Source organism: Vanessa atalanta, chromosome 30, assembly GCF_905147765.1.
Source record: "Vanessa atalanta chromosome 30, ilVanAtal1.2, whole genome shotgun sequence".
In the NCBI taxonomy this organism is placed as follows: Eukaryota; Metazoa; Arthropoda; class Insecta; order Lepidoptera; family Nymphalidae; genus Vanessa; species Vanessa atalanta.
The window spans coordinates 1,869,845-2,101,348 of record NC_061900.1 but is presented as its reverse complement, the minus strand read 5'-3'; the positions used below and the strand labels follow the sequence as shown (position 1 = coordinate 2,101,348).

The following is a 231,504-nucleotide window of genomic DNA, read 5'->3' as shown; positions in this document are numbered from 1 at the left end:
TTGACATTCAACATGCACTTATTGCATTATAATTGATGTAAATATATTTCATGATTATAATTTATTAAGCGTGACACGTCGCGCCGCAGTCCGCTTTGTCGCGGAAAATTAAAAAAAAAAAGTAAATTTTTAACATTATGTCAAATATAATAAATTTCGCAAAATCTTTTCGTAGTGCCGCTAGATTTAAAAATAGAACTCTAAAAATAATTCCAGTATATATTTTGCTATTAAAGCTTTGACAGTTTAAACAGGATATTGTTTTCTATGACACAAGCTGTGTGTATACGGACGCCTGTAAGTCGTAGCACTCAACGCAAAGAGATCAAACAATTACGTAAACATCTTTTCAACATTATTAATTCAGTATAGATATACAAAATTCGTGAGTCTGTTCTACGAAATGAGCTACCGAAGGAAATTGCCCTAATGCGCTCATTGGTCAATTCGCGTGAGTTTCATTGGCTAAATTCATTTCTTAGAATCGTCTTAAATGACGGTTTCATTTAGCGAATATCTAACCGCGCGTATCGACCAATGAGGTGCGATTATTTTGTTCCTCAGTAGTTCGACTCGTGGAATGGGATTTTTAATCTGAGTAATTCCTATGAATTTAAATTTAGAAATACTTTGAAGCTCTTTTGTGGCGATATATAACTTGGATTTTTTATGATTGATTGCTATCGATGTTTTTTTTTTTTAGAAATATTAGTCAAAGATGAAATGTTATTGGTTTTAATTGTATATAAATGAATTTATTTTTATATAAAATAATAATATTAAAGCCAACTATACGGCTTCACTGGGAGTCTACTTAAACAATGGTTTCTTCTTTCATATGATGAATCATAAAAGACAGAAAGGGAGAAAACATTGTTTATCTGAATACGTTTATAAATGAAGCCGTTAATGATTAATTAATATTTGAAAATTTTTCAGTAAATTTATAGCGCTTTCATCCGAAAAATTGTCCACGATAAATATATATTATTAAAGATTCTCTTGTACACAATCTTAGCTGACGCACGATTCAAGTATCACTTTCTTTTGTATGTATTCGCATTCTCGCAGTGGATGTTTAGTTAAAAACGTATCTAACTCTTTCTTTCATTGTTGTTCTGGTATTTGAAAGAAGAAGACAGCGTTATTTAACTAAAGACCCGCTGTAAAACTTTTTAAGAAAAACCGTTTTTTTATAATTTCGTTTGTCAATACGAATAACATTGGTTATTAAAAACTTATTTCGATAAACTACGCGTTTGTTCTTAATAAATCGATTGAATTTAATAATTTGGTTACGTAAACTTTAGTTTAAATTGTTGTCGGCCATTTTTTTTTGTGATTCGTGACAGGTTGTCAATTTGACAGATTGTGAATAATAGAATCGAACATCGTTTCTGTAGATGATATTGCACTTTATATTGTGAAGCCATTTATCTTGTCATTGCTAAATAAATATATAATTTTTTTATAGTTTAATAATTTTAAATAATACATAACCTATTTCTTATTTTAATTTTGGCGGCAATTCTAATGTCAAGTTTAGAAATACAGTGCTGCCAGTCCTAAAATCCATTCGATGGGAACTCTGAGGTATTGTAGTCGAAACTTTTGGTAGTGTTCCGTCGATAGCAATGGTATTGCCATTATCAAAGTATTAATTCCTACTTTATTGTAGATAATAAAGATTCTATTTTTTCCTGTTTGTTTTTTTTTTCTTTATGGAGTATTTGTCACTGTTTATATAAATTTCGCGTTTAAATAACACTAAGGGTCATTAGATTGTTGATATTTCGTTGTTTTATTCAGTGATTATATATTTTTTCCAATTTATTTGTTGTTTTATTATAAATATTCATAATTAAATTATTATTATAAGCTAGATATGTTAAAAGGGATACGTTGAATTTCTTGACAGACGGAATTTTGATGGCTCGATTCGGCTCTTTACAAGACAAGAAAAATACCTTCGCAACCATTGCAATAGTATTAGTGGTGCACACGTATCAGGCGTTATTCCACCGCAGATAGCACTAAGTATTGTCTTGTTCGTGAAATGGTTAACAAAAGGCATGAGGGACTTAACATCTTAGTTCTTAAGGTGACCGGCGCATTAACGATGCAAGGTATTGTTATTTCTTAGGTGTCTAAATGAGACCTTTGCCTATCAATTATACAAATGTGTTTAAAAAAACTCCTTAAGGAAAGAGAACTGGGACGCATTCTGAGTGAACGAAAATGACCCTATGCACACTTTGCATGATGCAAGATGTTGTTTGATACAAACACCACGTCTGTGAATTATAAAAAGAAAAAAAAATATTATAAAGAATACCTACTTCAATTTATTTTCTTCAAAATGAAATGGCAACGAACAACAAATAACTCAGCCAAACAAATATATTTCCAAAACGGTTCGTAAATGTCGGAGTTTTGAGAGAAATATAAATGATAATTATAAAATTCATAACTGTTAGTAATATAATCATAATTAGTAAAAAAAAAAATTGTCTATGTCTGAATCTCATTGTCTCTGATTTATAATATTTGACAGTGCGCCAGTAGACTATGCTAAAGGGGGTATCTAGAAGAGGACTCTGTAGTATTAATCAGCATATAGTGTTATGTAATCTAAGTTTTTTTTAAAATATTTTTCCTAAATTTAAAGTAACTTTACCGGGTAAATGTATTTTTTTTATCAACTGGGCACACTGGTGGCCGCTCGGAGGAGCGGGGCATAAAAAGAAGATGGCGGTTGGTTACCAAGCGCAGGAAGCGATATTTTAAAAGTTACCGAATTGTATTTCAAGAAATATAGTTATTTTAACAGTAGTAACTAATCAAGACAATAACTATAATATAAGATTTTAAATTAACATGATTATTTTTATTACTATTAGTATTTAAAACGGGATATTTAGCATGTTTTTTATTTTTATTTGGTGGAAAAGACATTCGTAGATAATGTCGAAATATCGAGCTCTGCCAGATAGTAATAACTAGGTATAATGATAAAAATACAAGAAACTCCTTTTTTCAAGGAGTCTATACAAAAGCACTATACATTATAAAGACGTACATTATACTCTACAAGTTTCGGACAATAACAGCTAACGGCAACGTCGAAATAAAAAACGAAATTTGTAATTAAATACACATTTTATTAATAAGGTATCCGATAACCCGAATATTTACCTTGCGGTCCATTAATCCAGTAATTCCTCAGGCTCTTTATATCGTTTTCGTCCCAGTGAAGTCTTTTCGGAAAAAAGTACGGTAACCTTCTCCGACTGTCTTCTTGGTACAATCTCGACGGACCTTGCATGTATAGAACTTGGGCTTTCTTCACTTTGGGAATGGCTTTCTTTAATTTTTTAGGTTTTACTTTTTGAATTTGCATTTCTTCAGAACTTATTTCTGCGCTGCTGTCTACGTCAAATGATTTATCAGCTGTCTTGTGATCACGCTGCATCCCTTTTCGCTTTCGATCGACTTCCTGTGACCCACTAGACGCACTGTAGTCGGAATTCGAGTCAGACCGACTTTTCCTAACTTCACGACTCGGATTATACTTTCTGAATCTAGATAAATCGTAATCGAATCTACCGTATTTATTTTTCGTTTTCACACTTTTGGGAACGTACCTATTCTTCGTTTTGTCGTCTTTAGTATCAGCGTTCGTTCGCAATAGATCTGCAACGTCCAAGTAATCTTGTGAGAAATTGCTTCGACCGTTAAATGATTTGTTGAGATACGTTTTAGTTAGATCCGTTTCGTCCGAGTCGTATTCATTAAAATCTTTCTTTATATTATATTGATAATGTTTGTTATTCTTCGGGAAATGGTTCTGGCTTCGTCTCTCTTTGCTTTTGTCGACAAAATATTTGACACAATTGAGTATATTCATCAAACTGTCACGTTTATAAAGGCAGTTGTTGATGTCGTTTCGTTTCGTGTCTTGTGTTTGTGTATTTAGTAAATCTATCGCCTTTTCAATCAGTTCGAGTCTGATTCTGTCGCTGTTTGTTGCTTGCTCGTTCGCTGGCCAGTTGTACCGTGGACGATTATCGTAGCCATCCAAGTTTAGTTTTAGGTTCGAAAGCGATGGTGCTGTTTCAACTGAAACCGAAATAATACGTTAAATCTTTACTAATATTATAAATGCAAAATAAGCTCTGTCTGTGGCTTTCGTTAACTCAGGTCAAATCAAAATACTCTTTATCGTACACCAGTAAACACATAGTTTAGTCACGTTTAAGAAAGTTGCACAAGAGGCGACCTTAACGCTAAAACAGCGATCTCTTCCACGCAACCTTAAGGTAGAGGAAGGAAACAGAAATCAAATTACATTCCGCACCAGTTGCTTTAAATTTTCTTTATTTAAAATGAAACCTCAAAAAAAAAAATTCAAAGAGCCCTCTTGAATAAAGAATATGACGAAGTCTTTATTTTGACAAAACATTTGTACCGAACGTAAAAAAAAAAAAAAAATGTCTGTACAATGTCCTTTTTTTGGCATAGGAACGGTCGAGCAAATAAACCACCAAATGCTTAGTGGTGAAACTGAAACTGCCCCCAGACACTGGCTTCGATAAGATAGTTAGACATTCCTCACAGCTCCTCACTGACCTTGGGAACAATAATAATAATAACTCTAATACAAGTAGAATATTGGATGGATGCATGGTGTCTTACCTGACCCTACTAAAGACTACCTTGAACTTTGCAACGACGAAAAAAAAAATTCTCGAAACTTACCATACAATAGAAAATTGAAAATAATCATTAAAAATTCAATCGTCCTTTTAAAATACATTCTATAAAGCATTCGACAATATTCAAATGAGATGTATTTTAGACTATTTTATAGAATTAATTTCGACGTTTAGAAAGTACACAGTTACAACTTGATATGGTTCGTACTTACATATAGGCGATTGATGTGTAATCTTTACTTGTCTGTATGTTGAATATTTTTTAAATGAACATTTCGACTTGAGTTTCATTTCTATTAAAGAACAAACGCGCAGCTAACTGTATAAGGAAAAGGGAAGCCAAACAGGCGTCGTAACGCGTTACGTAACGAAGCGGTTTACCCTCCCATAAGAAGTTATCACTTCTATAAATAAATGTTATTATTAAAAGTGAACCGAGATGGCCCAGTGGTTAGAACGCGTGCATCTTAACCGATGATTTCACTGAATTTTCATGTGCTTAATTTGTGTTTATAATTCATCTCGATCTCGCCGGTGAAAGAAAACATCGTGAGGAAACCTGCATGTGTCTAATTTCAACGAAATTCTGCCACATGTGTATTCCGCCAAACCGCATCGGAGCATTTTGGAGGAATATACTCCAAACCTTCTCCTCAAAGGGAGAGAGAGGCCTTTAGCCCAGCAGTGGGAAATTTACAGGCTGCTAATGTATGTTATGTATGTATTTATTAAAAGTAAAATCCAGATGATACAGCTAGTTCATAAAATCTTATAATTGAAACATACTCTTAATAAACGTTGTAGAATGTCATTTAACGCTTTATTGGAAAATAATTGGATTTGAATTGATAAGCACATTGCATTTCTAAAGGCGTTTATTTAAAACGCAATGTTCGCTAAGATCAAATCTCTCGAGGTAAATAAAACCAAACGTTCATGTTGACAATATCCCTTATCTAGGATTGACTCGAGACGAGGAATATCAACGATAAACAGCACAGATACGAAATTTTGTTAATAAATCTTTAAAAAATTAAAATATAGAATTCTAGTTGTCGCCTCTAACGTCAATCAAGTTTTATGTCAGGAGTTTGGTCAGGTGGAAGGCATAAAAAGTAGCCTGTGTCCTTCCTTGGAGTTTAAACTTGCTTCATATTAAATATCAACAAATTTCAGTGATTTGGTAGTGAAAAAGCAACAGACAGAGTTATTTTCGCATTTGTATATTTATTTTTTATCTATTATAGATTTAACATAATATTTTGGTTACCAAATTCTGTGCATCTTTCTTGAACGTGTTTAAATTATGTGTTTATTGGTGTACAATAAAGACAATTTTGATTTAATTAGATTTAAATTAAGATGGCTACAATAATCGTCTACGATGTAATTGTCAAGTGAACAGCAAAGCAAGCAACAAACAATAAAATAATCAGACTCGAACTTATTAAAAAGCTAACGATTTCCGAAAGCTATAAATTGTCTATGTCTAAATCTGATTGTCTTTGATTTTTAATATTTTACAGTACGCCAAAAGTTAGTAACTAAATATATTTACGGACATTTTACTGACAATATCAGGATTACTCATAATCAATGGTATATGAAAATTCAATAAGGCTTTAATGTAATAATTCACACCGATATACTCACAATATCGATCCGTTAATATATAACACAAACACATATAAATCACTGAATCTACTACAAGAGATTAAAAGATAAATGGATATTAGCGATTCGTCGCATACGTGGTACGCGGGAAATCTTGAGTGTAACCGTCGACCCAAGATGGCCACTCCATTACCATCGACGCAACGCTTCATTAGAGCGCGTCCAAATCTAGTTGACACTTTTTCCGATAATTATAAATCCCATCCATTTTTAAAGTGATAACTTCTTATGGGAGGATAAACCGCATCGTTACGTAACGCGTAACGGCGCCAGTCTGTCTGGCTTCCCTTTTATCTTACGCATATGACAGCGGTAGGCAGGCATATTACTAATAATGAACATACACAAAATTCTAATGTACATCTTCAAGAATTGTAAATAAAAATATAATATATTTTATAATCAATAAAATATTTTATGAATAAATAACCTTTCCTTACATTATTAAATTAACATACATAAAAAATAAGACCTAAGCATTTCACGAGTTAAACAATGTCAATATTAAATAGTTCAACTTAGATTGGTTTAAATTATCACTTCTGTCGGGCGTCCCGAGACACACTTTTATTTATTTTTATAATTAGAACACTATCGACCCGCCCCAGCTTCGCACGGGTATAATGCTGATACTAAATATACTACAGAATGACTTACAACGTTCACAGTTTTTCAGTCATTAGACAATACAAACCGCTATGTCCCTGCGGTTTAAATCTGTAATATCTACAAAAAAAAACATTTAAATTACATGCTATATAGAGGGCTATATTGTTCTATAAAATTTAAATGCACAATGTATTTAAGGTACTTTATTGGAAAGTAAGGTACTTTATATGAGCGTACTTTAAAAGATTTCTGTATGCCTTTTAAGACCTACAATTTTCTGTTTCTTATTTGGATATATCTTCTAAGGATTAGTTAACGTTATCCAAGTAAACGTAAAAAAACTGTTATTGTTTTTGTTATGTTTATTTATCTTATCATATTTCTTATTAATTAAAAACATTGAGATATTACAAGAACAATATTACAATTTTTTAACTGTACAATTATCCGGTCGCACTAATATTTCTCGGGAACAAGTCGAGCATCGGATGAAACTTGTGTCTGAAATCGAATCGAAAAAAGTTTCGGACTGGGATCGGGTAAATCTAGTCCAATTCAACCTCAAAAATACAAGAATTTGAACGCTAGTAAAGGACGCTTCAAAAAATCTCTATCTCCACGATTTAAAAACATTCCCTTGGCCACCACATCTAGTATCGGAATCCTGAGCGTTAATGTTTCGAATCTCGATCAGTTCTGCCAGTCAATTGGAAGGTAAAACCAAATAGGCATCTAAAAAGTGTGGAGTGCTCAGCAAGACAAGACGAGATACTTCACCCAAAACTATTCAAGCCGCAAATTTGGCCTCACATGGAGTACTGCTCCCCAGTACGCTGGTACTGTACTCCAGTTCTTCCATTTGACCATATTTATGTTTGCGTCCTTCTTGATCTTTTGACTTTGCGCAGAGATGTTGGATTTAATTAATATTTCTCTACGTGGAATATTTAAGACAGGCACAATTACTTTTTTAAATAAGAGAGTCAAAGCGCTCGGAATTGTATTTACTTAAGTCTAGATCTAAATATTGATCTGTCAACAGTCCGGAGTCTGGAAGTGTAATCTCCAGAACTTCGGAAAGCGCGTAAAGTGCTGGTCCGGCGCTTGAACTATTTCCATTGGTATTAGATTTCCCGTCCCTGTGTTTGCATATATCCTTTTGGACTATAACACGTTCTGTGTAGTTCGCTGGTCTCCCTTAAGATTGGTCGCCGTACAGAAATCAGTCAGAACGACCAATGTCAAAGACCTCATTATAATAATCTACAGGGTCAAATTAAAACAGACGATGCTGTAAGTATTTATTCGTCAATAAAAACCAGATTTACATCAGGAAAGTTTATTACAAAAGCAGATACAAAAACTTCAGAGACTTATAATTATTTTACACACTTTAAGAGCTAAATGACTGGAATCCAAAACTTGACGGTTGAACTGACTTGTCAATTCTAAATGAAAAAAAAAAAACAAATCTAATTTACAGATAATTAAGATCTACGAACTTGGCATAATTGTATAAAAAGTTTGGTACAATTTTTAAACTAAAATCTAAGTAGATTTTTTTTTATTACTGGCAGCACGTTTCAACAGACTTTTGAAGAGAGCGCTTTTGTTTTATCAATTTACAAAAACTATTAAAATTTTGTAATGTATTACTTATATATGTAAAAGCTCGAACTGCGGTAAATCTTAAGATTTTCCAGTAAAACCCAAGATTTACCGATTATGAATGGTAAATGTCCATAAAACTTTGGGATTTGAACTCTTACCATCATTCACTCGGTAAATCTTAGAATTTAGATGTCAGGTTAGGTTAGGTTGGAATGGTAAAAGTCCGAAAAAGTCGTCCCTGTATAATAAATACTTACATTTACCAACTCATGTCGGTAAGTCTTAGGTTTTACTGGAAAATCTTAAGATTTACCTTAGTCCGAGCTTTTACAGAAACATATATACTATAACTGTGTGTAAAATTTCAAACAATAGCTGGAGACCTTAAATATTAATATCGACAAACTGAAAAAAAACTTAAGCTTGATAACTAAAATATGGCGGATGGTGTCGATTCTATTGCAAACATTATTTAAACATAACTGATGCTATTGTTTACTTAAGCAGTTGTTAACTTAAAGTCCAATTCTCCAACAGACATTTAAACATTAATTTAATTTGGTTCTTATCTTCGAAACCTTAAAATATATACCTATTAGCAAAACAAATCCAAATATTTTTACGTTTTTTTTTTAAATATTCCTTCTATTTTTTTAGATCTTTGTCTACATAAACAACAAAAAAAAAAGAAAGATTCCTCACACATTTTGTCAAGCGATTTTCTTTTTTTTATTGTTTGTCAATAAGTAATTAGTTTAAGTTTTATAGATATTGCATTAAAAAATAATTATTAATATTAAGATCTTAATTAATACATAAATAAAATTAAAAATGGTTACTGTACGAATTATGACTAAGTACGGAATGACCGCAAGAATGCTAGCAACATTGAGTCAATAGTGAAGACGAAGAACGTGTTATAATTTTAACAAAGTTTCCGTCAAATTCTCAACAATCATTACAGCGATGTGTCGCCCCAGCAAAAAGTTTATTGAACTGTACTGCCATCGATCAGCGTCGCACAACCGATTACTATTAATAATACACTACTGGTCGGAACGTTTTAAATACAAAGACTTTAGAAAAATCTAGAATATAAAATTTTTCCGATCATATAAAAAATATACAAAAATTTTCATTTTTCTAATTTCGTCTCTAATACATTTCTCTAATCAATATTATCCAAACCATTTAAAGAGTCCTTTTATGTGAACAATATTTTTACGTCACGCATGTCTTTATTCTGAACGGTTATAATACGTTTATAAGAATATTGTTTCCATAAAACCTCTATGGAATGTTGTAAAGCTCCATTAGATCATGAAGTTGAATAATTACGTGTTGTGTTTAATATCAAATTTTGTACAATGATATTTTATTTGTAGACAATTTAGCCGGCTGTTTCTTGTCGCCTCCCAGAGTGCCTGACTCTAACTTAAAGCAAAGAATGTGTAGACTATTCCAATGGAACTAGGAAAAAAGATAAACAAACCTTTGATTTACGTATTTCATGCGATTTGCTAATAACTCAGCTGTATTGTGCACTACTAAGAGTTCGTGATTAATATATCTTTATTTATAATACAAGATTTCCACTTTAATTTTACTTCCAAAATTCCGATAACAGTTTCATCGCCGTTCAAAGCGCCATTCTTTCGTAAACCCATAGTGGATATCATAGATTAATCAAGCTCTCGACCAATGATATCGCGTCAATTTGCTGTCAAATGTAGTTTATTTAATTTTTTTCCTGTTACGGTTGGAATATAGTACAGATGGCACACATCAAATTTGACACTTATTGTGTCTAGCGTATTTAACGCCATTCATTGAACTATTCTCCGATACATTTGATACTTTAGCAAAACAATTAATGTCAAATTTGACAAGTCTACAGATAAAATATCATTGTTGTGATTAATACCTATTTCAGTCATAATGTTTTTTTTATATTATTATTCTTTCTAAGATTAGTGATGTAATCGTTATTAAAATATCTATTAGAACAATAAAAAAAGAATTGATTTAAAAATGATTTTCGCCTTTGACTTATAACTAACGAAGACAGTATTACATAAAAAAAATTATGATACGTCATACTAAAATTGACTAAATTCATTAAAAACTAAATTGCATATTATTAACTAAATTAAACTAAGCTTCTAGAAAATTCCCATAAAGAATCTAGTTACAAATACATGTTAAAACACATGTCTACATTGTTTATGGTAACACTACGCTTACTTTAATCACCGATAGCCATGATTGGGTACGTATTGATTTTGGATATCAGGGCCCAAGAAAGGTATAAGCCAATTATCTATTTTTAAAATTCATAACATGAAAGCGACTTCACAACAGTCACTATTAAATGTAACATGTACTTGATTACATAAATATATTGTAAAATAAAAACGTGGTCACTGACAGATAGGATTTGAGCGCGAAGCGGAACTTTGGTGTGAAAAGGGTGTGCGGGGTACGGGATGCGTAATATCGATACATAAATACGTTAATACTTTAATGTGAATGTAAAAACTGTTCGTAATTTAAATTGTGTATGAAAAAATTAGACACGATTTACTACAGTTGGCAACAATGCTATGTTTTTTGTTGTTGGCAGCACTGTTGTTTTGTTGTGTCACTGTCGCTGGTGCGTCATGGAACTGACTGGTGTATTGCTGTCTCTATCTACACGATGAATACACTATATAAGCGAAAGAGAGGAAATATTTATATGAAATGTAATAAATATATCTATATAAGTGCGTGATTAACTGATGTATATATGTTTATACGTTGTTACAACAAGTGTTATTTTCATATAATACATTGCTATATATTAATACTACTTGAAGGCATCCTTATATTTTAAAAGAAAAGCAGCTATACAAACTACATATATAAATCTAATAATTTAAATACATATTTGTATCGAATTAATTTATATTTAAATAAATAAAAAACTCATATAGCAACACTGAAGATATGTCAAAAGAACTGTCAAATTTTAAATATTAAAATGACAATTCGAACTTGATAGTGATTCATATTCACTTATTGTGATAATGAAAGCGTTTAATTGTGAATTTAAAACTAGAGTTGCGACGATTATTATATTCACATAAAAATCGATAGTCTGGCATTTTAATATTTGGCGCGAAATTATCCTGTCACCTCGTAATGTCACTTATGTTTGACGTTTAAAATGACGTGTCGATGACAACTCTTTCGACATTCAAAACGCCTTCTACTAACCAATCCATAATGAACATCATTTAAATGGACCAATGATATCGCATCAATTTGACGTCTGTTTATTTCACTTTTGTCTTCTTGTGATTGGAATGGACTGTAAAATATGTATTATAGATAACACACAGAGACATCTATTCCTTAACTCTTATAAGCCGCTGGGATAATCCAACATGACCAAGTTCGGGTGTAGGACTAACAGCTTCACAGTTTTTGGTACTTGAGTGCAACATTGTCAATCTTTAGGTTATTGATTTACAGGATCCTTACTAGTCTGAAATACTTCTAAAGAGCTCACCTTAAGTCTTTTAAATAAGCTATTGACTTGGCTAACGATATATTTTAATACAGCTCCAAAAAGGGTTCAACGACGAGTTACCTAATATTCGTCGCAACTCTTGAGTTGAATTTCGCAAACCGATTTGACAGTTGACGTCGACTGTCAACGTCAAAACGATTGCAAACATGATCTGTGATAAATATAGGTAATTATATTGAGTTGTGTATACAAATTCGTCACAAAGATTGTCTACAAATTGTTCACGGAACGGTATCCACAAAAGCAAAGATAAGGGTAACGATATTTCTTTCTCTGTCTACTCAAGTCCAGTAGACTCCTCTCTCCGCTTTACTGGATACAGTACCTTTTGTAATTAATAGTTCCCAACGTTTGACGAAAAACATCTGACAGATGATCATATTATCCAAAATACGTTTCAGAAAATATTCAGGGCGTCGATTTTATAACAAATTATCACTACCGCAATCGAATCGAAATATCTACTAACAAAATAATCTCGTTGTGCATAGCAAGAGACAGCGAGAATGAGAAAGATAGAGAAAGGTAGAATGGAGGCATAACGCTTTTTCCTCATGTAACGATTTTTACCAGTGCACTGAAGCCGCGTACAAGAACTTCGATCCAAAAAAAAAAAAAATCACATGTCATGTTTTTTATCAAACGTCAGGACTTCTTAATATATATATAATGATGTTTAATCCGTTTGTTTGTTCACCGCATTGAAGTACGAGAGTAGATCGCCATCAGCGCGAGACACCCACGCAGTGTTAAGGGCAATTGTGTCTAACGCGATCGCGGCGCCCTTTTCGTCTCCGAATAACTCCTTAAACTATCACGAAATTAACAGATAAATTAAGTAGGCAGTCATTTTATAATGGAAAATAAATAATACTCATTTAATTATTTATACAACACTGAAAGAGCCATAAAAAAAAAACAAAATATACTTTATTCAAGTAGGCTTTAACAAGCACTTTTGAATCGTCATTTAACAAACTGTTTAAAGTAAAGCTACCACCGGTTCGGAATGTAGATTCTACCGAGAAGAACCGGTAATAAAGTTACTCTTTTTCAACATCTAAGAATACAGTCATGTTAGTTAAATACAATTATATATGTATGTTATGTCTCCTGCCTGGAAGTCAACAGGCAATTTTAAAGCAGTATAAACGTCAAAAGAAAAAAAATGCTTGATTAAAACAGTGTCGAATTTAATGTTAAGGTACCACCGGTTCGGAAAATAGATTCTACCGTGAAGAACCGTCAGAAACTCAGTAGTTACTCTTTTGCAACATTAGAAATACAAAGTTATGTCAGTTAAATACAATTATAGATTACAAATCCTGCCTGGAAGTCAGCAATTATTAGCTCCAAGCTTTTTTATCATCTATATAATCTTGTGTTGAATGATATGCCTTATTTATAAATGTTTTGATTTTAACAAATTTGAATATATGAATCGACAAACTTAAATATATCTCAGACTTTCGGTGAGTTGCACCTAGAAGGTCTCTTGAAAATCTTTAATGAGGGGGGCATTCTGTTTTAAGAGGGGGTTGACTGTTCTTACCCTATAATAGTCTCCAGGTTGATGGAGACACCGCGCTGCAGCTTGCAAGGCGGAAGGCGGAAGTTTCACCATGTTCAATATCCTCCAGATACCAGCAGCGCCGCGCCATCTAGTTTCGACAATTGGTATTAAAATGACTTATCAACTATCAAGACTATTTGAATGTCGTATAGTCTTAAATAGGGATGCATCCGATACCGATATATCGGCGATACAGCAGGTTTTCCGATATATCGGTATCGGCGATATTTTTCTGGCCGATACAACGATACTGTTCAAATTACATGTTTTAAAAAAGTAATGTAAACGCGCCTCTTGTTTTGTCATTTTCGTTGCAAACGAGATAATACATTGTTTTTTAAACAAAAATTGGATTAATGTTTTTTTTTAGTTACTAACTCTTATCAATGAACCTTAATTACTGAGCTTAATTACCGATATTCACATTCCAAGTCTGTAACGTTTTATTTTAATTTTTAAATAAAAACTATCAATCAACATATCTACTTAAATTTATTTTACCTTTATTTAAATTCGATAAGTGTATCGGTATCGGTATCGCCGATATTTTTCTAAGAGTCGATACTCTTATCGTATTGTATCGGCAAAAAGGCGTATCGATGCATCTTTGGTCTTAGCATTAGTGGTAATTTTAGAACTTTGATGTTATTAAAATCATTTACCCATCAGGCTAAGCCTGTTACACGTTATAACGTATTCCTAATTAATAATGGAGGACTTGAGGACTTACACTGGACGTAGGAGGGGGGGGGGGGGGCTTATATACACATGCAAAGTTTAATTTAAATATCTTTACTAATATTTTAAATGCGTAGGTAAGCAATTCTTTTGAATCCAACCCACTGAACCGAATTTGATGGAATCTCGTATAAAATAGGTTTGAACTATAAGAAGGACATAGGCCCTTTTATCGTTAAATGTCGACGATCAACGCCTAAAATACGAGCGTAGCCGTGGGCCGAGTATTATATGATGTTATATATCTGTACACACTTGCAAATTCCCTGGCATAGTGACGTCACCCAGGTCTTCCACTCCCGGCCGCGCTGCGCCTCGCTGGACATCACCGTGTACGCGAATCTGGACACATATTAAATATACATTCTGTAATCTTATGGAAAAATCTTATATATTAATAGCGTAAGCCGATTTTTGTCCCAGCGATTATGGGACGATAGCTAATAATAATAATGAAAAATATATATATATTTCATAGCTGCACATGTAAGATCAGTTATGGTCTCATTTCGAAGAGCTCCAGCCGTATGTGCAGAAAAATAAAGAGGATTCTCGATTGTAATTTAAAAAATTGTTACGATTTTAATAAAAAAAAAAAAATTTGACAGCTGAAAAAAGTGGCCGTTTATAGAGAACTAGTTTTTAATGTATTTTACTTTGAAATAAAATCATTAAAAAAAGGTTTCACCAGTTTACAATAAATTGAAATCGAAACAAAACCCGTTTGTCATAGGTTTTGACGTTCGGTATTCGTGATTCATGTTATTGAAGAGAAACAAAATGTTCTACTACGATAAATAATTGAATACCGGAAGATTTTTTTATTTATTATACAACATCCACGGGTTCACAGTTGCCCGTGCCATTTTTTACATTTTATTTTTATAAATTGTGGCGTTATTTTATATTCTTACTGAACATCGGCAGATCTTCGCTGGACTTCGAGCTTGACGTCTTCTTGGAAGGCGTGGCTCACACTGACATTTTTTTTTTTTTAATTCAAAATAATATATAAATCGTATATGGTAATATATAATATATAAAAATGCTGTATAAAGTAGTTTTTTTTTAATCCTAATTACTGCAATCCAGCGGGCCCTGCTCCGTGCTCGATCAGAGAGAGAATACCAGAAGATTACGGGTGAAAAAATTGTGTACACGAATAATCTAGTTAGTTAAAAATTTACATGATCTCATTGATTCTTCAGAATACATTAGTTTTGGCTGAATAAACTATACAAGAAAAAAAATATACTTAAAATATCTATTTAATTAATGATTTTATGAGAATGATTCTCATAGCATCGGTACAAGGAATAAAGACAAACTTGTTACTCCTGTTACTCGACTGCATAGAGTCGGTAACACTTTTGTAGGGTTACGGTTCTAAAACAGGATCCCAGGATTCAGTCATAAGTAAGTGTAATGCTTCCATATTGAATAAAGGGATTTAATTTGATTTTTATAACTTAGAGTAATTTGATATATTCAAGAAAGATTTGACAAACAAAATGGCGTTTATGCCATTTGAGAATGAGACTGTATTTGCACGTACACGAACAAGTATAATATATTAATAAATTTATATTAATTAATATGAAAACAAAAATATAGGTATTATTTTTAAAGAAATCACTATTTTAATAAACAATTATTGACTTTCGAGTAATGAGTTTGAATTCGTTCAATGAGTGGAATTTACGGAAGAAAATGGAAGAAAATGAATTCTTCGCGTTATCAGAAATGCTTTTCTTAACATCCAAAATATGAGTAATTATTAAAAAACATTTATTTTAAATATATTTTTATGTAGGCAGTAAACTCCAAAACTTATGCTCCAATTTTAAAAATGTTTTCACTGTAAGGCTGTATGAATCCTACATTTCCTACGAAAAAAAGAGGTATGTCGTGAGACACCCAGTTGGAACGAAGTACTTTTTGTATTTAATAACAGACACAATAAAATAAAATGAAAACGCTTGACAATGACAAAAAATAATGTTTTGATTATTTTATTAAAAAGCAATGTCAAACAGTGAGTTTAAAAAGAAGCAGAGAGTTAGAGGTCGCCTGGAGGTAGCAGAACGATTTTTCCTTACGTGATAAGTTCTGCTAGTTTGAAAGAACTTCGTTCCAATGTGGACAGAGTTGTAGTTCACTGAATGAGTGAATGGGTACGGGTGTGTGCTCACCGGTAGAGGAGCCAGTCGTCGCGCGGCGCGGCGAGCGCGGCCAGCAGCGCGGCGTGCGAGTGCGTGGGGCGCGGCGCCGCGTGCGACGCCAGCAGCGCGCGCCACACGCGCCGCCACGCCGCCGCGCCGCGCCGCCGCACGCCCGCCGTGAACGCGCCCTAAGGACACGCCGCCGGTTACTACGGGTAACTGCGTATTGCTCTTGATCATGTGATCAAGGCCTAAATACTCGACCCAATATATTCCCTTTTTTGTGATGGCGCGTACTTGCCGAAACGGTGACGCTGTAAGCTGGTAGCTTACAGCGTCACCGTTTCGGCAAGTACTAGAGTCCGCCTTAATAATTATTTTCAGTCTTTTTAGGCTCTAAGTGACGTCCATCCTGAGGATGTCTCCTATGAGATCACACCTCGGCTCAGGACGTAGTCGGTTTGATGAGAAGCACATAAGGTCGTAGCCTCACGATTTAACGTCACTATCGTTCGCCTGACGTCTTATCTCTATATTTAAAGCGTACCCTATATATATTGCGGCGATCGAAACGTTAGCGTGATTCAGAAATTTACAGATACCAACCATTCACCAGTTATTTTACTGAGAAAACGTTGTTCCAATTTGAATTGTGAGTAAGCCAGGTTACAAGTACAGGGGACTTAACACCTTAAATCCCTTGGCGAAAATGATCAAATGACCACAAACATCATTCAGCCAATGGAAGTCCACTGTCAGATATTTCTCATCCAAAGTGCGAAGTTAGGTTTAGCCTACCGCATTCATTTAGTCATTTCCAGCTGCAGAAACTTGATCCACTTAGAATGAATGAATTAGATCGTCAGCTTAACTAAAAAATTAAAAAAAGAACTCACCTCCTGGTATATTTCCGGTATAGTCTCGTTGTTGTTCATCCAAGCGTCGAACAGCTCCAGCGCTTGTTCTGTAACGTTCTCGTTACCCCACTCGACACCAGCGGTCAGCAAGGCTCCACTCAGCCACCTGAACATTTGGAATTAACTTTTATCTGGTGGCAGAAATTTGTGAAAGTTCGTTTGGCATCAAAGACTACCAAAATCTGCTCCCCATAAGCGAGGCCCACCATGGGCGGAAGCTGGTCGACTATACAGCATCTTCAGCAAAAGTCGATGATACAATATTCATTTACTGGGGTCTCTAAATTGGACCGGAGATCGGAGGAGGCGAGTTTAAATACTCAAGCTTTTCCAGCTCCAATGAGATCACACCTCGGCTCAGTCGGTTGGATGGGGAGCGCATCAGCTCATAACTCCACGATTTAATGTCATGTCTGACATCTTATCTCTATATTTCCATATTTTTTTTCCTGAATGATGTAGTGCTGTTGGCCCTACTGGCCTTTACAGCGTCACTGGACGTTGGGGCGAGTGCAAGACTCAACCTTGAAATTGAACCCTTTCGAGCTCTTGAGTGACGTTCGTCTTGAGGGTGTCTCCTATGAGATCGCAACTCGGCTCAGAACGTAGTCGGTGGGGTATATATATATTGCGGTGAACCAAACGTTAGCGTGATTCAGAAATATATTACCACATTATTAATTCAACTAGGGTCCAATTCGACTACTATCGTTTCTAACGAACCGTGATTAGATCATTGTGTTTGTAGAATAGGTAAACAGTAGCAACGATTATGTTTCGATTTGATTTCGATGGACTGCCAGTTTGGTAATAAAATTTGGGCCCTGTATTTGTAAATACTGTGTGCAGTTAATGGTAAGTGAAACTTACAGCTGATCCTCACTTATCCCTGGATCTTGTAATTCCTGGTAAGTGTATAACGGTAAGCGCGGCGGAAGGGTACTGAGCAAATTTTGAAGGTACGGTCCTGATGCCGCCACTTGGAGTAGTTCACGCCACCAGGACAAATGCCCGACCACCACACGCCATACCGCCCAATGACGTTCCGTCGCCAGATGAGCTGGAAACAACATTTAGCATCAATAAAAGCTTATTAATGTCATAATCACTATTTTACTTGCACTTGCATGTACCACAAATTAAACTTCATTAATATATCTTTATTAATTATAAAATACTTAATTTAACTAATTTAAACTTAAATTTTGATGACGTAGGCTGGACTGGCTTTTGGACCACATGATGAATAGACACTGGCATCGTAAACAAAAACCATTCCTTACATCGCCAATACGCAACTGAACCCTAAAACCGAGATGTTATGTCCCTTACGCTTGCAGTTATAAAAAAAAATATTTTATCACCCCTGTCTCCAAAATAGATCCAAACGTCAAAATCTTTAAGTTCTTCTCAGGTCCGAGGTGTTAAATTCCGAACCGGTGGTAGATTTTTGACAATCAATAAGCAAGTGTAAACACTTCTATATTGAATAAAGATTTTTGACTTTGACTTAATTCAATATAGAAGCGTTACACTATGTCAGAAAGCTAGAAAGCTACCACCGGTTCGGATATAAAAACATCAGTAGGGTTATTCTGTAGCGAGAAACTCGGATCTCACCGCAGAAAACGAGCTTGAGGTGTCAGAATGTTATAAGTGATGTTGACTATAATATTACACGTGACAAACAATTTATAGTCGGCTGTCAACATTTCACTAGTGATACGAATTGATTTCTTACAGAACCGCAAGAACCGAGACGAACCGACGAGAGAAACTCAACGGGATTTTTTTATCTCAACGAAATAAAACAAAAGAACTAGATTCCAATTCTAGTTTATGTGATACGTAAACAATTAATACAAAAATAAATTCAACATTAATAGTATATGTAATTATGTTAAAAAATTGATATTTAAAATGACGATTTACTTGGTGGTAGGGCTTTGTGCAAGCCCGTCTGGTTAGGTACCACCCACTCATGAGATATTCTACCGCCAAATAACAGTACACTGTATTATTGTGTTCCGGTTAGAAGGGTGAGTGAGCCAGTGTAATCACAGGCACAAGGGATATAACATCTTAGTTCCCTAGGTTGGTGGCGCATAGGTGATGTAAGGATTGGTTAATATTTCTTACAGCGCCTTTGTCTATGGGCGGTGGTGACCACTTACCATCAGGTGGCCCATACGCTCGTCCGCCAACCAATGCAATAAAAAAATGACGAGGCGTTCCACTTACCGGCTGCGGCGACGGCGCCGCTGGCGGGCAGGCGGCCGGCGCGGCTGAGCACGAAGGCGTCGTCCAGCTGCAGCGCGCGCTCGGCCGCCGCGCCGCTCGCGTACAGCTCCGCCGCGCGCCGCGCCGCCGCCTCCGGGGACTGCGCCCGGAAAGGAGACAGCTGGCTTAACAGGTCAAGCTAGGCGTGGTAGTCTAGCATTCTACGCGGCAGATCTTATATACTACTCCAATTTGTGTGTGTGCAAGCAATCAATGTTCCCTCACTATAATATATCGACGATCAGAGCAGAGATTCCGAAGTTCTACGACATTCTCCGGGCTTCTCCTTAAGCAGGTGCTTACAGTTGTGAGCTATTTAAAAATAAGTAATATATATCGTACATAAATATGGTCATGATTTGACTATATTTATTAAAATGTGAGAAAACCAGCAAGGCGGTCAAGTAAAAATGTAAGAAGGGTTAAAGATTTTAAAAGCACTGTGTGAGTAGATTAGTTCTCAGTTCGTTTGGGGCTTTGATGGTAATTTAAGGTAAGATTATTGTACTGATTATAATGTTCATTGTATTAAGTTAAAAAACTAAAAAACACGCTTTTAGCACGCACTTCATATTACAAAAGAAAAAACCCTTTCATTTAATACCGATATCAGGGGGGTGCATTTCAAATAGCCAATCCACCATCTTGTATGTCTGCCAAGTTGGATTTAAGTCACGTGACTATTTTTTTCGTATTCCTGACAGCAAACGCTTTCATTTGATATCCATATCATGAGGGTGGATTTCAAACAGCCAGCCCGCCATCTTGGGGAGGCCGCCATATTGGATTCGTAATGACGTTTCTTAGCTAGTCGTGTATTGTCATCAGAACTCAGAGCGTGTACAAAATGTCATCCTAATCGAAGACCGGGAAGTGGGTCGAATTAAGATTGTTTAAATGTGATTTGTAAAAATAAATGTATTTTATGATGTGTGTTCTGTTTTATTCTATTATAAAATCAATAGTAAAACGTTAACACGGGTTATCTCCAGCCAACAGAGGGTCAATTCTACTAAGTCACATCGAAAACGAAAACACAGTTCGCTCGTTTGTTTTAGTTCCTTTGTACTGCGACAATATATCAAGGTATACAAAGAAATCTACCACCGGTTCGGAAATAAGCACAGTAGGGTTAATTTGTAATATTCTAATAATTATATTATAATTATAAGTAATCATTACATCGTATAAAACAAAGTCGCTTACCGCTGTCTGTCCCTGTGTATTCATAGATCTTTAAAAATCTACAACGGATTTTGATGCGGTTTTTTTTAATAGATAGATTAATTCAAGAGGAAGGTTTTTGTGTATAATACATGCACAATATAGTAGAGAAACACTAATCATTTTAAAAATTTCTGAAGTGATGTCGTAAATAAACACATTTTCTGCGTTTACATTACAAACGCTGGCTCAACCCTACTAGATAGATCAAAATAATGTACTATAGTATTGTGCACCTTAAAAAGGTCAAAGGTCAAGGGCAAAAAAATCGGCGGTGGTATATGTGTATCTCTTAGGTACAGTACACAGTTACAGCATGTAATTTCAATGAATATTTTCGAAGATATTACAGATTTAAAACGCAGGGACATAGCGGTTTGTATTGTCTAACGACTGGAAAACTGTGAACGTTGTAAGACATTCTGTAGTATATTTAGTATCAGCATTGCATCCGTGCGAAGCCGGGGCGGGTCGCTAGTTACGCTAAAATGAACATGCTACTATTACTGACCTCTCCGGCGTTCCGGTCCTGTGGCGCGACGCGATAGAGACCCCGAGCGCCAACATTGTACCTCACCCATTTGTGTTTGCCCAGCTCTGGTATAACCACTAGGAAATATAAAATATATCATATAATTTGTATGTATTATCTATACATATAATAAAATTGGAGTGTACGTTTATAATATTAAAATAACCGCTTTTTACTAAATGCATATGTATGTATACATGGTACATGTGCCGATATAACATTTATTACAATTTTTGTCAGTCTGTTTGTACCGGCTAATCTCTAGAACGGCTGGACAGATTCTGACGGGACTTTCACTGGCAAATAGCTGATGTAATAAGGAGTACTTAGGCTACAACAGCTAGTATGCATTATATAATTTAGCACGAAGTTCTTTACCACGGCTTAAAGTAGAGTGAATTGGCAGTTATGTCGCGTAAGGAAAATGCATTATGTTCTCAATGCGACTTTTCCCTCTCTTTCTTTCTCTCTGTCTCTTTCTATCATAAACGGTTTAATATTACATTTATTCGCATATGTATGTAATAAATTTTATTGTGTCTGTTGTTTAACACATAATATACGGCGAAAGTTCGTTCCAATCAGGTGTTCCACGACACCTCACTGTTTTATGAAATAGGTTCGTTCACGGGCAAAAGAGCCACTTGTAATTGGTCGCCATCGCCCATAGAACTTCTCGCTTTAAGAAATATTAACCATTCCATACATCTCGACAACACGCCACCAACCTTGGGAACTAAGATGTCATGTCCCTTGTGCCTGTTACATTGATTCAGTGACCCTTCTAACCGGAACACAACAGTGCTAAGTATTTCTGTTTAGTTGTAAAATATCTGATGATTGGATGGTACCTTCGCAATCGGGCACAAAGCTCTACTAAGTGACCAAGTAAAACCACTTGAGAAATTCATTATTTTGACAGAAATTTCACCGAAACAGACTTTAATTTAACTTCCAAAGTTCCAATAACTTCGTCGACGTTCAAAACGCCATTCACGAATCCACAATTAACACCACAGATTATCAAGAACAGACCAAGTCATATAATTATTTCTTCTGTCAATGAAATCAGTTATGACATTTAAATTTGACGTTACTCAACAATAAAAGATATACGCTAATTGGGTTTTCTAGTATGTTTGAAAAAGTACATCAAAATGTTAATTTTCCTTATAAAAAGCCACAGTAAAATATATTTCGGCGAATTCGTTTTCTTGCCATAAAATTCAATTAAATTTTAAGCCTTTTTTTGATCCCACAAAAACGCTGTCAGTCATTTTATTGACGTCACATTGATAAAAACAAGTTGTGTTTACACGACTAGCGCTCATTCATCGTTAACAGTTATAAATATTTGGTGTTATTTGAGAAAATAATGAATTAAAATCGTTATCGTTCCTGTGTAATGTACAAATACTAGAATTAAAACTCCCGAAAAGCTGTTTATCAAAGTTCCAGACGATATAGAAACGACAGTTTTTGCCTATATGACGTCACACCATAGCGGCTTATGTTTTAGATCACGTGACCTGTTACAGACTAAAAATTTTAATATAATAAAATAATAATGCGCTTTTATTACTCAAAATCAAAATATTTAGTAATTTTTCACTACCGGAAGTACCCTATTAAGACAATTATATCGATGGTTCGACTTACTTTCGGTATCGTTCATCCAGATGAGGTACGTGACGTTTTCTGACCATCTCGACGTGTGTTTCGTGTCGTTCACTATGTCATACCTGCGAAGAACATTTACAAATTATATAAAGATGTACGAGACAAAATTTTTCATTTGCGATCAAAACGCTGGAACTTGGGAGTATACGAGCAAAGTTTTTTTTTTTCCTGAACACAGATGGACCTGGATCATTTTTTGGAAGATCGGATTTGTGATTCTTGATTCAAAATGCCTACAGCTAAGCAAAATGAAAAGAAATCTTTTAAATGATTGAAGATTATTTTTATAATAATTTACAATACTTGTTTTTATATCGTCTATGCTAATATTATGTATGCGAAATTAACTCTGTCTGTCTGTTGCTTTTTCACAGCCAATGAACCGAATTTAATGAAATTAGATATGAAGTTTAAACTCCTAGAAAGGATAAATACTTTTTTATACCTAACACGTGACAACAAAGCCGTAAAATTCGGACAAAGTCGCGGCTGGCAACTAGTTACTAATATTACAAATATTACGTTTGACTCATTAAATATAACTAATTGATATTCAAACAAATAATTACCTAAAAAACTGAATCGTTACCAAAGGTAAGTTTGAGTTAAACTTACCAAGTGCCGTTTTGTATGTTTTCCGTGACGTTCTTCCATAATTTTGTGAGGTTCTCTAATTCTTCGTCATCGCCGTTGTTAAGTGGTCCGACTGAGAAGGTAACTGGTATGACCCATTTCGGTGCTGGCGGTGCTTTCGTCGTTTTGACTGTTGTCCGTTTGGTTGTGGTTTTTGGGGCGGCCGTCGTCGTTGTGGCATTGATATCTTCCTCAACGATTTCGGTGAAGTTTTCTGTGAATATTAAGAATATTTTTCTTAAATGGATTTACTTGGTTTAGGGGCTTAATGTAAGCCCGTCTTAGTAGGTATATCCCACTTGTAATTTATTCTACCGGCTTAAAGCAATACTTATTATTACTTTAGCATATTTAAGGTTGAGTCTCTCTAATGAGTGAGATACATACTCGAGTCAAGGGTCTACACAACTAGTATTTTATATTCCGATAATCAAAAACGTATCCTAGATTTTACAAAATCGAAAAGCATAATAATCGTTCACACTAAAAAAAGTAACATATAAGTAGAGATTCAAAACTCACCTGGCTCATAGAATATTTCATCCAACTCTGCTCGAAGGTCTAAGGTTAGGAGGTAGTTCAGCATCGGCGGTTCAGGGTCCGGTGGATCGGCAGACATGACAAATCTGAAAGTTGAAAATGAGTTAAGTTTTAGTTGAAACAGTTACGAGGATTCGTGGAACATGTTTAAATTTTATTATGTCGCATATTTTAAGAAAAACCAGCCAACTACGCAGGATATTATAAGACACAATTGTGTGTGTGTGTGCGTAAATAGTTGCACTCTCTATTCTCGCACTCTCATAATCTGAAGCACAAATTACAATTTTTGTTTAGTTTAGGTTTGTGCAAGTCCGTCTGGGTTGATGCTATCCACTCATCACACACACTTTACTCATTTGTGCATTGTGCATTCCGGTTTGAAGGGTGAATGAGCCAGTTTACGAGGGACATAAGATCTTAATGCTGATTGGTTAATATTGTTTACAGCGCCACTGTCTATGGACGGTGCTAAGCACTTAACAGGAGACCCATTAACGCGTCAGCCTACGTATATCATAAATAAACAAAATAATATTTATAAAACAGAATTCTCTCACCTCTCCTGCTTCACCACCACATCAGTGCCAGACACTCGAGCACAAAGCAAAGGGTATCCAGGTCTCTCGCACCAGCCGTCCCAAGCGTGAGCGGGGGCATCGTCTGTGCTGTCATGTTGGAGGGCACGCCATAGATCTCTGGAACAATTTAATAAAGGTTTACAGCCGAATGTATCAATACCTTGGAGCGTAAGTCACGGAGGCTTGGGATTACTTTTTGGCGCGAATTTTGAGTGCTTCGGACGTACTATTTCTGAGACATAAAATTTGACGTTTTATTTATCAATTATTATTAATATAAAGTAATTAATGTCTTTGTGTTAGTCTATTCTTTTTAAAAAGTCATTTTCTTTCCTGTGGGACTATTACGGTTAGAGCATAGTCACCCTGCATCTCATTCGTGCAATGTTAATAATCAAAATACGGCAACATTTACTTATTTACAAAGTTATTACCAATTAAGTATTAACAATGCTCAAATATACAAAAGAGGTGTCAAGACACCCGTTTGGAACAATAACAAAAAAAATAAGTTTAAATAATATTCTATGAGTACGAAAGAGACAGAGAGAAAGGAAAGAGAAGCCTGGACATAAAGCATTACCTTACGTGACATAACTGCCAGTGCCAGTTAAAGAACTTCGTTCCAATAAAACATAGTATTTATAACGGCTTTAGTTCAATCATTTTAACTTACCTAGCGTCAGCACTGGCTGAGCGATGATCGCGCAAAAGTCGCGCGAGTGCAGCGCGACCGGCTTCCTGTCCGGCGGCCTCTATCGCCATACTCACTATGGCTGCACCCTGAGTGACCATAACACAACTGAAGCTATTAGATACAACTATTAAGGACATATTATAAAATTATATTATTTTGTAAGTAAGCAACAGCCATCACGGAAAAGTTTGGAGATAAGAAGCTGCTCCAATGATGGATTCATAAATGGCAGATTTTATTCCGACACTTCCAAGTTTCCTCACGATATTTTCAAGCACAATATTATTTACAAACATAAATCAAACAAAAGACAACACTTCTACTCGGATCTGATGTATTTATCGTTTATTTATACTAATATTATAAATGCTAGTAGAGTAACAGCTTGTAAATTTACCACTGCTGGGCTTATTCCAGCACGCTGTTCCAATGCGGGTGAACACATTTGGCAGAATTTTGTTGTAATTAATCACATGCAGGTTTCCTCACGATGTTTTCCTTCACCGCCGAGAACGAGATGAATTATAAATACAAATTAAGCATGCTTAATCTGTGTAATCCGTAATCACTGTTCTAACCAATGGGACATATCGGCTCAAAACGCGAAAATAACTGTGTAACACGCTTTCACGCTTACACCGATGAACCGAATTTGATGAAAACCTAAAATCTACTAACATTAAACACACCTCCCCCCCCCCCCCTAACACAAACAAGTTGTATTAAAGTCACGTTACTCACTTTATGTAATGACAAGTCATCGCTGGCTGATTCGATATCGGCCTTGTCCAATCTCGGAGACGCGACCGCTCGGACCGAATAGCTTGAGTCCAACCTAGGTCAGAAACGAATGTTAATTCTAATTCACATATTCTACCGCAAAACAGCATTACTTAGTATTCTTGCATTCCGATTTGAAGGGTGTTTGAGTCAGTGTAACTACAGGGACATAAAATCTTACCTTTCCAAGGTTGGTGGCGCATTGGCGATGTAAGGAATCATTACATAGTATAAAACAAAGTCTCTATACAATTAAGTACCTTAAATACATAATGCATTTAATATAGATCAATATAGCCCTTTACAGCGTGTAATTTAAATAAATATCTTCGAAGATATTACAGATTTAAAACGCAGGGACATAGCGGTTTGTATTGTCTAACGACTGAAAAACTGTGAACGTTGTAAGACATTCTGTAGTATATTTGGGTTCAGTGTTACACTAGCGGGTCGCTAGTAAACTTATAAATTAAATACAATTTATTCAAATTAAGTGTTAAAAGTATTTCATAGTACATCGTGCTAGACGACAAGAAACTCAGTCATTATTCCTTTACACTATTAAATAACGTAAGAAGAATAAATTACAAGTAAATTAATATAATATACTCTTGTCCGTTTAATAATTTGTAAAATTTTGTATTCTGTTATACCTCATTCATTCATAATTATTGTTAATTAACAGGGCCGGATCTACCATATGTCTTTTTGGGCTTCAACCCAGGGCCCCGTGGATTCAAGGGGCCCCAGCTAAGTCAAGTCAAAGTCAAAAATAGACAATAATGCGAAATAATCCATAACTTTATTAAATTAAGCAGTTCGTATGGTTTGCAGCCCTGCGAGTCCTGCAATTAATCAAACCCATTCTATTATTAATTTAATTCAAGTCTACGTTCAGATATGTCTTAGGTGGGCCCCTAAGTAGTGTTAACCAAGGGCCCCCTAAACTTACGGTCCGGCTCTGTTAATTAATCAGTATTACCTAATCATACAAACTTACCTCAGCGCAGGTAATACGTGATCCAGTAACAAAGCGTCTTGTTGTCGTTCAGCGGGCGCTCCGCCTAACGCTGGCGCCTTTTCACCCAAAACCGACGTCAAAGCTTCAAGAAGCCACTGCGAGCTCCACCAACGCGGAGAGACGAGACCTCCAAACCACTGCAACAATATTTACTATTTTCATGTTAAAGGAACTTACTAAAAAGGTTTTATATAACGAGATACAGAAGAAAAATTAACGCATATTTTTTTTAAATGTCAAGTTGAAGCATAAAACAATACTTCTTTACATAAACTTACCTGCTGAGCTAATAATCTTGCGATCGCTTTAGTGTCTGTCAGTAACGACGGTGACAGAGTGATGAGGCCCCATCCTTCGGAGTACTGGTTACCTCCATCAACGACGACAATGTCTGATGATGGAATGTTATTAAATATAAATATCGGACAACATCACATACATTACTCTGATCCCAATGCAAGTAGCTAAAGCACTCGTGTTATGGAATATCAGAAGTAACGACGGCACCACAAACACCCAGACCCAAGACAACATAGAAAACTAATGAACTTTTCTACATCGACTTGGCCGGGAATCGAACCCGTCCCGGGTTCGATTCCCGGCCGCTAACTGGCGTACCCTTGAAAACCGGTGTGCACACTACTTGACCACGGAGGTCATCAAGTTATTGAAAGGTAGACAATTTTAATAATGATAGAGTTGGTTTTACACATAAGTACGTCAATTCACCGTAACAGATTCTTTATAATAAAAAAATCCAAGATAAATTTGACAGTAAGTTGGTGAATATACTTGTTAGTAGGGGTTTGTGGAAGCCCATCTGGATTAATACGACCCACTCACCAGATAATCTACCACCCATTTATATTGCTGTGTTCTGGTTTGGGAGGTCGTTGATGACCACTTACCTATCTGTCTGTCTGTCTGCTTACTATTATTTATTTATTTAAAAGAATACCATTTTTATTAAGTGAAACTTACCAAACTTAGGTAAGGGGTAAGATGTGTTCAGTTCAAACGCGAACAGTTGTATCGTTTTCTGTACCCATTCTAACAATGGTCTGAAAAAAAATGGAATTTAAAATTACTATGACTAAAAATTATTGTAACTTTCTTAAATATTTCACTAAAATAATGATTGGCAGAAAAATCTTATATAGGACTTCTCATTAAACCTTAAAGGTCCAAGTTAAATACCTGAAAAGGTACAAGGTTGCACTAACCACAGAACTCGTCAGTATCTAAGTTACATCTAATCTGTACAGATCTCCCTTATAACCAAGGTATGTGGTGTGCAGGATCGTACATGCCAACCATATACCAGCCAAAAGAGTCGAAGCGTTAGAAGAGAGATGGAACATTCATTTTAACCGATGATTGCGAGTTCAAACTGTACTACTTGGTGGTTTTTCTTTTTTTTTTTTTTATGGTATAGGGGGCAAACGAGCAGGAGGCTCACCTGATGGAAAGCGACTACCACCGCCCATGGACATCTGCAACACCAGGGGGGTTACAGGTGCGTTGCCGGCCTTTAAGAAATAAGTACGCTCTTTTCTTGAAGGTTCCCAAGTCGTATCGGTTCGGAAAAACCGCCGGCGAAAGCTGGTTCCACAGAGTGGTTGTGCGAGGCAGAAAATGCCTTAAAAATCGCGCTGTTGTGGATTTACGGACATCTAAGTGGTGTGGGTGAAATTTAGAATTTTGTCGAGATGTCCGAAGATGGAATTCAGCTGCCGGGATTAATCCAAACAATTCCTCGGAACACTCCCCGTGGAAAATTCGGTAGAAGATGCAGAGTGATCCAACATCTCTACGCAACGCCAAAGGATCGAGCAGATCAGAAAGGGCTTGATCGTCGATAATCCGAGCTGCTCTACGTTGGATACGGTCAAATGGAAGGAGCTGGTACTGGGGAGCACCCGCCCAGAGGTGAGAGCAGTACTCCATGTGAGGCCGAATTTGCGCCTTGTATAGTCTTAGGCGATGGGCCGACGTGAAATACTGTCTTGCCTTGCTGAGCACACCAAGCTTTTTTGATGCCAATTTGGCTTTGCCTTCCAGTTGACCGCGGAACTGAACGAGGCTCGAAACATCAACGCCAAGTATTCCGATACTAGCTGTGGCGGCTAACGGAATGTTCTCGAATCGTGGAGATACGACGAATGGTGTTTTTTTAGCGGTTAACGCGCAAACTTGCGTCTTTTTGGGGTTGAAATGGACTAGGTTTAGCCGGCCCCAGTTCGAGACTTCGTTTAACGAAGACTCGATTTCAGACACAAGTTTGTTCCGGTTTTCTTCGACGTTTTCCCGAGAAATATTAGCACGGCCGGTGTATGAGGTGTCAACGGTACTGTCGTCTGCATAGCAGTGAATGTTCCTGATTTGCAACAAGTCATTGATATGCAGAACAAACAGAGTGGGTGACAGAACGCAGCCTTGTGGAACACAATTTTTGGTCGGAGCATGCACCGTCGACAACGACCTTGATGCTCCGATCTGCCAAAAAGCTGGTAATCCAACTGCATAATTTCCCGGGAAGCCCATAGGAAGGAAGCTTCGAAAGAAGCGCTTTGTGCCATACACGATCGAAGGCCTTCGCTATGTCCAGACTGGCTGCTAATGCCTCCCCCTTGCTCTCAACTGCTTCCGCCCATTTATGAGTAAGGTAAACTAGAAGATCACCGGCTGAGCGACCTCGACGGAAACCGTACTGGCGGTCACTAATCAGCTGGTACTCCTCTAGATACCACAGGAGCTGACAGTTTACAATGGACTCCATTACCTTGGAGAACAAGGGGGTGATGGCTATAGGCCTATAATTGGACGGGTCTGAGCGGTTACCCTTTTTGGGAATCGGATGCACTAAAGCAGTCTTCCAGGAGATCGGGACGACGCCTAATGCGTAAGATTGCCGGAAAAGACGCGTTAAGACCGGTGCCAACTCGGGAGCACATGTCCGTAGCACGATTGGAGGGATGCCATCGGGTCCACTCGACTTATGAATGTCCAAGGAAAAAAGTGCTTTACGAACTGCACTTTGCCGGAATTTAACCTCCGGCATCGTGGTATCACATCGCGGTATTGTTGGTGGTGAATTTCCTTGGTCATCCAGGGTCGAATTCGACGCGAAGAGAGAGCCTAAAAGATCAGCTTTCTCTTTCGCGGTATGGGCCAATGACTCACCGTCCTTGTGCAGAGATGGAAAAGAAGGCTGACAGAAATTCCCAAGAACAGCTTTAGCGAGAGACCAGAACGCACGTGTTCCTGAAGGGAGACGCACCAGTCTCTCGCCAATTCTGCCAATGTACTCCGTCTTCGCCTTAGCAATCACATTTTTGAAGGACCTAGAGGCAGAGTTATATTCCTTTCTGAATGCGCTGGTCTTTACATCACGAGACGCTGATGCGTTAGCCCAGTCATGGTAACGTTCCCATTTTCGGCGTGAGGCCGTTTTGCAGAAACGACCAAACCAGGGCTGGGACTTGCCACCGATGGGCACCGCAGAAAACGGAATGAACAATTCCATACCCTGAAGCACCACATCGGCAACAGAGTCGGCAATAATGCTCGGATCATCCAGCGAGAAACAAACCTGCCCCCATGGGTAGGAGGCAAAGAAGGACCGCATCCCATCCCAATCCGCTGACTTGTAGTGCCACACGCGGCGGCAGCCCATGAAACGAGGTCGTGAGTACCGCATAACCGGAACTGTACTCCGAACGAGACAGTGGTCCGACGAGCCCAGAGGGGGATCGACGATAACCTGATAGCTATCCGGATGAGAAGTCAGCAGAAGGTCCAACAGGGAAGGTGTATGATCCTCCACGTCCGGTATTCGCGTTGGCGAGGTGACCAGTTGTGTCAAATCATATGCTAAAGCGAAGTCGAGAACAGATCTACCCGCATGATCAGTAGTACGTGATCCAAGCCATTCGGCATGATGGGCATTAAAATCACCAAGAACCACGATCTCTGCGGATGGGATCTGCTGCAGTACGGAATCTGTAGCCATTTGGACGTGCTCAACCAGTCGGTCGGTTTCGGCATTACCGCTATGGGACCTATAAAGGCAAGCGTAGATTCGCGGATGGTCGTCACAATCTACACGCAGCCAGATAATTGATAGGTCCTGTCCTTCAAGACTGCCGAGGCGTCGAGAGCAGATATCATCTCTGACGTAAACGCACACCCCAGCTCGTGGTACAAAGGAATGTTCCAATTTATACCCGGGGTAGGAAAGAAAAAAAAGAAAGGTAGGGCTTTGTGCAAGCCCGTCTCGGTAGGTACCACCCACTCGTCAGATATTCTACCGCCAAATAACAGTACTCTGTATTGTTGTGTTCCGGTTAGAAGGGTGAGTGAGCCAGTGTAATCACAGGCACAAGGGACATAACATCTTAGTTCCCAAGGTTGGTGGCGCATAGGTGATGTAAGGAATGGTTAATATTTCTTACAGCGCCTTTGTCTATGGGCGGTGGTGACCACTTACCATCAGGTGGCCCATATACTCGTCTGCCAACCAATGCCATAAAAAAAAAGAAAAAACTTTCACGAGTTCAAGTAGTGTTATTATAAACACATCCACGCTAGGCAGTGAAGGAAAACATCGTGAAAATTGCATGTGTCTAATACCAATGAAATTTTGCCACTGGCCCATCAGAAGCAACGTGGTGGAAATCTTCACGACTTCGTCGAAACCTCGTTAAAGGTAGGGAGACCTAGGCTCCGTGGAGCACTTGCAGGAGTTTCGTTTTATTTACATCACTTCATAGTTCCGACGTAATTGTTCAGTACGTAAGGCGTATTTAACGATATCTAGGCATTCTCAGCCAACCAATTATTTTGAGAAGCAGCAATGTGATATTTAATTACACCTTATAAATATTAGGATACATATATATCCTCATATAATACATGCAGTGTTTGTCCATAAGGAACTATATTTAATTGCTCTATTAACACTAACACCCATTGGTCGACGATAACTTATCACTACTAAAAAAAAATCACTAATTTTCATCTTTGACATGACGTCTGCTGTCATTGACGGTATATACGTAAACTATTAATGTTTCATATTAAACATTATGTCGATAAAAGTGTGTGTTTAATGTATCTTTGTGTGTGTAACTTTTTTTTTTAAATTTATTTTAATGTATTTCTAATGCATATTTTATAAAAATATGCATTAGAAATATGAGTGTCTTGCACTCCTTCTCCGCATAAACTTAAATTGTGCCAAATTCGCGTAGTAATACATAGATAAATAAAGTAAAAGAAAAAAATATATCACAAACCCCGACTCGTCCAGAATAACTTGCTGGTCACTGTACAGACTGACTTCCGGCGGAGGCACGAAGTCGTCCGGTGGCGCTTCGGTGACTTCTGGAGTGGGTTCCGGCAGAGGAGGCGCAGCTCTACGCTGGAGGCGGCACACGGCGAGCGCCATCATGTGCGTCGACATCGGGGGTGAAATTGCAAATTCGTCTTGAAGCTATAAATGATTAAGTCAGACTGTGTAAGTTAGGAACGAACGTGAGAAGTTCTACTTCTTCAGTATAATAAAATAATAACAATTATTATGATAAATGTAATTTCTTCTTTAAATTTGTAATAAAATAAACATCGTATAATAAAATAAGGTGTGAAGCTGTGTTGCAGAACTATCGATAGTTTGACAACCGATACTTGACCTCGAAAACTATTCAGGGTATCGATAGTACTATCGATAGTATCGTTTTTATCAATAGTATTGCTCACGAAGAGCTATCGATACTCTCGATAGTATTGCTAGCTCTCTGTAAGCAGTATTATTGGTTACAGCGATACTATTGATACTATCGATAGTACGGATAGTTTAGGTTATAAGTAATGGCTTTTCGAATACTATCGATAGACTATCGATACTATCGCTAAAACCTTAGCTATCGATAGACTAATGCAACACTATGTAAAGTTGTCTATTGCGAGCGTCTGTCCTGTTTTTGTTCCGGCTAATATCTGGAAGCGCTAGACCGATTTTCACTGGCAGATAGCTGATGTAATATTTTAGACTACAACAATTCGAAGTCGCGGGCACAGCTTGTATATACTAATAGTATAAATGCGAAACTCCGTCTGTCTGTCGCTCTTTCTTCGCTGAACCGAATTTGATGAAATTTGTTACGAAGCAAGCGTAAACTGGAGTAGACAAGGACACAGGCTGCGTTATACCTTACACCTGATGTCCAACCCATAAAACGCAAGCGAAGCTGCGAGCCCCAACGATCTAGTTATTAATAAAACTTACCAATCGGTGTCCTAAATAAAATCCAGCTTCCTCGGTAGCAACTATCGGCATATTTGTAAGAGACACGTGAAATCTGAAAACAATATAAAACCAACTAAGACACACATATGTAAGATTTTCTAATAATTATCTTAAATTTAATTAGCTTTATCGGGTAAATGATTTTTTTTTTATCAACTGGGCACACTAAGGGCCGGTGGGGCGCGGCATTTAAAATGGCGGTTGGTTACCAAGCGCGGGAAGCGTTCGGACATTTTGAAGTTACCGAATTGTATTTCAAGAAATATAGTCCTTGTCCAGTGATATAAAGGGGATTTATTTTTACACATACATACGTGTTAAAAATATGACAGCGCATGGTACGCCATCTTGTTTATTCATACTGGTTGGAAAAGAGTGTCAATGGGAGTTAAACGGCGCTCGAGTGAAGCGTCGCGTCGATGGTGCGCGGCGGCCATCTTGGATCGACAGTTACATTCAAGATTTCCCGCGCACCACGAATCGCTACTTTCCGACGTTATCTTTATTATTTTTTAATAGATTCAGTGATTTATAAATGTTTATGTTTATGATATTTTAACGAAATGATATTTATGGCTATTGTGAAATTATATGTGTAATTGATTTGTTTCATTAAAAACTTACTGATTTGACCTATTTTGACGGAGTATCTTAGGTTACAACAATATTTTTTTAATTCGAACGCGAACGATGTCGTGGGTAAATATAATAAAGATAAAAGGTAAGCTTGTGAAATAATCAGTGGTAATTTTCAGAAAATCTGTTGTAATTGTTACTTACCTATCCCTTACAATGGTGAGTTTGAACGTAGCCCTGAGATGCGGTTCGTCGAGGCAAGGGAACGCTGAACGGGCGTGAGTCAACCAGAACCGGGAAACCGCACATCGACTGTAACACACATAGCCGATGTTGAACACACACAAACACAGTCACTTCATTTAAATAAAGGTATAAATAAAAATAAATAGGTATAAATCTTACACTGAAAGTAAAATAATTTGGCCTTCACGGGACGCCCGACTCATATATATATATACCCTCGATGCGCTCAAAATGAAAATCAAAATATACTTTATTCGAGTAGACTTTACAAGCACTTCTGAATCGTCATTTAACAAACTATATTAAGTTAAACTACCACCGGTTTGGAACAAAGATTCTACCGACAAGAAAATCACTAGTAACTATTTTCCAACATTTAAAATAAAAAGTTATGTTAGTTGAATACAATTATACTCTGTGTCTGTCCATTCCACGAGTCGAACTCCTATGAAACAAAATAATTGCACCTCATTGGTCGACGCAGAGATAAGAGAGACTTCAGCGAGTAAGACAATCCTAAGAAATTTGACCAATAAGGAGCACGCGATCAACCAATGACCATAAGAGGGCAATTCCCTTTGGGAGCTCGTTTCGTGGAATAGATATTAGTTACTTGTTTACTTACTACTGAGCCAAGATGGCCCAGTGGTTAGAACACGTGCATCTTAACCGATGATTTCGGGTTTAAACCCAGGCAAGCACCACTGAATTTTTATGTGCTTAATTTGTGTTTATAATTCATCTCGTGCTCGGCGGTGAAGAAAAACATCGTGAGGAAACCTGCATTTGTCTAATTTCTGCCACATGTGTTTTCCACCAACCCGCATTGGAGCAGCGTGGTGGAATATGCTCCATACCTTCTCCTCGAAGGGAGAGGAGGCCTTAGCCCAGCAGTGGGAAATTTACAGGCTGTTAATGTATGTAAAATGTACTTACTGTCGATGTGTCGATGTTAAAAAGAAACCGCGTTGTCTATCACTTCGATCTAACTTCGTTATGAAACGGAGGCTCAACGTGTAATTATATTTGCGGCGGAGTTTTTCCTGGAAACAATAAAAGCACTTACACTATACCCTGTTCAAGTTAGCTTGATCTTTTTGACAGACGGGCCAGTGATGGGAAACAGAAAATATAACATATATAACAGTCGATGGAACGATGGAATGCGTAATTCAAATTAGAATTAAAAAAAATTTTATCTTATTTTTATTAAAAGAGTTATACCAGCTAAAGAGACCCCCCCAACCAAAACGAACCCCGTTCGTAACAATAACTTAACAATGATTTTTGTAATTGATATTTGTAGCAGTTACCGCCTGTTATTCGCGTCGCTACCGTCCGACCGATGTAACATTGTACAAGCGCTATTATTTTCAGTGTTTCTATTTAAATTTTACTTTGAAGCAAAAAAGTCTTAAAATTTTCGGATAACGCTCGAATGTTTAGGAACTTTTGTATAATAAAATCTTTAAATTAAGAAAATAATATGTTCGTCATTGCAAAGTTATGTCGATCAGAAAAAATTACATCTGTCAAAAATGTCAAGCTATCTTGTACAGGGTATAAGGAGTCTTACGGAGTTTTACTGAGTGTGTTATATTGTCACAATTGAGTTACTGTCTTATATATCAACTATATAGTTGTGGCCTGCGGCTTCGTTCGCATTTAAGGTTTCGACATCAGGTGTTGGGTACAAAAATCCCTTGTCATTCCATGGAGTTCAAGCTTGCTTAAAATTTTATCAAATTTGGTTCAGTGGTTTGGCCGTGAAAGAACAACAGACAGACAGAGTTACTTTCGCATTTATAATATTAATATAGATTTATTCAAAAATAACAGTGTGTTTATATGACGAATTAACGCCTATAAGATAACGCGGTATAAACGCGGTCAAAAAAATGGCAATTGCGAAAATTTTGAATTTTGTTGTGAGTTAGTTAACGCGCAATGGTAAATCATATCATCAGTGAATTTGTATGATGCGCGCACAGGGTGACAAGATAACTACATGATATCCATGTCTACAGAGTCCTCTGACATACACACTTTTTGAAGTGATAACTTCTTATGGGAGGATAAATCGATTCGTTACGTAACGCGTTACGGCGTCAGTCTGTCTGGCTTCCCTTTCTCTTACGCATACGGCAGCGGTAGGCAGGCTCCTCCTCTCTCACTTTAACCCACAGCGTTAGCCGAATTTCAGACAAATGTTTTTTTTAGTCATCACTTCTGTCGGGCGTACTGAGACGCACAAGTATCTTTTTTTTAATCGGGCTGGGAAAACGCGTTTAATCTTTTCTCCCACATAAAGTGGGATATGTGGGATTCACAGGTTTCGAGTGACCGGAATGAAGAAGTGTTTAAGTTATAGATTCCATATTGAGAAGATGATTAGTAATAAGTTCATCTTGTAGTATATAAGCTTGTAATAAAATATAATTATCAATTCAATATACTGCTCGACGTTAGGCTGTATACATGTGTTTCATTGAACACTCCTCGTAAATAATAATAAATAATTATATGGGTCATCGTCAGCCCTCATCGTACGAAGCGAAAGCCGTAGACAACAACTAGTATGTCCATATATAAATAAAACGCTTTAAACACAAAATTTTAACAACGACACATAACTAAACGTACCTTAAACTCAATGTACGTCTGGTCTGCCGGCGGGTACTCCAACGTCCTAGCGACCTTCGGGCCCAGAGAACCGCCACTCTTGAACAGCGCCCTCTCTGTCACGTTCATATCTCTCACGTTGAGGACAACGAAAGAAGAGTCGCGGTCCACTTTGAAGTCTATTGACACTTCACCTGTAAAAAAACGCTAATTATAATTGCAATTATATTAGCTTGTTTCATCTTATAGCTTTGAATTAAAGTATGAGTGTGTTTCTGGCACTCATGGCACTTAAAAGAGAAAGTCAACCTTTGTGATGTTATTGTACTCTGTTGGTTATTGATGAAATGAACATTAATTTAAAGAAAAAAATATTATAAAAGAATTCGATGTAATACAATGAGACGAATTTTTTTATTAAAAACATATTGTTGAACGAGGCGATAAATTTACTTGTGGTGCCGTAACGCGTTACGTAACGAAGCCTCCCGTAAGAAGTCATCACTTCAAAAGTTTTAAAGCTTAAGGCTTGTGTACCCTAAGGTTTAGTTAGTATTATTGTGTTCCAGTTTGAGTAAGCCAGTGTAACTACAGGCACAATGGACGTAACATCTTAGCTCCAAGATTGAAAGGAATGGTTAATATTTCTTACAACGCCAATTTCTAAGGGCAGTGGTGACCCATATACCCTAAAACACGAGCGAAGCTGCGGACGACAAATTATTCCAAATAAAAATAAGTAATCGAAACTCACCTCTCAACTCCCCCGTAGTTAAATTCGGGTGCATCCATAGACTGTAGTGCTTCGGTATTAGAAACGTCGGCAGTCTCGCACCGCGCCACGGAAACACCATTCCGTTGCTGGCTATCCTGTCCCTGAAATAAGGACATTGTGTCGAATATTTAAAAAAAAAAACGCGGCTTACAGTTGAGTGAACTGGCAGAAATCGTTACGTAAGCAAAAAGCGACCGTTCTATCTCTTTCCCTTATTCTCTGTCCCTTTCTATTGTATATGGTTTTAAATTAAAAGGCATATTATTCGATACAAGATTATATAGATGATAAGAAAGCGTGGAGTTAATGCACGTTGACTTCCAGGAGACATAACATACTTATATAATTTGTATTTAACTAACATGACTGTATTTTTAAATGTTGAAAAAGAGTAACTACTGCGTTTCTTGTCGGTTCTTCTCGGTAAAATCTACATTCCGAAACGGTAGCTTCACATAATATAGTTTGTTGAATGACGATTCAAAAGTTTTTGTAAAAGCCTACTTGAATAAAGTATATTTTGATTTAACTTGAAATAAAATTATTTAAACTTTTTTTTTTATTCACCCGGCATTTTTAATAATGTTGTCTTTGTTTCCTCAGACGTTGCTAATTTATTTAATTGCGTCTGTTATTTAAAACATAATATAAAGCAAAAGCAACTTCGTTCCAACCGAGTAGTTTTCTATAGACTAGACTTTTGTCAATCCCTTAACATAGCTAATAATAATCTCTTAAGAATATAACAATTATAAAAATGTTCCAAAATTGTCTATGTCTAAATCTCGTTGTCTTTGATCTAATTCATTTGACAGGTCACCAGGCTTTGTCAGAAGGCCTATGTAGGTCCGATCCGAGTCGAGAACGGCGATCGTAGTGGGTAGGAAAAAAGAGAGAAAAGAAAAGAGAGAGAGAAAAAAGAATCAATACACGAGACAAAGAATTTAATTGTGATTATACATAATGTTGACGTCCTTACTTGTTCGCGGCCGTTGCATTTTCCTCAGAACCGGTGGGCGGTTGACCTGGTATTAGTTCAGCTTCACTGAGGCACGGGCATTCTGAAATAATAAACAAACTTTGACGTTATAAAATAAATAATCATATACATTAATAGCGTGAGTCGTTTTTTGTTTCAATCATTTTAAAGAGCTCCAGCCGTAGATGTAAAGAAAATTTAAGAGGGTTGATAGCCATTTACTAAATTGTTACTGTTCGCGCCTACGACTACTAATTTAGATGTATATATAATACAGATCATTGATTTAATTTTAAATAGCATTAGTTTCTATATAATCAACCTTTTTTTACAACATTTTTATAAAAAAAAAGAATCTGTCAAAGCGAGTGTGTTGTTTTCCTTCTTTTGTTTTTTTTTCACTTACTTATAAGCCATCTTATTAACTAACGATACAAGCTGTACTAGATTACAAGAATATATTATCATTTTTTCTATTATATTTATTCGGTATCGGACTCCAGTGTCTAAGTAATAGACAGTTACGATTTAACAAATAATTAATAAAGTTACTGGTCGGTTAGAGAGCGGCACTAACTTATAAGCCTTATAAGAAAAAAAAATTAAAACGAAAACATTCCAAGTAAAAAATTTCAGTTAAAAGAGTTTTCATCATTTTGGCGCCAAAGGAAAACGAGTGACTTGCAGATTACAATGAAATTCAATCAAAACAAAACCTATCATAGGTTTCGAACTTCCTAAAAAATCTTTTAAATAAACACGAAGTTTCGCGGTATAGTAGTCTTACTACCACTAGTGTAGTATTGATTAGCGAAATATCTAATATATTATAAGTGACCACATTTTTTTTTCAATTCAATTTCGATTCCGATATCAACGACGCTGGTGGATAGGAATTTCCACCAGCGTCCTTTGTGGTCATTTTGTTTCGGTTGCTTTGAAAAAAGTTCCTAGCTGTTATACATTTTTGGAGAGCTAGGAAAACGGTAATGTTTTTAAAATAATCTTCAAGACAAGTTTAATAGCGTTTCTTTTTTGTTTTTAAGGCATTTTTGTGGTAATAATATCGTTTTCCGCTGGCATTTTTAAATTTAGACCGATAATTATTGTTTTAATATTTATAAATAACCAGTTTTTAATCGTTTTTTATAAATTAGAAGATAAAATCTGATTTAAATTGATACTATTTTTTTAAATAAATTTTTGAAGTTGCATTTTTGACTTATTGTGAAAAAAAAACTAAAAAACGTGACAACTCAAAAATGAAACTTTTGCGTAATGCACATGGGGTCAAAATTATTGCAAATAGTCACCCCCATCACCTTCTAACGGGAATACGTGGAATTACCAATAACCCTGTATATCTATAGTAGCGTTACTCACCAGGCTGAGGAGTTGCGTACACAACCAGAAGTGCGGTGGCGAACATCGCCGAGAAGACCAGAGCGGCGAGACATAGCGCTCGGCGTTGGGAACAGACTGCCACCGGAGTGTCGCCGAGCTCTCTCGCTTCCCTTGCTTTATCTGTATCTAGAAAAATAACATAAAATTAATAAGACTAGCTTTTGCCCGCGACTTCGAAAGTATTTGGAAAGTCTTAGTACATTGAGAAGCTGTTTCAGGTACGCTTATCAGTAAGAGTTAAACTGTGGAACGTTAGATAAAAGTACTGTGACTTATGATCTTGTATTTTATGAATGTATTGCCTTTTATGTAATTAGTAGGCGGACGGGCAAATTGGCCATCCATTGGTAAGTGGTCACCACCGCCCATGGACAATGACGCTGTAAGAAATAATAATAATTCGTTACATTACAGCAACGCGCCACAAACCTCGGAAGCTAAGATGTTATGTCCCTTGTGCCTGTAGTTACACTGACTCGCTCACAGAATGACTGAATTGATCCCCTTTAATTTCTTTTTGTACTACCCGTCTGGGTAGATACCACACACTCATTAGGTATTTTGTCGCCCAACAGCAGTACTTGGTATTGTTGTGTTCAGGTTTGAAAGGTGAGTGTTCTGTAACTACAGGCACAAGGGACGTAACATCCTAGTTCCCGCGGTTGACAACGCATTGTCAATGACGTGATTATTTAACATCAGGCCCATTTCGCCGTACGCCAAACCGTTACATGAAAAAAAAAAAACAAAAACAAGTAACAATCGGTTCGAAAACAAAAGTCTCTACTGTCTCGTGTGTGGCGCGAATGCTATATACTTCGTTGCTATATATTCTTACATTAATAACGGAAAACACACCTTCCTCAGTTAATAAACAATGCTCTTTTGATCTATTCTTCTTCGGTATGAGAAAAACATTTATTTTTTCAGCTTTATTTAAAAAGAATGGAAACAAAGAAATTCTCACGACGCCATTTTGTTTTGTTATCTTTCTACATAGTAGAAAACATAGTCGCCTCTGTACGCTTGGATCTTTTAAATTACGAAACGCAATTTTTGTGCGGTTTCCATCAATGAACAGAACGATTCAAAGGGAAGGTTTACATGTATAATACACGCATATTATAGTTGAGAAAAGCCGAGAATTTCGACTTTCCTTTTTCAAAAAAACTTTCAATCTAAATATATTGACATTGATATTTATTGTATCTGTGTGAAGCTGAGACAGATAGCTAGACACCATTTTGTTTTGTTATCATTTATAAAGTTTAATTGCGAATTATACAGATGTTGCGTGCGTTGTACTTCGTTAAAAGTCTTAAATGGATACATTTCATCATTCAACAAAAGTTGCCACGTGACTAGATCGTAAACGTCCCACTATGAGGCTAAGGCCTCTAAGAGTTAGAGGATTGGAGCTTATTCTACAGCTCAACTTCATTGCGAGTTGCTTGGACATTAGCATTAGCAGCCTGTAAATTTTCCCACTGCTGGGCTAAAGGCCTCCTCTCCCTTTGAGGAGAAGGTTTGGAGCATATTCCACCACGCTGCTCCAATGCGGGTTGGCGGAATACACATGTGGCAGAATTTCGTTGAAATTAGACACATGCAGGTTTCCTCACGATGTTTTCCTTTTACCGCCAAGCACGAGATGAATTATAAACATAAATTAAGCACATGAAAATTCAGTGGTGCCTGCCTGGGTTTGAACCCGAAATCATCGGTTAAGATGCACGTGTTCTAACCACTGGGCCATCTCGGCTCGGCATGCTTGGACATGCGACAGACTAACGTCCGATATTTGTAGGTTTCCTCACGATATTTGCCGCTCAACACGAAATGAATTATAAACACAATTAGGTTTGAACCCGCAATCTTCTGCTAAGATTGACGTGCTCTTATCTAGGCCATCTTAGTTCTACCACTAATCACTACGTACAAAAAAACATTGCGTCCCTCGTCGATCTATCATCGAACGAAAAGTAATAACGAATTTTCATAAGTTTTTAACAAATGGACGGAGTGATTCGTTAGGCAGATTTAGGTGTATAATTCTAAAGGTTGTCTATCTATCACGATGATTGAGGATGTCGGAAAATATCGTCTAGAAGCTTTACGTGCAGTAGTTATTTATTTGAATAATTCTAAAGGTTGTCTATCACGATGATTGAGGATGTCGGAAAATATCGTCTAGAAGCTTTACGTGCAGTAGTTATTTATTTGAATAATTCTAAAGGTGTCTATCACGATGATTGAGGATGTCGGAAAATATCGTCTAGAAGCTTTACGTGCAGTAGTTATTTATTTGTTAACATTACTTACCAGCTAAAAACGCCACGTCATCCAAATCTTGATCAACCATATTTCGCCAAGCGGCCGCTGTGAATAGAATATAACAATAACAATTACAAGACAACGGATTTTGATGCGGTTTGTTTTAATAGATTGACCATTTCAAGAGAAAGATTTGTATGTTTAATACATGCACTTTACAATAGAGAAACACGGATAATTTTAGAGTTTTCTAAAGTGATGTCGTAAATTGAACCCTACGAGATGGATAAAAATAATGTACTACAGTAGACACCTTAAAAAGATCTAAAAAATAGCCCACAATAACCATTTTCTATCCTTTACTTTTTACGACAAATAATGGCTTATTTTCGAAGCGAAATTAAAAGCAATACAGCATTAATCCTTATCCATTTAAGTACATTAAATACATTGTGCATTTAATATACATCAATATGGCCATTTACAGCGTGTAATTTAAATGAATATTTTCGAAGATATTACAGATTTAAAACGCACGGACATAGCGATTTGTATTGTCTAATGTCTGAAAAACTGGGATACGTTGTATACAACGTAAAAACAACGTAAAAATAAAGGCTTTCTGTAGTGTAATTAGTATCAGCATTGCACACAAAAATAAAACATATCCAACATTGAGGATGCTGGATATGTTTTCCACAAAGAAGGTTACTACGATCATTGTCACACGTGAGAAGGATCGAGACGCAATGACTTCACAATACTTCTGATGGCTGGGTAACCCAGACGGGCTTGCATAAAACCTCACCAGGGAACTATTTACTTGATTATAATAAATGATTTACTTACCCTTAGCGGATCCGTTACGATCGGCTTTATATTTGCCGATGGGCTCCATTTGGATACCATCCATTTCACGCCCACGGCATGCCGGTTATCTGAAAAAGAAAAAAAATATATTCGAGATCGAAAGCTTGATTAATCTACGATATTCACTATGGATTTGCTAAAAAAATTGCGTTTCGAACGTCGTCGAAACTTTTATCGGAATTTTGGAAGTAAAATTAATGTGTATATAAGTATGTAGTTAAGTGTAATTGTGATGTATTATAAAAAAAATATATATTGCAGTATACACAGATCTATAATAACATATTAATTTAGTATTAGATGTATATTTTATATAAACATATATTATCTGTGTATTTATGCATCTGTCATCTCGAGTCACAAGCATCGCGGAAGCGCGGGAAAAGAGAATATACAAAATGGCCGCGCGGTGAAAACGGTGTGTGTAAACAGCGAGCTGATGAACAACAATAAAATATATTTTATCTAATTGATAAATCGACCTTACATGTGAACATTACATATATTAATAATAAACGCTTAATAGTTCACAATATTGCTGAGTTATTAGCAAATCGCATGAAATACGCGAATCTACGGTTTGTTTATCTTTTTTCCTACTTCCATTGGAATAGGCCAGCGTTGCAAAACTATCGATAGTATTGACACGTGACAATACTATGTACATCACTTTAGAAACCTCTAAAATTATCACTGTTTCTCTACTATATTATGCATGTATTATACATATAAATCTTCATTTTAAATCAATCCATATATTAAAAAAAAACCGCATCAAATTCTGTTGCATAGTTTATTAAAGAATTAAGCATACACAGGGACAGACAGCGGGAAGCCACTTTGTTTTATACTGTGTAGTACTGTTGAGCCAACAAATGTCTTGAATGTTCAATTTGAACCGGAATAGTATAACAATAAAAATGTATGTCGTCGGACACTATGTCGGAACGAAGTTCCTCTCGCTATGTTTTATGTATATATCGGAGCGTGGTTACTTTAGTTGTTAATTTGGATAATTAATGAATCGAGTAGTTGGCAATAATGTTTGATGGCTGATTTACTTATAAGAGCGGGTCACCCCGAATGGAGTTGTAAGTGTCATGGCAACGCGAGTCGTTATGTTTTGACAGGCGATTCGAATGCGATGGTTGCTTGCAAACCCATTTGCTCTTAATCGAGATGAATTATTGTAATCCTTTGATATTATTGTGATGTACGATTATTGAATCAATTAATACAGTGATTAGACGATATTAAATACGTTTTATTTTGTGAATATCTCCATTGCACGCCCACATAGTCTTCCAAATGTCGGATCAATCCCCGAACCCAACTGTTCGGCATCCTGCTTCTCCGACATAAATATGTATTATGTATTAAATAACAGACAATGAAATAAATTGAAAACTTTTGAGAATAATTCAATGACAATAAATAATTGTATGACAATGACGAAGTTGTTATTAAAAATCCCGCGTGAATTACATCAAGCTTTTAATGTAATGTATGTAGGTACTCGACTGTAAGCCGTTTTAAAATATATTCAAAAACATATTATATATCGTAATGATTTTTGATACACAACATATAAATAACACATCGGAGACGATCTAAAATTTTCTGAATTCCATAAATACGTTTTTTTTTTTTCATAAAAACCTTATTATAAAGTTTGTATCAATGTGTTTTTTTTAACGTTACTTACTAAGTTAATTAAAAAGGAAACGGATACTCTATCTAGTTAAAAAAGCCAATAAAACCTACAGCTAAGCAGGATGATTTGCTTATTCAATGCAAGGGAAGATTTCATGTTCCCCTTCGTATCCTGTAATTTGACACAAAGAGCTTGACAATAGCACTTCAGCGCTTTACGCTTAAGTATTTCGTGAATCAAGTGGTTAGCTAAACTATTTACGCCGAAGTATCATCAGGGGATCTAATGGTTTCAGGGCGTCACAGTAGCTAAAGCGACCCTGTGGCGCCCGCTGAAAAGACCGAGAGGGTACCACTGGTTTTTTAGTGGGTACTCCGGTGTACTATGGCCACAGTCTCGTGCACCGGCGAGTCCCACATACATGCCCCTTTTCACGTACACTACAATGGTGTACGTAACTATGGAAGCGACTTTTAATGTATACAATTATACAACGTTACGTTCTACGGATGGTTAATATTTAATACAGCGCCAATTTTTATAAATGGTGTTATGACCAGAAGTGCGATTCTGTAGGAATTAATTTCAAATCTCACTCGTGAATTGTTGACGCTCGACAGTGATGCGCCATTTTGATATGTGTGTCCTATACATTAAACGCCTGTGAATTTCCCACAGCTGGGCTAAGGCCTCCTATCCTTTTGGGGGTTTGGAACATATTCCACCACGCTGCTCCAATCCTGGTTGGAATATTCTATACATTTTATAATTATAAGCTGAGATGGCCCAGTGGTTAGAACACGTGCATCTTAACCGATGATTTCGGGTTCAAACCCAGGCTGGCACCACTGAATTATCATGTGCTTAATTTGTGTTTATAATTCATCTCGTGCTCGGCGGTGAAGGAAAACATCGTGAGGAAACCTGCATGTGTCTAATTTCAACGAAATTCTGCCACATGTGTATTCCACCAACCCGCATTGGAGCAGCGTGGTTGAAAATGCTCCATACCTTCTCCTCGAAGTGAGAGGAGGCCTTAGCCCAGCAGTGGGAAATTTACAGGCTGTTAATATAATGTAATGTATGTAATGTTTATAATTATTATACTCAATATGGCCTGTCACATTCTGTCATTTTTGCTCTTGATGTGTTAGGCTATTCTGTAACAAGAAACTCGAAACTCACCACATTACACGCGATTGAAATGTCAGAATGTGATACACGACATTGACTTTAATTGACGACCTCCGTGGTCGAGAAGTGTGTACACCGGTTTTCATGGATACGCCACTCCGAGGTCCCGGGTTCGATTCCCGGCCGAGTCGATGTAGAAAAAGTTCATTAGTTTTCTATGTTGTCTTGGGTCTGAGTGTTTGTGGTACCGTCGTTACTTCTGATTTTCCATAACACAATTGCTTTAGCTACTTACATTGGGATCAGAGTAATGTATGTGATGTTGTCCAATATTTATTATTAGAATAATTATAATTGTTTTAGGATACACGTATCAAAATGGCGTATCACAGAGAATCGGTTGTCATTATTTCACGAGTGAGATACAAGGTTATTGCTTACAGCAGTGAGTTCGAGTTTCTTATAACAGAATACACACCCGGTGACATTTGTCCGTACAAACTATTTTATAAAAACAAAGGAATAAAAATCTAAATATCCTTATTTGTTATCATTTTAAATTGTAAGTGAAATTTTTACGTTTTGTTTGTAATACGTTAACTTTGAGGCTCGTGACGCAAGTCAAACAGTTCCTACGTCATACAAATACAACCTTGAAGTTTCGTAGCCGTAGAATGTTCCGCTCCAAAACTCTAAAGAACCAAGCTTAATGAAAAGGTCGAAATAATCTCATCTCCCATCAGCTTAGAGAGGTAAGGGCGCGTATGTTAAGGGATATAAAAAGATTCCATACCCTTTACAGTTATAGAGAGTTGGGAAATACGTTTTCATGCGGAGGGTTGTCAACATTTAATATATATTTTTTTTTAATTTGTAATTTTTAACGCCATTTTTGATGCAAAGGTTGTTTAAGATAAGTTTAAGGGCAGGATGAGTGTAACTGAATGTAATTCTTAACTGATTTTGATTTAGTTTTTGAAGTGATAACTTCTTATAGGAGGGTAAACCGCTTCGTGACGTAACGCGTTACGGCGCCAGATATTTATTTCGATATAATAAATCCATGAAATTCAATGACATGACAGTTAAACGCCCGTTTAACTGTCATGGCCATGTTTGACGTTTACGGGTGCGTTCAGAAAATTTGTTTGTTCTAAATAATAATTTCTTGCAGGGTTACGGTAAGCTCAATGAAAAGTTATCCACAGTAAATTAAATTATTATTAGTAAATGATAAGTTGTAATTGTTTTTTTTTTTTAATTTATTTTACCCGAGAGAAGCCGGGTTTTCATCTAGTATCATAAAGCGAGGCGCGTTTTGGAGGTTTTAGTATATAATATAACTAAACTCTATTCCAACGATAACGGGAAAAAAGCCCAATAAACAACATTTGACAGCAAATTGACGCGATATCATTGGTCGAGAGCTTGATTAATCTATGGTATTCACTATGGATTTCCGAAATAATGGCGTTTTGAACGTCGACGTAGCTGTTATCGGAATTTTGGAAGCAAAATTAAATTGGAAATAAGTACATAAGTGTAGTATTGTTGTATTATAAATAGAGATATATTAATCATAAACTCTTAGTGCACAATACAGCTAAGTTATTAGCAAATCGCATGAAATAGGAAAATCCAAGGTATGTTTATCTTTTTTCCTATTTCCATTGGAATAAGCTATAAATAAATAGGTGCACTTAAGTTTCAACCCTTTAAATTTGGACTATTGATGTGACAAGCGGGAATTTTATAGTATATAAACGCTGATATAATTTTTTGAACAAAATAATTCATATGGAAATAAAAATCAAAGTTGCAAAGTTAGTTCAACAACCTGTAAAAACGGCAACGCCGCCGACAGTGCGAGTGCTGGACGTACCCGCTCACCCGCTCCCCGCACAGACCCCTTCGACATCAGCCACCATTACTTTAGGTTAACAATTTGTGAATTAATAGTTCGGAACGGCAACGTTTGACATATTTTGGCCACAAGTTGACTCGCTAGTATTTATGTAACAATATCTCCGATAATGTGGAAACCGGCTGTCTTGGTATGGGCATGTTATGCGGAGGAATGAGGATCATGTTGTGAGAAAGGTTTTGGATGTGGATGGATATAGAGGTAGGGGACAACCTAAGAAACGATGGATGGATTGTGTGAAAGACGATATGGTTAGAAAGAATGTTACTTGTAAGATGACGTCCGACAGAGAAGTATGGAAGAAGAAGACATGCTGCGCCGACCCCAAGTAAAATTGGGATAAGGGCAGAATTATTATGTTCTCCGATAACGTTATAGGATGTTGTAAGTTAATTAAATAAAAAAAAAATGTCCTTTGACAAAGTCATAAAACGTATTTGATTGTTCTTTGTGTTCGGTCTTAAAACGCCATATATCATTAGGAGTATCCTTTTATGCCCTCACAGACATATGTATTTCTTTTAGCCCTTACAACCCTAGCTTTTAAAACAACTAAGGGCGAAGCGTGACGCGTATAATTACGTCACACGCCCTGACGCCACATTTCACTGCCCTTTTAATTTCAGACCCTTTAACTCGTGGAAATACTAAAGAAGAAAGTCAGTTTTTTCTTTAAATTAACAACGAATAAATTTAAAGTACACGTCGAAAACGAATAAAATATTCATATATTTTATTTATGGTACAGGTAGTCGGACGAGAAAATTGTGCAAGCCCGTCTGGGTAGGTACCACGCACTCATCAGATATTCTACTGCCAAACAGCAGTACTCAGTATTGTTGTGTTCCGGTTTGTAGGGTGAGTGAGCCAGCGTAACTACAGGCACAAAGAACACGACATCTTAGTTCCCAAGGTTGGTGGCGCACTGTAAGGAATGGATAATATTTCTTGCAGCCCCATTGTCTATGGGCGATGGTGACCACTTATCATCAGGCCCATTTGCTCGCCCGCCTACAGATAACATAAAAAAATTATTAACCGTTACATACATCGCCAATAAGCCACTGACCTTGGGATCTAAGATCGTCCTCTCTCACTCTTCAAACCGGAACACAGCAATACTGAGTACTGCTGTTTGGAGGTGGATATGTGATGCCTACCCCAAGAAAATTATAATAATATGTAAACCCTACACCGATCGAAGATACGAAGCGATTTGCTAATAGCTCGGCTATATGCACTACAAACAGTTCTCGATCAATACATCTCTATTTATAATACAACACTATTACACTTAACCACTTATATAAACTTTATTTGAACTTCCAAAGTTGCCTTTAACAGCTCTTGACGTTGACGTTGAAACCGCCATTTTTTTTCGATACTGAAAATCAGATCAAATTTTACTTTATTCGAGTAAACTTTATGATAGAGCATTTTCGAATCGTCAATATTAAAACTCAGACCCAGACTCAACGAGAAGAAACGGCAAGAAACTAACATAGTTTTAAGTAACCGGATTAACCTTGTTAGTATCCGCAATTATTGTTCAATCAGTCCTCTGATGGAACCCGAGCCTAAATCCTGGCGTCTTCATCTAAAAAGGATTTTAATGAATAATAAGATTAATTGATGTGGTTGGAACACGTATACCATAACCGATGTTGGCGGGTTCAAACCCAGGCAGGCACCATTGAATTTTCACGTGCTTATTTTGTGTTTATAATTCATCTCGTACTCGGCGGCGAAGGAAAACATCGAGAGGCAACCCGCATTGGAGCAGCGTGGTGGAATGGTTAAGAGCACTTAACCTTCTCCTCAAATGGAGAGGAGGCCTTAGCCCAGCAGTGGGACATTTACAGGCTGTACATACATGTAAAAGGGTTTTTTCCTCTCGTGGAATTTTGAACTCGCTAACCTCGTTTAAAATCTACGTGCTCTTTTCGCCACGGCTTTTAAAAACTACATATTATAAAAGAAAGTCCGATCTCCCCGTCTGTCTGTCTGAATGCGATAAACTTAAATCATCCCACAAAATACTGATCACATTCAATCAACAAATACAAAATATACTTTATTCGAGTAGACTTTTACAAGCGCCTTTAAATGGTCATTTCAAAGAACTACATTCAGTAAACCTACACTTTTGACTTAACTTAAAAGTTCTATTAATATACAAGAGCAATTAAAATTCGTCCCTCGTTATGACGCCACATTTTCTCACTAAATCATTAATATTATTCCGTAAATACATAACAGTAAAATAATAATAAGAAGCAACGCTGAATACCTCGATTACCTTTCAAAGTCAAAGTCAAAAATTCAATATAGAAGTGTTAACACATGCTTATTGATAGTCAAAAATCTACCACCGGTTCGGAATTTAACACCTCGGACCTGAGAAGAACTGGCGAAAGAAACTCAGCGGGATATTTTTTTCCATTTTGCATGTACAATAATAATTATATTTTAGTTATTTGAAACAGCTTGGAGGCGATCATTTCATTCCCAAGGTGTGCACAGTCAACTAAAATGTATTTATTCTTTCCTTTCCCTAAGATTGTTATAGCCCTTTATTGCTATTATTTATGGAGGCCCGTGTTGTTACCGTGTGAAGTCAGGGCGTGTAGCTAGTTAAAAATAAACAATGAAACTATATTCAGACGATGTTTTAGAGAGAATCAAGCTTAGTTTATGCTACATCGACATTTCTGAAGTATACTTAAGTATAACTGCTATCTGACGAGAACTTCTGACGAGGAGATACTTGACACGATTTCTGGCTTTTGCGTTTCGTGCAAATACATAAATACTGTCTGTCTAGACTTCTTCTATAGTCTAGTGGTTAGATTAGCTTATCACTTGTGTAAGGAGTGGTTACGACAATAGCCCAAGGAGTCAGGATCGAACCTGCGACTTTTTACATCACTAGGCGGCCTATAAACCATTGCACTAATGACGCTTCCAATATTAATTATTAAGATTTTACGTCAAGATTTCTCTCCAATAGTTTACATTGTTGTTTAGGAATCACTGTCTCGAAAAGCTAGTGAAGCTGTTGGTTCTGTGATTGACTCACAGATTTAAAGTAGGCTTGATGCCCCATGTTCATTGTACAGTATGAAAATCAAAAGATTCGTCTTTTTTGTACCTACGATGACGTCATCCTATACATGATCATAGTAAATGATTTTTATATAAATTTCAGCTCTCTGAGCAACAAAATTACGTATCTGTGGTAGGTAGGATACCTCAATCGACTCAATTTATTGCCCTAGAAGAGTTTTTACAGTTTATGACGTCACTTACACGACAAAAACTGAAGTACTAAGTAACTTCGAGAATGCTTGGTCAAACTGTTTGGGCATGCCTACTCAAATTCTGTGACCTGAACTATTTTCTCTCGCGTCGGATTTGTTCCATCATATTACGAGAGTACGGGAATACTCCACTATAAATAGAAGTCCACTGTGTTTACGCCCATACTTGTGCCCTAAAGTTTGCATAAATTATATATCACGACAAGAAATTAAAAAGAAAAACAGTATATAATATAAATATAATTTATACTCTACTAGCGACCCGCCCCGGCGTCGCACAGATGCAATGCTGATACTAAATATACTACAGAATGTCTTTATATACAACGTTCACAGCTTTCTGTCGTTAGACAATACAAACCGCTATGTCCCTGCGTTTTAAGTCTGTAATATCTTCGAAAATATTCATTTAAATTACACGCTATAAAGGGCCGTATTGATCTATATTAAATACACAATGTATTTAACGTACTTAATTGGATCAGGATTAATGCTGAATTGCTTAAACTAGCTCCGATAATAAGCCGTTACTTTTTAAAAAGTTCTTCGTAAAAAGTAAAGTAAATAAAAAATATCTATTGCGGTGTGTATCCCTAAGAGATAGGCATATACCACCGCGGACTTTTTCGAAGACCTTTTTAAGTAATACTGTAGTACATTATTTTGATATATCTCGTAGGGTCCAGCCAGCGTTTGCAATTTAAGCGCAGAGAAATATATTCATTTACGACATCACATTAGAAACCTCTAAAGTTATCAGTATTTCTACTATATTTTGCATGTATTATACATATAAATCCGTTGACTAGCTTTACAGATCTAAGAATACACAGGGACAGACAGACAGCGGAAAGGGACTTTGTTTTATACAATACTAGCGACCCGTCCCGGCTTCGCACGGGTGCAATGTAAGTAATCCCTAAGAGATAGACATATACCATCGCGGACTTTTTTGAAGACCGTTTTAAGGTGTACAATACTGAAGTACATTATTTTGATCTATCTCGTAGCGTTCAGCCAGCGTTTACAATGTAAGCGAAAAAAATGTATAAATTTACGACATCACATTAGAAAATTTTAAAATTATCAGTGTTACTTAACTATATTATCTATGTATTATATACAAAAACCTTCCTCTCGAATCACTCTATCTATTTAAAAAAACCGCATCAAAATCCGTTGCGTAGTTTTAAAGATACAAAGGGACATAGGGACAGAAAAAGCGACTTTGTTTTATACTATGTAAAGAAGAAGATAATGACACAGCTTTGCACAAGCCGGGGCAGGCTAGTTGGTAATAATCTTTAAATGGCGAAAGAATTAATGGGACCTTATGTTAATAGTTAAATCGATTTTACACATCTTGCAATCGAATCGAACGTCAAATTTCAAATCTTTTTCGTCGAATAGATTTACAGAACGCGTATTCGCGAAGTGGCAATTTCCTGAACGGAATGAGATCACATTTCCGAACGAAATACATTTTTAATGTTATTCGATATAGGATACAGGATAATGGGAAACTTTTTGTGTTAATTATTTAAATAAATACATTTAGGTAATAAAAGTTTACGATTATTTACATTTAACAATAATATATACAGGCACAAGGGACATAACACTTCACCTCACCTCATTCATAGATTCAAAAAATCAAATAATTAGTAAAAAAATACATCAATAAAAAAGCATATTATTCGATACGAGATTATGTAGATGTAGAATGAAGTAATCAAATAAAAATTATGAAGAGTAATCATTACTTATGTTCATTGAAATTTGAAACAACCAATCACAGGAAGAGTTTAGACAAATAAACAACTCTGACCTTGAATCGACGCGATTTCATTGGTCGCGATATTTAATACTCTGCGTTCATTATTGATTGGGAGGAAAATTACGTTTTGAAGGCGAAATTAATATTTAAGCGGATGAGTGTGGAATGATTATGTATTATATTATATATAAAGCATATTAATCATTGACGGCCTCCGTACTCGAGTAGTTTTCTATGTTGTCTTGGGTCTGGGTGTATGTGGTACCATCGTTGCTTCTGATTTTCCATAACACAAGAGCTTAAGCTATTTACATTAGGATCAGAGTAATGTATGTGATGTTGTCCAATATTTATTTATTTATTTACATCGCCAATGCGCCATCAACCTTGGGAACTGAGATTTTATGTCCCTGTAGTTACACTGCCTTAATCACCCTTCTAATCGGAACGCAAGAATACTAAGTAATGCTTTTTAGTAGTATCAGAATTTGAATTAAAGTTAGTTTCTGATCTAGGTTGGACTCAAGCTACTCGGTTCGAGCGGTCGCGTCTCCGAGATTGGACAAGGCCGACATCGAATCAGCCAGCGATGATTTGTCATTACATAAAGTGAGTAACATGACTTTAATACAACTTGTTTGTGGGGGGGTGGTTTAATGTTAGTAGATTTTAGGTTTCATCAAATTCGGTTCAGTGGTTTAAACTTGAAAGCGTAATACACAGAGTTACTTTCTCTGTTGACAGGGCTGATTCATTTCGGCCAGAGGATCGGAATTGCGATTCAATAGGAAATACTGCTAGCTTGCCACCATTCGCGGTCATATTAATTATTACAGTAACATATATATTTTTTTTTTATAAATAAAGCCACAATAAATAAATTATAACCCAAAAAAAATCGTCGAAATATTCGTTAAGATTATTTTTTTCCACGTCGACACACACGACACGAAGATCAATAACAAAGTCTCCATTATATGTATGTATTTTGTATACTCTGTTCAAATCAAAAAAGGAGAAAAACCATTGTAATAATAATTACCTATAAATAAACATCCAAAGACCAAAAACTATTTACTTTTTTTGTTTTGTGTTCCACGAGCTTTAGCGTTATTAATAAATTAAAAAAATAAGAATAGAAAATTATTCAAAATCTACAGTGTAAGTTTTCCTTTTTTAAATAATGATTGATATCGAATTTCGATCATCAAACGAACGCTAACCCTTTAATGAAACGCTAACTAAAACCGCATACCCTTAGTAAATAGGTCCCCACGTGTTTACATACAATACATTAATAAATTAATTTGTAATTAAATAAATATATTCACCTTAATTTCCAAAAACAACACAATTAACACTCCACTCAATAAATGGTCACTGATTATCACAAAATCACAATACTGTATAACCACAAGTACGACTACACGCGACGGTGCCGCGAAGGAAAATGCGAACGCAAATCGATTTTCACGGAGCACCGGGGGGAGAGAGAGACAGCAGCATATGTATTGTTATTGGTTAGAGGGAGATGATTGATTTCTCTGTGTACGGTGCTTATTTGGATGTGTTGAACCCTTCGAATCAGGGTTGTTTCGTGGAGGGCTACCATTTGTTCTCGATCGGAAAATATTTAGAAAATAAACTCGTAACTATTAAATGCAGACGTTAAAAAAATAAATAAATAGTTATAAATATATATTATTTATTATATAAATATATATAATAAATAATAATAATAAAAAAAATAGTTTTTAAATATGGTAATATTTTCAATTAAATTATATAAAAGTCTATTCCAATCGAAAAAATTAAAGATAAGCAAACCATAGATTTACGTATTCCTTAATTTGTTTATAGCTCTGCTATAATATGCACTACAAACAGTTCCTAACTAACACATATTTTTTTTATAATACAACACTATTCCAAATACCTACTTATATCCAGATTCATCTGACACCAGTTTCACCAAGATTCAAAACGTCATTTTTTCGCAAATCAATAATAAATATGGTGTCAATTCAACGTCAAATGTAGTTTATGTGTTTTGTCCTCTTACGTTTAAAAGCCAAAATTAAAAAAAAAAGTCCTCTTACGTTACGTCAACGTCAACGTCAACGTCAACGTCATAGCCGACAGGGTGGATTTGTTTCGTTGCAGCCCGAGTGAACTAACAACTATAACCAATTGGACTATATCATATATAATGTAGAGACTTATTTTAAATATTGTGGGTTTTTTTATTGAATTTACAACAGCCACGGGCTCACAGTTGCTCGTTTTTTACATTTCACTTTTATAAATTTTGGCGAATTTATATTTTTACTGAATATCAGCAGATCTTCGCTGGACTTCGAGCTTATCGTCTTCTTGGAAGACGTGGCCCACACTGACTTTATTTTTCATTTTAAAATAATATATAAATAATCCATAATAAATAATATAATGATAATAAATTACATATAAAAAATAATGTATTTAGTAGTTTTTTTTTTATACCATTTACTGCAATCCAGCGGTCCCTGCTCAGAGAGAGTACAGCCTCGGCGACTCTGATGTCGCGTTTATGTATAAATGTCTATGTATACAGTTTTGTATTATAAATAAATAAATGTTTGAATTAGACTTGAAATTATTTAAATATAATACAGATTAAATAAAAAAAAATAAAAAATCATTTTTATATCTTTTAAGACACATGGTAGCACTCTTTAAGGTTTCGGCAGTTGTTTCCTAGTCGCTAGGGCATAAATATCTAGAGCACTAGGGGAGATGCTTAGGGATGATGTAAAGAATAACAGTATATTTCGTCAAACAGATATAACGATAGCAATCTTAATTAATAGAACCTTATTTTAAGCTAATATTATTAAGTATTAGCGTTTAAGTAAATTCATTTGCTTGTGACGTCATTATGAAAATTAAAAGTTATCTTACGTTCAGAATGACATAACATAACATCTGTCAAAAACGAACTTAAGCGAGAACTAAAATTAAATATTAATTAAGTTGTTTATATTAAATACGATATATTTAAATGAAGTCTATCCGAGACGTTAATACCGGTAAAGGATTTTGAACTTCGTACGTTTAGATACTTTAAACGGTCAAGTGCCAGGTTTTTTTTTTTTAATTTGGATGGTTACTAACACATATAGTAAGAGATAGTGTTGGCTCGGACCAGCCCTCGATGTACTGGCTTACTGCGCAGAAATGAGATGGCCCAGTGTTTAGAACGCGTGCATCTTAACCGATGATTTTGGGTTCAAACTCAGGCAAACACCACTGAATTTCATGTGCTTCATTTGTGTTTATAATTCATCTCGTGCTCGGCGGTGAAGGAAAACATCGTGAGGAAACCTGCATGTGTCTAATTTCACTACTAACCCGCATTGGAGCGGCGTGGTGGAATATGCTCCAAAACTTCTCCTCAAAGATGCCTTAGCCCAGCAGTGGGAAATTTACAGGCTGTTAATGTAAAATGTAAAAATAAAAACCTTTAGTTACCAAGTCTGTTCGTCAAACGTTAGGTCGTCATTGTTAATATAATTTGTAAACTTATAGCCGCGGTTTTGTCCGCGTGGTTATTGACTTCACTACATAGTATTATTATTTTTTATGATATCGGTAGGCGGACGAGCAAATGGGCGACCTGATGGTAAGTGGTCACCTCCGCCCATAGACAATGGCGTTGTAAGAAATATTAACCATTCCTTACATCACCAATGCGCCACCAACCCTGGGAACCAAGATGTTACATCCCTTGTGCCTGTAGTTACACTGGCTCACTCACCCTTCAAACCGGAACGCAACAATACTGAATACCTACTGCTGTTTGACGGTAGAATATTTGACGAGTGGGTGGTACCTACCCAGATGGGCTTGCACAGCAATATAAAAAGTCACTTCCCACAGCCTGTCTATATAATAGCATATTTACGAAGCGATTTTAAGCAATAAATCATTAATCCTTATAAAAATAAAGCGTAACCCCAAGGAAGGATATAGCCTACATTTTATGCCTAAGATCTCTCGACCAACCCTTCAAGCGCAAGCGAAGCTGCCATTGATAACTAATTCTGAATATACAGCAATAACTTATTGCTAGCGACCCGACCCGGCTTCGCACGGATGCAATGCTGATACTAAATATACTACAGAATGTCTTTATATACAACGTTCACAGCTTTTTGTAAAAAAGTTTTTGTTAAGCCATTATTTCTCGTAAAAAGTAAAAAATAAAAAAAAGGTTATTTTGGATTATCTCTAAGAGGTAGACATATACCATTCTGGACTTTTTTTTAGACCTTTTTAAGATGTACAATACTATAGTACATTATTTTGATCTATCTCGTTGGGTTCAGCCACCGATTACAATGTGAGCGCAAAAAAATTGTTTATTAACGGCATCGCATTAGAAACCTCTAAAATTATCAGTGTTTCTCTACTATGTTGTACATGTATTATACATATAAACCTTCCTCTTAAATCACTCTATCTATTAAAAAAGCTCATCAAAATCCGGTGTGTAATTTTAAAGATCTAAGCATACACAGGGACAGACAAACAGTGGTAAGTAAATTTGTTTTATACTATCACACTTAATTACTCACATCCACTTTAATTTTACTCCCAAATTTAAAGTTCGATTGATAATAGTTTCATCGACGTTCAAAACGCAATTTTAATACAAATCCACAGTGAATATCATAGATTAAGCAAGCTCTCGACCAATGATGTCGCGTCAATTTGCTGTCAAATATTATTTATTTGGCTTTTCTCCTCTTATGGTTGGAATAGAGTTTACGTATACAGGCGTCGTAATCATTACTAAGCAAACGTGTCTAAACGCAAGCAGGTGTCTACTGTACCTACAATATCTCATAATGTTACGAGGTTTTAATATCTTATTGGTGAGTCAAGCTGGTCTCAAAGAAGAGTCACTGAAACGACTGCATAAAGAGGTCTTATTTAGGGCCGGTATTTTTCATTTTTCTTACACCGCTAATCTTATTTCTTAGTCTATGGATGGTGGTGACCACTTACCGTTAGGATGCCCATTTCACCGAATAAAATATATCATGTGTATGTACGTACTTCCAAACTCCAGCGTGTGCTCAGCATTATTTTATTAAGGGTCGTGTTTTGTTAATTTCCGAGAAAAGGGGACATATAGAGGTATTTTATAAGAAAAAACTCGAATCTCACCTCGCAACAGGATTGTGAATTGTCTGAAGTTGATGCGCGAATTTTACAATGTAATAATTATAAAATTGTTAGGATAGACGTATCAAAATGGCGTAGCACCGTACGTCATCTGTCAACATTTCGATCAAATCATCATTTAAACAGTGGCGTAGCTATCGTATGGCCAGGTGGTGCAGTGCACCAGGGCCTCTGAGGTCTGGGGGCCCTCTAACCTAAGCTATGAAAAGAACTTTGAATAGAGATGAAGTATGGATTTAACTCACTGTATCCTGTATCCCATTCTTATTAGTATCTATAATTTTGAATGCCAATATACGTTAAAAAGAGGGCGAGGGCCCGCTTCTTTTTTTATGCACCGGGGCCCTTACCCACCTAGCTACGCCACTGCATTTAAACCGAAAAAAACATCAAAATCTAACGTTTTTAGGAGCTATGATGCCGTAAGAAGGTGCATATGTACACACATTAAACTTATAATACCACTTTGCTTGCGTTTAAAAACGTTACGCAATATGGCAGCGGTTTTCAGGGGAACACGTCTTGTTGTATTCCACGGAAACCACATAAAATTATTATAAATGATGGGCACAAAAAACTGTTGTAGTTTGTAACTATTTCAAAATTGAAAAATCAGTTTATTTTTAAACAGTTAAAATTAAGAATATTAATCATTGTTTTAAGTACGTTAAAAGTTTAAGTGTATCAGTGAGGCGCTGTTGAAGGTATCTAAAAAAACTTTTTTGGCGGGAGGCGTTTGTTGTCCTTAAGACGGGTCTGCCTAGATTTTATCTTGATACATAAACTAAAAAGTTGGCTACACGACAATACGTAGAGACAAAAGAGAGGTATCTTTGTGATATGGTTTTGTGAAAGTCCGTCTGGTAGCACCCACTCATCAGATATTCTACCGCCAAGCAGCAATACTTGGTACTGTCGTGTTCTGGTTTGAAGGGTGAGTGAGCCAGTGTAACTACAGGCACAAGGGACATAACATCTTAGTTCCCAAAGTTGGTGGCGCATTGGTGGAGTAAAGGATTGTTAATATGTATTTCTAACAGCGCCAATGTCTATGGGCGATGGTACCCACTTATCAAGAGGTGATCCATTCCAGCAGGCCCGCTCATTATTAAATTAAAAAAAAACAGTTGTAGTATCTTTATAGTCTGACGATGCTTATTGTTTAATAAAAATAAATTTATGTTGCATGGAAATTTACGATTTTTTTCGGTTATACAGAAAAACTACTAATCCTCTTGATATTATTTTGCGTCTAATATTGAATTGTAGAAACCAATGTCACTGCAATCAAAACTTGTAATAAAATTGTTTCACGCAAATGTTATAAAATAATTCTAATTTTTTTTTGTCTTGTAATATTAAGCAAAAAAAATTAGCCACGGCACACATGTCAGTTGAGAAAATTATATTAAAAAATATTATTAAAGAAAATTTCCATTAATAAAACATACTATTATAAATGATAAATGTTTAAAAAAATACTAATATTTAATTGTATCAAATATTGTATTAATTGATCATCAAATGTTTTTTTTTTAATTTAAATTGAGTTTCCGGGCAACAGTTTCCAAACAGATCAAAACTGACAGTATTTTATTATAACTGTCATTCATTGTTTGATTTTTGCGGCAACAGGACATTTTATATAAAGTTTGTAATTTGTATCACAAGTAATTTCTTTACAAATAAGTGGTTCTTAAAAATGGCTGTAAGTATACTTAAATTTATTGTTACACTATTAAATTCCTTTATAACCACAAATAATACCAAATGAAGTGTAAACATTGTTAAAATAACCTCCAATATCATGTGTTTTTTTATAAATTTTTGTCATTCAAAATGCTTTAAGCTTTCGATGAGGTGTTTAAATGTTTTAAAACGTAATTCTAGTCGTTAGCAGCGGCGCAAGTACAAGAAGTCAGGTCAATAACTCGTATAGAACGCATCGGCGCTCATTCTCACATACGCGGGCTTGGATTAGACGATGCGTTGGAACCAAGAGCTATATCCCAGGGCATGGTGGGCCAGAAAATGGCGAGGAAGGCGGCTGGCGTCATCCTGCAGATGATTCGAGAAGGTAACAATGCCGTCGCTATAGCAACCAAATAAATAAAAAAATATGTTTATAAAATAACGCAATACAAAACTTTATTATTTAAGGTTTTGGATACTTAGTAGCTAAGTTTCGACCAAAATTTTTTTTAGTCTTTGACAGACTGTCACATAAATAAAACAACCACACATAAATAATCAGAGGATTTTGTATAAATTAATATGAAGTATCTACCAGTCTCTACTTGGTATGGATTGAGTAAAGGTCTACCAAAAGTGTTGGTCATATAAATAAACGCTATTTGTTAACGCAGAATATACCACTAATGCTAGAAGACATGATCAAAGTCATATTTCAGCAAATTTCGCTGTCGTGAATTATATGTCTAATCCTTTTCTCATCGATCACTATTGGTATTGTATAAGTGTGATAAGACTTTTGGTAATTTTGATTGTATTGTATTCCGACATAGATTCGACAAAATCTAGTTATTGATATCCTTTTAAATTCTAATTTTAAAAGGATATCAGTTTTTTGTTAAATAACACAACACAACAAAAAACATTAAGATGATAATGGCAATCAATTGAACTATTCACAACTTAATTTTATTACATTTAATATATTTACAAAAGAATGAACAAAATGGACTAAACACAAACATCAACAAACATTCAACATATATAGAGCGAGGGACTTATAGTTTGATGCAATGTAAATGTATATATACCGCACATAGATCCTTCTATATTGGTGGTTCACAATCCTTAAACATACACATCATTGTCTATTGTCCTATGTAAAGTAATATTCTCAAGTTTTTTACAGTGGACCGGGTAATCTGGCACCCACAGAAGTCCGACATGTCTATTATTATTGAATATTTTTTTGACAATGTTCGTTAATGTAGATAATGCACGATTGAGCAGGTTCCAACCTACTATTAGTGGTGGTGCCACTATTGTGCTCGACGCGTTTTTTTTGTTTCGATTCTAATTGCTTAGTTTGAATTTGACTACATGTGATAGCTATCACTTCTTTGTAATTTAGAGTATAACATTGTACAAGCAAGCGCATACAATTAAATAGTTTTTTTTTTTTTTTGGTTGCATTTTCGTTGTGACCTAATTACTTCACTTTTATAATTTACGCTTATATTTTATAAATCAGTTCGCTATCGGTCGTCGGTACTGCGCGTAACTCACCATTACAGACTAAGTTCTTTCATAAATATATATCTTACAGTTTTATATAATAATTTTATTTCTACACATATGTACGGACAACCCCTACAAACATATAATAATGTAATTTGTCAGATTACAAGGTACTATTTTGTAAAGTATTCCAGACTATTAGGGGTCTTTGACTATCGATAGTCTGAGACTGCCCTGTTTGTCCAATTATGGGGGGTCCACTGTATATTCATTTTCATATAATGATTTGTCTTTACCCACCTCGATTAGCAGCGGGCTAATAAAATGTTATTTGGTTTCTCCTTTGATAGTCTGATAGATAGATTTATTACATTACCAATGTGTCAATGTTGGAAACTAAGATGTTGCAAGGCGAGGACTGATTATCCTCAACATAGGTTATTGAATTAGCCTAGCTAGGATAGACAGTACCCGATCTACATGAAATTGCACACTGAGACCTATATTGTTATAAATTGTGTAATAGTTTATGAATATATTTATTTGCGGAATATTAATCAAATGGACATATATTTGAACATATGTTGGGTCACAGTCTTGTAGTGACATAGTTTTTTCCCTTTTTATAGAAGAATAAGAAATGGTATTTTTTTTCGGTCTGTAGAAATCCCATTTGACTTGAAAAGTGTACCTGTCTTTGCTCACTCGCATGGACACTGTTATATATCCGGTACCATTACTTATTATAATCAATGTGTTTTAATGTTATTTGTAGGTAAAATAGCAGGCCGAGCTGTGTTGCTTGCCGGTCAGCCAGGTACGGGGAAGACAGCCATCGCTATGGGCTTGGCTCAAGCTCTTGGACCAGATACACCATTTACGAGCATGGCCGGTGAGTATTCATATCTAGGCATACCAATGTGATTATATATGTCGTCGATTAAGAATAATAATAATTGACAACACATAACACGTGTGAACGCCGTGACGTAATGAGTCACGTGATCGGAATCGTAAAGTAATTTAATACATTCCTTGGAGCCAAGACAGTGCAGTGGTTAGAACTCGTGCACCTTAGCCGATAATTGAAGATTCAAATCCAGGCGAGCACAGAAGTTTCATGTGCTTATTTTGTGTTTGTAATTTATCTCTTGCTCAGCGGTGACGGAAAAATTCGTGAAACCTGGCTTTAATTTCAGAGAAGTTTTGCCACGTGTGAATCCACCACACATTGGAGCGGAGTGGTGGAAAAAGCCAGTACTTAACTCGACTTTTATATGTATTTCAGGATCAGAGATATACTCGCTGGAAATGAGCAAAACAGAAGCGTTGACACAGTCCATAAGAAAATCGATTGGAATAAGGATCAAGTAAGCTATACTTTAAGTAATACTCGCTGCTCATTGTGGTCTGTCCAGCTGAGCTGATCTATTCACCTGTGAAAACCGTAAGAAAGTCTGTTTATTAATTACGGAGATCAATGAGTACATACAGACAGACAGACAGACAACATTCTTTAAATGCTTTCTTAAATTCTTTTTATTCTAATTATCAATTTTTTTAATAAATTTCCAGAGAGGAATCCGAGATAATCGAGGGCGAGGTCGTGGAGGTGATGGTGGAGCGCTCCGCGGGGGGAGGGGGCGCGCGCTCCGGACGACTCACGCTCAAGACGACCGACATGGAGACCAACTACGACATGGGAACTAAGATGATCGACTCGCTGCTCAAGGAGAAGGTAATATACAGTAATAATTACTTGGTGGTAGGACTTTGTGCAAGCCTGTCTGGGTAGGTACCACCCACTCATCGGATATTCACCTGTAGCCAGGGCCGACCTTGACCATTTAGGCGCCATAACATGCAATCGGCGCCAGTAGCAATACTTGGTATTGTTGTGGTACAGTTTGAAGGCTAAGTCAGTCTAACTGCAGACACAAGAACCATAAAATCTCAGCTCCCAACTTTGGCAGTACGAAGTGAAGAAAAAGTAAACCCAAGCCTGTTAGAGGTGATTGCGTTCAATTTTTTTTTTTATGTCTTACTTAAGGTATTGATGCATTCGCCGTTAAGAATATATATTTATAAAACCTTTGTTTCAGGTTCAAGCCGGAGACGTCATAACAATAGATAAGGCAACGGGGAAGATCAATAAGTTGGGAAGGAGTTTCGCACGCGCTAGAGACTACGACGCAACAGGTGACTCAATTTGTCTATCTATGGTCGTCCCGTCGTTCATCCGTCACGACTGACGGCATACGTCATGACGCTCTCTTATCCCGACACTTCTCTCCGTCCCCTCTCTACTGTCTTGTGTCTGTCACCCATTTTAAGGGTTGGACTGGTTGGTTGGTTGGCCAGGCTAGACATCAGAAGGCTATGTCCTCCCTTGGACTTAAAGTTTGCTTTGTAAATTTAATCTTATTTGGTCCAGCCGGTTGGTTTAGCTATTTATTATATTAGTTTACGTTTGTGTTATTAATTTATGCACGTGATGTGTATTTTTTTTATTTAAAACAGTCTTAAAATGAGGAGGTATTTACTGTTTCAACTTCCAGGTCAACAAGCGCGCTTCGTTCAGTGTCCGGAGGGCGAGCTCCAGAAGCGTAAGGAAGTCGTCCACACGGTGACGTTACACGAAGTTGACGTCATCAATTCTAGAACGCATGGTTTCCTAGCGCTATTTTCTGGTAAGTGAAGTTAAGTCTTATAGACATACGTACATAGTGTAAGTTACATTGGCTGCCTGGTTGGTCTAGAGGCTAGATCGCGAGGTCCTGGGTTCAAACCCCCCAGTATAAAAAGATATTTGGTCCAGCCGTTCCAGAGATTAGTCGGAATAAACAGACGAAAATTGAAAAATACATGCATATGCATTCAATAAAAAGCGTTTTTTTTTAATATTACAAACAGACACTCCAATTTTATTATGTGTATAGATATATAGAAATGTATTTATTTTGTTTCATTATATGTATATAATATACATTACAGGTGACACGGGAGAAATAAAGTCGGAGATACGAGAACAAATCAACAGCAAAGTAGCGGAATGGAGGGAGGAGGGGAAGGCGGAAATGATACCAGGTGTCCTCTTCATTGATGAGGTACCATGTTTGTTTATTTAAGGCACAAGCAAATCTATACACTATTCCAATCATAAGAGGAGATATCATTGGTCGAGAGCTTGATTGATCTATGATGTTCACTATGGATTTGCGTAAAAATGGCGTTTCGAAGGTCGACGAAAGTGTTATCGGAATTTTGGTAGTGAAATCAAAGTGGAAATAAGTGGTTGAGTGTAATAGTGTTGTATTATAAATAGAGATATATTAATCATAAACTCTTAGTAGAGCACAATATAGCTGAGTTTTTAGCGAATCGCATGAAGTACGTCTATCTGAGGTTTATTTATCTTTTTTCCTACTTCCATTTAAATAGGCTATATTTATACCATTTTAATATTACTTCCAAACTTCCGATAGCAACCATTGACACTCAAAGCGTATTTACTGCGAATCCATAATGATATCGCTTCAATCCAATGTCTAAGTATTTTGAGTATTTTGTACTCGGTGGTAGACCCACCCATCAGATATTCTACCGCCAAACAGCAGTAATCGGTATTGTAGTGTTCCGGTTTGAAGGGTGAGTGAGCTAGTGAAAATAAGCATAAGGGACATAACATCTTAGTTCCCAAGGTTGATGGCACATTGGTGATGTAAGGAATGGTTAATATTTCTTACAACGCCATGGCGATGGTGATCACTTACCATCAGGTGGCTCACTTGCTCGTCCGAAGACCGATTTTTTTTTAAAGTCTAAGTTACTTATTCCTACTCTTATAGTTTAAATAGGCTATAAGCAGATAGAAAGACGACCAAATCTCACTAGAAACTGTCTCTGGCACCTCACTGAACGAGTACTTCATACCCACAGGCCCACATGCTGGACATTGAATGCTTCTCGTTCCTAAACCGAGCGTTAGAATCTGAAACGGCACCGGTCGTGATCATGGCGACGAATCGAGGCATCACGCGCATCAGAGGAACGAACTACAAGAGTCCCCATGGAATACCACTCGACCTCCTGGACAGGATGATCATTGTGCCAACGACACCGTACTCCCACCAGGAATTGAGAGAAATTTTAAATATTAGGTGAGAATTTTGATATATAATGTTAATAGTGTGAAAACTCAATTAAGTAACTTAACGACCCGCCCCGGCTTCGCATGGGTGCAATGCTGATACTAAGTATACTACAGAATGTCTTACAACGTTCACAGCTTTTCAGTCGTTGGACAATACAAACCGTTATGTCCCTGCATTTTAAATCTGTAATATCTTTGAAAATATTCATTTAAATTACACGCTGTAAATGGTCATATTGATCTATATTAAATGCACAATGTACTTAAGGTACTTAATTGGATAAGGATTAATGCTTAAAATCACTTCGTAAATTAACCATTAGTTCTCGTAAAAAATAGTTATTTAGGTTATCCCTAAGAGATAGACCTATACCATCGCGAACTTTTTTGAAGACCTTTTTAAGGTGTACAATAGCGTAGTACATTATTTTGATCTATCTCGTAGGGTTGAGCCGGCATTTGCAATGTAAGTGCAAACAATTGGTTTATTTGGAACGTCAATTTAGAAAACTTTTTCTCTACTATATTGTGCATGAATTATGCATAAAAACCTTTCTCTTGAATCAATGAATCTATTAAAAAAATCATTATGTCATGCCAATTCAAGTTCAGGTCTTATTATGCACTACAAACAATTCCTGACTAATATATCTATTTATAATTCAACACTTTTCCACTTAACTACTTATATACACTTTAATTCCAATAACAAATTTATAATTAATATCAAAGATTAATCTCATCACGACCAATGATGCTATGCCAATTCAAGGTCAGAGTTGTTTATCTAATTTTTTTAACCATACAGATGCGAAGAGGAAGACTGTCAAATGTCAGCGGACGCACTGACGGTGCTCACCCGGGTCGCAACCGAAACGTCTCTGAGATACGCGATACAGCTGATAACAACTGCGTCACTGGTGGCCAAGCGGAGGAAGGCGTCCGAGGTAGTTTTTATTACAAGTGGTCGCCATTGGTCGAATTTACAAAAATAAACAGATTTGCAATGCTGTTTTTTTACAGTAATTAGTGTCCTGTGATGGAACCCGAGCTTAAATCCTGGCGTTTCTTTCTAAAAAAATATTTTTTAATGAATAATTAGACTTATTTATTAATTTAGTCTTAATAAACTTTTTAAATTTTGTAAATGGTAAATTGGTTACATTTCCCGGTATCTTATTATATATGCGTATACCATTGCCCAAAAACGTTCTCTGTACCGTATTCAAACGGAAAGTAGGGGTTACAAGTTTATTCTTATTTCTTGTATTAATAGTATGTATATCAGCTCTTATGGAATACTTTTGTATATTCTTCTGTATAAACATTATATTATCATGAATATATTGTGAAGCAGCCGTTAATACACAATAAAAAATATAAACTATTCCATTGGAAGTAATCCTCTGTTTGCACACACACATGTGCAGTATAATTTTATATTCTGTTCTCCGTTGATATTGTTCACCGTACCAGAAATCGTTCAAGAGGACTTCATCATAAACACAACTTATGTTATTTTTGTTTCAGGTCAGCATGGAAGATGTTAAGAAGGTCTACTCATTATTCCTGGACGAGCATCGTTCCGAACAGTTCCTGAAAGAGTATCAAGATGAATTTATGTTCAACGACGGGGGTGGAGGTGAGTTGTGTTGCCATGCGTTAAAAAAATATTACTAAAATGGTAGATAATACAACTGTATGGAATATAATTGTTGTCAATTTAAATAACGTTTTAATACACGCATTTGATAATAGAATTAACGAAACGCTTTTTTGAAATATATAATTAAATTTAATAATAAGAAAGTGTGGATTTTCTTCGTGGTTGGTAGACTTTTGACTTATCATTTATGTTCTATCCTCAAACAACAATACTTAGTACTGTTGTGTGCTGGCTTGAAGGCTGAATGAGCCAGTATACCTACAGGCGCAATGGACATGACACCTTAGTCCCCAATTTTATATAAGAAATGTCATTTTTCAAAACTTATTCAACTTCGAACATTATACAAAAAGTAATCTTATTAATATTTTCACTAATGTTTGTTTTTCACACCGTACCAAGACGCAGGTGACGTCATCGACGCCGGTTACACAGATATTGGGATCGGGTTGTACATAATTGCATTGTATAATAATAATAATTTTTGTTCACAGATGCAACGCAGATGATGGAAGTTGCTCAGTAGCGTATGAAAATAATGACGTGACAATTATTCCAAATGCTTTATACGAAACAATTTATTGTGTTAATAATTTGGGTGCGTTCAGATTAAATAACATTAATGTTCAGAAAAGCAAGAGGAGGGGGGGAGCAGGCATGCTTGGAACAAAGTTGCTTTCGCTATACATTAACAAATAATAAATTTAAACAAAACTGTAACGCTATTTATTTCGTGACGATTTCTGCCGGTTAACAACTGCGAGTCGCGTTAAAGGGTTTCGTAAAAAGTAAAGTTACATCCTGGAGATGCTATGTGCTAGACCTGCGGGTGGGTTTTTCCAATAGATTTAAGCTCGAGATGAATTAACGTTCTGTTTCTACCGTCTCAAGTGTTTTGTAAGGTCAGGGCTGAAAAGACCCAGATCGACTCTTCGTATGTCGATAAATTCGAGTGATTGTCGTCCGAATCGTTACATAAATATGGTATTATTACTGTTACAGCAATGTTGCCCAGTGTAAACGGCCATACGAGTTGTGTAATCTGAACGCACCTTTACAGAGGATGACTTTTGTTAAGCTTTAAGCTAATTTTATAATTAAAATAAATACGATTCGACAGTTGACTTTTATTTAATTTTTTATGATATAGGTTTGTGGATGTTCCAATGGGGCAGATAGTAAGTTGTCACCATCGCCAATGGAATTTAAGGCGCATTTTCATTGGTCGATTGAGTCGGTAGTTAGCCCGATTGCGGGGAGTACCCGCATGCGAGCTAACAACCAATGAAATCCACTGGTCGATAACTCAGTCAATTAAACGTGTGCGGGTGATATCCGCATTCATATATTGATATTTATATATGCGTTATAGAAATCACCCGCACCCCGTATGCGGGCTCTGACGACCAGTGAAAACAATAAACTCTTTGCGGGCCCTATGGCATGCGTTACAGAAATCTCCCGCACCCCGAATGCGGGCCTTATCGACCAATGAAAATGCGCCCTTAGCGCTGGCAGAAATACTAACCATTCCTTATATACCAATGCGCCACCTTGATAGCGACACTACTCAATCATCATTCAAAATCAACTCAACTAAGAATTGCTCCGTAGCGGTAGGATGCGTGGATGGTATCTACCCAGAGAGAGTTGCATAAAACCATATTAACATATTATCAATAATTATTATTACACTTGATCATTGGATAAATTTTCTTTAGCTGATCAGAAATATCACCATCACTAGTCCAGCTCAAACGGAATCCACGGCGATAGATTTGGGGAGTATTGGGGATAAGTGTATTCCTTAATATTGGTGTTCATATCTTCACAAAGTATGGCAACACTGTATGAGATTCTAATATATTCGATCTCTTATTACTTATAATAGTATTTTGTAACTTATCTTTCAGTAACGTTTGTTGTTGTTATACTTATTTATACATTTTCCACTTCAAAATTAAAGAATAACTTGCTTAGTACTCTTAATCCCCAAATATCCTTGAAGGGTGAATTATAAGTTACCTATGTCTGGGATTCAATGTCATCAAAATCGGCTTACTAGTGAAAATGTGTCAGTCAAAGGTACGCTTATTTTATAGTAAAATAAAGTATAAAAGAGAATATTAGTAGAGATGTACTTACAACAGCTACTAATTTGTCTGTGTGCTTAAAAGAAATATAAAAAAAAAAAATTTACGTACTGCAATATATTGCTTAATGTAAAAATGTATTTCGAATAACATTTTTTTTTCAATATTAGCTATTTAATCTATTTCTACCATTTTCCATGAATTTTTATAAATGGCAATAAAATTTTTAGAAGATTTTTGGAATCTATCACTGGTAACATTTAGTGAATTTTCATTGCTTGAGTTATCGACTATTAAATTCCTAGTAGAGTTTTCATAAAATTCATACATTTTCCAAAATGCTGGCTATCAGGAACCTTCTTAGGACCAACCCAACAATCGTTAAAAATGTCGTTCAGCAGAGAAATATGAGCGGAGTCGCCATTCCGCCAAGGGCCAATGTTTCTAAAGGAGTAAGTTTTTGTATATTTTTATTATTTTACCAATAACAGAGTTACTTTATAATTAATACGAAAAATGAAATTTATTATATTGGGACTTCAATTAGTACTTTTGCCTAAAAAAAATTGAACAAATGTAAAAATTGATTTAGTCTATTACGTAATTTTTAAAAAGATAGGTTATCTATATCTAATACACACTGCGGAACACTTTAATTCCGTGTAGGAACATTAACACACTACAAAGCCTAATTTTAATGCTATTTTAAGTAAATTTTAAATAAATAAATATCATTCTACAAAGAAAAAAAAAATGTATTTATAAAATAAATGATTTATAGCATATATAATAATTATTTTTAATTTATAATTATTTACTTTTTTAAAAAGTATATATGTCGAAGGTACAACTTGCTATTATCAAAATTGAAATGAAAAAAAAAGAACTGTTTTGGTTACAAAAAAAAAGGAAATCACTAGTCAAATAGTATTATTTTATTGTTTATTTGAATACTAGCCTTACATTTACTATTATAATTTATTTATATGTTATTTTCTACACAGAACCTTTTCTTTTTCTCTTTTAAACAATACTAAAATAAATTCGAACAATTCCATATTTAGCATGATATCAATTTAAAATATTAAATTTAATTTTTCTTTCGAAAAAATGATGTTCTTTAAAATAAACACGTAGAGTAGTGTAAACATATTTGCTAAATACTCCGACATTATTCTGTGTTAAAATACAGCCGAGCCAGTTTAATTTACTATCAAATTTAAAGACTAGCATATAAAATCCTATAATAGCTTTTCATATCATTCTCAAATATTCCTGTTCCTTTAGAAAATAACTATATTTCTATAGATTATCAGTTACGTAAGTAAATGAGCGTATGTTTATGGGAAGTGGTGACCACTTACCTTCAAGTGGCCCATTTACCACTCTACCTATTTCAAATAAAAAAGCTATTTATATTATATATAATTGTATTTAACTGACATAACTTTGTATTGAAAATGAATTTCCGTTGAATCTACATTCAAAACCGGTGGTAGCTTTAGTTTTAATATAGTTTTATAAAATTCAAAATTATAAAAACCTACTTAAATAAAGTATACTTTGTTTTGAAGGGCATGTTATGCAAAGGAATGAGCATGACTTGTGAGAAAGGTTTTGAGAATGGACGTGGATGGATATAGAGGTAGGGGACGACCCAAGAAATGATGGATGGATTGTGTGAAAGACGATATGGTTAGAAAGAATGTTACTTGTGAGATGACGTCCGACAGAGAAGTATGGAAGAAGAAGATATGCTGCACCAACCCCAAGTAAAATTGGGATAAGAGGATGATGATGATGGTTAGATTTATAAAGATAAGTACAAAATGTAATTCCATAACATGCCATATTTAATTTTAATGCAATGTATTTTTTTTGTTATAGGAGATAATTGTCCTGGCTGGTTCGATGGTGGTGGCCTGGCTCTCCATCCCCGCTTGGGTTCTGGTCAACATTAAACACTACCGCGACAAGAACTAAATGTCTAGAAAAAATCAATATGTAGAGTATAATGAAATTGTTTTAAGTAAACATTAATTTAACAGTTTTTGATGTTTGATTTTTATTTATACCCTTTTTATGTAATAGACTCAAATAATGTGATGGAAGTTATGGCCCAGAGGTTGGAACATATTAAGGCAAAACTTACAAAGTATGCATGGCGTTCCCAAAATAAAGTTTACGTTCCGTAAGTTAGATTTAAAAAAAAATATTTGTGCTAAAATTTGGAACGAATACTTCAATGAGAGATCACTCGATAAGGGGATTTGGTATAAGACAATTCAATCCGAGCCTCCTCGGATACCGTGGTTTATAAATATGTAGTAATATTAATAGAAGGAAGTTAGTTATAGCATTCAGACTCAGATCTGGATACATTCCATTAGGCAAGTTTAAACATCTAATGAGGAAAAGTGACACTCCCAACTGTGAAGTATGTGGTGTAGTGGAAGATTTCTGACACATGTTATCGGCATGTGTCCGTAACCACAGTTTGAGAGAAACACTAAAATATGAACTAAATATAAATTTGTTTAATATTGGTGCTTTTAATTCTATCCTTAGTAACCCTACGAGTATTTCAGCAATTAAAATCTATGAATATGTTAGTGATTCTCTCAAACTGATTCAGTCATACTTGTTGAACTAATTTTGACTTAATTTAGCGTGTAACGATGGGGCCGACATATAGGCTGCCTATAAAGGCTCCTTAAAAATAATAGAATAAAAAATAAATAAATAATTAAATAACTAATAGGTAATTATGTTCTACCTTAACCTACATAAATACATTCATTTTCAGGATAATCTAAAGCAAATTCCACTATTTCATGAACAGAAATGTCTATAAGTCCTTCAGATATCTGGTTTGAACGCCGTTAAGTAAAATGATTAGGTATATATGTATTATCTATGGATTAAGCTGACAATTATGAAAAGGCTTATCAAATAAGTAGGCTGCGAAATTAATAACGAATTAAAACAGATACATAACAGCGCCATCTAGTAACAGAAAGGAAATACTATTATTAGATGGCACTAGTTTCCATCGATTGTTTTTTTTTATTTTGTTATAATATCTAAATCTGTTTCAAACAAGTTATGTAATGATGATCAGGGGTCTGGTCTTAGAGCGAGGTTGCAGGGTCTGAAGGGTGCCGGTATCTTAACTTAATTAGGATACCTATCTCTATTGGTTTAATCTAAAATAAGATTATACGAGTACCTTTATAATTTTTAAAGTTTGTAAGTGTTAAAAAAATGTTTCGTGATAAATTTATAGATAATTTAGATAAATTGTTTATAAAATTAATGGTTAAAACATGAAAAAATGAAATGAATAAAATCTACTTTATTGTACACCACAGACAACACGAAACATACAGAAAAAAAAGTAAAACAAAATTAGTAAAATAAAAAAAAAACAAAAAATAAATGTTGAATAATTATAAGTTGTAAACTACCAAACAAACCAATCTGAGCGATAATTTTTAAAACCATCGGCGTAGAGCAATCATAAACTTACATACAAATATTTACACACTAATACTTATACTTACTACATATATAAATATGTATATATATAATATATATCTCTATTATACACTAATACATAATTAAGATACTAAAATGTTATATAAAGGAAATTAATTTAAGTCGTCTAAATTATTATTTAGGTAATAGTTTATAACGGCTTTTTTAAAAGCTGAAATCGATGGAGCTTTTTTATATCTACCGGAAGGGCATTTTGTTTTGTGAACAGGCATTTTGAGTGTTAGGTACCGCTTACATCTTAATAAAGAAGGATCCCCAAGAAATTAAATTTTTTCACTTAAATACGTAGGAAAACTATAGTTAAATAGCGCACAGTACAGAAGGGAAAGAATATGCAGGTTCCGGCGAAGACGTATAGGAAGCCACTTGAGTCGTGAACGATATTCGGAGACATGGTCATATTTTCGTAGGCAAAATATGAATCGTATAGCAATAGCAATATTTTGAAGTCGCTCAAGTTTGTTCAGTTGGTCCTCGGTCAGATCAGGATAGTGTTACGAGACTAGCCCTAGCCTCCAATACGGTGCTACGTCATAGGATATCATAATTAATAATATCATTAATAATGTCACATTATTATTATTACATATTATTACAATTATTATTGTAATTAATTGATCAATAATTTGTACAACTTATGGTATTATTTTATAGCATTTAATACTGGCATGTAACACTATTTCTTATTTTAAAAGTGATTGAGCTGTCATAAGGAAAACAATTGGATGATTGGGGGCATTGTAAAAATATAGAGAGAGATTGAAACATTATGGTACAACATAATTTTATTTTGCCATCCCGAACTACTGAAATTACAATAGCTTGCATCTGCGTAATATAGAATTGATAAAAGGAGTGAGTTTGCTAGCATAATTTTAGTAGGATTTGGAAGTACAGATTGGATACGCCGTAATGAGCTCAACGCAGCGAATATTTTCCTACTGACTTCTTTTATTTGTACTGACCATGATAATGTCTGGTCTAAATACACACCAAGATCTTTAACGTTGGAGTAGTAGGGTATTGTAGTGCCTCTGTATTGAACGGCTGGTAAATTTAATAAATCTACTTTCGAGATCATGCCTGGAGTACCAATTATGCCTGCGATTTACTTGGATTGATGTTAAGCCCGTATCGCTTACTCCACTCAGAGATTGAAACAAGATCGTCATTAATAGTATCAATCGCTGCAGGTAAATCTTTAAGCGTTGCATGTCGATAAATCTGGATATCGTCTGCATACATATAGTAGAGAGAAGAAATGCATAAAGTGATAGATTTCATTAAAAATTTAAAAGAGTAAGGGAGATAAAACGCCACCTTGAGGAACCCCAGCCTGGACATTACACCATGAGGAGAAAGTCTAATTATGATGAATCCGATGTCGTCGGCCCTTGAGGTAACTTTGAAACCAATCTACCACTGATGGAGATATGTTAATAGAACCTAACAAACTCAAAAAGGATTCATGATCAACACAGTTAAATGCGTTGCTAAAATCCAAAAGAATCTGAATTGTGAGTTTTTTATTATCCATGGCTGCACGAATGTTATCCGTAACTTTAACCAGAGCGGAGATCGTACTATGACCCGCGCGGAAGCCGGATTGCAGAGGGTTGAGGATGGAATGATTGTTGAGGAAAGTGTTTAACTGTTGGAAAACTATTTTTTCTAAAATTTTGGAAGGAAACGGAATAATGGAAATCGGTCGGTAATCGGAGTTATTGATAGGATTAGGTTCTTTGAGAAGTGGTATGATATGAGCATCTTTAGAAGCATCAGGGAATGTGCTATGGGTGATGGAGTAATTTAGGATGTGCACTATAGTAGGAGCAATAATGTCTAGGATAGGAATGATCATTTTACGGCTTATGCAGTCAGTACCAACGGCATTCGAAGACGTGGGTAATATGTTCTTCTTAACATCACATTCAGTGATAGAGGAGAATGTAAACGGTGGAAATTTAGAAGTTGGATGCGAGGAAAGCGGAAAGCGTGCGATGTTTCATCAACAATATCGAGTACAAAAGGGGAAGAGAAGTGCTTATTTAAAAGCTCAACGTCAATTTTAATAGGAGAGTTATGTGATGATTTACCAACTCCAAGTGTTTCTAGAAATTTCCAGATTTTTGAAGTGTCACCGTTTTCGACGGATTTGTGAATGGCGTCGTTGAGCGTCTCTACATGCTGTATTGCATGGATTCCTCATCATTGTCATGCATCTTAAATTTGATTTTATGTTATATTAAATAAAATAAAACGAAATATAGTTACCTAGTTACTAATATCATTTATTAAAATCTTACAATTTTAACAGACTGTACATGATTATTAATAAAAATGGCGATGTTTTTAACAAAATGGCCGCGCTGCGATATATTGGCGCGCATTCTTTTTCTAGCCATTCATAATCTTCTGTTAACTGTCTTTCTTTGAGAATTGGACCCAATGTTGCCAGGACTCGAGCGTGGTAATTGTTTAAGTATTTAATCTGAAAAAAATATAACATTGTGTGATTGAGTCTTATTTTTTTTATTAAATTGTATATGTATTTTAAGCATTTATTTAAGTCGGTTAATAATTTACTAACTATATATCTGTAGTATGATAATGTCGTCCTGATCGTTTCCGGTCAACCCGATCAAATCTTAATAGAAACAAGTCAAATACTCAGGACATATTGAGCGGAAAGTGTTCAGGCGTAGGATTAACGGCTTAACGTACTTTTCCACCTTTCTAAATTCCGGTTTTTTTTTTCGATAGTAAAACCAAACAACTGAGTATCGGTCATCTCTGGCGTTTAAACCGAGGACCTCGAGATTTATATCTAGACGAGGCAGTAAATATAAAGCAGTTTACATATTGAGTTCAACGTACCTCGTCTTCATTTAGCAACTCCACATCTAAGCTTGCAGTTTGGTGTGGTGCCAGAGATATCGTGTAGAAGGCAACCGCCCCCCTCCCACTGAAGTCACCCACTAAGCCATTGGCCTGGAAAATATTTCAAAATAGCATTAGCAGTAGTTATATATGGAACTAGTGTTCGCCTGTTGCATCACTCGCATTTTAGTGGTTGGTCGCCAAGTATTAGGAATATAAAAGTCCTTCTTTGAGCTTAAGCTTGAATCGTACAACGATCAGCAATAGACGGACAGAGCTATACACCAACCTTGGGAACTAAGATGTTACGTCCCTTGTGCCTGTAGTTACACTGGCTCACTCACCCTTCAAACCGGAACAACAATACTGAGTACTGCTGTTTGTAATTTATAAGTAGTAAAGATAATATCGACAAGAATATTTTTCCCAAGGCGTCAATATTTACGCCATTGATATTAACATCTTATTTCGGAAAGTTGGCGACGCATTGGCGACGTATTGGCGACGCATTAGCGATGAAAGGAAAGTGACTTGTGAACACTTATCACAAAGTTCAATTGCCGGTCGGCCTAGCTATACCATAAAAAATGCATTTGCACTAAGCCCTAGAGTTGCATATCGATAGTTAAGGCTTTGCACTTGTAGGGGTACTGACTACTGGTTCCTTGACATGCTTGTCAAGAAAGATAATATGTATAAATTATCGTTGATTATTTTGAAATTTATTTTATATAGTTATAATTATGAAACTTAATAAAAATATAAAAGCAAAAATACTAAAAGAGTATTTTAATTATTACCTAAATAATAAACCTATTTGCTTGCAATAAATATAATCTACTTTACGATCACATCATTTCATTTATCTTTTATTTAAAGTCCAAATCTTTTTATTATTCTTGTCGTAATAAGTGCAGTATAAAAACGAGCGAACGATCTGCCCTATTTTTAAATCAACAAAAGTCAGATCGCTGTTTTAGTTCATCTGTTCGTCAGTTCGCAGATGCTCGGTAGTCGGTAAGCTGGAGAACTAAAAGAGCGAACTAGTTCGTTTGGGTTCGGCGATCTCAGTTGCGAACTATTTTACAATCGGTGCTTCTCACTTAATAAATTAAACATCCATTCTCTCGAATCTCGAACAATACATTTTTCATTCATTTACATTTCTCACCCATTTTTTACAGCACTATACCGAAATCATTTACACAATACGTCAGCGCGATTTAAAAGACTAGTAACGCCATCTAGTCAACTTTATAAAAACAAAAGTACCTCAATGTACAGTCGGGGTAAGAAAACTTTCGTCACCTTAAGGTCTATTTTCGTGTGTTCAGTATGAGCGATAATCTGCTTTACAGATTGAGTATGACATATTGTGTCGCAATGTACACTATTTTGAACCTAGTTATCATACTGTGTTAGTTTAATTTTATGTGCAGTTGTCTGTTTAGTGCTTTAGATTCAAAATGTACTAAGAGTTTACGACCTGATAAAGGAATGAATTAAAAAACTGACGAAGGTTTTCTTACTCTGACTGTACCTACTTATATAAATAATATATTTCGAACAATACATTTGAATGTATACTTACGAAAATGTGGTCTGCACTTCGGGTCATCTCGATTACCTCAACTATGTCTTCGTGTCTGATACCGTACTCTCCCACCTCGTAGAAGCCTGGTTCTGTATAAATAATATTATATGTCGGAGATTCACATGGATAGCCATCTAAACGACGTTGATTTTACTAATCTATGACTATCAGTTAGTACGCACGTCTTTCGCTGGCGGTGTCCCAAGACCGAGAGACCAAGTGCCTCACTCAACAAAGGAACACACACTCACAGATATATCATTAAATCTTTATATTTTCATCAGACAGACATCTCTCAACTGACAATCTTTAAAACGTTGTGTGTTATTGTCATTCTAATAAATGAGGTCGTATACCCGTCTAAATTAATTATCTCTACCCTAGGTAGTCTTTTGCACGTCATGGTTCGTTCAAACATCGCCAGATCACTCGACTGTAAGCCACGTTAAAGAACTTCGTCCCAATGACCGAATATAGTAGAATTATTAGTCAATCGCATGGAGTACGTTAATATTTGTTTATATATACTCCTATTGAAATAAGCTATAGACATTACCGTCTTTACCATAGGGCACATGGGGCACGTGCCCAGGGCCCCAATCCTGAGAGGGCTCCGAAGAACCAACAATTTACCAAATTAAACCAAAAAATATCAAGCAAAAGGGCCCCAAATTCTTGTGTGCCCAAGGGCCCCAGCATAGCTTGAGACGACTCTGGCTGTAGAACTCTTTTTTTCACATTACCAGCCTGTAAATTTCCCACTGCTGGGCTAAGGCCTCCTCTCCCTTGAGGAGAAGTTTTGGAGCATATTTCACACGCTGCTCCAATACGGGTTGGTGGAATACACATGTGACAGATTTTCTTTGAAATTAGACACATGCAGGTTTCCTCAAAACGTTTTCCTTCACCGCCGAGCACGAGACGAATTATAGAACTTACCATCACTAAATATCATCCCAGGGGTGATCCCAGGGTCGTTGGCCATCAGAGCTGCTCCTATACCAGACGGCCCTTCATGTACATTCAGGAAGTGCCCCACACCGTGCCCTGTGCCATGAGCGTAGTTTAATCCGACGTCCCATAGAGCCTTACGAGCTAGAGTTTCAAGGAGATTGCCCTGCAATGTCACTATATATTATTATAGGACAAAGTCACCCGCTGCGTGTGTCTGTCTGTTTTAATAACTCAAAAACTACCAAACGGCTTCATATGTTTTCCAGCAATAGACGGACTGATCAAGAGAATTTTAGGTGAATTGGCTGAAAAATTACGACTATTGAAGATGTTGGAATAAATCGTGCTGATTGGGTTATTTTAGGGTAGAAGGTTGTTTTATGTAGACCCGTGCGAAGACTCTCTAGTTAAGAGTATAATAAGAATGAATCAATTATTAAAGTCTACATATCGACTATGGAATGTAGAAGTTTTATATTTGTGTTATAGGGGCGAATAGAAAATATGGTCACATTGGCGCTGTAAGAATCATTAGCCATTGTTTACATCACCAATGCGCCACCAACCTTGGACACTAAGATGTTATGTCCTTTGTGTCTGAAGTTACTTCTCCATTCAAACAGGAACACAACCAAACTAAATATTGAAGTCTGGAGGAATATCTGATGTTGAAGGATCTTGTATAATAGTCGACTTTCAAAGTTTCGAGTGAGGTTCGAAGTGACTTCTAAGTAAACAACTTTTATGTTGTTGTTTTTTATATTTTACTAGCGACCCGCACCGCTTCGCGCGGTTGCAATGCTAATATAGTATATTTAGTATCAGAGTGTATTTATATACAAAGTTCACAACTATTTTGTCGTTTATTTATTTATTTATATACTCTTTATTGCACACCAATATAGACAAAAATAATAGGAGTACAACAAAAACAAAGAAAAGAAAAATGTACAATAGGCGGCCTTATCGCTAAAACAGCGATCTCTTCCAGGCAACCTTTGGTAGAGGAGAGAGATAGGATGGTAGGGGTGTACAAATTATTTAATACATAAAAAAATATATACAATATATATATACATATATGTATATATACGATACATAAATAAATATTCCATAAATATATAATTATATAACAATATAATATACATATACATTATAAATATATACATTTACATACTATAGATACTTACATAATAAATAAAATATTGAATTGCAGTCTTCATGAAGCAAGATAGTGCTCTTTTATCATTTTTTTAAAAGAAGTAATAGTTGGTGCACGTCTTGCTTCTAGTGGAAGAGAGTTCCAAAGACGAATTGAATGGACTGTAAATGAGTCACTAAAAAGATGTTGTATGGGGAGGTATTTTTAGCACCAAATTCTCTTCAGAACGAAGATTATGGCTATGTGAAGAACTAAGAAATTGAAAACGTTCTTTTAGATATGAAGGAGAGGACGGATTGAACAGAATACAGTACAGAAGTTGAAGGATGTGAGTATTCCTGCGAAGCCGGATTGGGAGCCACTTGAGCTTTTAACTTGAGTCGTTAGACAATACAAACCGCTATGTCCCTGTATTTTAAATCTGTAATATCTTCCGAACCAAAATCCGTTGCGTAGTTTAAAAGATCTAAGTATACACAGGGACAGACAGACAGCGGAAAGCGACTTTGTTTTGTACTATGTAGTGATGTACCCTGTGACTAAGTGGACTGGTGATCTGAAGGTGGCGAGACCCGACTACATACGGCGGAGAACTGTGCTTTGTTGCATGTTGAGGGAGACAGTCCTAGGTCTAGTGGATGACGATGATGATGGCTTAAATGAATCTCTTACCGTTGATCCTTTGGGAAAAACTGCGGTTGCGAGCAAGATTTGACCTTTCAAAACCCTCGTGAAGGCCAGTCTCTGCGCTGGAGTTGGATTCGAACTCATATGCCGTGTGCGTGTTATATCAGTGGTACCATCCCTAGAATATTTCAATGTTTATATTTATGATATTGATTGGCGGACGAGCAAATGGTTTATCTGATGGTATTTGGACATTGGCTCTTAGAAATATTAACCATTCCTTACATCACCAATGCATAACCTTCCCGTCCCTTGTGCCTGTAGTTACACGCATCATTCACCCTTCAAACTGGAACACAAAAATACTAAGACTGGTTGGTAACCAGATAGGCACAAAACCCTACCAAGACATATCCTACTAAAGTCTTATAAAAAATGGAGTATCTATTACGTATATTAACTTTTGGTCTCTGGGATTAAACTCGCTATCTGGAACCAAGACGGGAAATTTTTAATACTCACATATATTGTCCTCCGGAGTCCACGAGTAACATGTCATCCGTCCGTATCACCCTTTGAGGTCCCTCTCGTGACGGCTTGTAGTGTATTATGGCGCCATTTTCACCAGCGCCCGCGATTGTCGCAAACGAAGGGCCCTTGTAATACTGTTCTTCTCTAGAAAATACCATCGACTTATCCCATACCAAAATCAACAAAGAAACTCACGAATATTACATCTAAAGGATATCTTACGACCCAGAGAGTTACTTCCTCTTCAGTTATGTTGTTGTTGATAGATCAAATCAAATCAGAAAAATAAATCAGTAGTATGGACCCATTCGGTAACGTAATACTCAATTTATTAATGAATTAATTTTTTCAAGTTATTACTATTTACTAATACTGTTAATTTTTTATTGAATTTATTTTGTTGTATGTTATTAACGCCATCAATCATATTACTGAACTTGTTAATTAAAATATTTATTAATTTATTTAACCTAGTTAGTAGTTAATCTCTAGTATTTTAGTATTATAAAATTACTGTACCAAAATATGCGTGTTATGGCCGTCTTAAAGAGTCGCACACTTTATATTAAGTATAAATATGTTTTTATGTATAACATGCGTAAGTGTAGTGACCGCTGTCCTGAATAAATAATTAAATAATTAATACTGATGTATCGACTGCAACATTCATCAATCCGCAGCAAATATTTGACAAGTTTCTATGCTCTGACCGTAATAGCGCCTCTGGTGACGGCCGTATCTTGAACTCGAATTCAGAAACTTGGAATCCGTAACCACTGGTATCTAGGCATTAGTGTGCATCCACACTGTGAGCCTAGCGCGGTTGCGATGACGGGCGCGAAGTATCAAACATATGAAACGCGCATTTGCGTCCATATTGTGGTGACTAAGGCGGAAGCCTAGAGCGACGGGACCGAGCGAGACAGCGCGCGTAGTTTTCAAACGCTCGTGTCCGCTCATTCAGGCCGCATTACGGACCTAGTTAGCAAGCGACCCAATGCGTGGGTGGCGGGGATAACAAACCAGTTCAGTCTTGTCGCTTGTCGAAGACTGAACTGGAATCCTCGTCCATACTTTGCAACACCTGATATACGTCGAACCGCAACAAGAGCTCGCGCGTCACTGTGGCCACCACACGACCCCGTTTGCCGCACCGGCCTCAGGCACAAGTCACCGCGCATTCAGTGTGGACACTTAGACTGACGAGGCAGTCAAAGGACTTATACCTAATACTTAAACCCGCGGGTGTAAATTAGTAAATAATATTTAGATTTTCGTAACATACCCTCTAAGTTCGTCCAGCTTATCAACAACATTGATTTCTGTGATATTTTTCCCGCTTGAGACTTCTTCGTGTATCCAACGCAGAAATCGAACTACAGCCACTCCGTCCCTAATGTGTGATGCCCTAAAACCCTGGGAATTTACAAGATTTTATTTAACTTTGGATAGGCGACCTGATGTTAAGTGGTCATCATCGCCCATAGACATTGGCGCTGTGAGAAATATTAACCAGCCCTTGCATCGCCAATGCCACCAACCTTGGTAACTATGTCCCTTGTGCCTGTAGTTAGACTGGTTCTCTCACCCTTCAAACCAGGACGCAACAGTACTAGGTATTGTTGTTTAACGACAGAATATCTGAAGAGTGAGTGGTACCTAGGCAGACGTGCTTGCTTGGGCAAAGCCCTACCACCAAGTATTAGTGAATTGAACCACTCTTATCTAACGGAGTTGAATTTTTACCTGGATAAAAAAGCATTTGGTAAACATGACCTGATTACACACCAACATTGGCTCCAAATAAAGGAACTCCTCAACAATCAATAGTATAGTTACGAAATTTTGTTTCCTTTTGAAACTTTCCTTTAGAGTCTTAAAGTACTCGCATACGATGTGCAAAATCTGACGTCTAACCTTGGTAATAAAAACATTAACATTAAATCCTCTGGTTATCTGAGCCAACTTTAGCACCGCGCTCATTGGTCAAATCAAATAGCGCGCGCTTACCGCGTCCTGTTACACACTTCCGTCCCTTTTCACGAAACCACACCTACATATTGCGGGAAAACGAGACGAAAGATGTCACTCATTATAATAAAAGAGTATTTACCCGTAGTTCGACGTCATTTTTGATGCACTTCATTAAAGCTACTGGTGACAATGTAGACAGCGTAGAGACGACCGGATTCTGTTAATAATAATAACAAAGATATTTAAAAAATATATATATTTTTTATTATTCTAGCTTTTATTTATGCCAAGAGGATTAAAAAAAAAAGTTAACTTGTATTAATCATCAGTTGTCAATGTCAAATGTGCGTCAAAATAAATCGCACGTGACATTGACGAAATAATCTGTGCCTTCACAGCGCAAATAAAAAACAAAAAAAAAAGTCTTGTGTTGAATTTAGTTATTAGAAATATTTAGCAGTTTTTCTTATTCGCGATCAAGATGACATGAAGTCGCTCGCTAAACTGAATCAAGATGACATGAAGTCGCTCGCTAAACTGACAGTTAACTGTCAAGTCGTTCGAAATAGACAACTTCACACCTAATCTTATTTTACAATGTTTTATTCCAAATTTAAATTGTGAATGTTTTAATTCGAGAGTTGGTGTATTAGAAAATTATATTAATCATAATAATAATTATTATTTTAGTATAGTTAATTATTTGCATTCAATTAAAAACTATTTTTAATTACGCTGAAAAATTAGAACTTCTCACATGCGTAACAAATAAATAGTAACAAATAATTATCTTTTTAAATCAGAATAAAATTTAAATATTTACGAATTAAATGTATGCGACGTCTGTCGTACGTCTGACGTATTGCTTGCTGTATTTTATGATTCCCAAAAATTGTTATTCTTAGTAGTACTTAATTATATTATACTTGACGTAATGATAAATTTAAATATAGTGTAATTGTTGACATTTAGTTTCTTATTCTTTAAAATAAATTATTGTATTCCATTTGTAAATTTAAGCTTGTTTTTGATATGGCATCTTATTGTATGATTTTTAATCTTAATAGTACTTTGTAATCTTATGCTTGACAAGTGATAAGTTTAATGTAATTGTTGGCATTAGTTTTTAATTCCTTGTAATAAATTTTTGCATGTCATATTGTTGACTAAACATGTATAATTATGTATGTCATGTTTAATGCAAATAAAATTATTACACACATTTTGTTAAATTAACAGTTTATAAGTTTTTTTTTTTCGAAAATTAGGCAACCGAACAAAACAAACAGCCAATTATTTTTTTAATAGTTTACAATTCTTACCGTTTCCGCGGCAACGTGTACGGCTTGACTGCCATCACTGGACAGCCAAATGGTACTCCCGGATGTTAATTCATTCTGTTGTAACATAATTTTATAACAATTATTAATAGTAGAGCAAAAACCTTCATTAAAAGCATAACACTTCGGCTTTCGGTATCAAGGAAATATGATTCAAAGGGAAATTGCCCCTAGTGACAATTATTTTTAAGTATTTATTTGTATATAATTATATATATTATAATATTAAGAGCTTATTGTTAATAATTCTTATTATTAATGTGAGAACTATTGTCGAGATCTATTTTTATTAGCTTTAAGTACATATCTGATTGTTGTATTAGTAAAAACCAGTAAAATTGTCTATGTCTAAATCCTTTTGTCTCTGACATTTGACGGTTCGTTAAAAATCGTTAAAACTGGGTGTTGGGAATATATCAAACTAGTTGTCGCCCGCAGCTTTTTAGCTGTTGGTCAGGAGTTAGGCATAATAAGCCTATGACCTTGGAATTCACGCTTGCTTCGTATAAATTTCATCAAAATCGGTTCAGTGAAAGAACAACAGACAAACAGATTTATTTTCGCATTTATAATATTAGTATAGACTAGGAAATATTAGTAAAATAGTTTAAGCCTAAATCTATCCCTTGAACCCTTTGTACTTCCGACAAAAACTGTTTTTCAAACGAGAAACGTAATTTATATTGCGTGCGATTTAACTTGTGAAGTCGCCGGTATTAATGAGTGACATTCGCCCAAAACCAGTAACTGTCAACGGTCAAACGTCAAAGATATTTCCCGCCTTATAATATACCGTCTCTGTCTAACTCGGGAGTTATGTGATGATGCTATCTCATATCCAAATCGATTACTATTCACCAAAGAAACCGATTTAAAGACTCGTGTTGAAATTTAAGACTCTGTACTAATATCAGTGGCGTATCTATCGAAGGGCCAGGTGGTGCAGTGCACCAGGGCCCAGGGCTAAGGGGGCCCTCTAACCTAAGCTCTGAGAAGAGCGGGTCTGCCAACTCGCCAGCTCCTAAGGATAGAAAACCTCGATCCTAATCACAAGATTTTTGGGGCACAATTTTGAAGGGTAATATAAGTAAAAAAAAAAGGGCGTGGAAAGAGGGGGTGAGGGCCCGATTCTTTTCCTATGCACCGGGGCCCTTGCCAACCTAGCTGCGCCACTGACTAATATACAGAATATTGTGTAAATAGACACAAGATCAAGAACTCGATACAGATCTAAGTCTATATTATAATTTTAATTTAAGATTATTATTCACACTCAAATTCCTTAGGTAATCGAATATCTGTATGTAAGGCAAGCATCGGATCTGCGTCCCTTCAGACGCGAGATGATCTTCTATGTACGTTGGTAACTCGCCATTGCCCCAAAACAGGAACGTGTTATTAATTCCCTGCAAATAAAGATGGCTTAGTCATATCAAAGTCGAAATATCTTAAATTGGAACAAATTCAAAGAACAGCTTGAGGTATACTTGCTGAGGGTTAACTGGAATAGAGTTATAAATTAATATATCAAGAACTGTTTGAAGTGCACAATATTAGCAGCCTGTAAATTGCCCACTGCTGGGCTAAAGCCTCCTCTCCCTTCGAGGAGAAGGTTTGGAGCATATTGTACCACGCTGCTCCAATGCGATTGGTGGAATACACATGTTTATACACATGGTTACCTCACGATGTTTTCCTTCACCGAGTACGAGATGAATTATAAACACAAATTAAGCACATGAAAATTCAGTGGCGCTTGCCTGGGTTAGAACCCGAAATCATCGGTTAAGATGCACGCGTTCTAACCACTGGGCCACCTCGGCTCTGTAACAGTAAATACATATATATACGAGCTCAGATGGCCTAATGGTTAGAACGCGTACATCTTAACCGATGATTGCGGGTTCGAAGGCAAGTACCACTGAATTTTCATGTTTTATGATTATTTTTTTTTATAATTCATCTCGAAGGAAAACATTATGAGGAAACATGAATGTGTCTAATTTCAACGATATTCTGCCACATGTGTATCCATCAACTCGCATTGGAGCAGCGTGGTGCTCCTAACCTTCTCTTCAAAAGGGAGAGGAGGCCTTAGCCCAGCAGTGGGAAATTTAATTTAATTCAAATATAAGGTTTGTTTATCTTTATTCCGTCTTAAATCGAAATAGATTGTAATTATATTGACGACAAAATTGGGTGTAAAATTTCAACTCAATTTAGTTTTGACACATGAAATGAATGGTTAGTAAACTGTTGTGAGTTGTATTAAAGGTCCAAGAATACGGGTATTTTAAGAGCACATGAGGCCGGACCATCTTCAGGAACCCCGACTAATATGGTATATGGTCATACAATTAAGATCTTACCACGTCTGCTCGTATCACAAGGTAGGAGAAGAAGACAGGGTTGAAGGGAATATCGGAACCACGGATGTTTAAAGTATCTGTAATAAAATAATAAAAACTTTGTGCTTTGCGCTAACCCATCTAGGTAGGTACCACCCAATCATCAATTCTAACGCCAAACAGTATAAATTAATATGTTACCTAGTGTAACTACAGGCACAAGGGACATTACGTCTAAGGTGATGTTTAATGTTTCTTATAGCGCCAATGTATGTGGGCGCTGATGAACACTTTCAATCAGGTTACCCATTTAGATTTAAGAAAATTTAACTACTTTTGTAATTGTTATAAACCTTCCAGTTATAAATGTATTCAATTACAGGAGACTACAGTGTAAACTGTAACCAAGAAAATATTAAAACCGTGTAAAATAAACTTAAAAGCTTTGAAGAGTCAATAGCGCAATGATTTACGGGCCGCCTAGCGGTGTATTGCCTTGGGCTTTTGCCGTAACTACTCCTAACACACAAATCTTTAAAAAAAAAAAACAAGTTTCGGATCTGCCATGTTAATCCAACTATCTACCCATTCAGTGGTGACTGGAGCTACCACATAGATCAACTGTATCGTAATACTCACATGCAATGTCATCTAAGGCCGTCAGCACCAAAGCCGAAGCTCGCCGAGCGCGGATTTGTATCAATAAGTCCGATATTTTCTCGCTCGAAACTCTGCCTGGAAATAAATGTTAATTTTTAAATGCTTGATTTCATTATTTATAACAGTGTATATTTATTTTTGAAACGAAGTTCTTTAACGCGGCTTACAGTAAATAGTAGAAAACGTCACATAAGGAAAATGCGAATAAAAAAAAAAGGAAAACGCCTCCTCTCTCCCTCTTTTACTATTTTTATACGATTTTATATATGACGGCGCATGGTGCGCCATCTTGTTTATTCATACTTGTTGGAAAAGAGTGTCAATGGGAGTTGAACGGCGCTCTAGTGAAGCGTCGCGTCGATGCTAGCGAGGCGGCCATCTTGGATCGACAGTTACATTCAAGATTTTCCGCGTACCACGTATTCGACGAATCGCTTATTTCCAACATTATCTTTATTCTTTAGTAATAGATTCAGTGATATATGTGTGTTTGTGTATATGATTTATTAACGAATCGATATTGATGACTATCGAGAATTTATCTGTGTAATTGATTCGTTTAATTAAAAACTTACTGAATTTGTGGATCATTCATATATAAAATCATTTGAATATACGCTCACTTATCTCGAATAATCCTGATTTTGCCAATAAAATGTCTATATATACAATTATTATTTTGTTAATGTTTTTAATTCAAACGGGATTTTTAAAATTGTTCGTTGGCATTTATTATTCTGTACGTTGTTAATTTATTTCGTAACACCGGCCTGTCATTCGCAACTTTTTAAATGTTTATATTTTTAATTTTTAAAAACAAATCTGAAAAATTTTGCAAAGCCTTCGATGGCGGCGATTCAATATCGTCGCGTCACGTTAATAGTCTATTCCAATGGAAGCAGGAAAAAAGATAAACAAACCTTAGATTTACGTATTTCATGCGACAATAATACTTATTTCCACTTTAATTTTACTTCCAAAATTCCGATAACAGTTTCGTCAACGTTCAAGACGCCATTTTTTCGCAAAACCATAGTGAATATCATAGACTAATCAAGCTCTCGACCGATGATATCGCGTCAATTTACTGTTACATGTTGTTAGGTTGGCTTTTTTCCTGTTATTGTTGGAATAGAGTATAGGTGTATTTTTACATTAGCGAGAAGAAAGATATAACGCAGAAATGACACCCGAGGGTGTGAAATAGATAGAATACAAACTAAGCCGTTTTGAACAACTTATCTATCACTAGTTTCAGTGAATTAAGATAGCCTTTTGTCCTTACTTTATTTTCAACATCTACCTTTATCGAAACTAGCCATCCATTATTGGGAGGATAGCTTACTATAGATAGTAACGCTCACACAAACCATGCTCCACAGCATTTTAAAAACAGTTTTAAGGTTACTCTCGGATAGACGAAGCTATCTCCAGTAACGTCATTCGCTTATCTGTCAAAATCGTCGAAGTCGCTACAATTTTTATTAATCATGGAATTTTGTATTTGTAGCAGTGATGATTCGATGTACGTTATCAATATTTAAGAATGAGCAAGGTATGTATCTCTGTATTTTGAGATGCTGTCTCTCTCACACGCATTAAATTCAATATTTTCCTTTTCATTCACAAAATACCTGTGTAATTTGAAGACAGTGCTAGAAGCGGTTCATTCGGTCTGTCTGGAGGAGGATCTTGAATTCGTCTTCTCGCTTCGTCCACGATATTATTGTATATCGGAACGAGTTCTATATTCGCAGGACGGAGAGCTGCCTGTAATAAGGAAAATGTTAATTCATTGTCAGCGTGTTGTTTTTTCTAAATTGGGCCTTTGTTCATTTGTTTTATGGATTTATATAAATTCTCAAGAGTATGGTTGCTCAAATAGTTTATAATTTAAATCTACAGCTGTGTTTGCCATAATATGTAGTCTTAATAGTTTTTTTGTGTCTTTTAAATACTTTAATAATTGATGTATGCTAAGAGTTTTCCTCGAAACACTCGCTCGAATGGGTACTGCGAGTTTTATAGTCAGTTTTATATCCGACACAGACGGCGCTACTCCACGCGTGCGATGTAATCTTTTGACAAATCTGGTACAAATGGATTAAGAGTTCTGGCACAGGACCATGTTCAAAAAAACGCTTGAAACCAGAACTCGGGATCAGGATCTGTGACTTTATAAGTTAGGCTGATAGCCACTAGACCAATGAGGTAGTCAAGGTATTCATACAGGGCCATATTTAGAGGCTCCTGGATAATAAAGTTATGGGGTGCCGGGTGTTAGTTAAATACAAGTAATATAATTGGCATTTCATGATTACTAAACCTTAATTACATTTATTGTCTTGACAGACCTGTCAGAACGTTTTGTGGTTTACAAATATAGGGTTTAACCCTCCCCTATATCGACCCAGTATCCATATATTATATTAATAATGTTACCTCCAGTATGTTCCACGATGCACGAGTGTAAGTAGTGGGGTCGACCCCCACTCTGTTCTGACTTGTCAAGTTCGTAACGAGCCAATTTTGTATGGTCAAGTCGATGCCTGTGAAAAATAATGTTTATTTCACTTATCGCGGTTAAACTACTTACAATAATAACTTACTTAACTTACTACTGAGCCGAGATGGCCCAGTGGCTAGAACGCGTGCATCTTAACCGATGATTTCGGGTTCAAACCCAGGCAGGCACCACTGAAATTTCATGTGCTTAATTTGTGTTTATAATTCATCTCGTGCTCGGCGGTGAAGGACAACATCGTGAGGAAACCTGCATGTGTCTAATTTCAACGAAATTCTGCCACATGTGTATTCCGCCAACCCGCATTGGAGCAGCGTGGTGGAATATGCTCCAAAACCTTCTCCTCAAAGGGAGAGGAGGCCTTTATCCCAGCAGTGGGACATTTACGGGCTGCTAATGCTAAAAAAAAAATGCTAACTTACTACTTACTTCAGTTAAACCCAATTTTAGAAAAATACAAACATAAAATATTCGATTGAAATCATAGTTTGAAACCAAAATCCTACGAAGACTAACAAGGAACACGAATCAACAAACACAAACTCTGAGACAATGAGGAGGACACCGTCGTTGAGTTCAATGAAAACTTTTCGACATCATTTTGCAATCCTGAAGCTCAGATTGTGATGCTATGAAAGAAACTCAGTGGGATTTTATTTTAAATGCAATTTATTACTATTCTTATTTTAATACGATAACAATAATTTCCTTATTTGAAACATTTTTAGCATTAGCAGCCTGTAAATTTTAACACTGCTGGGCTAAAGGCCTCCTTTTGGAGAAGGTTTGGAGCATATTCCACCACGCTGCTCCAATGCGGATTGGCGGAATACACATGTGGCAGAATATCGTTGAAATTGGATACATGCAGGTTTCCTCACGATGTTTTCCTTCACCGCGAGATGAATTATAAACACTTATTTTTTTGAATGTTTTCTTGGATCAAAACGTATACATTGCCCCACAAATGAGTTACAAACCCTGTGTAGTCGTCTCTTGTGCTCGTAGCTACACTGACTCACTCAAACCGGAACACTTAACACTAATTATCGTGCTTTGGCGGTTGAATATTTGATCCATGGATGGTACCTATCCAAACGGGTTTGCACAAAACCCTACCACCAAGTAAAAGTTACGCCTTACCTTGTCTCATCAGCGTCCACACCGATGTGTCTACTTGAAGTTCAAACTGTGTAAAATATCTGCCATCCGTCCAGACCAGAGCGTAGTTTTCCGTCACCAAAGCAGTTCCAGAAGACCCGGAGAGACCAGACAGCCATTCACGACGTGCGTCGCTAGGTGCTATATATTGGGACTGAGGAAACAAAACTAATTCAAATATTCGGATCCAACTTGTAATATCGATTCGTTAATTTTCATTTTGTCCGGATTACGTTGAGCCAAATGAATGTAAAGTAAGTAAAGACAAAAGAAATGTAAAAATATGAAAGATAATATATCGTTAAAATATTTATGTTAAATATTTATGTACTTATATATGTATATGTTTGTACATATTTATGTATATTATGTATATGTATATTTATGTATTATATATTATGTATAATATCGAAATGTACTGTATTATTATTATATATATTTATAGGCATGTATTGCTATGTATATATTTTTTTTAATTTTTCTTTAACTTCTGTGCACACCCTACTGACTACTCTCCTACACTATTCTGGGTTGGCTGGCAGAAAATGCTGTTATAGCGTTAAGTCCGCCCTCTGTACATGTTTTATTTGTGCAATAAAGAATAATAAAAAAAAAAAAAAAGTTTCTTTGGCCGTGCCTTCACTACGACACATATATTTTTTTTCAATTTAGTTCATTTTAGTTCAATTTTGAAATTATTGCAACAGTAAGTAATATATAAGTGTTGTGCAAATTGGTGCTTTTTTATGATATAGTCTGACGGACGGGCACGAATGCCACCTGATGTAAGTGGTCACTATCACCCAAAGACATTAGCATCGTAAGAAATATTAACCATTCCGTACATCGCAAATGCGCCACCAATCTTGGGAACAAAGATATTATGTCACACTTCGAACCGGGACCAAAAATACTGTGTGCTGGCGTTAGAATGTCTGATGAGTGGGTGGTACCTACCCAGACAGGCTAGCAAAGTCCTACCACCGAGTCTGTACATGTATCAAATAAATGTTACTTAATTGTTTGGAATTAACAAGTTTAATATATGTACTGAAAATGTCCCCATCTCAAATAAATAATTCGGACATAAACCCTCATGTCTTTTGGGGTACTGTCAAATACAATTGAAATGATCAATGGTAAGATAAGGTCATAGACAAAACTACTTTTTTACTACATATTCCTATCAGATTTGTACCCAATACTTCGGGCTCTGTCTTATGAACTAGCCAGTTTAATACTGACTCATAATCCGATCGGGTGGCAAATTCAACGCAACCGGAGAGTTCAGGTAGACGATCAACGGCTTTACATGCGCACCGAAGCATGGAATACACACACTTGCAACTTCCAAAGATCTGTTACTGAGCTTTTTTCGAACCTCAACAGTAAATTTTATAAGCTCGACCTAGGGTTTGAAACCAGGATTTGAGATCTGTGGAATAACAAGGGAGTTAGCTGATAAATAAACTCTGAACTTACATTGTGAGCGTCTGCTGTTGGTACAATAAAAGCATCGATGTTATTCTCTTTCATAACTGCGCGAACTGCTTGCACTCTCTGTAAGCTGAGTTGCCTATCCACATTGCTGGATGGTCCAGCTGGAATAGAACATATTGTTTAAAGTGTTACTACCTTAGAATTCCTGATTGGAGGATTCAAATTTGACATTTAATTGACGCGATGTCATTGGTGGAAATCTTGAATTATCTGTGGAGTTCATTGTGGATTCGTGAAAAGAGCGAACATTTTGTGCGAAGTTGTTATAAAAAATTTAGAAGTAAAATTTATATGTACTAATATTATAAATGGGAAAAACCTCTGTCTGTTTGTCGCTCACGGCCAAACCGCTGAACCGGATTTGATATACAAGCTTGAACTCAAAGGACATAGGCTACTTTTTTATGCTAGCTACGAGCTACGAATAAATCAAATGTAATAGTGTTGTATTATAAATAGAGATATATTAATCAGGAACTGTTTGTAGTGCACGATATAGCTGAGCTATTAGCAAAATTCAAGTAACACGTAAATCTAAGGTTTATTTATCTTGAGTCCTTTGATTGAATAAAATACACATGAAGTATTAAATTTTTGTCTGACTTATTTAATTTTTTTTTTCATTATTTGATTCAATTACAGATAAAATAAAGTAAATATTAATACTGTTATACTTGCCATAAACGGGCTCATTTGGTTCAGCATATTCGTAGCTGGCTGGTACGTTGCCAATGACTAAATTTGTTTCACAGCTGAAAATGTTTAATCATGTCTTATTAAGTTAGTCCTGTGCCATTATAATAAAACTAAATGACTGTCCAACAAAATTACTAGGTGCTAAGATGCCATGTTCCTTGTACCTGTAATTACAGTGGCCCTCAGTGATCCTTCAAACCGGAATGTATTTCTAGCGGTAGAATATCTGATGAGTACCTACACTCTATTTCAACCGTAACAGGAAAAAAGCCAAATAAACAACATTTGACATCAAATTGACGCTTGTTGTTGTTGTTTATCTTTTTTCCTACTTCCATTGGACTAGGCTATACATAGACGGGTCGCACTAACCCCTACTACCAAGTAAAGTATAAATATATATATATAAAAACAACGCATTAACGATTATTTCAAATAAATAAAATATTAATATATAAAAACTTAAAAATCCTCCTAAACGATAATTTAAATATTATTTAAATATTACTTACAGTAAAAACAATAACAAATACACGCTCCGGACGGTCGCCATTTTGATAAAGGCATTAAATTTGTTTATCGAAATTCTTTTATCAATATCGATAGTTTTATTGATAGCAATAGACTAAGATTATTTTGACAGATATAATAATATTTAAATAAATAAAAAATGTCCGTTGTTTCATTGTAAATATTTTTTTTGGAGAAACACACATATATAAGGAATGTTGAAATTATCGACTTTTCTCTTCAGTAACATGTAACTTGTTAAAAATATAAACCTTCTGCTGGAGACGCTCTGTTCATTGATGGAAAACTCATTTAAATCCGTTGCGTAGCTTAAAAGATCTAAGCGTACAGACGGAAAGCGACTTTGCTTAAAGAGCCGAGATCTTAACCGGTGATTGCTGGCTCGAACCCAGACAAGCACCACTGAATGTTCATGTGCTTAATTTGTGTTTATAATTCATCCCGTGCTCGGCGATGTAGGAAAACATCGCGAGGAATCCTACATATGTATCGCATTGGAGCAGCGTGGTAGAATATACACCAAGCCGTCTCCTCAAAAAGAGAGGCCTTAGCCCAGCAGTGGGAAATTTACAGGCAAATGTTGTAATGTTAACATCATATCTCGAGTTTGATTCATAAAATCAAAATATTATTTATTTAAAGTTGGCTCATAAAAGAACTTTTGAATCGTTATATTACATGGTTGAATTTAATATTGACATCACGGTCGTGTTAAGCGATGAGATTTAAATTTATTCTAACGGAATACTTCTACTGAAATCGATATAACATTATACATATAACTGTGCTCATAATATCGCTGACAAATATATTCAACAGGCAAGAGTGTAAACGCTATCTGATTAGCGGTCTTAATCTTTATTTGATTAATAAATTTTTTATCTTCTCTTATTTAATATAATAAAATTTGCAAATTATATTGAGGATAAGCGTTTAATATCTGAATAAGCGTTTTATATTGATACCGGCTTTTGCATGCAACTTCGCCCGCGAGTGAGACGGAGAGCGGATTATGGGTGCTTAAGACGTTTTAATCTAAACAAACGTGTATGGAAAATTGCCCGATGATCTTAGAGTAGTTCTGACATTGCCGTATTTGTAGTATTTATTTATTTATTATTATAGGATCACCAACAGAAATGACAATAATATTACAAATATTATATAGTTAACAATTGAACACACTTGATAATTGTATTTCTTTGTATAGGTAATCACAGCATGCACTAAATATAATATTAAACATTAGTAATTATCACAAAATTGTTTTCTTTGGATCGAATATATAATTAAAAAGAAATTTAATCATTTAACAGTTTTATAAAAATATCAATTGATTTGCATTTAAATGATCATATTAAATGCAATATAAATTAAATAAAAAAGTAAACATTTTTTAAATTAATTTCGAGTTAATAACAATAATTAATAATTTTAGTTTCAATGATTTATATTATTTTTTAAGAAACTTAACAATTTTGATTTAAAGTTATTACAAGTAATAATATCTAGGTATTAGTTAGGTTAGGTTAGATGAGACACATATCTCGAAGGTCTGGATTCAAAAACCAACACGGGACGATAAGTTTTTGTGTTCTGTCCAAAAGTTCTCTGCTGCTGACAATCCCAATAACCGAATTTATTCTTGAGTTTATATTGTTTATGTTTTTGAGCATGGTCGGATTAATCATGTTGGGCTCTAGGCAATGTTCTTCTCGGGGCACCTGTACCAGTACTAACTGCTTACAATGTATTTTTTCAACCGCAGCGCAATTTTATTCAAAGCAAGTTTCCGCGTGCTCCGGGGAGGCGGTTGTAAGTTTTAGGTATAAAAAAGTAGCCTTTGTCGTTAAAATTCAAGCTTGCTTCTTACCAAATTACATCACACACAGACAACGCACAAACAGACAAGGTTACTTTTCGTTTATATTATTAGTACAGTAGTATTTTTTTTACTATGCATTACGAAGGTATGCCGTCACACTATTCGAATAAGAGAAATACCGTCAACAATTCACCAATTTTTGGCTTGCCTAATGGATAACTCAGCACAATAACCAGGATATTTGGTGCTTTTTGGAAGAGACCAGTGGATTGCGATAAATTGACTGATAAAGCATCGTGTATTTTCGTTTTAAAATACTACAAAATATTTTTGTTCTAAGCGCTAATCTTTAACTCCAAACGAATCACTTTTAGTGTAAAGTGCTAAATAAATCATTTTTGTCTTCATCTACTCGATACTCCAAGTGATTAGGCTGCTTAGTCTGATTACATTTTTATATCAATGGATTGTTAACACATTTAGACTTACACCAAATTGTATGTCGCTTAAATTGTTTTTCATGAACCTTAAATTTTCAGCTTATAGTAGTTGAATCATTTAGCCTGTTTCGAAATAAGTGATTCAAGGTCATTTAAAGCGATCTTTATTTCTGGTAAAAACCGACGCAATAAAATTAAGACTAGACTAAAATTTCGCGGATTTCTTGTAACAATATATATATATATTATTTATGTATTTTTCTCCGATAAATTAAACTTTAAAATGCTCTCATTTAAAGTCACCAAAATGTCGCTTAGCACAAGTAGCCCTGTAATATAATAATGAACCCTTGATATAGGCTTACATGCAGGGCCGGATCTACCATATGGCTTTATGGGCTTCAGCCCGTGGATTCAAGGACTAAGTCCAGTTACAGCTAAGTCAAGTCACAGTCAAAAATAGACGATAATGCGTAAGAATCCATAAGTTTATTAAATTAAATAGATCGTATGGTTTGCAGCCCTGCGAGTCCTGCAATTAATCAAACCCATTCAATTAATTTGATTCAAGTCTACGTTCAGGTATGTCTTAGGTGGGCCCCTAAACAGTGTTATCCCTGGGCCCCCTAATCTTACGGTCCGGCCCTGCTTAAATACAGTGATTTGGCAATCGTCAAGTAAGGATAAAGCGTTATGACCCCTCCGGGCGAAATATCCCTTTCTCTTTCTCTCTGTATCTTTCAATAATATGTTTATATATGTTATGGAGTAGGACTGCGTCATTTAAACCACGAGACTAGTTACACACTGATTTAATAGAAGTCTCGCATCAGCGGGGACGCAGCCACTCAGACACGCAGACACGCACACACGCACACACGTAAACGCTTAACTGAACTACATTTATAACGAATATATAGTGTATAAAATATTATTGAAAGTTTATCTTCGTTATTATTTTAATTCACACGAGATTTTAAATAACAATATTATTTCATGGTGTCTTTCTTTTATAGTAAAATACATATAGCGTTGGCAGCTTCGTTTGACACCCCTCTTTTTTAGGGTTCCGTGCCCAAATTTTAAAACGGGACCCTACTTACTTACTTACTAAGACTGCGCTAACCGCCTGTCACCAGACTATCTCATGAACCGTGATAGTTATACAGTCAAAATTTTCACAGATGATTTCATAGATTATTTCTGTTATAAAATAAATATTTAAGCCCATCCCATGCAACAGATTTACCGTTTTTATAAATAATAGTATCCCTACTTGCGCGAGTTCAACGCACTCTTTGCTGGTTTTTTAAATTTACAAACTCGTATTACAAAATTAGTGTTTAAAATTATTATTTAAAGAGGTTTTAAATAAAACAAGAGAGCCAGTTAAATAATTTATGAAATGATTAAAATACGATCAATAAATATTAGCATGTATTGTTAGAAGCATTTTCGGGAACAATTTTCAAGACCTGAAACGAAAGAAACAGTTTAGTAAAAACACACAAAAGAAAGCCGTCGCCACTATGAGGATACGTCATAACGACATGGGGACGTGGCTTTAATGGTATCTCTCATTATGTCTTTATATGCTTTCGTTTAAGTAATTTAAAATTATTTGAAATTATATATTAATTATATTGTGCACCACGACCTTCCTTGACCAAAGACTATTACCATAGACTATGACCACAGACCATGACCACAGACCATAACCACACACCATGACCACAGACCATGACCACAGACCATGACCACAGACCATGACCACAGACCATGACCACAGACCATGACCACAGACCATAACCACAGACCATGACCACAGACCATGACCACAGACCATGACCACAGACCATAACCACAGACCATGACCACAGACCATGACCACAGACCATGACCACAGACCATGACCACAGACCATGACCATAGTATATCTAAAGATTGTTTATCGAAACTCTATCTGCCATTAGAAGGTTTCCTGGCAACATCTCACCTCGTTACGGGTTCGCACTCATTCTCCAGCCACTTGTAATCTCCTTCCAAGCCGCGACTCTTCAAAATCTCTCCGAGAACCTTGAACACTCGCGAGTGGTAAGCGTTTATGTACTCTATCTGTAAAAAATAAAAAGATTTATTATCTGTGTAAATGTCTATAGAGATTCTAGCTACGGCATCTATCCAGCAGAGTTCCTGATAACTTGGCTTTGAAAAGCGGTATCACGACAGCAGTTTTAATACTAGTTTATCACGGGGGGGTATCACGTATAAGGTACCCTAAATAATAATCGGTTGTTTAACAAATAAACGAACTCAATCCCGTATTTATAATTTTAGTTTACTTCACTTGGTGGTAGGGCTTTGTGCTAGCCCGTTTGGGTACCACCCGATTTTCATATATTCTACAAGGTGGCAATACTTCGTAGTATTGTATTTCAGTTTGGAGGATGAGTAAGCCAGTTTAAATACAACAGGCACAAGGGACGTAATTTAGTTCCTAAGGTTAATGGAGCATTCGAATTTCTTAAAGTACCAATATCTAAAGGCAGTGGTAGCAATTTACCGTCAGATAGTCTTTCTGACTGTTCGCGTACCTATTTCGTTACAAAAAAATTCGACAAAAGTAAAATTATACGTAACGATACCTCAACGTCGTCCAATAAGTCGAGTTTCAGGCACTTCCGTTGATTTGGTACTAGAGTCAACGTGCTAAATCCCAAAACACCACGACCGTCGAAATCACCGAGAAGTTTTGATGCCTGTGGATTAAATAAATAATTTCAGGTTGCGGTAGGGCTCAATACAAGCTCAGTTTTTATGGATACACGAGCTGAAGGAAAGTTAGTCTACGAACTCACCCTGGGGTGATCGCTGCTATTGGTTACAGATATGATTTCCACCAAGTCCTCGTGCCTTATGCCGTACTCTCCGACCTTGTAGTAACCAGGTTCTGTAAAAAAAATATATATATATATATATACAGTAATAAATTTTATTTTTAAAGTTTTTTAAATATGGCAACACCTTCAACACGGAATTTTTAATAACAACGCGTTTAATTTATCTCAATCTGTTATATAGACGAGAAGTTGTGTTAAGCAGACCTTTGTCACCTTCATCCACAAACTAATTTGGCGACGTATTCCCCTTAAACTCACCGTTACTAAGTATCTGACCGGGCGCTAGACCAGGATCATGGGGGTAGGGCCTCCAAGACACACCGGCGGGACCCTCATGAACGTTAAGGAAGTGTCCCACGCCGTGTCCGGTTCCGTGCGCGTAGTCCAGACCGGAGTCCCAGAGAGACTTGCGGGCGAGTGTGTCCAGCACATTACCCTGGAAATGGTGGAGTTGTATAGACTGCCTACTGCATCAACTGATGGTTAGTTGTCACCACGACTTGTACATTAGCACTGCTTCGACCTGGGTTCAAAGTTCAAGTCGGTCTGGTAAAAAGTTATTCCGTTTTTTATCGAAATATTGTCAGTAACCGCCCTCGCCCCGTGCCTCGGATAGCACTTAAAACTATCAGTCCTGCACCTGAACTCTTTCGGTCGGATTTCCGTCCCTTCCGATTATGTGAGTGAGGGAATAGAGTGCACCCTTGTGCAGCATGGTAATATGCCCAGCGTGGTTAGCTGGTCTCTCTTTAGATTGGCTGCGTAGATCAAAATCGCTCAGGTCGCCATCAATTAATCATCAACACTATTGTATCAAAATCTAAATATACTTGATTCAAGTAGGCTTTTACAAGCACTTTTGAATCGTCATTTAACAAATTATTTTTAGTAAAGCTACCGCCGGTTTCGGAACGTAGATTTTACCGAGAAGAACCGACAAGAAATTCAGTATTAACTCATTTTCAAAATCTAAAAATACAGTCATGTTAGTTAAATACATAGTGTACACAGTGATAGAATATATATTCAGTGGATGATAACTACCGAGACTTGCTTGCACAGATTTTTCATCTAAAGTGACTTATTTAGATTCGAATGTACTTAAGACTAACTAACAAGTAACTTATTTTTTTTTAAGTTAACGGATTTTCCTGATTGGCGCAAGATTATTTTGATAAGATTGCCATATGCACAATTTCCTGTACGTTAAGAGCGTAGTTTGTAAGCGTGGGAATTTATTTTAGAACACACACATAGGTACTTTCCAATAATACAGTTGCATTATGCAGTGTATCGTACGCATCCCCGGAGACAATTAGTTGTTTGTTTTAGGTGCAACGAATAAATTAAATTTTCATTGCGCGTTCATAACGTAGGATTTATTAAAATACATTTAATTACGAGTAATGTATTAGCTATAAGGTTGTCACTCACAAACACAATTATAAATTATTTGTTAGCATAGGGTGCGGTCAGAGTGCATTAAGATGCTTAATATACATTATGATTTTTTTTGTTTCAACCGCATTCGTCTAACTAAATAATTATTATTTTCTGGATATTTTAAGGTTGGTAGGTATACCGAATTAGGGCGTAAAGTACATAATTTTTATAAATAAAAATAGGTAAATATTAAACAAATAATTTTTTTAACTAAAAAATAATTAAAGACAAAATACTTTTTCTTGGTTAAACAAGTCTTTATTATAAAAAGAGTATTTTTATGAAATAATTCAATTAAAATGATTTTATATTACACAAAAATCAGGGGGGTGGGCCGTTGACGCTATCTGGTCATGAATGAATGGTCTGGTACTAACTAAGTATAGCATCAATACACAATGGAATGTATATCAACCGTTTTTTCTTAGCACTATGCACTATTTTAATAAAGCATTTAAATAATTAGAAATTAACCAGACGAACTAAACGACATGAGTAATGGTATTAGTTGGCGTTTGTTTTAAATTTCGAATTTAGAGAAAAAAATAAGCAGGATAGTGCAAACATTACATTACATTCAGGTATATTCAGGTATTCACTATGTTCATCCTTACAATTTTGTTTTAGTTTCCCCTAATGTCGAATTAAAAGTTAATTCGACATTAGGGGAAAGAGGTTACCCTTCGTACACTTTTTAGATTTGATTTTTTTACTATGTGATTAATTGTCGTATTTACCTAGTTTATGTACTTAAGTGTAACAAATATATTATAGTTTGTTACAAAAAAGTCCAAAACTATTATAAAAAGTAAAAATTAACAATTGCATCAAACGACACTCGCGCCCCACCCTTATGATAACTTATCTATGTGTGCGTAGACGTTTCGCGAAATTATAAGACTCGGCTCGAAATAAAAACTGACGTGCTCTCACCTTGAGCTCTGGGGAGGGACTGAAAATTTATTGACAGAAATGTCGAATAATAAATCAAAACCGTCAAATTATTTTCTCCATACTAAAAAGTATGGACGACGAATGCCAAAAAGTAAGCAATATTTAAATAAAAATTACTATAATATTGTGAGATATAACAATAATTGAACATGGTGAATTTATTATTTACACTTTTGAGTCCCCATTTAACCAAAAATACATGTATAAGCTAGCCGCTAAATAGCTTAAAAAATGTTTATAGAAAAGGTCGATTTCAGTATTTGGAGTGATGTTGACGATGAATTTACTGAGTTATTGATATATATTTTATAAATATGATCCGGTGAAACTTGAGATATATCTATTCAGAGACTAAATGTATTTTTTTATCCATAATCAATGCTCCAGTTCTAAGATATTTTGAAAATAGTAAGCGCTATTTTAGCGTTCCGCAAGGACTGTCCTCTTAACATAAACAAATTAAATATGTTTATATAAAGCTTATAGCTGCACATTTCTGAATTGGTCCTCTTCACCGGATATTTGAATGAAAACAATTTAGCTATAAAACTTGCTGCATATATATTCACGATCGAATAAATAGTGAACGATGAATGAACGATACACCGAAATGTATTACCTTGACCCCTTTAGGGAACAGCGCCGATCCAACACCGATCTGTCCCTTAAGAACGCGTGTGAACGCGTCCTTTTGGGCCAACGTTGGCGCTCCCATGTGTCTCGTACGTGTTATATCGGTTGTGCCGTCCCTGCGCATAATTAAATAAACACTATTCTATAATCTGTTGCAATGGTACGATCAGTTAAGATGAAAAAACCTTAGAATTACATATTTAATTTAATTTGCTAAAAGCTCTGCTATGTTGTACACTACAAACCGTTCTTGATTAATTCTCTATTTATAATTCAACACTATACCACTTAAATACTTATATACACTTTAATTTAAGTTCCAAAGTAAACAAAACTCTGTCGACATTCGAAATGCAATCTGTTGCGGCTCTATACTGAACATCAAAGACCATTCAAGCTCTCGACCAATGACATCGCGTCATTTCAAGGTCAAAGATATTTATGGAACAGGCTATAGATTGCTGTTACGATAGCGTACGATCCTGTGATGCCTACAAGATGCGGAGTGGATACCGCTGTTATTAGTGGGTTACCCTGTTAACAACATGTACATTTGGCGTTGGTGAGTCTCATAGAGGGGAGGGGAGGAGTCTCAGGAGATTCCATGCGGGAAAAAGGCGTAAGAGCGTTTTCCCAGCGAGAAAAAGGCTACCGTCTAAGGAGCGCCCTTAAGGCGTGGAATATACGTGGAATATCAAATATACGTGAAAAAGCAAAATGTATGATCGTTGATTTTTTATTTCTCAGTAATCGTTGACAGAATAACTTAAATAATTATCTATTTAACCTGCATGATAGCATAACAATTATTACTATCAGGCATTTTACGGAGCTCCGTAACCGAAACTATCGGATATCCGGAATAAAAATCTATCCATAACCGTCACCGAATGCGATAAAAAGAACGTTTTTAATATTTTGTTATTGGTATAGATTAATGGACGAGCAAATGGGCCATCTGATGGTAAGTGGTCACCACCGCCCATAGACAATGGCGCTGTACAAAATATAAACCATTCCTTACATTACTAACGCGCCACCGACCTTGGAAACTAAGATGTTACGTCCCTTGTGCCTGTAGTTACACTGGCTCACTCACCCTTCAAACCAGAACACAACAATACTGAGTACTGCTGTTTGGCGTTAGAATATATACGGGCTAGCACAAAGCCCTACCACCAAGTATAACTGTTACCACCAACTGATCGTCACTGCCCATAAATAGTATCAATAACAGAAATATTAACCAGGGATGGTTGTAAAGCCCCACCAGCTACCTCGCCTCTTTTAACCAGACGAATATATTAACAAATAATCACATACATGTATTGTCCACCGGAGTCCAGTAAGAACATGTCGCTGGCTCGAATTTCCCTCTGAGGTCCGTCACGGGAGGGACTGTAGTGTATTATGGCGCCGTTTTCGCCCGCACCTGGTATCGTTTCGAATGACGGACCCATGAAATACTTCTCCTCTCTGTAAATATAATGACAATTATTAAATAATGCCCTCATTATTACTAACACGACGGAAAAAAACCGTGATCGTTTACACAACAAATACAACACAACGCAACACTATACAATACAGTAACTGTAAATTTCCCACTGCTAGGCTAAGGCCTCTTCTCCTCTTGGGAAAAAAGTTTGGAGCATATTCCACCACGCTGCTCCAATGAGGGTTGGATACACATGTGGCAGAATTTCGTTGAAATTAGACACATGCAGGTTACCTCACGATGTTTTCCTTCACCGCCGAGCACGAGATGAATTATAAACACAAATTAAGCACATGACAATTTATTGGGGTTTCCCTGGGTTCTGGTGTTAGAAATATGGTAATTTTAACTTAACTAGTTATATTCACTTCCAGTAACAAATCAAAACGGAACCTTTATGCAAATCCATAATGAATATATTAGATAATTAATATAGAAATTAGACACATGCAGGTTTCCTCACGATATTTCCCTTCGAGATGAACTATAAACACAAATTAAGCTGGTGAAAAATCAGTGGTGCTTGCCTGGGTTTGACATCTCGGCTCTCAATACAATAATAGTATACAATATCTGCCTCGTTGGTCTAAAGACCATCGAGATCTGTGCTTTGATCTGGGATAATGCAAATCCCGAAAAGGGACATAGGGCACTTTCTTAATTCTCCCCTCGAGGGAGTAAAATAGGGGATAACGATTGGACTAAAGTATATATTAAATACCTGAGGTAACTAACGTGTTTATCTTAATATCTCTAATGAATTGGAGAAAATGGCATCTTAAAAATTTATGTACCAGAAGATAGACACGTGCTATGTGTATACACGGAAAACATTTTTAGTATTGGACCATTCGTTTACGAGATTACCCCCCACAAGCAAACAAATTTAACCTCTTCGTAATATTAGTATTCATTAAATGTACTTACGTTCTGAATTCTAGCAGCTTATCAGCAGCCTGCACCTCGGTGACGGTGGTACCACCGTCGATCTGATCGTGCAGCCATTTGAAGAAACGCACCACCGCTATGCCGTCTCTTATATGACACTGACGAAAACCCTTGAATAGACGTTCAAATTAATCCGCGAAATCACAAATAACAGTTCCTAACTTGGTAGGGCTTTGTACTCGTAGATAGGAGGGGGGGGGCGTGATGTGACAACAGCCTAATCCACTACATTAAGGTGGTATCGAGGTCTCCTACCTTCCGTGCTGCATACCATCAATACTTTGCCCTACGCAAATCGTAAAGCCAGCCCTCGACCACGTCGTCCACGATTTCTTCCACGGCCCAAAAGGTCAAATGCTGAATGCATGTCTAACCCAGGACGCCTGAGATGGTCAAAGCCGGCCTTGTTCGTCATACTTTCTACCGTGAAGTCGGCAACTGTCAGCAAGACCTAGACATCCGTACTTAGTGTTCAGGTATAAGGAGTGAGTGCTGTTATTTACGATCGATCAAGTTTGTTGGAAGAAGAGAGCACCGAAACTGCGCTCCGGAAGTCGGACTGGCAAGTGGATAATCCGATGGCAAGTGGTCACCCCCGCCCATACACATTAGCGCTAGATTAACCATCGTGCCTGTAGTTACACTGCCCCAGTCAAACCGGAACACAAAAATACTAACCATTGCTGTTTGGTGGTAGAATATAATACAGGTACAATGCCCTACCAATTATATCTGTTTTTTACCTCACCACTTTTTGTAGAACACACATACCTCCAACTCCACTGGGTTCTTGACTAACTTAGCCAACGCGACCGGAGACATTTCAGAGATCAAATTCAAGGGTTTCTTCAAATCACCTTCCTGGAAACATATAAGTTTTTAATAAGTATATAATACACGCACACACACAAGACAGTAGAGAGCGGACGGAGAGATATGACGTCATAAAAGAGTGTCGTGACGCACGAGCCGGTCTCACCTTCGAGGCAGAAGATACAGCACACTTCGGAGAAGGTTTAATAATATGATATTAGTACAAAAGCACCCGCTTTAAATTTGGCGGGAAAGTTTATTTATTTATTTATTTATTAAGGACCATCAGCAGTCACTACACTTACGCATGTTATATATAAAAACTTATTTATACTAAATATAAAGTGTGCGGCTCTTTAAGACGGCCACAACATGCATTTTTAGGTTTTTATTTTTAAGTTTACTTGTCTACCACCACAATTTCTTACAGCGTCAATGGATGGTGGTGACCACTTACTCCTGTGGTGGTTTTCCCCTTCATCTTTATTGTAAAATAGATTTGTTTTGACCAAATAGGACTAAAGGTGAGCCGAGATGGCCCAGTGGTTAGAACGCGTGCATCTTAACCGATCCTTTCGGGTTCAAACCCAGGCAGGCACCACTGAATTTTCTCGTGCTAAATTTGTGTTTATAATTCATCTCGTGCTCGGCGGTGAAGGAAAACATCGTGAGGAAACCTGCATGTGTCTAATTAACAGTAGGAAATTTACATGCTGCTAATGTAAATAGGACTCACCCCAGACGCCGCCCGGTGTATCGCCTCGCTCGCTTCACTGGACAACCAGATTGAATGCTCGCCATCGCCGTTTTCCGACAACTCTCTCTATAAATAAATAATAATAAAATTAATTACTACTAGTTCATCCGCGGTTACGTATGAGAGGGAAGGAGGTACTGTGTGGCCTCTCAGTATCCTACACCTTTTTATCACGCTTTTATCAGCTTCACTTGTAACTATGTATGTAAGAATATCTTGGAATCTTAATTTGGGATGAAATTTTGCATGCGCTCCGAGTTCTGATGGCAATACACGACTAGCTACGAAACGTCATTACAAATCCAATATGGCGGCCTCCCCAAGATGGCGGACTGGCTGTTTGAAATCCACCCCCATGATATGGGTATCAAATGAAAGGGTTTGCTGTCAGGAATACGAAAAAAAAATAGTCACGTGACTTAAATCCAACATGGCGGACGTCCAAAATGGCGGACAGGCTATTTGAAAATTAAAGGGTTTGCTTTTGTATTTTTTTATTTATGTTATAGGTGGCGAATGAGCAGGACATCAACACTGCTTTGCCGGCCTTTACAAAATACACTGTACACTCCTTTCTCGAAGGTTCCCAAGTCGTATCGGCTCGGAAAAACGAAATCTGGTCCCACAGAGTGGTTGTGCGAGGTAGAAAATGCCTTAAAAATCGCGACGTTGGATTTTCGGACATCCAGTTGGTGCGACATTCAGTGTCAACGTGCGTGTTAAATTCTATGATAAATGAGTAGTTAAGACGTAAAGGGAAATAAACAAATAAACCAAATCAATTCCATGGGACGCTTTCTCTTCTTGGGGTTCAAGCTTGGTCCATACCAAATTTCATCAAATTCAGTTCAGTAGTTTAGCAGTAAAAACGTAACAAACATATAGACGGAGGTACTTTCGCGTATATACTAGTCAAACCAAATTAGCCCCTCTTGGTAGGTACCACCCACTCATCAGATATTCTACCGCCAAACAGCAGCACTCTGTATTGTTGTGTTCCGGTTTGAAGGGTGAGTGAGCCAGTGTAACTACAGGCGCAAGGGACGTAACATCTTGGTTCCCAAGGTTGGTGGCGCATTAGTGATGTAAGGAATGGTTTAGATTTCTTACAACGCCATTGTCTATGAGCGGCGGTGACCACTTACCATCAGGCGGCCCATTAGCTCGTCCCCCTACCGATATCATAAAAAAACTATACTTACGGCTAATTCTTTCAACGCTCGAGTGATTTCATCATACGGCCTCCCCTCCAAATCGACGCCTTCTTCCGACAATATCTCCCTTATATCCCGTGGTATCTTGCCGTCACGCCAGAACAGTACCACCGAAGAGGGGGTGATGACGAGATAGGAGAAGAATACCGGATTGTAGTTAATGTCGCTACCCCGAAGATTTAGTGTATCTGTAATTATGTTTTTCGAATATCGGTAACTTCACTACATAGCATAAAACAAAGTCGCTTCCCGCTGTTTGTCTGTCCCTGTGTATGCTTGGATCTTTATAACTACGCAACGGATTTTGATGCGGTTTCTTTTAATAGATAGAGCGATTCAAGAGGAAGGTTTATATGTATAATACATGCATAATATAGTAGAGAAACACTGATAATTTTAGAGGTTTCAATAAAAGACAAAATCCCAATTCTAACTGAACTAAAGCATACTATTTGACATTAAAAATTTCATGAGTGACTTGCAGTTTAAACGCGAAGTTTTGCGGTAGACCCGCTAGTAAAGAATGAATGAACGATTCAATGTACTGTCAAGTGAATGATACTCACATGCGACCTCATCCAACGCTGTTATGACTAGAGCGGAGACGTTCTTCTCGGCCATTTTATCTCTAAGCTCTTTTATCTTCTGTCCGGCTGTTTTTCCTGTTAACGAAATACGAATGACATTATAATCAATGGTAGGAGTACTTTACATGGTGGCAGGTACCACCTACCGCCAAACAGCAGTCTTTGTTATGGTTGTGTTCCAGTTTGAAGGGTGCGTGAGTTGTGTAACAGGGACAAGGAACATAACAACTTAGTTCCCAAGGTTGATGTTGCATTGGCGATGTAAGGAATGGTTAATATTTCTTGCAGGACAATGTCTATGGGCGGTGGTGACCACTTACCATCACATGGTATAACATTAGAAAGAATAAAGATAAATGAACTTTGACCTTGAATTGACATGGCGTCATCGGTCGAGATATAAACAATCTGTCCATCGTGGATTCGTGATTGGCGCTTTCAAAATAAAGTAAAATTATACTGGATATCAGTAATTAGTGAGAGCCGAGACAGCCCAGTGGTTAGAACGCGTGCATCGTAACCGATGATTCGGGTTCAAACCCAGGCAAGCACCACTGAATTTTCATGTGGTTAATCTGTGTTTATAATTCATCGCGTGCTCGGCAGTGAAGGAAAACATCGTGAGGAAACCTGAATGTGTCTAATTTCACATGTGTATTCCATGGTGCAGCGTGGTGGAATATGCTCCAAACCTTCTCCTCAAAGAGAGAGGAGGCCTTAGCCCAGCACTGGAAAATTTACATGCTGCTAACGTAAAAAATGTATCTATCAATGTCCTCAATACCTGTGTACTCGATGGGAAGATGCATGATATCTTTGGAAGGTCGCTCCGGTGGAGGATCGTTCAGTTGGAATCTCGCCACATCGATCAGATTTTTATCCACGGCCAGTAATTGCATTTTAGCCTTCGTTAATGCCGTCTGAAAACAAAATAAATAATTTATAATAGTTTAAAAAACTAAAAAACACGCTTTTAGCACGCACTTAAAATAACAAAAGGAAACCCTTCCATTTAATACCCATGGGGATGCATTTCAAACAGCCAAACCGCCATCTTGGACGTCCGCCATGTCGGATTTAAGTCACGTGACTATTTTTTTTCGTATTCCTGACAACAAACCCTTTCATTTGATATCCACATCATGGGGGCGGATTTTAAACAGCCAGTCCGCCATCTTGGAGAGGTCGCCATATTGGATTCGTAATGACGTTTCTTAGCTAGTCGTGTATTGTCATCAGAACTCAGTGCGTGTGCAAAATTTAATCCTAATCGAAGACCGGCAAGTGGGTCGAATTAAGATTCCAATATTTTCTTACATACGTAGTTACAAGTGAAGCTAATATAAGCGTGATAAAAATATATTTAGATTTATTTCGTAAAGTACCCGTCACGAGAAGCTATAAATTATGTAAACAAACATCTTTTACTAAGTAAACATTTTATACTGCGAGATAATAATAAATTGACCATATTCAATCGACATGAAATATAGACGGGTTATATGAAAGTAACAACCTATTTAATTTAGTCGGATCATATTTTAACGACGCAAAGCGCTATCGTTTGTGTTTTTTGGTACCGGAACGCGTCCGTCGCGGGGATTGTAAACTATCGGGACGCCATTTTGAAATAAACGCGTCATTCGAGTTTCGTATGCGTACGAGTTTGTTTCATTGCTTTGCATATATCGCGGATCTGGTTGTTATTGTTAATTTTACTTATGAATCTGACGAATAATTATTCTTAAATAATATATGTTAATTAATATTTGTTACTTAATAATTTATTAAATCTTAAACAAATTCATTTTTTTTGTTGGTCCAAATGTTGTGAACTCCTGAACACTTGTTTACAAAATTTATAGCTTCTCATGACGGTTACTTTAGTTCACAATATATCTGAGCTATTAGTGAATCGCGTGGAATTTAAATCAAAGGTTTGCTTATCTGTAAATATGTAAACTTCATTCGATCGGAATTGTCATATATATACTATCAATATCAAAGTATACTTTATTCAAGTAGGCTTTTACAAGCACTTTTGAATCGTCATTTAACAAACTATTTAAAGTAAAGCTACCACCGGTTCGGAATGTAGATTCTACCGAGAAGAACCGACAAGAAACTCAGTAGTTACTCTTTTTCAACATCTAAAAATACAGTCATGTTAGTTAAATACAATTATATATGTATGTTATGTCCCCTGGCTGGAAGTCAACAAGCATTAACTCCACGCTTTTTTATCATCAATATAATCTTGTATCGAACAATATGCCTTCTTTACCGATGTGTTTTTTACAATTGACTTGAATCTATGAAACGGCAAAGTTAAAAATGTCTGCGGAATTTTATTATAGAAGCGCATGCCTTGCCCCAAGAATGATTCACTGACTTTGCGGAGTCGAAAACTTGGCGTTCTAAGCTTATCCTTGCTTCTTGTGCACATACAATGATTAACACTGATTTTATCTAAGTGATCAATGCTACTGCGAATATACATACCTGTAGAGGCGTCCACTCCTCCCTGGTCATGGTGTGAGGGTCGACACCCACTACAGAACCGGATACGAGGTTACTCGTCAACCACTTGTCCATGGAGGGCGTATCAGGTAGTGCTGAAGTAGAAAAAACATAAAATATGTGGGTATAATACACGGAGGTCGAATTTCATTTGAAATACAACACGTGCAGTACCTCACGATGCCTTTCTTCAAGTAAAGCACACGGAAATTCAGCGGTAGTTGCCCGGGTTGAACCCGCAATCCGTTAAGATGTACAAATCTAACCGCTGGGTGGGGATTGTAATCCGGCCGGATCGGTTCAGTTAAAAACTATTTGATAAAACTGTCTAACGAGTGACACAATTACTACAGTAATGAGTTTGTATTATAAATTTAAAAAAATAGTTTCAACAACTTACGGTAAAGAAAATAAATAGGTTTTTAGCGGTAATCCAAAGTAAGGCGTTATTCTTTACCTGTTTCGTCTGTCACATACGTTTGCATTTACATATCGTTTTTAGTGGACAATCTTTTGAAAAGCTTTACCACTTTTCGCACTTATTGAAGAAACTCATTGTATCTAAAAATTACTCCTGCCTTAGAATGATAAGGATGACGAGGATCAGTTATTGTAACTGTAACTCCTTGTTCATCATCATTCGTTGTGTCTTCGTCATCTGTAACTGATTCATTTGATGTTGTCGGCGTTGTTGCCAGGCTGTCATCTGCCTTCTCTTCATTATTTTTATATAAAATATCGACCATATGCCGATAATATCAGTTCAGTATCAAAACAGAATTTTTTAAGTGGTGCTTATAGTATATTCTGCAGTACATTAACGATGTAATTTAATCAAGCCTAGATTAAAGAGTTTTTATCCATTAAGCGCATTTAAAGTGTCTACTCATGCAACAGTCCTATCATTTTGCCAAAATTGCTAGCACCGGATCCGGATCCGATATATTGGTACCGGATCCGGTAGACGTATAATGATGCCGGATCCGCCGGATTACCGGATCCGGTTTTCCGGATTGCAATCCCTACCGCTGGGTCATCTCGGTTCTGGATTCGTAACCAGACGTAGCTACTCACATTGTTTCATAAGCGTCCATACGCTCAGATCAACTTCATTCTGGAACTGAGTGTAGTATCTTCCATCCGTCCAGACGAGAGCTTTTGCTGACGTCACGATGGCGATGCCCGCGGAGCCCGTGAAACCAGACAACCATTCCCGCCTCGCGTCAACCGGGGCTATGTACTCCGACTGAAACAAATGATATTGTATGGGGTAGGGCTAGGTATCCACTATCACATATTCCACTGCAAAACATCAATATTTAGTATCGTAGTGTGTGCTTTGAAGTGAGCCAGTGTAACAGGCACAAGGGACAAAACATCTTAGTTTTAAACAGTTAGCAGTCAGTAGTTTTCACAATGCCACAGTATATATATATACTCTGAGTAGTCGACTGGTCTCTCTTGAGATAGACCTCGATGATCGAAGCCGTTCAGGACATCATCATGGCCACGTGGTTAGAAAGCGTGTATATTAACCGATGATTACAGGTTCAAACCCAGGCAAGCACCACTGAATTTTCATGTGCTTAATTTGTGTTTCGGCAGTGAAGGAAAACATCGTGAGGAAACCTGCATGTGTCTAATTTCAAAGAAATTCTGCTACATGTGTATCCACGAACCCGCATTGGAGCGTCGTGGGATATGCTCCAAACTTTCTCCTCAAAGGGAGAGGAGGCCTTAGCCCAGCAGTGGGAAAATTACAGGCTGTTAATGTGAAAATGTGTGATCGTCACTTACGTTATGGGCGTCAGCAGTGGGAACGATGTACGCAGCCAGCGCAGTCGGCTGGCTCGCCATCAGCGCTCGGAGCGCTGTCAAGCGTTGTAGCGACATCTTTGCTAGAAACGTAAATGAAATATTTAAATAAAACGAAAAAAAAAACTGTATTATCATACAGTTTTTTAAGTTTAAATGAGTCAAAATCATACGGAAATGCCCGAACAATGAGGGCCCTCGAGGAATCTTCGAGGCCCGTAGGCTAAGCAGGAAGACCCCACTGCTGTAGATACAGTTTCATTGTTATGCCAATGATAATATTTTATAGTTAATTATGTTTTTGTTTTTTTTTTATATATATATTTCGTATCACAATAATACTCACATTTGTTCGAGGTAGATTGCTTGTCTTCTAATTTAAAACCATTGATGACATATGTCAAACTGAAAGAAAAAAAAATTATGGTTATCTTTAGGAAGAAAATACTACGTAAACGGAATTCCATACTAAAACAATTAATTGTTGAAATTTTTAAAACACGTTTCTCGAATATTGGTAACTTCAGTACGTTGTATAAAATAAAGTCGCTTCCCGCTGTCTGTCTGTCGCTGTATATGCTTCGATCTTTTATACTACGCAACGGATTTTAATGCAATTTTCATAAAAAAACAGAGCGATTCAAGAGAAAGATTTATATGTATATTACGTGAATATTATAGTAGAGAAAAGCCTAAAACAATAATTTTCGGAAAAAATAATGTTCCTTTTTCCGTACTGGGAGGAATCTGAGAAAATACTGCTTGCACCAAGGCGCTTGCGGTGCTTAAGACAGTTGTATACACACTAGGGATTGCAATCCGGAAAAACGGATCCGGTAATCCGGCGGATCCGGCATCATTATACGTCTACCGGATCCGGTACCAATATATCCGGTCCCCGGATCTGGTGCTAGCAATTTTGGGAAAATGATAGAACTGTTGCATGAGTAGACACTTTAAATGCGCTTAATTGTTAAAAACTCTTTAATCTAGGCTTGATTAAATTACATCGTTAATGTACTGCAGAATATACTATCAGCACCACTTAAAAAATTCTGTTTTGATACTGAACTGATATTATTGGCATATGGTCGATATTTTATATAAAAATAATGAAGAGAAGGCAGATGACCGCCTGGCAATAACGCCGACAACATCAAATGAATCAGTTACAGATGACGAAGACACAACGAATGATGATGAACAAGGAGTTACAGTTACAATAACTGATCCTCGTCATCCTTATCATTCTGAGGCAGAAGTAATTCTTAGATACAATGAGTTTCTTCAATAAGTGCGAAAAGTGGTAAAGCTTTTCAAAAGATTGTCTACTAAAAACCGGATCCGGCCGGTTCGATGGGAATCCGGTCGAATCCGTGTAATCAGAAAAAGCCGCTGCTCCACACTAGTCAAACAATCTAATGTCTATTCCAACCACAGGAACAAAGCCAAGTAAACAACACTTGACAGCAAATTGACGCGATATCATTGGTCGAGAGCTTGATTAATCTCTGATATTCACTGTGGATTTGCGAAAAATTGGCGTTTCTTAATTGGAACTAAAATTAAAGTTAAGTAATAAAGCTATAAATAAATATTCGAGTTACTTTTTTTACACATTGTATTAATTATAATAATTTAATTAATAATATGCCTATTGACTACTTTTAGAACATGTTGTAAAGTAATATTTTAATTTCGATTAATACTAGCCGAATGTCCGATATGTTTTGTTATAATGCTAATTATTTTTTAATAATTAGAATTATAGAGATTCGGAGAACACGGGACGTATTGTGGAACACGGATTAGTGGGTAAAATAAATGTGGAAATAGTGTTAATAAATTAATATGGAAGAATATCGATGTTAAAACTTCCGATCATCCTAAGATAATATACCTATAACTGAGCTATTAGCTTGTAAATGTCGTAACTTTTAGGTTTATTTCTATTTATTCCAACGTCGATTGGACTCGACTATGAAACTATTAAATACAATTGCTATCGATTTAATTTAATTTATATCAGTTTCGATTTTCCATAGCCTATATATTGAGCGGAACCTTAACGAACCTTAACCTGCGCAAAATGTATCAATTCCACAAACGAAGCGATCTAGTTGCGATTCAGTCAGTTGAATCGGAATATAATTGGGATTGTATGGTAACCAATATAAATAAGTAGATTTTTTTCTTTATGGTATCGCTTGGCGGACAGGAGTGGTCACCATCGCCCACAGACAATGTCGCTGTAAGGAATATTAACCGTACCTAACATCGCCAATGCGCCACCAAATTTGGGGACTAAAATGTTACTGAGTACTGCTATTTGGCGTTATCTGTTGGTACCTACCCAGACGGGCATGCACAAAGCCCACCAAGTAAACTTCTTGGTGCTCGGTTACGATTAAGCTGAGGTTTATTTTTGTAAGAAACGGACGAAGTTGGATCGGAATAGAATCGGAAGGTATTATTAAAGTTATACGTTAGTAGAATAGACCCCCCCCCCCCTTATAGAATGTACAAATATTAAATATTGGACAATAAATATTGGACAAATATTGTATTTTAAAAAAATATGGCAGTAATGGCAGGCCGCTGCGCATGCGCAAGTCATGAGTATATCCATTACCATCCTGAGAGGGCCCCGAGGAACCAACAATTTCTTTCACAGGTTTATTTTCTCACGTTGACTACTATGTATATTTTCGAATGTGATATATTTGTAAGAAATAACTAATATATTTATCAAAAAAGGCTATAAAATAGCTATAATATTGTACAACCAATCAGATTCCTACGAATATACGAAAATTACCGCACCGTTTATTGGACCTATACTTAAGACCTGGCCAAAAGCAACCTATTTGTACATAGTAGTAGATATCTACCAAAAGGGCCCTAAATTCATTGGCGCCCAAGAGCCCCAGCATAGCTTGAGCCGGCCCTGAGCATGTCAGCGACGCGAACCCATAAGATTTCCCTCTACCAAAAAATAATTTTTAAGCTACATACAACAATTGTAATGCTAGATTTTTTTAATTTAAAACACAATTTTCATGTTGTCACCTGCATAATCATGACAAATTCTAGTATTAAAATTATTTTTTAAGCTGCATACGTCAAAAATATTAAAAAAAAAAAAGAAACTCACGCAATCATCACAATACAAAAAGTATGTATATATTTCCGAACCATTTTAACAGAACACAATACATCGCTGCTTGACGGACGCGGATTTCTACTGATTTTATTAGTCAAGGGCATTTTGATTAGTAACCAAGACAGACTTCGTAGATAGTCGTGACGAAATCCATTTCTTTTTTATTGCCCAGAATATTAAACAGAAAAAGGTTTTAATCATTTATATATATTTTTTTCTGTACATTTTACGTAATTCGCAAAGATGCATAAAGTATAATGGCAATTTCTAAAATTATTTTCAGTACTATTTGTCGCCTGCGGTTTCGCTCGCGTTTTAAAGGTTGGTCAGCCACTCTGTACTCGTGTTTCACAAGCAATCTAAGGCATTTGTTTTGTACAACAATAAAAATCCCCATTTTAAGGAATTTGGTAATTTCTTAAAATGGGGTTATTCCCTTTTACCCCGCCGATTAAGTCTAAAGCTTGTGCTAGGAGTGGGGACGACAGTAGCCCTAGATGTCAGGACCTGTGACGCCTGCGAAATCAATATACTGTTATTCGAAAATCTATTATAATTTTCGAATAACAGTATATTGGGTCCCTAGTAATCTTATAAATAAGGATCAAAATCGTTAAAACCGAACAATGACTTGTAACTCTTTTTATTTTGCAAATACAATTATGCTCTTTATTTATATAGCGATACGGATCAATTTCTGCTAAATGTATTTTTAATCCTCTCTCTAGCTCTGCCCGTTCCCCACAAGCGATTACACTTGAAATCAAAATATTATAATAAGTAGACTTATAGATCACCTTTGAATCTTCATGTCTAAGTTTTGAATCACCTGTTCCGAAAATAGAACCGGCAAGAAACTCAATCGTTACTCTTTTCCAAAACTCACAAGTGTGTCCTGCGCATATCAAAAGTACTTCAAAGCGATGCTCTAGTTTTAAAATCTGATAAAATAAACGCACACATGGGTTTAAATAACAACAATATACCAATCAAAATAAGCAAAACATCGTGAGGTAACATGGATCGGATGATAATCTCCACACGTTTAAGTTCTAAGCCTTCTCCTCCTAAAATAAAGGAGAACTTAGCCGAGTTCGAGTTACTTTTTGCAAGCACCGTGAAAACATCAACGCTGAAAACTTTTATATAAATTTACTCTTCTAATTCCATTCGACCTTATATGTAACTTAAGGTCAAAGGTCGGTCGTAAAAGGTCAATGAAAGGTCGAAATAATTAAACGTTAGATTACTCGGGTCATGTTATAAATATCAAGGGTATAGGTAAAGTTGGTATTTCACCGGTGGTTATGTTTATTACTGATATTATAAATTCGAAAGTAACTCTGTCTGTCTGTCTGTTGCTCTTTCACGACCAAAATACTGAAACGAATTTGATGATATCTTGTATTAAAATGGGCATAATTTTTATGCATAACACTTAAAGGTCAAACAATAAAACACGAACGAAATCTATTACACATATGTTTGCATAAGAAGTGTTTGGGGTATCAGTCTTCATGGGATTCTGTATTCCTTAGCCGATGTGAATGGTATCGGCCCTTTTGTTCGTTATCAAATCATCACTTCTAAAGATCGCTAAATAAGCATATCATTTAATGAACATAAACAAGAAACCAAAAATCCGATCCTTGAAAGCTCAGATTTGGGGAACACTAGATACCGCAGGCCGTCCAACCAAGCGTGCCTTAAGTTTGCCCTTCACAAATTATGCCGTTATAAAGTCAGTGCCCGGACGCCGAGATCTAGAGTCTCCTGCCTCCCGTCCTACATACACTCAATACTCTGTCCATATCTTTAAGAGTCGGTCCTTGACTCGCTTTGAAAAAAACTGGATAATAACACGCCGACACTGGATATAAGGGCGTCAAATGCATGTCCAGCCTGGAGCACCTAGATAATTAAGGCAGGTCCTGTATAAAGTATAAAATCTTCTAGGATAGTAAATGGAATCAATGGAGGTATTACCTACAATACATAAGTAATATTGCAAAAACAGATGTTATTAGTTTGATCGACGTCATAGATAAAAAAGATAGATATAAAAAAGATTACTCGCCTTCTCTAAATATGTGCACCTAATATTAAATACGGCAGTGTTATCTCTTAAAACACACTACGTATCTTAATCTTGAAATGTTGATTGCGTTGCAGAACTATCGATAGTTTGACTATCGATAGTTGACCTCAAAAACTATTCAGGATGTACATAGTATCGTTTGATCAATACTATCGATAGTATCGATAGCTCTCTGTAAGCAATACTCTTGATAGCAGCGATACTATTCCTAGAAGATTTTGGACTATCGAGTTTAGATTAAAAGTAATTGTTTTTGGAATACTATCGAATATCGATAGTATTGAAACATGAAAATACTATCGATTGATAATATCGCTAACACCTTCACTATCGATAGTGGACTATCGATATGCAACAATACTTGATTTCGACTTACGGTGATACACTATTTAGATAAGCAAGACACGTATCAAATAAAATATATCGTTTGCATACAGCACAGAGAACGTTTTTGGGCAATGGTATACGCATATATAATAAGATACCGGTATATATAACCTATTTACCATTTGACAAATTTAAAAAGTTTATTAAGACTACATTCATATACTTTTTTTAAGAAAAAAAACGCCTGGATTTAGACTCGAGTTCCATCGCAGGACTGATTGGACACTAGTTTTAAATAACATTATAAATCTGTTTATTTGAAAAGCGCAACTGTGCGAGTTTCCTGTCGTTTCTTCTTTTGGAGGTTGCTTTCCGAAACGGCGGTAGTGTTTAAATATTGAAAATGCTTCTTTCTAAAGTTTACTTGAACAAAATACATTTCATGTGATTACATCACGTGATACAAGCAGGGCCGGATCTACCATATGGCTTTTTGGACTTCAGCCCAGGGGATTCGAACTAAGTCAAATCAAACTCAAAAATAGACGATAATTCGAAAGAATCCATAACTTTATTAAATTAAACAGATCGTATGGTTTGCAGCCCAGCGAGTCCTGCAATTAATTAAACCTATTCAATTAATCTAATACAAGTCTACGTGCAGATGTCTCAGGTGGGCCCCTTAGTAGTGTTAGCCCAGGGCCCCCTGAACTTACGGCCCGGCCCCAGGACCAAATAGGGATAGAAGGCATGTTTTCTATCGAAACAACGTAACAACGTAACGTTAGGTGTGTTGATAACACATCTAAAAAAACCATGAACATCGTTCTAGTACGGCAACGCATTCAAAGTACGATAACATTAAACGCATGAAACATTCGTCCTCTCTCTTTAACTTTACGGTAACCCGCCTGTGAGAAAGAGATGAAGCGAATGTGAAACCGATTTCAATATCACATTCGTTTCATCTCCTTCTCACAAATCGTACAATGTAAAGTTAAAGAGAGACAGGACGACAGCTACAACTGGATATCGCCCATGCCTATTAAATAGTCTAGGTTTTTTTTAATGAAAACATACCGATAGGATACACGTCACTCATTCTGCGAATTTACTCGCCATGACAAGTCATCCTACACACGTAAATGGCACATACATGCGTTGAATACTTGGTAGAACTTTGTTGTGTTATGGTTGGCACGATGGAGGACCCAGTATGACAGGCGCAACGGACATAGGTAACTCCTTAGTTCCCAAGGTCAACTTAGGTTTTTTTGAAGAATTATCACAAATCTTAAAAAAAATATATGTGTATATATAATAGTATATGTATATTTTAATATAGTATATTTATATATGTGTTATGTTTCAGTGTGTAAATATTTGTATTAAGGTTATGGCTCGGTCAACTCAGATTACGTTTTTAAAAATCTCTATCAGATTGAGTCTGGATAAAATATAGAGCCATAAGTCCTCCCGTACAACACACCAAATATATATATATTAGTTCTAATACTTATGTATATTATGTTTGTGAAAAAAAAACTAAAATGCTCTTCTAATTAACCAAATTTATCAAAAATTAAGGAACATTATTTAAATTAACGAAAAGTTCAATTAGCTTATTTAAGAAATGTTTGATCCCATGCAAACTTCCACCCCCGTTTTCACACCCTTAATGGATGATTTCCCTGATAAAAACTTCGAGCTATTTTAGCGTGAAGTGTTAACAGAAAGAGTTAGTTTAGTATTCATAATAAAGTAGTTGTCGCTCAAGGTTTCGCTCACCTTTTAGCGGTTAATCGTCAGGTACAAAAAGCGGCCAAGTGCGAGTCTGACTCGCCCATGAAGGGTTCCATAGCAGCAAGTAACAAAGTTTATGATTTAAGTAAGGTAAATTGCGGTTTACGATTTGTTGTATAAAAAAAACTACTTACTAGATCTCGTTCAAACCAATTTTCGGTGGAAGTTTGCACGGTAATGTACATCATATAGGTTTTTTAGTTTTATCATTTTTTTATTTTAGAAGTTACGGGAGGGGGACACGTTTTACCACTTTGGAAGTGTCTCATGAAACCTCAATAGCATTTTTGAAGACCTATCCATAGATAAATCCACACGTATTTGTTTGGTTTGATGATTTTTTTTTTTTTAAGTTTCAGTTCTAAGTATAAGAGTATAAGTATAAGAACCCCCCAAAATTTATTGTTTTTTTTTTTTATTTTTGTGTGAAACCTTAATGCGGTTCACAGAATAAGTACATCTACTTACCAAGTTTCAACGGTATAATTCTTATAGTTTCGGAAAAGTGGCCGTGATATGCGGACGGACAGACAGACAGATATGACGAATCTATAAGGGTTCCGTTTTTTGCCATTTGACTACGGAACCCTAAAAAAGTAGCCTATACCCTTGGTGTTCAAGCTTGCTTCAGACCAAATTTCATCAAATGCAGGTCAGCTGTTAGACAGAGTTACTTTTATTTATTGCTTTTATAATTTTATTAGTATAGACTAAAGATTATTAAAACACCCATGGGGATAGGGACATTCAGCCTAGCAGCCAGCCGAAATTATTTAAAAAAAAAAACAGATTTTATGTTAAATCTATATTAGTTCAGTTTTGGTAAAAATATTTCCGCTATCAACAAATTATTGTTACATTATACTTAATAAATAAAAAAATAAATACAGTTTTGACAGATCAACAGTTACATAATATTTTATTGCTTCGAACTTGCTTGCAACTAACTTTGTACTATTTTTTTTTTTTTAAACAAATCAAGCAGAGATTTCACGCTATCCATCCGGAGTTTTTAATATTTTTAATTATAATTTCAAGTAAAAAATAATGCATGATCTATTTGTCGAGTACATAACAATTATTTTGAATATCTAATACTAAACTAATATTAAAAAAATATATCCTAACCTATTCTACTTGTGTTGCACTTGCCAGCGGGTGAAACATAACAACAGTTTTTATTGCTTACGTTCGTGAAAATAACTAAAGTCCATTTCAACGGCACGAGTACCTAAAAATAAACAATCTTGACATTTAATTGTCATGTCCACCTAAATTATCACGATGAATGGAAAAAATTGCATTTCTAATGTCAGCGATGTTTTTAACGGAAAAATATTAGTTTACATAGATAGTTAATTTATTATCAGTAGAGATATATTAGTCAAGATTGTAGAGCATAATATAGCAGAGATATTAGCAAATCGCATGTAAATCAAAGATTTGTTTATATTTACTCCTCCTGCCATTGGAATACAATTAATTGAACGATCATTGGTCGTCTATCGCGTCATCGGCTACCACAGATGCCATAAAATAAATATAAAGACAAAGGAAATAAACCATAAGAAATTATAATTAGTGCTTGAATCGTGCGATTCTAATATCCAGTTAAACGAATACATTTAATTGTGCAAACTATTACGTGTTAACGTGATTAGAAAGCAAAAATCGTACATCTTCAAAAAGAATTCAATGCATACACCACACTTTTGCGCAACACCATTTCATCGCGTTTAACTGCGCAAACTGGTTTGCACGAGAACACTCAAATCAAATTACTAGTTCTAGAGAGTTTTAAAGACAAAACCTTAATGCATCATTGTAACTAAAGACAACATAAATTAATAAAACAAAATAATTATTTTTATTGTATTCAAATGTTTTAATCGATTTTTTTAAACAAACAGTTTGACGCTAATTTTATTTGTATAACGTTTTAATGAAGTTAATGTTCAAGGTGGCAGTTTTATTGTATGCAATTTCAAAATTAATTTGAATTAATTTTTTTAAAACATTATTTTAATAAAATACTCAATCAAATTATTAAATATTGATCGACCAAACCTATCTCTTAAATCTATACAAGGCGCTAGGGACGATTTGAGCCAATGTTGCCATTGCTATAGCAATTACTGTCACTGTTAATCTAATGGCAATAATATGGTGCGTTCAATGACACTAAAATGAAACAAAAATGACCATAAAATAGCTATCATCACATTTAATTACCTAACAATAATTGAAACGATATTGTTATGTTACTGTCGCTATTTATAAAAAAAAGCTATGACCTTCCTTGGGGTTCAAACTTCATCACATTTTGTTCAGTGGCTTGTCCATGAAATCATAAAAACGGACAGTTTTGATATAAATAAGAATAATATTTTCCAAGATTCGAATCAAAAGCATAATTTAAACATTATTTTGTCTACTAATTTTCTTTTGCCTACACTAAACACAATATGTTCCATACAATCACAAATTCGATCACAAAAACGGCAATTGGATTAAGCTCTGGCAACACTGAACTGACAATTCAAAATATTTTCCTTTTTCAAAAAGAGAATATTTTTTTAAACATATTTACATATTTTACTTATCATCCTAATTTATAATTTTGTTTGTAATTCAATCATTACAGACAAACACATCGTGGCACAGATCGAATGACATAGGCACATGGTTCAAATTAAAAATTATAAATGATCGCACATTATAATATCAATCAAGGCCTATTTGCAAGCAAGTTCTGTTTGAATTGTTATTACAATATACATAATCTTTTAACAATGTCCTTTGCTCATCTCTATGCATCAACTTCCGCACAAGTTTACTTAAACATTATTATCAGTCGATATAGAAATTTCATTTGTTTTGTTCACTGACAAATTATTTTCTCCCATAATCAATTCTGCACCAATCTGAAATAAAAATTAGTTCCATTAAAAATACAATATACTAGTCAGGTCAGTCAGTCTAGGGAATTTAGTGTTGACAAACCATCTACCCTCTACCATGTCCCTTTACTTATTTATTGGTTTTAGTATATCATTTTTGTATCACTTTAGCACTGCAAGAAATATTAAGCATCGGCTGGCAGACAGTCAAATGAGCCAACCGATGGTACAAAATCACCACTGCCTACAGACATTGGTGCAGTGTGAAATTATAACCATTTCTTGTAAAACATCTTGAGAAATGATTTCTCCCTAGTATCTGTAGTTATAATGGCTCACTCTCCTTTCAAACGGATACAGGTATTAGAAGTAAATGTTCTGAATAGGTGGTTACACACAGAGTGCACCACCACAGTCTAGATGGTAGTCTGGATTATTTAATAAGTTTATTTCTAAAAACTGAATTAATTCATCATTGGTCTTCTCAAAGTCTTCAATCAATATGAATCCACAAATGTACATATATATCTAAAGTCTATTCCAATCACAAGAGGGCAAAACCCAAATAATCAACATTAGATTTTGAATTGGCGCAACATCATTGGTCGAGGTATACTATCTAAATAGGTTCTTTTGTCTAAATAGGTGTACGATAACAGTTGAGTAAGTTACTAAAAACAAACTGATATTTAATATTATTGTTTAAGTAAAAGTCTAATTATTATGTTTCCATATAACTTATTCTTATATTTATTTATTCAATTAAATGCTACTAGCTGTTTTTGTATAATAACAATAAGTTAATACATAAATTTCCTAACTTTTTAACATCGGTTTCAAGATGTCAGACTTTTTCTTTAATAATTAGTAGCAATGTTCCCTATTAAAGGCAATTACTAATATTCCAATTATGCTCCATTTAAGCATAAAGCTTGTGCTTAGAGTGGAAACAACAATAGAGCAAGGGGTAAGAAACAATTCTAAGACTTTACATTACTAGACGGTAACGACGATTGATGTTTTAAGCTCGAAACAGATTATTCAATCAATTAAATAAGCTAAAAGAGTATAAATACAAAAATTCTCACCTCAACACTCCATCGGAGCGATTGAATTTGAATTGTCTCCGTAGCCACTTAGGCTACCCTGGAACTCAGTACCGCTTATTTGACTATCAGCATTGAATGACGCACCATATGAATCATTACTCGGTGCATGTGACATTTCCAAATTGCCGTCTCCGCTGTCCGTTGCAACAGCTGCGTCCGGTTCAGCCCAGTTAATCTTAAACCTAGTCACTCTTGGTTCTGAAGCCAATATATTTCTCACTACTTTATCGAACTGTGGTTTTGCTGGCGGATTCTCGCGTAATTCCGGCTCACTTTCATTGTATTCATTATTAATATAATAACCGACTCTGACGAACTCCTGTCCCCTATATGAACACGCCAGTAGCACCACAGTGACGCCTAGTGCGTCGTTTTCTGGTATGCGTGTGACGTCTGGCGGTGGGGCTTGGAAGACAAACATGTGCCTTCCCTCTGGTATCGGTCCTACATAAATCGTGTCTAATACCTGGTCGTGTTCTTCCGATTCCGCCGAACCGACGTATATCATTTTCCATTCGAGATCTTCCTTGAGTTCTTCTATGCATTCGAAGGTCAACTCAAATTGGAAAGGGTTAAAAAACGGACTGGGATTGTCCAGCACCACGACGTTGGTTATGTGCACTTTAGCCATTATATTGACCGCTTATAAAGCGACTATTTAAAACTCTTGTCGTAGATGCTTAAGCTGATACAAATTCGTTGAAAAAAAAAGAAACAATCACGATTATAATAACAATTTAACGTTTCTTTGTAACAGAAATTTATGCTGTCGGCGAAAAATGACACTTATTTTGGCGGTTGAAACGATCACGTGACGAAAATAATTTACGATCGCTACGCCACTCCGGTAAAACGACGTACTAAAAATAAAAAGTAAATACTTTACAAAATCTCTGCAAATATGTATATTGTTGTTATAAACAGTCCTATTTTAGCATCAATTTGTAGACGCTTAATATTTAGTAATTTACACATAAGCATAACAAGAAAATTAAAATAACTTACGAGTTAAAACCTGAGACAGCCTTATCATCAACACTGCACACATACGTCAGACACAATCAGTCTTGTGTCAAATGCTTTATAGATAATGAAAAGTTATTCGAGTATGATAAATATTTTTCATTGTTCAATTTTCCATGATTAATTATTAAGAAATAGAGCTTTTATCAAAAGTTAATTAGATTATTTAAATTATTATCTCTAAAATTATACCATTATTAATAACCTAAATAATAAATAATTTTAAGTAACTGTATAAAAGGATAACATTAATTACAAACGTCATAAGCAAAAATATGGCGCTTAAGCGCTTTGTTACGTTTACATTGTAGGAATACATTTATGGCTAATTACGGTCTAATAAATTATTAATTAAGAACAGAGTAACAAAACGTTGCAATAAAAGGGAACAATGAAGTCCAATTCGTGTAGCAGTATTAAAAATTACATATGAATATTATTAGAATAAAGTTATTTATACAGGTAAGTCATAATTTCTTTTAGGATAATATTTTTATTTACACATGAAATAATTAACTAATAATGATAACACGTGCTAATATAATACCTATTTAAATCGACATATATTTAACATTATTTGATATCACATAATAAACTTTTTCTATACTTTCACTTTCATAGTAGGATTTAGGACTAACTAAACATTCTTACGAAATGACTCACAGTATGTCCAGTGTCCTCTAATTAATGCGGGCATTAAACTGCACAATTAATTACAATTGTTCACGCAACTTTGCACAACAGTTCATTAAAAACACCACGATTTCGTACTCGCTTTCGTGTATTGGGCTGTTTGCTCATCGTTTGTTTCATAAGTTTAAATAAAAAAAAATCTAAATAAAATAGTAATCTACGTCGAAAAAAAAAGTTGAATTGAAAAAGCACAGGCGCTAAAGGTGAGTTCGACTGCCGCGTTTTTGAGTAGTTTAGTGTTAAAATAAACATAATAGATTTTTAAAAACATTGGAATAAATTACAAAATTAATAGTAAATAATAATTAAAAAAAAAAAAAAAATGTTTACTATATTATAACATTAGTCGAGATGGCCTAGTGGTTAGAACGCGTGCATCTTAACCGATGATTTCGGGTTCAAACCCAGGCAGGCACCACTGAACTTTCATGTGCTTAATTTGTGTTTATAATTCATCTCGTGCTCGGCGGTGAAGGAAAACATCGTGAGGAAACCTGCATGTGTCTAATTTCAACGAAATTCTGCCACATGTGTATTCCGCCAACCCGCATTGGAGCAGCGTGGTGGAATATGCTCCAAACCTTCTCCTCAAAAGGAGAGGAGGCCTCTATCCCAGCAGTGGGACATTTCTTGTTATTTCACTATACTAAAATTAATAAAATATTTATAGGTCGGCAAATATCTCCCAATGAATTGTTACAAAATAATCTTACAAAGTGAGGATTTATTTATTTGTTATATCTTTACAGATTCTTGAGTATAAAATCAGTTTTTTCAAGCAAAATAAATAATATTACTTGTAACATTTTGACATCATTTTTATATATTCAAATTATATGTACAGATTTAAATAAACCTTTTAGATATACCCTGCAATTTGCTAAAAGCTCTGCTATATTCATTTATTTAATGCAGAATGTAAACAAAACTTGTAATATTTATCTATACTAATATTATGAAGAGTTAAATTTATTTGTTTGTATGTATTGGTTAAACTCTGGACTCAAAATCCAATTAAAAAAAAATTCACTGGTAAAAAGCTATATATTATGTCATGTGTAAATAAAAATATATCATAACTTGAACCCTCAAGACTGTAGAATTTTCTAAGATGTATAAAAGTATTGTAACATAATGAACTTCTTTTCCCTGCGTGCGATCCAATCTATTTATGATTAGCGCATTGTGTCTTTTCGTTCCATTTTCGTCTATTATTCGTCATGATCGTTCATATCCCTCCTCACACACTCCATCCATGTTTTCTTAGGCCGTCTCATCCCCTTCTTTCCTCTATGCTCCTCTCTTTGCTTCACATATCCATACCAACTCAAAATTAAGGTTATCTATGAATAGTTTTATAATTAATATTTTATTATTACAGGTGAACTGAATGTTGCCCACAATATGTCGTCCGGTTACGACGAGGGACCAGTATATTACAGGGAAATACAAAAGAATGCGTACCTTAAGAGGATCCCCAATGATATTAATTCTAGTAAAATCCGACCACTTGGACACAAGGTACTTTTAAGATAATTTTTATATATCAAAAAAGCTCAGCTTTTTGATAGACTTCTAAAGATTGGTTTTATATGTTGTATATTTAGTCCTAGTGACATATTGCAGCCACGGTTCATTCTAAAGGACTAGATAAGGAGTAATGGTAAATTAATAATATGTAAATCTCCCACTACTGGGCTAAGGGTTCCTGCGGTGTGCTTGTGGGGAAGATTTTTAGCTTATTCGACCACGCTGCTCCAATTCAGTTTGGTGGATACACATATGGCCGAATGGTACCTAAATTAGACACATGTAGGTTTCGTCACGCTTTCATTCACAACAAAGCACAAGATGACGCAACAAACACAAATAAAGCACATGAAAATTTAGTAGTACTTGCCCGGGTTCGAACCCGCAAACATTGGTTAAGATGCAAGTTCTAACACATTCTAAGTTGAACTAATGGTGTATGGTCATATTAAAGTATGCATGTGCTAGTCCAAATATTGTTAGATGTATGCTGGTTTTAGATACAGAAAATTCATACAAAAAGTCTAAGTTGTAGTCTTGACAATGTGTATGCAAAATTTTATGCTCAGTTGAGTACCTAAGACTTGATAACTGAATAAAGCTAAGCAAATAAACAATTTGTTTTACTTATTTATTTATTTATTTAATAAGTACACTAACAATATACATATTAATTGATGGTTTACACAACATCCAAAAAAAGAAAATCAACTTCTGATATGTACATCGATTACAAGTGTACATAACATTCACAGTGTATGGTGTCAACATGTAAAATAAAGTTTAAATTAAGTTGAAACTAAAATATATTATACAATTTTAAAAAAGATTATTGGCCTATGCTATCGTCGTTTACAAACACAATAACTACATATTATAAAAGAAAAACGAAAAACAAGGAATTTAACGCACTATTTAGCTGACAAGAAGTAATCCATGAGCTTTTTTTTAAAAGTAATGAAGCTATCATGAAATATGTCAATGCCATGTATAACTTTTGTCAATTCATTATGTTTAGCACATATGCGCACTATCGGAGCCAGTTTTCCAAGATGAGTTTTCGTGATAGGAGTATGGAATATTTATGTTTTACTTCAACTTGGTAGACTACAGCAATATTTAGTCTAACTACAGGTCCAAGGGACATAAAATCTAAGATCTCAAGGTTGATGGCGTCTTACCAATGAGTTATGTGATTGAGGGCGGACCTCTTACCATCAGGTAGCCCGTTCGCATGTCTGCCTACCTCAATCATAAAAAGAAACTTAATTTTGCATTTATGTATTTAGATACAATATTAAGCTTTTAAACGTCTTGTCTTATGAAGACAATATTATTTTAATTTCAGAAGCCACCTCTTAAACCAATGTGGACATTATTTTGTGTCCACAATGGAAGGACTCCGTTCCTGGAGCAGTACCCTGAACCGGACAGTCCCGCGACACTGGCACACCGACCGGCGTGGCGCGCCTGTCTCCGCAGCGCGAGACACGTGACGGCGAGCGTGAAGCCCCACGTGGGGGCGGAGTACGACTTCCTAGTCGATACAGATCATGGTCCTGTGAGGATGTTGGCACCAGATTGGTAAAAAATATTATAAAGATCTTGGAATTAGTATTTGTTGATACTCATACATCATTTTATTAGAGAAATAGAGTAACAATTGATTTTCTTGTTGGTTCTTCTCGTTGAGACCCAAATTCTGAGACGCTGGCTTTACATTTAATAGAGTTCTGTAAAATAAAGAAACAAAAATGCTTTTTAAGAGTAACACACTTTTTGCAACTTTATATACCACTTAGATGAAGTTTATTTTGATTATATAACTGCAATAATAATTTAAAATTATATGTGTAGCTTATTTAAGAATTATTTTTATGACTACCTAAGTTGTCGAGTAGTGTGTATACGGGTTTTCAAGGGGTTGATGTAGAAAAAGTCTTTAGTTGTCTTGGGTCTGTGTGTTTGTGGTGCCGTCGTTACTTCTGATTTTCCATAACACAAGTGCTTTAGCTACTTACATTGGGATCAGAGCAATGTATGTGAAGTTGTCCAAAATTTATTATTTATTTTATTCTTTTATAAAAATGTATCATTATTACATTCTGTTTTGAGTTGAGGAATAACTACATATAATTTAAAATGCGCACAAAAATATTTGATCTGACATCATTGCGGCTTTACCGAGTATAATAATGTATAATACGTCATGGTCCTTCGAGCCGGATTCAAGATTAAACTTAATAATTCAACAGGGAGTCGATGCAAGACTGGGTTTCCATACTTCGCGCGAAACTCCACGAACTGCGCATCGTGTCCCGCGGGGAGAACGTGTACGGAGCCCCGCCCGTCGCCCCGCCGGCACGAGCCGCCGCAAGGGACCCCACCTCGCCTCTACCGCCCACACCGCCCGTGCCACCCGACAGGTAACATTCCACTCAAACCTCTGCAACTACTTACCAATGATAAGTGGATGGTATCTACCCAGAGGGGCCTACACAAGTTCTTCTACCAAGTAAAAATAAATCAGCTTTTCCATACTCCTGTGACTGAAAAGCAGTGTCTGAAATCTCTCTGGGTAGATCAGATTGTTTGTGATGTCTGTATGCAACATGCAAGTTTCCTTACGATGTTTTCGTTTGCTACTCGGCATTGCTGAATTATAAATAAAAATCAAGTACAAATAAAATTAGTGATGGAAACACAGACCAGTAAATAAATATTAATTAAATTTCCAGGGTTCCAGGAATCGATTTAACTCCAATCACTCGTCCAACATTGGAAACCAATGAAAGCACACGAGAGAACTCGACCCCAACCCCCCAACCACCGACACCAACCATCCAACCGCCGACCATCCAACCCGTACCAGAAATCCCACCCACTCCCACATCACTTAATCCACAAGATATCCCGACCAGTACCACTCAAACATTCCCAAACACCTCGAGCCTCACCAACGTGACTTCACTGACGAATCTCTCGTCACAGGATACGGAAGTGGACATATCCAACTGGGAACCCTTCTCCCTTCCAAGTACAAGTCGTGATAACGAACCAAAGAAGGGTGTGGCTAAGATCTGCGGTCAGAATATTTGTTTGGACGACTCGCTGTTCAAGAGAAATGTAATCGATAGCGATGAGGAGTTCTTCAATGAGATTGATCGGATAAATGATTCGGACAGCTTTGATTTTAAACAAAGGGTTGTCGTTAATAACGGGGAAACTTTAAATAACGGAGAGAGGTTAGTAGTTATTCAAACTTAATAGTGTTAAGACGATTTCAAGCAACAATACTCATAATCGAAATATTGACATAGTTTGGCAGTCGAGCATATGGTCCTCCTGATGGTATGTGGTCACCACCGTCCATAGACAACGGCGCTGTAAGAAATATTAACCATTTATTGCATCGCCCATGCGCCACCAACCTTGGGAACTATGATGTTATGTCCCTTGTGCCTATAGTTACATTGGCTCGCTCACCTTCAAACCCAAACACAACAATAAACAGACTTGTTTTTGCATTTTTGAATATTAGTAAGTATGCCAGTAAATTTAAGTTCATTATTTGAAGCTTCAACAGCACAATGGTTTATGGTCTAGCGATGAAAAGTTGCAGGTTCGATCCTGACCCCTTAGGACATTGTTGTACCCACTAACTAAACAAAAGTGACGAAAGTTAAAAATACATTCATGCATATCAAATACTGAGGGTATTTTATTAAATACTGAGGGTTTTTAATATATGTAATTTTATCTTGAATTCCAGTGCGCCTCAAAGGTCGAACGTAACAGTGATACAAGTATCGAATAAGGGCCCCCCGCACACAGCGATACCGGTCCTGGGCCCCGAAACAGACGTATTCGATTTCGAATTCAAACAAAACCTCAGAATAACACCACAGGAGAATAAGACTAACTTCGTAAACATCGTGAACACGGAAACGACAAGCGACAATAGCTACGGTACCGTATTCGACAATCCCAACTCGGAATACGGGCACATAAGTTTGACGACAACTGTCAGTTTGACAGGACAAGACGTCAGCCCGGCCGTCAATACAGGCGTCAACGTGACAGCTGTCAACGGTGACAGAGACGTGACAGTTAATAGTGATGGACTTTATGAGAGATTGTGTCTGGCTTCTACGTCGAACGTAACAGCGTCGCCGTTGTCGATAAGGAGAATAAAAGCGGAGAAAGTCAGGAAATCATCTCTACCTAATCTAGATCACGTTGAATCGGACTACGAGTGTTTATTTCCTAATTCTAGTCAATCTGGCAACACTTTGAGTCAAACTAGTGCGGCAAGTTCAACGCAAAACGGCAGGACACATGAAGTTTCGAGGAATGTGGACTCTGTTTCGAGGGGTTTAAGGTCGAACGTTGAACGATCTCAAAGTCAGAACGCGTATGATATAGCGCCGAGACAGAGTGCAAGGAGAGATCCGAATAGCAGTCCGAAAAGAGAAACTAAAACTGGTAAGTTTTATTATTAAATAAATAATTAGTTGATAAATTTTCCCACCGCTGGACAAAAGTTGGGTCTATAAACATGATTTTTTTTACACAGTATCTTACATTACTTGGTGGTAGGGCTTTGTGCAAGGCCGCCTGCGTAGGTACCACCCACTCATCATATATTCTAGCATCACACAGCAACATTTAGTGTTGTTGTGTTCGGGTTTGAAGGGTGAGTGAGGCAGTAACTACAGGCAAAGGAACATAACATCTACAAGGAACATTCCCAAGGTTGGTTCCAATGGGTTTGCGCAAAGCCATGCTACCAAGTAAATAATTATATTATATGGGTATTCATTGTGAATTCGTAAATGACGTTTTAAATCGCAGCGATGTTGTCACCGAAAGTTTGGAAGTAAAATTAAAGTGTATATAAGTTTAGTGGAATAGTGTTGTATTAAAAATAGAGATATATTAGTCAAGAACTGTTTATAGTGCACGATATAACAGAGCTACTATTCACATCGCATTGAATTTAAGATTTGTGTAATGTTACTCCTCCTGCCATTGTAATATACACTACGTATTTATTATTATTTTTAGCTGTATAATCGATTAAAAACAAAAATGCTTTCAGAAAAGCCGGAAATGTCACAACCCAAGCCGATTTGGAAGAGGGGTCTGACAGAGCTGTCCTTATTGAGCAGGCTGCGAGGTATCGCACAGATTAAGAGACAAGAGAGTCCGACAAGGCAAGAGGAGGAACAGTAAGTCACCACAGATTATCCTGTTGATGATCATGATAATGGTGATGAAGTATTGACCGATCTCAAGGGAGACCGGCCAACTACCCAGGACATATTATAATGCACAAGTCTGTGCGCAAACACTGGTGCCCTCTCTATTCCCTAACTCTCATAATCCGATGGGACGGCGAATCTGACTCGACGAAAAGAGTTCAGACGCGGGACCAACGGCTTTACGTGCGCTGTGAGGCACGGGAGGGTGCACACTTCCAGATTCAGATCTCAGTCCGGCTGAGAATTTTTCGATAAATTTCCACTAGTAATGACACCAGGTAACTGCACAGAATTTACTAGAGGGTACAAGTTCTCATGATCCTCGTTTCGAAGCCTGTTCGTTCTGTCTATTAAGGATTTTTGACCTCTTCAGTATAAGCCGTGGTCCGGCCTCACCGGAAGCGCCCTGAGAGCGTACTCTGAGCCCTTCAGTGGGCTCTCAACATCCGGCAGAGTCAACTACGAACCGTATACCCGCCCGGTGTCTTTATAGAGGCCATTATGGCCAACAGCTACCGTCACTTTATTGTTTTATTCGTAAACATTAGAGTAGTGCAGCATCGTTACCATCTAGTGAGCTAGATGTTCATTGGTCCTTCGAGCCGGATGGACATAGAACTAATTTAATTATATTTTCAGACCGGTGACGTCACCCGCCAAAGTCGTCCACAGATCGCGTCCCGTGGGGAGAGTAGATAGCTTGAGGCGAAGGAGTAACTCTTTGACTAACTGTAAGTTGTTTTTTTTTATGAACTGGCTTCTTCAACTATCATTGTTATAAAAAAACTTAATTAATTACACATATAAAAATATGTTTAGTTTCTCTTGGGTTGATCAAATAAGATTCAATCGAGTTTTTTTCTGTGAATTAAAAAAAAAAATATTTATATAATCTTATCTTGATGGGCTTTATGCATTAGGGCTTTGTGCATTCCCATCTTGGTAGGTACCATCCACTCATCAGTTATTCAACCCCCAAACAACTGTACTCAATATTGCTGTGTTCTGATTTCAAGGGTGAGTTAGCCAGTGTAACTACAGGCACTAATGACATAACATCTTCGTTTCCAAGATCGGTGGCGTATTGGTGACGTAAGGAATGGTTAATATTTCTTACAGCGGCATTGTCTATAGACAATGGTGACCACTTACCATCAGGTGGCCCAAAAAAATATCTGTAGGTTGATAGCCCTTAGATATATCATAAAAAATAGTAATTGAAGATGTTAAGGATGTGTGCTCGTAGGTGTCGTCCCCACCGCGCCGTCGCTGCAGCCGCTGCGCGCACGTCAGGCGGCAGCACTGCGCGCGGAGCAAAGGCGCGGCGCGTGTGTGGCCACGGCAGTGCTTACGCGAGACGCGCCGCTGCTCTGCGAGTACGAACGACAAGTCTGGTCAGTGTATACAATCAATTTAAATCACATGTTGAGAAAACTTTGATCAATTGAGTATTACTCTATAATCGATTCTGTGAATGATAAAAAAGTGTGAGAGTTAGCGTTCGTTGATTTCCGTTCAGAATGAGCAATAATTCAATTGGTTTATTTAATTTCATCATCATCATCCTCCTGGCCTTATCCAAATTTTACTTGAGGTCGGTATACTATACTTGAGTATACACGTATTTAATTTATGTACCTAATCGAAGAGCGTAACTACTGAGGTTTCTGTAATTTCTTGGTAAAATCTATAATCCGAAGTAACGGTGACGATAAATGACTATCTACAAAGATTTCTCGCTAGAGCCTACTGGAATAAAATATATTTTTATTTGATACGCCATTATTTATGATCATCTTAAAATTTAAAATTTGGATAGAATGAGTGATAATAATGTTTGATTATTGTCTCTGTGCAGGGTGGCGCGTTGGGGCGGCGCGAGCGGCGGCGCGCGGGTGTGCGGGCGCGCGGGGGACCGCGTGGCGGCGCTGGGCGGCGTGCCGGCGCACTCGCTCGCGCACGCGCGCGGCCTGCTCAAGCACGCGCGCGGACGGGTGGGTGACGAGAAGGGGGGGGGGCGGTGTTGGTGTACGTACGGGGCACTCGCTTTTCTGTCCCTCGCGAAACAACGACAATAAAACGCCCTCGTGCAGGATTAGATGTCGTCGCAATCTAACTTCTAACCAAACCTTTAAATCGGACCCTGTATCATGTTACAGGTCGACCTGCTGTTCCATCGCGTCCCGCTCGCGAAGATATACTTGATAAACAAGAGGGAGGACGAGAGCCTGGGTGAGTGTCGGCTTATTGAAAACTGTATTACGGAAGTGAAAAGAGAAACTTCCGAGGTTCTTACCGGTTATTTTTGATAGAATCTATATTCTGAATAGGCTTTACATTCAATTTTATACTGTAACATTACGATACAAAAGTTTTGTCATGAGACTATTTGAATAAAGAATATTTCGATTGAAATAAAAAAAAAACAAATGAGTCATACGATCTGACATGCCATGATGATAAACGACATTAAAATTATAATCTCTTGGACATTGAGTTGGTACAAACTGTTAGATAATCGACGGTTTCCCCCGTGGCAGGTATCAAACTGGACGAGGAGTGCTGCATCGTGTCGGTGGAGCCGCAGTCGGCGGCGGGTCGCGCGGGCCTGCCCCCCCGCGGCCGCTGGGCGCTCACCGAGGTCAACAACCGACCCATCGACATCGTCAAGGTGACGTCACAATACTCATTGATTTTTAGAAAAGGAATGTGGGCTGACGTTAACTTGTCATCGCTGTCAATAGACATTGCACTTTATTACATAGTATAAAACAAAGTCGCTTACCGATGTCTGTCCGTATGTATGCTTAGATCTTTCAAATTACACAACGGATTTTGATGCGGTTTTTTTAATAGATGGATTGATTGAAGAGGAAAGTTTATATGTATAATACATGCACAATATAGTAGAGAAACACTGATAATTTTTGGAGGTTTCTAAAGTGATGTCGTAAATAAAGACATTAAAACGCAAGGACATGGCCTAACCCCATAGTTTGTATTGTCTTATGACTGAAAAACGTTGTAAGACATTCTGTGGTATATTTAGTGTCAGCATTGCACCCATAGGTAATATAAATCACTGGTAGGGCTTTATGCAAGCCTGTCTGGGTGGGTACGACCTATAGCCTATTCCAATGGAAGTAGGAAGAAGGATAATCTAACCTTAGATTAATGTATTTCATACGATTTGCTGATAACTCAGCTATATTGTGCACTAGTAAGAGTTTATGATTAATATATCTCTATTTATAATACACTTAACTATTTATATAATGAGCCGAGATGGCCCAGTGGTTAGAACGCGTGCATCTTAATCGATGATTTCGGGTTCAACCCAGGCAGGCACCACTGAATTTTCATGTGCTTAATTTGTGTTTATAATTCATCTCGTGCTCGGCGGTGAAGGAAAACATCGTGAGGAAACCTGCATGTGTCTAATTTCAACGAAATTCTGCCACATGTGTATTCCGCCCGCATTGGAGCAGCGTGGTGGAATATGCTCCAAACCTTCTCCTCAAAGGGAGAGGAGGCCTTTATCCCAGCAGTGGGACATTTACGGGCTGTAAATGCTAAAAAAAATTATATAATGATCATACACTCTACCAACAAACAAAAATACTCTGTATTGTTGCGTTTCGGTTTGAAGGGTGAGTGAGCCAGTGTAAATCCGTTAGGGAAATAATATTTCCGTACCCAATTAAAAAAAAAAAATTTTCAATTCTATTCAAAACTTCAAATTATTTATTAAATTAATTCTCCCTTCTTTTTTCCAGGGAGGAGACGAAGAAATGAATCGACTGGCGTCGCACGGGACAGAAGTGTCGCTCCTCATACAACCCGCTGCGCTCGTGAAGAAGATGAGGGCCGCCATCAAAGCCAGTAAACCTCTACTGTCTCTGAGATGAGAATCGTGTTCCGTAGCTAAGTTCGAACGGACAGACATACACTGTCAATGCAGCTGCTACATAGACTGACTTAATAAACACTTTAATGTATATTTTATATAATATAATGAACTTTTGAGACTTTTACATATTGTATAGAACTCTGTTGAGACTAGGTTTACTTGTAATGGCAGTGTTTTGAATATGGCAGCTAATTTCAGCCATATTGCATCGCAATAAGTACATAATGTTTTCGTATGGAGGGTAGATAGGGGGGACTGTTAGTTGCCGCGAGTTTATGGATTTGTTTCGAACAATTTTGTTTTAATTTAAATATCAATTCTATCGAACAAAATTGAGCGTCAATTGCACAATGATTTCTGGTCTGGCGATGTAAAAAGTCTCAGGATCGATCCTGACCCTTTGGGCTATTCTCGTCCCAACTCCTAACACAAGCGATAAGCTTAAAAGGAGCATTGTAATGGAAATATTACTGATTCCTAAATTAATATGACGCATAGCTATTATATTCTTAACAAAAAAAATAGCAACGAGTCATCTCCTAACCACTGTGTTATTATAGAGGAATGACAAAATTTGTTTTATCTAGCACAGGGCTGTCCAATACACGGCCCGCAGCCTCTGTATCTTATATTGACGAAGTGACTTTTGAATTTGTGCACCGTTTTGTAGATGTGTTACAGAACTATCGTTTGTTAACCTCGAAAACTATTCAGGATATCGATACTATCGTTTTGATCAATACTATCCATACTATCGATATCCATGAGCAATACTATCGATAGACTCATCACTATCGCTTACACCTAAACTATCGATAGTGGACTATCAATATGCAACACTGTTTTGCAGATTTTAATTGTATATGGGCTGGACAGTCTTGATCTAGTCCAACGGATATTAGGAATGAAACCTTCGAGAGTGTTATGTAGCGCTACACCCTGTTCAAGTTAGCTTGAGCTTTTTGCCAGACGGGCTAGTGATGGGAAATAGAAAATATAACATATATAACAGTCGATGGAACGATGGAATGCGTAATTCAAATTAGAATTCAATTTTTTTAACTCATTTTTCTAAAAAGAGTTATACCAGCTAAAGTGACCCCAACCAAAAGGACCCCCGTTCGTAACAATAACTTAACAATGATCTTTAATAAGGATTGTTGTAATCGATATTTGTAGCAGTTACCGCCTGTTATTCGCGTCCCTACCGTCCGACCGATGTAACATTGTAAAAGCGTCTATTATTTTCAGTGTTTCTATTTAAATTTTACTTTGAAGCAATAATATATAATAGAAAAAGTCTTAAAATTTTCGGATAACGCTCGAATCTTTAGGAACTTTTGTATTATATATAATTTTTAAATTCATTAAATTAAGAAAATAATATGTTAAAATTAGTGAAAAAATTACATCTGTCAAAAAGATATATTGTCAAGCTATCTTGTACAGGGTACAGACACAATGAAATTAATATCTTATTAGCATTTGGGACAAATGTTTTTTTTCTTTGTACCTCAATAAAGGTTAGTGGATGGAAAGCATATAATACGATCGGATTTAACATATCTTTTTAATAAATAGATGAATAAAAAATATAAAAACTTTTTTTTAAAGTTCATTCCATTGATAAGATTTAGATCTCGAAATTGAATTAGTTTTATTGGAAGAAATGTACGTATTTACCCATGTATAGTTGTAAGTTTGTGATTTTACACGAATATTTATATATAGTCGACGTCACGGTTCGTCGCATCGATTTTAATAAATAAATGTTATTGAAATTTTTGTCTTTTTATTTTTACTTAAAATGAAAATGCCCTAGTGGAGGTCATAGGTCATTTTCACTATTCCCGCCAAATATTTAAGATGCCATATGATATACAAGAATGTATGTATTCGTGTTTAAATAAAATCGTTCCATTTACAGCTGAGCCGAGATGGCCCAGTGGTTAGAACGCGTGCATCTTAACCGATGATTTCGGGTTCAAACCCAGGCAGGCACCACTGAAATTTCATGTGCTTAATTGTTGTTTATAATTCATCTCGTGTTCGGCGGTGAATGAAAACATCGTGAGGAAACCTGCATGTGTCTAATTTCAACGAAATTCTGCCACATGTGTATTCCGCCAACCCGCATTGGAGCAGCGTGGTGGAATATGCTCCAAACCTTCTCCTCAAAGGGAGATGAGGCCTTTATCCCAGCAGTGGGACATTTACGGGCTGCTAATGTAATGATGTATGTAATTTACAGCTGCGTTCGTCCTTAATTTTGTAGACCTACGTTATTTAATTTCTTTAAACTCTAAAAAAATTAAATTAATGCTTATCCTCGTAACAAAAAAATAGAATTCATTCTAATTTTCGTCAATTCAAGAGATTTAAAAATAATTTTGTTTTTATTACGATGTACCACAAAAACTTTAATAATATTGTATAATTTAATTGTAATTGAACTCTGCTTTTATATCATACAAAATCCATACACGGTACACATGAAAACACGCGTTTCTATTTAATCTATACATATAATAAAATTGGAGTGTCTGTTTGTAATATTAAAATAACCCAATTTTACTAAATGCATATGTATGTATACACGGTACATATACCAAAATAACATTTTTTTATAATTTTTGTCTGTCTGTCTGTTTGTTTTGACTAATCTCTGGAACGGCTAAGCCGAATTCGACGGGACTTTCACTGGGAGATAGCGGATGTAATAAGGAGTAACTTAGGCTACTTATATTTTAGAATTATATATAGAATAAAAATAAAATCACGCTACAATATCCAAATAACTTAAGTTCAAACAACGCGCACGAAGTCGCAGGCACAGCTACTGAATACATATAAAAAAAATAAGAAACATTGTTTTTTTTTTTAATTTATTCTATGCATATGGTGCTGCTGTTTGAGTTCACAAAAATGTACAACTACTAATATTATAAAGCTTAATCCGCGCCCTATGAGAATGGGATGGAAAAGTATATCATAAATGACAGTTCTCGAGGGAAAGAACGTTAGCAAAGAATTTCTGGACAAAAAATATTCAACTCTGGCAAAACTAAGAAGTTTATGATTTTTTAACGGATAGCTGCAGGTAATTCTTTTATATTGATTTACATAAAAAAAATATTTGCATCAAGCTCGCATGCTTGATTATATTTAAATAAAAGTTTATTAATCATGCCTGCGTGGAACGGTGGCAAAAATGCAAGCAGCATTAATATAGTACTTGAAAAGACACGTGAATAAAGATATACAAAAGAAATACGGCAGTTAATCTTTGTTGTTGACTCGTATAAATGCATTATGCAATTGTTCTCGGACGAATACTGACCTTGAGCTTTGACTTTGAGTTGGAGAGTTGGCCCCCGGTCAACAAACATTCTGTAACTAATTTTCCTGTATTTCTCGTAATTGACTTTTTAAAATGTCACCTCTCTTTATTAATTATTATTGTAATCACTAAATTATCGTATAGTCATAGCTTTCTAAAATATTGCAATTAACAAATTATGTTTTTCAGGGCGGATTTTCCACACTAACAAGTTTTGGAGTTTCCTGATGGAATTACTATAGTGGGCGAATCATGCGTCTCTCAGTCATAAAAGGTCTATCCCATTTTAATAGAATTACTTTATATTGAGTTAAATTAAAATTGACGTAATCTTGGTGTACTTATATTTAAAATAAAAATGTCAAAAAAACGCGCCAAAAAAAACCACGCAGTGTGTCTCCGATAAATAATTAGTGGGCTATCTAGACACGCGGTAGCGTGTCAGCCAAGTTCTAGTAACAGAACTGGCGTGCAGCACCGTGTGTAATATTACACGAACCATTTGGAGCCACTTTTGACCTCCTCATAACTCAAAAACTATTTGACATAAATGTGTCAAATTTGGCTCATATATTGAGACTCGCGAGATACATATTGAGTGTTCCAAATTTCATAAACGCATTTCAAATGGTTATTTAGATATTAACGTCTAAAAATCGACATTTTTATCACTGACTGACCTATAGATCAAAACTATAACCTACTTCCAGGTGACCTAGAAAGTTGAAATTTGGCATGCAGGTAGATAATTAGGCCAATATAAAGGAAAAAATCTGAAACTGGTAATTTTTTATCATTTTATTATAATTTTTCATTTTATTGGGTCTATAGGAACACTTATATACTTAGTTCCTGTAATAACTGTAATAAAAAAATGATGTAAGAACCAGCAATCAAAACTTATGACAGAATATATAAGAAGTTGAATGCCACCCTTAAGTTTTTTAAATCCAAATATTTTAATGAATATAGCCGACTTTCGTATTTATTACGTTATTAACTAGCATTTAGCGCACATCAATGGTGTAAAATCATTATACTTAAAAAAATAATAATAATAGGCATTTCGGTACAGGGCGCGCGACGCGACGCCGGAGCAGCGGGATAGGAGCGTTGCGATTAAACCTTAACGCGGACGTGTCTGAGCGAGTGGCAGCCGCGCTCATAAGAATTTTTTCAATGCCTTCCGATGGAAGCTACCTAGTCTATTCGACTGCATATTTTTTGTTTGAGTATACTAGTATACAACAATAAAATAGGTTTCGTGAGACTGTAGTAGAGTATGTATAGCGTAACTGGAATGATTTAAGTTTGTACTCTAGCGCTACAAACGTTGATCCTTACTCTATATTAAGTAAAGAGCAGGCTTACGTTGGCCTATACTATAATTCGTATATGAGAACTAGCCAAGTCAGACCTTAGGCAACAATATATTACCCCAAGATATAAGAAGAAATGATATTTTATGTAGTTATAAATAAATTGCAGAAAGGACTATTTAACTTGGCACAAATTTAGATCTCACTTCTTTTGACGTTGAAGACAACAACCAAGGTATATATCATAATATTAAACTTGGCTCTCATTTTTACATTTATGTTTTTGATGGGATTTTTATTTACATAAGTCTCTATTAATATATTTTTGGTATAAATAGGAATGAAATTTAAAGAAAATGCTTGAATAAATCGTTTAATTAATTACAATAATGTATACAGATTATTTATCACTGGTAAATTGTCAATTATCATAATATAAAAATATAATTGGCATTTTGTAATTTGATCTTGAATTCAAAAATCATCATTAATAAAAAAAGTGTATAGAAACGACAGTGGCCATATTTGAAATATTCTTATAACAAAAAAATAGGCCTAAGGAAGATTCATACAGAGTAACGTAGACATTTTCATTTCTTTGAAAGTCAAGGAAAACTCTTTCAACTAATTTCTTAAACAAAACTATTTGAAAAAAAGGTGAAAAGGTAATCGCTAATAAATGAAATTTAATTACCAATTTTATAAAATGTTTACAATTTATTACATTATATAATATTAACCCCAATTTAAGCCAATTTACACGTATATATGTAGGATAATTAAAAAATATATTTATTTTATACTAAGCATTATAAATGTTACTTTAGACTAATCTTAGGCCGTATGAATGTTAATTGGTGCCATAAATTATTAAAGTGATTAAATTTAAAAAGATATTGCAATAAGTAACTTTGACATTTTATATTTCCATAAGCATTCCTTATTAAATTAACATTCAATCATAAATTTATGTTTTTTATTAATTTATAATTATAAAGATTAGATTTTGAAGCAATTTACTATCATGAGTCATGACTGTATTTTTAATAAATTATATTTGAAAATTATTCATAAAATTTTACGTGTCCGTATTTTGATACCATCTTGAATTTCATTAAAAAAACTAGTTATTTAGACTAGTTTTTTAAGTTATATATTAATGATCCTACATATATATTTATAAAAGTAAGCACAGTATTAAACATCGTATGTGAACTGTCGTTTAGTAAAATATATACATATATGTCGCAGATGCCATCTATTGTTTTATCTGACATTTAGAAGAATGACAATATGTATATAATTAAAAACAGAGAAGCAAAGCTGTACCATGAATTTTAAAATGTAATCACAATATTCATAAACATTTCTTTGTTATCTGTATCCATCATAACTAAAACATTTCATATTTGGCACAAATACAAAACTCACTTGCCTATCAATTTGATTCAGATATTAAAAAAAAAGATGGTTATGTCAGTTTGACTTTGACTTGTAAGGCAAGAAAAACCGACAAAATGGGGATGATATGCGTAATAAAGGAGGGGAGTATAAATAAAGATAGAAATTAATTACAACTCACTGAGAGTCCACATACGATAAATTAATACACTTTACATTTTAATAATATATTTTAGTATTTAGTTAACAATTATTAAGGCATTGTTTTATTAATCAATACAATTGACTTTAAAAGCGTAAGTTTAGTGATCAGTTTGATTATAACTTGCACGAATTATAAACAAACATCGCTTGTATTTGTAAAGGTTAATTACTGACTTACTTGCTGAATCTTGAAGAACCATATTCGTTATGTATCTTCGATGATGTTTTACTATGAATATTTAGTTTACGTTGGTAATAATTTTTAGCGTTTCGTTTACGATTCGTACAATTTATATTTTAAAAGATTAAATATACTTTAAGCAACGCAACAGTTTCAATAGTAATCATAGAAGCTCACATTTCACAATAATATATTATTTAACCTAAAAAATACAAATTATTTTATAATTATATTGTGCTAAGAAACTTTAATATTAAAATGATTATTATTACTAGAAATTAAAATGTTATTTCTAGACTTTACAAAACATCTTATTATTAGGTGGAAAGGACATTTACACAAACAGATGGTCTAAAATAAACTATTTTTTTTTTCTCTATGCTATAATTTAGAGGTAAGGAGACGTGTCTTTGTGTATAAAAAGTGTTCCTCAAAATGTATGAAATTTAAGCGCAACTAATGTTAGAGGAATTGGAGAAACACGCTAATACGAATACGGTAGAGTATAACGAACTTCGAAATAGAAAGATGGGCATTCGCCATAAAAATAAATTTTCATAAAAAAAAATATATTACAATTTGAAGGACATTTTTTTTTGCACAAATATAGACGTCCTTACCTCTGCATTATACAACAGTTATAAATCGGTAAAGTTGAATAAAAGCAACATGACGATTAATATCACATTCAAAGACGGCGTCGTATTTGTTCAGTAAATTACAAATGACACGACTTATGTTCTTAGTTCTTAAGTAACGTTGAAAATGTTATAATATTCTATAATTATTATTTATCAATCAAACGAATATATATAATATATCCATAAAATTAATTAATAAGTAAGAACGTATTCAGAAAAATTATGTGAAAAAAAAATTGAGGCTGTATGAAGTTCGCCTTTTCCAAGAAGAAAAGAATTTAAGAAAAAGTTTGTTTTGTAATATCTAGAAATAAAATGTCAGTAAAACTAAATATAAGAATAGAAATACAAAAGCGTGATAAAAATGGAGTGTAATGGAAGATATATTAATAAAACTAATAAATAATACAGAATAAGTACAGAAGTGGCTAACATACTTTGATGGTAAATGTAAAAAAATATATGATATATGTATACATATTCGAAATATAAAATACTATTCCATTATTGATTTCAATTATTCGAAATAAATTCGGTATATTCTTTAAACCTAACAAAAACTTTGCATTAAATAAAACGACATTGACACAAAATGTCAAAATTCCCGCTCTTTTGCATATCAATTCTGTCCCAGATTATAAAAAAGAAATACTTTAACTTACCCGAGTCAAAAAAAGTAGTAAAAATTAATTCTATACCGTTAATATAAGTAATGGTAACACGATTTAAAACCTTTCTACACTACGCCTTATTCGAATCTTTTAAATTTTGCTCGCGTTTTCGCCTCCTATAAATAAACGGGACGAACGCCCACAAACTCGCTCCGAATATTAAAATAAACCCAAGGGTGACGAATAAGGATTTATATGATTTCGTACGTTCGAACCACAGACCACAGACAGGCGGTCCAACAAGCTGCAATATACCGTTCACGAATAAACTTATTCCATAGGATGACATAAGCCGTTCTGTACCTAACATCTCCGTCATAACTAGGGCCGTGACTCCTACATTTATACCGGAAGCGATACCGAATACACAACAAAACGCACTAATTGCCGAATAAGTTGAAACCAACGGTATCAAAGCGAGGCTTATTCCCGACAACAGCAGACCGGTTATAAAAAAATAACGCTTAGGCGTCAAAACGACATCGGACAGCGCGGACCCACCTATCCTACCGACCAGATCTAACGCTGAAATTATCGATAGCAAATACGCGCCGAGAGATTTATCGAAGCCACATTCTTGAGCATAAGAGGGCACCAATATTATGAAATTTGTGTACGAAATCGCGCACGTGCAATTGGATATAAGTATGACAAGATAGATCGGATCTTTTAACAGTTGAACATCGAAGTATTTACTGGGTTCTTTTTTCGAATCGTCGTCTTTTTTGCATCCGCAGCAATAACTTATCGGCGCTAGGCTGTCTGTTACTGATTTTAAGCTGAATTGAGACGCGAATTCGCTCGGTTTCTCGAAAGCAGACAGCGTCGATCCATGAAACGGAGTTGACATGTATTGGAAGCTCGACGTTGAAGGGCTGCGTTTGGGCGTCTTCGGTACCAGCAATTTCTTACTGAACGCTTCCGTCGAATTGACTCTACTGGTCTTCCCCTCTGGAACTGATTCGAGGAGCGACGGATTACTGGGCAGATGGTTTGATATTTTACTCGAGATGTGCTGCAGGCCGTGTTTCGATGTCGCGGGCGTGGATATTTTACGAGTTCTTTGGTTTTCGAACTGGGAGACTAGGGCAGCGCTTGCTGAACGCACGAAATCGCCTTTACTTGGCGAAAATCGCTCGTCTAAAGCGGCATTCGAGCGTTGTTTGAAGTTTGGGGGCGAACCATTATGGTACGTATCCATTTCCGCATTATCTTCTGGTGTAAGAATTAATTTTGGGTTCGCGTCATGTAGCGTTTCTTCTAATTCATTCGGATCCTCTTCCACGAACGGTTCCAGCTGGAAAATAAAATTGATTACTGTTGTAAAAATGTTATTAGAATCTATCAGTATTCACAGAAGCGTTTGTCCTGACTGACTTTCAACAGCCGAAAGTCTAGAAAGCAGATATTTGGACTACTTTATTTTGTAACGTAAGTATCCGCTATGGAATAATTTTTGGAGAGTATTTTCGACAAGAAAAGATTACTCTTACGAAGTCGAGATGGGCTTTTAGTAAATAAAATATTATCAATATGACCTCCTCTTACATCTAAACTATGAGCCTTTTGTATGTAAGAATTGTATACAACGTTACGAAAATCTACTTGGTGGTAGGGCTTTGTGCAAGCCCGTCTGGGTAGGTATCACCCACTGATCAGATAGTCTACCTAACAGCAGTACTCAGAATTGTTGTGTTCCGCTGTGAGGGTGAACGAGCCAGTGTAACTACAGGCACAAGGGACGTAACATCTTAGTATCCAAAGTTAGTGACGCATTGGTTAATATCTCTTCCATTGTCTATGGACGGTGATTTTTTATTTCATATTTTATTAGAAAATTATTTATTTGATTTATGAGTCCCCAACAAAATACACATTATTAAACTTAAACTATATAAGGGTTACAAGTTGCTCCTTCAATTATAAGATACCAGAGCAAGCACAATTTAAGCAAAAAAAGATTTAAACGCAATTACGAGAAATAGTGAAAATATTAAACATAGCGGTAAAAATCAATTATAAATTAAAAACTTAAATTTAAGTGTGAGCTTATTCATTAAACAATTTTTGTATGATGATTTTGGGATGTTGAAGGTTCACTTGTGACACACATATTTTGCCTTCCTCGAGAATCAAAGTCAAAGTCAAAAATCTTTATTCAATATGGATGGTGTTACACTTGCTTATTGACAGTCAAAAATCGACCACCGGTTCGGAAATTAATACCTCAGACCTGAGAAGAACCAGCGAGAAAAACTCAACGGGATATCTTTTTTTTTTTAAATGTCTGCCGTTATCAAATTCAATTACATTATAACAGAAAGAGCCGAGATGGCCCCGTGGTTAGATGTGCATCTTAACCGATGATTTCTGGTTCAAACCCAGGCAAGCACCACTGAATTTTCATGTGTTTAATTTGTGTTATATTATTCTCGGTGAAGGAAAAAATCTAATTTCAAATTGTGTAAATCGTTGTGTCTAATTTCAACGAAATTCTGCCACATGTGTATTCCTCCACCCGCATTGGAGCAGCGAGGTGGAATATGCTACAAAACCTTCTCCTCAAAGGGAGAGGAGGCCCGCAGTGGGGGAAATTTCCAGGCTGTTAATGTAATAACAGAAATTGATAACTTAAAACGCCTTTATACATATATCGATCAAATCGTTTATATATATAAACTATACCAATATTACAAGTTGGTACAATTAGTTTGTTTGTACGAGCTGATTCTGGAAACGTTTTCATTGATAGAAAGCTTCCTTATTCCTGAGTGCTATCATTACATAGTATAAAACAAAGTCGCTTGCCGCTCTGTCCCTGTGTATGCTTGGATCTTTAAAATCACACAACGGATTTTGATGCGGTTTTTCTTAATAGAAAGATTGATTCAAGAGAAAGGTTTAAATGTATAATACATGCACAATATAGTAGAGAAACACTGATAATTTTAGAGCTTGATGTCGTAAATAAACACATTTTATGCGCTTACATTGCAAATGACGGCTCAACCCTACGAGATAGATCAAAATAATGTACTACAGTATTGCACACCTTAAAAAGGTCTTCAAAAAAGTCCCCCATAGTATATGTCTATCTCTAAGGGATATCCCACAATAACAATATTTGATTCTTTACTTTTTACGAGATATAATGGCTTTTGTAGGAAGCGATTTTAAACAATACAGCATCAATCCTTATCCAATTAAGTACCTTAAATACATTGTGCATTTAATACAGATCGATACCCTACATAATGTAATTTAAATAAATATTTTGCAGGGACATAGCGGTTTGTATTGTCTAACGACTGAAAAACTGTGAACGTTGTAAGACATTCTGTAGTATATATAGTATCAGCATTGCACGCGTGCGAAGCTGGGGCGGGTTGCTAGTTATATCTTACAATTTTCTTTACTAATGACAATCAACTTTGAATTAACAAACTATTTGTTTTACTTTTTGGTATATAACACTTTCCCAAAGACGTTTTAAAGGAGACACGAGGCGTAACACTATAGGATTTGGACTTCTGAATGCCCAAAAGCCTGATGGCAACAAAACAGTAAAATAGGTCTCTCCTTTCGAGTTGAAGGTTTGGAACGAATTTGACCTCGTTACTTCAACGCGGGTTGGATTCATTTGTAAACAATGTGCTTGTGATTTTATCGACATTATATATTGTTGGAAATACTTATTTATGTAGTTATATTTATATTTTAATTATATATTTAATTTATTCATATTTTGTTTTTGCATCCGATTTCATTAAAGTCTAATCGATTTCTGAACGTCATTCGTATGGCTTTAAAAAATAATACAAGATGATTTCCCGCGCAAAATCATTATTAAAAAATAAAAAAAAAACAAAAGAAAGTCGCGCATGGAATGACAATAGATACATTTTTGTTTATTGGACATTTAACTTCGGAACTATAATATTTTTCAAATAAAACAAATAATAAATAGATATTCAGTGTACTGGTGTATTTATTAATATTAAATTGTAACCCTAATAATATATGTATTTATGGCATTTTAAGACCAAACATAAAAAACAAATCAAATACATTTATCAACTTGCCACAGGACATATATTTTTTTATTTCATTAATTTACAACATCCCGTAACATTACTTATAATTCGTTATTTTATTATTCGTCTATTTATTTTCTCGATAACTTATCAGCCTTGTGTTAACGAGTATTTTTCGTCGTTTTATGTATTGTAATGACGTTGGCGTCACACTGTATTATTAAAAGAATTTACTGGAGCCGAGATAGCCGAGTAGAGAGATGGTTAGAACGCATCTTAACCGATGATTACGGGTTCAAGCCCAAGCAGGCACCACTGAATTTTAATGTGCTCAATTTGTGTTTATAATTCATCTCGTGCTCGGCGGGAAGGAAAATATCGTGAGGAAACCTGCATGTCTCTAAATTCAAAGAAATCTGCCCATATGTATCCACCAACTCAAATAAATGGAATATGCTCCAAACCTCCTCAAAGGGAGAGGAGGCTTTAGCCCAGCAGTGGAAAATTTACAGACTGTAATTGTGTATTTACTGGTCGTAATTGGAATATTTTTAGAAATATCCAATGTGTTGGCCCCAAAACGGAGCCTTCATTCGCCTCTGCGTACGATTACATCGAATCACTTGTTTGATTGTAACTGATTTTTTCAAGATATACTTATGCAAATATTCATATATCAAAATGTACTACTATGTATGTAATACTTTTATCAAGTAGGCAGATAAAAGCACATTCGAATCGTCGTGTCAACATCATTGAATTAAATGTAAAGCTAACACCAGTTCGGAAAATAGATATCTGCCGAGAAGACCCTTTAATATTCGGCCACGGTCGGACTAGGAACGTCAAAGAGACATTAAACATCTTGGACGACCTTTTTTCATGCAGCGTGATCGAGGACCGATTCTAACGATATGCATAGGATAACAAACGTAGTGCGTAGCGTAGACTTCAGATCTCGCCTAACAAGACCCCCCCCCCCTCTAAATAGACTCCATGGACTGGAGTCGTTGCGCCATTGCGCTATAAAATCCTCTTCTAACGCACGACATGCAGAGAACACACGAAAGCGATCGGTGTGGTTGTTTGCGTATTCTTTGCCATCACGGATGTTTTTTTAACCCACACGTGAGTAGGGAGGGTACCTTATGTCCTTTTACCTGATAACGTGCACTAGTTGAGTAGTTAAGACGCGAAATCGTTACAAACAAACTCACATACCCATTTAATATTTGATATTTAAATAAAACAAAAATGTATAATAAAAATTAGTTTATTTTATTTACAAATATATCTTTTTTTTTATAATTAGTGTATAGAAAATAGGTAACGATGAATTTGTAAATTTAATTTTTGGCTAACAATATGTTACTAACCTCCAAATATAATTAAAAAAATACTAAAAACTAACATATTAACAATATACAAAAATAAAAAAAAGACTTAACCGACAAAAAATTGTGCAATTGTATATTTGTTTTATAAACGAAACCATTTCCTACACAACTCGTAATTTAACATCTCAAATTTCGTAAATTCGTATAACGTATCATGTCACGCAAGTAACAAGACAACTAAAACATTCATAAAACAAATATATGTTTATAAATCAGTAGAAATACAATTATTTAAAATTAGAATTTGATTTATTTTAAATAGTTAAGCGTCCCGAATAACTGGATTTTCGAACGATTCAACTTATGAATGTCTATGATTGTCTTTATTTAAAATAATATCTAAGCCTACATAGAATACTATAAAAATTTACTATTAACGAATTAAACTAAAAAAAAAAAAGAAAAAAAAATATTAAAAAAAAAAAACGAGAAGTGACGTATGACACGCGTTTGGAACGAAGTTGCTTTCGCAAATTAACAACATTTAAGAATAATATTCAATGAGAGATAACATTGTTATTAAAAAAATAAAATTAATGAATATAAAACCGTATATATTAGAAAGAGACAACGATGAAGGAAAGAGAGGGAAATATCGTCTGGACATAACGCTTGTTCCTTACGTCAGTTAACTCTACTGTAAGCCGCGTTAAAGAACTTCGTTCCGATCACATTCAGAAAGTAAATTACTGGAATATAATATAGAAAAAATATAGGTACATTCGTTTTATAAATTCAACTATCACTGATTTCAAATCCAGTTCATCAGTCAAGGCATGGTAAAATTGTCTACGACGTCTTATTCGAAGGCTGTACGAACATTTCTGAAGTAACGTATTTGTTTAGATATTCAATAACTAATCTGTGGCGTTCAGTACGGGTTCGTGAATGACGTTTTGAATGTCAACAAGTTGTCAACAGAACTTTGGATGTCAAAAATCAAAGTGTAAATAAGTTGTTAAGTTATATAATGTTGTATTATAAAGGAAAATATATTAATAAAACGTTTTGTACACAATATAGCTGAGGTCTTAATTAAACGCAAGGAATATGTCTAATGTTGCTCGTTGATCTTAAGCCCTTTTTTCAATTGGAATATGTTATATCTACATTTAAATCAGTGATAGTACTTTTAATCAAAAACACGAATCATAATTAATTTACATTACATAACAATATACAATATAATTATTTTGGTAACAATCAACGTTACATATATAAAATACGTAACATATAATTTTAAATCCCATAAATATTATAGTATATGACGTACTGACGTACTATTGACATAATAAATTCTATCAAGTATTAAAATCGAGAAGGAAAAAGATTTACGTTTATTTAAATCTGGGGTAACCAACCGTTGGATGCCTTGATGGGCCCGGGGGGGGGGGGGCTGATGTTGTAAGGGGGCGAAGATAAAATTACAAATACGGTAGACATATTTAGTTAGCGTGACGGCAAATATCATGACGCTCTCTTATACCGTCACGACTCTCCGTCTGCTGTGTACCGTCTTGTGTGTAGTTTTCCAGCATTTATTTCGTTGTGTCCATCTGTCAAACCGAGATGGCCTAGTGGTACCAATTCTAACCCAAGCAAACACCACTGAATTGTCATGAGCTTATAACTCATCACGAAAGAAAACATCGTGAGGAGAAGTTCATGTGATTAATTTCAATGAAATCCTGCCACATGTTTATCCTCCAATCCGCGTTGGAGCAGAGTGGTGGAATTATAGGACCAAATGATTTTTACTAGGCCGAAGGGACGTGTGAAACAAAACGGTTGGGAATCCCCGATTTAAATATAAGTACATATTTTACGAATTACAACAAGAAACAATTAATCATACAAAAATATACTATGAAAAAAATTGAACTTTGTGCTTGATATTCCTAAACAATAATTGATATGCGTCACGGCGGGTTTCAGGAACGATTCATTATTTTTTGGCCTCTAACATAACCGTTGTACTATAACGGCCTTAGTTATATACATTGTTTAGAGCGGGTTTAGTTAAACACTATTTATCTCTTTCCAACACTATCGATTTGACATTCGAGAGAAAGAGACAGCGCTATTTGAAACGCGTGTCTAGTTAAACAGTATCTCTCTCTATCACAATTGATTTGTCATTCGAGAGAAAGAGACAGCGCTATTTGAAACGCGTGTCTAGTTAAACAGTATCTCTCTCTATCACAATTGATTTGTCATTCGAGAGAAAGAGACAGCGCTATTTGGAGCGCGTGCTTAGTTAAACAGTATCTCGTTCCATTACTATCGATTTGTCATTCGAGAGAAAGAGACAGCGCTATTTGAAACGCGTGTCTAGTTAAAAAGTATATGTTTCTAACACCGTTGTTTTGACATTTGAAAGTAGAAGACGCGGCATTGCTTAAACAATTTCCCTCTAAACAATATTTATACCTATAAGCTGCTTAACAATGATATGTAAATTTTTTAACTATTCATTTATAATTCGTGGCTACAGTACATCCTCCATCGACAACTATACAGGGGACTATTGTCGCAGCGATTGTATCTTTCGCATGAATTATTCTATTGACACACCGACAATTTTGTCATTTAACGACATCGACAATCGCTGTCACTTTGACTAGTCCCGCTGTGTTGCCATTACTTAAATCTATACAGATTAAAACGGTGCACTATCTGACAGATAAAATATAAAAAACACGCAAGACAATAACGTAAAATATAGCGGTCGATCAAAGATGTATCTATGGTCCATGTCATATGGAAGTAGGCGTTTCGTTGGACATATTACAGAATTACTATAATTTCCAAGAAAATATAATAAAAATATTGATTTCAGTACATATTATTTGTTTTGATCATTAACTTTCCGTTTTTTGAAACGACGTTCGATGTTGAAACTAATTTGGCTTAAGCTGAACGCTGATTGGTCGATGGTCAGATGACGCGATAGGCGACCAATCAGCTGTCAGATGAAATCGTGTTCAGACGTGATTGGTAAACATTAACTAATCTTCCTTTTATCAGATAGGAGTGTAACCCAATCAACGCGGAATCGTCCGTTGATGGTTAAGGGCTGTCAAAATTTGAATACCGTTGTTCCTGCCCCTTTACTTAATGCCCAGCGAATAACATCTAATAAATAAAGGAGGGGTGAAACATCCGGTTAGAACGAAATTTTTCTCAATATATTATATTATAATTATACACCTGATGACTCAAGAAAAAGTTTATAGAAAAAGTGTAAGTCGGAACGTCGTTCAAAAAAATCGGACCGAAAATTACCAATAAAAGAACCTTTTTTTTCATCTGTAACGGTTTCACAAACTATTTGTGCTAGACTTTCTGACCCTGTCTTCCGCTCTCTAATTTCTTCTTCTTGTTTCTATTTATAATGGGCATCAGAAGCCATAGGGATGCGCCACATATGAAAATAATGCCAAATGTAACGAACATATGGACGAAATTCTTGTCGTGTTCATACCACAGCCCGCATAATGGCGGCCCCACCAATTGCAAGAGACCGTTCACAAACAAACTAATTCCATAAGTCGACATCAGTCTATCGACACCTAAGATTTCCGCCATCACTAGCGTCGTCACGCTATTATTAACGCCCGATGCTAAGCCGAAAAACGCACAGACAACACTAATAGCTGTGTACGATTCCAAAAACGGTATTATAGTTAAACTTATCCCAGAGAATAACAACCCGCCGACGAAGAAAAACGACTTCGGCATAAAATTTAAGTCACAAAGAGCGGAGCCGCCGATACGTCCGACCAGGTCGAGCGCTGAGACCGTACTGAGCAAGTACGCACCTCTCGCTTTATCGAATCCGATGTTCTGAGCGTGCGAGGGCAACAGAATGATGAAATTCGTACACGATATCGCAACTGTGCTGCTTGATATTAAAATGACGAGATACGTTGGATCTGTTAGAAGAGAAACATCGAAGAACTTGTTCCTCTCTTTCTTATCCTTTTTCTTGCAACAGAAACAGCAATACGCGACATCGGCCACGCTTTCCGTGATCGACTTCAGCGAAAATTGGGATGCGAATTCGTTGGGTCTCTCGAAAGCGGATAGCGTCGAACCGTGTATCGTCGTAGAAACATAAGCGAAACTGGACGTTGACATGTTCCGTTTCGGTCCCACACTCAGACGCCTCCCAAAAGTTTCTTGGGAGCCCAATCTCCTGCCATCCGGTACACCATCCAGTCCTATTGACGCTGAGCTGAGATTATTCTTCGTTATCGGTCGAGGGTATGACAGTTTTCGCTTTGACAAATTCTGGCGTAAGTTCTGCGTTGAGTTCATGCAATTTTGACTGTTATGTATATGGGCTTGCGAGAGGTTTCTCATCGAATTCTCCTTGCTCGGTCCCTCAGGCAGCCCGTTTTGTTTATCAGTGACATTTGTCATATCATAAGATTCGATTGGTTCCTCTTCTTCGAATAGAATATCATCCTGAAAAAAAAGTATAACATTTTAAACAGAGAACACAAAAAATATTCTAAACTAAAATACATTCATAAACCATTTAAACCCTGGATTAGCGTTATATAATTGTTATTACTAAAAAAAAAATACTAAATTAAAATTCTACATAAAGCAATTCCATATTATTTATCATAAATATTTATAAAATAAATAAAATATTACTTAAATTACATACAACTAAAACATTGTTTTTTTTTCTAGGCCGTATGTTATATCACCTTTGCCATATACAAATTTTTGAAGCCGCAGTATATACAAACATAAAGCAATTAATGGTGCTGATTTCTATAAACACTATATCTATAATATATTAAACTAATACGACGAAAATATCTGTTATCCTTTTCAAAACAACAAGTAAGAAAGAGATAGATATAGTAGGATAGTCATTATTATTGATGATGTCGTCTTGACGGATGACCGTCAAAACGGCCATTATCACGAACAACCAACTACGCAGGACATATTGTAGTGCAACAGTGCGTTCGTTAACACAGGTGAAAACTTCCCTCACTTTCATGATGGGACGATAGATGTCGAAAAAGAGTAACTGCTGAGTTTCATGCCGATTCTTTACTGAGTTTCTTGCCGGTTCTTCTCGGTAAAATCTACATTCCGAACCGGTGGTAGCTTTACTTAAAATAGTTTGCGAAATGACGATTCAAAAGTGCTTGTAAAAGCCTACTTGAATAAAGTATATTTCGATTTTGATTTTCGGTAATTCCTATACGATCCGGAAAGATTCCATATCGACGGACCAAGGGCTTAACGTGTTATCCGAGGCACGGAAATTAACACTACCCCCTTCAAGCGTCGAGGTACTGAAGGTATCTTTAAAAACAAACATAATAGCATTTCACTGGTCCGATGGTCACGATTTTAAACAACTTCGCTTTGGGTCGTGATCGACGACAATCTGGTCTAAAAGACCACGACGAATAACGTATATTTTAATTTGATAACAAATTCCATCAAAATCGGTTCAGTGGCTTAACCAAGCGTCACAGAGAGACAGCGTTGCTTTCGCATTTAAAATATTAGTATAGTATAGAAACAACAAAATCATCACCCACAACAACAACAACAACAACAACATTGTCTGATTCAACAATAATCACTTCCACATTACATTATATATATATATATAAAAACTAAAACTTACAACAATTTCCGAAGTGTGTATTTTTTTTTTCAAACGAAACAGATACTCAAAACAACGGAAAGTGATTATCACCATGAAATAATGTTAATGTTAGTAGTTACGATGTTAAGTAAGCGTGCAAAGCATGTGTTACTCGATACAGCCAATCACGAAAGGGTAAAGACAAATGCGACCTTGAATCGACGCGATTTCATTGGTCGATATCGATGGATAGTCTGTCGTGCTCGTCGTGGATTCGTGACAACGATATCGGAACTTTGGAAGTGAAATTGAAGTGGATATAAGTAATTGAGTGTAATAGTGCAGTATTATAAATAAAGATATATTTATCAAGAACTGTTTGTAGTGCACAATATAGCTGAGCTATTAGCGAATCGCATTAAATATGTTAATCAAAGGTTCGTTTATCTTAACTCCTCTCGCCATTGGAATGTATATAACATTATAAAGATTTGAATTGGTGACGTGTTTTCTTAAGCAGAGAATGATTTTCTGAAGGAATTATTTATTGAGACCCGCCCTTAGATCCGAATCGACGTCAGATCCTTCGTGGTAGTTGGTTCACGATTATCACTGCTGCCTCGTCGGTCTGTTAGATATAAGACCGAAGATCCCGAGGTTCTGTAACAGCCCGGAGTCTGGAAGTTGGAACTGTGTTGTCTCTCGTGTCTCGGGAAGCACGTAAAGCCGTCCTGCTTCTGAACTCTTCCGGTCATGTCCGATCTGACATCCCATCGGATTATCAGAGTGAGGATGTCCTCACGGTCATAATCTCTATGTAGATAGTGCACACACGCGTGTTGCCGCACACACTTGCAGATTTCCAACACACGTACACTAAAACGTCTTGCGTAGTTGTCTGTTTTAAAAATGGCAGCCGAGCCCAGGCAAATACAAAATACATTTATTATTATTATTATCATCATCACCAATTCAAATGTTTAATTATGTTAATGAAGAATAATTAAATTAAAATTGATCACGTGGACAGCGATAACGGAACCATTTTAACGGGACGTTTACAAAAATACGAACTGCTCATCCTAAAAAGAAATAATAAAAAAAATACATTACATTCCATCGCATTTTTACATTATAGATAACGGAGTACGAGATATACCCTCCCCTCCCTCCCCCTCACACAGCTACATCACAAAAAGCCAATAACTATTTTCCTCTATCTCATACATCATATTTTCTCATTCAATGCGGTGTTGACATTCAGTATTGTAAAGGAGGCTAGGCGATTCAAATTTTGAATTTAAATTTAGAATAATTTAAGTCTGAACAAAAAAAAAACAAACAAACTCAACCTAGCCAAATTATCTTTGCGAAAAACCGACACAAATCAAAATTGTTCCTAACTTAAATCATAAGCAATGTCAGAAAAGAACGAATTCGAAATTCAAAAAAAAACAAAACAACAAAACATCCGTTAAAATGGTTCCTTATTAAACATGAAGCAATATTAGAGAATATATATCCATACAAAATACGAATGATAAGAAATAGCTTACTTGAACTCTCACCAATTGTATTATGTGGGTCGCTTCGATCGTTAAAAAAGAAAAAAACACACACTTCGACCGCAAACCATGGCTACGATTTAAAAATAAAAAAAAAAACATTTTTTTATACATAGGTAGGCGGACCATTGGCGCCGTGAATTAACAATTCCTTACATCGCCAGTACGCCACCAAGCTTAGGAACTAAGATGTTATGTCCAACTCACCGTTCAGTTATGAGTCGGTGGTACCTTACCAGACGGTCTTGCACAACGCCCTACCACCCAGTGAACTTAATCATCATTATATTAAACATTATCCGATATATATAAATATCAACTACGTGTGCGACTTAACCAGACAACTCGCTGGAACGCTACCCCCTCCCGCTGCCCCTCGTCCGGCAGTACAGACAGCAGATTCATTACCGATACGTCTATAACGTCATCGGCGCGAGGTGTCTACTTAAATCGTTCGGATTATAAATAAATTTAAACAAAGTCGAGCGATTGCCTTGGCTTACACATATGTTTGTCGTGACGTCATTGCACGAGATCTAAACAATGTGGGGTGCTCATTTTGGACTCGTGAATGACGTTTTGAATGTCGAAGTTGTCATCGGAATATTGTTCTATTATAAATTAAGTATATATTAATAAAGAACTATTCGCAGTGCACATTGCAGCAGAGCCATTAGTTAATCGCATCGAATATACAAATCAATGGTTTGTTTATCTTAGCTCCTCTCGCCATTGGAATACACACAAACGCTATGAGATTTCACTATCGATATCCATCGAACAATATTTGACAAGTCTCAGAACGATTACATTGAAACTGCGAAGACAACTCGTCAATTATTGGACGATAAATATTATTATGTGAAAACAAGAAAGACTATCGGATCACTTAAAGTTCATTTGGTAGTCGAATATCAAAATTAAAAAAATTGGAACCGAGATGGCCCAGTGGTTACAACGCGTGCATCTTAACGATTACGATGATTTCGAGTTCAAACCCAGGCAGGCACCACTGAATTCCATGTGCTCAATTTGTGTTTATAATTCATCTCGTGCTCGGCGGTGAAAGAAAACATCGTGAGGCAACCTGCATGTGTCTAATTTCAACGAAATTCTGCCACATGTGCATTCCACCGACCCGCATTGGAGCAGCGTGGTGCAATATGCAGCAAACCTTCTCCTTAAAGGGAGCAGGGCCAGCAGTGGAAAATTTACAGGCTGCTAATGTAAAAAAAAAAAACACGAGATGTATCGCGGGACACCCGTTTGGAGCGGAGTCGCTTCCTCTATATATTACGTATTAAATAATCACACACAATGAAATAAATTAAGAAAGTTCCAGAATTATTGAATGACTTGACAAAAAGCCCGCGTTATAACAAACAAAACATACTATAAATAATTAATACATATAATAAAATTTGAGTGTCTGTTTGTAATATTCAAAAAACCCATTTTTACTAAATGCATGTGTATGTATACACGGTACATATACCAAAATAACATTTTTTACAATTTTTGTCTGTCTGTCTGTCTGTTTGTTCCGGCTAATCTCTGGAGCGGCTGAACCGACTTCGACGGGACTTTCACTGGGAGATAGCGGGTGTAATAAGGAGTAGCTTAGGCTACTTTTATTTTAGAATTATATATAGAATCAAAATAAAATCACGCTACAATATCCAAATAATTTAAATTCAAACAACGCGCACGAAGTCGCGGGCACAGCTCGTATTACATAAAATCGTATACAAGAGAAAGAGACAGAGCGAAAGGGAAAGAGAGGGAGAGATTGAACTGAGGATTTCTGTCACTTCACTCGACTGTACGCGTAAAAGAACTACGTTCACTAAACACAGAATAAAGATCACTATGGCGTTTGTGACGTCATCAAACCTGCTGTTAAAGCTAATGCATATATCTCATTAAATGTAAACCACACGTCGAAATGTCTCAAATCATAATAAAAATAATAAACGTATTCGTACTAAAACGGCATAATTTTGACATTACTTATACTAAAATATATCACACGTAACGTCATTTATTTTTATGATACCGTTAGGCGAACGAGCAAATAGACCACCTGATGGTATGTGGTCCCCGCCGTCCATAGACAATGGCGTTGTAAGAAATATTAACTAATCCTACATCACCAATGAACTAAGATGTTACGTCCCTTGTGCCTGTAGTTACACTGTCTCACTCAACCTTCAAACCGGAACACAACAATACTGCTGTTTGGCGGTAGAATATCTGATGAGTGGGTGGTACCTACCCAGACGGGCTTGTACAAAGCCCTACCACCAAGTGTTAAACTATAATTATTACATTTAATTCATCACTTTAACATGACGATTCAAAAGTGCTTTTATGAGCCAACTTGAATAAGGTATATTTTGATTTTGATTTTGATTCTAATCCACCAAAGTAAGATTGACATTCGACCTTTTAACTCTAGAAATTATATAATCATAACTTTAAATAACCACACAGTGAATCATGAACCAACTCGTAACTCTACCGAACAAATGAACCGACTCGTAACTGTACATCCGCTATAGCGACTCACCTGCGGTCCGTCCTCGTCGTCTTCTATCTCCTTGTACTTCTTCACCATATGCTCTTCGACCGGCTGGAACAGCAACGCAGCCGCCCACACATTTAGCATGATGCCACCGAGTATTAGAACTGCTCCTCTGATAAAGAAAAATATGACAAAAATCAAAAAAAATCTAAATATACTTTATTTAAGAAAGCTTTTACAAGCACGATTGAATCGTCATCTTACCAACTATATTAAGTGAAATTACCACCGGTTCGGAATGTAGATTTCGTTAAATACAAGTCTGGAAGTCAACAAGTGTTAAGGTGATATCAGACGGTTCATTCGAGTGAATGTTCTTTTGAGTGAATGATTCATTTTCTTTCATTCCACGTTCACACGGCTTAGCTGCAATGACGTAAAAAAGAACATACATCCGTAGTTTCTTTCAGTATGGCGTCGAAAGAAGTCGTGTCTCTCGTAATGAGTTTAATTTGTGATCATTTGATCAAGGAGATAAAAAAAAAAGATTAAGAAAAATGCGTTCGAGACAAAATGGCCAAATCCGAGTGAACGTTCACTCCGTGTTCAGACTGTTCATTTTTAGTTCAATCGGAGTGGAAATGAAAGATGCCGAATTAACCGATCCAACGTCGTTGGATCAGTTCACTAATGAATTCATTCGGCACTTTTGTTTCACTTTGTGTTTAGACGTGTCACTTTGAGTAAAAGATGCAAAATAAACAAAAAAGGAACCGTCTGATTCCACCTTTAGCTCCACGCCTCTCTATCATATACATAGTCCTGTATTGAATAACATAGTAATAACCGCATCTGTCTGTCTTTCTGAAGGAACTTACAGGCGTATCTCGCGTATGCCAAAAGAGTAAAATCTACGATAGAGACATTTTATGTAGACGTGTATTCTAAACGTTCGAAACTAAGCCGAGGTTGAGGATTTCCTTCACCTGGAGAAAATCCTGGATATAGAATCAGGTCAAGGTTACCCCAAAAACAATTATCTTCGGAACTGCTCTATCATGTACAACTTCAAAGTCAAAAATCTTTATTCAATACAAAAGTGTTACACTCGCATATTGACAGACAAAAGTCTACCACCGGTTCGGAAATTAACACCTCGGACCCCAAAAAGAACCGGCGAAAGAAACTCAGCGGGATTTATTTTTAAATGTAATTTTTTACAATTATTGTTTTCGTACAACTGGAGGCGATCATCTCATTCCCGACGTGTGCAATCAACTAATAAGTCCTTAGTGTTGTAATATCCTTTAGCGCAAATAAAAGCTATACTTACTTGTACCCGTATGTCTCCAATAGGTATCGCAAGACGGGGGGCAATATTATACTGCCGAACGCCGAGCCAGACATACAGATGCCATTGGCCAAGCCCCGCAGCCGGACGAAGTACGACGTCACGATATAAACAGTCGGCGGGAAAGCTAGACCAGCGCCGGTGCCGACCATAGCGCCGAAACTTTGAAAAAAAAAAAATGAAAAAAAAATTGTCCTGAGGAAAGAGGTTTTATTTGAGTTTAAAGTTTTTATTATTTAGAACCCTGTACAAGATACAATTTTATTATGAAGAATAATATATAATCGAAAAAATCTTACATTTTCGGGTAACGCATACAATTTTTAAAATTAATAAATTAAGAAAATAATATGTTCGTCATTGCAAAGTTATGTCGATCGGAAAAAAATACATCTGTCAAAAAGATCAATCACTTGAGATCAGTTGAACGGGGTATAATTTTAATTTTGGGCATAATGGGGGGAATTAATCACTTACCTAAAGTACAGATAGCCGATGGAAAAAGCCCAGCAGCTGATGATCATTCCGAACGCAGCGAAACAGCCACCGATCAATGTCACCGTTCGATACGACCACTTCACCGACAGTATCGATGATATTGGACCTGGTGGGAGGGGGGATGATTACGAAGACATCAGAAATTGCGCTTATTATCGATCCCAATTGAATTAATGTTACCAAAAGTACCAAAAGTAAGTTGTCGCGTCTCGGGGTCGAGACAGACTCGTATGTATAGACCAGGCGATTCAAATTTTGAATTTAAATTTAGAATAATCTAAATCTCAACAGAAAAAATAATCTAAATCTAGCCAAATTATCGTTGCGAAAAAACAACACACATCAAAATAGTTTCTAACTTAAATTATAACCAATGACAGAAAAGAATGAATTCGAAATTAAAAAAAAAAAAAAACAACAAAGCATCCGTTAAAATAGTTCCTAATTAAACATGACATCAACGGCACGACGATCTTTAATATGCAGTGTGTTACAGACCAACTCACCCAAACTACTGTAGAGGAAGTAACACAAGGCCACGATGCCGGAGGACGCGGAGGCGCTCGAATGGAAGACATCGTTAAACTCCACCAGGAGTACTCCAAACGATTTGATAGTTCCTGGTATAAGAATATTCACTAACGTTGCCCCTGAAAAGGAAAGTAAAAACCTGTCTGTTAATTACCTAAGTTGATAAAATTTGTCTTTTTTTATGATATAGGTTGGCGGACGAACAAATGGGCCACCTGATGGTAAGTTATCACCATCACCCACATACAATAAATTGGCGCTGCAAGTAAATGTATTTAACCATTCCTTATATCGCCAATGCACCACCAACCTTGGGAACTATGATGTTATGTCCTTTATGCCTGTAGTTAAACTGGCTCACTCACCCTTCAAACCGGAACACAACAGTACTGCTATTTGGCGGTAGAATATCTGATAACTGGGTCGTACCTACCCAGACGTGCTTGAACAAAGCTCTACCACAAGAAAATCATACAAAATATCACACGAAATCTGACGAAAGAGCCAAGCTTGGCTACAGCATCCTCGTCTTTCTTGGACCTCAATCGTCTTCGTTCAACTGTGCACATATTCTACAAACTTGGATCAAAAGTTGGGTCAAAGTTGGATCTAATATAATCTGGATCTTAGGCGTTCTGGACATGTTCCACTCAATAGATTACGATATCTAATGAAGAAATTAAATCCTCTAAGCTGTGATTTATGTGGAATAGAGAAAGAATACATAATTTCCTAGTGGAATGTGTCTGAAATGCTGCCAGGAGACAGGAATTGACGCGACGTTTCGATGTGAATTTACAGGATGTCAGTGTTTTTAGTACCAAGTCGGATATAGACAGATATACTCTATTCCAACTATAATAGGAAAAAAGGTAAATAAACAACATTCGACAGCAAATTGACGCGATATCATTGGTCGAGAGCTTGGTTAATCTATGATATTCACTGTGCATTCGCGAAAAGATGGCGTTTTGAACGTCAACGAAACTGTTATCGAAATTTTGGAAGTAAAATTAACGTGGAAATAAGTAGTTAAGTGTAATAGTTTTGTATTATAAATAAAGATGCATTAATCATAAACTCTTAGTAGTGCACAATATAGCTGAGTTTTTAGCAAATCGCATGAAATACGTAATCTAAGGTTTGTTTATCTTTTTCCTATTTCGATTGGAGTAGACTATATGGCCAATATAATTTACCGGTTTAAGTTAAAATAAGTTGTGGTACTAAGATAATTATTACTGTTGGTGGTGATAGAAATGTTATTAAGGGAATGTTGGGCCTGACATTTAGGTTTGTCGCTAAAAAGTCCCAGAAAAACCGATAAAAAAAAATAGTAGAGTCGTCCTCAGTTATGATTAAGCTGTTTGTCGATTAAACATCAACCACCGCAATATCCAGCTTGTAATAAATAACAAATAGTTTTTACCTACGAGAACACACCATCCCCATTTTCCATCCGGTGGTACCATCTCCCAGTCACGCTCCGGCGCCGGGCCGATCGTGAATCTGCCGCCGCCAACGCCGCCTTCATCTTCGGGTAGTTTAACTGAAATTAAAATAAAGTCCAAAATTAAAATCAATTTGAAAAAGTCAATAAAATACTTGCGAGGTAGGGCTCTCTACTGTACCCTGTCTGGGTGGGTATTGAGCCAGTGTAACTACAGACACAAGGGACGTGATGATGAAGATAATGACCTTCTGAACAATTTCGACCGCGGCGCCCAATCTCAAGGAAGACCAGCCAACCACGCAGGACATTTAACTTTGCCGATACATAAATTTAAATAATTTGTAAGAAATACATTAATAAAAAGAACATATTACTCAATACAGGGTTTATAAACATAAACCCAGTATTGTTAATAACTACTGAGTTTCTTTCTCGGTAGAATCTACATTCCGAACCGGTGGTAGCTTTACTTTAAATAATTTGTTAAATGACAATTCAAAAGTACTTGTAAAAGCCTACTTAAATAAAGTAAATTTTGATTTTGTTTTCGAATAGTAAGGCGTGGAGTACTTTTTGATACTCCCAGGCAGGATATATTATATAAATATATAATTGTATTCGGCTAACATAAATTTGTATTTTAAATATTGAAAAAGAGTAACTACTGAGTTTCTAGCCGGTTCCTCCCGGTAGAATCAACATTCCGAACCCTTGGTATCGTCACTTAGTATAGTTTGTAAAATGAAGATTCAAAAGCATACTTAAATCTATACTAATATTATAAATGTGAAAGTAACTCTGTCTGATGCTCTTTCACAACCAAACCAATGAAGCGAATTTGACGAAATTTGGTACGACGCAAACTTGAACTCCAAGAGAGGACGTGCGGTACATTTTTGCCCAACACATAACAACTGACCGGCGCCAACTAGTAAAATATATTCTGAGTTTGATATAACAGCGGGAAATATTTATGAGTTCTTATATTTATGGAACGAAGTTCTTATACGCGGCTTACAATAGAGTGAACTGCCAGAAATTAGTGTTGTGTAGTTCGCGAACGAACTAGTTCGAAAGAACGCTCCCACAGATGAACTACGCCAACTAGATCCCCGATTTTTCGTTCCATAGTTCGTTAATGAAAGAGGAAAGGTAGCGCCAATAATGTCGTCTCGCTCGCTCGCGCGGTATTCTACGGTCTACCTGTCACTCGCTCAGTGAACTCCATTTCGTTTCCGTGGCGATTTACGTATGCACTTGTAGGGGTACTATATATTCTCTTCCTTGACCTGCTTGTCAAGAAAGAGAATATGTATAAGTATCGTTGATTATTTTAAAATTTATTTTATATAGTTATAATTTTGAAACTTAATAAAAATATAAAAGCAAAAATACTTAAAGAGTATTTTAATTATTACCTAAATAATAAACCTATTTGTTTGCAATAAATAAAATCTATTTTACGAATATTCATTTCATTTATCTTTTATTTAAAGTCCAAATCTTTTTATTATTCTTGTCGTAATAAGTGCAGTATAAAAACGAGCGAATGATCTGCCCTATTTTTAAATCAACAAAAGTCAGATCGCTGTTCATCTGTTCGTCAGCTCGGCGATGCTCGGTAGTCGGTAAGCAACTGGGAGCTGAAGAACTAAAAGAGCGAACTAGTTCGTTTAGGTTCGGCGAACTAAACCGATATATCTCGGTTGCGAACTATTATGCCCAACTCTACCAGAAATCTTTCCCTCTTTATCTCTGTCCCTTTCTATTGTATACGATTTTATAATATACTATTTAAACATGTTTATTGTTACCGTTTTCATTCACAAGCGATTCTCAATAATAATGCAGTTATCGAATTTTAAATTAAAATCCAGTTTACAGTTTTAAAAATTTTATAGCCGAGATGGCCCAGTGGTTAGAACGCGTGCATCTTAACCGACCATTTTGGGTTCAAACCCAGGCATGCACCACTGAATTTTCATGTGCTTAATTTGTATTTATAATTCATCTCGTGCTCGGCGGTGAAGGAAAACATCGTGAGGAAACCTGCATGTGTCTAATTTCAACGAAATTCTGCCACATGTGTATTCCACCAACCCGCATTGGAGCAGCGTATTACAATGCTCCAAAAACCTTCTCCTCGAAAGGAAAGGGGGCCTTAGCCCAGCAGTGGGAAATTTACAGGCTGTTAATGTGTATGTTACAGTTTGAAAGTCATTTCTCGTGTGGCACAATAAACGCTAAACAAAACACGTGGAAACTGACGGACTATTAATAATTTTCTGGACAATCTGGCCGCGGGCCAGACTCGAACGAAACGACCCAGACTCCAGCTTTAAGAAACTTTTTAATTAATTATTCACGAGAACAATTTTATTTTCTTTCGTCTCCGATGATTTGAAATTCTCGGGTAACGTGTCAACGATCGGGCGGACGGGCAAAGGGGCCTCCTGATGGTAGGTGGTCACCACCGCCGACAGGCATTGGCACCGTAAGAAATTTTAATAATTCCTAAATCTGCAATGCCATTAACCTTGGGTACTAAGTGATTGTGTCATTTTCAAATCGGAACCCAACAATGCAAAGTATCGCTGTTTGGCGGTAGGATATACGATGAGTGGGTGGTACCTACCCAGACGGGCTTATACAAAGCCCTAAACGCAGTTTATAAAAAAAAAATAAGCAAAGACCAACAGCTCAGAACCTTTTTCAAAACTGTTTTTTTTTGTTTTGCCATTGAATAGTTTTAGTGTGAATAAATAAATAAAAATTAAAATAAAGCTCATCCATATCGGTTTCCCTGAAATTTTTATACTCATAATAACGGGCGATTTTCGAATAAAGCTAAAAAATGTTTTTTTCTTAAATGACGATTATGAAATTTGCAACAACTAAAGGTGGGGCAGATACGTAATATATTTTTATAATATGACGTTAAATACAAGTACACACACATAGATATAATTCTATACATATTTATTCAAAGTGTTGTCAATGTCAAAGTCAAAATACCGACGTCACTTTTTTGACATTTGCGTTTTTTTTTTTAATAATAATCAAATAATAATGACGACGTATTGTCCATTGTGCCTATATTTATTACAAATAAAGTATTCTTATATATTTGTTGGGAATGAATGACGTTTGAATTTCGACCAATGAGCGGTCACGGATATTAATAATAGTCGCCGATGTTCATATGACATAACAAACTATATTATAACGTATTGTTTTGTATTATTTTTAATTTTTATTTCTTTATGTAATGTTAAGAGTGGTTTTTTACGATGAGCACTCACAAGGACAAAAACTACACGATAAAGTTGCTCACTAAACCGAACACAACTACACATTACAATTACATAACATTAGCAACCTGTAAATTTCCCACATCTGGGCTAAGGCCTCCTCTCCCTTTGAGGAGAAGGTTTGGAGCATATTCCACCACGCTGCTCCAATGCGGATTGGCGGAATACACATGTGGCAGAATTTCGTTGAAATTAGACACATGCAGATTTCCTCGCGATGTTTTTTTTCACCGCCGAGCACGAGATGAATTATAAACACAAATTAAGCACATGAAAATTCAGTGATGCCTGCCTGGATTTGAACCCGAAATCATCGGTTAAGATGCACGCGTTCTAACCACTGAGCCATCTCGACTATATGCTTATTTTACAATGTTTATTTATTACAAATTTAAATTTGTGTGATTCAGAAGAAAACATATTAGTCATAATAATAATAATAATTATTTTATAATTAATAAGTGGATTACTATTTTAATACGACCAAAAAGTATAACTTATCACGAGCGTACCATAGTACGGAGCAATACTTTTGTTAAACATTTACGGTCTTATAAACTTTGTTTAATATAACACTTTCTATCTCGTACTGCCATCAAAGATTCGATATTCAAATGAAAAAGAAAGCATTATTTAATGAATCACGTCTTAAACAAATTACATATAGAACACGAACATTCTTAGTCTTAACTATGAATCTTAATTTAAACCAAATTGATCTTTATAACAATGAAATTAAAATCCAAAATATAAAAATACAATTAAAACACTTACGTGATTTATATTTACACCTATTAGACATGAAAAACGAATTTAAATACACTAAAAACTATATTAATTTAGCGAAACAACAATCACTGATACAAACTAAACTTGACTAAACCAAGTCATAGATAATTTTCAACTACCCGCAATCGAACAAAGTCGCGTTCGACGCGATTAGGGTTGTCATATTTCAAAACCAAATACCCGTACGGACTAGCAATTCAAACCCGAAATTTGGGGTAAAATGGTCCGACACCTTAAATTATTATTGAGGATTTTATGACGTAGCATTTTTGGAACGAAGTTCTTTTACGCGAATTACAGGAGTCGTCAAGTAAGGAAAACGAGTTACGTCCCTATCTTTTATCATCCTCTCTGTCTCTTTCTAATGAATACGGTTACATAAAATATTTATTTGTTGTTGTTTTAATTCACACGAGATTTTTTATCATTGTATCTGATATTTAATACATAATCCATGAGCTAAGAATTAGGACATCTTCAGGGTGTTATTTTACTTACAATAATAAATATATTTACTATACTAGTTTTCGGCCGTGGTCTCGCTCGCGTTTTAGGGGTTGGTTCTCAGGTATTAGGCATAAAAAGTAGCCTATGTCATTTCTTAAAGTGCGAATTGGCTTCGTACCAAATTTTTCATACTTACTTGACATATCGATATATTATGGACAATATACACAATATAGGCGAAACTTCATATCTTTTAAAAAGTATTTTATGCCTTTTATTATAAACTAGCAAACAAACACCCCCCCCCCCCCGACTTCGCACGGGTGCAATACTGCCAATAAATAAACTACAACGTTTGCGCTTTTTCAGTCATTAGACAATACGAACCGCTATGTCCCTGCGTTTTAAATCTGTAATATCTTCGAAAACATTCATTTAAATTACACGCTGTAAAGGGCCATATTGATCTATATTAAATGCACAATGTATTTAAGGTAACCTGATTGGATAATGATTAATGCTGTATTGCATAAAATCGCTTCGAAAATAAGCCATTATTTCTCGTAAAAAGTAAAGGATAAAAATAATTATTGTGGGTTATCCCTAAGAGATAGACATATACCATCGCGGACTTTTTTGAAGACTTTTGTCAAGGTGTACAATACTGTAGAACATTATTTTGATCTATCTAATAGCGTTTAGCCAGTGCTTGCAATGTAAGCGAGAAAAATGTGTTTATTTACGCCCACGTGGGGGCGTGGGGTAAGTGTTTCTCTTCTACATTGTGCATGTATTATACATATAAACCTTCCCCTTGAATCAATTTATCTATTAAGAAAAACCGCATCAAAATCCGTTGTGTAATTTTAAATATCCAAACATACACAGGGCAGGCAGCGGTTAGCGATTTTGTTTTATTTAATGAAGACTTGCCTGCTACTTACCAGTAATAATTACTGCAGTGTCTTCTCAATTAAATGCGACAGTCTCTTAAAATAATTTCGTTCCGTGAAATAAATTCCGTAAAAAATTTTACCGACCTTTAATTTTCACCCCAACTTATTGTAAAGTTTCATCAAAATCCATACAGCAGTTTTTGCGTAAAAGTCTAACAAACATACATATACTCTATTCCAACTCTAACAGGAAAACAGCTAAATAATTTGACAGCAAATTGACGCGATATCATTGGTCGAGAGCTCGATTAATCTATGATATTCACCGTGGATTTGCGAAAAAATGGCGTTTCGAACGTCGACGAAACTGTTATCGAAATTTCGGAAGCAAAAGTAAAATCGAAATGAGTGTTTAAGTGTAATATAGCTGAGTTATTAGCGAATCGCATGAAATACGTAAATCTAAGGTTTGTTTATCTATTTTCCTACTTCCATAGGAACATGCTGTACATAATCCATCACATCACAATATCAGTAACCGAGCAAGGATGGACAACGCAATTACAATATATTTGATCGTAAAAACCGATAAACCGCTATTTTCCAAACTACGTAACATCACTATCAGCTAATCATCCGTGTTTATGTCTATTATTAGAAATTAAGACATTACAACAGATAAATAAAAAATCGTACTAATACTTTATTTTATTATGTAACTAGACGCGCCCGCGACTTCGCGCGCATTTTAATTTAACTAAAAAAAAAAAAAGTTATTGTTCAGTTCGCAGATTCTACTAAAACTTCACATCCCGTTGCTGGACTAAGGCCTCTTTGAGGAGAAGGTTTGGACCATACGCTGCTCCGATGCGGGTTGGTGGAACAAACATGTGGCAGAATTTCGTTGAAATTAGACACGTGCAGGTGTCCTCATGATGTTTACCTTCACCGCCGAGCACGAAATGAATTATAAACACATTATTTAGCACATGAAAATTCAGTGGTGCCTGCCTGGGTTTGAACCCGAAATGATCGGTTAAGATGCACGCATTCTAACCACTGGGCCTTCTCGGCTCATTCTCGGCTACTAGAACTTATTAATTCTGAATTAGGCAGCTTTCGTGTAATTAAGTCGTTGGTGAGAGGGGCCCGACCTGACGGCGGTGCGAGGGCTGCGTGCGATACTGAGACTATACGCGAGATTTGGACATTGCAGCGTGACTTTATTATTATTTTATAAATAATTCTAAAATAAAAGTAACCTAAGTTACTCCTTATTACATCAGCTATCCGCCAGCGAAAGTCTCGTCAAAATCGGTCCAGCCGTTCCAGAGATTAGCCGGAACAAACAGACAGACAAAAATTGCAAAAATATGTTGTTTTTGTACATATATGTACCGTGTATACATATATTGCTGGGCTGATGTTGAGGATAATGAAAGTCACTAACTGGTTCACGATTTATTAACGAGACGGTACAATTATACGGACTGTGACGCACTGTTTTACATATGCAATGTTTCGACTTTTATACATGATATCAAAGAGTAAGAGATACACAGATGTGAAACATATTAGTCATAGAATATGTGAGCTTTATCAATTGTTTACTTTAATACCTATATGCATATACGGCACACATACATACACATTTAGTAAAAAGCGGTAATTCTAATATTACAAACGGACACTCCAATATTGTTATACGTATAGATTATGGTGCCACCTTCTACGGGCCGTGGCGACGACTTACCGGAGGCCTAAATGCCCCTAAATATAACTGTCTTACCTTTTTTCGACGATTTCACGGAAATCAACCCCCTCTCTTCATTCTGACTGGGTAACACTACAACTGCATTTCTCTCCAGAAGTTTCTCTTGAGCTTCGTCTATAATATCCTTCTCGGATCTAACGGCCTGTATGGTCGCCATTTTCTATCTGACACTACACAAAATGGCCGGCGTTTACAAAATGGCGCATGTTATATTAGTTTATCTTTGGAATGTCTTGTAGTAAACTACATTTCTTCGTTTTACATATAAAAGGAATTCAGTCTTGCATTTGGCTGGTTTATTTATTCTGAAACAAGTAAGATTACAATGATTATTATAATATACCTTAATAATTGTCTGCGTATGTGTTGGGGGGGGGGGGACTTTGAGGCGTTAGATCCTTTTATGAATGCAGGCGTAATGTCATGATGATCGGTCGAATTATTATCATATTATCTATGAAAGCGTCAGTCGAGATGAATTAACAATTTTGACCTTGAATTGACGTGACGTCATTGGTCGAGACAGAAATCCGTGGTTTTCATTGTGTAGTCAAGAATACGTTAAGAAACCGATATGTAACAATATTGTTTGTAGAACTTGGTAGAAAATGTATTTACTTGGTGGTAGGGCTTTGTGCTAGCTCATCCATAATCTACATCCGATCAGCAGTACTCAGTATTATTGTATTACGGTTTGAAGGGTGAGTGAGCCAGTGTTACTCCAGGCACAAGGGACATACCATATCAGTTCTCAAAGTTGGTGGCGCATTGGTCATGTAAGGAATGGTTAATATTTCTTACAGCGCCAATGCCGTTGGGTCTATGGGCGTTGGTGACCACTTACCCTCAGGTGGCCCATATGCTAGTCCGCAAATCCGTGCCTAAAAAAAAATAGATAGGTTATTGAAAACGGCCGTAAATAGAATCTTAATACACGGTGGGTTATCAGCTCGGCGGTCATCGGTCTACGTCTAGTAATAAATTATAAGCTGATAACTAATAACGTCTTACCAATCGTGTTCACTATTGCAGCCATTTTTATCTTTTATCGTTCGATTTGACGATTACAGCGAAAAGAAGTATCCTCAAAATGGAGTTGAAACATTAATCCAGAGGGAGGGATGAACATATCATTTGTTTTTGAAGTAATAACTTCTTATGGGAGGATAACGGAGGCTGTTTCGTTACGTAACGCGTTCCTTTACTCTTTTCGACGATTAGCATTTCCTATCTAGACTAGAAATCTTTCGTCGGGAAGATAGCTTGCTAGTGATAGGAACAAATCGTGCTTACCAGCAATACAATAAAAAAATGGTCGATAAATTTAGTTTTTAAAAATAAAATCGCCCTTAATTTTTTTTAATTATTGAATATACTAACGACCCGCCCGGCTTCGCTCTGGTGCAGTGCTAATACTAAATATCCTACGGAATGTCTTTATATACAACGTTCAACAGTTTTTTTGTCAGTAGGCAATACAAAACGCTAAGTCCCTGCATTTTAAAATTTTTAAATCGGTAATATCCATTTAAATTACACGCTGTAAAGGTTTGTACTTAATTTGATAAGGATTAATGCTGTATTGCTTAAAATCGCTTTGTAAATAAGCCATTATTTATTGATAAAAAAATGTTTATTGTGGGTTATCCCTAAAAGATAGACATATACCACCATATGGGGTGGACTAGACATTTTTAAGGGGCTCAATACTGTAGTACATTATTTTGTTCTATCTCGTAGGTTTCAGCCAGCAGTGTAAACGCAAAAAAATGTGTTTATTTACGACACCACATTAGAAACCTCTGAAATTATCAGTGTTTCTCTACTATATTATGCATGTATTATACATATAAGCCTTCCTATTGAATTATTATATCAAAAAAACCGCGTCAAAAATCCGTTGCGTTGTTGTAAAGATCTAAGCATACATATGTACAGACAGACAGCGGTAAGCGACTTTGTTTTATACCATGTAATGATTTCTTGATAAAATTTTCTTTTTGACATGATTAAATGTTAATTCTCTTAAGCTCTCAAGCTTTATTTTAATTATCGTAAACTCTTTCACTTTAATGAACAAGAACACATTATATTTTTTACACAAAAACAACGCTCTGACATTTGCAAAGCAAAAATCAACCGTGATCGGTTTTGCCGAACAGTCGGTTAGTCGGCTAGTCGGCCAAAGTTTTAATGAGCATATTAACCAAGACTCATGCGTAGTTTTAAAAATACAAGCATACACAGGGAGAGACAGACAGCGGGAAGCGACTTTGTTTTATACTATGTAGAGATTATATCAGTAATTACGGCGATGTGGAATTATCTTAAATGATATTAGATTATGGAGCACAGTGACAGTGATACCAATATCGGATGGTCACAGATAGAGCATAAACCACGTGTCAATTTTATTACTAAATTAAATCTTTACGAATTCCTATGTGTTGAATTCATTTAAAATTTTGATACAACTATATTTTAGTGTGACAGTTAAAAATTAGTCCGCCATTTTGGTTATGCCGCCATGTTGGATTTAGAATGACATCACACAGCTAACCATTCATTGTCATCCAAACTTAACGTGTAAACAAAAATTCAGCTCAGATAGAGATATCTGCTTACATTGCAAGTTAAATAGAAGTGATACGACCTTATTATTTTAATCACTCAAACTGTCAGCACGCCTTTCTTGTTCGTATCTAGCCAAACGAATGGCTGGTTGTCCGACTTCAATTATTAAGACTTAATTTCTAGTCAAAATAAAAACCATATTATTAATCAAATAAATATTTAATGGAAACGGAAAGAAACAATTGAAATACTAAAATAATTGTAGGATATAGTCTGTGATTTATTAAAGTATTGTATATTTCAGCTTTATTAAAAAATGTATCAAAATCTAAATATCTAAGGTCGGTAACAAAAGTCTTTTGTCATACTAATTTCCTTATGTTTATGTACGCTTTTTTAGGTTTCCGTAGCCAAATGGCAAAAAACGGAACCCTTATAGATTCCTCATGTCTGTCTGTCCGCATACATACGCACATTACCTTTCATTCAATCAACTCAAATATAAAAAAAAAAAAACATTTAATTTCATAAACATAAACCTTGTTACTTGCAGCTACGGAACCTTTCATGATCGAGTCCGACTCGCACTTGGCCGCTTTTTTTACCATTAATAATCTTCTGTTGAGTAACATGTCATATTTATCAATGTTTGGGATTAGATTTAAATTTACTTATACGACTATTTAAAAAGAACTGAATTAGTAAACGAGAGCTACACTAATATTATAAAAGCGAAAGTAATATATATCTGTCTCTTTCCCGCCCCAACCGCTGAACGAAATTTGATGAAACCCTATATATTAATAGCGTAAGCCGATTTTTGTCCCAGTTATTACGGGACGATGTCTGCACATAAAAGATCGACGATGGTCTCATTTTGAAGAGCTCCAGCCGTAGATGTGCAGATAAATAAAGACGATTCTTGATGAGACTTGGGACTTTAATAATTGTTACGAAATAACAAAGAATTTCTTTTGAAAAAGATTGCCGGTTAAGGGCGGCTCTACGGATGTATAAGAAAAAATTTAAAACTTAAGCAAAATTAAAGTAAATTGTTCTCGGCAAACTCCAAAACAAACTGAACTTTTTTGAATTTTTAATATCAAATATGCATATGCTATTTGATATTAAAAATTTAAATGGCGCCAAATGTACTTCCGTTTTACAATGAAATCAAAACAAAACCTGTCAAAGGTTTCGAAATTCCCAAAAAAAAAAGCTAGTTTGTTATCAAGCAAGCTTAAACCTCAGCGATCGAGCCCTAAAACTTGAGCGAAGTCACAGTCGATAACTAGTACGAAACAATTGTATAATAAATATTTTAAACGCTTCGTCTAACCTTATCTTATAGACTTTTAGTTAGTGCAAAAAAAAACACTTATAAACAAAACACCATTACCGACAAAATAATTTAAAAATATTCTAAAGCCCTGAAAAACATACGACTATCGAAGACATATCAAGACAATTTCAACTCTACATCACTTACAATAAGATACATAACCGAACGTTTGCAGTTTATTTTAATTTGATATCAGATTAACAATCTTGACACACAATAAAACGTTTGAGGACCGTTATAATGGCAATTAGATTCTACTTGTGTGAAGTTTTATCAGCTGATAACGGAGGTTGATGACCTTGTTTTCGTTGTCAACTTTGCCAAACGAATAATCATAAAACTATTTAAAAAATAAAATTGTGTAAAAAAACTAAAAACACGGTTTTAGCTTACTTAAAGCTAAAACCGTGTTTTTATTTAATACCCATATCTATCTAGCCTGTCCGCAATCTTGGACGTCCGCCATATTGGATTTAAGTCACGTGACTATTTTTATCGTATTCTTGACAGCAAACCCTTTCATTTTATATCCATAGCATGGGGGCGGCTTTCGAACAGCCGGTCCGCCATCTTGGAGAGGCCGCCATATTGGATTATAATGACGTTTCTTAGCTAGTCGTGTATTGTCATCGGAACTCAGAGCGTGTGCAAAATGTCATCTGAATCGAAGAAGTGGGTCGAATTAAGATTCAAGATTTTCTTACATACATAGTTACAAGTGAAGCTAATATAAGCGTGTTAAAAATACGTAGGTTGCGTATCGGGACGCCCGACAGAAGCGATAACATAAACTAATCTAATTTGAACTATTTAATATTGAAATCGTTACGTGAGAAAAGCTAAGATTACTACTTAAATTTTATGTATATTAATAATGTACGGAAAGGGTATTTTTTAATAAAAATCAATCTAAACATTATAATTTTGTGTATTACATTATTAGTATTATTATTGCCTGCCTACCGCTGCCGTATGCGTAATAGAAACGGAAGCCAGACAGACTGTCCGTAACGCGTTACGTAACGAAGCGGTTTAACCTCCCATAAGAAGACACTTAACAGTTACTGTTTTAAAATTCTCAAAAAACAAAAAAAAAACTTCTTGAGTAGATTTGAAACCAAGCATCACTTTCTCATTGCTTGCAGGATAATTTTTTAACAGAAGAATAAAAAGATTGTGTCTTTAAAGCCTCGTGTGCCTCTAATTTATATTTATATCAGTTGTCAGACGCGGCATAGCTCGTGTTTTCGGAATTGGTGAGGTGTTAGGCTTAAAAACATTTTTTTATGGATTTCCTTGGAGTTCTTAGCAATATCGGTACGTCACTTTAATATGCGCAAGCGATTGACGTCACTCGAAAAAACGGAGTGGTATACCGTTGGTTTTTTAATGGGTATTGTTGTCTTAAGCGCTAGTGAGTCCCACATAACGCCCCACATCACGTGAAAGAAACTCGTAAAGGCGTTTGCAAGCGCAGAAAAAGTATGATATTTACAGGCACATTTGAATCGTCATTTCACAAAACTATATTAAGTGAAGCTACCACCGGTTCTGAATGTAGATTCTACGGAGTAGGACCACCAAGAGACTCAATAGTTACTCTTTTCCATCATTTAAAATACAAAGTTATCTTAGTTAAATTCAATTATATATGTATACTAGTTGTGCCCGCGACTTCGTGCGCGTTTGTATTTAACAAAAAAGTTATTGTTGTTGCCTAAGTTACTCCTTATTACATCAACTATCTGCCAGTGAAAGTCCCGTCAAAATCGGTCCAGCCGTTCCAGAGATTAGCCGGAACAAACAGACAGACAGACAGACCGACAAAAATTGAAAAAAATATATTTTATATAATGTGTACTGTGTATAAATATACGTATGCATTTAGTAAAAAGCGGTTGTTTTAAATATTACAAGCAGACACTCCAATTTTATTATATGTACATAGATAATACCGTTTGGAAGTCAACGAGTATTAACTGCACGCTTTTTTAACATCTATCAAATTCGGAAAGTGCAACAGACACGCAGACAGGGTTACTTTCAAATTTATAATATAAGATATAGATTATATAGATTTCCAAATGGGCTAATTCATCAATCACACGTCTAAGTTTCCTCACGATACGATCATTCACGGATCACAAGACGAATTAACAAAAATCCGCCACTCGTCGAGCTCAAAATCTTTAAAGACCGTGACCACTATAACCTAACGCAATTTAACAGCGCTATTCCATTAGCGAACACAATAAAAATACTAACCTCTCCTTAACATCAGGATTATAGAAGATCAAAATTAATGTAATTCAAGCGGTGTTTTTGAATTTCAGCGTGAAACTGGAACGAATGCAAATACAATAATTACGTCACAACTTCCAAGGTTTGCCTTAGCCGTATCACAATCTTTTTGAAAAGTTGTTACTTCGCTCGACAACCAATGCGCCATTTTCGTGAATTCCTAATATAAATCATAAATTAGTCAAGATTTAAGAAATTAGAGAGAGTACCACTGGTTTTGTAGTGGGTATCTTTGGTGTCGTTCTGGGCACCGGCGAGTCCCACATATTTTCCCCCCCACTTCACGTGGGGGAAACGAGAAAAAAAAGCTCGTTTGGGTAGATAACACACACATAAGATCTTACATTAAACAGCAATACTCATAGTATTGTTGTGTTCCGGTTTGAAGGGTGAGTGAGCCAGTGTTTTGCAGACACAAGGGAGATAGCATCCCACCGAGGTCAGTGGCGTAATATGTGATTTACGACAGAATCATATTTCTTACAGTGTACCATCAGGCATCCCATTAACGCCTTCGCCTTCCTATTAAAAAAAAAACTCTTAAAACATTTTTGTTTATTGATAGTACTAAAACTGTCAATCAAGTCAATCGTTGAGAGATAAAGCTCTTGAACTGTTTCGTGTTTAAATAGACTAGCAACCCGACCCGCCTTCACGCGGATAGAATAAGAGTCCATATAAAATTTTTGGGTATATCGTTAAGTTTCAATCGGGTATAACAATTTCTGTCATTTAAAAAAAAAAAAAAAGTTTCAGCAAAATGCATAAACTTTGTTAATTATTATATATCCGATTATTATTATTATTAACTTAGCACGGGTGCCATTTATTAATAACAAAATGATATGATATAAATATCATTCATATCCTATAACACTCAGGAATAACGTAACTCCCGACCAGTAAAAAAAAAATTGGATAATTAGTACCGGTAAATTATACCTAATTTTTAAAAAAATTAAACAGACTTCTATATTTTCTAACGAGTGATTTACCTATATCTCTGAAACTACTTGACCGATTTTAATGAAACTTACACTGTTCCCTGAGTTGAAGTGTACCCTACCTAATTTGAATTAATAATGATCATCTCGATACGACTTTTAGTTTTCGAGAAATTCGTGGACAAACAAACAGCCTAAATGGATCATCAAACTACGCAGGCCCGCATAGGCCCGGGGTAACTGGTCGGGGCGATGGCCCCCTAAAGTGCTGGCAACGCCGTCTGCAACTACAGACGGGTCACTGGGTGGATTATTATCCGTGACGTACCTCAATCTATTGAGTAAGGCTTTAAACCTGTTTTTGGAATAGAGTCTATAGTGTTTTACTGCAAACCAAACGATAGCCTGAATTTTAACGACTCAGCGCCATCTGTTATCCACAAAATGAATTAAACTTGTCGTGTTTGACATTACTTCGAACGTGCAACGAAACAGCAAATGCAATGTCACGAAGGTTACACTAATCAATTGATAGATTATTTTACTCATTATATAATTACCTTACCGAAGGTTTGTTTTACCTTAACCGATTTATCGTATCTTGAAATTGTTGTTCAACTAAGTTTTCCTTTGAACAAGGTCATTATAATGAAAAAAACCGGTCAAATGCGAATCGGATTCACGCACGAAGGGTTCCGTACTATTGACTAGGTTATCAACAGTAGGTACACAAATATCATATTGTAACCTTTTTTCTTTTGTTTCTCTTAGGCTGATGTCTCTCTGTAACCAAATTTAGCAAGCGAAATTTGACTCATTTCGTTGTTTTTTACATGAGAAATAAGTAATTCGGTTATATAAAGTAAGTGATAGATAGGTAGGCAGGTATGTAGTAAAAATCCATCGCACAGGGCTCAAATATTAAATTGTTAAATAAAACTAAAAATTTTGTGAATATTTTAAGCGTTTACCTAGTGCTGTTTTTTAACATCGGACAAAAAGCGACAAAAAAAAATCATTTTTGTTGTATGAGAGCCCCCCTAAATATTATTTACATTAATTTTATTATTTAAGTAAATATACAATTAATTATCTTGTGTCCCCCTTAAATATTTATTTCATTGTTATATGTTTTTAGTATTTGTTGTTATAGCGGCAAAATAATACATTATTTGTGAAAATTTCAACTGTCTAGCTATCGCGGTTCTTGAGATACAGCCTGGTGACAGACAGACGGACGGACAGCGAAGTCTTAGTAATACGGTCCCGTTTTTACGTTTTGTATACGGAACCCTAAAGAGCGAGGACTTATGATTTATTGACTTCTAGGCAGGATATATAAAAAAATAATTGTTGTTTATTGATATAATCTAATGAAAATGTTGGAAAAGGGTAACTACTTAGTTTCTTGCCGGTTCTTCTCTTAAAATTTAATTCAACACAGTACGAACACAAGACGATTCAAAAGTGCTTTTATGAGCATACTTGAATAATAAAAAATTCCATTTTCGTTTGATTGGATTCAGACACAATTAGTATTATAGATACAAAATAACATACTTGGTGGTGGGGCTTTGTGCCCCGTCTGCGTAGGTACTACCCACTCATCAGATATTCTACCGCCAAAAAGCAGTACTCAGTATTATTGTGTTCCGGTTTGAAGGGTGCGTGAGCCAGTGTCACTAGACACAAGGGACTTAACATCTATTAGTTCCCAATAAAACATTAATTCCCAAGGTTGGTGGCGCATAGGTGATGTAAGGAATGGTTAATATTTCTTACAGCGCCATTGTCCATGGGCGGTGGTGACCCAGGCATAACGCTTTTCCTTGTGACGATTCTGCCAGTTCAACTACAAGTTGCGTAAAAGCAAGCAAAAATAATTTAGCAGCACTTAACTCCACACGCTAGTTACATATTAAATTAAACAGATTTTACAGGTGATTATAATTACTAAGAAGAAAGTGTGGATGATTGATATGATGATAAAGGCCGAATATAGCGTGGTCTTATGTTAAAAAAAACGGAAAAGTGCGAGTCGGACTCGCCCGCCGAGGTTGCCGTACAAATTTTTAGATACATATTCCGAAAAATAGTTTTATCAGATCGCAAAAAATCCAGATTAGTGAGTGGTGATTGAAAACAGAGAGAAAGGTAGTTTTTTTTTTTCATTCTTCATCATAAAACTAATTTAAATCTCTGTTTAAGCTTGTACTAATGAAGCCCTTTCATTCAATGAGTATCTCGTTTTAATTTCAACTCGATACCTCCACGCGTTCCCGAGATTTGGACCTTCACAGACAACGGACGGACAACTGAGTGATCCCAGGAGAGGTTTGTTTTTTCCTTTTGAAATACGAAACCCTAAAAAAAGTTATTGCAGTTTTGAAAAAAGTTCTAGTAACAACACGGAGTCTGTAAGTTAGAAGTGGGCACCCGTGCCTCGGAAAGCGCGTGAAGCCATTGGTCCTTCGCCAGGGTCGAATTCGACGTTCATCGATTTATAGAATCACGAAAATATGGCGTTACGAATATCGGTGTTGTATATATTATTCGAGAACTGTTTCTAGAGCACAACATATCAGAGCTATTACCGAATCACAAAGGTTAATCTAAGTTTTGTTTATCAAAACCAAAATCAAAATATACTTTATTCAAGTAGGCTTTTACAAGCACTTTTACCTAAAACTACCATCGGTTCGGAATGTAGATTCTACCGAGAATAACCGGCAAGAAACTCAGTAGTTACTCTTTTTCAATAGCAAAAAATACAGTCATGTTAGTTAAACACAATTATATATGTATGTTATGTCTCCTGCCTGGAAGTCAACAAGCATTAACTCCACGCTTTTTTATCATCTATATAATCTTCTATCGAATAATATGCCTTCTTTACCCATGTAATTTTTACAATTGACTTGAATCTATGAAACGGCAAAGTTAAAATCTTTAATGCTTCGAATGAAGTGGGGTATATTTATCTGCCATATCATAGCAAGAATCACTTGCGGTCGTTAACATACATATATTAAAGACGTTTTGATGGCGTCTAGACCTAATAACTATTCTTAATACCCCCTAGTTCTTAAGTGCCATGACGTAATGCGTGACGTCATCAAGTGTACACGCCACCGTTATCCCATTCGTAATATAACCGAGTTATTAAATACTGCCGAGATGACCGCGTGGTTAGAACTTCATTGGTGGTTTAAATCCAGCCGAGCATCACTGAATTTCAGTTTCACGGTCCTATCAGTTTCCCTACCTAACGTTCGCATGGTGATAGGGATTTATGCCAGTCCCTCTGGTTAAGTACTACCTAATCAGCAATGCTTAGTTTTGTTGTGGGTTTGGATGAGTGAGCAGTAACTACAGGTATAAGGGACGTAACATCTTAGTTCCCAAGGTTGGTGGCGCATTGGTGATGTAAGGAATGGTTAATATCTCTTAAGGTGTTAACGTCTATGTGCGGTGATGACTACTTACAATCAGGCAGGGCCGGATCTACCATACGGCTTTTTGGGCTTCAGCCCAGGGCCCCCTGGATTCAAGGGGTCCAGCTAAGTGAAGTCAAAGTCAAAAATAGACGATAATGTGAAAGAATCCATAACTTTATTAAATTAAACAGGTCGTATCGGTTCAAGTCTACGTTCAGATATGTCTTATGTGGACCCCTAAGTAGTCTTAGCCCAGGGCCCCCTAAACTTACGGTCCGGCCCTGCCATCAGGTAGCCTATTTGCCTGTCCTTTATCATAAAAAAAACTCTTAATACATTTCTGTTTACTGAAATCAAAATCAAAGTATACTTTATTCAAGTAGACTTTTACAAGCACTTTTGAATCGTCATTTAACAAACTATTTAAAGTAAAGCTACTATCGGTTCGGAATGTAGATTCTACCGAGAAGAACCGGCAGGAAACTCAGTAGTTACTCTCTTTCAACATCTAAAAATACAGTCATGTTAGTTAAATACAATTATAAATGAATGTTATGTCTCCTGCCTGATAGTACTAAAACTATCAATAATGTCAACCGCTGATAAGGAGAGGAGTAAAGCTCTTGAACTGTTTCAAGCAAAATATTATGTTCGGTTAATACCTACGTTAAGACGTTAAATCGTAACAAACAAACAAATTCACTTTTTAGGGTTCCGTATTCAAAGTATACAATGGCACCCTAATACTAAGACTCCGCTGTCCGACCATCAGTCTGTCCGTCTATTACCATGCCGTATCTCATGAACCGTGACAGACAGTTTAAATTTTTACAGATTATGTATTTTTTACAGATGTTGTCGCCGCTATAAAAACAAACACTACAAACATAATAAAATTAATATTTGAGTGAAGCCCGTACAACAGACATGTTTTTCTTTGCCGTTTTTATAGATAATGGTACGGAACCCTTCGTTTTATTTACAACATCAATTATGATGGCCTTAGTCTGAAGCTACTTAGGACTGATTCGACAATAATTTTGAACGCTAACATAATTTTAAATCTGATTAAAGACCAACTATGCGAGTATCTTGCCGTTTCTTCTCGCTGGAGGCTGCTTTCCGAAACAGTTTTAAAGATACAAGTTCTTTATTACAAAGTTTATAACAAATTTGATTTGGTTTGGTATATATTTTCTATCAGATACCTATCTCTACAGACGTCTACCTATCGAGGCAACGTCGACAGCCTTGACTTTATGTGTACATACATATCTTTATTAATTTAAACTTATTCATCAATATATATAAGACGATTCATCATTATTTTTGTTTGAAGATTTTATATTCTAAAACGTAACGTCAAATTTACATAACACTCCAAGTTAAAAAAATATTAACGACGTACATTAGTAGATTGATACGTGCCTATAAAATGTCTTAAGGTGGAATCAGACGGTTCATTTTCGTGTTTCATTTTGCATCTCTCACTCAAAGTGACACGTCTAAACACAGAGTGAAACAAAAGTGCCGAATGAATTCATTAGTGAACTGATCCAACGACGTTGGATCGGTTCATTCGGCATCTTTCATTCCCACTCCGAATTAACGAAAAATGAACAGTCTGAACACAGAGTGAACGTTCACTCGGATTTTGTCTCGAACGTATTTTTCTTAATCTTTTTTTTAGCTCCTTGATCAAATGATCACAAATTAAACTCATTCCAAGAGACACGACTTCATTCGACGCCATATTGAAAGAAACGACGGATGAATGTTCTATTTTACGTTATTCCAGCTAAGCCGTGTAAACATGGAATGAAAAAAAATGAATCATTCACTCAAAAGAACATTCACTCGAATACGAACCGTCTGATATCACCTTTAGTGTGCGTGAGACGACGAAGAATAAAGACTTCAAAAAATACACAGATTATAATAGTTGGGGGGGAGGGGAGTTTGGCTTTTTTGACTGTACATGTGTAAGGACCGATTCGTTTAGATTTCTATGTCTATCTATATACAGTTAAATGTCGTTACATTAAAAAAGGTATCTAATTTGCATTTTACTACTATTTTTTATCCAGTATATTTTTTATTTTATATTTTTTTTATATCATAGGTGGCAAACGAGCAGGAGGCTAACCTGATGGAAAGTGACTACCACCGCCGATGGACATCTGCAACACCGGGCCTTTAAGGAAGGTCTACGCTATTTTCTTGAAGGGTTCCCAAGTCGTACCGTTTCGGAAAAAACTATAAATTCCTAATGCTATATTATCAGTAGATCTATCTTGTTTGTAATTCCTACGTTATAACATTGTAGTCCCCCAAGATCGGCTGTGCAGTACGAGGAATGATCAACAAATCACACAGTACAAATGTTAACATGATCAGTGGAGACTTACCCGTTTGCCAGTCCGACGTAAAAAAAAAAAACAAACATCAAACTCAGAATAAGCGCATCGCGGTCAATATACCACTCTGCCCTTAGAACATAACATCCGGTGAGTCAATTGACCGGGATCAATCAAGCTCGTTACGCGTGCGCATATCGCTTACATCAAACGAAAAACAACTTGAATTATTTTGTATGCATAGACAATTGCTCGTAGACACACTATTAGACAATCATACCGTGTTTATGTATGGATATGTATTTGTGTATACTAATATCATAAATACGAAAGTAACTCTGTCTGTCGTTCTTTCACTGCCAAACCAATGAACCGAATTTGATGAAACTTGAAAAATTTTGCCCCGCCTTCGAACGGTTGCAATGCTGATACTAAATATACTACAGAATGTCTTACAACGATCACAGTTTTTCAGTTGACAATACAAACCGCTGTGTCGCTGCGTTTTAAATCTGTAATATCTTCGAAAACATTCATTTAAATTACACGCTGTAAAGGGCCATATTGATCTATATTAAATGCACAATGTATTTAAGGTAACCTGATTGGATAATGATTAATGCTGTATTGCATAAAATCGCTTCGAAAATAAGCCATTATTTCTCGTAAAAAGTCAAGGATATAAATAGTTATTACGGGTTATATGGTTATCATCGCAGGACAGATTGTAATCTAACAGTTTGACTTCGACAGATTACAATATAGCGAATAATAATGCGTTAAATGCATATTTGTCAGTTCACAATATTTCGACAGATTACAAACTGTCTCGTTAGATTGTAATCTAACGATTTTTGTAATCTTACGGTGACATGTATATATATATATATATATATAATAAATGAACATAAACACTTATGTATGCACAAATGTAAACTGAATAAAAATCTCGTATAACTACATATTTTTAAAGGCTCATTCAGCTTTGCCTCAGGCGTTCAGGCCTCTGACGGGGTTAAGTCCGCCACTGCCTCGAGGGGACCTCTTCTTCCCTTTCTCTGCGACTATTTCTATTATATACGGTTTAATATTAATATAACATTATGATAATTTATTTTTTGTCATTTTTTAATTCCCATAGGATGTTTAATAACAATTTTAAAGAAGATAAATCCGTGCCGAAATCCTCGGAAAAGTGTTGCATATCGATAAACTATCGATAGTTAAAGTGTCAGAGATAGTATCGATAGTCTATCGTTAGTATTGTCACGTGTAAATACTATCGATAGTGTCGATAGCTCCCCATGAGCAATACTATCGATAGTAATGAAAGAAACATTACTATTAACCTAAACTATCGATAGTCCCAATCTATCGATAGTACCAATAGTATTGCTCAGGGAGATACTATCGATACTATCGATGTCCTGAATAGTTTTCGAGGTCAACTACCGATAGTCAAACTATGACCGTATATATAGCCACTGGACCAGCGAGCGAGTCGTTAGTAAATCATTGCGACTAGACGCTGTCTAAATCAGCACTCGATAGTGCGGTTTACTTTACTAAAGATTCCAAAAAAAATTAGTTTAATTAATATCCTTCATAAAATCCGTTAACAGCATAACCAGACCACTAGATAACACGGAAAATATTTTAGTACAGACGTACTCCATCAAACCGATAGCAATGTTTGGTGCGTGTGAAGGAGGTCGGAGGGAGGCAGGGGATCGGTTGAGTAATTGAAGACGTGAAAGCTTATTAAACAAACAAACAAACAAACAAACAAACAAACAAACAAACAAACAAACAAACAAAAAAACAAACAAATAAACAAACAAACTATACCATATATCTATCCAATAATATTATGAAGGAGTAAAATTTACGTTTATATGTTGAGGTGACATGTTAGAAAAAAAACCCAATAAATTCACTAACAGAAAGTTACATTGTCCTTGAGTGCTATGGGGTATTAATTATATTTATATCAAATAATATTCTTTGGCGGACGAGCAAATGGGCCATCTGATGGTAAGTTGTCACCACCGCCCATAGACAATGATGCTGTAAGAAATATTAACCACACCTTACATCTTCAATGCGCCACCAACCATGCGAACTAAGATGTTATGTCCCTTGTGCCTGTAGTTACACTGGCTCACTCACCGAGTACTACTGTTTGGCGGTAGAATATTAGATGAGTCTTTATTAAGGAATTGCCGTGCGGAGCCGGAGCGCGTGGCTAGCAATATTACATTGTTAGGATTAGGAAATACGACGCAGTCATATTAAACTATAAAAACACACGCACATTAAGGAAATAACCAGATCTTCACAGCTAAATTGACCTAAATTGATGTACGACAGCAATTTATATGGACAACTCGGAGCTATTCTGTAATAACAGAGTTTAAGTCATCTCGGAACGCGATCGTGATGTGTCAAAAATATCACGTCTGTCATAAAACACGTCTATATGTTTGAACGGTATAAACTAACCATCAAACGGATTGTCAGACAATTTTCGTTAATGAACGGAGGGTTTCATAACGAAGGTTTAGGTGTATATGTTACTTTAAAATCTCGAACTACGGTAAATATTAAGATTTTCCAATGAAAGATTTACCGATTATGAATGGTAAATGTCCATAAAATCGAAACCTATTCACATTTATAGATCGTTAAAAAATAATGCTTTTCAATCGACGACATATATCCGTAAAATTCGTACAATTGAAATATTTTGATATTAAATCCAATAAGTTCAATGACATGACATTTCAACGGGCGGCCATGTTTGACGTTTGACGGGTGCGTTCAGAAATATGTGTAAAGAATGATTACTGTTCGTTTTCACCAACTAATAGTATAGTATATATAAAACATAAACATTATACAAAAAATATATATAAATTAAATGGTGAGTTGTATGTATTTGTTTAGTTTTATTTATTTCACCGTGTTCATTATAGTTTTATACAAATTAATTAAAAGAATAAACGTTAAAAACGTATGAAAAATTATGCCATTTGTGGAATTAGTGTCGTTCGTAAATCAATGGAGCTATAGGTATCACAATTTAAGCGTTTATGTCGAATATCATTCTCCGTTCGATTCAGAAACGGGTAATCACTCAAAGGAGACTCGCAGCAATGTTAAGTACGTCGTAAATTTCTCCGGAACTCCTTTACAATTTCACGAGTGATATCTTACAGAATAACACTGTTTATATTCGAAGCAATATAATAACTATTGGGGAGATAATTTGCCTGACCTACTTCAGTCACAGCGACCATTTTAACGGCTGGGCCGGATTAATTAGTCCACATTTCGGTCCTAGACACCCCGAAAATTGTCAAATTCATTGTCAATTAAATATAGAACCTTATTTCTATGAAATAGAAAAAAAATTTTTTTTACATTTCTTTTTTAAAAAAAAATATAAAAAAGAAAAATAATATTTTTTTCGAAAAAAAAACTTTTTTTTAAATCGCGCTTTTGTGGATTTTCGGGCATCGGTGCGGGTGAAACTTGGAATTTTGACTAGATGTTATCCTTCACTGAGCACGAAATGAATTATAAACACAAATTAAGCACCTAAAGAACCTGTGGTGCCTAATGGGCTTAACTCGCAACCATCGAATAAGATACGTGTTCCAATCACTTGCGGAGATAAGGTACAATGCATCGCTTAGGGTCATGGTTAATCCGGCCTAGCTTAATGGAGAATACTTAAGATGCAATCCTGCACACTAATAATCGGATGGGACGGAAATCCCACCCGGGCAGAGACAATTCAATCCATCAACGACTCTACGTGTTTACCGAAGTACGATGCAAATACTGCCCAAATTTTAGACAGGACTGGTATTGAGAATTACTTGATAAAGCCTTTCTCAAGACGGATTGGCAAATGGGCCACATTTTGGAAAATAGTCTCAACTGCCCATAACCATTGGTACTGTACGGATTATGTTATGTATTATCCCTCATGCTTGTTGTTACACTGGCTCACTCATCCTTCGAACCGGATCACAACAATACATAGTATTGGCGATAGAATATTTGATGTTTTTTTTTTTATGTAATAAGTAAGCGGACAGGCTACTGATGTTAAGTGGACACCAACGTCCATAGACATTGGCGCTGATAGAAATATTGACCATCCCTTACTTCGCCAATGCACCACCAAAATTAAGAACTAAGATGTTATGTCTCTTGTGCCTGTACACTGGCTCACTCACCCTTCAAACCGGAACACAGCAATACAAAGTATTAATGTTTCGCGGCAGGATATCTGATGAGCGGGTGATACCTACCCAGACGGGCTTGCACAGTGCCCTACCACCAAGTATACTAAGAGTGCTATCTTTGCACAGAGCCCTACCAAAAGCCGTCAATATAGAAACGTAAAAAAAAAAAAATCCAAAAACTTTAACCGTAAATTAAGTGAAACAAGAAAACAATTTATCTTGTAAAAAAATCTTAAATAAAAAAAATCCTTAAATAAAATCGTTTTTATCTAAAGTATATTAATAATCAGTGCTGTTTAATAACGATAAATAAAATAACAAAATACTTGTATTGATATCTATATAATATACTATTTTCTGCTCACATTTTAGGGGTTGGTTCACGTATTATTGACATCAATGATAGCCTATGTTTTCATGTATAAGCTATATTATTGTTAAGTTTCATTAAAATCCATTCAGTAGTTTTTGCGTGAAAGAGTATACATACAAACTAAAGAAACTACAATACATACAAACTTTCGCCTTTATGTATAGTATTAGTAAAAATATATATTTAGTTGATCTTTCTGTCTGGGCATTGGGATAAGAAGAATTGTTTTATTTTCAGTCGCTCGCTTATGTGACGTGGACTTTAATGGATTTTCCAATTTGTGTTATTGTATTGTTAATATTACAATTTCAACTGTTTTTTTTATTACGTTTATAAGATATATATATATTTTTTTAATAATCAACATATATTTTCCTTTCCACCTTTGCCTATATTTGTTATAGAAAAAAAAAGTCAACTGTCAAAAAAGACATTAAATTTATTATCTACATAAAATTTATTTATCTTTCGAATACGAAAAGTCGAATCAAATAATATTTTTTATTACCATTAAATACTAACTATAATTTAAATTTAGAAGCGTGAAAGAGACAGCACTGTCCTATTCATACTCCTCCGTTCGTTGACCTCCCTTTTTTGCGATAAAGGTCAATGCCACGAACCTGTTCTATGTAGATCTTTACTATTAAATTCTGACCAATAGCAACTAAACACAACGCCGAAATGGCCCAGAGGCTAGACGTGAATATAAAATAGTTATCGCCCGCGGCATCGCTCGCGTTTAAGGGATTGGTTGTAAAGCAACGGACAGATAGAGTTACTTTCTCATTTATAATCTAGCTTAACCTGCAGGTTAACCCGCTCGGAATTTATAAAACTCTTCCTATAACAAACAGTCAACCCCAATATTACACCCTCGAGGGCTGAATTAAAATAAATAAGCTTCCCCGGAACTCAACTATCTAAGCTAACAAAGTCGCGGGCGAAAGCTAGTTTTAGTTGATCGGAGGTTCAAACAGCGATGTTGTGGAACTCCGTGACAATCGGATATTTAAACGGTTTCGCTACACTCGCTATGCTATCGCTAACAGCCATACTTAGAATGCTTCTAACCCGGTGTGTAAGATTAGTGACCCAGTGTAAATAAAGGCACAGGGATCATAACATCTTACCTTCAAAATTTGTGGCTTATTGGATATGTAAGGAAGAGTTAATATTTCCTACAACGCTTCTATATGTGGACGACGCTAACCACTTACCATCAGGTGTAAGATTTGCCGGTAGGCTTCTCTATATCCTAGGAAAAGTAGGAAAAAAGATAAACAAATCTCAGATTTACGTATTTCAGGCGACTCGCTAATAACTCAACTATAATGTGCACTACTTACAGTTCTTCATTAATAGATCTCCACTAGCGGTGCCCGAGACTTCGTGCGCGTTTGAATTTAATAAAAAAAGCGTGCCTTTATTATTATATTTCATATAATTCTAAAATAAAAGTAGCCTAAGTTTCTCCTTATTCCATCAGCTATCTGCCAGTGAAAGTCCCGTCAAAATCGGTCCAGCCGTTCCACAGATTAGCCGGAACAAACAGACAGACAGACAGACAAAAATTGTAAAAAATGTTATTTAGGTATATGTACCGTGTACACATACATATGCATTTAGTAAAACGCGGTTATTTTAATATTACAAATAGACACTCCAATTTTATTATATGTATAGATTTATAATACACTTAACTACTTATATACACTTTAATTTTACTTCCGAAATTTCGATAACAGTTTCGTCGACGTTCAAAACGCTATTTTTTCGCAAATCCATAGTGAATATCATAGATTAATCAAGCTCTCGACCAATGATATCGCGTCATTTTGCTGTCAAATGTTCTTTAATTGGCTTTTCTCCTCTTAAGGTTGGAATAGAGTAGGTATACATCATTAGCCCTCAAATTTGGTGGCGCATGGACGATGCAATATAAACCGTTCCTTAGGTTTATATTTGACGGTGGTGACCACTAATAAGGTGACCTTACCTAGTACATAATTAAATAAAAATATAGTAACGGACCTTAGAATTACGATGACATATATATTATGTTGCTGTAAAAGCTCGAACTACGGTAAATCTTAAGATTTTCCAGTAAAACCTAAGATTTGGTAAATGTAAGTATTTATTATAAAGGGACGATTTTTGCGGACTTTTACCATTCCAACCTAACCTAACCTAACATGTAAATCCTAAGATTTACCTAGTTCGAGTTTTATGGACATTTACCATTCATAATCGGTAAATCTTAGGTTTCACTGGAAAATCTTAAGATTACATTAGTAAGATACAGTAACATATATACATACATTTAAGTACTTAAAGTTCATCGAACGTGACGGACGGCACCAATATGACATGGCAACTATCCAATTACAAAAATATTAGCAAAAATGTTTTTTATACGTCATTGTATGATTGGACAAATTCGTAAATAGGGGAGGAAAGTGGGGAAGCATCCAAACCTTTATTTTAACATATATTTATGTACATATATACCAGAGATAATTACTATATAAACCCGTCTGGGTACCATTGATTCATCAGATATTCTATCCCCAAAGAGAAATGCTTTATATTGTGTGCCGATTTGAAGGGTGTGTAAGCCAGTTTAGCTACAGGCACAAGGAACATAACATCTTAGCTCCCACGAATAGTCAGCCTACATTAACCATTAAAAAAAAATTAGAAGACCACAAAAAGGTCCATAATTAATCAAAAAAACACCTTAATTCGCATTGTATAAGGTTTAGAATAGCTTAGGAGTACGACGTTCATAACAAGTCTTAAGGGTTGAGTTACATGTACTATATAGACGCTGCAGTCGTATTTGAGCCAGACAAATCAAAACCACAACGCAGTCGTACCGACGCCGCTTGTCAACCGCAAATACAACGCTGGTTATTAAGGCGTTGATATACGTGAAAGAGGTTAATTCGAGTTTCATTGATTCCTATTCTCTCTGTAAACGTCACTGAAGAAAACGTCATCCTGTATAGTTGATTGAAGAAGATAATAAAACCTTCGATTTACGTTATTCATGTCTCTTGACACTTTAAACAGTAATGTTGTCTTAGATTTTCGCGATTATTACACATTGAAATAAAACTAGTTTTTAACGGATTTAATCGCGTATATTAATTATTTTAACATCCCGACGTTTCGTGTTCGTGGTGACGGGCAGACTGCCCGTGACCACGAACACTGCAAAGTGCTCGAAAACACTATTCCAGTCAACTCTTCAAATAATCTTCTATCCAGTTTAATTTTACTTCCAAAGCTCGAGAACAACTTACTCAACATTAAAAACGCAATTTTGTCCATTTATGTCTAAAATTTTCGAAAAAAATCCATAGTGAATATCATAGATTATTCAAGCAACCAATGACAACGCATCAATTCGACGTCAAATATTGTTTTATTGGCTTTAGTTCTCTTGTGGTTTGAACAGACTATACAACAATTTCTTAAAAAAAAAACATTAAAGTAATCGAAATAATTAGACGAAGGACCCTCTGAATTCGTTATTATTAGATTTCCTCCCTTAACTATCCAAAAAAAATTTTTGTTTTATTTACAATTAAATTTTAAGTAACACAATATAAAGGGAAGCCTCGTCTTATTATTGCAGAATATATTATTTATTTATTTATTTATTATTTATTGCACCCAATTCTATTAAAAATTACAATTTTGCTACACAAAGTTGCATGAGGTGCAAAATATATATATACATATATATTTTTTAATCTGTGTTAAAGATTTTTTTACGTAATCAATACGTGCTAATCGCGATACACTGACACTGTGTGTCCTAATAAATAAATGGGAGAGTGTCAAATTTATCGATGACGTCCAATAAAGTCATTGACGTATAATCTCTTTCACCCTATCAGTGTCTGTGGTAAGACATACCACCTTATTGGTATACACCATTATATAGACCATGAACGTTTCTTACAAGCTTTTATTTAACCTAAATTTTCAGCTGAATTAAAACAACCGTATACTACGGAGTTGAAATTTACCCAATGGTAAGTGGCAGTGATTCCCACTTACCATCAGTGGGACGAATGTCATCGACAACCAAAAAAATTAAAAAATTAAAATGACATTTAATAAACTGGAATAAAAAAAGTTTAATAAATAAAATAAACATATTTTCCTGAAAATATTTTAAATTAACATGGTCATTCTTGTAACTAACATTCTTGTGAACAAGACATTCGTAGATAACGTCGAAATATCGAGCTCCACGAAATAAAAATAAAAAACATGGTAAATAATAAATATCCCGTTTCAAATACTTATAGTAATATTTTCCTTATTATCATCTACACATACTTTTGTATGTATATATAGGCAGACAAAACAATTAATTAGTATCTTTTTCCTGTGCTACTCAACCAATGTTTTTTTTTTTTTGTAACTGACATATTGACGAGCTTTAGTGTTGTCAATAAAAAAAAAAAGAGTACTAAAAGTAGAGTAAAATACATTTGAAACATGATAACTAATATGTTTTTCTATTAGTCATTCTGAATATGAGATCACAATACCGTGACAAAGAACTTTGTTGTGATATTCTTATAATCTGGGCGTTACAATAAAAAAAAACAGTATTGTATTTAAAAATTATAAATTAGAGTTAGAGATCACTCTTTGTGTGAGTGTGGCCTAGACGAAGGTTCCCTACCCCATACTGTTCTCTTGCCCCAGACTCCTCTATCCCGTATATGACGTTCTCCCTCCTAAAGTTCCTCGCCCTATTAATGTTGAATGTTTGTTAATGTTTGTGTTCAGTCCATTTTGTAAATTTCTATGTAAATATATTGAACCTAATAAGATTAAGCTGTAAATAGCTTTGTGATTGTTCTTCCGTGTTGAAATAGCAATATTTTTTTATCTAATTATTATTATTGTGTTGTTTTAGGTTGTGGGTTTTTAATTCCGTCTACTACTATTATGCCTTCAAAATTAAATTGAGCCTGTAATCTCAACCGTGTCTTCTCCATCGCACGTGACATCGACGAAATAATCTGTGCCTTTTTCGCACACATAAAAGCCAGAAAAAAAAAACAAAAATTATACATATTAAAGTCTCGACTGTAACATGTTAAAGTTGTTTTTTTATGCTATTAAGCTAAAGCTGCAATTAAGCTAAGATATACATACATATATGTAATCATGTAATCTAGATTTGTGGTCAATCAAATGTCCCACCTAATGGTAAATAGTCACCAAAGACCAACATAGGTGTTGGTATAAGACAATATAATACTTTGGCAACATTGGTTTCTTTATTTTTTTATATATAATCTGTATTGCTGAGCTATGTACTATTGGTCTAGAGGTTTCTGTATTTTAAAAAAAAACTGTAAGTCAATTTAAAGCTTTGTTTTACTTAATAATCATACAATAGGCATAAGACGTATCAACCATTCCTTACATCGCCAATGCGCAACCATAAAGATATCTCTCTGAACAACCAACTGCGGTACCCCGGACCTTCCTTGGTCGCGCTTACGTTGATCCAAGGGAACTAAGATGTTATGTCCCTTGTGCTTGTAGTTACACACTCCCTTGGCCTTTAAAGTGGACCACAAATAAACAAGCATTTCTGTTTTCCGGTAGAATATATTAAGTCGATAATTACCAGACTTGTAATGCTCTACCACAAGGAAAAATCTGATATTTAGCTAAATTTAATCCAAATATATTTATACATACAATATTTTTATTATCTGTAGTGAACAGAAAAAGTCAAATATGCCTTTTAAATAACTACTAAATGTTTTAGAGTCTGGTTTTTTATATTCTATTTATATAAATATATTACGTGTTTTGTAATAAAATTGAAACTTGCAACGTTACAGTAGTAATTGAAGGCAACATATTTTTTTTTTTTTTATTCAAGTACATTGCTTTTAAAACATTACTCAATTTATTGCAAAAAGTATCCGATACACATATATTTTTTAAATTTTATGCTTTAGGAGCATAATGAACTTACTCGCTAGACCACCAAGTAAGAATTAAAGTATCAAGTTTTCAAAACTTTTTTTTATTACAACAGAGCCAAACTTCTCATAGAGGTACATAAGTACATGCACCTCGTTTTGTGAAAAGATGTCCCTGGGAGACCCTCAGTTACTCATGTTATATTTATAGGGCCATATTTATTTAAAAATTTGTAGGTAAGTAACAACACCATAACAATCTCAATTACTTTAGGTATGATTAGATTAAATAATTTATCATCACTGTCTAATCATAAAAAGTTAATAGTTGTTTTATAACTGCATAATTTTTCGCCATTTATGTTATCATGAATTTTTTACAAGTAATTATTTCGTAATAATTATACATTTGTTTTTGATAAGGGTTTGGGAATACCGCTTATTCATAACTAGCATTGGAATGATAAAAACGAAAAATTTGACCCTAGTATAAATTAGTTTAAAGTAAAATACAACAGTTATACCGATATTATTAGTTAAATAAATTTAATAAGAGACTTTTTACGAAGGGAATCAGCCCGTTGTTTCATTATTTGTATAAAGAAGCAATCAATAGCACAAAGTTTTACATCAACATTTATAAAAGAAAAAGTTTAGGTTATTTTTTTAGTTTTTTATGATATAATTATTTTAACCGTGAAAACTCTTCCGTAATAAACGTAAGTAAATAAACAATGTCAATAGACTACTACCAGATTTTTAAGTCTACAATATATTGCTGATTCATAAAGAATAATTTAAATAAGTCAACTAACTCAAGTTTGTTTTTTTTTACATTCACTTTTTTTTTTTTAATAGGCGAAGACTGTAATCTGTTCATTAAAAAAAATGTATGTAATAAAAAATCACATTCCATTCTTGCAATAATATAATAATGATAAAGAGATATTGTGTAAATTTCTTTCACCATGAAACTGTTAAATGTGAACAAAATTTCTGTAATAATATAGAGAGAATTTCAAAACATCTGTTCTTACTTAAAATTAATGTAAAAGCGTACGATAACATCATTATTTGTATTACAATTTATATATACGATATATTTATTTTATTACTCACCGATATGTTTGCTCCCAAAATAAATGAACGTCAAAAATTAAAATTACACATAAGCACATAAATCACTTGCACATTACACAAAAACGTTTTTTTAATAGCACTATAAACAAGGGAATTTCCATAACAAAATACAATGGAAGTCAACCATTGTTTCCCGACGTTTAACAATGAATGGAGCTGTCTCCATGAATCAGAGAGTAGTGAATACGAATAGTGATTGCAGATTTGAGCGGAATACTATCGAAACGTCATGAGATTTCAATTCATTCATTCTCGATTTGACGGATCTACACATGGGTAGCAGTTAATTAATAAATGCATGGTAAATAAAAAAAAATATTAATATATTAATTAATTTTTATAAATTAGTAAAATAAATAATAATTACAAGATTTTCGCATAAATGTGTGTATTTACATTCAACTAATATGTCAAGACTGCGTTAACCATGAGCTTTTTAAACAGTTTTAGTTTTACATTTGAGGCTTATGATATAATTATTTATATATACTTTAATTTATTTACTGGTAATTTTTTTTAAGTTATACAAGTAGTTATCATATATTTTTAGTTAAAAACTCAATCGATATACCAAATAACTTAGAATTAAAATTTCATAAAAAAATTAAATTATTGTAAGTTTTTGAGTCAAGTGTTAAGTTAAATATGAAAAAAAAGAAGTAATCTCTTTAAAAATAAAAATGAAACCGGCGGCATAGTTGTTGATAAACATATAACATTCTTTTAGGTCATGGTGTAAAGTGCCATTGTTCGATAAATGCTGTTAGAACTTAAGTTCATTTGAAGTAATGAAGCTTAGAATAGTCTGTTTAACATTTATAATCAATATTGAATATTCATTTGAGAAAATGAATCCGAACAATTTCAATATGTTTTTGGATTACGACTCAAATTTAGACACCGAAAAAATTAATTTACGTCAAAGATTCCTTAATCGAAAAAAACAGATCCACGACCAAGATATAAAAATTAAATTATTTGATAAAATTAATTCTAATAAAACCTTATTTGTTGATGGCATACTTCATTCTCTTGAAGCTAATGGTTTTGATTTAAAAAATGAAATGGAAAGTGCGTTCAGAAACATATTAACGATGAACGGTTCCAAATTTATCTTTAAGAGAGATTTCTTCTGGAGAACATGGCGTGTGGTTGAAAATAAGACGGGAAATCGTTCAATAATTTGTTACAAATGTCAAAATTTTATCAACGAAACTTGTCCTAAATGCCGCAGTGGTGGATATTGGGTAAAGTACAGTTTGAAAATACCTATTATAAGTAAATCAAATAACCCATAAGTTATTGGAAAAACAAACTACACCTGCACTGACCTCGGCAGTTGATTAACGATATCTCGTCGAGAGGGAGGACGCCTAAACGGTAAGCAACTATGAGACGTAATGAGTAAGGGACCTCGACTCCACCGGATTGGTGTATGTCGTGTGTGTTACTGTGTTCCCTTACAAGTTTGTGATCTTGTTGTTGGCGTGTTGCTTAAGTCGACAGAGGTGAAAGATTGTTTAATTTATTAATATAATTATTATTTTATTGATGATATACAATATTTTATGCAGATTATTGAAGAAAAACCACCAAGGTGTCCATATGAAATACTTTCATTAAAAACAGATCGGGAATTATGTATTGTTAATAATGCACAATATTATAAGCCATTCGATGTCTGTCCATCAGTTATAACTATAAGAGATTTAAGAATATCTTGCGGGAATTTTATCGAAACAATATGGCGTATTACAAAGACATACAACGTTCCTGAACGTAGTACTACTGTCATCTGTCAAGGGCGGGAAAACTGTGAAATATCAACATTATATTCGGTTGTTATTTTTTTTTCTACACGATAAGATAATCTAAATATAATAGCTGTGTCGCAAAACCTTATGTTTCTAAGTCTATACAAGCAAATGAAATTGCAAATAATTTAAAGTAACTAAAAAATATAAGTTTTTTTTTTTTTAGATACACAATGATTCGATAGTGTTTAGAATTATCAATTCAACGAATAACGTGTTTTATTCAAGAGCAATGAAAAGTGATAACAAAAATTACGTATGTTTTAACGATTGCGGTATATTTAATCCAGTGACTAAAGAAATTAAAAAACGGGAAGGACCATTAATCTATGATTTATTCAAAAATATCAAAAATAAGAGAGATAGTAAATATGTTAATTCTAAAAAAGAACACAAGAAAAAAAGTTCGCCAATAAAATTTCAGGGGATTACAAAGGCGGTTGATTTGTTAAATAATGGCCTTCATTATAAAGAGCAAAGACAGAACGAAGATGAAAATTTACAAGCAAATGACTCACATCTTTCTAAAGCGAATAAAGAATTATCAAAGTCTCCGTGTATGAAATTACAGGAGAAATATTTAAAAGAATCTGACGATGATGATAGTGATTACTATGACTATAAGTGATGTCTGTTTTTAAATAAATTTTTCGACGGTTCCTTATTTTGTTTAACGAATTGATTCCACTTATTTTTTTCGAGAAGCTTCTGGAATTATTATTTTTAGGGTTTCGTACGCCTGATGGAAAAAAAGTGTAAGCTAATATGACAATGATCAAGTCTGTTTGCCTTATTATCAATTGCTCGACAAGGCCTTAAGATACACCAAAGCACCCGCTTCTCTACTTTTGCGTCCTCTCCACTTATCACAACCTAATTTTCACTATCTCCCGAACAAGAGCCGAGATGGCCTGATAGTTATCGCGCATCTTAACTGATGGCTGCTGGTCCAAACCCAGGCAAGCACTGAATGTTCATGTGTTTAATTTGTGTTTATAATTCATCTCGTGCTCAGCGTTGAAAATAGACATCGTGACGAAACGCATATATCTAATTTCAATGAAATTCTGCTACGTGTGTATCCACCAGAAAAACCTGATACTTTTTTATTGGTCCGACCGAATGCTTTAAACCCAGGAACAGATCCACGTTAATTCGACGGTGACGAAGTTCACACTAAATGAAATAAAAATACAACTAGTTGAAGTGTAAGTCATTTATTGGGTGTACATAACGTGTATGTATAATGTCAATAAAGCCGGATATTTTGTATACAATCACTAAACATTAATATATATTATACAAACAGCTCATTCTAGTCGAAGAAGGAAAAAGAGAGATAGTCAAAGCTTAAATTTACGTATTCCATGCGATTTGCTAATAGCTCTGCTATATTATGCACTACAAACAGTTCTTGACTAAAATATCTTTATTTATAATACTGCACTGTTACACTTAACTATCCTCTATTCCAACCATTCATTAGCAGCCTGTAAATTTTCCCACTGCTGGGCTAAAGGCCTCCTCTCCCTTTGAGGAGGTTTGGAGCATATTCTACCACGCTGCTCCAATGCGGGTTGGCGGAATACACATGTGGCAGAATTTCGTTGAAATTAGACACATTCAGGTTTCCTCACGATGTTTTCCTTCACCGCCGAGCACGAGATGAATTATAAACACAAATTAAGCACATGAAAATTCAGTGGTGCCTGCCTGGGTTTGAACCCGAAATCATCGGTTAAGATGCACGCGTTCTAACCACTGGGCCATCTCGGCTATTCCAACCATAAGAGGAGAAAAGTCAAATAAACAACATTTGACAGCAAACTGACGCGATATCATTGGTCGAGAGCTTGATTAATCTATGATATTCACTATGGATTTGCGAAAAAATTGCGTTTTGAACGTCGACGAAACTGTTATCGGAATTCTGGATGTAAAATTAAAGTGGAAATAAGTAGTTAAGTGTAAAAGTAAAACTATCAGTAGTGCACGATATATTTTAGTTATTAGCAAATCGCATGAAATACGTAAATCTAAGGTTTGTTTACCTTTTTTCCTACTTTCATTGGAATAGGCCATACTTATATTCGCTTTAAATTATAAAAAAATTTCATTTAATTTTAATTCTAAACTTCAGATAAAAACTTCGCCGACATTTGAATCGCCATTTTTTTGTTAATCCCTAATGAATATCATATACTAAAGTGTCTCAACAAATGTCATCACATCAATTGTTTATTTTTCTCAAGTCCTTTTTTGATTGAAGTATTCTACAGTTAAACATTTTGACTATTGCTCTCTCTTTTTCACAAGTCCAGTTAAAAGGGATAGCGAACTCTGTCAAGTTTGTATAACATTTTATTAACTTTACATTGTTTACAAAAAATAACAGCATACATGCTTACATATTAAATGATTAGTACATAGTAGTCTATAAACTTAACAGTAATTTAAGCATATGTAAGGCACTTTCAGTCTTAAATGTAATGTATAATCAAATATTTTGAGCTATTCCTAACGATTACAAAACGAGTAATATTTCTATAATTCAATTTTTAAGAAGCAAATACACGGTCAGCGATAGCTTAATTAGTTCATCGGAGTACTTCGTGCTAATTTCAGTAAGCACCGTAAGTATGGATCTGTATATATAACAACACTTAGTATGACATACCCCCATAGACTTGCATAAAACCCAAAGACCAAGTATTGTTGGTTTACCAACAAAATTCTAATACTTTCTCATTGTAAAATAATCATAGATACTGCTTTATTTATGTCTAAGGAAATTCTAATTTACAGATTCTTCTTATCCAAACAAAGTCACCACATACTATTAAATGTGTTACATTGAAATACTATAAGTACCATATGTTTAAGATGAAGGGAGACCGGTAAATGGCACCTGACAGTCAGTGGCGTAGCTATCGTAGGGCCAGGTGGTGCAGTGCACAAGGGCCCCTGAGCTCTGGGGGCCCTCTAACCTAAGCTATGAAAAGAGCATTGAATAGAGATGGAGTATGGATTTAATTTACTAACGATATGTTCAACTCACTGTATCCTATTCTTATTACTATGTATAATTTTGAATGCCAATATACGTTAAAGAGGGGGCGAGAACCCGATTCTTTTTTTATGCACCGGGGCCCTAACCCACCTAGCTACGCCACTGCTGACAGTAAGGGACACCACAACCCAGACATTAACAATAAGTAGTTAATATCAACACATCAGATTATTAATAAGTTGTACCAACCATAGACAATACAGTAAAACTAATCAAATATATGAATCCAATATAAGTGACTTTCTTATGGTACGATCCTTTGACATTTAAACTAATTTGATTGACACATACTTTGTAAACTAAACCATATTATTAAAAAAAAGGAACTATCTTATATAAAAAAGCATACTATTACATGAATGATATGTATATGTGTGGGAAGTATTAACCAATCGCACACACTAACATATTATAAAATAGCACACATTTTTAAGTCAGATAAAAATATTCAAATGACAGAAGATATTTAAAAAAAAACATGCAAATCTTTTTCTTCTGTCACAATATGAATGAAAAATACAAAAATATTTCTTTAGTAACAATTACACTTAGATAATATATTTATATTTATATAAGCAAACAATTTGGAAGACATTTGAGAAAATTTTAACTTTATTCCCAATTCAAACATTTATGAAGAGTAACTTCTTTAATTGTGATTTAAAACTCGATGAAACAAAAATTGCTCATTAAATTTTACTTCCGTGTGATTTGACACATATTTTTTTTTAATCACTAACACTAACAAGGAAAAAAATAAGAAAAGTTGACAAAAAAAAGGAAAAGTACTTAACAACTTAATCTTTGCCTACATATATGAAATATATGTTTTCAGTTATAGAAATTGAGTTAATGTATTACATAATTATTCCGATACAAATATATTGAACACAATTTATATACTTATAAAATTAAGTAACATTAAGATGATTTAAGCCCATTCCACAATGTGGCACAATTATATCATTCAATGAACAAGATAAAATTAAAAAAAATAAAGCATGCTGAAATCAGTAGGTGTAAAACCTTCTTGGTTAAATTCTATATGTTATCAAGGCAATCCTGGCTCATTATAAGTAATGTTTGTCAAATGTTTTCGTAAATACACTAAAGTTCCTAAAACTACTCAGTCAGCCTTGAGCAGTTTCAGAGCTGTCATTTAAAAATACAATAAGTAAAAGTGATTTTTCTAAACATGTAAATAAACTTGGTACACTATACTTAAACAACCTTCCTTAAAAACATTGTTTAGCAGGTTACTCTTACCAAAATGTAACTATTCAAATAATGGTGTTAAGTTTTTCGAGTCATATAAAAATTTTTTTTTTTTTTTTATTTAGTTTTGTAATATACTCTGTTTTTTTTTTATAATGTATAAACAATATATTTTTTTTAATTTTATATATTAAATTGTGTAAATAACAATTAATTTCTTCACATAAATATAGTTTTCTTTTCAATTGTTTTCATTTTCAGTAAAAAAATTTGAGTCAATTTTTAATATTAAGTATAAGTTTTTTTTTTTTAAACATTTTTACATTTCACAGCTTAAGGCAGCATTTTTTTTTTATTATTAGTTAATATACTACACCAAGCCAGTCAATAACATTTAAAAAATCAAATATTCATTATAACATCTATGTGCCATGAATATCAGTTCTTTTTATAAGTTCCCTGAATACTTGAACCTATCGAAAGTAAGCAATAAGTATAAATTAAGAAAAAAAAAAAACTGTTGCTAAAATTTGTTTAACAGCAAATATATATCATTGGCACTTTAAAAAGTTTCTATTATAGCACCAGCTACGCACAGTACAGGGAAAGCAACATATATTGGATAACTTCAATGAAGATTGCCGTTTTATAAAACTAAATTTTTTTTTTTACTTTTTTTAATTTGTTTCCTTTGAACTTGTCCACATTTGTGATCGACCAATTGATAATGTCTTTTAAATGTTTTACAACACTCCGAACAGCTATATTTCCTAATATTTAAATGTCTTTCTCTGATATGAGATTTTAAACTTTTTTTTATCATTTCTTTTTTACAATAATCACAAATAGCTTTCGAATATTGGTCTATGAACTGAGCTCCGTATAGAGACTTTTTCGTTTTAACCTCCTTTTTGATTTCCGGCATTTCTTCGACTTTCGTACACTTTTTTATAATAATAACATTATTGTTTATTTTTGTCATTTCAACACAAGCGTCTGTACTTATGACTTTCTCTATCCATCGTTCGTTTAGAAGTTTATTAAAATGAGACGGTTCATCGTTGAATTCTATGTTAAAATGATATTTTCTGATATGGTTATCCAAAATTCTCTTTTCGCAAAATGCTACCCCGCAAGCTCGGCAAGTGAAACGTACGAAGTTGGGATTGATCGCGTCGTCGTGTACATTTTTTAAATGAGCGATTAAATTATACTTATTCACAAAACCTCGTTCACAATAATCACAAATGTATTTCTTATGATTTTTCTCGCCTGCGTGACTCCTTAAATGGCGCTTGTAAGTATCGTTACGAAAATATTCTTTAGAGCAATATTTGCATTTAAATCTAGGTTTCACGGCATCGTGTTTGAATAGATGAGATTTAAATTTATACGCGCTACCAATCACAGTTTTGTTACAATGTTTACAAAAGTTTCGTTTCTTTTTTGGCGAATTTTCACTCTTTTTCGTCATTTTACTTTAAACACTATTGATATTGTATAATATTTGTAAAGATAACTTGTAAAAAACACATATGGTACTAAAATTGTTTTTAAGTATAAAAATTACACGAAACACGAACACATGCAAAATAATAACAGAAAAACGAATATACATAAAGTAACGTAAGTTATTGATACAACGAAACAAAATAATAATGTTGATGTCGAATGAATCGGTTCTCTTGGTCTTGTCAAAACATTTTTTCACTCTGGCAATAAAAAGTCTATTATTTGATTCGTAAGTTAAATCTTAAAAAATCGACGAACAACGAATCCTCTTTTAGATCATTTAGATCAAACCTTAAAAAAATGCAACACACGTACCTAATTAGATTTGCTTTGAACTCGAAAAATAAGAAAACAGCAATAAATTAATTTCAATCTTTTCATTTACATATCTCAAGAACAATCCATGGGAAATAAAATATTTATATGACCTAAATTGTAAAGCGTAAAATAAAACAGAAATAAACTACATAATCGAATGATAACCAGCCAAATTATCGCAATAAGACCAAATTTTCCTTTTTAAGATGGCGGAGGGAACTCGGGGGAAATTTTGTTCGGCACTGTCTCGTCAAGCTTTTCGAAGTCTGAAGTTTTCTTGGTTCACTTGCATTTAATTTATTTTTCCTAGGTAACAGATAGTGCTATGATTAGTGTGATTATTAGAGACTAATGAACCAAACCCAGAAAAATTTAAAAGTTAATTTTAAAGGCTTTGGTAGAAACTGAAATACTTTGACATAAAAGGATCCGCGAACTATCTATAAATAGGTACATAAGTAGCTTTAGCTTTTTTTTAAATTTAAATATATTACACGTGACTATTGTTATTCTGACATTTATATGTAATAAAAATAATAACCTCATATTTTTGATTTAATTGTTTGAATATTAACAAAGTATTTCGCTATAGTCAATTAACTATGTCTTCTTTATACTTTTCTCTACATGATGAAAACTATCCGGTTGTAAATATTATAGTTTTCGTTGATAAACATTAGAATTATCAATAATAACAATAAGTGAAATACAACAGCAGCCCATTAAAATAACACTATAAAATAAGGATTAAATTTTCCACTTATAGCATAAACCCAGAAAAAAAGGAATTATATCTGTAATTTTTTTTTAATTAATTATATCACACATTGGAACAACCGATATTTTTTTTTTCAAAATCAAAATTGTGATTGACGTACTATTAATTTTTGTGCAATCTTTTAAAATTATTCGTCTGTACTCAGATTATAAAACTAAAGGCAAAGAGTGATCGCAACATTATAGTGAAGCAACAAATACAAATAAAAATTTTTAACTTCCCGGTAATTTGAAATGACGAGTCTTTTTGTTAGTACGTCAAAGTAGCTGTCACTTTAATTAGAATTAATAATTAGTTTTTGTTTCGCCTTTTGTTTTATAATCCGAACGTCTGTAATACGTCCAGATTAAAAAAATATGTTTTTCGAACAATTTCTATTCGGTAAAATTAGTATGTCATTGTTACTCTGAACTGAAATCAATCACTTATTGTACGAAGATGTCTTTAAATTTCGAGCAGAGGTATCTCATTATAATATATATACATAAATATAAATAAAGTGTGTTTGTTATTTTATATTTATTTATTTATGGAGTAGCCTCAGCTATTATGTATGTAGTTTGTTTAGAGGATTTTAAAAATAAAATTGACGTAATCTTGATATGGCTGAGTCCACGCTATCAAGTTTAATTGAATATGCATAGAAGAAGAGGTATTGTCCTCTTCTTCTTTCATTGAAATAAAAAAAAAACAGTTAGAAAAAGATTAAAAAGATTATCAAAATTTGGACAGTATTTTTTTTTTTTTGGTTTTGATAGATAAATACGTATACGAAAATATTTTGATATTATCAATGTTTAATTCACAATTAAGATGGTTTTTACTATATTACATAGATATATAATGACATTGTAATCATTCTATTCAAATAAGAAACAATTTTATTAACTGACTCGAGTTATTGACGATCAAGATGCAAGCGCCCCGGTGTTGCAGAAATCCATGGGCGTTGGTAGGCATTTTCCATCAGGTGACTCTCCTGCTCGTTTCCCACCATAAGAAAAGATATATTAAAAATTTTAACACCTTATTTGCCAATATTTGGTCTGTCCCTTATTGTCGGGGTCCACTAGGAGATACCTATAATGCCTAATGGAACAGGTCCTGTGTAGGGAGGTTTAATATTTTTTTTTATTGTCCCTATGTCTATGACTGTCGATTTACCAGGATTAATTATATATAAAAGATGAAGTATTGTCAGGAATACAACTGGTGTTATATTCGTCGTGGTGATTTGTTATGAATAACCGTAGTATGTTCCCAGTTATTGACGACCTCTGTGGTCGAGTAGTGTGTACACCAATTTTCATGGGTACGCCACTCCGAGGTCCCGAGTCGATGTAGGAAAAGTTCATTAGTTTTCTATGTTGTCTTGGGTCTGGGTGTTTGTGGTACCGTCGTTACTTCTGATTTCCATAACACAAGTGCTTTAGCTACTTACATTGGGATCAGATATGTGATGTTGTCCAATATTTTTATTTAATATTTAGTTATCTCTTTCTCGTCCCATCACTTGTGTACGGGTAAATTTTATATCTGACTTGTAAAAGACAAAATCCCAAGACCCGTTTTACCTTCCTTTTGTAGAGTTTCGTAAAATCCGTTCTCAGCAGATGTCTACGCCCTATAAGGAACCTACCTGCCGAATAGTTTCTGAGATATCGTTAACAAACAGTGAGTGTTATTTCGCTTTATGTATATGAAGTTTATACAATATTTGCTTCCACACCGTGTATGATAAGAGGAAACCGTATAACATGACTAGTGTTATAATAATAACCAACATTTAAATTAACATAAAGCAAAAATTAAATTATGTTACACTCAAAGATAATTCACGAAAAGTTTTAACATGTCCAGGGCCGGATTTAGGGTTAGGTTAGGTTAGGCCATTCGGGGTTAACCTCTACAAGAGTGGGCAACATTATGCCGACGAATTAAGGATTTCAATTAAATACACGTGTAGTTATAGTAAAACATAAGTTTAATAAATCTACATTATTGCTTGTTTAAAGTATTTAATTAGTTCCGCAATAATCCGCATTTTTTTGATGATAATAATTACGAGATTCAGGCTTCCAGATCTCTAAATTCGGCCCTGAAGTGGTGTATTGTCTCCGAAAACATTAAATATGATATTGACGTGTAATGATCGAGTGTCACGTTACTCAAACGCGTATATAAGTGTAGGATTCATCGTTATATCTCATAACAAGGAAAAGTATCAAAGAAGTTTATTCATCATGAAATACGAAATTATTTTTGTCGCTGTTCTGGTAAGTTTTTTATTTGGACTTATGGTTTTGGATCATTAACAAATTTGGCTTTTTTTTAAATTTTAAATTTGAAGTTATGTTAGCGGGAGATCAACTTTCTTTTTTTTTTTTGCTATTTCAACTGTACTGTAACTTTAAGTGACCTGCTGTGCAACTCGCCTAATTTCAAAACTAGGTTATTTAACAACACTTTTATCTTTAAAATAAAAACAATTGTTTAGGCCCTTAAAAAAGTATAAATTATAATATATTTTTTTAAATAACACTTGCTTTATGAAAATTAATTAAAAGGGACTAAACTTAGACTCCATTCCTTCACGTATTTACATGATATATAAATTTTAATCGTGCTTTTGCTTACTTGGTGGTAGGGCTTTGTGCAAGCCCGTCTGGGTAGTTACCACCCACTCATCAGATATTCTACCGCCAAATAACAGTACACTGTATTGTTATGTTCCGGTTAGAAGGGTGAGTGAGCCAGTGTAATCACAGGCACAAGGGACATAACATCTTAGTTCCAAAGGTTGGTGGCGCATAAATCTTGATTCTGTGTAATGGTGGCAAAAATGCAAGCAGCATTTTCCCGTTTAATCGCAATTCCGATTCTCTGAGAGAATATGAACAGTACTGTCACCAGTGGAGGCAATAAGAGGGGGTGACATATATTTTACAAATACATCTATATCTCAAAGCTTGTTGCTTAAACCGTTGGTTCGCTTCGGTATTTTCCAATGCTATTGCCGTCTTTAACATCGTTGGCATGTCATGAGAAGGGGCTCCGGGTCGGAATAATGTCAGTATTAATGCACGATTCGAAGCTCCTTGAACCCTTTTTTAACTTCCGTAAATATATTATTTCTCACCTAACCACAATTATATTAATTGGTTATTTTTAATTTGAGTATATTAAAAAAAAAAGTATTGTAAAAAATCTATATTGAATAAAGGAATTTGATTTGAATTGCGATAATTTTTTTTTATCCATCATCATATTGAAATCAAAGAAATAATCTTCAATAATTTGATTATTCATTAATTTTAAGACCCACCTACCCATGATGCGAGATTTCCTAAACTGTCTTATGGATACATACAGTCATATCTTGCATGTACGTCCCACAATAGGGTGCGTTCTCCTTCCCTGGGAATCTGTATCAGTCCATGAAGTACCGTCAGTATAACTAATTCTTTAATTTTTTTCAGGCTATTTTCGCGATGTTTCTTGCGGAAAACTGCGTGACAGCTAACTCACTATTAAAACCCCGTAAGTGTATTTTCTTGTCTTATTTAGAACTCAACTATGGTTTCCTGTTTTTTTTTTTACATTGGCATAACCGAGTGTATATTGGGTACGGATCCCAGTAAGCTTGGTGTCCATCCTGTAAATGACTTCTAAACTCATCCAAACCTAAATTTGTAAAAGCGTGGCCTCTTTGAGCTCTTTCGCCCCCCCATCTTTCAAAACCAAAGCTTCGCTCTCTACTAACTATGTTAAAATTGGTTAGAATCGATGGAATTGTTCCAACGCGTTTATGAGACAAATCATCCCTGCCAATTCATCAGAGCCACCTGAAGATAAATGGACAGAACTCCCCATATATATTAACATTGTAAGAAACATCACCATCTCAGACACGCATTGATATATTAAGGTTTTTTTTTTAATAAGTCCTGTAAATTCATTCACTCTACTGTAATACTGTAAAGTCATTCACGCTCGTGTTCTGCGGTGAATTTTGAGTTTCTCCTTACAGAATACCTTTAAAGTTTGACTCTATCGTTAGTCAAGTGGCCGCAGATCTCGAGGTTCCGTGAGCTCGGGCCGATAGAAATCATTGAGTTTTTCAATCGAAAAATTATCTGCAACAGCCTGCAGTCTGGAAATTCGAACGGTGTTAACTCCCGTGCATCAGAGTTCACGTAAAATCTTTGGTCCTACGCCTGAACTCTTTCCAGTCGGATTTGCCGTACCATGGCGTACCAAGGCTTAGAGAGTGCACATGTTTTTTTTTTAATTTAATTTACAACATCACATTCTTCGACTGAACTATGATAACGTCGCCGTAGGTCTGTCCCTGAGATTCGTGGATGGTCATGACGCTTGACCGTTCACTTTTTCCGTATCGCTGGTCCATCAGAAGTTTCTTTTCCTCCTGCGTATGGGCCACCTGTTTGCACAGACGCGCGTGCACTATAATATGTCCTGCGTAGTTGGCCACCCATGAGATTGGACGTCGTGGACAAAATCGGTCAGGAAGACATCATCACAGTTTCAAAATGCTGTACCTCGCTTCTACTTTAAAGCTTGTCATAATTGATTTCAAGGATATTAAATTCACGCGTCTCACGTCAAGCGTGTGACTGTAAAGCACAGCTTCTTGTATAGTAAGATTTTAACCTAAAACTTTTTTTGTTACACGTTGAAGGCTGGTGCTAACATTACCAAAAAAAAGTCTCCATATTAATTCGTATAGATTGTCATTTTTGTGTATAATTAAGTAATTATGTTTATTTTTTTCAGTAACAGATATGTTTAACAAGACCATCGAAACACCTCTGTCTGAGATCGAGAAAACTATGGTAATTTATTTTTATTATTATTCTTAAAATTTACTATGATTTTACGGATCGGGATCCAAGGATCGGTCTCGTAGTCTCTACAAGAGAAGGACCTCCACTCTTTTATTGCTTCAAGGCCTCTAGATCCTTTAAACTAGACCTGTGTGTTATGATAAATGTCCTTATAATTTATTGGACCATTTCAGTGCTCTAAGAACTAACTTCGTGTTTTTTACCAACCAACCATCGTTGATACGCAATTATTTTAATGCGTGTAACTTATATTTTATATTCGTGATTGGTTACTTCGCTAGTATCGCTTTGAGCAAGCCTGTCTTGATAGATAGACTAGATTAATCAGATATTCATCCGCCAAACAGCAATACTTATAATTGTTGATTCCGGTTTGAAAGGTAAGTAAGCCAGTGTACCTACAGGCACATAACATCTTCGTGTAAGACTCAATAAGAATGTAACAATTTTATATTCAATATTATATGAATTATTATTATCTGTATATCACAGACGAGTATCTGTCACTTGTCTGTTAAACATTATATTTTTAATCTGTTAACATTGACAGATACTCGTAATGGCGGGAAAATTTATTCTTGAATATACATTATTTTTAGTTGCGTATCGAGTAAAACATTATTTTCAAATTCTTATCAAATTATGTAAGAAAACATAATAATTATTGTTTTATTTCTGAGTTAAGACTAAGTTTTTATATCAGTTCATTAGTATAATACGTATTTGCATAATACTTGTATTAAAATTTCTTATAGCGCCAATTTCTATGAGCGGTCGTGAGTCGTGACAGTGGTCATAATCAGTACAGCGATTTTGTAAGAAGTAACTCGGAACTAATCGCAGAATACCAGCGTTAAATGTCTGAATGTAGTATGCGACAATGACTATAATTATTATTAGGATACACGTATCAAAATTGCGTATCACCGTAAGTCGGCTGTCAACATTTCTCGAATGATATGTGGCTAATTTTCCCGTCCGCCAAACTATATCATAAAAATAATGTCGCATAATTCCTTTCTGACATGTTACGTGTTCTGCGATAATTTTATTTTTTTCTATAGAATATGTCTTACGTCAAGTTACGTCAAAAAATATACGTTCAGATAATATTCAGGTAATGTTATTTCTTTCAAGGACTGACATTTGCTATTTACAGTGACGTTTTATCCTATTCTGACAGCGCGCGGATTTTGTCATGACACAACTATAGTGGAAGTCGAAGACCATCCCTATAATGTCGTTGAAATAAGCCTATTTTAATAGATTTTCACTGGGTATATTTTATTTGATATAAATCAAGAACATCTAGACTGTATAGATTGTTGTTATAACTGATATAGTTGTTACTTTTTTATCAATATGTGTTGGCGTTCTTCATGGTTTACTTTGGGTGCAGATTAGTGTTGAAAATCGATAGTTCACTATCGATAGACTATGTATAGTGAAGGTGTTAAAGATAGTATCAATAGTATCGCTGCTACAATAGTATTGCTTACAGAGAGCTAGCGATACTATCGATAATATCGATAGTATAGCTGTAATCAATAGTATTGCTCACGGAGAGAAATTTATACTATCGTAAGTATTGATCAAAACTACCAAATCAACTATCGATAGTCAAATTATCGATAGTTCTGCAACGCTGGTGCAGATATGACACAGGAAAATGTTAAGAATTTAATTAATAGTTCTGTTTTTAAATTTTGTTCACAGTATCAATTTTTCGAAAATTTTTCGGCAATTTTTTTTAATAGATCATAATATTTCTTTTTTTAATATTTTTACAGTTCGGCAAATGGTGAAGTTACTCGACGACAGATTTCAGCAGCCCATCGCTACACACATAATGGAAACTAGATACAGACACTTAATATTTTCAATATCCATGGAACTTAAATATGTAATAATTAAAATGAATAAAATTTAAAACTCTTATTACTTATTTTTTATTTAAAAAATTTAAAACACAGAAAATAAAATTAATCCCGAAATTATACTGCTAGTGTTAATAGAACCCTCATTGTACTGAAAAAAAAAACCTTTATAAGCAAATCAAAATATGGAGTCCGATAAACATCGTCACCGCGTGGAATGGTACACAGAATGCTGTCAGCATTTCCGATACTCTGGGCGATAAATAAACCAGCCCTTCACTCACTAAGTCAACTAACTGGTTCAAAAAATAAACACTTCGGATCTGAGAAGAACCGACGGAAGAAACTCAGGGTTTAATCAAAGGTTCCATACCTCAAAAGACAAAAAGGAACCCTATAAGATCACTTAGTTGTTCGTTTGTCAGTCAAGCACCTTTTTCGAAGGAACGTGTAAATTAAATTCACATCAAATATTCTAATTTATAGTCTCCCAGGGGAGCTGTAAAAAAATTAAAATATAATGCTACAGCTATTTGTACACATGCTTACAAGGGAATTATTAATTAGTCATGATTATCACTGATGGTACGGAATCCTGAATGCTCAAGTCCGACTCACACTTGACCAGGTTATTTTTTATTTTTAATCTCAAGTTTAACAATTATTTCATCACTCATCATCAACAAAATTATTGTTTTTCAATTTGATATATCCTACGGCGATCGTTTGATTTCCAAGTTAGCAATCATCTAAAAAGTCATTAATATTATCCTTTAACACATAAACGTTCCTCAACAACTCAACAATCATTTTTACACATCTGACGTTCCAAGTAAATAATTCAATACATTTAGTCTTATTATTGTTTTGTAATAGTGCGTTATCGATACTTAACCAATGGACTATTTCAGAGAGATCATATTTTCATATATAGATCTTACATTAAAAAAAAAACTTTGCTGATGACAAACACATATTTTCCGAATAATAACATCTCATATTAAAATAATTCTTTGCGTGTTAAGCAATATAAAAAAAAAATGACAGTTATAGTGACTGCCAATAAAAATGAAAACTTAGAACTTTTAGTATACATTATATTACTTATAGTATTCAAATAATAATCCAACGAAAACACAAGGTAAACAAAACCCAAATGTTGTACAATACGTCAATTGTATAGCTACAGATACACTTTTAAGTATGTCGGTGACGCGAACCCATAAGATTTCCCCTACCAGAAAGTGCTCAGCTTCTAAAGAAGTTTTCACTTCAAAAGAAACTTCGAAAACAATTCTATACAACTATCAAATCGAGTAATTGTTCCTATTAATAGAAATCATTATTGTTATATTATTAAGTTAACCAATCGTCGTAAAAATACAATATCAAAGACATTTTAACAACTTTTAACTCATAAACAATTATAAAAACCGATGTCCATAATTTTAACTTAAAACTAAATAAATTCCATACAGACTTTCATTGTCACATCAACACAAATAAACAATTAGATCATTAAACACTAGTCTGCGTTCACATTAACTTTAAACATAAATGTCAAATTATTCGTTAAAATTAAAAATGGTGGCAAAGGCGCTGAAATGGCAGCACTGGGGTGGCATTATAAGTGCCTGGAGTCATTGGAGTCCATTGAATGGACTAATGGCTTATGGCGTAAGATTCAGATTTCAGACGCGCTTGGACAGTTTATGTTATATAACCTACTTTAATTTAAATGTTTATAATTTTATTTCATTACTTCGTTTTTTACTTTGAATAAAATAATCTCCAATCAAAAATTAATAGAAAGGTTAGGTCAGTTTATTCCTCTAATATTTATTGATAGGTATACATATTGTTTCTGAACTATATATATACGATATATAAAAATGTTTACCTCACGAGGCATCACGATTTTAAATTACTAGCGATCCGTCCCGACGTCCCTACGTCAGATGCTTAGATATTAGATATTTATGTCACGAATTTTCATTAAAATCTCAGTTAATAAGCCGTAGAACACAAGTAATCTCTTTATAGTTGTAAATAATATAATTGAAACGAGTACTTAAGAATGTCTTATTTTTAAAGATACCTATTCACAAAATTAGTAGTCATGAAAATATTTTCGTATCAATAATAAATTATTTATATATTTTTTGACTTAATAGTAGTATTTTTCAGTTAATCAGTACCTAAAAGAAAGACCTTATATAGAAATGAACGTAACTATACTTAGACCTCTACGCCAAATTTTAAATCATCCAAATTATTGGTATATATATATATATATATATATATATTTTAATTTATAGATAAAAGCGTGTTTAAATGAGAAGCAAAGTTGTTTCGAAATAGAAACAATAAACCTCGCGTTAATTAATAGATTTTTTTAACATAAAAGATTGTGCGTATAATAATAATAACGAAGACCAAAATTTCGGTGTGAAATAAAGATTACTTGACAGTGTAGCACAGAGTGTATCCGATTTATGATCTGTGGATTGTAACAGATAATACACACTATCAATATTTATATTATTCGGGTTCTTTTTTTGTGTTACCAGTTGATTACTATTATTGTAATTTTTAGTTCGTTATCGCACCAAAACCAAATTTAACACATATCTATATTTAAAAACATGCCAAATATATGCCAAACATTGCAGTTTACCTGAGTAAGGTTGGTATTTCGAGGCTGATAATATTCTTAAAATTCCAAAGTTAGTTTTCTAAAGTTATAAAACAAAAATAAACAGTTTTTTTTTTCAAAACGATACCTTAAAAGACAAAATAATATATATCGGTTTATTCATATCAAAGTATTAAAAATTTTAATCTTTATATTAAAAATATTTTAATGTGTTCGTGCTCTTAGACTTATTTTATCGATATATGGATATAAGTGTATGTTATAGCTATGCTATGAGAAATTCATGATTACTTACACACACAAGTAATATTAAAAAGTTGAAATTATATGCAAATAATAATATTTCAAGAACACAATAATTAAAATCGAATGTGACAAAGTTCCATATCAATTTATTCATACAATTTAGGGTTGCAATTATTAAAAATATGTGACGATTTATTTTGAAAAGGTTCTTTTTAATTCCCAAATCCGTATATGTATTATTGTGAGGGTCTACAGAATCAGTCGGAATAAAATAATTTGTTATTGTTTCGCGGATAAAATTGAAGGAACGAATCGAAAGGTATTTTTTCATGTATGTTATTCTAATTTATCTAAGTCAAGTTAAACCTGTTTCTATGTATCGAAACTATACTAATTTCGTGCTTCAAAGGTCGAACAACATTAAATATAAAATTTATAAGTGAAAACTACAATATTATGGTAAATACTTGCATTAATCACTAACATATTTTATCATACAGTTATAGAATAGTCGAAAGCAACGATTTTGTTATTCGTTCGACTTATAACGATGATCTAAATTAGTCATTTGTGTTATTGACTTTCACGAATCTCGTATTTTTTGAAGTGATTATTTATAAAATTACATTTAATTAAAGCATGATCATTTAACGAAAATTTGCATTAATTATCATTATTGAACAATTGTAAAATGGTAAATTGCTTATTTATACGTAAGATATTTCGTTAAAATAGGCTCTGGTAGTATATATTTTATGTAACGAAATATAACAACACGTAGCCTTAACGTTCGACAGATTTGCATAAGCAATTACAACACTGTTCATATAATTTATTTACAAATTGCCTTAATAATATTTTTTTACATTTTTTTTTTTTTTTAATTTATGATGAACATTGCAATATAAACGGTTATAAATAATTACTGAGCTGATTTTGATGCTAATATTAAACATAATAGTTTAAAATATTAACCCTTATAAATACTTTAATTACATTTATTTCAATTAAAATATTTTATTACAATAATTCATTTAAACCTCTTCTCTGTTATTACAGAGTAATTATTCATCAAGATGTCACTGAAGAATGCAAAGCCTGAAAAAAAGAAACCTCGAGCAATGCCAGTTGAAACTATTGTCACACGTTTCAAATCGGCCCAACAGAAAAGACTCCTTGAAAAAGAACAAACAAAACCAACGGCAAAGTCAAAAAACATAAACTCATGTAAAAAGTCAAAATCAAACTTAAAAAAGGTCACATCAGTAGAAAAGAAGTCACCTAGGCAAAAAAAGGTGAAAAAATTAGTGGAAAATGATAACACAAAGACAATTGAGGAACCACAGATTGAGAATAAAGAATATTATCCAAATAAACTTAAAAGGAAGGTCCTTAATGCAAGAAGATTTCTCGCTCCGAAGCCCAATTGTAAAGTTATATGCGGAACAAAAAGTGTCAATAAAAGGAAACTACACATCCCTCAACGAGGTAAGCATATATTTTTATTAATATATATTAAATATACTCTGTCTGTTACACTTTCACCGCAAAAATACTGAACAAACTGAAATTTCATCATAATCAAATTAGGTATTAAGCAGGATAGAACCCCAAGGAAGGACAGTCTACTTATTTATAACTTAAACCTATGATCGCCCCCATAAAACATAGGTGAAGTGACAATCTTAAACTAGTTGAGTATAATTGTTGTATTAGGAATTATCTCAAGATTGATCTAATGCCTCAAGGCATGCTCTTTCTGTCAGAATGAAGTTAAACAGATATACTATGCAAATAATACTAAAATTAATCAATATAATATTTAATACTGATATAAATGAACAGACATCTACAATAAGAAATGAGTTTATATTATTTTAGTAAAGATTAATTGATGAAACCGCTTAACAAATATACATAAAACTTATACGAGAAGAAGGCAAAAGATCACACGGTCGAATACCCACCCACTGGTCCGACCAGATTCAAAATATAACAGTACTCAATATTGTATCTTCAGTAATGAAACATAAGAAAAAGAAGAGAGAGAGATAGAAAATGCATAGTTTTTAAATTTAGACTTTCAATGTGTCAAATATGAGTAAAAAATGCAAATATATTCGACTTAAGGTTAAACTAAAATAGAAAGGAAATTGTGTATATAAGGAATATATATATGTTGCAAGAACAGATAAGGTCTTTTAGTTTCATGGAATTTGAAAGACATTGTTAAAACAAAGTACTCTTTGTAGCAGAGTTGGCTTAATAATTAGACAATGTAGGCAAATAAAAAATTTTACAAATTGATTTAAAAAAATTCTTCGACGGCAAATATTTTTCTTAACCGAATAACATGTTAGCATATCATAATTATTAAGAAGAAAAAATAGAATAGAAAAAAATATTTTTGATAGCTAGAAAAAAATGTTGCTTGAGACATGTATTGCCTAGATGCCGACATTGTTTAACCAAGACAGGACCATCGGTGAATTAAAACATGAATAGAAGTATGTTGATTGTTGCGAGACTATTTGTTACTAGTATATCCAAAGTTTAAGGTCAACAGACAGTTGAAAAATTAGACAAAAATAATCCAATGTTTTTTTTTCTTTTTTCAATATTCCTTATTGTAAATTGATGGTAAAAAGTCTTTTATTATTGACATTGACATAACAAGATTACATCCCTTGATTGACCCAGATTGACTGCCTCTCTAAAATATTTAAAAAGAAAGATTATTTAGAGGAAAAATTCTTGTTTTTCAACGGACTCTTAGCGGAATTACAATAAAAGTTTTATCACAATTGAATATTTTACATAGAAATGTATAGAAGGCAAATTTTTTTTATCTATACTAATATTATAAAAAGGTATCATCTGTTTGTTTGTATTTCCTTCTGTATGAATTTTCTGCAGACCAATGTAAGGAATAAATGAACCAATTCTAAGATTTATTTCACTGTTAGATGGCTTCAATATACTTGAGTGCTATATGGTATAAATATATTTATAACATAGTATTACCTCTTCATAAATTGTGACCATACAAAGAGACACACACACATAACCCGTGTTGCAATTAAGAAAAAAATAGATCTGTAATTTTTTTTTTTTTAAATTGTAATTTACTCATGTCATGAGACGGGCTTCTAATTATTTTTTCTCTAATAATTTAAACTCACAAGTTCTAAACTTCTATAATAATAATTATTTGTAACAAACATATTATTAATATTTATATATTCCAACTTAATATTACAAAAGTGATAGTCAATTTTTTTATTAGTTTTTTTTACACATTTACGTTTTGACTAACACATATAAAAAAAAAACAAGATATATTAAAAAAAAGGCACGTTGAGTTTCTTCCGCAAGTTCCGAACCAGTTTTTTTTTTTTTATTGACTTGATAAATAAGTGTTTAGTTTTAGTTAAAATATCTTAACATTTTTGACTTTTGACTTTTATTATATTTTATTTTGCATACATTCCTGCCGAGCCTTACAAGGCCACTATTAAATAATAATTGTTTTATGTATGTATATAGTATAAAAAAAGTCGCTTCTCGTCTGTACGATTAGATCTCTTTAACTATTCAACGGATTTTGATGCAGTTTTCATAAATAAACATAGTGATTCAAGATATATGAAAAATACATGCATATTGTTCTGGAATATTAGCCGAGAATTTTATGCTTGATTAAAGACCAAAATTCTAAAATTTGTACATAGGACCTTATTGGCCTTATTAGTATGTACTTATAGCAAAATAATTTAAAAAATATTGCATCATGATTTTTTTTATAATTTAGGTAGACAAACCAAGGGTCCGGTCGAATGTACCACTATGTGATGGTAAGTACCACCACCCGTAGACATTGACGTAAGATATTTTAATCATTCGCCACGAACCTTGGGAACTAAGTATTGTCCTTTGTGCCTACAGTTACAAAGCTCATAGTAGAATATATGATGACCTACCCAGACGAGCACGAAGCCCTACCAAGTCAAATTAACAACTGTATATACATTAGCGACAATTTTTTACTTTGAAGAATCTCTGAAATTAAATAAAAAATTATTTTTAGATTTATTAAATTTATTTTTTCAAGCACCAAGATAATATACTCATGAATATTACAATATAAAGAGTTTTTTTTATATCACATCAATAGCTAGTCTAAGCTTAAATCAAGTAAAACTGTGATGCGCATATATATACTAAAACCTTCTCCGAGACGTGCTTCATCTTTTGGTATAAGTTTTATGTATATTGGTTCAGCACTTAAATATAAGTCGCCATCCAATACAATTGATTTTACATATATTATTTTTACATTTCAGATATGAAATATGTAACTGAGCAAACGAAGGCTCAATGTGTCATCGATTCCGATAAACCTAAACAGAAGACTCAGTCACCAGAACTGAGTATCACAGACATGGTGCGGATAATCGAGGAGAACGGGAGCCTGGATGAGGAGGATTTGTTGGAAATATTGACGTGCCCAAGTCCTGTGTGGTGGGAGGAACCTCCTGATGGATATATTGAAGGTAAGTTGTTCTTTTGACTTATATCAAGGGCGTTTTTTGGGTTTTTCTGTTGAAACATTTCCAAACTCGGGTACCTCGGAATACACTTACCTAAAGACTTGTTCTTCAACTTTTTTCGGTGTGAGTGCTGTTCCGACGGGCTATGAAGTGCACGTTTATTTGTGCACACATTTATGCACTATGCCATGCGCCGTGCAATTTGCTATATAAATAAAGAGGCCATCATTAAAAAGTTTTCTGTAATTATGTCGTCTAGCCGATTTCGGTAACGGCGGCTGATCTAAAAGGAGACCAGACAACTACGCTGGACGTATCATCTTTAATAATACAATCTGAATTTTGTATTCTCTAATTACAGAAGCGCTGTTCTCTCAAGATCGTCCAGAAAAAACTATAAGTGTCAAAAATCAAATAAAAGAAGAACAAAAGAAGGATGTCGAACGAAAACGAAACAAAGAAGACAAACATGAAATGAATAACAACAGCGATAAAACAGACTTGCCGGAATCGTTAGATATAAATATAGAGAGTCGAGACAAAAGCTTCATCAATAAACGATGTAAATTAGAAACTCTTTTAGGTATAATTAAAAACAAAGGCGTCAAGCCGCTCATTAATAAAACAAATTCCAATAAAAATGAATTGGATCCCGTTAATAATAATGAAAAGGATTGCCCAAAGGTTAAAGTCAAAGAAGAAGTCCCGGAACATTTTGACGTGAAGGAAACAATTGAAGAAGTAAAAAGTAAAAGAAATTCAGAATGTACGGACGAAGAATTCATTGAATTTAGAGACGATGAAATTTTGAGACATTTGGAAAATCTAGAAATACCAGTCGAAGTATCCGTAAAGAATAATGATTCGGAAGAAAACGAAGATGTTACTGAACATACACAATCAAGGAGAATATCAATTGAGTCGAACACGAGTGACAAAAATATGTCCGCAGAATATTTAGATTTGAGTTTGCTCGATGACGACGAGGCTGATAACACACTATACGCTTGTAAAACAATCAAAAGCGAATCTACTCTTGATGAATTAAAGCAAGAAAATGATGAATCTGAACATATTAACGAACCATCAGACAGGCTACCTAGAATACAAAACGATTTCAACAAAACTAATGACAAAGACGAAGACAATAATGACAAAACAGTCAGTACAGATGACAATAACACGAAAATTTATAAAAAAAACCTTGATAATGAATTTGTAACAGTTTATAAAATAATTAATAATGATACTTTGAACGAGACGGACGAACTTGACAGGCATACAAGTGTAAACATAGATAAGATAAAAGATACAAAAGATATGGTTGATAGAAAAATTAATTCATACTACAAACAATGTAAGAAGATACCCACTTTAAAGTTAAAACTCGTTAAGGAATCCACAGACAAGTGTAATCGTTATAAAAGTAAAGCAATCACCATATCGGACAGCGATAATGTCAAATATTGCTTCATTTGCTCATCAATATTTGACTCGGAGAAATGTAATTACTGTCTACGGAAGACATTGAAAAGAAAATTGAACGAGTACTCTTGCGATGTGTGCGGTTTGATAGTTAATACTAAACATGAAATGATTAAACATTTAAGTACACACATTTGAAGATATTGAGTTATTAAATGTGGCTTTGTTATTGTAAATGTTTCTACAAATCCATCTGGGTAGGCATGTTTTCATAATTTATTCTTCGGTCAAACAGTACTTTGTTTGTTCCCCTTTGAAGGTAGGTGCGAGTGTGCAAATGTCTGTGAGCGTTACTGACCACCAGGCTGGTTATCTATTTTAAATAAGATGTGGATGTATATAGATGTGTTTGTAAATAAAATGATACTAGTGACTGAATATACTGGTCGAATATACAAGTAAAACACATGGATTTAACAATTCAATAGATCTTGGCTCAATAAGTTAAAAATATGATTATTTTATCATATAATTATTATATATATATGTGTATATAAGTCTGTACATTAGAATGGTATATGAATAATTAATACTTTTATCCTTAGTGTAGTTTCATAGTTAACATTATGATTTATAGTCGACCCATCTCAATAAATGGACTTTATGATGAAAAAATATTTTCCAAATCGGTCAGACAGAAATTCATAATATTAGAAATTAAATTGAAACCATCTCATGTATGTATATAAATGGACCTAGTTGTAAGTACATTTTAGTTTTCTGAATTTTTTCGAAATTTGTACATTTTTTTTTTTTTTTAGAGTTCACAGAGAATATTTCACTAATGTCAGTTGCGATTTATAATGACTAACCCTATTTATGACATATAACCGCCATAGTATATATTTGACATTACGAAATGATAACTCATTGAAATAGTTAAGGATGTTAACTCCAAATGTATATACGCTCAAAACGCTTAACTACCTTTCTTAAGTAGTCGAATAATAATTAAATCAATGTAATTAAATGTATTAATTAATAAACAAACTCGCGTTAAAATTCTGACATAATCAATTTGACATTCGAAGGAAGACCTTGTTCAACTAATGTACATTAATCTTTATGATTTTTTTCTAAGTGTTGACTTTAAAATGTATTAATATTAAAGCGTTCGTATGCAATGATTATATCTGTTAATCTTAGCCCTTCGTAATTAAATCGCAGGAGTTATGATAAATAAACCTCAACTTGATAATAGATCTAGATAGTGTCGCATTATAAAAGAACTAAAACAAACGCTATGCTTGACACTCGCCGAACGTCATACTTCTTTACTAGTGTGTGTGTGTACTCAGTACAGTCTATTGGACAGTATTTTTTGTCGACACTTTCACTTTGACAATATATCTTGATAAGAATTAACAAAAATGACCTTGACCTCGATATCTATTTATTGTCTGTGGTGTTTATTGTGTTCTTTTTAATTTAAGCGAAGTTGTCAGAACACTTTAATTCACTTTGGAAGTGAATTAAAGTGGATATAAGTAGTTAAAAGTAGTGTAGTATTATAATCGAGAACTGTTTATAGTGAGTAATATTAGAGATATTAACAAATCTCATGGACTGTGTTAATATTAAGGTTTGTTTATATCTTCTCTTCCTGCCGTTGGAATATACATTTTACGAAAAGATCTTATACATATTAATATTTAAAAATAAACTTGTAGTGACATTATAACATACCTTTGCGTCAGTCTCGTTTCAAGAATAAAAAAAAAAAAATTAAAACCTATAAAATAATCTTTAAAATATTGGAAAGTATATTCGTCTCTTTCTAGCAATAGTTTTTACACATAACGAGTTCTCTTTCATGTCAAAGTTGGCATGACTTATATGAATTTGACATTTTTAGATTTTTTTTTTCATGTGATTATTTTCAGTAAATTGTTTCGTTTAATATAATTTCTTGTAATGAAGTAAAATATAGCAATTTTGTATGTAAATGTATGTAATTAGTATCATTATGATATTCTTATATGTATATAAAAGGTTATACAGTGAAAATACGTGAATAAAATTATGAAGATTATATGGATATTTATTTTTCAATGCTTTACTTGTTGCTGTGCTGGATGTTGTCCATGATATTGTAGTCTTATTAAGTTTTCGAGCGAAATTATTTCAAAACTAGCTGCTAATATCTTACCTATACATTCGAATCAAGTTTTAAACCGAAAAACTCACAAGAGGTGGATAACTAATCAAATATTGTAACGCCAAACAGCAATACTTACTGAATACTGAAAACTCACGTAAATATTTAAGTCCAACTCAACTATTTGAGACGCCGTTAAGTTTAAAATTCACACAATCAAACGTCAGTTTTAAGCATCACACAAATGGTAGTGCCTACTCTGGGACCACCATACTTTAGACGGAATTGGAAAATTAAATACAGTGGATTTAAGGTATAACGACGATAAGGGGACCACGGTTATTTCGTCGTTACACCCGGATGTCGTTTCAGGCAAAGGCAAAAAGATACAGACTTTTAACAGATTTTTAAGGATTTGGACTCAAAGCACTCTAATATTTTATCACGGTTTTTCCTCATCATTATTGCACAAATCAGCATTGTTTGCACCATTTTTCAATTTTGAAACGATTTCCGCCTTTTCTTTAACAGTGAACGTGCGTCTAGGTGCCATACTTATTCAAAAGTTTATTATACACAGTTGCTACCTAATTACCTAGCTAAAAAACAAAAAGTAAGGGCGCATTTTCATTGGTCGATAAGGGCCGCATTCGGGGTGCGGGAGATTTCTGTAACGCATGCCATAGGGCCCGCAAAGAGTTTATCGTTTTCACTGGTCGTCAGAGCCCGCATACGGGGTGCGGGTGATTTCTATAACGCATATATATATATCAATATATGAATGCGGATATCACCCGCACACGTTTAATCGACCGAGTTATCGACCAGTGGATTTCATTGGTTGTTAGCTCGCATGCGGGTACTCCCCGCAATCGGGCTAACTACCGACTTATCGACCAATGAAAATGCGCCTTAAAGGTTGCTGACCATCTGTGTGGATGTAAACAAAAGATAAGAAAGCTCTTTTGTGTCTTTGGCGGCCGACTCCGGTCGCAACATCTGATTTTATTACAAACTATTCAATAAAAACAGTCGCTACGTCCGAACTCGACGTTACATTCAAAGTCGCTATAGCCATATGTTTGTACATACTGTAGTATGCTTTAATTCAAGGGACTCAGATTTAACGTCGCTATAGACGAATGGTCGCTACAACCAAGGTCGTAATAAATGAAATCCACTGTATATGAATTTTAAGTATAACTAAACATCCGCCACTTAAACAGGCATCTTTAACTCATAATTTATAGAACGTCATTTAACAAATATGCCCTTTCAAATTATAAGATTTGAGACGCCGTCAAATTATTGGTACGATCGTAAATTTGTTTTCATTGCAACAAATTATTATAAACCGAACGTAAAATAAACTGAACATCGAAAAGGAACTGTTTTAATTTAATATTTTCACAAACAAACATTTGAGAGAAACTCAGCTAATGGCGCCCTTATGAGTAACGTTTGAGAATTACATTTAAATTTAGCTGAGTTTACGGAGTTTTAGTGAATTAGTTCAACTACTGTGGCAATGTTAATGAGCAATGGTACCACTCACCATTAGGTAGACTGCCTCGCTATTTTAAAAATAATAAAAAAATCGTGCCATTAATGGATTCGAGTGACAGAATAATTGGTAGCCCATTGACGATCGAAAGGATAGTTATGAAGAAGAATATCTAGGCGGTGGTGACCACATACCAACACTATTAATTTAAACACGGCAGTAATAAGTAGGTATATTAAAAGATTAATAATAAAACACAGATTTTAATGAACAATTTTATTGTTTAATTTCAGATCTTCGTTTCGTTGATCGTTCACCACATTGCGAATGATATAACATGTCAATCGATAATATATCCAATTCACTCAAACGATTCACACGACCCATAGACAAGGTGCGATGCCAAAGACGGTCCTTGAAATTAAAATTATAATCACGAATTGCAATGCTTTTTTAAATTTATTTATCCGTTCGTTCATTATTCTGCACTAATATGAAACTAAAAATGAATGAATGTGAAACGGTATGTCTGTCTGTTGCTCTCTCATGGCCAAACCATTCGATTTTTTTGGCTCCTGATACCAACCTTTAAACATGCGAGCGAATACCTAGTTCTATACATAAAATCTATTTTTGGTACGTGTGTATGTGTGACCGAACTTCTTGAAGCTGTTGGACCGATTATGGTGATATTTTTGTGTGTATTTGAATGGGTCCTTGGATAGCTTAGATTTGACCACAGGTGTAGCTGCGATCGAGTAAATAAAATTCCTATTTCACATGGAAAATATCGGGACGGAACGCTGGTTGCTTTACAATATTTTTTATTTAGACCTATGGTCTCTAAACGCAGCTTTATTTGGTTTTCACATCAAGAAGTTCTTAGAAACAGCCATGAGTTTGGCAATACGATACCGTACCTCGGATAGCACGTAAAACCGTTGATCCTGCTCCTTCTCCGTGTATCCGTGTAATTGTTGATTATAATTGACATTAATTTCCAGGATTATGAAATTGATCTCACTGTTTGCACATATACAAGTCCGCGATAACGTATCCTTTTTTTTTTCTTTTTGTTTAACGAGGAGGAAATGCATTTACGCATGCCGCCCGGTCGGGGGACCGGGACGGGTATATGGGACTCAACCGGGAACCAATGCCCCGTGCCAGGGCACGCTAGTGCTAATGCCCTGTCCTACCCACTAAAACTATCCTCGGGTTTCCACCATGCCGCCGAGTGGTGAGGCCACGGGATCGCCAAAGGACGATAACGTATCCTGCGTATACGTTAGGAGGACATAAATCTATTCGATACCTGCATAGGTTGCACCGTAGTCTGCCCAAGGTCGCAGTTCCCACACATATAGTTCGCAGACGCGTGACTTACACTGCTGAAGTCATATGGGATCGCCGAGATCCACGCGGCCTCGGGAGCCTTCTCGAGAAAATGTTCCTTGCCTTAAATGATTTTGAAACCTTGTTTAATCTTGGTACTGGTGTTACAATCAGCAAACATTTGCTTCTTTTTAATTGATACGGTTGACACTATTCTGTGACTTAGATAAAATAAAGTAAAGCTTTCATTCGAGAAGATGATAAGTTTGCGAGTTTGGGGATACAATTGGTAGAATTTCATTGTGTCTTGGTCTAACACATGCAATTTTCTACAAGACGTTTTCCTTCACCGAACACGAAATGAATAATAAAAATAAATTAAGCACATGAAAATTCACTGGTGTTTCCCGTAACTAGTGTTTGCCGGTTCTTCTCGATAGAATCTCCATTCCGAACCGGTGGTAGTTTCACTTAACATCATTTGTTAAATGACGATTCAAAAGTGCTCGTAAAAGCCTACTTGAATAAAGTATATTTTGATTTCATATATCAATGAGTCTTACTTTTGGGAATCAGAACAGAAACGATCGCCTTTAGACGTGGGCGTAGCCACGGGCCAAAACTAGTAAAGAATAAATTACCCTTTTCAACATTCTTCCAATTGATGATGACGTAGTTGTCTCGGTCGTAACGGTTAGACATCATATGAACGCCAAGGATCCTTAGCAAGTTATTAATGACGTGCCCGGTGTGGCCAGGCGCACCTCGCAGGAACGATGACAACTTTATTTCCTGTAATTTGGTAAATACTTGGTGCAGGTCTATCCTGATAAGTACAACCCACATATTTTGCCGCCCATGAGCGATACTTAGAATAGTTATGTTCCGGTTTGAAAGATGGGCGAGCCAATGTAACTGCAGGCGCAAGAGACATATAATCTTAGCTCCTAAGGTTGGCGACGCATTGGCGATGTAAGCAATAAGTAACGTTTACATATATATAAATACATGGTCACGCTTTAGATCTAAATCTACACTTGTCAATAATCAAAAGAAAAACGTTTTTAAATTTCTTGAACTTTAATTGTTTTTGATATTTTTTTTAAACGAAATTCACTTATTTTCTTTTTAATAAATGTTAATTTAAATAATATTAAATTGAATCATAAAATAGTAAATTCACTAATCGTCGGATGCCCCACGTTGGGTGCCATTTGCATAATTATTATAGTTGCTATTATAGGTACGGAATCTATAATTGAATATCTTTAATTTTTGTTGTTGCCTGTGCACCCAGTTGGACTGAACAAGTATTTTTTTATGATATAGGTTGGCGGACGAGCAAATAGTCCATCTGATGGTAAGTGGTCACCACTGCCCATAGACAATTGCGCTGTGGGAAATAGCAATGGTTACTATTACATCGCCAATGCGCCATTAACCCTTATCACCCTTGTGCCTGTAGTTACACTAGCTCACTCACCCTTCAAACCGGAATATAACAATACTTAGTACTGCCGTTTGGCGGTAGAATATCTGATGAGTGGTACCTACCAAGACGGGTTCGCACGCAGCCCTACCACCAAGAAAATAGTATCGGGAACGCATGAAAACCGTTATAAGTTAGAATAATTGGCCCTCTCACATTGATAACTTATCTGATTCCAGCTCTTACCTGCTTACCCCCTCCATATCCGAACAACGGCATGTCATCCCCTTCTTTACCAAACCAAATATAATTTTTCTCTGTCAATTCATCATTATCAATAATTTCTTGAAACGATACACAAGTAAAACGTGCTATAGCCGTCATTGCGTCTTGAAGGGTGTTATAATCTTCTGATTTTTCTACAATCATGATCAAAGAGATTAAATATTTATATGTATATTATCAATATTAGTTCGTCTTAAGTTGGTTAGTGTTTGTAAAAATATTAAAACGTTTTAAAAATTAAACTTAGGCACGCGAAGTTCGAAGCAAGATGGCCACGAACAAATTAATTCATCGTTTTAATTTATCCTTTGATCTGCCAAAAAAAGATCACGTGGAATCGAGCTATGAAGAGGCGGGAGAAAATTTCATTGAGATAGTGTCTTGAACACTTTTCTTACAGATATAATTTTATGTTTGTAAGGTATCAGCTGCTAAAAAGTTATTAGTTAACAAAAAAAATGTTTATTCAGCCTGTTTTTTAATCCAACAGGCTTTAAATTACCCACAGCTTGGCTACAGCTTTTATCTTGAGAATAAGGTTAGGGATCTTATTTCACGTCACTATTCAATAGTGGCTTACTACAAACAAAAATACTCCAAAAGCGAATAATATAACAACGATAAGGTCCGTTTATCTTCAATCCTATGTTTATGCATTATTCTCAAATCTCAATATGTATTCTGTAAAGTTTTGTATGTACGGAAAAATATTAATGATTTTATGAGAAAATGTGATTCTCATAGAACAAACAAAAACTTGTAGCTCCTGTTACTCGACTTCATAGAGTCAGTAACTCTTTTGTGGGGCAATGTATACGGTTTTTACAACAGGATCCCAGAAAGCGTTCAAAAAGCTTCTGTTGCCAAATTTAAATAAAATGGTTAAGGAACGCTTGTATGTGAAAGTTTACTATACAATTAGTGAGCTTATGATTGATAACACACCTTGGGAATTAAACGATCGCCTCCTGACTATTTCTAATCATATTCAATATATTTACTTAATTAGAATGACAAAAAAAGGACCCGCTGGATTTCGTTCGCCGGTTCTTCTCAGCTCAGGGTGTTTCCTTTTCCGAACCGGTGGTAGTATTTAATTTGACTATCAATAAGTATAATGCTTCTATATTGAATAAAGGAGTTTGAGTTTGACTCATTTGCACGTTTGCCTTTCTTAAAATTAAAAAAAAAGAACTCACTCAAATCCTCGTCGATTCCACACATAACGATTCCGTTCGGCCACAATTTGTCACTATAATAATCCAAGTTTTCATCGTTTATCAGTGGATATTCAGAATAATTGTCAAACGTACGTCTTTGTATTATCTGTAACGGTTGATATATGCGACCGCATTCCGATTGGTACATGGAGTTTATATAATTCCGATTCTTCGTCGATAAAAGTGTATCTGTTGATTGTGAATCCTGAAAATTTTAATGGATTGTTTACAGCTTCCAATTTTCATCTCTAATGGCCGGGGCCGGTCTTGCAAGAGATTGTTAGGTAGGTAGAGGGACTGATCACATATTCTACCGCTGAACATCAATACTTTTTTTTTATGGCGTTGTTTGGCGGACGAGCATATGGGCACCTGATGGTACGTGGTCACCACCGCCCATAGTCATAGGCACTGTAAGAAATATTAACCATTCCTTACATCACTTATGCGCCACCAACCTCGGGAACTAAGATGCTCTGTCTCTCGTGCCTGTGGCTCACATTATTACACTGGCTCACTCACCCTTCTAACCGGAACACACAGAGTACTGTCATTTGGCGGTAAAATATCTGATGAGTGGGTGGTACCTACCCAGGCGGGCCTGCACGAAGCCCTTATTACATTACAGGCTCTATGTACATTGCATCTTAACTCCCAAGGTTGGACGCTCTTGGACGCTGTAGGAATGGTTAATATTTCTATCAATCGGCGTTGATGACCATTTTTGCTGTTACACTAAGAGAAGAAAATGACCGAATGTATAAATTACCTTGTTTTAACGTCTAGGCATATATAGTGCTAGTTGTCGCTTGCGAGTTCACTCACGTTTAGTTAGCTTAGCATTTTACTCGTCAAGTATTGGCATAATATAGTAGAATTTGTCCTTTCTGGGATTCAAATTTGCTTCACAAATTCTTTAAATTCAGTTCAGTGGTATGAGCGTGAACGAGCGGCAGACAGACTTCCTTATTTATAATATAAGTATAAATAATACCGAACCTACAGCTTTACCCGCGCAAATATTATAAATCACAAACTTCCAACTCCGGTTTTACCTCCTTAGGGATGGAGTTTCATAACATCCGTTCTTAGCGGATGTCTACACCCTATAAGGCACCTACCCGCCAAATTTCAAGTTTGTAGGTGTTATAGTTTCTGAGATTTCATGATTAATCAGCGAGTGGTATTTCGCTTTTATATGTATAGATTTAACAGTACGCCAAAAGGCTATATTTGAGTAGGTTATATGCCGGAGGACTCCGTACTAATATTTAGTATACCGTGTAATTAGTATTTAAAGAAATTTATAATATTTAAAGTTGAATTAACTTACCTCATCTTCGAACTTCTTAAGTAAGTCAAAACTATTTATCGCTGATCCTAAAATAAATTAATGTTCATATATCATCATTAATAAGATATTGCAATCGTAAGTATATTTTATCTGTCTGAAGAAAATACCTCATTAAAACTAATCTTCCAATTAGTAAAAAATAGTTAAATTGTCTATGCCCAAACATTAATGTCATTTATTGTTTTCTATTCTATGAATATCATCTATAACATGACAGTACGTCAAAGTCTGTGTCATACACGAGTAGCCATGACAGCTATATGTCAGACAAATCATCACGGAGAACTTTAGGTACTACAACGGAATTCTCACCAGTTTACTCTTAACACATTGTCTTTGTCTAAATTTACCATTTCGATATAAATTGTTTTGATATATTTATGTAGCCAGTTCTGAATGTCAACTAATTAATAAAAGTGGTAATTGTCTATGGATTTAAGTCGTCTTAATGAGAGCTCTGTTTGTGTACACGATTTGACACTACGTGACTAAGCCAAGGCCCGATTCTTCGAACAAATTAACCGTTTATCGCAATCGCAATGAAACGTAATCGTTGTTGCAGAGTTTTCTACAAACGTAACGATCCAGTTGCGGTTAAAGTTAGACCTGACTATAATCGGGAACATATGTTATTGGAATTTGTCCCCAGAAGGCTGAGTGAGTAGGATCTATGCCAGATACCCTTACCATAAAAAAAAGTTATTAGAGCGTCTACAGAGTATTAAGAAATATACGATAGACAGACTACATACAATATGACAATTTTGCATCGACATTATATTGTGTTTAAATTAAAGTTACTTTCTTAAGAATAAAAACGAATAAATTTTATACCATTTGGATTAATGCTTGCTTTTAGCATCTCCACGACAATCCTCGCTATATCCTTTTGGTTCAGACATTTATAGCCGATGGGCATATCCTATATTGAATACAAAAAAAAAATTAATACTTGAAGAAAAAACAACGAGTGAATAAATCGAACTGTTTAATCATAAAAACTTGTAGCACACATCTGTACGTCGTTACGTCGCTAGCCACTTATTAGCCACTCCAAGCGCATACCACATTTGTACCACATTGTTACATCGTTAGCCACTTATTAGTCACTCCTAGCACATACTACATCTGTACCTCATCGTTTCATCGTTAGCCACTTATTAGCCACTCCAAGCGCATACCACTTTTGTACCGCATTGTTACATCTTTAGCCACTTATTAGCCACTCCTAGTACATACCACATCTGTACCTCATCGTTTCATCGTTAGCCACTTATTAGCCCCTCCTAGCGCTTACCACATCTGTACCTCATCGTTACATCGTCAGCCATTTATTAGCAGCGTGTAATGACCCTCACCTGAGGGAGAAACTTACACCCAGATATGAAAAATTACTAAACTGTTACTTCCTTTATAAACAAATTAATATACTTACTATAACACTTTTGCTAAAGTCGTAAACAATTGGCATACAATGTTTCCACTTATCCGGATTACTTATATACAATATTCTGTCCCCATTACTGGTATTTAAATTCATCTGAGCTTGGAAGAATTTGATGCATATTTCGTTTTGAATTTGAGAAAATGTCGTCATGATAATGTCTTGAGAATGTGTGTCTGTTGATCAAATGATGTAGGTATATTTTATTCATTGAAATAAAACTAGTTTTTAACGGATTTAATCGCGTATATTACGGTGGTCACGGTCGTGGTCACGGGCAGAGTCTGCCTGTGACCACGAACACTGCAAAGTGCTCGAAACGTCGGGATGTTAAAATAATTAATATACGCGATTAAATCCGTTAAAAACTAGTTTTATTTCAATGTGTAATAATCGCGAAAATCTAAGACAACATTATATTTTATTCAAGTAGGATTATCACAAGCAATCTTGAATCGTTAATTTACAATATATTTTTACAAGATACCTGCGTTTTTTTTTAAATTATAGTGGTACCTTACATTCAAACTTATGGCCGGACCGATATAATTCGTATATACTATCGGCGTATGAAATTACATTTATATATCGTAGCGTAATATATTAAAAAAAAACGTGTTCGATCGCCTGTCACAGAGGCTTGGGTTTACTTTTTTTGGCGCGAAGTTTGGGTGCTTTGGTTTTTGTCTTTTAGTCGTTTTCGGTGGTTTATATAGACATAAATTCATTAATTTAAAGTAGTTTATATTATTGTTATTATACAATGAGATAGTTATTCTATTCTAGTAAGTCTATTACTTTTACTTCTGGTTGTAAATAATATATATATTTTTAATTAACGTGTTTTTATTTTATTTAACTGCCGTCAAATGGTGGAATTTTTGGCAGTATAAGATTATATTCTAAACAATAATTTCGATAAAATACCATAATCCTTGCTATTAATAGCGTAATGAACAATTCCGTTCTTCCAAATACTTCCAGTGACAAATTTTAAACATAATAATATCACACAAGTCAAACGCATTGTACTATAGGAATATTTGTGAAACCGGCTATAAAAATAAATTGAAATCTTAAACCGTGAAATAAAATTGAGAAAACATTTTGAATCGTTGCTTAATTTAAGGATTTCTTTTTTTTTTACTAAAAGACTTTTCATACTTAACTGTTAATTTTTTAGTAAACGTAATTGAGAAAAAAAACTTGTCAATAGATAGAGGATATTGTTAGGGTTCCATATCCAAATGGCAAAAACGGAACCCTTATGGATTCGACATGTTTCTATCCGTCCGTCCGTATGTCACAGCCATTTTTTTTCTTAATTGGTAGATAAGTTTGTGTATATAAGAGTCTACCCTGAATATGCTTTATTTTGGTGTTTACCGGCGAACAAGATTATATACTATTTTTAATTATTTTTTTTTTTGTGAACTAGCTTGGACGTAGTTTCCATGCCAAAGGTTTTTGCAAATTTTAAATAAAATTTTTACAAAGGACGGTTTTGGGTTTTCGAATCTGTTTAAGACGATGTATAGGTACATGCGCGGTGCGCCACAAAATTCAGATAATGAAGAGGAGTAAGTCTTACCTTCGAGAAGAGAAAAATAATTCTTGTAGAATGTATCACAAGTTTTTTATTAACTCGTTTTTTTAGTCCGTGTAGTATTTGTCCAAATAGAGGCGATATTTGTACGCTTAAACATAAGCGCTCGGGTTCAATTCAGACATTTGCATCAACGATGATGTAAGACTTAACTTATTTATATATCATATTAGTAAAATTTACTATATTTAAATGCCCGTGAACTCTGCAGTATAAAATCAGTATAC

General features: G+C 35.2%; 11 protein-coding genes across 13 annotated transcripts; 4 read left to right on the top strand and 7 right to left on the bottom strand.

The window, feature by feature from the left end:
- Window positions 1-3,163: 3,163 nt before the first annotated feature.
- LOC125075395 lies at window positions 3,164-4,786 on the bottom strand. The gene is made up of 2 exons (XM_047687136.1): window positions 4,759-4,786; window positions 3,164-4,119 (listed from the first exon to the last, which is right to left on the bottom strand). Exons 1-2 carry the CDS (start codon window positions 4,784-4,786, stop codon window positions 3,164-3,166), a joined length of 984 nt encoding a protein of 327 aa, XP_047543092.1.
- Window positions 4,787-12,798: 8,012 nt separating this feature from the next.
- Window positions 12,799-54,840, bottom strand: LOC125075228 (thyrotropin-releasing hormone-degrading ectoenzyme-like). Its single transcript, XM_047686921.1, has 28 exons — window positions 54,738-54,840; window positions 43,577-43,665; window positions 42,776-42,832; window positions 40,433-40,579; window positions 39,050-39,131; window positions 38,050-38,171; window positions 37,317-37,489; window positions 35,610-35,716; window positions 34,632-34,739; window positions 33,831-33,903; window positions 32,839-33,035; window positions 28,523-28,602; window positions 27,820-27,932; window positions 27,521-27,678; window positions 26,482-26,575; window positions 25,720-25,826; window positions 25,023-25,160; window positions 24,445-24,548; window positions 23,905-24,136; window positions 23,269-23,351; window positions 21,589-21,686; window positions 19,815-19,953; window positions 18,444-18,633; window positions 17,553-17,679; window positions 16,687-16,844; window positions 14,750-14,836; window positions 13,736-13,844; window positions 12,799-12,994 (listed from the first exon to the last, which is right to left on the bottom strand). Exons 2-28 carry the CDS (start codon window positions 43,638-43,640, stop codon window positions 12,860-12,862), a joined length of 3,282 nt encoding a protein of 1,093 aa, XP_047542877.1. The 5' UTR covers window positions 43,641-43,665; window positions 54,738-54,840; the 3' UTR covers window positions 12,799-12,859.
- A 5,398-nt stretch (window positions 54,841-60,238) lies between these two features.
- On the top strand, window positions 60,239-68,786 carry LOC125075177 (ruvB-like 2). The gene is made up of 12 exons (XM_047686809.1): window positions 60,239-60,343; window positions 60,526-60,712; window positions 62,621-62,737; window positions 63,134-63,215; window positions 63,421-63,583; window positions 63,948-64,044; window positions 64,404-64,535; window positions 64,840-64,952; window positions 65,785-66,005; window positions 66,807-66,945; window positions 67,529-67,640; window positions 68,159-68,786. Exons 1-12 carry the CDS (start codon window positions 60,338-60,340, stop codon window positions 68,188-68,190), a joined length of 1,401 nt encoding a protein of 466 aa, XP_047542765.1. The 5' UTR covers window positions 60,239-60,337; the 3' UTR covers window positions 68,191-68,786.
- Window positions 68,787-75,617: 6,831 nt separating this feature from the next.
- On the bottom strand, window positions 75,618-93,819 carry LOC125075394 (xaa-Pro aminopeptidase ApepP-like). Its single transcript, XM_047687135.1, has 18 exons — window positions 93,779-93,819; window positions 93,249-93,322; window positions 92,553-92,671; window positions 91,053-91,224; window positions 89,828-89,934; window positions 89,020-89,155; window positions 87,365-87,460; window positions 86,747-86,823; window positions 85,649-85,783; window positions 84,360-84,434; window positions 83,177-83,254; window positions 82,349-82,479; window positions 81,055-81,207; window positions 80,578-80,710; window positions 78,729-78,906; window positions 77,787-77,878; window positions 76,193-76,306; window positions 75,618-75,806 (listed from the first exon to the last, which is right to left on the bottom strand). The coding sequence occupies exons 1-18, from the start codon at window positions 93,817-93,819 to the stop codon at window positions 75,618-75,620; spliced, it is 2,100 nt and encodes a 699-aa protein (XP_047543091.1).
- Window positions 93,820-97,446: 3,627 nt separating this feature from the next.
- Window positions 97,447-124,604, bottom strand: LOC125075172 (xaa-Pro aminopeptidase ApepP-like). Of its 2 annotated transcripts, none has more exons than XM_047686799.1 (18): window positions 124,550-124,604; window positions 112,491-112,549; window positions 112,127-112,227; window positions 111,404-111,575; window positions 110,312-110,424; window positions 108,594-108,729; window positions 107,789-107,884; window positions 107,211-107,410; window positions 105,988-106,074; window positions 105,210-105,299; window positions 104,418-104,548; window positions 103,316-103,468; window positions 101,979-102,108; window positions 99,221-99,398; window positions 98,921-99,012; window positions 98,708-98,821; window positions 98,059-98,177; window positions 97,447-97,537 (listed from the first exon to the last, which is right to left on the bottom strand). In XM_047686799.1, the coding sequence occupies exons 3-18, from the start codon at window positions 112,220-112,222 to the stop codon at window positions 97,531-97,533; spliced, it is 1,914 nt and encodes a 637-aa protein (XP_047542755.1). In that variant the 5' UTR covers window positions 112,223-112,227; window positions 112,491-112,549; window positions 124,550-124,604; the 3' UTR covers window positions 97,447-97,530. The 2 variants fall into 2 exon arrangements, with proteins under 2 accessions (XP_047542755.1, XP_047542754.1); XM_047686798.1 differs by lacking the exon at window positions 124,550-124,604 and adding an exon at window positions 115,299-115,374.
- On the bottom strand, window positions 123,525-124,175 carry LOC125075393 (histone chaperone asf1). Its single transcript, XM_047687134.1, has one exon. It carries the CDS (start codon window positions 124,173-124,175, stop codon window positions 123,525-123,527), a length of 651 nt encoding a protein of 216 aa, XP_047543090.1.
- Window positions 124,605-124,850: 246 nt separating the features above from the next.
- Window positions 124,851-137,015, top strand: LOC125075168. The gene is made up of 13 exons (XM_047686792.1): window positions 124,851-125,029; window positions 126,642-126,781; window positions 128,139-128,374; window positions 129,046-129,216; window positions 129,529-130,035; window positions 130,563-131,275; window positions 131,892-132,021; window positions 132,694-132,785; window positions 133,301-133,448; window positions 133,913-134,048; window positions 134,214-134,286; window positions 134,595-134,725; window positions 135,831-137,015. The coding sequence occupies exons 2-13, from the start codon at window positions 126,665-126,667 to the stop codon at window positions 135,960-135,962; spliced, it is 2,586 nt and encodes an 861-aa protein (XP_047542748.1). The 5' UTR covers window positions 124,851-125,029; window positions 126,642-126,664; the 3' UTR covers window positions 135,963-137,015.
- A 3,967-nt stretch (window positions 137,016-140,982) lies between these two features.
- Window positions 140,983-194,810, bottom strand: LOC125075170 (monocarboxylate transporter 12). Of its 2 annotated transcripts, XM_047686796.1 has the most exons (9): window positions 194,593-194,810; window positions 169,933-170,222; window positions 162,677-162,796; window positions 161,223-161,366; window positions 160,696-160,822; window positions 160,201-160,380; window positions 158,913-159,039; window positions 152,550-153,622; window positions 140,983-145,019 (listed from the first exon to the last, which is right to left on the bottom strand). In XM_047686796.1, exons 2-9 carry the CDS (start codon window positions 170,072-170,074, stop codon window positions 143,792-143,794), a joined length of 3,141 nt encoding a protein of 1,046 aa, XP_047542752.1. In that variant the 5' UTR covers window positions 170,075-170,222; window positions 194,593-194,810; the 3' UTR covers window positions 140,983-143,791. The 2 variants fall into 2 exon arrangements, with proteins under 2 accessions (XP_047542752.1, XP_047542751.1); XM_047686795.1 differs by lacking the exon at window positions 152,550-153,622 and having other exon boundaries at window positions 140,983-145,018.
- An 867-nt stretch (window positions 194,811-195,677) lies between these two features.
- LOC125075392 lies at window positions 195,678-197,055 on the top strand. Its single transcript, XM_047687133.1, has 3 exons — window positions 195,678-195,860; window positions 196,188-196,451; window positions 196,594-197,055. Exons 1-3 carry the CDS (start codon window positions 195,678-195,680, stop codon window positions 197,053-197,055), a joined length of 909 nt encoding a protein of 302 aa, XP_047543089.1.
- Window positions 197,056-213,177: 16,122 nt separating this feature from the next.
- On the top strand, window positions 213,178-220,869 carry LOC125075173 (uncharacterized protein MAL13P1.304-like). The gene is made up of 4 exons (XM_047686800.1): window positions 213,178-213,286; window positions 214,027-214,455; window positions 217,311-217,520; window positions 217,879-220,869. The coding sequence occupies exons 2-4, from the start codon at window positions 214,044-214,046 to the stop codon at window positions 219,138-219,140; spliced, it is 1,884 nt and encodes a 627-aa protein (XP_047542756.1). The 5' UTR covers window positions 213,178-213,286; window positions 214,027-214,043; the 3' UTR covers window positions 219,141-220,869.
- Window positions 220,870-222,880: 2,011 nt separating this feature from the next.
- Window positions 222,881-230,701, bottom strand: LOC125075391 (zinc metalloproteinase nas-7-like). Its single transcript, XM_047687131.1, has 9 exons — window positions 230,599-230,701; window positions 229,663-229,847; window positions 229,062-229,149; window positions 228,207-228,253; window positions 226,853-227,078; window positions 225,615-225,787; window positions 224,581-224,731; window positions 223,920-224,062; window positions 222,881-223,018 (listed from the first exon to the last, which is right to left on the bottom strand). The coding sequence occupies exons 1-9, from the start codon at window positions 230,696-230,698 to the stop codon at window positions 222,881-222,883; spliced, it is 1,251 nt and encodes a 416-aa protein (XP_047543087.1). The 5' UTR covers window positions 230,699-230,701.
- Between the last annotated feature and the right edge of the window lie 803 nt (window positions 230,702-231,504).

Excerpts from the sequence above, each read along its gene's own strand:
- LOC125075228 (XM_047686921.1), bottom strand. The coding sequence starts at position 43,640 with ATGGATGGTATCCAAATGGAGCCCATCGGCAAATATAAAGCCGATCGT. Across the intron at positions 26,576-27,520 it reads CACGTATTACCTGCGCTGAG|GTTGGACTCAAGCTATTCGG; the intron begins GTAAGTTTGTAT and ends TTTCTGACCTAG. Across the intron at positions 23,352-23,904 it reads AACATACAAAACGGCACTTG|GTATGACATAGTGAACGACA; the intron begins GTAAGTTTAACT and ends TGTTCTTCGCAG.
- LOC125075392 (XM_047687133.1), top strand. The coding sequence starts at position 195,678 with ATGGAAAGTGCGTTCAGAAACATATTAACGATGAACGGTTCCAAATTT. Across the intron at positions 195,861-196,187 it reads GCCGCAGTGGTGGATATTGG|ATTATTGAAGAAAAACCACC; the intron begins GTAAAGTACAGT and ends TATTTTATGCAG. Across the intron at positions 196,452-196,593 it reads AAATATCAACATTATATTCG|ATACACAATGATTCGATAGT; the intron begins GTTGTTATTTTT and ends TTTTTTTTTTAG.
- LOC125075177 (XM_047686809.1), top strand. Across the intron at positions 60,713-62,620 it reads CCTGCAGATGATTCGAGAAG|GTAAAATAGCAGGCCGAGCT; the intron begins GTAACAATGCCG and ends TGTTATTTGTAG. Across the intron at positions 64,536-64,839 it reads TTTCCTAGCGCTATTTTCTG|GTGACACGGGAGAAATAAAG; the intron begins GTAAGTGAAGTT and ends TATACATTACAG.
- LOC125075168 (XM_047686792.1), top strand. The coding sequence starts at position 126,665 with ATGTCGTCCGGTTACGACGAGGGACCAGTATATTACAGGGAAATACAA. Across the intron at positions 126,782-128,138 it reads TCCGACCACTTGGACACAAG|AAGCCACCTCTTAAACCAAT; the intron begins GTACTTTTAAGA and ends TTTTAATTTCAG. Across the intron at positions 132,022-132,693 it reads ACAAGGCAAGAGGAGGAACA|ACCGGTGACGTCACCCGCCA; the intron begins GTAAGTCACCAC and ends TTATATTTTCAG.
- LOC125075172 (XM_047686798.1), bottom strand. The coding sequence starts at position 115,342 with ATGGTTCGGAAATATATACATACTTTTTGTATTGTGATGATTGC. Across the intron at positions 104,549-105,209 it reads AGAACCCAGTGGAGTTGGAG|GGTTTTCGTCAGTGTCATAT; the intron begins GTATGTGTGTTC and ends CGTCTATTCAAG. Across the intron at positions 99,399-101,978 it reads TGTTCCCTAAAGGGGTCAAG|GGTAATGTGCTGGACACACT; the intron begins GTAATACATTTC and ends CACCATTTCCAG.
- LOC125075395 (XM_047687136.1), bottom strand. The coding sequence starts at position 4,786 with ATGATTATTTTCAATTTTCTATTGTATG. Across the intron at positions 4,120-4,758 it reads TTTCAATTTTCTATTGTATG|TTGAAACAGCACCATCGCTT; the intron begins GTAAGTTTCGAG and ends TTTCGGTTTCAG.
- LOC125075393 (XM_047687134.1), bottom strand. The coding sequence starts at position 124,175 with ATGGCTAAAGTGCACATAACCAACGTCGTGGTGCTGGACAATCCCAGT.
- LOC125075173 (XM_047686800.1), top strand. The coding sequence starts at position 214,044 with ATGTCACTGAAGAATGCAAAGCCTGAAAAAAAGAAACCTCGAGCAATG. Across the intron at positions 214,456-217,310 it reads ACTACACATCCCTCAACGAG|ATATGAAATATGTAACTGAG; the intron begins GTAAGCATATAT and ends TTTACATTTCAG. Across the intron at positions 217,521-217,878 it reads TCCTGATGGATATATTGAAG|AAGCGCTGTTCTCTCAAGAT; the intron begins GTAAGTTGTTCT and ends CTCTAATTACAG.
- LOC125075170 (XM_047686796.1), bottom strand. The coding sequence starts at position 170,074 with ATGGCGACCATACAGGCCGTTAGATCCGAGAAGGATATTATAGACGAA. Across the intron at positions 161,367-162,676 it reads GGGATGGTGTGTTCTCGTAG|GGGCAACGTTAGTGAATATT; the intron begins GTAAAAACTATT and ends TTTCCTTTTCAG. Across the intron at positions 160,823-161,222 it reads CTTCCTCTACAGTAGTTTGG|GTCCAATATCATCGATACTG; the intron begins GTGAGTTGGTCT and ends CCCTCCCACCAG.
- LOC125075394 (XM_047687135.1), bottom strand. The coding sequence starts at position 93,819 with ATGGCGACCGTCCGGAGCGTGTATTTGTTATTGTTTTTACT. Across the intron at positions 89,156-89,827 it reads CATCGTGGAACATACTGGAG|GCAGCTCTCCGTCCTGCGAA; the intron begins GTAACATTATTA and ends TCCTTATTACAG. Across the intron at positions 86,824-87,364 it reads GGCCTTAGATGACATTGCAT|ATACTTTAAACATCCGTGGT; the intron begins GTGAGTATTACG and ends ATTTTATTACAG.
- LOC125075391 (XM_047687131.1), bottom strand. The coding sequence starts at position 230,698 with ATGCGTTTGACTTGTGTGATATTATTATGTTTAAAATTTGTCACTGGA. Across the intron at positions 229,150-229,662 it reads ACTTTAGCAAAAGTGTTATA|GATATGCCCATCGGCTATAA; the intron begins GTAAGTATATTA and ends TATTCAATATAG. Across the intron at positions 225,788-226,852 it reads TGGAATCGACGAGGATTTGA|AAAAATCAGAAGATTATAAC; the intron begins GTGAGTTCTTTT and ends TCATGATTGTAG.